The sequence below is a fragment of the Homarus americanus genome, unplaced genomic scaffold (assembly GCF_018991925.1).
Source record: "Homarus americanus isolate GMGI-L3 unplaced genomic scaffold, GMGI_Hamer_2.0 scaffold5198, whole genome shotgun sequence".
NCBI lineage: Eukaryota > Metazoa > Arthropoda > Malacostraca > Decapoda > Nephropidae > Homarus > Homarus americanus.
In genome coordinates this window covers 572,032-824,836 of record NW_024719086.1, presented here as the reverse complement: position 1 = coordinate 824,836, position 252,805 = coordinate 572,032, and the positions used below count along the sequence as shown (strand labels likewise).

The window sequence follows — 252,805 nt, the reverse complement described above, 5'->3', positions numbered from 1 at the left end:
CGACTCCGACTCCGACTCCACAGCCCTGGTTATACGTCTTCAAGGTCTTCCCCGTCTTCAGTAAGATATGAGCAAGAAATTTTACTGCCATTACCATACTGCTGACAACGCTGTCGAATTTTATGCCTTACGAGGAACGGAATCCCACCAAGCATCTCTACGAAGACCATCAACCGGGGTGTTTTTCTGGTGGTTGTTGAGTTTGGTGAAGAAAAATGAAATGTTGGTACTATGAATCAATCTCTGAGTACAGGTAGGCATACAGACATACCCAAAGACAAGTTCACAGACATCAAGGCTTTTACAGACAGACAGACAGACAGAAGACACCGCTTCGTCGTCGTAAAATTTCATCCACTTCACAGTATTAAAACAATAGAAATCGCATGTAAACAAATCTATCTAATCCGTCCTTTAAAAAAAAAAAATCTCGTTATATCACATCCAGACAAAAAATTTAAATCTCACACGGATACATGACTCTGTTGTTCCGGGAGGTCGAGAGGTCGAGGGTCATCAAATCTGAGTGGAGGGAGGTACTCGAGGATGGTGATGAGTGGGAAGGCTTGGAGTACTGACCCTGTGTGAGTGTGTCCGGTCCTGAAAACCGTGGGAGAGGGATGCGGGCAGTGCTGGGCCTCTTCCGCCTCTCTCTCTCTCTCTCTCTCTCTCTCTCTCTCTCTCTCTCTCTCTACCCCATCGTCACAGCCTCTGTCTCAGGTAACGGTGACTCATAACATCAATCGTGGCGTCTTATAGAACTTCTCCCCTTTCCTCCTTCCCTTCCTCTCTCCCATTCCCCTTCTTTACTCCCTTTGTTGACCCGCTCTCCCAAGACTCCCCCTCTCCCCTCCCCCACCCTCGCACCACTCGATAATAGACATTATTTTCCCCTTGTTGTCGCTTCCTTTTCGGACGCTCGACCGAAACTACACAAGTTTCCCTCCGCTGTGCTACTGCATGAGAACAACTGCATGTCTGTATTTTGCGTCTCTCGTCTCCCGTGTGTGTGTGTGCGTGTGTGTGTGTGTGTGTGTGTGTGTAGCATCCGTTAAGTTGATACTGTAAAATGCTCAATGAAAAGAAAAATTTATCATAGCACAACATTTAACTTAACTGTATTCTGAAACTTCGAAGCCTTTTTTTTTTAATATGCATTTTAAGTTAATTTGAATATCCCGGTACACTAAAAGCCTTCTTCAGCTATATATTTTATCACGTTCAGAATACCTGGTGTAGAGTTTCAAGACCATCTACTGAGAGGTCTCTGAAAAGACTTAGTTCACAGACAGACAGACAGACAGACTCACTATACACCCACATAAGTCAAAGGTCAAAGGCGGGGAATCATTTTTATTTTATTGTATTTTTATTTAATTTTTTTAATAATTTCTTACTATTTCTGTCGTATTGTGTTGAAGGAAGATGTGATAGAAGAGATGAGTTTAACATAATTGTATTTCCGTGTGTCCGGTGGTAGTAGTAGTAGTAGTAGTAGTAGTAGTAGTAGTAGTAGTAGTAGTAGTAGTGTCGTAACAGTAGTATTAGCAGTGGTGACAGTGGTGGTGGTGATGAGGGTGGTGGTAGCGGGTGTGAGGTGTGGTAGAGGGAAGAAATTGTGTGGTAGCTACGGTTGCTAGGCGGAGGACGGGCTGGCGTCACATAGGGATGAAGCCCCACCCTACTGCCTCACCCCATCACACTCTGCCCCACCCCATCACACTCTGCCCCACCTCATCCTACACACTGCCCCACCCATCACACTCTGCCCACCCACTCTAGCTCTACCCTATCCTACACACTGCCCACTTACTTCCCCACTGCCCCACCCCCATCTCTGCCCCACCACACCCCCACCCATCACTCTGTCCCACACCATCCTAAACTTCTACCCACCCCACACTGCCCCACCTCTTACTACACTGCCCCACCCCATCACACACACTGCCTCACAGTACCACACACTACCTCACCCCACCCCCCACTACCCCCTCAACACTACCCCTCCCCGTCTCCGTCACCCACACAGTTGACTCTTAGACTTATAATTAATCATCTATTCTCTCATTTACATTGTCATAAATTCAGTTCGCAATATCATCATTACCTTAAAACTTCTTATCATTTACAAATGTTATTTCACACATTTTATTTATTTCTGTAATTTTTGTTTAATGGTTGACGGGAAAACTTTATAATAGAGCTAAGAGGCAAACTATCACAGGAGTTGTAATATTAAGTTACAATTAAGTTCTTTTAAAAGGTCAAGAGCCGTTGTCTATGTCTCAGCAGATGGAAGGATGACTGCATTAGAATACACTCTGGGAAAATGTTCAGAAGTATAAGATTTATTCTTTTTATAGCTCACCGGGTTCTATTTCTTGGTTCATGGGGTTCTATTTTATGGCTCGCAATGGTTCTTATTGTGCCTTATGTTCATTTAGTTTATGGCTCATATTTCATTTTTCTATGTCTCACCGTGTGTCATTTTATAGCTCATTTTTGTTACTTTATAGCTCACAGTATATCGTTGTCCATTAGTGTCCCTCATGTTTTATTATTTTATGGCTCATATTTCATCACTATGTCTTACAGTTTGTTAGTTTATAGCTCACAGTAATTTATTTGATAGCTCACAGTAATTTATTTGATAGCTCACAGTATTTTATTCTTTTGAGTTCTGTTAGGACAAGATTACGTGCGTGTATGCAGTATATGTTTGAAGATGGTATTACTCTATTGGGTAACCAGGAAACAAGTTACCAATGTTCATGATTTAGTTTAGAAAATTGTTTGCTAGGAGAATGTTGTTAGTGAATGAGTTAAGGAGAATGTTTGCTAGGAGAATGTTGTTAGTGAATGAGTTTAGAGGAAATTTGTTAGGAGAACGTTGTTAGTGAATGAGTTAAGGAGAATGTTTGCTAGGAGAATGTTGTTAGTGAATGAGTTAAGGAGAATGTTTGCTAGGAGAATGTTGCTTGCAATAAAATAAAGCAAGTAGGAAGAAAAAAAAATGAGCATTAACTTGATTTGGGGGTAGAATGGTTGGAGAAAGATGATGACTGCTTCAGATACCTAGGAGTGGTTATGTCTCTAAATGAAACTGTGATTGACAAACTGAATCACGGAGTAACGAAGAGGTGAAAAACGTAAATGAGTGAATTGGGAAATATATATGGAGAGGGAACACGTGTTAAGGGATGTAAGAAACAGGATGGAGAGAGAGAGAGAGAGAGAGAGAGAGAATCGTAGGGATGAGAATTTGGTGATGTTATTCAAAGAGAAGAGAAAAATAGTAAATAAATATCAGTGATAAATGAAAAGAGACATACAAATATTAGAAGAAGAATAAAGAGAATGGTATAAAAATGGACAACACAGGTAGATAAAGGTTAGAGGAAGAGATTATCAGATAAATAAATGCAATAGTTATGAAAAGAAATAAGTTTGTTAAGTATATGAGGGGGAAATATATGGTAAGGTCATTAGTGAGAGAGTTGTTGCCCCAGACAGAGAAGGGAGAGTTGTAAGGCATCAAGAGAGGAAGATAATGTGAAAAGTTTTTAGAGAGAGTAAATAATACGTGATAATCTCAATAGGAAAGAGACTGTGTGTGTGTGTGCGTGTGTGTGTGTGCGTGTGTGTGTGTGTTCATCAATTTCTAGAAAGACAAAAAACAAGTCAATATTCTTGGGTGGTGACGGACAGGATGTTGAATGAGGTAATATAGTCGTTAAGGAGGAGGGAGGAGAGGGTGGGTAGGGAAGGAGGGAGGGAGGGGTTATGACTCCCAGGGCAATGAGTGTCGACCTTTCTCTCTCAATCCCTGCCTTACCTCGTAAAACCTCCTCCCCCTCTTCCTTCCTCTCTCCCTCTCCTCTCTCCCTCTTCTCAAATTTCTCTCTTTTCCTCCCCATCTTCTATCCCCTGTTTTCTTCTCTTAGAACATAAGAACATAAGAAAATAAGGAGTCTGCAATAGGTCGGTTGGCCTGTGCATGGCAGCTCCTGTCTAGAGTTACTACCACTCTCCCTCTTCATCTACCCCTCTTTTATTTCTTCCCACCTCTCCTCCCTTTTCACCTATCCTCTTCTTCTCTCTCTCATCTATACCCTCCTCTCTCTTTACCCACCCTCTTCACTTCCTCCTTTTCCCCCTAATTTTCTCCCTATCCTCTTCTATCTGTTTTGTTCTCTTCCATACTTTTCCTCTCTTCTCTCTCCTTCTCCTACTTCACCATCCCTTCTACTCCTCTTCCTATTACTCTCTACCTTTACTTCAAACATCAACAAATACTAACTTAATACGAAGACAAAACTAAGATCAAATGGAGAAATAAATGTCATTCGCCAGTGGTCACCTCCAAGGGTTTATGGCACTCATAGGAGGTCAGGTCAGGTCAGGTCAGGTCAGGTTAGAAACATCTTATTGTCGGTATTATTGTTGACCCAAGTGATGACGTCAACAAGTCTCAATTGGATCCTTCTTCAGGGTCAGATTACGTGTGTGTGTGTGTGTGTGTGTGTGTGTGTGTGTGTGTGTTTCACTAACTTCAAGAATCTGTGCATTAACTTTACAATACCTATGTAAAAAAATCCTCTTTTAATTCAACTCAAATCAGCAACATTAGTAACACACACACACACACACACACACACACACACACACACACACACACACCGACTTTATGATGAAAATACAACAGTTATAATTCTCGTAAATATAACGGAAAATATAAAGCAATTAGGCTGGTAACTCTGGCTAAATATTTTGAGATATTTCGGAACCACCAGCTGATTAGGGTCATTAGTGATTACGTCTGAGCTAAGCTGAGGTTTGCTTTTTTATGTCTCACGAGGTATTTTGAGGCATCTTATGACTCTCTTTACGTTTATGTCTCTTTTATTCTCTATTTTATGATTCGTGAATTTTATTTTTATTATTTATTACTCTGTCATTTTTTGTTTGTTTGTTCCGATGTTATTTTATGTCTAATGGAATTTATTTATGTAGTTTTCGCTTTTGTTTTTCATTTCATCTTTTGTTTACTATTTTTTTTGTCTCACGATACTTGTCAAATGAACCTCTTTGTCGTTAATCTCTTTTATTTTGTTTTGTTTTCTCTCGTTAATTATTGTCTCTTGAGTGAAATTAATTGTGATATTCGCTATTTTATTCTTCATGGAGTTTTTATTAAATACTTACAGCGGTTTTTCTACTCTAATTCGCTAATACGTATTATTTAAGACATTCTTCTTCTATATATGAAACTAAACAAATTAATCTTTTAGATTTTTTGTTTAGTTAATACCAGAAATTACTATTTTTTTAACTATCAGTCTTTTATACATGAAAAGCTTAAAATTAAAGATATCTCACTTCTTGTTTTACTTTATAATACTAATTATTATACTTAAAAACATGAAAATTAAAAAATGACTTTTTTTTTTACTTAAATATCTTTAATTAGAATAGTTAAAAATAACAAATAAACAAACAACGTCTTTCTTTTTCTTTATCTCACTTAGTTAAATTATCGAGTTAAAACAGACAATCTTTTAAGTTCGGGGAAAAAAACTACTCGAGGAAAGTGATTATTCAGTAAGATTTATAAACACCTGCCAGTTCACACTGTGCTTCCCTGCCCCTGAAGACGTGGAAAGTCGAAAAACATGTTGAAATTTAATAAAAAAGACCACAGGGGGAACACAACCAGCTGGTCGGGAGGGAGGGAGGAAGAGAGGGAGAGAGAAGGAAGGAAGGAAGGAGAGGGATGATTTGGAGTCGAGAAGAGCAGTATTAATATTGTAACAACACTAACCCGAGTATGCTTGAATTAACTGAAGGGCATGATTGAATAAGAACATTTTTATTGTTCTTTCTACTCGTATATCTGTACCTTTTCTGGCTTAATAAACTATTTTAGTATAAGTATTAGTAAAAAAAAAACACAGAAAAAGTTCAATATCACCAACTTTAAGATTCGAGTTAAATCTCACAGCAGACCCTAACACAATGCTGACTCTAGCATCGTCGGCTAATCACAGGGGTGTTGTGGCGGTGGCTGTGCTCTCCTCCTTACAGCCGTGCTCGACCGAGGTGAAACAAACTCACATGACAGTATGGGAGAAACGATACGATCCTCGTCATTAAAATAAATTTCAACTTTAGCAGCGAAAACCATTATCGTATCTTTTTTTTTCTCTCTCTCTTTATAGTATTGTCTGGAAACAAATAGAAGCACCGAACTTTTGTTTTTGATACTGTCGTTGTGTTCCGTGTAAGCCAAGTGGGAAAGTTGCTTCGTCAGCATGACTCAGCAACATTGGCTTTTACCCAGGTAGCCAGAAGGGATTAGGGGGAAGGAAGAGACGTAGAAGACTGGAAATATAAAATACATCAGTAAATCGGAAAAAAAGAATATAATAACGGAAGGAAATCAATGTAAAACGATGAAGACGAAAACGATCGTAAGGGGCAGAAAGGGAAAGAAGAAGAAGAAGAATATGATAATAATTAAGTGAAAAAGAGAGGAAGAGAAAGAGAAGAAAATTATAAAAAGAACAAGAATCTAGGTAATGCAAGTTCGCCTAACAACTTGTGGAGGAGGAGTAGAAATGTCAGTAGAAGAGAAGGATATGAGGATAATAAAGAAGAAGAGAAGAGAAAGAAATGAATAAAAAACTAAATAAAAATGAGAGAGAAAAAGAAACAAGAGCCATTAATAGAAACATAATCTCGCCTAAAGACACAAAACAAAAGAAAAAAAAAATAATTGACTTTTTCTGTCAAATTTTAGGAACTTTGAGAAATCTGACGAAAAAACAGACGTGCACCTTTTTCTAAATGTGTAGAAAATTGGAATAAAGTTTTTGAAATAACCCACAAAGTTGTATCAGGAAAAGTTGTTTACAGGCGGAAGCATCTAGTCTTATTTCCACACGTATCAAAGACTCCAGGGAGGTAAAAAAAAAAATCCTTGATTCCCTATCACATTCTCACCTCCACACCTCTTCCGTTCTCCTCTTCTCCCATCCTCCTCCTTCTCTCCTCCTCCTCCTCCTCCTCCTCCTCCTCTCCCCTCCCTCCTCCTCCCCCCTCCTCCTCCTCCTCCTCCTCCTCCTCCCCTCCTCCTCCTCCTCCTCCTCCTCCTCCTCCTCCTCCTCCTCCTTCTCCCTTCCCCCCCTCCTCCTCCTGCGGTAACGAGGATTGATGGCATATTGAGCAGTAAGGAGGTTGTCTTCGGGGAAATCACTTCTGACTACAACGCCTACGTTCTTTCCAAAGATTCCTAGGTTGAATGTTCTCCTTAGCTACAGATGTTAGAATGTTCATACTTGTGTCAATGACGTTAAAAGTATATGAACAACAGCGTCTAAAAATAACCCCACAATAACAGTCCCACGTGAAGGAGAAACATTCACTTCGTATAATGATCGTGGGAAACCTTTTTTTTTTATTCCTTGAGTACAATATGTCATTCTCCTGAGTAATATGACTCTACCCATTGAGTAAATTCACCATGAGTACGATGGCTTAACCTCTCTCTCTCTCTCTCTCTCTCTCTCTCTCTCTCTCTCATAATACACCTTTCTTTAAGCATTCATCATATTACCTTACAAGTAAGACCTTAATAACTTACTTCAATTATGGATTCCCAGGCGAGTTTACTTACCGACCTTAGTAATTCTCTTTGGGAATACGGGACGGGAAATAGAAGGAAATAGGTTTTGAGAAAGATGGATAAAAGGTACGAGAGATAAAGAAAACTAATTAACTAGAAGTGAATTAAGTAGAGGTTAACTGGATATGTCTTGCTGTGTGTGTGTGTGTGTGTGTGTGTGTGTGTGTGTAATAAGTTGGTACAGTAGATGGAATAGTGAAAAATGAGTGTTTGTTTCCAATTGTTTTAGAAATTGATGGATGGAAAGTTGGCGGGGAGGGGGGGAGGGTAGTAGGAGGCTGAGTGATCTGCCGTGTTTGATGGTACACTTACGGAGATGTGTCCTTACACCCCTTGTGGTAACACGTGTCTCCAAGCCATAACGTCGCAGTAGTTTTATCACTATATATATGACGTGATTGGTGCTACAGGTTTGCTATAGGCCATATTGGTGTAGGTGTAGGCCCTGGTGTATGACTGGATGTAGAATCAAGCCAAACTTTGAGAGTTGCGCTTGTATCCCGCTAAGGCTCTTACTCTCCGTCGTTCAGAAGACTTACCTGACTGTTATATGTGCTTTAAGTAAGTCTCTTTCGTTGATATTTACCAATAACCTGCTGACTCTGTCCTCGAAGGTATTGAGTAGATTTTAGTGCTTCGTAATGCGGGTATAAGAGTCCAATGTCTAGGTAAGGTATTATAAAGTTAGTCAAACTCTCTATGAGCTTCTGGTGCGCGGCCGAACAACGAGCGAGAGGGGGTATCAAATTGTGTCCAGAAAATCTCCTTGAATTCTTGAAGGTAAATTTTGATCGCCGCCAAGTACGTGTGTTGGATTCCAAGTGACGGTAGGAAGTTTAGATTGCTTTCTGGCCGTCACTCTGACTCGCTATTTATTCCCTTGGTGTTAATTACGATCAGCACCGTACCTGGCGACATGTGAAGTACCTGTAAATAGAGAATAAGAGGCGATCAAAAGGTGAATCGACCGAGCTGCCTATACGAGTTTGGATTTAGTCACACAAAATAAAAATAACTCGGATGACTGAAGCTAACATCAGAGCAGGCTTGACACACCGAGCTCGTCGAAGATTCTCTCTCTACATGGAACTCAGTGAGGGAGCCAAGATTGGTATTCATAAAGCTGTCAGACGGAACCAAAACTAAAAAATAAAAGATTTGAACACTTCCAGTAGATTAAAGAATGAAATTACAATGTGAGAATTTCTTAGACGGTTTTATATTGGATGAGCGTCTGTCTGTCTGTCTGTCTGTCTGTCTGTCTGTATGTCTCTGCTCGAGTTTCTTTGATTATTGATCTATACGTTTTCAGTTGCCAAAATTTGCTCTCATTCTTCATGCAGTCTTTAGTCTTCTCTTACTCTATTCTCTTTTTCCTCGCTCTCTTACTTCATTATCCTCTGTTTCTCGTTTCCTCCTCATTCTCTCTCTCTCTCTCTCCCCTTCTATTTTCTCTCCCTCTCTCAGACCCCTCACCTTTTTCTACTCTATTTTCTCTCTCCCTTTACCTCCCCCCCCTCTCTCTTTCTCTCTCTCTCTCTCCTATAACCAACTATTCGGGATGTATATATGTAAACTACGCAGACTCAAACATGCAAATTCATTTTAGTGACTCAGTCATTCGGACAACCTTCATACATTTTCTGGATTAACAGTTTTTTTTTTATCCACGAAATCATGACAACGTAGGACATGTTAATTCTGAAACCGGTTGTGGTTCTCTAGTTGACTTCCAGTTGTGTTTTTTTGCGGTGTGTGTGTGTGTGTGTGTGTGTGTGCGTGCGTGTCTTATTCCATGCCTAGTTTCTCTTTCTCTCCCTGGTTTCTCCCTGTCCTTTCTCCCTAGTTCTTCCCTTTCTTCTCTCCCTAGTTTCTCCCTGTACAACCCAAGGAATCAAATGCAATCTGATAAATAAATACGGAGGCAAAGTTTTCTCTCGACGCGGCAGTTCTTGTGACTAAAGTTCCAAGACCGTCGATTACAGTTTCGTGTTCAAGTAAACAGAAGTAAATTATACACTGTGTATTTGCCGACATTTGAGGGTGTGTTTGACTCTAAGATGAAAGTGTTTTTTGTTTTTTTTTAGTGTGTGTGTGTGTGTGTGTGTGTGTGTGTGTGTGTGTGTGTGATATGCTGCTCTGAATGTGCTAATTTACACAGGGAAACAATAATAATGTGTCATGATTTACAGATACATTTATACATAAGGAGATTTTCTCTTGACACAGCTTATAGAGACAAGATCTAAGAGCCAGTAGGAGATATCTCAGATTAAACCAAGAGATATTTATTATAAGGGCTTGGGAAGAGGAGTCGGGTCGGCCATGTAGGACGAGGAACACGACAGTTAAGGGGGATAAGGGAAAGAGATCCAAGGCCTGATACCACGAGATAGGAAAAGACAGAAAAAATGATGATTGATGATGATGATGATGCTGTCATAGTTTAATATGTATAAATGACACTTTCAATTTACACACACACACACACACACACACACACACACACATAAATATATAACACAACTAAATATAGGGCAAGTGACTGTAGTATCAGGTCATCAGTCCTGAGAGAGTTAGAGAGGGAGGGACACTCACACTACCACACCCTGAGTCATCAACATGGCCGGTGTTAGAAAAATATCACGAAAAGGGAATCTTAATTGTTTTTATATATTTTCTAAGAGGAAACTAACCTAACCTAACCTAACCTAACCTATTCTAACCTAATCTAATCTAATCTAATCTAATCTTACCTCACCTAATCTAACCTAGTCAGCCTATACCTTGACAAGACCACCCGCGCGCTTCGTATGTAAAAAAAATTCAAACCTTATTTTCTTGAGAACAAATTTGATTTTTTCTTAACTGAACCATCAAGTTTACATAATATGCGTCTATATAAAAACGCTAGTAAGTATCCCATAAGAAAGTAAACAAACAAGACGACAGTAGTGATGTTTGTCATAAGTTTCGCCCCAATCAGGTTAAGTTTAAGGTAAATGGCAAATTATTCTCCTCCCCCCACCCACCCCCCACCGAGAGATGATGGGCGTGTCTATCATAGCTTGTTGTGCTTCACGCCCACCAGGTGTTAACCCCCCTTCCCTCCTCCCTTCACCCGCACCCGCACCTAATTTAACCTAATCTAACCTTAACCTATTTCTCTCTCCCTCACAGATGCGTCGTTGGGGATGGAGTGGCCATCTAGGTTCTCTCTCTCCATCAATGGGGCAGTGACAGCCTACAGCCTCTCCCTCACTCTCCCTCACCACCACTCACCCATCTCCACCACCACCATATACCACTCCTCTACGCTCCAACACCAGGTGAGTCTGAAGATACAGACAGACAGACAGACTGAGAAAGACAGACAAACAGGAGCCTCACCTTCTGTCCAAAATGTATCGTAAACCACACACCCTGACAGATGGTGGCGTTTCTGTCTTAACAATGAGGTGTAGTTGGCGACAGCCCTCATTAACCAGTGTCTTAGTGAAAGCTCAAACTATTGTTCTAGCGTCAGGTGTCTTAGTGGGAACTTACACTAATAGCCAACAGTTACTACCAAGCTAGTTAATAAGAGCTGACACTAATGATTAATAAGTAAGTAAGAGCTGACACAGACTCCTTCACCAAGAGTCAGTCAGTCAGGAGAACACGTACAATACAATACAAAAAAAAACATTAGTGTATAAACTCTGGCTTAACTACCTAACTCGACACAAGAAAGAAGTATACTAGCCTGTACTAACTCGCCCTAATGAAGCTGCTCCAAACTTTCCTCGTTACGTGCCGAGGAAATACAGATTTAATGCCGAAATTAAGTCTAAATTCCCGTCACTGGCCAACTCTAATGCTAAAAATTATCTCAACTGTTTTTAAATAGAGTAAATTTGTTTTAGTTTTGTTTGGTTTAATCCCATTACTATCAGGGACGCTAGTTTTAATATTGTATTTAATTATCGCCAGACGTACTCAGCACAGGGAGAAAACTCGTACACAAGGAGTTAAATTTCATTCTTTTTCCCAGAACTCTGATTACTATTTCTTATTTTTATTATATTTTCATGTTTTGTAAAATAATCTAAATTGGTATTGAAAAAAACGTAATAGCCATATTTAACTTAGGGAGAATATTTAATTTATATTCCATTAATGTGTATGTATGTTTAGAAAAAAATTACCAATAGTAAATCAATTTCATGGAGTGAATAATGTTAGTCTTCTTATATATGTCAAAGTTAAGTTTAATGTCCAATAAATATTCAGGTAATATTATTCATTGATGTTGATGAGCTTTATGTATTGAATAATATCAGAATGTGTGAGAGAAAATATACTTGTGTGAAACAGAGAGGATGATTGAGTACAGTTAATCAGTTGATACAGTTTTGAAATGTTGTGTTGTGTTGTGTTGTGTTGTGTTGTGTTGTGTTGCCTCAGTTAAAGTTATATCTTCACACTCGTTCTTTATGTTTTGTGAATGATGGAGAATATACAAAATGAAACAATTATTATATGACTCCCTCCTACTAAGCCAGAGTTTGTGTTTTATAATATCAGTACAACTATTTATATATGTCATTTCAGTAGATGACTTTCCATGTGATGATACAATAACAATGTTAATGAATATATCTCAAAATGACACTATATCAACACCTCTGACATCCACATCACCTCCTGCAAACATTGTACACCTTTTCAGAATTCAAATATCCTTTATATAATGTAAGACTAAAAAGAAATTTAAGATCCGCAACTCATCTCTCTCTATAATATTTTTGCTGTTTGTCTTTCTATAGTAACTATTATACACCATCTGCAACATCAGTAAACACACATCTTCTGCGCATTACATCTCATACTTGTGTTGCAGTTTGAGGGTCTGGCGAGCAACATGACGTACAATGGACGGCTGATAGCATTAGTGGGACAACATCACTGGCCCTACAACCTACTCAACTTCACTATCGCCTCCCCCACCCTTCTCACAGGTAAAGGTGGTGGTATAAAGGTTGACTTCCACGGCGTTTATACAGTGTTTTAGACACGACGTAAAACCTCACCTTATCGGCGCGCCATTATCCCACAGTGAGGTTGAAATCCAAAATGGCTCCAAAATGGGTTCTTTGTGACCTTAATATCCTCGTACTGAGTAAATGTTGATCTCCGATTCTCTTAGGGAATAAATGATAAGAGGAATAATCAGTAAGAATAATAACAATAATGATAATAATATAATAAATAAGAATGATAACAGTAATAATAATAATAATAATAATAATAATAATAATAATCAAAAGACAGTGAACTAATATGGGCGTGTCTGTGGGTCAGGTCTTGGTCTGGGTCAGAAGGCGACGTATGGGAGAAGCCTCAGCACTGTCGCTGACCTGACCTCTATCAGCGTGTCCGTCAGGCTACGCTGGTCACCCACCCCCTTCCTCACAGGTAAGACTCCTCATAGGTAAGACTCCTCATAGTTAAGACTTCTCTAGGCTGGGTTAATTGCTCTCAGGGGTCACGGAGTAGTATACTAAAATGTTTAAAGGGATGATGACTCTGTGGGCAAGTGATAATACTAAGGATACAATGTTATGTTATTTTTACTGTGTGGAAGTGAGTGTGGAGGACAAGAGATAGATTCCATAAGTAATAATTAAGGTGTAGTTATATTGAACTTCATTTACATATTATCTACTTGTTCATATATTTAATTTATCTTAAGAATTTATGGGTTTTTCAAGAACTAATAGTATTTTTTTACTATTTTATATAATTGTAATTGTTTTGTTATTGACACACACACACACACACACACACACACACACACACACTCAAAATCTCCATCAACCATAGATTCTATATCATCTTTTTTCTGTTCATTTATATTATATCTTGAAAAGTTGTTCACAATTCTTTATTCCAGTGTTGTTAATTTAAGGTGATTCGCTCATATTATTGTTTGTAGCTTTATTACATACCTGTCCTCTCCGGCACCTAAGTTAATTGGGGTTGTTCTGCAGGTGGGTTTACGCCCCCCTCCTCCAAGCCGACTGACCCCCCAGAGCCAGCTGTGAGGCCTCTGGGGTACCGCCTGCAGGTGTGGGACCACAATCAGCTGGTGAGAGAGGTCATTACCTCCATCTACAGCAAGGATAAGGTGGGTCACCCGCCCCACATGTTGTGCTAAGTCACACACACACACACACACACACACACACACACACATACGAATAGTGACAAATATAAAGCCTTATACAGGATGAGCACAGCAAACAAGGGTTTACACAAATTTTTGGTCATCCAACCATGTGCTAGGTGTATCTCGCGATAAGTCAAACATTATACACTACACCAGGTACTGTACATGTAGGGAACACAAATACTTAAACAAGATTTAGTAACAAAGTTAAGGATTTACGCTCGGTATAGCTTATCACGCATTTTACTGGGTATATCATGAGAACATTAGATGTAAGTCAATTCACCTACTGTACTAGTGTAGGTGGCCAGAAGAAGGGTGCACACACTTGCAAATCACATGGAGGCTGTGTATGATCTAACCAATTCACTACGGGATCTTTATCTACACGAATCGAAATACAAAACACTGAAAATCGAAACACAAAAGGCGAAATACCGAGTCACGAAAATTCTGATATTTGAAATTTTAGGAATCTTGTTTGATTCTACTTTTGAAAATTTATCGTTTACGAAGGTGAATATTAAACACGTTCTAGACACGAGAGGCGCCGTACACTACCAGGATATATCCAGGTGTAAGTGTGCACAAGACACTACATCCTGAGAAAGATTAAGAGAATATCCTTAAGTTCAAGTGGGTGTAGGAGACAATATACCTCATACTAGATTAACAGAATATCCAAGACTGTGCATTAGGTGTGAAGGTTATGGTATAATTTGTCGAGAGTTACAGTGACCCAAGACTTTTGGGAGGATCTGGCATCTGGCCACACTATGTTATGGTAAAAGTCGTACTTGCAAGCTCTGCCGCGACTGTTTCTCAAAATTTATTCCGAAATATTACTACAAATAAATACATATATAGGTTATATAAAGTACAGGTACACTAATTCACAGGTGGTGACAAGAACATAAAGGTGGTGTCTTAATTCATATAGGAACGGATATGGACAGTCCCCTTCACTAGTGCGTTTACAGGGGCTCGTTAGGTTTTCTGCAGTGTGGCAGCCCTCTGATTGTTTAAATTCGACAGAAGGAAACTCGCAATAGTAAACATACTATGGAATCAAAGTAAAATAACAGGAACACTAATATTTCAATGTAATGATTTGTGGAATGTTTACTGTATATGACGAGCCCCTGTAAACACACTAATGAAGGGAAGCATACCTAAAACCTACTGTAATATCCCAGTAACTCGCAATGTAATGACAGTATTATAAACATATACACTACAAACAAAGCAATTATTCCGTGGTGATGGTATCGTAAGGGGAAAACATAAATCTAGAATGTAACAATATTTTACGTAGTCTGTCTATCATATAAGAAAATGTAGAGTATGAGACCTTTATAATTCCCTGCCTGACCACCTGTGTCGACATCAACCAGTGTTATGGTGTGGTGTTCCAACGTGTACTTAAGTTATTGATGTATAAATCTTTTACGTTCATTTTTTTCTCTTTGAACCTTTTCCTGTTTTGTATCTACCTTTCCCATGTCTCCTGTTCCCCTTTTGTTTCATCATTGCTCTTCTTCCTTCACTGTTCATTTCCTTCCTCCTTTCTTTCTTCCTTATACTTCCTTGTGACTTTATCATTTAATCGTCTTGTCTCATCCTTCTCTTCTCTCCAACCCCAACTATCCCCCCTCCCTCTATCCTACCATCACCCCCTCCCCTTCCAACACTTAACAACCACCACTTCTCCCTCTCCTCCCACCTCCAACCGCTCCCCACACACTACAGGGGTGCGAGGCAGCTGTAGGAGGCCTGAAGCTTGACACAGTGTACAAGGCGACGCTCGAGGCTCTCTCAGCTGACGACGAGCCCGGCACCTCCCTCTCCTTCTCTCTCGACGCCGGAGCCCTCCACGTGGGTGAGTTACAGTGATGGTTACAATGAGACAATAGTGATGATTGCAGTGATGGTTTCAGTGAGATAGTAATGATAATGATAGCTAAGTGATGTTTACAGTGATGTCTACAGTGATATAGTATTGCCGGTAAGTGATAGTTAGAGTCATATGAACTTAATAACCTAAATGTAAATGATTCGATATTGACTTAACTTGCAGAGGGTGGAGGGTTGACGACTGATGGCGTATCCGAGTGTTACTCCGGGCTGCAGGTGAGGTGCCCGGGCTCTGAGCGATGCGTCTCCCCTTACTGGATCTGTGACGGAGCTCCCGACTGTCCAGGTAGGAGGCTGACCAGGTAATTGAGGTAATTATATATGTGTGTGGTGATTAATTGAAGAGTCAGGTGGATGGCCATGTATTAAGTGAATAGTCGGGTGGATGACCAGGTGATTAAGTGGGCAGTTAGGTGGATGACCACGTGATTTCAGTTATTTAGGTGGATATTCAGGTGGATGGGGTATTAAGCTCTAAGTATATATCAGTTTTGTGTGTGTGTGTGTGTGTGTGTGTGTGTGTGTGTGTGTGTGATTTAGAAAAGGGAATTTGACGTGGTCAGCTGGGCACCTGAAGAACACAGAGTGGTCAACAGAGGTTACCCAGGATCACTAACGAGAGTTCTGACACAAGTGACACCAAAAAGCCGGCTAGGAGTCACTGGGAAGGTGGCAGGGGTAGCCGTCCCTATATAATGGGCGTAAAAAAAGACCTAAAAACTAAAATATATATATATTATTATTAATATTATTATTACTATGATTTTATTGACTATTATCACTTTTATCATTTTTAGTGTAATTTCTTTAGTAATTAGTCTTATGATGTCTTAAGCATTATTACACATAAGTAATGTGTTGTTTTGAATACAGATGGAGCGGACGAGGTTGGCTGTGACTCCACCAACTGTGAAGGTTTTAAGTGTTGGGACGAGATGTGCATCTCAGTTGCCTGGCGCTGTGACGGTCACCGCGACTGTAAAGGTTTGTCCCATCCTGACCTCTCTGTGTCTCTCTAAATTGCTTTACCTGCTGTAGTCTTGCTGAAGTGTTATTGTTGTAAAACTGCATTGCCTTTGTTTAGTCAATTCTGACGTCAAGGACTCAACCAGCCTTTACCTATAGCTTATTCTGAGTCCTGTGTCGTTTTTTGACGCTTGTGTACTAATATTGACATTCTAGTTACAATATGTTGTGTAGGAACAAATGTTACGAATAAATTCTCTCGTTTAGTTATAAAAATCACACTGTTTGTGATGTGTTGAACTGCTCACTGGTGGCGGGTGACGTTGATAGTCGTAAACCCCAAACACAACATCATCTGAGAGAGGGACTTAACTTAGTGGTAGCATCCAACACACACAGACCCATACCACTCCTCTATGGTATGACAACACAAGTGTCATTATACCATATGTCATGATGGAATGATCCCAAGAAGGGACACACACACACACACACACACACACACACACAGCTAAATGTCGTTCACCGATGAGAGAATTACTGAAACTATGAGAAATAAATGAAAAAGAGTCAATCGAGTGTTTGTCGGAAAGAGTGTAAAAAGTTTCCCAGGAGGACAAAGTCTAGTGTTGTTCTCCCGCGTGGGTTGGCGGGAACATTGGGGAGAGATTCCAGTATCGTAATCAGTATGCAAATAAGACAACTATAGTAGGGGATTCAGAGCAAAAGTTTGTAAATGTCTGTAAAGGAGCTTGCCAGAGCGACTCGTGTCAGAAAAAAGAATTGTGAGAGTTGAAAAGAAGAGAGAAAGAGGAGATATTCAGAGATGGGGATAATGAACGGAAGTTAAAGGAAACACAGATAGAGAGAATGGTAAGTAAAGGACTGATAAAGAGGTGATAATTCAGAGGGAGAGGAGAAGGTCAAGAAGGAAATAGGAGGACGAGGTGAAGGGTGCACAAGAAGTGAAGGATATCCGTCAATGAACGTCAAGTTGATGGTTAGTGATCCTTTACGCTACTGAGGCGAGGCGCTGGCTTAAGTGGACTTATTTTACCCAGAGTGACCTGTAATGAGTGAGACGTTTAAAACAGATTTGTAAAGATAAGATATTTGTTGTTATGCTTAAGTTGCTAGGTGTTTAGTGCTAAGTTGTTAAGTGTTTCTGAGTGGACGTTATTATGAGGAAACATTAAGATTTAATATAATTTATTAGTTATTACACATATACGGAATGCTAATTATTTTTAGAATAGGTAATAGTTATGCCACTGAATTATGATCCTTATGTAACAAACTCCATAACACGGTTGTTTGCAGAGGGAGACGACGAGTACATGTGTACACAGTGCGACCCTGGGGAGCTGAAGTGCCCCAAGGGAGGCCCCTGCGTCTCGCAGAACGCCACCTGCGATGGTGTCAGCCACTGTCCTGACGGGTAGGTCGTCAGCTGGAGATTCCCAACAATATTTATTTGTATTTGTTTTTGTTTATTTATTTATAAGCTGGGGGTAGCCGGCGTTTCCTGGGTTTGTGTCTTATGGGACCAATCTTCAAAAGTGTAGCTGGGGCAATAGTTTCAGTCATTGGTAATGGTTGGTCATCCAGCCTATTGGAAAAGTCCCTTGAAGTTGTCATGTTCAAACTAGTTAAGAATTCAATTACATAATTATGGAAGCAGTCTATTGTCTCAGGATTTTTCTCGTCAAATATGACCAGTTTTTCTTGAAGAATGTTCAGTTTGTTGTTTCTGTACACACTGTGATGCCTTTTTTTGTGAGAATAGTGGTGTTTTTTTTTCTTCATAATGAGAATAACATTATACTCTTAAACAAAACTTTAACCTTTCGAGGATATTTAAACAGACTCTCTTAAGAAGTAAATGTTACCTTCGACGAATTTTTTTCTGTTTTCCAGGTGGGACGAGTCAGGAGCTGTGTGTGGTTTCCTGACTTGTGGTCCTGGAGAGTTGAGGTGCCTGGAGGGTGGCCAATGTGTGGAGCACCAGCGACTGTGTGACGGTGTTCCTGACTGTCCCTCTTCAGAGGATGAGGATCTCACCTTCTGTGCCGCTTTCGCCTCCATGAAGGACTTACGAGTCACTAAGATGGATAAACAACCCGTTGAGTGTGAGAAAGGACGCCCGATCCAGAAAGCCAATTGCACAGATGAGGAATTCCGGTGTGACAGTGGAGAATGTATCCATCGTGTATACGTTTGTAATGGTGTTGACGACTGTGAGAAAGGAGAAGACGAGATGCTCTATGCTTGTGTGGAACGTACCAGAGATGACAATCACATACACGCTCCCGACGATAATGACTTAGTTGATGAAGATGAAGACATAATGACCAGAGATTATGATGATGATGACTATGGTGACATAATTGATGAATACATAATGACCAGAGATTATTATGATGATGACGACGACGGTGACAATAATGAAGAACGTAAGTGTAAGGAGGACCAACATGGAAACTGCGTCACTCCCTCACACAATACGGTGACCGACGATATCAACAACAACAGCTTAACACTAGACATCCCACCAACACAAGAGACTCACACAAGGACAACACTCAACGTTACAAATCAGGAATCAGATTCTAGTAACTCCCTTGTGAATGAAATCCAAGTATCTGAATCTTCGACTCCATATTCATCAACGACAACAGAAGATAATTCTTTAAGGGTAATGAAGAAGATCGATATAAGTCACCCAAATGTTACAGACGTAGATGAGGTCCTCGATGACAAACCTGAAGGTGAGAGAGAAGACAACACAATACAGGAAGGTGTTGACGTCAGTATTGAAGTAGTGGTGGAGGAGACCGCTTATCCACACCCAGTTGAGAATGAAGTCGATTTTTCAAGTATTGAGGAATTTGATAATAGCTTAGATGATACTCAACCTCTTGACACCAATCTACTGTTCATTTCTCACAACTTAGCCAATGGGACAGCCACTGACAACACAACATTTGTCTTGGATACACCAGATGATTATGATTTTAACTCCACTATACCTTATTTGACTACTGACAATATTACTGATGACTCTTCTGATGATTATAATGCCTCGTCCTCAGAGGAATATGACAGCAGTAAAGAAATCGTTAACTCAACCAACCTGGTTCGCCCACGCTCAGAATCTAACAGTACTGATGAATTGTTGGACACGGGGTCTGCCAGTCTTGAAGATGACAGTGATAAAGCAGACAAATCTTTCACCGTTACTGTTGCTGCTGATCCAAGTTCCTCAGAAAGTAACATTCAGTCAGAGAACAAGACCATCGAGACCTCTACACCAGCCTACAGTAGTGATGAACTAACAACAGCCAGTCACGCACCAGAACTAATAGCACCTGACGCCTCCAGTGAAACGGTGAGTCTGAATGTGACCGAGGCTGAGGAAGTCGTCACACTTCTCAGTACAGAAGCAACTTTGATGGAATCGACTCCTAATGCCGTCGATGAAACAACACTAACTCTCACCACCACCATCTCGCCCACAAGTCATGAAAACCCGGTATCAGTTAACGCCACAGAGCCAACTACGACAGAAGTGCATCTACCAACGGAAGCTGAACATTTGGCATCAAGCACGGAAACAACCTCAACAGTGACAGATGCAAGTACCGTTGTTGTCGAATCCATGACCATATCCTCCACCCTCACCACTGAGCCCGACAACTGGAAGGACATGGGCCACAACCTGACCATCTTGATTGCAGTTCACTCTGAGATGAACGAGAGCAACATCCCCCAGTACATCATCCACGGTATGGACGGCAACACTTACGAATACGAGATTGTCAGCATTGTGAATGATGATAAACTTGCGAAAGAAAAAAAAGCAAAGAGTAACAGCAGCACATCGGAAGGTGAAGCTGAAAAAAGAGAAAAAAGTATGGATGAAAGGTCAAGGAAGTATGATGGCAGTCACAGTTACCTACAAGGGAACAACGTCTCCTCAGCTGAGAGATGCTCACTGTCTCTTATCTCTCTCATCCTCGTTTTCCTTCTTCACAATGTGTAATGTTTGAGGTAACTTCACTTTCACACAATTAATTCTCATCTCACATGGGAGTCTTATAGCCGTGGATCAAGTCTCCTGGCCTGCAGGGAACGGAGGTGTTATGTGTGGCAGGGTAAGATGAGTGAGTAGAATCAGCTGGTCTGTGTGCTCACTACACTACCTGTTGACTTCAGGGTCGTATCATAACACAGAAAATAATACAATGTTTATTATCTAGTTTACTCTATTGATATACAGATGATATAGATGCAAGCAGTAATGGTCGCAAACAGTGGTTTTGTAAGGAAAAGTCGAGTGTTGGGAACGAAGGCGTGTTTGTTCTGTGAAGTCGAATTGGGAGAGAATTTTAGGGTGAGTTTGGGGATGTTTTATTAATGCTGTCAATAAATAAGATGACAAACCTGTTGGTACATTATGCAGGGGACAAAACAAATGGAACTCTTCAGAGTACAGAAAGTCCGTCGAGAGCATAATATTACATCCCGCTGTAATGTCCCTATTAGTGACCCGAGTCTAATCAGAACATCATAATGTGCTGTTCATCTCAGACAAAAAATGTTAGTAACAGTGTTGTGTTTGTCAGGTGGAAGAAGTGTTGTGACTATATAAAATGTCTTCATCTCTTCCCTCGAGATACTCATGCCCGAAAACTCCAGACAAGAACACAACTCAACTGAACTTTGTGAATAACAACTGTTGGAAGTATCACGACGAGCTCTAGTTAAATGTGAAATGAAAAACTGTCAGTGGTGTTAGATGAATGTCACCTGAACACATCCCCTCAATGTGTTACTACTACTGACACTACTGCTACTACTACTTTTTTTTTTTAACGTGGCCTCCAGCCTCCCCCAATAGCCACACCTTCGCCACCATTTAATTACCTTAATATTAAATATCCTAATACATAAGAAGCTATCCTATCTGTGTTAAATTAGTTGAGCCGCAGATCTATGCGGCATTCAGTGACTGTTGCCTCATAGTCAATATCTGCAGCAGTTGTCGGAGTTGGGGCAGAAGCTCTCGTTCCCCTGAGGCAGAGCAAAGCCGACCGAAGGAGAGAGAAAGACAGTCGACATCTCATCCAGGCTGTAACATAACTTCTGGGCTGCTGCTTCTGTTCGGAGATCAACTCCGCGAGTCTGGCGTAGAAACATCTTGCACTTGGTCCCATCCCACCAGAGGTTGTGAACACTAGAGGAGTGAAGCTGCCTTGATCAACGTTTTGGATTCTCTCCCCATATGCCCTTATCTTGTCGTTCTCGTTCCTCCTATGTGCAGCATCGAGAGCTAGGTTACGGTGACATGCGGCCATGGAATCAAAAATCCTGATGTCGAAGAAAGCTCGCTGTCCCCGCGTCCAGAATCCTCGAGCACTGACGTCCACACGGGCTTTGTTAGATGTGTTTGAAGTCCTGTGTTGGAAGATCTCACCATCCAGTGGAAGGAGGGTCGGTTCTACCATGACGTCCCGGCAGATTTCCTTCAACATATTTGCTGTGAGATCCCTTACCTCGTCATGCCTCATGCATATGAAGCCCCCCCCTTCTTGCACACCATGGCGTGATCGCCATCATAGGAAGAGCCACACACGCATTGGGAGGGCAAACCTTCTACCTTAGAGCAATGGCATCTGTAAATTCTTGTTTATTAAGACTGAAGCCATTTGCCCTTATCGGTAACGTAGTTAACCAGTTCGAGGCGCCCACCTCCTGCGCTATAGCTACTACTACACCTAGGAACTTCCCTCGATTGAACTGTCTTGGTAATGAAGTGTTGGAGGTGTATCGAGCTTCTCCTCGTATAGCTGGGAAGGAAAAAACTGTTTGATGTTTAAAGATGTGACGATGTATCATGCCGACGTTAACACATCTCCTCGATCATAATGAGTGAGTTGGTGAATAAAATAAGTCGCTGTATATGACCTGTGCTTGTAAGTGTTAAGAGAGATGATAAATACAGACTTGGCAGTACATTACTTTTATACATTTGGTATTAAAAAAGAAAAATCTTTGTCCCAGGTCTTATAGTAAGTCAATTAAAAATTGTATCTCTTGTGTCGAAAAAAAAAATTAAGTGATATACACATACTTATATGCGACATATATCTTATATTTTCTGAGTGCAAGCCATCAAAAGTTGACATACCACACACAAGGATGAAATGTATATGGCCAAATATCCTACACATTTTCATTTCACTTAAAACTGTGACGTTCTCTTAGGCTTACGTTTTCTTGTATCAGAGTATTTTTGTTTATATATATATATATGCCTGAGGAACTCATGCATTGTGCTGTTTATCATAGGCATTATATAGTGTAGTTATTTTGCACCAAAGTAGGACACCGGGAACTCTATATAACCACGAGATAACAGAGATAACGGAACATTTAGAACACCTCCTCATGTTAACCCTTTGAGATTAGAGGTACGTCAGTTTCTCTTGGTACCTGAAGGAAAGTAGGTCAGTTTCTCTTGGTACCTAAGGGAAAGTAGGTCAGTTTCTCTTGGTACCCGAGGGAAAGTAGGTCAGTTTCTCTTGGTACCTGAAGGAAAGTAGGTCAGTTTCTCTTGGTACCTGAAGGAAAGTAGGTCAGTTTCTCTTGGTACCTGAGGGAAAGTAGGTCAGTTTCTCTTGGTACCTGAAGGAAAGTAGGTCAGTTTCTCTTGGTACCCGAGAGAAAGTAGGTCAGTTTCTCTTAGTATGTCTTTAAATTTCTGAAAGGATGTCACCTAATCTACGAGACCTAAACGGTACGAGCTCTAGTTAACGAACAAGACCATATATGGCGGGGAAACACACACACACACACACGCGCGCACACGCACACACACACACACACACACACACACACACACAGCAGCTAGGTACAGTATGTTAGTCTTTGGTGTGTATAAACAGCGGAACCTCTGCTTTATGACCTTGTGTAGTACTGTATTTCCAGGTGACGTTATGGTTTATCTACTAAGGTGTAATTTAGTTGAAGAAGGTGATCGATGGTATTTTTTTAGTAAAGACTATTACATACATACATACATACATACATACATACATAAGAATTCTATATATATGTTAAGCATTATATAAACATCTTACCATCTCTCACACTGTAGTTGTATTAAAGTAACTTATAAAGTATATAAGAATATTCTCAGTAAATTTGTTTCTATAATATAAAATAAACAAGTAAAAACAAATTATACTTTATTATTATTATTATTATTATTATTATTATTATTATTCGTGAATCAACAGGTAATAACGATATATAGATACATATATATATATTTTTGTAACCTAATTTATAACGTGTTCAATGGCTCATCACTATAACAACCTGCCCTTCATTGCATTATATTAATCTAAACTAAAATTACATTATTCCTCGTGTCATTTTTTGGCCATGAATACAAGTCGTTATACATGTTAATATGGCGCCACAAGAAGTAGTAGTCATCTCTATAGTGACTTGGTATTCTGTTCTGATTACCTTCACAAGTAGTTAACAAAACGTGCAAGAGTTAAGGTAGTTGTTGATTTTATTTCTTGTTAGTTAATTTGCACTGTTTTTTTGTGAGTTTTTTTTTGGGGGGGGTGGGGGGAGTTAACTGATTTATGTAGTAATTACCAGGATATTTGGTGTTTATGAAGTTAATTATCCTTTGTAGTTAATTAATTTGTGGAGCAGTAATTTACGCATTTTATTTACACTGTCAGTTAATGTACACTGCAATTAACAACCAGGACATTTATCTCATAGTCAATTAACTAGAATATATCTTTTATATTACAATCAGCGAACTTTCACAGCAGTAATCAGGATGTGTCATTTTCACTGTTAATTTAACTTACACTGCAATAACCATAATTCCAAATCATTTCCCAACAGTTAATAAATATCTCTCGGGCTGAGGAAGATCTTTCTCACTTTAATCTACTGTGAATACAGATCAAAGCGTTTTTCTTTAGTAAATATATATATAAATCCTGAAATTACATCAATGTGTCACTTAATCAACAAATGAACAAAGAAACTGGCGCAACTAACTGTACTAAAACATGTATCTACAGTCGAGGACAACAGTTCGATCCCCTTAGTGAAACTGAGTCACGGGAATGAGTCTCCGAATGACTTACCCTGATTGTTTCATCTTGTTTGGGGGTCGATGCTGCTTCATTTTGGGAGGGAGCGAACTTTTGACCTCGACTGTACGGTACAAACCATTCTGTGGGGTGGAGTTGTACAGAGAACACAGTCATAGAAAGTACTTGAGTGCGTCCCTTGAGTGTGAGTGCACAATCTGGGTTTATCTTGAACCTAGAATTCTCACAATGCCTCACTAAGTACACACACACACACACACACATACACACATACACACGCACACACACTCAAGGGTCTAAACGCACTTATTTGTGTTTTAATATTTTCACTTGACTCTTTTTTTTCGGAGGTAGATAATTTTACACTTGTACGGTATTTCCAGGGACTCGCTAATCCCAGAAACAGGAATCTAACCTAATAGAACCTAACCTAACCTAACCTAATCCATATCCAAACATACCCTAACCTACCCATACCAAATCCTACCCATACCCTAACCTACCCATACCCTAACCTACCCATACCCTAACCTGACCCACTATACCCTTTACCCTACACTACCCTAAATTTAATATGACCTAACCTATACCCAACCAAATCCGATGTGTTAGTACAGTAATTCGGCTCAGATTCCGTGTTCGAGTGTTAGGTTATAGCCGAAATTTAGAGGAAAAGTAAAAATAGTAAAGATATTTCTACTTAATAATAAACATTGTCTATTAAGTTAATGGGAGTTTTATTTCCTATTGGTTCTTAAGTGTGTGCGTGTGTGCGTGTGTGTGTGTGTGTGTCTTTGTTGACACTCCAGAAAACCTTGACTTATCTCAGTATGTCCACTGAAACGCCTGTGAGTTCGGATGAGGCTTCGAATCTCTGAGTTGAACTACCAGCAAGAAAAAGGTAAAATAAAACAATTCGGGATTACCTCAAGAACATAGTTATATTTGGTGTTATCACATGATAGATGTTATGACCATAGAAAACTAGAAGCAGTTTGTTACACATGCATTGTAGAAAAGAATAAAAATTTCATTGTTTTTCTTTCTTTCTCTCTTGAACACACAAGCATAAAAATAACAAAGCTAAATGATTAATGGTTAAGTATAAAGAACTAGCAGCTAGTACTATTAAGGAGGCCACATGGGCATCTAGAATCACCAGGCATCTTGGCCAAGTGACTCTGGCATCAGCAGTCACCTGACGACTCTGGCTAAGTGTCTTCTAGGTATAGAGTCACCAAGTGACTTTTGTCACCTGACTCGACTTAACCTGCCAACAATTACTTGCCTATCTAATGTGCTATACATTGTTTGTGTGTTGGCTACCAGTAAGGCATGTAACTTACGACACACGTAACTGGCACATGTAAACTGACTATGACATATGTGACTTACGACACATGTATTTCAAATTGACTCAGGGAATAAGAAATTGGGACATGGCACATGTGACTGACACAAAGTGATTTATCAATTACACATGTGACTTACAATGAGAAAGGATTTACAAGGACATGTGACAAGTGACCTAATTATATTGCCTACGGCGACATGATTTACAGTGACACATGTGACTTTCAATGACATGAAGAATCTACAAAGAAATTACATTACTAAGTATACACATGTCTCACAAATGACACAAAGCTCATGTCATTAGGGGATTTTCAGGCTTATAATGACATATGTGACTTAGAAACACACATGTAAAGTTACACCATGAGTGGGGAAGGTAAAGGGTGGCTATGTTAGTGAATACCCACAGACATTACAGCAGAAAAAAAAGTACATATCAGATACAAAGATTTACAAATTTTGTACTTCATGGCATCAGCTGGGAGAGAAAGACGTCATCACACCTTAAGAAAACACTGAATAATAACGTGTATAATTTGTTTTTATGAAAGAAACTTGAGGTATCGTAGTTTGTAATCATTTCACGTAGAATTTGCGCCGCTTGTTGATCTCAATATATCTAAAGTAAAATCGATCGATCGTAGCATTATGTAAACAAACCATCCTCGGCCAACGCCACACATTTCGTACACAAATGTTCAGTTTAATTGAGCACATAATCATCACGACTAACACTGCCAGCCGTGAATTTAAGGTATGAGCCATGTTATCTGTAGTAGTACTAGTAGTCGCCACTACTACCATGTTCTCTGACAATACAACTTTTTCTGTATGCATGTCATGGGTCCTCGTGAGCCCGTGACCATCTGAGTAGGGCATCAACCCCAACATAAGACACACACTATTCACGTCTGCAGCTTGAAAGTCATTGTTTTATCTTTCCTACTAAGTCCACCATGGTCTGAAAATCCCAGTAAAATAACTGAGTTTACATTTTAGTCCTTTCTATCCCAAATCAACTTTTTTCATTTGTTTTTATGACAAATTCTTTAAAACATAATTGTGTTGCTAGTCTTCCTTCTCTTGTAGAAGATAAAAAATAATTATTTCATCTCTGATTCTCTTGGTTGAGCAGATCACGCTAGGATGAGTATGTGGTAGTCCCTCACCAGTACACCGACAGTTACCATAAAGCCATCACTCAATATACAGACAGAAGTAGCTATTGAAGTCACAACATCCACCAAGCCAACGAGTTTCCAAACACCTTAAACTTCATCCGCATAACATCAGTGGCCAAGGACACTCAGCTGCCTCACATTATTCTGAGAGCCCACAAAATCATTACTGCACAGGTGTATTTACAACTGAATCCAGACTCCGTCAACATTTACTTCTCCAAACACGCGATTTAAGGTTACGTATTTCCAATGAGGCTAAAATTCTTCGTCTATTCACTTTTTTTTCAAAAACAAAATACACATATTGTATTTAAAATTCCAAACATATTCTATGAACTTTCGAATATGACTGGCATCACAAACGACCTTCCCAATGGAATAATAATTACAGTATCCATTTTTCTCAATTCGGTGAAAAAGAACTCAAGTAGGGTCTAACAAGCATAGTTTTATTTCAAGTAATTTTCTGTTATGTGAACAGATTAACCCTCTGTGGGGCAGTGGCGCACTTACGTGTTGTATTCTGGCTAACGCAAGGCGATTTCATTCAGCTGAGAGAAATCCCTGCCCTACAAAGAAAGGCATGAGTAATATATCTTCCTAAGACAAAACAATGGTTCCCATGGCACGAAAACAATGGCTCATGGAACGAACTTATCACAACCCATAGGATATCCTTGTCACAGACCCTAGGAGCTATTTATTCTCACAGCGCATTGGGTGATCTTGACGTACTGGACAAACTTTTCACAAGGCCGGGGATGGTCTTATCATAATGCAAGGGGTGATCTTGACGACGTACTGGACGAACTTGTAAAAACGTCTGGGGTGATTTCCTTACAGCACATGGGGCAATCTTGGCAATCTTGTCACAACGCATTGGGACTTCTTGTAACAACGCATGGGGTGATCTTGTAACACGGCATGGGGTGACCTTGTCGACACACTGGGCGATCTCACTCACACATACGGGAGGTTGGCGAGGGGTGAGTGTGGTGGCGTTGAGTCAGTCTGGAAGTGAAAGTGAATATTAACAACACAAGATCAATTGGGTAGAATGATAATATAGGTATGATTACTTAGTTATAGGTATGACTTATAGGTATGATTACTTATAGGTATGATTACTTAGTTATAGGTATGACTTATAGGTATGATTACTTATAGGTATGATTACTTAGTTATAGGTATGACTTACTTAGTTATAGGTATGACTTATAGGTATGATTACTTATAGGTATGATTACTTATAGGTATGATTACTTAGTTATCATTTGTGGGCATATAAACCCGCCCTGTTGTCAAGTCTATCTGATGCTGCCTAATATCCCTTTTACACAATTACTCAACTTCTGATTTACAAAAATACCAACACCTCTTTGATGCTCTCTGCCACCTGAATATATGAGGGTATATTCTTCATCACTAATACCATTTAAACCTGTCCATCTTACGTCACTTAATTCTAGATTGTCTTACTGCAACATCTTCTTCACCCTGCAAACATTTAAGTACTTCCCACTAAACTAAACCAGATCCAATCAACCCAACTAAATTAAGTTGAACGAATCTAATCTACATAAGATCTAAACACCCCAACCCAAAACAAAGGTAACCCCTGTTGACCTACCTCGACTCTTCTCCGGGCTAACCTCATCTTGCCTTACCGTAGCGACTCACCGAAGTGGCGGAGCTTCTCTGTATAGTGTTGAGACTGGGCATGGTGACCACCCCTGCCCCCCGCCGTGACCTGTTGCCTCCCGCACCCTCAATCACAGACTTCTTGGGGCTGCTGCTGCCCAGGTTCACCGCTGATGACACTGTGAGGCGAAGATTATAATTAATGATGACAAAGAAGAAAACTGATGATGACAATAACATTAATAATAACATTTACATAAAGAACAATAATGATAATAGAAGTAAAGGAATTAATGATGACTAATACAAGTAATTATAATATCAATACTACTATAAGAGCTAATGATAATTATAGTTGATAATATTAAAAAATAAGATAATGTATATATAATGATAAAAGTCATAGAATATATATATATGTGTGTGTGTGTTTGTGCACCTAGCTCCAAGAATACTTTTTACTTTTATCCTCTTCACCACTGATCGGCTCGTTAGCCGCTTGGGCGATCGGTCACGTCTCTGTTTGTTAATGAAGTGTAGATTATGTTGTAATTGATGTTGTGTTAATGGTTATGTAGTTGATAAAGTGTAAATGATTGTGTAGTTAGTAGTGTAGAGGAGTGTGAAGTGGATGTAGTGTTGATGATAATGTAGTCACCTAATGATAGTTATTCGTTCTTAATAATGGAAAGTAATATTAATGATAATTTTCATCACCTACATTCTCTTATATGATGAATCACAAACATGAGAGTTCAGGCGCTGGTGAGGCTGAGAGGGCGCGCCAGTGTATGCAAACTGAACACATTTTTTCTTCTAATTTACGGATGTGAAGAAATATTTGGAGGTCAGATGACTATCTTAAGGAGATGAATAGTTAATGGGACATCAATACCAGAAATGGTTCTGCAATTAATATTTTATAGAGTATTTTTAATGGACTGGAGGAAAAAGAACTTAAGTGATGAACCTATAAAAGAGAAATTTCATCAGACGCTGTACACAGGTAACCTGGTGTCCTCAACTGAAGTGTGTTTAATTCTACATTTAAATTGCTGAGGGACAGGACATTAAGGACTCGCCTCCAGGTACATTAGGAAGCGAGAGATCATCGTTGAGCAGGCGAGGCTTGGCCCATCCCATGACCTCGAGTTTGGGACGTCGCATGGAGTCCCTCAAGTCCCTGTGTCCCAGCAAATCCCTGGGGTTGTCTTTGATCTCCTTCAGTGGATCTCTTGCGTAATCCCTACTGAAGCTGTCTCGAATGGCCGCCACATTCTCCCGAGACTCTCTGGCCACCAGCTCCTTCGTCCGGTCGAGACTGATGGTATACGGGTGGCGACTCAGATCCATCGGACGATTCATATCTGAAGTTCGTGTGAGGTCACTGGTGTGGTGACGCATGCCGGAGATGATGGAGGGAGGCCCGTCTGACAGCAGACCGAGGTGGTCATCATCATCCCAGTGGACCTGGTGGCCCTGCCCTGTATTCTGGCCCTGACCCTGGATGCAGAGACCCTGGCTGCGGTTCTTCACGCTAGCGCCCCAAAGACTGACTGGAGACTTTCTGCTTTTGTCGTTCCCTCTGTTGATGAGAGGTGGAGAGCGTTAGGTGACTGTCACTTAATAACGGTGAGATGTATAAAATTAACATTAAACCTTTTATACACTTTCTTTGGGAGTGCGGCGGTCGAGTGGATACAGCGTTCGTCTCTTGTTCCATGGGTCGGTGGGTCGATCGCTGGGCTCTCCCAGTTCACCCAGCTGTAAATGAGTACCTAAGTTTACAACTTGGGGAAGTGAATGCATTTGAGTGCAGTACCGGCCAGACATGGGGCTGGAAACCATGCTTTTTGGACTTGGCTTCGGCTTCGAAGCCACAGGCCTGGCTTCAGATTTTCATCTTGACACAGACACACTGACCATATAAAATAATTGTATTTAGATGATATTAAATAAATATATCAAATTAGTGGCGGACCCAAGGTGGCGCAATTTTTACCCGACTTGACAAGTGACAAAGGTTGTTGTGCCGGCGCCGAAATTACCGACCATCATGTCAGTGACCAGTGCCGACACGAGAACATATTGTCACAGATCTATCAGGTCAGAATTTCCATAGCAGGTAATGCCAGGAAGGGTCAACTTTAGGGGAGCTCAGGTCAAATGTGAGTTGACCATGTGAACCTTGAGCTGAACTTACATGAACTGAGATCTACACTGACATACTGGTCTATTCTCACAAAGACTTGACCTGAATGTCGGAAGATATCAAAGATACCAAACGGTTGTGACCTGACACAAAAGTGGGCCATTAAAGCTCACCTCTCATACACTGTAACACAAAATATGGTCTCAATAATATAACTGTTAAAATGCCCTTAGGATATTTACTATCTCTGACAGATTACCATGCACCAGCCCTGATTCTTCATAATGAGAAAGGCATTGAGTAACTTGAAAAAAAAAGGAGAAAATAAAGCCTCATGGGCAAGCATCTGAGGTTTGACAAAGGCTAATCTTGACCTTATATGTAATTCTTTTGCGCTATAGATCAAAGGATTTACATTGTTTACCGAAAAATTCAAAATACAAATTCTCTCTCTCTCTCTCTCTCTCTGTCTGTCTGTCTCTCTGTCTATCTCTCTGTCTATCTCTCTCTCTGTCTATCTCTCTCTCTACCTCTAATACCACCACAGTTCCCTCACCTGCCAGTGCGGGCGGGTGAGGTGGTGTTGGTGGTGCCGGTGATGTGAAGGGTGAGGGCGATGGTGTTGTTGTTGTTGAAGGAGGAGGAGGGTGTGGTGATGGTGGCGTTGGAGGAAGCTGCCGTCGTGTGGAGGTCCTTCAAGGGGGGTATGAGCATAGAAGAGTTGGCTGGTCCTTCATTACCACCTATTGCCGTGTTACTGCCACTACTGCTGCCGCTGGTGTTAGGCACTCCCGTGGTACTGCCAGAAGCTCCTCCTGCCCCTATCCGAACATGGGAGGGCGTCAGGGGAGCAAAAGACACCGTGGGACGAGAGACAGAGACCTGTTGGGTATTCTGTGGCTGGCTTAGCTGAGAGTGCTTCGTGGGGGACGAGCTGAAAATGGAATACCAAGAGTGAAAATTGGGTCAATTTCTTATTAGAAATTTTGCTGTAAACTGTAAGTTAGATTAGGTTACCTAGGCTAGAAAAGGTTACCTAGGCTAGATTAGGTTACCTAGGTTAGAGTAAGTTACCTAGGTTAGAGTAAGTTACCTAGACTAGATCAGGTTACCTATGTTAGATTAGGTTATGTAGGTTAGATTAGGTTGCATAGGTTAGATGAGTTTATGTAAGATAGATTAGGTTATGCAAGTTAGATTTGGTTACGTAGAGTAAATTAGGTGACGTAGCTTAGATTAGGTTACTTCTAATTTTCATGTCACTTCTCACCAAAATAGTGTAGTAAGTATCTGAAAATATACGCAACTTTTATGTAATTATTTCATCATGGAAGTAATACCTGTCTCTACACTTGTGAGGATGGAGACAGGTGGTGTTGTTGGTCCGTGTCTGGTGTGTGAATAATAAACAGGGAACTGGGCGTTGTGGGTGTTTTTTGTGAGTATTGACGTCTTTCATGCAAGTGCTGCCACGTAACAATGAGGGTGTTGTCTTTGGAGGTGTTTAAAGGGGCTTCGGGGACACACAAGCTGGTACTTCTTGTGTGTCATGTGGGTACTGTCATATGTCGTATGGGAACTGCCATGTGTCATGCATGGTCATATGGGTGTTGTCATTCTATGAGGGTATTGTCATATCACGCAGGTATTGACAGATCATGCAGGTATTGTCATGTCATGCAGACTCCTTATTTTCTTATGTTCTTATGTCATGCGGGTACTGTCGTGTTATGCTGGTATTTTCGTGTTATGTGGGCATTATCATGTGTTATATGGGTGCTGTTATGTGTCATGCAGGTACTGTCATGTGGGTATTGTGTGTCATGCAGGTTTCGTCCACAAGACCCTGGTACTGACCGAACAGCGTTGATATTGTCAGGTCTGGAGGTCGGTGTGAGCTGTGTGGTTGCTTGTCTGACGAGACTTCTCCCGTACATATTGTCAGGGCTGTTGCCTCCTGGGACTTTTCGCCCACGGCCTCTCCTGTCGGCGGCGGTGCTGGAGCCACGACGACCGCTCATTCCAAGCAAAGTGTTTGTGCTGAACTCCTGCTGCACCTTCTGCCTTAACACTGGCAGGAAGCTGTCCGGGAAACAGTCATGGAGGAAGAACTCGTGGTTAAGGAGCTCTTGTGCTGAGGGCCGCGCTGAAGGCTCCAGGCAGAGACAGGCAGAAACGAAGGCATGGGCACGAGTGGACCAGCTTGGGAAGGAGGAGACCAGGGGCGTGGAGGCAGCCGCTGGCAGACGGAGTCCCGCCAACATGGGATTCCTTTCTACCATCTGACGGTGGGAGTTACTTAGCTCTCCTGAAAATAAAACTTAACGTCACTACATTCCTCATTCTTGTTATCTTTACTAATCACTCCTTCGTCGTCTTATGTTAACCCTTCCACAGCGGGAGGTTAACCCTAAGCTGAATAAAATCGTCTGGTGGTACCCAAAATAAAATGACAAGTGAGTGACACGCAGTGAAAGGGTTAATCCTCATTACACACTTCCCTACGCTGTATATTCCTTGCTATAAATTCCACTACATTTATATCTACACACAGACACTAATATGCTACCTGTGCCTGTTGATAATTTAACTTACAAACTGATACACATATTATTGAAATATTAAATATATTTTTTCCATGTAATTCTTTTTCTCATGTATTTAAAAGGATATTGTTCATCAATCATGGTATCTCCCTCTCATAATCTCTCTCGCAAGTTTAAGAGATCTGCATTTAATCTTTAGAATTCTACAGTTTCTATATATTTACCAAGAGTTAACCCAAAGCCTTAATAATTACAGTACCGTCGGTAGTTGAGACTGGCCAAGGAGAAGTATCCCTACAGCGGTACATATATAACACTCAACTGAGCTCGCTAATGTGGCTACCTTGTTAACGCCACCAACTCGACATTAGCCCTTAATATATGGCCAACCTGGTGATAGTGTCCTGCTGTGTTACTGGTTATCTTGTATTCATAAATCGCTTATCTCTTTATACTCTGTCATGTTATAGTGGATTATACTGTTTAGACTCTCGGGTGATGAAAAAGATATCTATTCTCTCATTTGATTTGCCGGCCGTGTGTATGATATGAAAATAGCATAATGATAGAAGAGTATCCCCCACCCCCACACATGACTCACCAAGGGTCTGAATTATGTGGAAGAGTGTCCCCCACCCCCACACATGACTCACCAAGGGTCTGAAAGGGTGTGGAAGAGTCTCCCCCACAAATGACTCACCAAGGGTCTGGATGATGTGGAAGAGTGTCCCCCACCCCCACACATGACTCACCAAGGGTCTGAATGGTGTGGAAGAGTCTCCCCCACCCCCACACATGACTCACCAAGGGTCTGAATGATGTGAAAGAGTTGGTCGATATCAGATTCGCCCGGGAAGAGAGGTTCTCCCGTCAGCATCTCGGACAGTAGACACCCAGAAGCCCACACGTCCACCTCCCTGTAGGAACAACCACGTGAATGAACAAACTCCTTCCTGGTCGATATAACTTAACTAACATTACAATTTGTTTTTTGGAAAGTGTTGCACAATAAAGAGACTCTAGGTCGTCTATGACTTTTGTAAACAAACATTTTCCTGAATGATGTAACAAGAACATCCTTAGACTTTCTTTGCCACTTTGCAAAATTTCATAAATGTGGATTGTGTTGTAGTCCCGCTGCTTAAACTCTTTCTTGAACTTGGTGAATCGAATAAAGAACACCTTACAGTCTTCTTTGCCATACTGAAACATACACCTGGACTTGCTATAGTTTTCTCTGCCTGAACTTGAATTGTTTAGTATCATAAACTGTGTAGAATAATATGTACCTACACGTACTTGCAACATACACATGGACTATCTTTAATTATTCGAGCGTCAACAAAGGACGTAACATATAACACCTTCAGTCCTCACCTGCCGTATCTGGTGTCGCCTACGAGCAGCTCAGGGGCGCGATACCATCTGGTGGCTACGTAATCTGTACAGGACTCTCCCGGACCAGCCAGCAGCCGCGCGAACCCGAAATCACATAACTTGACCACGCCAAGACGACTGACCAACACGTTCTCCGGTTTGATGTCACGGTGTATGATCTGTGGAACAACGAACGATGAGTAAGGGAGGTTATAGGGGCGAGTAAGGGAGGTTATAGGGGGTGAGAAAGAGAGGTTATAGGGGTGAGTAAGGGCGGTCATAAGGGTGAGTAAGGGAGGTCATAGGGGTGAGTGAGGGAGGTTATAAGGGTGAGTAAGAGAGGTTATAGGGGTGAGTATGGGAGGTTATAGGGGTAAGGGGGGTTATGGGGTGAGTAAGGGAGGTTATAGAGGGTGAGTAAGGTGGTGGTGAAGAACGTGGTTGAAAGTGAGAGAGGGACAGTTTTCATATGAAAATCATAATGGGACAGCTGAAGTCTTGTAAATCCCACTCAAGATGTGACTGCTGAGAGTGTATGTTAGGCCAGTCCTCTCAAAGAACACAATCTCAGTAGAGCCCCCAGTAAAACCTCAACGTGTAAGATAGAGGTCCTTCAATACTAGGACCCATAATAGTCAATTGGGGCCTATTAGAACAGGGGTCCATTAGTCATCAATCACTGGGTATGTTTGTGTGGCGATCGAGGACAACTACTTCAGATAAGTTGATGGGTAGAACATTGCAAATTGTGGTTTAGATTCACGAAATGTAATTGTAATTATCGTTATATCACTATATCAGTCTGTTCTATAAGTCTCAGTAAACTTTAATAATACAGCTAGTATTTTCCTTCTCTCTAAAAAGACCACAATAGTCACCTTAAATTTTAACTTCGGGAAGAACAAAAAAATTATGGTCTTCTCGAAAATTTTCACCCGGGTTTTTTTTTTTTTATTATAGAGGAAGTATGAATCTATAATTGTAAAGATATGAAACCACTCCATATTGCCTGGGTGCTTTACTTGTGTGGGTTAGGTGTTAATTGTGATGATAAACCCTTTATTAACAGCTACTAACAATCCAGGAGAAAGGGGATTTTCTTACCCAGGATTACAAGTCATTATGAATCGCCGAACAAACAAGCATTTCTTGCCAGTGAAACATTATATTAAAAGTGCATAGTTTTTCCTCTTTCTCTTTCACTGTCCTGACTAGATTATTTCATTGCTCATGACTTAATTCTCTCACTGCAGGACTTAATTTTTTCACTGACTGACTTGAATCTACCAATGCCCTGACTTAATTCTTTCACTGCCCTGACTATAAATTCTCTTACTAACTGACTTGATTCGCTATCCTGAACCGACTCCTTGGGTGAACTAACCTGGTTCTGATGGCAGAAGGCGATGCCCCGAAGGACTTGAAAGATGTGGGCTCTGGCCGTATCCTCGGCCAGCCCCGTCTCCGTGGCCTCCAGCTCGTCCAAGATGGTGTGGTCCACGTACTCGAACACCAGGTAGAGGCGACGCTTACGACGGAAAAACTCAATCAGGTTCACTAGGTTCTCGTGTCGTAGTTTCTGAAAAAGGTTCAGAGGCATAAAAACAGGTTCAGGATCTGTTAAGCAGTACTGATATACAAAACCTGAGTAACTGTTCCCCAAATTCAACAAATGTTTGTCTGCCTTGCTGGGAGTCCCGGTCACGTCTGGCTCTCACCGGTGACTCACGGTGAGTCGGGTGACCGGCAGACCGACAGTGCCGACTGAGGGATCCCAAACCTATCACTATTTGGTGCGGAACTTAATTTAGCTAGTCCTCTACATTAGCGTCACTTATTTTTAATACATTTGTTTGTCTTAAGCATTACATTACAAAGAGTGTCATATAACAACAATATTAGAAACAATAACAGTATTTATCAACAACATCAGATACAATATTACATTATCATATATCAATATACTGTGGTGTGATAGTCAGCATCCTCGCCTCGCAAGCGAGGGGACCTGAGTTCGATCCTCTGGCAGGGTGAAACTATGAACAAGTCTCTTTACGCCGTTTGCCTCTGTCTATCCAGCAGTAATTAGGAACCTGGATGTAAATGGATTTGCGGATCGTATTCCGGGGTAATGGTTAGCCAGCTGAGTTGTCCAGTCTTTTCAGACTACTCCGTGACACTGGATCATGCAGCTCGTTAACTTAGGGTGTGGTTGTTGTGTTGGTGACAGCTTCTTCTCCTTATCAAATTCACGCCTAAGAGGCCCTTGGACCGGCCATCCTCGATTTCGAGGGGCTTCCATTATACTTAACATTTATAAACGCTAACATTAAACCTAACTACCAAATCGAACACGCATACCAACACACACGTAGGTAACACTTAACTACTTGTAATAATAACTAAGAGAGAGAGAAGCATTCTAGATTTTCAAGAAATTTCCAAGTGAAGTTTTAAGATTACAATGACTGAACACCTTAAAACCGTTAGTTGCGCCAGCAGCTCTAAGCCTGATTATTACGACCTGACTCACTAACCCAAGCAACGACGGTGAAAAATTGTCACAGTATCGAGCACAGCATGTTGTTGAGATGTCTGGGACCTAATACATTAGATAGGGTTTTGTCTATATATATTTTCTACTCGATCGCACTGACCTTTCTCGTAGTATTTTATGTGATTAGTTAAGGGAATCATTTATGGCTTTAATACAAAATCACTGATAATCGATAACCTTTAATTAAATACGTCTGTGACTATTTTAGGCTCTTGCTGTAGAGAAGTGTTCCTAAACGTCAGCTTGTGTCTAATACTTTACCATTCTCTGATAACATTAGTTGAATATTTTCCTTATACTCGTACAAACAAGATGATAAAATGACAACAGAAACATTAGTTAGTAACGTAAGCAGTAAGTGGGAAAGAATAAACGGATTATAATAGGAAAACAGAGGCTTCAGCACACCTCACAACAGACACGTAGTAGTAGTAGTAGTAGCGTGAGTCATCCTAACCTTTACCAACCCGAGAGGAGGCCGCGTCACCAACCCTCACGACCACAACACCGACGGACGACCCTTAATGTAGAGCTTACTGAGAACGGCAGCTCCTAGGGTTAAGTTTCATTCACTGAGTCTCCAGAACCTTACACCGTTTGTTAGTTCTTATTGAAGGCTGAGAGGCACCTACCCTACTTTACCCTCCCAGAGAACCTTCCCTCCCACCTCCTCACCCCTCCCCCACGTCCCCTCAGCCACACCTCAACCAATGTTTACCGAGTTCCCTCTTCGCGTGATGATCGACGGAAGGAACGAGAGTGAAAAATGTCGACACTTCGTTTAGGGAGTTTGTTGAGGGTGAAGGAGTGTGTTCCTCACCCGTGTGGCCTCAACCAAGAGGGAAGTGACCCTGAGTGGTGTGTGTGTGTGTGCTGAGGGGGAGGACCAGGTGTATTAGAGATAATATATGGCATATAATATAGGTTTATATAAGTTAATTATTTTGGCTTAATAAGGGTTAATTAGATAGTTTATATATGGTGAATATTTAGGTTAATTATATAGGCTTATAAACCTTATATACATTGATTATTACAGTAATTTATAAAGGTTAAATAAGCTTTTATCGGTTGATTATACAGTGGTATATAAGACTATAAACTGATAACAAATAGTATATATATAGCTGGCTGGTAGTTATTACAGCTATAGTGTTGCGAGGGAAATTTTAGCTTTCTCTTAATCTGTATTAGGGAAGAAATACAGTCTATTGTATAAGAATAATTAGCTTAAAATTATCATAGAGAATATACATTAATTTTACCTCACTTATTCATAGCATTGTATATTAGGGGGAGAAAAAGGGCAATTTTACCTTAATTATAAATTATATGTAATTATTATGGAGGAGGTGTAGTTTAGAAGCCTAGTTGATGTTCGGAGGGGTGTGAGGTGGTGGAGGGGGGTGAGGGGATGGGGGTGTGAGAGGGTGGGTGAAGGGGTGAGAGGGAGAGAAGGAGTGAAAGGGTGAGGTGGGTGTGAAGTGGAGACACATAGGTTATCTAGATGATTACAAACTATGTATTAGTATAGGAGAAGAAATAAAGTTATCTGTAATCTTACTAAAGGGAAGGATAACATAACATGTTCTAGTAACTTTGTACTAGAGCATAAAATATAACATATATAGTTAACTGAATACATTTACCTAACTAACTTGAGGGACATTTTAACATTAGGTCATTATTCATACCTTTTTTATTCATAACTTGGAGTACATTTAACTAAGTATAATAAGGTATAACATATAGAATTATATTTAGTAATTATAACCAGGGAAAAATGTATATATATATAGTTAAGTTAGTAAATTTTAGTTAATGAGGATAAAGATGCATTAACCCCCTGATTATAACTTTGTAGTGAAGGTTTATCCCTCAAGCTACACACGTGACAGACAACACCTGATAAACACCTGTTGAATTTTATCCTTATTTATTCTATGATAGTTTAAGGAATTGAGAAGTGTGACGGACAAGGTGTATATTTTTGTGGTGATGAGAGAGAGAGAGAGAGAGAGAGAGAGAGAGAGAGAGAGAGAGAGAGAGAGAGAGAGAGAGACAATATATATATTATAAAATAGATGGTTAGAGAGATAAAAATAAACACATACAACACAACACGCAGATAGAGAGATAGAGAGATATATAAAGATTAGTAACGAGTCCAAGAGATAAAACACATAAGACTTAATAAACAAAATAAAATATAAATAAAAACTATTACATCGATAGTTCATTCACCTCACAACACAACCCCACGCACCCCTACTCCCGCACCATCCCCCTCCTGCACCAACCTCCTGCACCAACCCTTCCTGCACCACCCCTCCTGCACCACCCCTCCTGCACCACCCTCCTCCTCCCACCACCCTCCTGCACCCCCTCCTCCTGCACCACCCCTTCCACCCCTCCTCCCGCACCAACCCCCTCCTGCACCCCCTCCTCCCGCACCACCCCTTCCGCACCAAACCCTCCTGCACCACCCTCCCTCCTCGCACCACCCTCCTCCCGCACCACCCTCCCCTCCTGCACCTAGATCAAACAATGACCTTCCACACTGCTGCCATCACTCTTACTATTAACACTGACGACCTCACCTAAGAGAATATGATAAAAAGCCTTAGAAGGAAAGAAGAAGATAAGGGATAATATGTGAGGAATGAAAAGGAAAATGTTGTATACAAGAAGAGATGTAAAGACAGACAGACATTGACAGACAGGCAGGCAGAATAGACAGATAGGCAGAATTGTAGACAGACAGACAGACAGACAGACAGACACACACGCACCCACCACACACTCTTCCCCATTATCAGAACGAACCAAAACAAACACTACCGATGTTTTTTTTTTCTTCCTCTCGTTCCTGTTAACTGATTACGGTTCCTGTAGCCACGATGAGTCACCTTACTGACACACTGACAGACAAAGAGACAGAGAGGAAATGAGACAGAATTATAATCTCATGTTATCATCCTGGGGAACTGTTTGTTTTTTTCACTGAATATTTCATGTTGGTTGGTGGTGACTCGGCCAACTGTGTGTGTGTGTGTGTGTGTGTGTGTGTGTGTGTGTGTGTGTGTGTGTGTCCCTGCGTCGTATCACAATAATAAACATAATATTCCGAGAAAAAATTCAAATGAGAAAGGAAATTGGAAATACATGATTATAATAAACAAAGAAATGTTGTGTCGACATAATAAATTGGATAAAAAAAAGGTCAAAGAATGAGGTGAAATATATTGATTTGGATGATGAAAGAAAACGTAATTATGAGCTCTATTGCACCTGGATATGAATTCATTATGTCTCCGTCAGTGAGTGAGTGAGTGAGTGAGTGAGTGAACACAGTGCTCCGTGAGTCCCACTGTGATTATAGTTAAGTTTAGTTGATTTTACTTCAGTCTAGTGTAAAAAAAAAGTAACATTAGATGGCGGTCGTAGGTTTGGTCAGTGAGTAATTACATTAATCACTGACGAAGCTCTCTACTCTCAGCTCCACCCACACCTTTTTAGAGCTTAATATATTCTTATATACGTGATTACTGAAAATAGATAAGAGGACTCTCGCACTTCTAGAGCTCCAGGTAGAACTGACAGGAAAATATAGAGCTCCAGAGACTCGAGGTATACCAATGTTAAACCTCGACTCAATTAAACCCCTCAATCCCCAGGTAAACCCGAAATCGCCAGGTAAATGAACCCAAGACCCACCTTCAGCATGCGGACTTCCCTGAGGGCGATCTTCTTGACGGTGTGATCATCCTCACTCTCCAGGAACTTCTTGATGGCGACAGTCTGGCCAGATTCCTTGTGGCGGCAGCGGAGGACCAGGCCATAAGAACCTTCCCCTACCACACCCAGGCTCTCGTAGCGCTCCATCCTGCGGGAAGAGGATTTGGTTAGTTAGTTGTATAGATGGTCTGTGTGCCTGTCTGTGTGTGTGTCTCTCTCTCTCTCTCTCTCTCTCTCTCTCTCTCTCTCTCTCTCTCTCTTTCTCTCTCACATTCCACGACAGAGGAAGAAATTCTCATTGTTAATTTACAGCCCCGAGTCTCTGTATAACACCTTGTTCACTACATCTGTATATATCACTGTGCTATATGACCAGCTATAGTCATATAGTATAGTATATATATATATATTACCAGGTCAGTAAATTTCGTAGTATATATCGAACAATCAGTATCGTTAGTTCACTATTTAACTTTAAATATATGCGTATAAATACACATTTTTATATCAACCAGTTCGCTAAATCCTAGGGACGACATTTTGTAAACAGTGGGTATACGACGCCTCTCCTCGCAACCCGTGACAGAGCGTGACAGTATCAGGGCGGAACAAGAAACGATTGATATACCTCCCTCCCCCCTGCCACGCCATGCACGTCAACACCCTTACACTCCTCCCCTGACTTTCAATGGCTTACGCTATGAAAATTCCTCGTAGCTTGATATATGGTAATGTACCCAACAGAAAAATAACATCCTAAAATAACACCATAATACTTACTTTGTTCACTTAGCATCAGTTATGGGCGACATTGTGAAAATTGGTAAAGACAGACGGAACATTTTTGGAGTGGTAGTGGGCGGTGGTGTCCAATCCTCAGACTTGTGGATGATACATTGAGGAGACAATTAACGTAGGTGATGTTTTTAATGACACTCTACCTTTGTTTTGTCTGCTAAGGGAAGCTAACTAGTGAAGGTGTATCCCCCTAAGTGTAATTTTAATAATATTTGTGGACGCTATTTGTTGTGATTCAGCTCATGTTTCCGTTTACAATCTTATAACTGAACTTACGAGGAATAATCACCGTACGAGCCCTGTGAATTTAAACCCAGATTCTCAAAGATTCTTACGATAATTTTGTCTTCATACGAGAGAGAATTTGAGAACGACTCTAATTAACTTAAGACACTGCTGACAGAGATGAGATGCTGAGAGGCAAAACAAGTCTACCTATACCAGTTGTCAGGGATTTACACTTAAGGTTCTAATTTATATAAAAAAAAAAAATCTTAAAATAATCTTATTTCCTCGTAACTAAAGACAAGAGAACGCATTTAGTTACAGCTATGGTCTCAGTATGATTCTGAAGCCATTTTTGTTTCGTATCTTAATTTAGTATGAGTAACTAAAGATACGATTCTTTGGATAACTGGTAAGATTTTTTCTACAATAACTAGATGTTGGTGAAAATACCATCGACAGACAGACAGACAGACAGACAGACAGACAGACAGACAGACAGACAGACAGACAGAAGCATACTGAGACAGAGGGGAGAGAGGGGAGCCAGGTAGGTCATGTCTTGGTAAAGCTTTGCAATATAAATGCCAATCAAACGCCGAAGAATGCGTCCAAGACCTGAATAGCTGTCGGAATTCTATACGTGGTACTAGTCCACCTGAACCTGTGAGTCAAAGTCACCTGTGAGCCATATTAGATGAGTCAGAACAAACCACTCAGAGATAAAACATAGAGTATAGTTGAATGACAAATGTGTGTGTGTGTGTGTGTGTGTGTGTGTGTGTGTGTGTGTGTGTGTGTGTGTGTGTGTGTGTGATGATTCATGCAGTTGAGTTAGTTGTGAGTTATCAGATGGGATAGAGATGCTCCATTTCAGGTGAATCAGAGGTGAGTCAGACAGTTTTACTCAAACATCAGGTAATTACAATGCGTCCAAAATCTTACCTGGAAAATATCTGGTTATGTTTACTACGCGTGAGACAAATATTGATTTTAATTTTAATATTTACAAACAGCAATACAACGACAGATACAGATATTATGAACTACAAAATTACAGAGCAGGTATAGCCTTAAATACAGAGAATTCAAACTCATGGTAGTACATAGATATTACTTAGAATTAATGTGTATTATTATAGTACAGTGACTTATGGATTCAAAGTTAGCATTACAGTACAGGTGAAAATAACGTGGATTCAGAAATTACGTTACAGTTACAGCAAAAAGATATCAAAATCAAAACAGCATATAAACATTACTTAAGATAAACGAACATTAACGCATTAATTAATCTTGCAACAAATGAAAATCAACATTACAGGTATAGTTATTAGTACAGGTACCTTTCAAAAAATGTCAAAAAAAAAATAACAATAGTAATACGAAATCATTACTTCGAATCACTACATTATTGAACAACTAAATATTTCAGAACCCAAGATTATAGGTACAGCCGAGAGTTCAGGTACAGTACTATATAATTACGCCACACAATCTTGTACACAGTGAAAATAAAGACACTAGTTTCACCCAAAGTTTCAGGTTATGTATCTTCGACCTAACTATAAAAATAACGCTAATTATATCACGCATATATGATACACTAAAAATATAACATAAATACAACAATATCGTGAATATATAAGAATCAAATACCACCTTTACGCATTATATTTTACGATATCCAATTTGTATTAAGTGAGAGTATTTTGGACTGGAGTCAGACGCGGACACAACCAGACCGTTCCTGTCGAGTTGTTATTTTCGTTTCTTAATTCAACTGTTTTACCTGTGATTGTGTGTAGGTAAGTGAGAATGGTAATGATGACATAGTGAATACTGAACTATTTTTTGCCTATAATAGTATGAGAAAACTGGCTATAAAAATTCGATAGATGATTATTAGCAAATCTGTAGGTATGCTTAATGGGCAGGTAAGATGCTATAAGTATATGTATGTGATTATGTATATGTGGGAGACCTTCAACCAGCAGTGAAATAATACATACTAATGATTGATAATAATAATGATGATTAGAATAATGATTAATTATAAATACAATAATTACCAAACAATAACAATGGTCCCTAAATTTCACTGCATCTGGTGAGGTGAAGGGCTGGATAGTACGTCACCTCTTCATGTCAGTGTTATAGTAGTCTGGTCACGCTTGGGATTTGGAGCGTGACATGATATAATGACTCAGCAAACTAGAGGAGGACCTTAACCTTTTAGTACTTAGGGTTATGTGTTTTAGGTCAGGTCAGGTCAGGTCAGGTCAGGTCAGGTACTCCTCACAAGCCTCTCAATAACACACTGCCAGGGACAAATAATAGTAATAAGATTATTTATTTTTGCGATTAACATTGTGTTTTCTGATAGTAAATACATTATACTGTATACACCACACTATGCATATGATAGTGTGACGAGATGTGAAAGTCAAGTTATAAAAATACTTACGATTGACCTATAGGTTGTTTCAAAAATAATTATCTCAGCATTTGTTGTTGTTATTGTTGTTATTGTTGTTGTCGCTGTTATTATTATTATTATTATTGTTATTATTATTACTATCATTATTTTCCCTGCCTTTATTTTCTCAGGTAAACCATAAGAAACCACTGTGTACCTCCTCCGGGTGTTACCTGTCACTTCATTGTGGCTAATTAGACTGTGTGTTACCTGACGCTTACCTGGTGTAGGTGTTTCTCACATTCAAGGAGCACCAGTTAATATTCAGTTACCTTAATACGTTTATTTATAGTGCGTCAGTTCACACCAGTTAGCATCTTCCAGTTAAATTATACCACTAATTATTGTCCACTTAGTTGACCCATTGTCAACATCAGTTTTTATTACCAAATCATCTCGCGCCAGTCAGTTTATGCCACTTACTATCAACCAGTCATTTTACATCAGCTACCACCGACCAGTCACTTCATACCAGTCACCATCACACACTCGGTAAACTCTCTAGTGGTCACCAGCCAGTTACTTTGCACCAGTTAATCACCGACCAGTCAGTATAGTAATCTCAGTCTATTTTTTATCTGGGAATTATCGAAATGAACCTGTCATTCCCATACGCCAAGGTACGCGAGTGCTCGGTGCGATACAGGAAGAGGCAGAGGTGTGTGTGTGTGTGTGAGAGCTTCAATAACGGACACGAACGTACGGACAATGTCTCGTTCAGCCGTGGCAGTAAACCCAGGCATACAAAAGACAGGAGCCAACAGCCATGGATAGTTTTCTATGCCTCTACAGTACATGACCGTGATGTTTTGTTGTCGTGGTCACTCCTTCGATGGGTCCCACAAGGTGAGTGACCGTTCGGGTACAAGTCCATCTTCCGGGTTGTTACACTGAGAACGACATTCTTAGTGATTACTTATTGATCCCTTGAGAATAATGTGTTAACCCCTTGAAAGACGACGATGTAGTCCCCTGAGTAAAGATTCCATTGTACTCAGGAGGTTCGGACAAGGTACTCAGGAGGTTAGGTCATTGTACTCAGGAGGTTAGGTCATGGTACTCAGGAGGTAAGGCCATGGTACTCAGGATATTAAATCATTGCACTCATGGATTTAAAGCAGAGGACTTACCATACTGTCTAAATTTTAATCGACAGATAAACACACAGACATGCCAACGACGCTGACACGACACACAATACCAAACATTATAACTATTCTCACAGAAATTCCAGTTGACTTGACATTAATAATTTAAACAATGACAACTAGGTAAGTGTACGTAGAGAATAGCATGAATGTGGGTGATGGTGTGTATGTGTGTGTGGGGGGTCGTTGGGGTGGGGGTTGTGGGGGAGGGGAGGGGTCGTGAAGTATGTGGGTATGAATAAACTAGTGGTAACGTTAGTGTTGTTGTGTTGTATGTGTTTTAGCAGTCATATACACCAGATAAACTTCATGGTTCAGCTTCATGAAATTTGTCCCCAAATAGAAAAATATATACATATCAGTCTGTCTATAAGTCTATATATCTATCCAGTCCAGGGCCATTAGATTTGAAATGAAAATAATTCGTCTAAAGCTGAAATTTTCAGGAATGATGCAGAATTACACCACAAAACTCCTTGAGGAATTTTCACAATTAAAGATGGCACCCACGATGGTTGCCACTGGCCTCGTGCTAATTATATCACTGTACGGTTATATTGTGAATGTTTCTGTGCTGATTTGTTGCTATTTGTTATTAATTTAAATATTTCCATCGTTCAGGGTTATGACTGAATGATGGAGTTGTGAGTATCGCTCCTGGTGATGAAACACACATTCTCACCAAAGGACTACAACGTATAATTGACTCCAGTATTGAGCGTGGTGAAGGATTACATGTAAAATTGCATAAAAAACAAATAACATTTTTTTTGAGCATGTAAGGTGTACATTGGAATATGCTGAGCCTCTACAGGTCCCACAGTGTTATGGTCTGTTACCCCAGCATTTGATATCAAGAACGATTGTCTTTATTATGGGGAGCACATCACTGCATCTTGTAATGAAAGACAGCCAGTTGCACGACGGAGGTCTATGAGTGAGGTGACGAACCTTAGACTATGTCAAAGCTAACTTGAAATATGCCCCTGAAAGTTATGATAAGTGGTCTGAAATTTTTAGAATCCGGGTTCAAGCAGTTAATGACTTAGTAGCAGAGGAGGTAATATATCATCACCACAGTGCAGTGAGGTACAGAATGGGTCGCCAGCTACAGTCTGAAAGGAATAGTCCAGTACAGCATCAAAGTGCGTCCATGCCTTACCACGTTGCATCCCCATTTGTGAGGTTTTATGGTACAAGTTCAGAACAGCACAAGGACCTACGCCCCAACTCTATAACTAGAGATAAACAAGATTATGACCCTTCCGTCGCTGGCTAGAGGTGAACTTCCTCTTTTACTGTGATCAGGCTCGCACAATAGGGCTATCGGCCGCACAAGCAATCAAGGGTGGGTGCCTCTTTTGCAGATCTGAAGCTGAAGCGAAGAAAAAGAGTCGTAACAATTGCGGGGTCTAAGACTTCAATTGTAGTGCGAGGACAAGATGTTGAGATTAACCCTGTCCTACTCGTCATGAGAATCACTTGTGTCATAAAAGACTCCAAGGAACTGGAAGAGTGAATAAATGGAAGTCAGGGCTAAACAAAGGTGATATAACAAAGGTAGTCAAACTATTCAACCATGAGTGAACTCGTAGCAATGGTATTAAATTAGACAACTTTAGATTTAGGCGAGAGATAAGTAAACAGTGGTTTGGAAATAGAGTAGTGGATGAGTGGAACAAGTTACCAAACACCATCATTAACTCGAATACGCTGGATAGCTTCAAACATAGGTTGGATGGACTATACGAGCGATAGGGGTTGGGTGTAAACGGGACTGCCAATTCCAAAGCTTAAAAAACACATCAACATCGACATTTACAAGATCAACAAAGTTACCGCGATAATGTAAACTTATTCGTACGTTTTCTCTAATTAAAATCCCCCTTTCCTATGACTCACCCACCCGCGTCTCTCAGATGATGTCACTCTACTGATATCGTGTAGCCGTCCTGTTTATCTTCCACCTGCCATTATTAGCCCCGATCATCCTATCTTAATACCTCTTTATCCTTTCCTATGTCTCATTTATCAATAGACTCAGACCATTACTGGGTAGATCTGCCATGGATTATAACCGACCTGTCACGCGTTGTTCTTCTTTTATTGGTATCATCTGCGAGTGTTAATGTTTATGACGCATCTGGCAGGGCAGGGAGGAAGGAGGGAAGGAGGGAAGGTATGGTCGGAGGGACACGCTCCTCTCTTATATCTTCACGACCTCGTAACTAAACTATTTTCTAACAAGTTATTAACACCGTCTACAAGGTTTTCCGTGGGCGGTAACACTCCCCCCGTGAGCGATCAAGAAAACAATACAAGAGATCCCGGTACGGAGAAGAGAAGGGAGATGATGGGGAAGGAAAAAGGGGGGATTGTGGGAGCGAGAGTAATAGTGAGGGAGGGAGGGAGGAAAGGAGGGAGGAAAGAAGGAGGGAGAAGAGGAGGGAAGGGAGGGAAAGGAGGGAGGCAGGGTAGTGAGGTATATATATAGAAGTGTATATATAAATAGACAGGTACAGACAGCCAGAAAGAAAACAGACAAACAGACAGGCAGAAAACCAGACAGAAATTCACAGACTGACAGAGATGCGTCAAGCCTGCCACCACCTGAACCTTCCGAGTCTATTAACCTGTATGTATATAACCTAACTCATTCTGCGTCTCCAATAATATGAATAATCAAACCTAAATAGATCATATGAGGTAAATATGTATTGTGTTTTATATGTAACATAGCCAAGTTAACCCATCGTCATTTCGATAATTTAAACCATTTTGTAAGTAGGAAATTGTGTTCACTTTAATAGTACTTCCCTTTTGTTATCTACTCATAGGTGACATTTGAACACCTGAATATATTAACTACGTCAGTGTTATGTGTTTAGTTTTGAGTTGTATATTGATCATTAATGTACTGGTTACACTTGATCCAGTTTGTTACTTGTCTGACTGAAGATTTAGGATATATATGTAAATTATTCTGTGTCCCCATTTTACAGTAGAGACTGGTGGGCCGCGTAAAGCCGTGATGGCAACAGAGATAAACTAACGCGTGTTGTATTGATTTGCCTCGTCGTGTGATGTACTCATTGATACTCTCTCGTGCAACCAGAGCATGATACACCACCACCCCCATGCAACCACCCTCGCTCTCACCCCAAAGCAGTGGGGTGACTGAGACTCCCCATCCAACGGGGTTATTGAACGAGCCCCCAGGTAATGTTGTCACCGGTACAGCACCATGTGGAGCAGTGACTGGTGACCCCATCCACCGAGGTTATAACGACCCCTCATGCGAGGTTATAAAAAAAAACCAGTTAAATACAGTTGGATCTGGATACAATCAAGAGGACGATCCCCCGCGTTGAGACAACTATACCAGCCACACGAGAAAGTCAATTCAGCCCGATGCCGCGGTGTTTCATGGCACTCCTCTTACTAGGGCTCTTGCTTACAGATTTATATTAAACGTGTTAACTTATAATTTTATGAATATATTTATTACCTGGAGTAACAAAAATTAAACCATTTATTAATAAACGATGCAGGCAGCATTTAGATACGTGTGATTGCGAAAATTATTCACTGAAGCGTCCTCTTTGTAAAAGGTTGAAGATGGTTGAACAAAGATGTTTTGAACTGTTGTAGGATATGATATATAGGAAAAATATTCAGAGGAAGAGCGTTCCAGAGAATGTTAGTCAGGAGGAAAAACTAATTATGGTTGTGAGAAGATCTACAAAATGTAATAGCGGCAATAAAGACGCGGGTCCTCCCTTATGAGCACGAAATGAGGACATTACTGAGTGTAGCTCGTCAGAACAATAACAGGATGTATTCATAAGACAGGACAAACAATGAAATATCCTTGTAGGTGTGTAGTGTTGGAGGTACAGCAGCACACCCAGCCTAAACTTGACAGAGTTCTACATAAATGGCTGCCAACTGCTCCTCGGCAAAGTAAGGCCCCGCTCTGAACATCAGGCCTCGGTGGGGAGGTTTCGACTAGAGATCTGACGAAATCTGACTAAGTAAAAGTAAGAGTGACGCCTAAAATCACCTAAAAATAAGACCAAGTCCTTAAGATAACCCCTATATATTATTAGTAGTAGCAATCAAAAGACATTTATAAAAGACAAAAATAACACAAAAAATAATAATCTTCATCTCTAAAGTGGTTCTGCACCTCAGCAAAAATCTAAGGGATTTGTTTCAAAGGTAAGAATTTTTTGCTGGCCCAATCAGCTCTGTGAATAAGAAACCTGACAGACTGACTTACCGACTGACAGAGAAGAATTCTTGACCATCCCAGGCTGACACCTTTTATTATATTCCCTAGGTCAATTTTGGTCATCAGTCCCAAAAGTATAAAGTTGTTGAGCCACGGAAAGTCATGATACTGAAACTCTAAGACGACATGCAAACTGAAACTGATAACTATTCTCTGAAATGAAACTGAGAAAAATTTCTTACTATCGAAGGACTGTATTTTTAAGCAAATCTCGAATCATTAGAGCAAATTCCAGGTGAGAGAAGTTAGTTGGCTCACACAGGTAGCAGGAAGAGGAAATCGATGTTAATTATGTTGTTTAATAAGAAGAGATCGATGAGTTAAAAGGTGATTACGAGGAAGCGAATCACGGAAAAGAAAGTCGATTAAGAGCTCAGAGGTCACGACTGTATGGTGTTAGGACCTAAGAGCTCAGAGGTCACGACTATATGGTGTTAGGACCTAAGAGCTCAGAGGTCATGACTATATGGTGTTAGGACCTAAGAGCTCAGAGGTCATGACTATATGGTGTTAGGACCTAAGAGCTCAGAGGTCACGACTATATGGTGTTAGGACCTAAGAGCTCAGAGGTCACGACTGTATGGTGTTATGACCTAAGAGCTCAGAGGTCATGACTATATGGTGTTAGGACCTAAGAGCTCAGAGGTCACGACTATATGGTGTTATGACCTAAGAGTTCAGAGGTCATGACTACATGGTATCATGACCTACGAGTTCAGAGGTCAGGACTTTAGGATGGCATGACCTGACATGTCAAAAGATCACGAATTTTACAATGATATAAAATGAAGGTTCCAGGTTTAACGCCACTATTATAGCTCTCTCATATTCTTGAACAATGAAAATACAAAATATTTCACAAAAAAGACACCAACTTACTCAACCAACCAATGAAATATGAGTAACTCTTTAGAAATTTATTAACACAGAAAAATAGGTATAGCAATTCAGTATAAACGATTGTTATTGGCCATAGCTTATTAACCTCTCGTGTGCTGAATAAAACCGTCTGGCGTAGTGAATGAGTTAAGAAATACTTCTCCTTATTGCGTGTACTGGCACATGAGAGAAAGAGAGAGAGAGAGAGAGAGAGAGAGAGAGAGAGAGAGAGAGAGAAATACATTATATAATAGATTCTCTCAATAACATACAATTATAACACGTTTGTTAATTATGTGAAGAAAAATAAATACAACCAATTTAATATATCAATTTAACACCAATATATCAGACATACATAATCTTAAACGAACAATTAAATATATCTATAAATAGTTTATAAATGAAATATTGATAATTTATGAGATTTAAATCCTCTAAATAATGTATTGAAGGGGTGTTATAAATGACTTGAATAATAATTAAACTTACATGTACGAAAAACGATTATGCATGATGAGAAAGGAATTTATTTAGGTCTCTCTCTCTCTCTGTTTCTTTGTTTCTTTCTTTCTTTCGTTAAATATTGATTCTTGGTGTTGTATAGACGTGACAGAGACGAGAGGGTCACACAACACTGCGGCAAAGATGGCGTGACCATGTTCCCACCACTCTGTTGATGTTCCCACCGCCCACTATTATCACCAAGACTAAAGTCATCACTACCACCACTACTACTACCACCATTCATAACTATCATCCTAAAAACTACCACCACTTACTACCCACTACTACCACTACCCACCCCTTTCCACCCTGCCACCACTCACTGCTACCACCACCAACCAATACCACCTATCATCAACCACCTATCACCAACCACCTATCACCAACCACCTATCACCAACCACCTATCACCTATCACCAACCACCAACCACCTATCACCAAATCAATTTAACACTAACCATCACCAACCACCTATCACCAACCGCCTATCACCAACCACCTATCACCAACCACCCATCACCAACCATCCCATCACCAACCACCCATCACCAACCGCCTATCACCAACCGCCCATCACCAACCACCTCCATCACCAACCCACCCATCAACAACCAATCATCACCAACCACCCATCACCAACCACCTATCACCAACCACCCATCACCAACCACCCATCACCAACCACCTATCACCAACCAATCTATCACCAACCACCCATCACCAACCAATCGCCCATCCACCAACCACCCATCACCAACCACCCATCACTAACCACCTATCACTAACCACTCATCCACCAACCACTCTATCACCAACCACCTATCACCAACCACCTATCACCAACCACCTATCCACCAACCACCTATCACCAACCACCTATCACCAACCACCTATCACCAACCACATCCATACCCCTCCTTCACCCCCCTCCCCCCTTTCCAATTAACCACACATAAAGAGTTAATAAAAAAAAGCTATTCTAGACCTGAACTTTTACATACATTTTTTTTAAGAGTTAACAGATCTCATTAAGCGATTAACTAAAAAAAAGTTAGTGGTGGTGTGGGACTTTTAGAGGATGTGGGAAAATTAACCTTTTTCTTTTAATTTTTAACCTCAGAGGATAAGGATAATGGATGGTTATTTACATGATGGTCATAAAAAAGCCTTTTATTGGACGTGATATAATGGTCATATTATTTTATCTGAATCTGGCCTTTTAAATGATGATAAGATAAGGTCGTTTACACCTCGATATATTATTTAAACAAAAGGTCTTTTAAAGGAACTAGACAATCTACTCTTTTTTTTTTTAGTCTAGAGTTTAAGGATCATAACAGGAGGTCACCATTACCTGAGTGGGTGTTTGTTACCTGTGTGTCTTCATGCTCGCCTAACTGGCCATTTAAACTCCCTGTAATTACCTAAGGCAGCCATTGTTAGTGTGTGTGTGTGTGTGTGTGTGTGTGTGTGTGTGTGTGTGTGTGTGTGTGTGTGGTATATTTGTACGCGGTAGGGGAATAGGGGAGAGGGAGGGGGGGTTAAGGGGAGAGGGAAGGGAGAGAGAGAGAGAGAGAAGAGGGAGGGGGCGGGTGTAATTTTCTTGCGTGGATGTAAAAAGAGGAGAAAATTATTTTTTTTCGTCGGTTTTTCTTTTTAAATTCTCGTTTGGAGTAATTTTTATTATTCTTTGTGGTGATTTTTTTTTTTTTCATTTTAATTTCGCAAACATTCGGTCGGACTTCTTTTCTTAAAATACATTTGGTTGATTGGCTATCTATTCTGACTGACTGACTTCTTAGTGATCATGTTCTGAGAATTTCCTCCCCCCACCAGCCGGTCCTGTTCCCCTCTGACCCCGGATGAAACGGGACACTCGCAGCCACAAACCAGTTAGATGGCCATCCTACTTTCACACATTACATTGTTCTTTCCCTTCATATTTCTGGTACTGTATATTGAGACTTTGCTCTCGTGCGTTTGAGGCATTGTCTGTACGAGTGCGTGGGTGTGGCAAAAGCTGAAAATATAGAATAGACTAAAAGGACAAGATAGATATAGAGATTAGGGAATTGTTTATCCATAAAAATGTTCAGTACTAAAGGAAAAGAGACAGAGTGAATCGATAATCTTTTACAGTGGTCGGGAAGGTGATGGTCCTATGTGAGGTCGTGTAAACCAGCTGTTGTGATGGCTAACAGCAAACACATGGACGAGAACCTCACTGACTGGTGGTGTAGTGAGAAAAGTAATTATTGACCACGACCTTAATCAGAGTGCTCCTACTACCCACTGCACTGTTCAGCACTACATTCAATCCTTTCTGAATTGAAATGATCAGTTTTGTACCAGTCGCAGAGAGATCATCAATCCCCGGCAGCTACTGGAGTCTGCGTCAGTGTTGTACATGTGTGTGTGTATGTATGTTGTACTTGTGTCTATACATATGACTGTGTATGTCTGTGCGTGTGCATGTGCATGTCTATCCATGTCTGATCACTTGTCTGTGTATATTTGTCCATATCTGAATGTGTGTGTGTGTGTGTGTGTGTCTCCCGGGTACTGAGATAGGTAGCTACGTTACCACACAGGAGTCTGCCCAGTGATGTGTGGTAGAGGCGCATGATGCGTCAGTGCATGCGTGTGTCGGGGCTGTCTCAGGCACGCACACACGCCACTACAAGAGCCAGGTGGGGCGAGGCGTGTGTTGAGCGTTTGTCTGTCTCTCTCTGACTATCTTTCTGTTTGTTCATTTGCCACTGTTGACTGTTGACGGCTAATTAGTTGAGCTTCTACATTTCTCCTTCTCGATCTGTCCTTCATCCCTTTCACCTCCCTTTCACCCCTCACTACACCCATCTCTTCATCCTTCTCACTTTTTATTACCCTTTTTATAACTTGTTAATGCTCTCTTTTCCTGGCACTTTCTCAAGCATAATATAACTTCATTCCCCCTTCACACACACACACACACACACACACACACACACACAATATTGTCCATACCGAATTGCCCTTTTTTACATTATTCTGTCCCCTTTTCTTATCCCTCTTACCCCGTTCTTCCTCTTGACCTTTTCCTTCTGTCCCCTCTTCGACCCTCTCTACATCCATTACTCCCGTCAGATATTCATTCGGACCCTATCCTCTCCTCTACTTTCTTTTTATTCTCTCTCTCCCCTCTCTCTTCCCTTCTATTCCCTCTTCCTCTCCTCTCACCTCTTCCCCTCCCTCTCAATCTTCTTTTCACTCTCATTCCTTATTTCTCTTCCCCTGTCACTTACCTCTCACTTTTTTTAACCACATCTCTTTTATCTGTTTCCCTCTTGTCTTTAAGTCTCTCTCATTTCCTCCCCCTCTCTCGCTTCGGTTTCTCTTATCCCAATTCTTTTTTCCCTTATCCTTCTCTCCCACCACATCTCCCTCTCTCTCCTTAAGTCAAGGTATTCTGCCAAAGACATGGACTCAAGGAAACATAGTACCAATCCCTAAAGCTAACTCTCTAAACTTCAGGTCCATTGCACTCACATCCTGTATGTGTAAAGTCCTTGAAAGAGTTGTTCTAAACCGTCTCATGTTTCAAGTCAAAGACAAACTCGCCCCTAGTCTGTTTGGGTTCATGCCCGGGCGCAGCACACAGACATGGTTTGCAGAATATCTTGTTCACTCAAAATATAAGACACAAACAGCCTTCATAGACCTAGCTAATTTTGGCATCCAAGGTAACCTCCTGACATGGATAAAGGGTTATCTGTCCAACAGGTATGCCAGTGTTCTGTTTAGGGGAGTTAAAAGTGCCAGAAGGAGATCATTTGAGTTTGGCACGCCTCAGGGAGAAGTGTTAAGTCATATACTCTTTAATGTACTGATGCACAAGCTTATTGCTGACATTCCAGTTCAGCCAAACGAGACTGTAATATGTTATACTGATGATATCTGCATTATGACACAGACCAAGCCCAGGCTTCAAGCCTTGCTGGATGAATTTGCTCGGAGGACTGTGGAATGTGGTCTCATAATATCTGTTGACAAGACGAGGGTCCTCAAGTCTTGTCCTGCTCACCCTCTGCCTCTTAACTTTAACATTAACAGCATGCCTTTGCAACATTCGTGCCAAACTACTGCAGTGCATTAAACCCCAGAACCCTTGTTGGTAAGAGCTATGGAATTAACATCACTTATGCTCGTACTTTCTATCTTCACATCATTCGATCTGTAGTTGACTATCATGCTCTCCATCTTGTGACATTCCGACTAAACAACTCAACAGCCTTGATGTAGTACAAAATGAAGCCATGTGTATCATTCTAGGATGCCCCAAATCTACCAGAACTGTAAACATGAGGAAAGAGCTCGGACTGCCCTCCCTATCTGAGAGGATAGCTCTACTTAATACCATGTTTTGTGTCAAAGTTTTGAGGAACAATGGTCCCCAAACTACAGCTCAAACCGAGTTGATATTCTAAGTAATCCCGACCATCTCGCCAACCTTCCACAAAAGACTCTCCTTGTGGCGTGGCTTTATAAAAGTGTTGCAGATCTCTTGAAACTGAATGTCTTAATCACCCCAGACGAACCCATTAATGCCATTCCTCCTTGGCTGGCTATATCAGTTCCTATTAATTACACTCCTGTTGGTAGTAAGTAAATGTTAAACACCGATGTTGGTGAGACGTATTACACGAGAGACTATTAACTCTTCCATTTCCCTTTAGTCTCCCCAAAACTTCTCACCTCCCAAACCCTCCTCCTCACTCTTCCCTCCCTCACCCATCCCTCTCCTCTTCTTTCCCCATTCCTCATTCCTTCCCCCTCCTCCCACCACTCATTACCCAATTTCCATCCCCTCTCCTCCTCCCCTCACTTCCCCACTCCTGTCACCCATTTTCCCCTCTCTATCTCTCCTATTCAATTCTTTCTGCTCTCCCCTCCCCCTCCTCTTCTTTTCACCAATCCATCTCCCTTTACCCTTCCTTTCTCCCTCCCATCACCCTTTTATCCTTCTCCTTACTCTCCTCACCCCCTCAACCAACACCCCAACTTGGTAATGAAGAGATACATTAGTTCAGATTAACCCCCTTGGAACACCTACCATGGGACGACTCCCTATTAGTGTGACTCCCAGGGTGAATGGTAGTACAATGGCCGGCTTGACTCATAGTAGATAGTTATAGAGTTGGTATAGTTATGGTAGAATGATAGAGATTGTTTATTGTTATTAGGAATGGTAGATTAGATAGATAGATAGATAGATAGATAGATAGATAGATAGATAGCTAGATAGATAGATAGAATAATGACTTTTGGTGTATGTCTGAATCTTGCAATTGACGGTGTGTGTGTGTGTGTGTGTGTGTGTGTGTGTGTGTGTGTGTGTGTGTGTGGGTTTCACATATAACGGACCTTTGATATAACGGACTTTCATATCCAACTAGTCTGTTATATAAAGTTATTACTGTTCTTAGTAAGGAAGGATAAATGTTATATCGTGAACAGAGAACAATGTTAATGATACAATGGGAGAAAATGAACAATATAATTGGATAATTGTCAGAGGGGAATATATTTAATTAAGAAACAGTAGAGAGATTAATATAAAATCGATTGCGTGAACACTATACTCTTTTTGTGTGCGTGTGTGCGTGTTTGAGTGTGTGTGTGCGTATGTGTGTGTTGGTGTGTGCATGTGCTTGTGTATTCATGTATTTGTGTGTGTGTGTGTAAAATATGTATGTGTGCATGTGTTTGTGTGTGCGTGTATATGTGTGTGTGTACATTAAGTTAAAAAAAGTTGCACACACATTAGATGATATTAAATGTGTTATTGACACTAAGATAACAATAGCCATTTAGGGATAACTGTAGATTCATAACACCGGGTTGATTATAATTATGATTGATATGGTGAGCATTAATTGTGTGTGTGTGTGTGTGTGTGTGTGTGTGTGTGTGTGTGTGTGTGTGTGTCAGTTTTTATTTTTTTCTATTATTATCATCGTTTATATTCAATGTTTATGCGGGGTTAGTAGTGTATATGTATCAAAATTCACCCAAATTATCAGAATAGGAGTTTCAGGTTAGTGGTAGCAGCAGCAGTAGCCTCGATAACGGTATCTACACTCGCCTCTCACACAATTCCCTGGACACTTGGTGCTACCTTGCGTATGGGTGAAGGGAGTTGAAATTATATCGTATTTTCTCATATTTTTCTTTGTTTTAATGTTTTTCGATTTTGTGATCCCGACATAACGTGATGAAAAGCAGCGTTAATAGATAAGTGACCGAGAAGTAAATGGTCAGATATTACCAAGAGTTCAGGAAGTTTAGTCGCGTGTCTGTACAAACATTCTACTAATACTGTCTTAGAGCTTAAGTCAAATTTTCTTGGTTAAATCATAAAAGCGGAGAAAAAATTACGTCTTTTTATAAAAATTATTTGTTGACACTTTCCCATAGTGTTACAAAATGGAATATAAATAAAAAATAACATGAATTTTATGAACAGTAACGTTATTCAGGATAAATAACAACTTATATATGAGGCGAGGAATAATGTAATAGCCTGTGAAAAAGAAATAGGAAATATATTGGTGGACAAGTGTCGCCATCCACGTGAGACAGACACGCACAGTAAGGCGCGCTGTAATTGTTGTGTCATGTTAGTTAGGCGGGGTATAATCTTGCCTGCAGGAGGGAAGGGGAGGCAGGGAGAAGGAGGGAGGGAGGGAGAGTAAGACGGAGGATGGAAGGTAGGGAGAGGGAGGAAGGCAGGGAAGGAAGGAGGATGAGAGGCAAGGAGAGGAAGGGAGGGAGAGTGAGACGGAAGGTGTTAGGGAGAGAGGGAGGAAGCAAGAAGGAAGGGAAGGAGGGAGGGTAGGTGAGATTGAGGGTAGGAGCGAAGAAGGGTAATGGAAGGAAGGAAGGAAGGATGGAAGGAAGAGACTTATTGGGGAGATAAAGAGAGGGATAAGTCACATCAGCAACACTAGTAAATATGCATGACTGTATAATTCCTTGTTGTCACACACACAGACACACACATGTGCACACAGATGTTTCACGATGCTGAGGTAACTGCACTCTTACACGCACGAAGAGGCGCGCGCGCACACACACACATGTGTACACACAGATGTTTCACGATGCAGAGGTAACTGCACTCTCACAAGCACGAATACACACACACACACACACACACACACACACACACACACACACACACACACACTATAAGTAATATGAATTCAAAGTCGCTAAAAGATGAGTCAGCGTTATACTGTATCCTTGTGGCAGGTCAATATATATATTAGTTAAAGGTCAAAGTTAAAGGAGTCATGTATTTCTGGACCACTGATAAAGAGGCAGTCAACTCACCAATTACATCCACAATTCTCTCAAACAGGCTTCTAATTGGTTCTGCTTCTCCTTATAGCACAAATTGCCGTATATTAGAACGACCGTGAGTTGACTTATTATTATCCAGCACCAGGTGTATATATTTTACCATTAGGGACAAACGTAAACACTGACCAATACTTACACGACGATAAAACACCCTTTAATGATGGCACATATGTCGGTCTGGCACAGAGTCACCGTAATGAATAATTTATTGTGTATTATTCATTAAAATTATACCAATAAACAAATATTAAATTATCTGTAGCCAAAGGAAATAAAAACAGTATAAGAATAATTTTTTATCATAAAATAAACTAAAATAAACTAAAATAAACAATAAATCTTTACCGATAACATTCATTTTTCATTAATATTTCATCAATAATGTCTATAATAAATCCTGGACTTTGTCTTGTTAATACCACCTTTATCTTTGTCTCATTCCTTTATCGTTTATCAATTTTCTATCATTTCATTCGAGTCATTTTTAACTTCTAAACCGTAAACAAAAAATTAATAATCATTCAAGATTTTTTTTATTATTACTATTTTTTTCTACCGTTGAGGATTATCTATTTCCTCTGTTATTAAAGTTCATAAGAGTTGACAAATATTTTCGTTGTCTATAATGGTTCGTGTCTGTGGCTGTCTATATTGTGGGGCTCTAATAGGTCTTGTCTATATATCACGCCATTAAGAGTATAGTGTCTTATTTGTCTCGTAATGTTTAGTGTAGTTTGGGTCTTGTCAGGATAGATTTAGTTAAGTTTGATTAAATGATCATAGTCTAGGTTATGTTTGTTATGTTGTTATGTTGTTATGCCAAACGATGAACAAATATTCAGACAGCCTCTTAGAACGAACGGTTGTCTAGTAGAGTCCCAGTGAATTTTTGAAGCCATTGTCACCCGCTAAATTTGCATCATTCAGCTACATTAAATTGCTGAAGAAAAAAAAACTTACGAGGGAAAAATTCACTTAAAGATCCTTCATGACTTCATCTTTTTATCGTGAGGTAGTTAGGTGTTTCCACATCCCTTCAATTACAAGGAAAAAAAAAGCGTACGAATGTTAGAGGATACAGGCAGTGTATAATGAAAATACTCTTAGTTTCGTAGTCGAACCAGTGTCCTACTAGGGATGTAACTCACATTCAACACCTTGCCACCGCAGCTCTTTCGTCCTTTCAAGTATGTAAGTTTTCGCCGAGGTAATTACACTGTGGCATTTCACTATATTGCAACAAATTCGTAGGGAAATTGGTTAGGTTAGGTTTGGAGGACAGTGATGTGGGGGTGGAGGAGGTTATGAGGGTCTGCTCTGTTATTATTTGTATTAAATCGTCAAAAATTAATCACAACCTTCCTTCCTGGAGGTTGATGAAGCACCTTACCCTCTCACCCTAGACGAAGTGACCCATTAGTAAATGTTGGATGGTTAAAGGTGTTACTGTACACCCCTACCACCACTACCATACCACACTACTACCACCATCATCACCAACGCTACTACCATCACCACCACTACCACCATCACCACCACTACCACCATCACCACCACTACCACCATCACTACTACTACATCACCACCATTCCATCAACCACTACCACCACCACAACCACACGCCACTACCACCACCACCGCCACTACCATCACACCACTACCACCATCACACCACTGCCACCATCACCACCACTAACACCATCACCACCACTACCACCATCACCCACCACTACCACCATCACCACCACTATCACCATCACCACCACTACCACCATCACCACCACTACCACCATCACCACCACTACCACCATCACCACCACTACACCATCACCACCACTACACCATCACCACCACTATCACCATCACCACCACTACCACCATCACCACCACTAACACCATCACCACTCCAACACCTCAACTACATCTAAGAATTCAGGAGGTGGGAGGAGAGAGGGAGGGAGGTGGTAAGGGGAAGGGTCAAAAAGAGGGAGGAAATGGGAAAGGAGAAGATGATAGAAGGAGTGGAGGTAGTAGGAAAGGGGAACTGGGGAGAGGGATGGGGAATAGAGGCTAGATGGGAGGGGAGAGGTGGGGGGGGATAGGGACAGAGAAATTTCGTGTACGTCGTCTTGAGAATCTTCAGCCTAGACCCATGGGCCTAATGATGACGGATAGTGAACCTAACTTGACCCCAACTCACGAAGGATATAATTTTTTTTTTTTCTTGTCCTATATTTTAAGAGACTATTTTTGACCTTGTCCTGAAAAAAAATAAAATATAAGAGAAGGTGAACAGACCCAGAGACGCAATAGTGGGACATGTTTTTTGACGTGAGAATGAGTAAATGACAAGTATTATCCATCAGGCTTAAGAGGTGAAAGACTAGTGCATTCAACAGACTTAAGACTGAAAGACTCGTAATATTAAACAGACTGAAGGTGAAACTTACAGCCACATTTTGTATATTCAGTAAGGCTTATTAGTTTGGTTCACAGTCGACAATTGTGGTGTTATCCAATGTGACTCCATCAAATAATGCATGTTTCCTATGGGTACTCGTCCAGTTTCCTCCGGGTACTCGTCCAGTTTCCTCAGGGTACTCGTCCAGTTTCCTCCGGGTACTCGTTCAGTTTCCTCAGGGTACTCGTCCAGTTTCCTCCGGGTACTCGTTCAGTTTCCTCCGGGTACTCGTCCAGTTTCCTCCGGGTACTCGTCCAGTTTCCTCCGGGTACTCGTCCAGTTTCCTCCGGGTACCCGTCCAGTTTCCCCCGGGTACTCCTCCAGTTTCCCCCGGGTACTCCTCCAGTTTCCCCCGGGTACTCCTCCAGTTTCCTACTGTACTAACACTGTACAATAAAACTCATAACCCAAGGAACACACAACAGACCAACTACCCCACTGGTTAGTCAACTGTTAAGTGGCGTAATGGTAAATTAACTCACGGACATAAACAGTCCTTCCGCCTCAGGGGTAAGTGAGTTACCTGAAACGATTGCTAGCCACTTACACTCAAATGTTGATTACCTTCTTAATGGTAATGTCAATTCCTTCATGATGTTTATGGCATTAATTATGTCCTGGGTCATGAGAGCAGCAGCAACAACAACAACAACAACAACAACAACAACAACAACAACAACAAAAGCAATAATAATAATAATAATAATAATAATAATAATAATAATAATAATAATAATAATAATAATAATAATAATAATAATAATAATAATAATAATAATAATAATAATAATAATAATAATAATAATAATAATAATAATAACAATAATAATAATAACAATAATAATAATAATAATAATAATAACAATAATAATAATAATAATAATAATAATAATAATAATAATAACAATAATAATAATAATAATAATAATAATAATAATAATAATAATAATAATAATAATAATAATAATAATAATAATAATAATAATAATAATAATATTATAATATTAATATTAATAATAATAATAATAATAATAATAATAATAATAATAATAATAATAATAATAATAATAATAATAATAATAATAATAATAATAATAATAATAATAATAATAATAATAATAATAATAATAATAATAATAATAATAATAATAATAATAATAATAATAATAATAATAATAATAATAATAATAGTAATAATAATAATAATAAATGTTTTGTTGATTACAGAATAATGACTTTTTTTTATAGTAAACGGGAACTTCAAAACACAACCCAAACTAAAAAAAACGCGTCTGTATATTTTTTCATATTTTTTATTATTAAGTGTAACGAAGATTTAACAATATAAAACAGTCTAGCAAAACACACACACACACACACACACACACACACACACACACACACACACACACACACACACACACAATAAAAAAAATATTCCACTAAGAAATCTCAAGACAATAAGAAGACCATTATCACCGCCAAGAGGTATCAGTGTAGCGTCTGACCGTACATCAGACACTCTCTAGCATGGTAAGGAACACCAGCGATTGATCCTCAGGCACTAGTTGGCGGAACTTGGTGTAACAAAAACCACCAAAATCCTATAATGAGATACAGGTAAGTCACGCATGTTACCTGTACACGTAGTTAGGTAGTCCGGCTCAGGTGAGTTATTTAGGAATATCCATACAAATACAGGTTAGTTTAGGTAATTACATATTGAAGATATAAAACAACCAATAAAAAAATAAACATATCCAAAAGGTGAAATTTTATCATAATTACCAAATACGAAAAAAATAAATAAAAATATTCGAGGTGTAGGAAAATATTACTGAACACTACACAATTACCTGTACGACCCAGTGAAAATTTGTCAGATGACCAAACTACATCGTCACTTGTCATGCTGAAGGCTCGTTTGTTGCTTGTCCAGAGAGGGGAGAGGGAAGGGAGTGGAAGGGAGTGGAAGGGGGGAGTGGAGGGGAAGGGGGAAAGGGAGTAAAGGGGAGGGGCGATGGGAAGAGAGTTAATGAGGTATGTATGTATGTATGTATGTATGTATGTACTGTAGGTATGTGCGTGTGTGACAGTACTGCTGGCGTATATGTTATGACCTCTGGCATAAATACAGACACTGAGGCTCCTACCTACCTACCTACCGGGCCGATACTCAACATAACGCCACCGATAATTACAGGTAACTAAAGTGATTCATATGGCGTAGAAAGAAAACAAATTGAACTATAAGAACCGTGATATACTGAGTTTGGGTACTATAGCGTTTGTGATATAGTGAAGCATGTAAATAATAATAATAGTAAATGTAGAAGTGGATTGGTTGACATGAACCAGGAGGAGAATGAGGAAGAAGAAGAAAGAAGGAAGAAGAAGAAGAAGAAGAAGAAGAAGAAGAAGAAGAAGAAGAAGAAGAAGAAGAAGAAGAAGAAAACACAAATAAACCTGGAAAAAAGGAGGTGTCAACTTCCCATGCAGAGATATTATAAAACACGTCTCTGTAAGTAACGAGAAACATACATTGAAGTTCGGCTCTAATTTCACTGTGATAAATAAACAAAAGAGCATCACATCGCCTGCCACCACAACAACAATTTATACTTCCAGAAATAAACTCCGATTCTCTTACACATTTAAAAGACATTATAACTCTTTCCCGCATTTGGTATTATAGATCTATGCAGCAGTCAGAGTTGTGTCTGTGGCCTGAAACAAGGTCATTTTGTAGTTAAGTATAGCCATTAAACACGTAAATTCTCTCACTACTTCTCTGTCCTTCAATCTTCAGTAATCACTAACAGTTTAATATCTATAAATTTGCCTTAGAATGATTTAAAACACAATTAAGAATATTGTTTTTACCACAAGAAGGAAATTATACACCGTCTCATATTATCTAATGCCTTATTTAAACATTGATAAAAGGTATGTATAATTTTATGTGTGTATGTTTAGTATCTAGTTCATATTCCTCGCATCCTAAATACATGGTCTGGATTCTCAAAGATGTATATATGGAATTTTCCTCGTAAACTATATAATACAACACCTATCTTACTCAGGCAAGCTTAAACTGAAAATAATATCCACTATGGCATCGAAATTAAGCTTAAAATGAAAATAATGTCCACTATGGCATTGAAATTAAGCTTAAAATTAAAATAATGTCTACTATGGCATCGAAATTAAGCTTAAAATGAAAATAATGTCCACTATGGCATCGAAATTAAGCTTATAATTAAAATAATGTCCACTATGGCATCGAAATTAAGCTTAAAATGAAAATAATGTCCACTATGGCATCGAAATTAAGCTTAAAATGAAAAGAATGTCTACTATGGCATTGAAATTAAGCTTATACATAAAAACAATGTCCACTATGGCAACAATATGACACTGAGACCCTGCGTTTACATGATATATGTTTATGGAACAAAAGTAACGTATTAACTTTTTGTGAATTCGGACGCTCGATCACTCATAAGAAAAAGTTACCAGTATTTTATGATGTGAGGGAGGGAGGGAAGGTGTGGAGCAACGTATGATGTGAGGAAGGAAAGGAAGGAGGTGTGGATCAACGTGTGATGTGAGGAAGGGAAGGAGGTGTGGAGCAACGTGTGATGTGAGGGAGGGAAGGAAGGAGGGAGCAACGGGGTGATGGAGGAAGGAGGGAGGGAAGGTGTGGAGCAACGTATGATGTGAGGAAGGAAAGGAAGGAGGTGTGGATCAACGTGTGATGTGAGGAAGGGAAGGAGGTGTGGAGCAACGTGTGATGTGAGGGAGGGAAGGAAGGAGGTGTGGAGCAACGTGTGATGTGAGGGAGGAAAGGAAGGAGGTGTGGAGCAACGTGTGATGTGAGGAAGGGAAGGAAGGAGGTGTGGAGCAACGTGTGATGTGAGGGAGGGAAGGAAGGAGGTGTGGAGCAACGTGTGATGTGAGGAAGGGAAGGAGGTGTACAATAAGAGTCAGTCAGTAATGTGTCTAAATTTCATCTTCGTTGGTCATCAAGCAGCCTAAAATACCTCCCAGAGAAACAAGCAAGATAGATACAGAATTATCATGAAATATCCTCCCTTTGCCTGCTGACCTGATGACGGACAGTAAAGGAGGATGGGTGAGCTGGTGGAGGAGGCGAGACAGTTTACAAAAGAAGGAATAACTTTCTGGATATATAAATGTTATTATCGAGTGTAGAAACTGACTGAGTTACCGGTGCTTCAGGACTCAAGTCGCTAAGGACAACAACAAGAAGGTGAATACTATCCCACAAAACAAAAGAGTGTCGAGATGCCAATGAGATTCAAAGCGGTTGTGTTTCAATATATAACGAAGACTTCCCAACCAAAAAACAAACAAACACAAACAAACAGATGTCCAAACTATATATACCCCCCCCCCACCTACCCACCCCCATTAGGGTTATTTCTGTAGCTGCCAGGAACTGCTAATTACAAAGACAGTGATGGTTGTTCATTAATATTAACCACGGTGCTAATTGCTCTGTATCACGGGGCTCAGGTGCTTCCAGCGGCTCTCACACCGACAGTAAATGGTCAGTAGGGAACGCCAGACCCTGTGTTGGTTGGGTCATACAAGTGATTCTCTCTCTTCCTCTTCTGTCATCCAGTTCCCGGATTCTTAAAAGGATCTTGTAGTGAGGATTTTTATGACTCAGAAATAACAGTCTTGAGTGAAAAAAATTATCTGAGAAAAAGTGAGAGAATGAAAGAGAGAGAGGAAGATATAATAAGAGAGAGAAAGGAACGATTAAAGACAGAAAGAAAGAAAGAAATAATGAAAGAGGAAAAAATGAAAGAGAGAAAGAAAGAATGAAAGAGAGAAAATGTGACAGAATACAAAACCAACTCTGAATAAAAAGGGTGGAGAGAGAGAGAGAGAGAGAGAGAGAGAGAGAGAGAGAGAGAGAGAGAGAGAGAGAGAGAGAGAGAGAGAGAGTAGCAACTATCCATCACTCTGTCTGACGGCTGGACGAACAGGAACACCGCCACCCTATTCAATCAAGCTCCACTAATTCCTTGTTGGTTAGCACGCTATTCCACCCAGTATATCCGAGTTCCGTTATTAACCCGTCACGTATTCACTATAAATCCTTCCGTTTTCGTTACCTGCAGTTGATATATCTTGTATTCTCGTTGTATTTCGTTCCCTGGTCATTCGCTATGTCCCTTAGTTTCGTTATAAGTTAGTCGCTAAAGTCCCTCACTTATAAAATGACTTATCAAGACTCGTATATTACCATAGACACAAGTGCTAATGAGTCCTAGATGTCTGTGTCTGTGTCTGTGTTTGTGTCTGTGTTTGTATGTATGTGTGCGTGTTTGTGTATGTGTCTGTTGTGGATAATTGTCGGGAACTTCACACACACACACACACACACACACACACACACACACACACACACGGACGGGAAAAAACGGAAGAACGAAAAATAAAAAATATGAGTCAGACGGAAAGGCGAAAAGAAAGACAGGCAGACAGACAGACAGACAGACGGCAAGACTAACACGCTAAGTAATTATCATACGAATCACTAAGTAATTAATTGTCATATAAGAATCAATTATCATACTACACGCTTAAGGCATCAATTTTAGATTTTTTTTTCTGTTTCATAATTGAGATAATTATACGGAGGCAGAGACACGAGCCATTAAGAGGAGAATTATGTCTCATGCGTGACCAAGCAAGAGATATCTCACGTCTAGGATGTAGAGAAGGAGGGAGGGAGGATGAGGTCTCTCGTGTTCATCCTTCAGGAATAAAAGCCTCCTCAGTCGCTTGGGTTAAATATCTCACAGCCGCCATGATATATCTCCCAGTCATGATGGTTGAAAAAAAAAACGTAAATTTTAAAACATCCATAAAAATAATATATGAAACTAACAAAACCTTCTTAATTTCCCATACAAGACAACATTTATTAACATCAAATACCTAATTCCGGCATTACTTTTAACATCCTTAATTACTTCTAACCTTCTCTTAATTGTAGTTTAATGAGGGTAATTATCATGCACACGGTGTTAAAGAATTAAAACTAAGTTGTATGATTTCTAAAATATCCCAGAAGCCGAGGTTAAATTTAACATCCGGGAGTTACAGAGACAGCCAATCAGCGTTTACCTTAAGACCCAAAGCCAATCCCCATCTGTGTTACATACCGTCACGAGTTAAAACCAAAATAACAAGTTTTAATAGGAATCATATTGAGGCGTTCGATAGTAATTTTACCTTCTGATTCTTGTGATGAATTCTTAGTTCCATGATTGACCTGAGAACAATACAAGATGATTTTGGTTTAACATGAATAAAATTATCGTAAATGTTCTTTTTCGTTCCCTGTAGTGCGACGTAATAAGTTTCCTCCGTTGCCATATACATAGACACGAGGTATATTCACTTGCGAACGACGGTTGTGAGTAGTCAATTAAATTAAACTTTGAGACAGAAACACAATAGTAGGTATCAAAGAGTATTGTATATACTCTTGAGAAAAAATATATAAAACAACTTTATTACCATACATCTGGACGACTCGCTGGCTGATGTACAAAGAAATTGATGCTATTAAATGAATCTGAAATATCCGACAGAGCAGCGTGTACAGTGTGTAAAAACCGACAAGTAATAAAAATGAGTCGAAATGTCAGGCCACAACATAAGTTATTTGGCGCCCGGGGTCAACACACACTTCTCTACCTCGTTTCCTTAACCCTCGCTGTTGCAAAGTTCAAGGAACAATGCAACACTGTCGGAAATAAAGACACGCTGTCTAATTAGTGGCTTGCCAAATATGCAAAGGATCAGGTGAGAATGTTGTGTGCATTCACTCAGGTCACAACTACCTGATCTTATTAGTTAATTACCCAATAAAGACCTCTGATGGAGCCATTATCCTATTTCATTTGTGAATAATTTAATTTTGAAATTAGCGTAAACAGTAAATATCTACTATACAATTAATGTAATCTTATTGAAATTTGTTGCCGAATGAAATAAAATGACAAATACACTTAAACGATATTTTCCCAGGTTTGCATTGGCGAGTGAAACAGCGTCTCTGCAGCCTTCGACCACCCCTCCCCAACCGTATATCTAGTGTCCTATATATAACAACAGGGGAACCGTCTGCAGTCTTATAAATCGTTTAAACTATTCAATATTAGACGTAACTTCTCCGCCAGGTATACTGTAAGTTATTTGTCTACTTATTTATTCAGAAAACTGTATGCATTCGGCCAGTCGTGACGCTCTCTGATTTTGCCCCGCCTGTTCGTGACACCAGAGGATAGCAGGGAGTCATGGCAACGTGTATTGTGTGATAATGCGTAAACGACTGTCTGGGGGCGCCAACGGAACCTCTTGGCTATAAAGCAACACACTGTAAGAGTCTATAATATATTTAAGATTCCATTTCAGAGATTTACCTTTCCCTATGATTACAGACACGCGAGTTGTGTTCAATAAACTGTACAAGCGTGTGGCTGTGTTTTTATATTTACAGGGTTATCAGACATCGTTCTGGGGAGCTTATCATGAGAAACATACCATACACACACTGAGGATAACTGCTTCAACCCTGAGAGCTTGATATCCATTAATACACATACATTTATAAACAAGATCTGTCGTGTCTCCAGACTATTCTCTCAGCAAATCTTTGACATAGGATGTTCTATATTCAGAGGAAAATATGTAGATAAGAAATATTACATTATTTATACAGAACCAATGTGGTGTAGTTGTCCCAGCAGACAGGCAACTGTTCGTGACTCAAGGCAGCAAAACGATTACCTCGCTGGCCTGAACCCTGATATTGCTTACGATAAGTCCTGTGGTTCATGACGAGGCTCAGAGCATCATCTTAGGGAAATTTATTAACAAAAAGTAAAAATAAATAACTTAACCACATGAATTAAAACCTCATATGAAATTTAATCAAAAGGAAATCAAATTGGTTACATGAATTCGAACTTTAATTGAGTTTATTTACGCTACAAATCTTTTAGACAGAAAAATGTAATTTACCTGAATCATCATCTGTTTTATTTACACCTGCGATCCCTGGGTTTATTGAATGCTAGGGGACAACAAAGAGCTAAGCGAAGAATACACTAAAGGTAAATGTCTCGAGCTTTCTATCTCTGATCTAGATTTATGAGCAACGTTCATCAGGGGGCTCAGATAAAGGTTCGGCGGCACTGCATATCAGTCATTTACGGGAGAAAGTCACGGAGATCTATTTATATATAATCCCACAACTCTGATAGATTATGATATAGGATTTATCAGATATAGACTAATAATCAAACCTATATTGACTTATTTTACAACTTAAATATTAAGATCAGAGTACTATACATTTGAGTGATATATGGTTGGTTAAGTGAGTCGTTTAGAAAGGTTATCAAATGAATAGTTAAAGATCACAAATTATACGTACGGTCCTTCGATGAATCTATCTTTGTGTCGTAGCTAAAGTAAGAGAGGAGGGGCGTGAGGGGGCGAACTATATAAGTACCTTTGAGAATCTGAACCCATATGATGAGATATTTCAGTGTATGTATGTATGTATGTACTACAGAGTGTCCACTACAGGGTGTCCATTACAAGGTGTCCACTACAGGGTGTCCACTACAGGGTGTCCACTACAAGGCGTCCACTACAGGGTGTCTACTACAGGGTGTCCACTACAGGTGTCCACTACAGGGTGTCCACTACAGGGTGTCCACTGCAGGGTGTCCACTACAAGGTGTCCACTACAGGGTGTCCACTACAGGTGTCCACTACAGGGTGTCCACTGCAGTGTGGCGTCCACAGGGGGCGTCACTACAGGGTGTCCACAGGGTGTCCACAACGAGGCGTCCATTACAGGGTGTCCACTACAGGGTGTCCACTACAGGGTGTCCACTGCAGGGTGTCCACAACGAGGCGTCCATTACAGGGTGTCCACTACAGGGTGTCCACTGCAGGGTGTCCACAACGAGGCGTCCATTACAGGGTGTCCAATAGAGCAATAAACGCGGCAGTATCGATCCCCCGGGAAGAGAATCACAGGTACCAAGTCACGGCGTCATTACCCCCTTCCCCCTGACCTGCCCTTACTCCCCCTTCCTCCAGCCACCTTCCCTCTGACTTACCCTACCCCTTTCCCAATCTTATTCCCTGTCCCCCTTACATCCTCTCCTTTACCCCTTCCCCCTTTACTCCTCCTTCCGTTTGTCCCCTTCCCTCTGACTCGCCCTTACTCCCCCTTTCTTCAGTCCTATTCCCCTTGTCCCCTTACTGTTCCTCTCCCTTGTCCCCTTTCGATTTTCTCCTCCTTCCCTTTATCCCTTCCCCCTGACTCCTGCCCTCTTCCACTTGACTCGCCTCCTTCCCTCCACCTCTCCTTCCCCTAGCAACCCCCTCCCCTCCACCTCACCTTCCCCTAACAACCCCTTCTCTCCCCTCACCCCCTATCTGACCCCCAGCCGATCAGACCACAGGTGGGAAGGATAAGCGTCACTCACTGGCAGGTGCAACAGTAGCCCATCAGAGCATTAGTTGCCCATCTGATTTTTAACAGACCCTCAGAATATTACTGGTCCATCAGAACATTCGTGGCCTATCAGAGCATTAATAACAACAACAACAACAACAACAATAATAATAATAATAATAATAATAATAATAATAATAATAATAATAATAATAATAATAATAATAATAATAATAATAATAATAATAATAATAATAATAATAATAATAATAATAATAATAATAATAATAACTAACAATAACAATTAAATAACAATAACTAATAAATTATAATTAAGATTAAATAAATTCAAAACAGTAAAAACAAAAGACTTCATAAATCTATATAATTCATTACTGTTTGACTAAATTATACTGTCCATCACGGTAATTACATCTATAACAAACTACAACATAAAGGTGTTTTTCCCTCAGTAATTATAGATCAATAACACTGAACACAAAGTTATTATCGGTCAGTAACATTCAGAACAAAATTATTGCCTTCTAAGAACACAAAGTTATTTTAATTACCTAATAATTAATAAACTGTATATAACACAATGGTGCTATGTCTGCTATAGCGTCGATATTTCACAGTTTGTTTATAGAGTTATAGGTCTTAGTGCCCAGGAGGAGGATTTGGTTACAGTGTGCATGCGTAGAGAGCCACAGTGTCTAACTTGGAATACGAACCTAACTTAAGATAGTTAGCTTAGGTTAGGGTATGTTACCAACCAATCACGTACATTACCAGTGATTTACCAACCAATCACGTACGTTACCAGTGATTTACCAACCAGTCACGTACGTCACCAGTGCTCTACCACCCAATAACGTACGTTACCAGTGATTTACCAACCAGTCACATACGTCACCAGTGCTCTACCACCCAATCACGTACGTTACCAGTGATTTACCAACCAGTCACGTACGTCACCAGTGCTCTACCAACCAATCACGTACAGTACGTGATGGAGCTGAGAATAAGATCAATTTACAGTGATCACGTATTTCAGTTGAGTACAACACCTGTCCTGAGTGCATTATATATACACACACACACACACACACACACACACACACACACACACACACACACACACACACACACACACACACACACACACACACACACACACACACACACACACACACACACATACATATACACACACACACACACACACATACATATACACACACACACACACACACACACACAGTAGTAGTAACAAAGCCCTGACTCAAGGACACCACCTGGGTACACGCAAGACTCACCTGTCCGGCTGTTACCTGCCACGCTGAGTCAGTTTTAATTAGTAACTAGAGTGTTGAATCGCTGAGTAAAAAGTGACGCGACCGACTCACTGAGTAACAAAGGAGTGACGTAAGAGATTCAAATGAGGAAAACCAAGTGACGTGAGTAACTTAAATGAGTAACAAGGAGTGGCGTGAGTGGGCTGGTCAAGGAACACACACACACACACACACACTACCAAGGCCTAATAGGTGTCAGGCCTCAATACCTGGTTGCAACTTTCAACAATATCACTAAAAATTTTAACAACTTTCTTTCTTCAATTTATTTTATCTAATTCTTCAAACGCCCAGTAATAATAATACTAATAATGCTAATAATAATACTAACAATAATATTAATAATAATAATAATAATAAAATACAGTCAAGTATTAATAGTCACCAGTCAAGTATTAATAGTCACTAGACAAGGATTACTAGTCACCAGTCAAGTATTAATAGTCACTAGTCAAGGATTACTAGTCACTAGTCAAGTATTAATAGTCACTAGTCAATAAAACCCTCCAGAAATTTAAAGGAAAACGCGAAACTTGTAAATATGTGAAGAATTTATCGATTCCAAATATTTGTAGCGTTACAAGGTGAGGTCATACACCCTCCTTTGTTGTGGCTGGTGAAAGAAAGAAAGAAAGAAAGAAAGAAAGAAAGAAAGAGTGAGGGCGGTAGAAGATTGTTAGTGAGAAGAGTGATTGAGAGAGTGAGACAGAATGAGAGCCGGGCAGAAAGAGAAACAAACTGAGAAACATTGGGAGAAGGAGAAATTGTGAGTGAAAATGAGTATGAGAAAATGAGAGAGAAGATTTAGAGTGAGAGAGATAATTTGTTAAATGAGGAATAATTAATTAGTCTTTATTGAGGAAAAGATTATGTGACAAAATAGGTAATACTGAACTACAGTTAATATTAATCTACAGGTAACATTATCCTAGAGGTGATGCTGTAAATACTTGTGCAGATAGGACCACTTTTGTAAACACACACACACACACACACACACACACACACACACCATTGACCTCAAGGAACAGCTGCTACTGTAATAAGTTGTGAACTTTCCTACACAAGGTCAAAACACTTTTGACCTTATCTTAACGCCTTAGCGGACCAGTACCAGCCACCTCAACCAATGTCTTCTATCGAGTGTAGCACAGAGCTATCAGTGTTCTGGCCTCCAGCTCCCACCACCAGCCAACTACAGAACCCTTACATCAAGACCTAGAGACCGATTACTGACTCCGCAACGCATCTTTTCGGGCTGAAGTACTAAGTGTGAATGACGTAGAGACCTAACCCAACCTTACCTAACACCACCACTTCTTCCCTGAAAAGTCCGTCAGATTACACCCAACTGACTTGCCCTGGATCATACCGCGGATCAAGGACGTCTCACTATCCAACTAAGCTGCAACACCTGAAGCAGATCAACATCAGTTAGTGGTATGACAAACTAACAATTATTTTGCAACTATATGCCAGACACTCCCCCAGCTTAACACAACCTGTCTCCCAGCTTACGTATCAGTCCCCTCTCCCAATGACTTAATGCAAAAATACAAAGTCGCTCGGTGATTGAACCAACTCAGGTTTGAGCGCTCCACCACTCCCATAGACCTACCAATGAAGTTCTCCCCGGAACTAGCTAAACCTCTCTGCTCTATGATCAATGAACACTGAGGACACACCTGAGACAAACACAGATGACTTAACATGAAAACCAACCAAGACACAACAGAGACGATGCCGAGGGAATGTTTATGACCAGAAGCCTCAGGACAGCCTTTGATCTTACCTTAGCAATTAAGAGTCAAATTAGCTGATAACCATCTTAATGATAAAATTCGATAATTGCACCTTCATGTACGAGTTATTACTGAGGGTGATAACAGTTGGTTGTGTGATGAGCACGTCAGTCCTGAAGGTGAAGTTTCACGTTTGATTAGTATAAAGGCCTTTTTTCCTTTGTCATATAAAAAAATACTTAATTTACATCAACAATACTTCACACATAGAACTGTTTTTATAAGTATGACTAACATAATCACACATCACTTTTACCAACTTTACCATCACTTATATGAAAGACCACTAAGGCTTCCTAGAATTGAAACTAACGCTGTCCTTGAAGTAATGTATGAGCCAACTACAGTACCAGACAACACTGCATTATTTAGACAAGATTTCAAGTACTCTTTTCCTGAAGCTTTTCACATGAGGGGTGTCAACCTTTTTTGTTTATTGAGATCCATATCAATAAATATGTCCAATTGAACCCAGGATGACCCCTCGACTTAGTGGATAAAAACTTCAATGATTATGCAAATTAAGACCTTCCCTATACATACCTAATCAAAAACTGTAGATCTATAGTTTATGGAGATGGGGTAAATATTAGATGTCCTTGAGCGATCATTATCTAGGAGGAATTAAGAGGATGAAAATAAATAAAGTCAATGACAACAAGAAACTACATTACTAGGCACACAAAACAGTTTGAAATGACTCCAGTACTTTAGTTGGCCGAGCGATTTACGTGACAAAAAGATATTCATCCCATCAATTACGAGAAGGACTCACTTATCCTTTGAAATGAGACTTTACCTGAAACAAGTCTCAGTAAGCAAACATAAAAAAAATATTATATTTTTCATCACCATTATTATGTTCATCATCACTATCATCATCATCATCACCATCATCATTAATCCACTACAAGATGAAGACTTTCCTCAGGCGTTTACAGCCATATGTCTTGAGCCATACCTGCCTATCGAGCGCTTTCAAACTTTCTGATATCATTCACGTGTACAGTATACGCCGCCGTGACTCAGGTAAACACACCGTAAAGTGACTCACCTGCTGGGTACCGATGGCGTCCTTGTTCACTTCACGTGTCTTGAAACTGGTGACGTCTGCATCTTATAATTACCTCTCTAACTGTATCTCATTCACTGGGTTTTTATTCATCGGTTTTTAGTCATTCAATAAAATATTCATCGAGGTTATTACTTGGGTCTTATTCACTAAAATTGATTCATTGGGTTCGATTCAGTGGCTTTTATTCAGTGTCATTCATTGGATTTTATCTTTTGGGGTTTCTTTTATTAGCATTTTATTCATAGACCTTACTCACAAAACCACATTCATTGTTTATTATTCATGTTGTTTTTATCCACTGGGTATGACTCACCGACCCCTCAGTCCTGGATCAACAAGACACAACTGACTTATGACGTAGATCAGAGTTGGTCACCTTGAAAATTCGTTTCTATTTTTAGGCGTTGTTAAAGGATTTCCTCGTCTGATGGCGTGTTGGTTTGGGAAGCTGTAATTATCCTATTTCTAATAATCCTTTGTTTTCTGTGCCGCAGTCATCTTCTGTAATCACCGAAGTCAACCATATTAGTACTAGGAAGTAGATTTTAGCCTCTGGGATTTCTGTAACAATGGTAGTAAGAAAGCAGAGACTGGAATCGCGTTAACAAACAATTATCGTCCAAATTACTAGAGGTATCGTTTTGTTGATACAGACACCAGTATATCGTAAACAGGCACTGTTATCGGTATCGTCTCTACTGGCACTATATCGTCTCTACTGGCACTATATCGTCTCTACAGGCACTATATCGTCTCTCCAGGCACTATATCGTCTCTACAGGCACTAATGTTGTTAAGCAGACCTCTATATTGTTTACAAGGGGAATAATAATGCACACACAGCCACTGTCATCATCTACGCAGACGCTAGCATTATTTATAAAGGCATTAGTGCCAACCATAACACATACACTGAAAGGTCAACTGGCCAGGGGTGGAAGGTGACCCTCGCTCTCCAGGCACCAGCGAAGGGACTAAACTCTCACTGTTATTTTCGGCGTTGGAATGAAGTCTTGACGTGGGTATATCAAGTCGTAGCCCAGACAGACTCAACACGGCAGGTGAGCACGTTAGTCACTCCACCAACTCTCTTCCTGAAATATTGGTTGTTATTCTTCGTTAAATGGAGCTGAGATATACCTTTTGATGTATATATTCAAGTATACTTCCAGTTACATCGAATTCATTTTGGACTATACTTGTGGTTTTACACGAGTCCTCAAGTTTGCTTTTCACCTGCACCGACTCGCTCTCTTTCGTACACGTGTTTAATTACTTGATATATTCTTCGTTATATCAAACTTCAGTATACTACCGGGTGTGTGAGTGCTGCAGGTGTAGTATAATCTCGACTCTCAGCTCACAGGTGGTGGCAGTAAGCCAGTGTGAGTCTTATTAACCAGTTGTCACCAGAACAATACAACTCTGTTCCTTCAGATCGTTATCTTGTCTTCCTAAATAACCAACTCCGACTTTCTCAGTAAATGGCTCGAGGACTGAGGACACAGCTGCAAGCATCAGTCGGTACTTGTTCTTTCTAACTTGATAATGAGCACCGGTGTGAGAGATGAGCTAGCATGGGCGTGCGGAAATTAGACGCTAGTGTAGCCCTCAGCCAGGTGAATGACTGACTGACTGCCAGGTAGCCAAACACTATCCGGGAAGACCACAACGACGCCAACCACACCATGCGGGGGGCTGCTACCAGTTGCCTCTCTCCTCTTTTCTATTTATTTTATTCATCTCTCTACTTCTTCTCTCATTTCCATTTACATTATTTCACAAAGGAGACTAATTTAATCATATCTAGTAATATGTTAAATACAATTATGAGAGGGATTATTTTGTGATTTTTAATGCGTAATTGAACGTATTGATACACCTGGCAAGATTTCAGACAAGGTGCATGGGGAACAAAACATTCATTTCCGATATGGTCCACTTTATCTAACTAACAAACATACGGTCATTACTGCTCGTTTTGGCCACTGATGGACCATAATGAGTGGAAGTAGGGATAATTGAATGACCTACAGTCCTACAGTGCCCTACAACCACCCCAGAGGGAGAAAGGCATGCACCTACTACTGCGTCTAACACATCGTCCGAATCATAACATCAACCCTCGGCTTCGATTAAGAATATTACTCCCTTGAAATGCCATCCAATCATATACCTCTAATTAAGTTAAAACATCTATAGCAAAAAAACAATGACGAATGTTATAAAAAATATGATAAAAATTTCATTAATCATATAAATATACACAGGGATGAAGAAATCATTGAAAAATATATATATCACCAAAACCAACGCATTTATCGGAATAAAAGTCGAGCGATGATACGGACGTCGGGTATCGATTCCCCTCAGACATCTACCGCGTGCTCAAGCCCCTGGACCTTTACCGTGAAACTGCATCCAGAACAAACATCAACTATACCACCCTTGTCGATGTCGAATTTCACACACACACACACACACACACACACACTGAGATATATTTTAGGGGTAAGGGATATTCACAGCCAGGAGACAGCACATAGAGGCAGTGTCCGTCTGGCTGTTGTAGTCTGGTTGTCAGCACGTTGAAGTTTGCGTGGCTTTACGTCACTGTCATGAGGGATGCGTGTTAAGATAGAAGGTTCACCTGTTTGTGTGTGTGTGTGTGTGTGTGTGTGTGTGTGTGTGTGTGTGTGTGTGTGTGTGTGTGTGTGTGTGTGTGTGCGTGTGTGCGTGTGTGTGTGTGTGTGTGTGTGTGCGTGTGTGTGTGTGTGTGTGTGTGTGTGTGCGTGTGTGTGTGTGTGTGTGTTTATTCTGGAACCTAGGAATTTTGAAATTTAGGAATATTGAAACCCAAGAAAGAGAGGATCGTAGGAATGGAACCTCATCCTGAACTCTAGTAAGATCAGAGTTATGGAATCTAGGAATTGTGGAGCCTAGAAATTATAAACCTATGAATTGTTGGATATTGGAATGATGGAACCTAGGCTCAATAAAACCTACGAATTTTGTAACCTTGAAACACTAGAACCTTGGTATTTTGAAGCCTAGTAAGAATATAAACAAGAAATTTTGGAACCAAGTTAAACTGGAGCCTTAGATATTTCTAACGCAGTAATAAAAAAAAGTCTTAGGAATCCTGGAATCAAGAAACTCCTAATACAAGAAGTTATACTTACTTAATATAAAAGAAAAAACAAATTCTTTTCGATTCTGATTATAATTTCACTTTACTCTATCACACACAATTTTAAATTTGATCAAGTATTAATTTTAACAAGAACACAAGTAATTAACCTGTATTAAGTGTACTATAGTTAATAACCTAAAGAAAAAATATTGTAACATCATATAACAGACAAGGTATAATAAAACTGAACTAAAACGTAATAAGCTTATTTACTCAGAACAAGATCCATGAAAATATCACCAAAATTACATACAGGGAAAGGTGGGAAAGGTGGGAGGGGGAGGTAGACATTCGTACAGCCAACAAGTAAAAAAAGGCAACGATAAACGAAGAATTAAGTAAACAATGCATGATAACTGGGAATTAGCAAACGCCGCGTGATAACTGTGAATAAGGGAGATACCTGTAATTAGTGTGAGATATCAGGTGAAAATCCAATAAACGAATTAGGTAAGGAAATGATGATTTGATGATGATGATGATGATGATGATGGAACCAGAAAAGAATTAGATTATTTTTAATAGGGTTAAATTTGGTTCTAGAGACGTATAAAATAGGTTAATTGGAACAGTAATGGGATGGAAGTGTGAAATAGGAAGAATAGAGTTGAGAAGGAAGCGTTTGAAGAATATTAAGATATTGATGGAACAGAACTTTAAGAGGAAAAGAGAGGATGGTAATGAAGGACGAATGGCAAGAAGGAACAGAGAATTAGAACCTTGTAGATGGAAGAGGACAAGAGAGGAAAAGAAAATGATGCAAAGGAGATTTAATAAGAAGGAACAGGAGAATAACAACGATAAAAAAGGAACAGAAAATAGAAGGAATGGAAAAGACGATGAAATAGAAATTGATGAAAGAGAAAAGTCTGATAAAAGATGGAAAAGAGAATGTGAACTATTATGGAAAAAAAGATAAGAAAAAGAAAATACTCAAAAAAATATTACGTGGAAATTAATTAGAACGAATTAATATGAAACTAAAATTAACTTAAAAAACAGAATGACTCACCTGAACAATTAATTAAATGGAAGAGAACGAGAACAGAGATGGAACAGATAATAATTCCCAGGAGAAAAAGGAAAAAAACTCAGAGAATGATAAAATAAGACGAATTTTGAGATGGAAGAGAATGGAAGAGAAATGAAGAGGAAGAGAGAATGATTCAGAGAGAAACTTGGCATGATGGGAGAGGTAATTAGCAGTACAGGTAAGGTAGAGGAGCAGGCAGGGCGGATCAATATGGCAGGTGAAAGCAAAATCGACACAGTACAGGGATTAGATGGAAGATCAATAGTGGTGTGTGTGTGTGTGTGTGTGTGTGTGTGTGTTCTATAGTGATTACTCATTCTTTCGCTCTTATTTCTTCCACAGCTCACCTTCTATACACCTCTCTCTCTCTCTCTCTCTCTCTCAGCCAATCTCCTCTCTCTAAAATCAATTCCATTCACGCACGCATCCACCTGCCTCTACCTTGATTACCTAAATTTTAAGGAGCAATCGACTTCACCCATAAAAGGGACCCCACCCCCACCCCTAAAAAGCCTGTTTAAGGGGTGTTCGTGTACCATGTAATTTAATGGCCAATAATGTGTGATATTAGGCCCTTTTTATGTTGGAATCTGGTCATTTTCTCTCGAGTGTAGTGTAGGTGAGGGATAGAGGCTTCTGTGTTTACGTGTTGATGAAGGCGCGCGTGTGTGTGTGTGTGTGTGTGTGTGTGTGTGTGTGTGTGTGTGTGTGTGTGTGTGTGTGTGTGTGTGTGTGTGTGTGTGACTTTCATGTTTACAAGTGGGCTATTTGTAGGCTATCATTGGCTACGTTGGCTATATTGACTGTGGGTTGTGACGAGAGAGAGAGAGCTATGTTTAATGTATCTGTGCCTCATTAATCAAGTCTGTTGGGCGAGTCTCTTATATTGTCGCTATTTTTGCTAACCTCATCACTAAAACTACGAGACACATTTTAGGAGAGTTTACCACGAGAAGCATTTAAACGATATAGTGAGCTGCTATTGGAAATTCGGCTACAAATGCTATTGGTGGACTAGTTATTGATCATTTGTTTTTTACTCTTGATACCTCTGCTATTATTCGCTACTTTTCAGCAATTGATGTTCCATATGGTGAGCCGTGGCGGAGTGGATACAGCGTTCGCTTGGTCGTAACAGAGGACACCAAGTCGATCCAGTTTACAAAGTGAAGGAAAAACTACTTATGTGTTACTAGGTTAGGTTAGGTTAGGTTAGGTTAGGTTAGATTAGGTTAGATTCATAATTTCGTAAAATAATTAACCACAAGATACAGCAAAATAAACTTCCAATAAAAAACCCTATCTAGCTAATCACAAATGAGTTACTAATTAATTAACTAGAGTTATAAAAGGATTAGAGACAACAAACTAATCTTTCTCCTTTATAACCTAATCAGAGGAGCTTACGTCTTTCGTGTACCTGAGCCATAGAACGAGGAGGAAGGAAGGGAACGAGGAGGAAGGAAGGGAACGAGGAGGAAGGAAGGGAACGAGGAGGAAGGAAGGGAACGAGGAGGAAGGAAGGGAACGAGGAGGAAGGAAGGGAACGAGGAGTGATAGACGATGATCGGCTGAGTCTTCTTCTTCACCCTCTTCCTCTGCCTTCTCCCTCTCTGCACTCCAACCAAGTGGCCTTCTTCCTCTTTTAGTTGATTATTTCTTCCTTATCTCTCTTTCCTTCCTCCCTTTTCTTATGTTTGTCTGTTTGTCTGTCTCTCTCCTTTCATCCTCCCTTCCCCCTCCTTCCTTTCCCCTCCCTCACTCTCTCCCTCACTCCTCCCTCACTCCCTCCACCCTTTCTCCCTCAGTCACGCAGTTCATATAGTGAAGGTCTTTATTATCTCTCGCCGTCTCTTGTCATTTTTATCTTCTCAGTGTCTCTTTTATTTCTTATACTCACGCGAGTGTGTGTGTGTGTGTGTGTGTGTGTGTGTGTGTGTGTGTGTGTGTGTGTGTGTGTGTGTGTGTGTAAGAACAATCATACATTCACACACATATATATGCATAAACACACACAAGCAGAAACAAATACACACGCACAATACACACAAAAATAAATGCACACACACACACACACACACACACACACATAGGAAATATACTACCGAGTGAAAAATGAAGAAAATTATCCCCTATGATATCAACATAAACAGTATAATCAAGCCTGTGATATGAGCCAGCACCACTTTAGAGCTTTAACAAAGAACCAGTAAGACTTATAACTAATACCAAAAGCTCTCGGAGAAGATAAGATCCTGGATGTTCGAGTTGTAGAACAGAAAAGATAATGAGACCCTTAGATCATCGGGTATAAGTGCTTTAATACATTGTCACCATCAAAACACAATCTGAAACATTTTTAAAGGATCGTGAATCTAAGCCCCAAACACAACTGAGACCTTGAAGCGAATTAAGTCTCTTGAGAAAAATAAAATAGATGGTATAAGAATAAAGTCCCCGAAATATAGATTACAGAAGACTTACAGCTTATATGAAATCCCTGATAGCTGGAGTTTCAGGGTTTTAATGGGAAAGAGATCGCTGAGTGTCAAGAACCTTAAACATGAAAGTGATCGATGGAAGAACATGAGTTTTAAAAGCTTCAAGAAGAATGATGTTTCATGAATTCTACAATGAAAAAAAAAACATGTAAATAAACTTAGGTCGTACGGAAAAGGACAGACGGACGGAAATACAGTATGAACGGCGTGAAGAAAACCTGGACAGACAGAATTACGGACGGACTGAGTGAAAGTATTACGAGTTTCTTTACAGGGATCCTACCATAACCCGACCCTCCAGCCGCTCGTCTAGGGTCTGACAGAGGCATTGTCCTCCCTTGACTTTCCTGAATACGTAATTACTCGACTGGATTTTAGATGGGGTTACGGTGGCTGTATGGAAACAGTGCTCGAGTTCTATCCTAAAGGTCACTGGTTTGTGCTAGGGGGTCCTCAGTAGATCCGGCTGTGAATGGGTTCCTAACTCGAGTGCAATGTCGGCCACACTGTCTCTTTGTGTACAGAAAAATTAGTATACAGTCAGATGTATTAGTCTACTTTCTACATTGTCTACTTTCTACATTGTCTACTTTCTACGTTGTCTACTCTCGGCCTTGCTTACTTTTTACTCAATATATCTTCAATGTCCTTCACAAGATGACCGAAAATTTGTGTAAAACTGAACGAAACATTACACAATTCTTACACTGTATTGTTTCGAGGTTTAGTATGTGTTTTTTTTTTTTAATATAAGAATGAAAAACTACATCTATTTTTTTTTCTGGAATCGTTTTTTTTTCAAGCCAATAAATATTTAAATTATATCAATTATTATTTTTTCTTTCAATTTTCTTAGTTCACACTTTAAATGTGTGCCTATTAATACAGTAATCTATTATTTTTTTCTATTCTAAGTACAGTTGTCTATTCATTGAGCTCTGTAACATTTCCTATTAATAGTAAGATTTTCATCTGATTATTTTTTTTTATCAGGGAAGATGTAGGGGTAGTTGGACTGTGTAAGGAAAAACACACACATACACACACACACACACACACACACACACACACACACACACACACACACACCACACACCCACACACACACACCCACACACACACGTAAATACACTTTCACCAAGATATTATTAATTGCCACTAAGTAAGAGTTTATATACATTTATCTCTATCTATAAGGTACCAATTTAATGATATTGTCACCACTTTGGAACCACTATACCAGTACATTATATAACCTAAAATCTATACTTATACCTAACCTAACCTATGACCTATGACCTATGACCTCACCTACATTCACCTTTCTGGTCTCAACAATACAACGCCCACCATCTACCTCTCGCTGTCACCATCACTATTGTTCCCACAGTTCCTGGAAAAATTGTATCTGTTTGGTAGCCAGACACTAGACCTCATCTGACCGCTGTTATCAAGACCGGGAGATAGGTCTTATATATCAGAGGCACCGCAGAAACCATCCTCCCTATGATCCGTGTGAATATGTTAGGGGTGGATGGATGGATGGATGGATGGATGGATGGATGGGTGGGTGGATGGATGGATGGATGGAAGGATGATGGAAATTAGGATGGATGAAACTGTAGATTGAAAGAAAGGCAAAACGATGAATGAAAGGATAGACATAATGAACACAGAGAAAGCCTTAAAAGAAAAAAAAGTACGAAATACAATAAAAATATCTTTAGAGAAAATTAAAATATGCAAATAAAAACGATATTCAAAATGACGAATAAATAAAAATAAATAAACAATATGAAGTAATAGACCGATATTTATTAAATTGTCGACCAGGTGATGGGAAGCAGTTGAAGCACCTAAAAAATTAAGACCTGTTCGGTGTGCTTCATAAACCTGGCAGTTGAAGCACCTAACACCCAAGACCTAGTGAAGTGTTTCTTAAATAATCTTAGTGTTAAAGGACCTCTAAATCAGAAAGGTACACAGGTCTTGCTAGCAACTAGTCCAGGTGCAGTCAAATGGCTCTCACACTGATTACCTGACCCTTACTCTATACAGGTAGCTAATGGCACCTGGCTGCTCAGATCTGGGTGATAGTTGTGGTGTGGGGGATGTGGGTGCTGGGGGGTTGGGTGGAGGTAAGAGGTGGGAGAGGAAAGGAGGGAGGAAGGGGAGGGGAAGGAGGAAGGGGGAGGGAGAGGTGAAGGTGAGGGAGGGAGGAAGGTGAGGGGAGAGTGTGGGGATAGGTGAAGAAGGAAGGAAGAGGAGTAAGGAAGGGAGGGAGGAAGAGGGAGAAAGATGATAAGGGAGAAGGGATGTGGGAAGTATGGAAAAGGAGGAGTCAAGGAGGGAGGGGAAGAAGCAGGCAGGGAGAGAGGTGGGAGGAATGGGGAGGTAGGAGGAGGACGGCAGAGAGAAGGAAGGGAGGGAGGAGAGTATTAATGGGAGGAAATGATGTAATGAGGTGGATGAAGGCGAAGGAGGAAGGAAAGGGAGAAGAGAGAGAGAGAGAGAGAGAGAGAGAGAGAGAGAGAGAGAGAGGAGAGAGAGAGAGAGAGAGAGAGAGAGAGAGAGAGAGAGAGGTGTAAGCTATATGATAAGAAGGAATGTAAAAAAAGACAGAACGAAGAGGGAAATAATGGAGAGAAAGGAGAAGGAATGAGAGACAGGGGGTGAGAATAGAGAGAAAAGTGAGCGGAAAAAGAACAGTGCTAGGCAAGGGAGAGGAACAAGAGGGAGAGGGAAGGAGGGAAGGTAGGGAGGAAAAGAAGGGGTACGAGGAAGGGGAGAGAGTGAGAGAGATAGGAAGGGGAGGGGGTGCGTGGGAGGGCAGAAGGGTGAGAGAGAGGGTGAGAAAGAGGTTGAGAAGGACGGAGAAATGGTAAGAAGGATGGAAAGGGGTGAGAGGGGAAGTGAGAGACAGTGGAAGAGAGTAAGAAGGAAGGGATAGAGGTAAGGGGGAGGGGGAGAGAAGTAAGAGAAAGGGAAAATGGTTGATAGAGGGAGTGGAAGGAGGAGATGAGGGGGATAAACACAGAGATAATATTGTGCTAAATGATAAGGAGAGTGACTAAGACTGACTCACCCAACACCATTACACTAAACTGGTAAAGACCGGCAACCTCTCCCATGATGCTCAATATTTCAGTGTGGTGACCTCATTGTGTTCGACTAAAAGAGTGTGTGTGTGTGTGTGTTAGGAAACATGACTCACGTTTCCTATTCCTAAATTAATGACTTGTATTTATATTTGCATCTATACCACAAAATATTCATCTACCACATCTGACGAGAAGCGCAGTGCACACTCATTGTACTGCATGTGACGAACAATGACATTTTTCTCCCGTTATCAGTAACTATGAGACAGTTAATGATCAGTAGCCTTGCTTTTTTCATATACTGTAAGTACTGTCTATTTTCTTCCACAATAGTAACACAATTGGCAGTGACAAACTAAGGCCAAAAACGTATTGTAGCTCCTGATAAGCTGCAGGTGACAATAGGGCCAGGCAACGATATCTCTGGTATTTGAACTACTGTGTTTGTATTGGGACTCCTTTCTCCGCTGCTGGTGAGGTAAACAGATCTTGGTCACCACTCGTCCCGTGCACACAGACACAGCGGGTGACATCCCTGGTAAGCCTGGAAACACACTGTGGTTCAACTCTCGGGTGCTCCCTGATCAAAACATTCCAGCAGAGGACGATGAAAATATTGAAGAACACCATCGGCGTGATGGTAGCGGCCATGGCCGCCACCGCCGTAAAGTCCTTGTTTACGCTTCATGGGAGTTCGTTGCATCGCACTATCATTGCTAACGGCACGACTGTCAACATCGAGTACATGGCGGAAGCATTCTTGTACTGCTGGGGGCAGCACAGTCACATAACTCACTTAGAAAACTACAAGGTCTTGTGGCAGACAGCGAGGAACAACAAGACGGTGTGGACCTATGAGGAGGGGCGACAAGTCTACACCATAGGATGTAAGGAACACATTCCTCACTGTCAACTCGTTTTCCACGACTTCGATATTACAGTCGCCGGAGAATACCAGTGCGTGGAGATACTCGGTGGGAGAGTGACCAACCTTACTCGTGTCAGTGTTCAGGTGTCCAACTACTCAACAGGTGTGCCTGAGGAGTTTTGTGACATACTAGACAACATGACCTCAGGACCGCCACAACAGCCTTGTTGGGTTCCTTCACTGCCTGGGTGTCAACACAACACAACCTCTGTTTGCAAACACCTGTATAAACCACAACGCACCACATCAGTAGACGAATAACATCTTCCAACCTTCACGGCAGGTGAACGTCTATTAGCCTGGTGAAGACGAGAAGCAGTATAATGAAAAATAGGTCATGTGCGTTTTTATTGACCCCAGGTTTATATTTAAAATAATACTGTATTGTGATTGCAAGCTAGTGATCAGTGAACACATTTGTCTGAAATGCTGCAGGTATTCCCGATACCTCGAACATTGGTCTGAAACTCCCCATTTGTAAGCCACGTAAAATAAAAATTAATTTAAGAAGATTAGTACATATAGTAATTATATATATTTTATGTCAAATCTTGTACACAGATCTGGCATCTTATTATTTTTTTAACTAAAATCTTCAGTGGATCTGACACGTACACTGGCGTAATATATTAAAAAATATATAATTATGCTATAAACAAAAATATTTTACTGTGTTACTGGCATGCAGGTGAGGTATTGCCTCTCTTGTCTTGTTTAAATCAATGCCAAAATGTTTCTTAGTCTGTAAACATATCTACTAAGTTATTTAAAAAAAAAAAAAAATATATATATATATATATATATATATATATATATATATATATATATATATATATATATGATTTTGTCCTTACAATATATATATGTTTTTGTCCTTTACAATATAAAGTGTTTACAAGAGAAATGACAATATCTTTCACCTTATAATAGACACAAAAATAATTACGTTGACCAGAAACATCCAAAACTACACGTAAATACAATAAATACAATAAGAAGAGTAAAAGTCCTCTAGACATCACAGCCTGTTATTGACACGATGAATACAACACACTGTATCCACACACACACACACACACACACACACACACACACACACACACACACACACACGAAGTAAGGTAAGACGTATATCCCTAAATCAAGACTCAGCGCCAACTGCTACCAAGGTACCTAATCAAAGTCCCAATATGAGAGTGATAAGTCAAATGGGCCTTAAGTCCTAATGGGTCACATTTCTAAGACCACTTCTAATAGGCCTTGCATCTAATAGGCCCCATTTCAAAGAACCACTTCTAATCGATTCCATTTCCCATAGGCCCCATTTCTAATAGGTCCCATTCCAAATAGGCCCAATTTCTAAAAGGCACCAAATTTAACCTAACTCACCCATAGGCCGCAGTCTTACTTTAGGTTAAGATAGACGGGGCCTATTAGGACTGGGGCCCATTTGACCTGCAACTGACACGGGGACTTTTGTCAGTCGTAGTTCTTTTGTCTGTTGTTTACATTCTGTGATGGATCAGCTGAGAGTCACAACGCACGTCAGAGGCTCAACTGACCGGGTCACCCCACTTAGGTTCTCGCATGACTTCCGCTGACTTGGTCGACACGCTACTCAAACCGGAAGTACAGTGACACGTAGGAGGAAGGGAAGAGGGGGAGAGGGAAAGAGGAGGGAGATTGGCTGAAGGTAAAAGAAGGGAGAGAAGTGACTGATGGAAGGGGGAAGTGTCTGGGGTAGAGGAAGGGAAGGGAGGGTCTGGAATACAAGGAAGGAACTGAGGGAGAAGGAAGGGAAGGAGTGAGGGAGGGAGGGAGGGGGAGAGGGAATTAGAACGAAGAGGTAGATGAGTGAGAAAAAGCAGAAAGATGTGAGAGAGAGGAAGGTGAAGAACAAGACAAACGAAGAAGGAAAGGAGGTAGAGGGCGATAAGAGACAGGGAGAAACAGAGAGTGATCAGAAACAGAGGAGAGGGAGGAGATAAAAGAAAAGGAAGGAGAAATAGAAAAGAAAACAAGGGGGTGGGAGAAGGAATAAGGGAAGAAATAAGAGGAATAAGGAAAGGAAAAAGAGGACAAGACGGAAGGACAATAACTCACAATACAAGGATGATTCGATCAGCTGACTCATTGAAGGACAAGGTACAAATACAGGTACAGTGCAGGTACAGGTACAGTGCAGGTACAGGTACAGTGCAGGTACAGGTACAGTGCAGGTACAGGTACAGTGCAGGTACAGGTACAGTGCAGGTACAGGTACAGTGCAGGTACAGGTACAGTGCAGGTACAGATGAAGTTGAACGGCACTAGTAATTGAATTATGATATTATTATTTATTCTAAAGAAATTTAAATGTCAACATAAATTTCGGAAAAAAATAATTAAATTGAAAGTTACTCAAAACAACAGTAAAGTAATAAATAAGTAAATAACCCCAGCAGCTATATACTGTACTACATATATTTCGAGTTTCTTTGCATTTTATATTGTATCGGCACTGCAATTTATAACTATAACATATATTTAAACACCTATAGTATATAATAATAATAATAATTAACGGTTTATTGAAAGAGCTTGGCAGCCAGAAGGCTGAAAATATACAGTAACATATTTGGGGAATGGGTTACGAATTACAAATAATATGCAAGTGACACAAATAAGACATATAATAACTTAGATGGGGATCAGCTCAAACTACAGTTCATTTCAACATAGTGACAGTGTAGGGAGCAGTGTTTACTGGGAGTGAATACACTGATTTATTACATGTTATTGATAATTTTACAATGGTTGGGACTGGGCTGTTCTTATAGCGATCAGTTCGTGCACGTATGGGCTGGATGCGGTTGTGGTGTCGAACAGCAATTCTCGGACAGGGGATCTCAGGTGGTAGTAGGGCCGGTGTCGGGGATGGTGTGTGTGTGTGTGTGTGTGTGTGTTTGTGTGTGTGTGTGGGTGTTGCTAAACTTCGGTACCGGGTAGAGATGACTCCAGGGACAACTCCCCTCAGAAGATGACCAGCACATTCATATTTAAATTATCATCTCGACTTAATAACATGATACAAAATCATTTCTATGGTTATCAATGATCTTTCTGATGATATAATTATTTACGGTAACCTGAATGTCAACAAGTGGGTTAAAGAAGACGAAAAAAAACAACTGCATCAGAGTTAAGACCAACACTTCCCCACCAGAGAAAACTATCACGCTCTAGCTAACGTGTTGTATTGAAAGCTTTTGTTAAATTACACACTAACAGAATGATTGAGTGTGTGTTCTTTGAGTATTTTCCATTATTATAATTAGTAGTAGTATTAGAGTTAGCGTGTGGCCAGTGTACGAGTATTGTTTGTTGGAAGTTCCGGTGTTTGGAAACTGATATGGTGAGGCAACACTGAGTACAAGGTTGAAGGAATAAGCCAAGAAGTAAGTGGTCAGCTGCCTTTGGAGAGAGAGAGAGAGGTACAGACACAGACAGACCGACAGACGTAATAGGAGAAACGTGTGTTTTACGATGTTCAGTGTATGAGCCGCCAATGGTGAACGACATCGCCGCCCCCCCTGCAACATCTCCTAGAATCACAGAATCACAGTTAAGGCGAATAATAATACTAAAGAATCATAGTTTAGGCGAATAATAATAATACAGAATCACAGTTAAGGCGAATAATAATAATAAAGAATCACAGTTAAGGCGAATAGTTCTAATAAAGAATCACAGTTAAGGCGAATAATAATAATAAAATATCCCAGTTAAGCGAACTTTCGGCCTTCAAGAATCCTACTTTATCCAATCCAGTCTGAACTCTGTCCCTCAACACAAACTTGATCATCCCAAACCAACAAACACGGCTTCGGAACCACAGAACTAGGAACGTTGACCCAAATAACAACACAACAGAGTCAATACTTCCGGGTGAATTAAACGTGACAGGTAGAATGAATAATGACTCTCTATCCTAGGTGTCACTTTACAACCACACCTGACTGGTGACACATTGGTGTGGTCTCAGTACTGGTGTTAACTTAGAGTGTCGATCTGGTGGACAAACTCACACACACCCAACGTAGTGACCCAGAAACTACAAGAGAATTTATAGGACAAGGTGTTTGTCTATGGGCTTCTAGTATTAATATTTGATGTGTTGATAAGCCTTAAGGTTTATAGGGGCAACAACTCCTCATTAACAGAGTATATAGATCATCATTTCCTTACCCATAAACACAGCAATCTGACGTCAACTCTAGGTTAACCTCTACACCGTCCCCCTCCTGTGTCATCCCCTATTAACCTAACCTAACCGAACCAAACCTAATCTAACCTAACCTAATCTCAATCGTCTTCCTGTACCCTCCCCTCCCCTCCCCTCTCCTCTTCTCCCCCTCCTTTCCACTCCCTCCCCCTCCCCTCTTCTCTCCTCCCCCTCTCTTCCTATAGTAACGTTCATCCTCCCCCTCCACCACTTCTTCCCCCTTCTTCTCCACCTCCTGCCTCTTCTATGCCTACACATGTTTCACTCCAGCCACGGCAACACACAAACACTTCTTCTCTATCTAACCCTACACCGACTGCCCTTTCACGACACTCTCCCATCTTTTCCCTCTCTCCTTTCCACCCACAAACAATCCCACCCTCTCCCACTCTCACTCCGTTCTTTCTACCCTCACACCCACCCGCCCAGGCACCCCACGCCAAACATAGCCCAGAGACAAACACGCAATGCTTTCTAGGTCATGTTCCTACACAAAGGAATATTGAGGCCACGTAAATAGTTCTCTACTGGCAGTTCTTATCGACAGAGTAACTCAACCGAAGTAGGTTGGTACTACACACCTGTCCATATGCTAATGACTTCCGTGTGTGTGTGTGTGTGTGTAATGATGATGATGATGATGATGATGATGATGATGATGATGACTAATAGTTTATTGAAATAACATGGCAGCCAGAAGGCTGAAAATATACAATTACATAATTGGGGAATGGGTCACTTGATCGACAAATAATATACAGGTAACATAATTGATACAAATACCGCATGATATATAATAACTATGTGGGAAGAAGATTGTACTACAGGGCATTTCAACATAGTAACAGTGCAAAAAGTAAGATTGGCTGGGAGTGAATACATTAGTTGAATACGAGTTGTTGATAATTTTTGCAATGGTTGTGACTGGGCTGTTCCTATCGCGATCAGTATGTGCTCGTATGGGCTGGATGCGGTTGTGGTGTCGAATGGCAATTCGCGGACGAGGGATCTCGGGTGGAAGTAAGAGCCGGTGTCGAGGATGGTGCAGAAGCTTCTCACCAAATTTGCAGATGAGGTCGTGGTGATGATCAGCCAGAACTGAGAGGGTCAATGTGATGAGTGCGTATTGATATATGGAGTAGGAAGGGGAGAGAATAATCTTGCATGCCCTCTTTTGCACTTTTTCCAGATGTTTCTGTTGTGTGGGATTTAGAGAAGAAGATCAAGTATGGGAGGCATAGGTGAGCTTGGGAAGTATAAATGTTGAGTAAACACTGAGGAACTCGGGCGCACGAACTCTGGGGGACTTGAGTCGGCGGAGGAGGTGGAGACGAAAACTGGAGAATTTGAGTACTGTACTGACGTGTGTTTTCAGTTTAGTTTGTTATCTATAGTGACGCCGAGGAGCTTAGTGGAATCCACAACCTGGAGTGTGTTGGGGCCCAAAATAATGGAGGGAGGTGGGACAAGGTTGGAGGAGAGGTTGATGTGCATAACTATGGTCTTGGTATGGTTGATGGTGATGTGGTTGTTGGTGGCCCAATTTTGGAGACTTTAATATATCCTGGAGGGCGGTATAGTCGGGAACCCGGTACTTTAGTCCAGGGATGGTGAACTATCCACTGCCCGAAGAGACGCACTGCAGAGTCAGTAATCGGCCTGCAGGTCTTAATGTAAGGGTCTCTGCACTTGGCTGGTAGTGGGAGCTGGAGACCAGAGCACTGATATGTGTGTGCTACACCCAATAGGAGGCATTGGTTGAATTGGTTGGTACTGGTTCGCTAAGTCAGTTGAGATAAGGTCAAGGGTATTTTAACCGCGTGTAGGGAGGTTCACAGCTTGTGAGAGCAGCAGCTTATTCTGGATATCATTGGTGTCAATTTCGTTATAATCCCCATATAGTACTAGCCTGGCACATGGGTACCTAACTCTGAGGCGGTCTGAGGTGATTGATCAGAGTGTCTCTGGTGGGTGAGCGAGGTGGATGGCACAGTATATGGGAGAGGCAGTGTGGCGAGGGTGGGCACGTGGCACAACACGTACCCATAATACCTCAGCATCAGCTGGGACTGAAACACCCAGGCGTGACAGGCGTAGTTCATCTTGATGGAAGAGGGCAATGCCCCCTCGACGTCTACTCATATTTGAACGAAGGTGATGAAAGAGTTGACATCCATCAATATGGCACGTTTCAAGAACAATTTGCCAAGCTTCACATATGGCAGCGACTGACCGGATTGTGGTTGCCAGATTGTCAAATTTATTAGCTAAGGAAGTGACGTTAGAGAGCAGTAAGGAAGGGAGACCGTACCATATTCGGGGAACTTCAGTGTAATGGTACGATCTGTCAGGAGTAGGTTTCTCTGGTTTTCTGCTGGAGGTGATGGTCCTGATGGGCTTGTGTGTGTGTGGAGTTCATAGAGTATTGTGTAGTGTAGGGTTACGTGTATTCAAGTACTTTACATATTCTCTTCGCCACTTGTCAGCTTGTTAACCTGTCAAGCGGTCGGTCATTTCTCTATTACGCACCGTTGGCAAGCACTGGTCTGTCTGTCTGTCTGTCTGTCAAATTTACATTGTTCTGTGCAGATAAATAACTGTATGTGTATAAGTATATGTTGGACTATCTGGTAATACTGTAAAAAAAATGTTATATAACTTCATGAGAATTGTTAATGGAACGGTACATAAAATTCTATTGCGTAAAATTTGAATTCTATATAAATTTCCTTAAATACAATATATATATATATATATATTTACTCGCTATACCACAAACCAAAAAAAAATCTTTGATATATAAATTCTGTAATATATAAACTAAATAGTGTATAAATTCCATTGAATATCAGTCATAAAACACGTAAGCTCTACACATAGGCCTATATAAATTCAACTAGATATAAGCCATGTAGTGTATTTATATTCTTCAAATTATAAACTCAGGAAACGATAGATTTTATACCTAACTAATCATCATATAAAATACAATGAACTCAATTATATAAGAATGTATAAACATATAAATTATTTAATATATTAATACTACAATATATAAATTCCACAATACATATAAATAAATCTAAAAATATTTACATTCTACAAAACATGAATTCTAGCGTTTATATATTGGTCAATGTATATAAATTCCACAATAAATATCTGAGTATATAAATAATTTTTCAATATATAAATTCACCAAAATATAAATTTCCTATCGGGAGAATAGAGAGGTTAATGACCTCAGAACATCGACCTGTGTTTTCATAGTTGTCTTTGTCTACCCGTTTATGACTGTCCTGGTGAGTGCCTGCCTGTGTGTACGTGTATGTGTGTTGGTACTAAATTTTGTAAATTCACATGAGCACTAGTGTGTATTTGTGTGTGTGTGTGTGTGTGTGTGTGTGTGTGTGTGTGTCAGAGCATGAATTTTTTATTGTTTGTACAGGTATACGACTTGCATCTCGGTTCAAGTGGTTTAAGTGTATACCCTGACACCGCCATCAACAGCTCGATGAAGGAAGGTGCGTGACTCTCTGGTATAAAGTTCAAAGGATACATTTACCGATAGCATTTTGTCCAGTCGTTTACGTTTAGGATGTGCGTATGTGCGTATGTATACACTTGGGTGCTTGAACATAATTATTGGGAATTTGAGTGTGTTTATACGTGAGTGCTAAGTCTTAAGTACTGCGGATGTGTGTGTTTGTATACTCGAGTGTTTGGACCTACGTTTTGTGTGTAATAATAATAATAATAATAATAATAATAATAATAATAATAATTAACGGTTTATTGAAAGAGCATGCCGGTCGAAAGGGTGAAAATACACAATTACATAATTGGGGAATAGGTCATTTGAGTGTGTGTGTGTGTGTGTGGACTTAAAACACTGCATATATATGCTTGCACTTTAGACATGCGTATATGCGTATTTCTCCTCCCGTGTCCTTGAGCTTCTTATATAAATACTTCATGTCTGACTGCATTCAAGAACGGCGTAGATACGTGCTTATGGACCTGTCTTGCCCGTGTTGATGGACCTGTGCTTGCCTGCGTGTACGCGTCCCTTAACAGACATATTCTCATTGGTAATTGTAGTGTTGATGAGGAAATTAGATTCATGTAGTTTGTTTCACCACCCTGTAACCGTTTGTTGATACTCTTGCTATTAGTAACGCCAACAGTGCTGTGGGTCACTCGTTCACCACCCTGTAGTCAGTCATCTATTCCGGGTAACTATGTTCATGCCGCGACTCTATACACCCACCTTGATCGGTTCTCATATCCTCGAATTGAAGAAAAAATACCTTAGGAATTTTTGCGTCGTAACTTAAACGAGTCGGATAGATACAGTCTCGCTTAATCATTTAAATGTAAAAAAAAAAAATACTTTGTGACTCTTTACGTTGAAGCAAAATAGGTTAGGTTAGGTTTGGTTTAGGTTAGGTTAGGTTAGGTTAGGTTAGGTTTGGTTCAGGGTGTTTAATCTTCAGGTGAAATAAGCTGGACTAATCTTCACGTCATCCCAATACCTCTCAGAATATCTACCAACCACTGTGTCGTAGCTTAAGTAGGCCATTTAGAAGCCGTCCCACATCTCATTGAAGAAGAAAAACTTAACTTATCTACCAAACTTTGAGAACTCGGGAGCCAACACGTGTCACAACTCACCAAGGCTCACGATCAATAACCCACTGTGGGCGAGAATGGCAACAGCTTTATACCGCGGGTCAACACACGATGCACAAACAAAAACATAATATATACCTTTTTTTTCACACTACATCGACCTCAAAGGAGACTTCGCAGAATTCAGGGCGTCACCTTCCTCGACAGCAGTGTTTAATAAATACAGAAATACATAGAAACAAATAAATAGATAACTAAAGAAAACACAAGAAACGAATAGATGGAAAGAAAAGAGAAAATACGAATTAATGACTATAAGCATACATATAATATAACTACATATATACTATTTATACAAATGTTCATCAATTAAAGTAGTACAGCAACGTATGTCTCTTAATTCAGGTTTTGTATTTCGTATTATAAACCAACATATGATAGAAGATACACTACTGAAAGGTAATTCAATAAGGGTGTCCAATGATGTATATGTGCGTATGATCATGTGGGTATTCTATGTGTCCATTAATAAATTCAACGTCGATTTGATGCATGAATCCTATCATTACTACAGGTGATTATAACCCTGTCGATAATATTTGTTTAATTCATATGACCTTCAAGAGTATTAGAATCGCATCATATTTGTAGTTATATTTTACTAAGTCATTATTACAGCAAAACGTTAACACCAGCATCAGGAGTCATAATACTTAGGTTTCGGGGATGACTTAAACAAACTTCTGCGTATGTGCTTAACGAAATAATGTTTTGAGGTTGGAATGCACAGTAACACAGAAAACGGAACAGATATGAGAGAAAACTTACCTCACTCGGATGACTTTTTGGGGTAACTGCTACAATCAGTCCATTGCCTCTGGTTCGATGATGTCTTGTTGATGTTTTCTATCTCTTCTCCTTATCCACATGGTTCACGTTTCAAAATTAACTAGTTCTTATTCACTTTTTATATTGAGTATATGTAATTTCAAAATAATGTACTGTATAATGTTTATATGAGTATTTTTAATTAACAATGCTATTATTATTTCAGGTCATAAGTTTTCCTTTTCTGCGTTATGCTTTTGTTTCATGTCAATAATAAACTTAATTTAAAGAATGTTATCACTAGTTGAACTTCTACTCACTATATTTTTATTAGTATCATCATTAAGTCCGACCACAGGATTATCCAGGATTTTCACTTCCTCTACTAAAATTACCAACACCACACAAATAAATGTGAATTCAATTGTATTTATCTTTATCGAGGCGTTAGATCTAGGCGTGGCCCACAGGTTGGTATTTCCTTCAGTGCGTTAACCTGAGAGGGATCGTGCCGTCTTCACCTATAGATTAACTCCGTACTGAGGGTGTGTTGTAACTCAGGTCATGAATTATTTGTTGTTGACGAAGACGTTCATAGAAATATCATCAGAATATTGGATGCACCTTTGCTTCAACTTGTTTAAACGGATTTACTTGATCTCTTCCACCTTGATTTGCTTGACCTTTTATGTCTTGATTTGCTTGACCACTTTTATCAATACTTCTTTCACCTCCACTGTCTTGATTCCTTCTATTCCGTCTGCCTAACCGGAATCTGATCTCGTTGAATTTTATTTACTTAATATCATCACCTCAGTCCTCCTCGTATAACAGATGTAAGGGAGGCGTGGAGGTGCCCAGTACAGTACCAATGTTTCTCACGCAGGACAACAGAAGATTCGTATTGAGGTGATTGGGAAGGGCTCTTCATGGGTGATCCGGGACTACCTGTGGCGTTGATAGTGCATGGGTGTATACATGACCTTCTCTGGCCTTGATGTACTTTCTTTTTTTTTTAAGTACGATGCCTATTAATTACATATGAGTAAATAATCAGTTTTGTGTTAAGGATTTATGTTAAAAGTAAGAAGTTTAAGAGGAGCTTCTGTGCTCCCGATAACTTTATAGGGTTCTTGATTATATAATGATATCTAAGTCTCTTTTTTTTTCGAAAGTGGCAAACATTTGAGTCATTTATTATCTCCCAATGTTTTAGTTAGTTTTATCCTCTTCACCACTGATCGGCTCGTTAGCCGCTTGGGCGATCGGTCACGTCTCTGTTACGCACTGTTGGCAAGTATTTACCTTTTCCACAAAGTACGTCGACGCTTCCTTTGGCACTTGTTTATTTGGCTGCAGTTTATTTTACTCTTAACAATTATTCGTTGACTGGCGTGAATTTATCTTTCTGTTTTGACACATAACAGGAAGATGACAACACACTGAAGTGACTACTACTTTGGCTGAGAGAAGAGAGACAATAAAAGTTCAGTCACTAAATTAATTCCAAAGACTTCACTCACTATCATTTCCTCATTTCACTACTTTCTTGGGTAGTCTTAAGTGCTGTAAAAAGTTAGTTTGGCCTTCGAGTAATTGAACAGTAAACCTAGTAACACAACAAACAATACACACAACAAAAGAGACGAACGGCACGAAGTACAGTTCTTATAGCGACTAAAAGGTTGATTTTTAAAACAGAATTCGTTTCCTCCTCCTCCTCGTCTTCCTCGCGTATGGTGCGTATACCTCATGCATGGTGTTGTAGTAACTGTAATCTGGTGAGGGCAGGTCGTTGTGGTAGGGCAGCCCTGGCACGCGAACTGGCAGGAAACCCAGGTAGTTGAAGATACTAAGAGGCACAGCGATGTTCCTTATATTCTTTCCGAGGATAAATCGTTTCTGCCGTCTGTGAGGTTTCTGGTGGAGGTCACTACTGCGGGAGACGATATAACTGGCCTTCTTGTGGTCTTGTGATTGTGATGTGAACGTCCGACTGTACTCCAGTTTTGGAATGACTATTTTCTTGGTCTCCTTCAGACTCTCAGGAGCACCAGTGTCGTGAACCAGCAGCGTGTCCTCTTCGTCAGTGTGTCTTTCGTCAGTAGAATACACTGGATGATTAAACGGAGAGTCCCATAGGATCTTGATAGGATTTGAAGGAGATATCGCGGTAACTCTCCTCCCCTCTTCAAGACTTCCAGGATTCGTGGCTGTGAGATCCGACTTGACGCGGTAGGTCTCCATCGCCATCAGTTCATGATCTCGGTCGACCATATTCCGCAAAAACTTAGGAGACGGATGTTGTGTTTGGACATCGTTCAGGAGGTTTTGGGGTAGCGGGTGTTGGTCGTAGTGGTGAAGGAGTTGGGAGTGGGATGGGAGGAGAGCTTCTCCCTCAGCTATAACCAACACACTCGCCAACACCAGCGTCAGCATCATCATAGCTGTTGGGGAGATAGAAAAAAGAAGGAGTGAATTAGGGTCCGGTTCCATGTTGGATGTTTACAGTGTGGTAATGTAGGGAGTCTCGTCTTACACTGAGGGGAAACAAACAGGTACACACACACACACACACACACACACACACACACACACACACACACTCGGAGCCAATATAAACACACTTAAATATATGATTTAGAGTCCAGAATATGAGGTATGATATAATATATATTAAATAAAATTAATCATCTTTACTTTTCCTAGTAGATTTTGCCGTCACTTCCACCAGAGACAAGGAGAAGGAGAGAAACAGAGAAGCAGAAGTGGAGGAATAAGGGATAGAGAGAAAAGGAGAAACACGGGTGGAAAGAAAAAGAGATAGATAAAGAAACAGACAAAAAATAAACGATAGAAAAAGCAAGATTAAGAAAGACAGATAAACAGAACAAGAGAAAATGACAGACAGGGGCAGAAGTCAACAGAAAAATGTGTGAGTAAAAGAGGAAGTAAAAAACGGGAAAGAACGAGAGACAAAAGGTGCGAGAGACAGAGTGAAAGAGACGGTGAGACAGACAGAGAACAAGACAGAGAGAGAGAGAGAGAGAGAGAGAGAGAGAGAGAGAGAGAGAGAGAGAGAGAGAGAGAGAGAGAGAGAGAGAGCACAATGTCAATATAGGTGTAGACTGTAGGTTCACCCAATATGGTAAAATAAATATAATGCTTAATGGTCTTCTATCCCCATTTACAATAGCTATTCTTCCGTATCTTAAGTCCCTAAATTCTCAAAACTCGAAATCAATGAAACACGATTTTTTTTATGACATTTAAAAGACGAATAAAAAATAAGTTCATGTCTCATATATAATAAAAGTTCATAATATTTCGTCTGGTTCATTGTCTTTCACGTTGACTCTCTCTCTCTCTCTCTCTCTCTCTCTCTCTCTCTCTCTCCACCTATACTACCCATTGGCAATGTCCCAAATGTATTCTTTCTTAAACTTCGTGATATGATGCGTCGAGATCCTGTATATTTCATCTGTGTTTTATTTAATATTTCTAATAAACTCTTCTCCTCTTATTAAGGCATCACTTTCAACACAATTTCAGCATGTGTTGTATTATCTAAGATTTGTGACCAGAATTAACCAACTACAATTCGCTAGTTCCTCAGGTTGCGTCATATAAAAATCCTTTGTCTTCCAGCAACTCTCCTGTAGTGCACCGTAACGTTACACTCCATATACGAAGTGAGGTGGATACTGGTTACTGAAGTATATAACTCACTCTTGGTCTGTTTTTTAATTTATATATATTTTTTTTTGCTTATAGAGGCTTCCCCCCACCACCACCACCACCAGATGTGGGTTAGTGATAAAACTGAAAAGATAAACAAAAACTGAATCATAAATAAATAAAGCTAAAAAAAAATAAATAAAAACAAAATCATTACAAAATACGCAATAAAATTAGGCCATTGACATTGACTCACAGACCTCACAAGCCACTCATTTGTGTTTCATCATATGGTAAGTATAAAATATGACTCGACTCTTCCTCAAGGCAACAGAAAGACAAATATTGCTTTCATTCGACCTTATAATCAGGTTGGGTGTGGTGCACATGTAAACAACGGATCGATTGTGTTTACTTTCATCAGCTGAGGGATTACGTCATCATATACATCAGCTGAGGGATTATGTCATCATATACATCAGCTGGTATTATGGATGACGTCATATGTGTCAACAACGGGTGAGCTGATAGAAAGGAAGGAAGGAAGGAAGAGAAAGCAGATAAAGTGACTTGCTAGGCTAAAGGGAGAGAGAGAGAGAGAGAGAGAGAGAGAGAGAGAGAGGCGGGTTGGGGGGGAAATAAGAATAACTGAAGGGAAAAGAATCGAAAAAGCAAGACTTAATAAGTGAAGACTAAGACATACAAAGACTGAGAGATAAAGAGGGAGAGATAGAGAAAAAAAAAGAAAGACACTGTAAGGTAGAAGAATATTCACTGACATACTGTAACTCGTTCAGTCATGGTGCTCTCTCTCTCTCCTCTCTCTCTCTCTCTCTGATACACCTGACCTCATCTAAGCTGGTGTTTATTTTCTGTTCGTCTCTTTTCTCTACTTATTTACGTCATTTAACTTTCTTTTTTTCAATTAACATTCGCTATTAACTTTCTCCTACCAAACAACGGCAACAAAAAAACAAAAAACAACAAAACAAAAGATACAAAATGCAAATAGAAAGAACAAGAAAAAAACACAACAAAAGTAACACCAATACAATAACAACAGAGACGGAGCGAGACAGAAATAGACAGAGAAAAGACAGACAGAAAAAACTGAAATAGACAGAAAAAAGAGACAGAAAAAATACAGACACAGAAATAGACAGAAAAAAATAGATAGAAAAATTCAGAAATAGACAGAAAAAATACAGATAGAAAAATTCAGAGACAGATTGACAGAAAAAAGACAGAGAAAAAAATAGAAAGACAGAAATAGACAGAAAGCTATAGAAATAGTCAGAAATAGACAAAAATAGTCAGAAATAGACAGAAATAGTCAGAAATAGACAGAAATAGTCAGAAATAGACAGAAATAGTCAGAAATAGACAGAAATAGACAGAAATAGTCATAAATAGACAGAAATAGACATGAAGCCTCAGGGGTGTTATGGTCGCTCTGTCATCAGTGTTATTTACGTAGTTGGGACAGCGAGGTAACAGCCGAAAGACATTTACGTTACCGTGTTGACTGGCGAGTGTTTGGTGGTGATGAATGCTATACAGTACAGTCTTACAGTCATATGAGTGGTGTTGATTGTCTGGTGGTGATGAACGCTATACAGTACAGTCTTACAGTCACATGAGTGGTGTTGATTGTCTGGTGGTGATGAACGCTATACAGTACAGTCTTACAGTCATATGAGTGGTGTTGATTGTCTGGTGGTGATGAACGCTATACAGTACAGTCTTACAGTCATATGAGTGGTGTTGATTGTCTGGTGGTGATGAACGCTATACAGTACAGTCTTACAGTCACATGAGTGGTGTTGATTGTCTGGTGGTGATGAACGCTATACAGTACAGTCTTACAGTCACATGAGTGGTGTTGATTGTCTGGTGGTGATGAACGCTATACAGTACAGTCTTACAGTCACATGAGTGGTGTTGATTGTCTGGTGGTGATGAACGCTATACAGTACAGTCTTACAGTCACATGAGTGGTGTTGATTGTCTGGTGGTGATGAACGCTATACAGTACAGTCTTACAGTCACATGAGTGGTGTTGATTGTTTGGTGGTGATGAACGCTATACAGTACAGTCTTACAGTCAAATGAATGGTGTTGATTGTCTGGTGAGTGTATGATGGTGATGAATGCTATACAGTACAGTCTTACAGCGAACAGACGATAAACTGTAATATGAGCTGACAAATATTTTACTCACAGGAGATGTGATCGAGGGTGGATATATTCTTTGTATACTAAGTATTTCCTAGATGAGAATGAATCAGTGTGAATACTGTGAAATTTTATGTCTGTGTGTATGTCTGGCTGTATGCTTGTCTATATAAAGAACACATTAGAGGTCTGGACACGACTGAGAGAATCTACGACTTGAGAATGTGGTTAAGAAGGTAAACTCGTAATTTCTTCCCAGGACGAACTATAAGCTGCCACATCAACACCTCGTAAAAAGTACTCCAGCTTCTTCAAAGTTCTTAATAAATTACTGTATATCTTGTATAATTAGCTCAATAACATAACTGATTAATCTAACCGAGTATGAAAACTATAGTTGATTTTGCGTGTACACTGTGAAGGATGGTTTGCTTTCTTGAAATAAAAGTTCTCTAAAATTAAAATTAAAACCCAAAGTACCTGGAATTATTACGATATACTAGACACATAATATTACACTAAGGTTTCTGTACTTAAGAAAACTACAACACGAACGGTTGACTTAACAAAAAAAAACCGCATTTTACTAAATGTTATCGTTGTTGTCTTCCTGCATACTGGGACAAAAATCTGCCGGAGTGGCGGAGGTAGGAGTGACCACCAACACCTGATTGTAAACAAACTTGTTGGTTCCTGGTTAGCCCTTGCCTGCAATTAGAAAGTCAGACATTCATTTCACCAGAGCTTTTGCATATTTTCCGCCAGATTACATGAAGATTAGGTTAGCGGGTTTAGGTTAGGTTAGGTAGGCTTGACCAGGTTATTCTAGGTTAGTTTACGCTAGGTTAGGGGGCTAAACAACCGTCCTGTTTAGTTGACACCGGAATCAACTGTTTGCCAGGACTGTCAGAACCAAGTAAACCAGGTAGAGAGACGCAGTGTAAACAAGACAGACATCCGGGACTGTACTCTCACTTCCACCTGACACAACCATTAGAGTTTAGATGGTAATGCTTTTTTTTAGGAGAAATTCACTTCTTTAGGTTAACTCACTGCAGATTTAATAAACAAATAAATAGATGATAACAATAATAATAATAATAATAATAATAATAATAATAATAATAATAATAATAATAATAATAATAATAATTTTCAACAATTGTCCGAAGCATCAAGCCTTAATTAGCATTCTCAGTCGTATTTGCTCCCCCCTCCCTCCCCCTCCCCCTCCCCCTCACCCTCCACCCTCTCCCTCACCCTCCCCCTCACCCTCCACCCTCATCCATAAAATTCACTTTCAATCTCTTGTCGAAAGTAAAGTTCTCTCCATGTGTATATATTTGCACTCGTCTCAGGATTAACATTAAGATAAAAGGCCCCTCACCCACACTCCCCATGCACAGATTAATCATAAGCAAAGGTGTAAAGCGACGGGAAGTGGTAACAGATAAACGGGAACTATGAACGCTAATGACAACGCTAAAGTGGTCAATAAACAGTAAAATTATACATCAGTAGTATAATTAGTGGTATATGATTCTGCAGCAACAGTAACAGCAAACGTCAATGGTAGTTATAATCAGCCAGCAACAGAAGAAGACATTAATCAACGGTAACAGTAAAGCATAACAGCAAAGGAAAAATATCAACAGTGAACACAAACAAACGGAAAGGGACTCGAGTCAACGGAACCAGTGAACAAACACCAAACGGTATCAGCTAACGGCAAACGGGAATATCAAGCCTCATAAAGTAACGGCGTGGCATCACTTCATTAAGACGGGAGAGGGAAATTATATACCGTGACTGGCCAATGTAGACGCAGGTAAGGTAACAGCTGTTTGATAGGGAGCTTTATTGACATGTATGACGCAAGTGTGACGTAATAAGCCCCTCCACCTTTCACATACCTTGGCTCTATGCTTCAAGACCACGTGAGCTGGGAATTTAATACAACAAGAACAATTACGAAGGAGGAGAAGATGAAAAGGAATAAAAAAAAAACAAGATAAAAGCAAAACAAAGAAAAACAAAACTGGTTATGTGTGTATCCCAAGTTCGATACAGTCAACACCTGGGTATTATGGTATGTACCTGTAATTCATATCTAAATCTTTACGTGTAGTGAGATTTGTAAGTAAATTATTTCATTCTCATTTAGTATTCACCAGCAGTACTAGATGACCTCAACAAATATGGTTTCGGGAGGTAAGAATGCTGAAGTTCTTATAAGTGTGGCCACATTTGTCTTGCTGCTCGTTTAGTGGCCGAATGATCACAATATGTTTATTCTGTCCTTTCACCTCTTACTGCTACTCTCACTCTCTCTCTCTGTTTATCCAACGATTTTCTCTTTGTTTTGTCTATACATAAGTTGATCTGTATGTCTCTCTAACTAACTGTTATTGTTTGTCTGAATGATTTTCTTTACGTTCAAATGTTTGCCGATTCGTCTTGCCTTCGAGTTGTCAATAAAGGTTCCTCTGACATGAGACAGAGAAGGCCAGCCAAAAATCCCAGACCAGATGTTGACCCGGAACCCAACTTCTCTTATCAATATCACTCGGGTTTGATAAGTCTAGGTTTAGTTAGAGATTGGTTAGGTTAGGTTAGGTTAGGTTAGATGAAGAGAGAGTAAATATTCGTTTTATATCGTAATGGCGAATTAAGAACGCAATAGGTTTTTCTTATATTCTTATGGTGATTTGAAAGAATATGACATTTATTTTCGTCAATAATGCTTATTTATGAAGATATGATCCCAAGGAAAGGTTAGTTAAGTTTCTATTGGTGTTAGTTTGAGTGTTTTAAACCCCACATTATCCCTCATCTTCAAAGTCCTTCCCACTTTGATGGAATCGTGGTCGTATCGCCTTGAATAAACATTAGCGACAAAAATAAAGGTCTTGGTCTTTCAAATCACCAAGGAAAATCACAAGAAAACCCTTATTTTAGTTATTTAATTCCCACTATAGCATGACACGAATCTTTACCGCAGAGAGGAAAAGTTAATCTAAGTTTAGAGTAGATTAGGATAAAGTTAGGTTAGTTTCAGTGAACATTAATTTAGATAAGGTGTCGGTTCCGGGTCTGAGTTTGTTTAGTTCGTCCCATAAAAGGTAGTACTGTAGAGGAAATCATAGAAAGTGCTCCATCTTTTGTCATGGTAACTTAAGAAAGGACGTGCAGTAGCCATAGCAATAAGACACTCCCTCATATGGAGAGAGAGAGAGAGAGAGAGAGAGAGAGAGAGAGAGAGAGAGAGGAGTGCCATCGCTTAGTTGTCACCCTCACTAATAGGTCGTCGCATCTCTAAGAATTCTCCGCCTTTCATTTCCTTCACGGATTCCTACTTTCAATTATAGAGGCATTTCCTTTTTTTTTCAATAACACTAGATAATAAAGTTCATAACAAAATAAAAAAAGAACAGACCAACTACACGAACGTAACTTATGTTTCTCTCGGTGTTACATCTCGCGTGTTTGTCTGTTACATCACTCTAGAGAGAAGATGAATAGCAGGACTGTAGGGGGGCCGGCGGCCTTCTGAGCTACCCCGCCGTCCAGTCATGGTGTGTGTGTGTGTGTGTGTGTGTGTGTGTGTGTGTGTGTGTGTGTGTGTGTGTGTGTGTGTGTTTGTGTTTGTGTTTGTGTACAACACCCACGAAACAAACTCTCGAAGCTAAAATGTTTAATAAACATAAAAGGTTAATTTTTCCCACATTCTGAATCATTTAATACCTTCTATCTTTCAAAACTCCATCATCATTCATTTATTCTCTAAATTCCCGAGTCACGAACATACCCTAATTCTAGATACATCATTTGGAATTATTTGTCCCATATAAAAAGCAAAACCAGGACGTGTTTTAGTGAAAGTTAAGTCACAGTGCATGACCCCAAGACCTCTGCGTGAGTCCTATTCAGTAAAGTCATCGTGGAAGGACAATTATAATAGAGAATTAGATAGACTTTGAGTAACACAGGAATTATAAAGGTCTAATTATCTATTTGTTCTATTCTATTCATCTGTTTATTCATTAATTCATCTGTAATATGTGTCTTAAAATAAAGTTGTTGCTTAAAAAACAAAATTCACTCAAATTAATCAGGAATAGACTCTATGTTCAGGAGCCTTGAGACTGACAATCCTTAATAAATCATTAGGGAGGTCCATACCACACACCTTCATACCTTACCTTTCACCTACCTTACGTTTCACCTACCTTACCCCTTCACCTGCCTACCTCTTCACCTCCTTATCCCTTCACCTGCTAGTCCCTTCACCTGCCGACCCCTTCCCCTACCTACCTACCTACCTACCCCTTCACCCACCTACCTACCCCTTCCCCCTACCCCTACCTACCTACCCCTTCACCCACCTACCTACCCCTTCACCCACCTACCTACCCCTTCCCCTACCTACCCCTACCCCCTTCCCCTACCTACCTACCCCTTACCTACCTACCTACCCCTTCCCCTACTCATTAACAAGTGAAGTTGAACATTCATCACAAGAAATTATCCTTTACGAAGTGCACCTGCTCCAACAGATGTACCTTGACAGTTGTCTCTTAATTCAAACAATAATGATCAAATTTCCAGATATTAATTAATATTTTAAGTGTCCTTTATATATGAAAAAGTAGCATTAGCATATTATGGTCTATGATTAGTCTTGTGATTTTACCCAACTATCTCAACGTAAGCGTAAATTAATTCATTACAGTCAACCCTCAAGACAGTCTATTTAAAATTGTATTCTGTGATTAAACGTGATACAAAATTGTCCGTCTATCCAAAAAATATGAGTGACACGACTTGTAATTCCTTCAGTTGTCTGGTGGAGCATTGTGAATTCCCCGAGATATTTAGACTGTAAATTCTTCTTCCTCCTCTTTAAGGTGAATATATGCCACCTGCAGTAACAGATACAGGCAGGTATCTATGTGGTAAGTTCCGTCAGAAGCATCAAACCATGACATCAAACCATGACATCGAACCATGACATCACCAGTTTTAATCACCCGGCGTGCAAGATCCACTCGGGTTCTTGTGTTGACTGTTCCAACTATCGCAACAAGATACTCCTTATAAAGTGTAGTGATCAAAACTTTCCTTCGTGTTGTATAAGTGATGAGAAATAATCCTAAAATGGGTAACACAATGAAGCATAACTTTTACCATATTTTAATACCAAACTTATACATAAAATATTGCTGTATATTTATCTGTTCCTAAAGTCTACATCACTGTGTAAACTTGTGAAGAATTAACAACAATAACATCACTACTACTAGACTAAAAAATAGTAATAATAATAATAATAATAATAATAATAAAAATAATAATAATAATAATAATAATAATAATAATAATAATAATAATAATAATAATAATAATGATAGTAAAGATAACAGTTACAATGATAATGATCCTCAGATAACAATAAAGTCAATAATAACAAACAAAGAACAATCACAACAATAAAAAAATAAAACTACTAACAAACAAAATCGTTAGTAGTAAATTCATAGACAGAATCATCACACACACACACACACACACACACACACACACACACAACCACAGAGGCAGGCGTTACAACCTACTGAGCAGCTAGTACAGTACACGCTGGGAAGGTCATCTACTGCTGTGTGAAGGACCGGGAGGAACCACGGCACCATAAACACTAAACACTGATGGGGAGTTTTCCTTGTAGTCCAGGACGTAAGTTTGATATAAAATAATGCGTAAACTTTTAATATAAAAATGCGTAATTCTTATAGAAACTAAAAATATATAAAAATTGCGTAAATTTTGGTTAAAACGCTGTGTAATTTAGGAATAACTGAGCACTTTCCCTCCACACTAGGGTATTAAAATGACGTAATATAGAAAGTGCTGTAAGCCTCCACCAGTCGAAGATTTTAGGATTTTTACACTATGTAATTCCTGATACGAATTCTGATGATTGATGACAAGAAAACTGCGTACATTAAGATAGAAAATTATACCCGTGTGACAAAAACTAGTGAGGACTTATCTGCAACAAATGAGGTGAAAACTACGTAGGTTTTTCCCATAACCGATAAGAACTTTTCCTACGACTATAGGATATGAATAGTCCATCGTGTCGATACCAACCACTAACTAAGGTCTCTCTTCAGTGTAGAGTTAGGAGTCTTTAGTTAAGTAGCACATAACTGAGAGCCTTCCATAACACATAATGGTAATATTGATTGTAACAAATAATAATAATAATAGATTTAATAATGTTACTGATATGAAATGGTGATATTACTATTAATGTTACAGCCATTATTACCTCGACTACCACAACAACAATAATAATAATAATAATAATAATAATAATAATAAAATTCCTGAATAAACAATAAAAACAACTTTCAGAAGACAAAATCAGTCACCCTTTCATATAATCAATTCATGATTAACTAGAAGCGAAAGATGGTCCTCAGGGTATAGGATTATGATGCAATATCCTGGTCGGTGGGAGAGGGCAGCGTCTTGCTACCCCCGACTTTCACTAACGGGTTCAGGGGCATGGTTGGGAGGTGGTGCTGTGTTACTCCCACCTTGCTATGTTGCCTAATTTGAATTGGAAAGTTGATCATTATTATGTGTTATGCTGTATTGTACTGTGTTAACCAATCATGCTGTTCTATGTAGTGTCTGTGTTGCTGTTGTGCTGTGCTGTGGTGCCCCAACTTGAGATGATGTACCGGGGCTGCCTCACCCGATGCTACCAAGTGAAAGCCCTCAACACGTGTCCCACATAGCATATAACCTTGCCCTGCAGGATGCCGGTGAGGCGTCTTAACCCACCCACTCACTACTGGACGGACGGAATACCTTTCACATATAATTGAGACCTTACCTTAACATATACTGTACCATTATATTCAACGACTAACTACTTTACTATTGTGTCAAATGAGATTCACTGTCAGAGAGGATTTTTTTTTCACTGGTATATAAACTGATCAAAGAATTAATTTACCTTGTTAAAAGATTGATCAATACCACAATAAATACTACAGTGAAAGACAATACCGCTTCACTGTAGAAATTTTGAACTAATACAATTCCTCAGGTGTGAAGAGGAAACAATTTAACATAGACACTAAGATCAAGGACTGCTGTAAGTATCATTCTTGTTGTATAGTGTCACGACCCGAGGAGCTTAGTCGTAAATAGTAATTACTCTCAGTTCATTGCCTTTAGTCTTTCACTGTTAATATAAGAACATAAGAATGGAGGAAACTGCAGCGAGCCTATTGGCCCATACTGGGCAGTCCCGTTTACACCCAATCCCTATTGCTCATATATCCATCCAACCTGTGTTTGAAGCTATCCAGCGTATTCGAGTTAATAATAATGTTTGGTAACTTGTTCCACTCATCCACTACTCTATTTCCATACCAATGTTTACCTATCTCGCGCCTAGGTTGGATGGATATATGAGCAATAGGGGTTGGGTGTAAAGGGGCCCCTAGGACAAAAGCCCCTAGGACAAAAGCCCCTAGGACAAAAGCCCTAGGATAAAAGCCCCTCAGTAAAAGTGCAAAATAGGACAGAAGCCCCCCTGTTTTTATGTTAAAGAGAGGGTCATTAGAGATATTAAAAATATATAGATTTAAATACGAAATTATTACAATTTAAATAATTAGAATATTATAACTTTCAATTTTGATATAGAACATTATTAAATAAATAGATAAGAAAATATACGACATATTTTACTTTCATGTTCACTCTGTATTGACTGACGTGACCCTAGGGCCCAGTGAGGTCAATGAATGTCAGGGGAGTAATTACCCCAGTAGACAAAACATACGTCATTGCAGATTTAATAAATATTCCTTGTATACTTCTTTATAACTATAACAGAATTCCCGAAGGTTAGGTTAGAGAAGTGTTCATAAACTGTACAAAATTAAATATTTATTTTAAAAATTCTTACTATTTCCCCTGGGGGGCTTTTGTCCTAGGGGCTTTTGTCTTGCACTCGGGTGTAAATGGGACTGCCCAGTAGGGGTCAATAGCCCGCTGCAGTTTCCTCCATTCTTATGGTCTTATGTTCATTGCATATTATCCCGTAACAACCTAACATTTTCGACCCACCTCGAAAGCTCCAAGCAACTACCCTAACCACTAGCTAACTCACAAAATAATACAATAATAATTAAGGAAATACCGATGCTCATAACACATGGAAACTAAGAAATAGGGACTATGCCACAAGTTAAGTGTGCCAAAGAGAAGGTGTTTGATTCATCTGCCCAAGACTTTCACTGTATAGGGAGAGTGGGTAGGCGGTCACACTCACTTCGGGGCCCCGAGGCTGTAGGGATGTTGGTATGTCAATGAGTCCTTGGCCAACACCAACCCCTTACTTCACCATGTTCCTCTTACGACACAACAATGTGGGTCCCTCCCCCCCTCCCCATACAGTGTACAGTTGACAGCAAAAGTCCTCTCACAGCCCTGTGTCGCGGGGCTGTGGGAGGACTTTTGCTGGCAACTGTACATGTGAATAATAACATGTACAAGATAAATCTCGATAAAATCACACAGGAAAAGGGAAACAATGGAGCACCTTAGCTTTCGTCTTTATTCAAGACATCTTCAGAGGCAACTGAATTTACAGGGACTGAGAGAGGCTTAAATACAAAGGGTGACCTCACATAACATCAGGTCAGGTCAAAACAAAGGATCCACTAATCCAGTGATAACGTAAAAATATTTAATACATAAGAACATAAGAAAATAAGGGGTCTGCAATAGGCCGGTTGGCCGGTGCATGGCAGCTCCTGTCGAGAGTTACTACCTGCCAGTACATCACACCTTCTGTTACTGTTAATGACCTTAATTCACTTTTGGCGCCTTTCTGTTTGCATTATGTATGTGGCTGTATTTAATGCTGTTATAATTATTATTATTATTATTATTGTTGTTGTTGTTATCAGCATTAGTATTATATTTTTCTTAGGTGTTTCGTTTTCATGTAACTCACTCTTTATAGTTGTAGCTCTACAGTCAACTTATTATTGGAGAGAGAGACACAGAGAGAGAGAGAGAGCGAGAGAAGAAGATAGAAAGAGTGAGAGAAAGTACAAGATATAAGTTCTATGCCACACGTCAAGTTGGTGTTACACTAACCTGACTGTTACTACCTGGATACAGTGCTTGATAGTGTCGCCCTTAACAGTCCCTGATTCCCGCACCAGCCCGGAGTAAACCACTTTTTGTGGCAGAGTCCCGCTTCTCTCTCTCTGTCTCTCTCTCCGCATTCACCCACACATTTGTCTTGCACATTCCACTATCTATCCTCCACCACATTCCACCCTTTATCACCCCTCCTCCACATTCCACCCTTTATCACCCCCCCCCCCTCCACATTCCACTACTTACCACTTTCTATTATCCACCACCTTCCACTCTTTATGACCCATCCTCCACCACCTTCCATTATCCATCCACCACAATTTACCATCTATCCTCCATCCACAACCTTACACCATCCACTATCTTCTACCCTTCACCAAACACCCTCCACACTATGTCCACCGTCCAACACCCTCCATTCTCAGCCATTGACCCCATCATCCTCTCTCCAACTTCTCCCAACCCGCAACACACTGCCAACGTGAGAGCTCTTGAACACATACACACTCTACAGACTGATGATAACATCACACAGACCATCTACACTGATGGCTCTCTTAACACCGCCTGTGGGAGGGCTGGAAGTGCTAACGTTGTGACAACCTGACGGTAATACAATTTAAAAAGGAGTTAGAATTAACAACTGGGCAGCCACTCTACAAACTGAATTAGTTGCCATACTCACAGATCTTTCATTTACTGAAATCACTGTCACTGACAGCCTCATCATCACTGACTCTCTATCCTCACTACTTGCCCTTGACACTTTCAACTTCAGTTGTCACACGCTTGTCTCTGAAGCCAGACACAAATATGCGTACCTTGTTGACCGGGGTGTCAAGGTCAAACTGTTGTGGATCCCCTCTCACATAAGCCTTAAAGAACATGACAGAGTTGATGCCACTAGAATACAAGATGTTGTAACCGCTAGACTAAGGTTAGGATATAAGTACCTCTGACAGTATGCCCCCCAGGCAGATGTGAACAAGACTAAATGTAAAGTGTGTGGCCAGACATACTGCCTCACACTCCTATACTCACGCAGTTGGGAATACGTTACCCTTTATGTATAGAACTAAACAAAGAATTTATTTGAAATACTCTGTAGCATTCAGTGCCATAATATCCTGACCACAGGGGTTAGTTATACTGACCCTTGGTGAACTATACACTGTAATCATTTTGCGCTACCGCTCACAGGATGAATATGGGGTGCACAATAAAGTAGCCGCTGTAAGTGGCAAAATTAAATTGAATATATCCACTAAACACCAATCAACCTCCAACCTCCAAAGATGTCTTCATCATCTGGGTTGTGTCCTAGCTGATTAATATATTAAAGCATCATTGACCAAGTAATTCTCAGCCCATTCACCCACAGCCAATCATCGAGCTCAAGAGAAGGCAAAGGGTAGATCAGGTCACAAATAAACACGCAGTATTGTTGTATTGAGAGAAAATAAAGAGCAGTGGTTCTTTATCTCTATTCTCTTTCTCTCTCTATCTCTATTCTCTTTCTCTCTCTATCTCTATTCTCTTTCTCTCTCTATCTCTCGCTGACATCTTCTTCTGAGTGGAGGAACTAGAGAATATTGATCTGACACCTTATTGTATTTTCATTTTATTTTTAAGGGGAGACGAAACAAAAGAAACACCACACGCATTCCCTCCCCATAGACAGACTCACTCACTCACTCACTCACTCACTCGCCCACTCACTCACTCACTCACTCACTCACTCACTCATTCATTTTTGCTGTAGTATATGTGTTTCCCCGTCGTAATCTTCCTCCACAATGAAAGACCCGAAATATCCTTCTATTTTAATTTATTTTCTTTTACATGTTCTTGTTGGTCTATTTATCACCTACATCAGTTTGTTTTACCTTACCTTGGTAATGATCTGGAAATTCTACATTACTGGTGTTGTATTTAGGTTTTCCATTATTAATTTGTTTTGTTTTCAGTAATTTACGTCCTTCTAAGATGGTCTAAATATCTTTTTTCATACATTTGTCTTATAATTAACTCCTAAAGATGGTCTAAAAATCCTCAATCAAAGATATTTTCAAGTATATTTGTTGCTCTAGAGGATTTGAAAGGATTTTTTTTTATTTCCATCAAGTTTATTGTTTTCGTTTATTTCCGATAATATGAGAGATTTTTCACTCAACCTCTTGCTTTCGTAATTTCTTCGTCCAATTTTTTAATATTTTCGTTTTGGTTCATAAATGTAGTTTTGGCTAAGTGAAACCGTCTTAGAATATTTGATAAGGCGGATTATACAGATCGGCAAGTGGTCAGACAGACAAAGTAAAAAAGGACGCAAACAAATAAGAGTAGAAAATTGATAGACAGACAGACAGGTGTATAATTGACAGGGGAGAGGATTACCTGTGGTTCTCTTTCAACTCGGAATACATGATGATCACCTGTCGTGCTCCTCACCTCTCTTCCTACTCCCTCACAACACACACACACACACACACACACACACACACACACACACACACACACACACTACTACTACTTCTACTTTGCTGTCACTTTGAATCGAGTGTGACGATCATCCAGCTATGATACAATGATAGGAGTTATTAAGGATGGCACCTTCGTTGGTGAGCTCTGAGGTGACTCGAGAGGCCGATACGGGACCGGCAGGATCGTCCACAGATGTTGCACGCGTGAAACAAAAACGTATTCTCAAAGGTATGCGAGATGTAAAATAAAATCCCTAAATGGATAAGTAAGGTCACCTGTTAACTATTGCACTTAGCGAATTAAGGCTGTGTTCCCAAAGGTTAGTACAAGTACACTGTAAGTCCCTCCTTAGCTGACAGACTTAAGTAGCGATAAGAATTGATGGGCTTAAAAGATTCATACGATGAAACTTTCCCCTGCACCTTGAGATGTTAGAACGCATCTAGCTTCTTCATGTATGCTAAAAACCACATACAAATATTAGTTAAAACGACGTTGAAACTGTGCTACGACTATCCAACATAATTAATTGCGTTCGTTTTACCATTATTACGGAAATAATTGAATAGACGTGAACGAATCATTGAGAATTTGGTCCCGGTCTTCTCAACGACGTCACGCCTCTGTAGAAACACCAAAACACGACCGATTTACCAGGAGGTGAGAGGGGAGTGTGTGTGCTGTTAGGATTTGTTGTTGTTGTTGTGGTGAATGTTCAGTATGAGGTTTTTGTTGGGCAGGAGGGTAAGCGGACCAGCTGCGGGGTTTCTTTCGAGTGTCACAACTGGCGGTTTTAAGGACGGGGGTCGGGGTTTGAGGGTTTAGGAAGAGGTTGGGTGAAAAGGGTAATGGAAGTTGGGGTAGAGGATAAGGGGACAGGGTAAAGGGAAGGGTAAAGGGAGGGGGTAAGGGGAGCGGGTAAGAGGAGTTTTTTTAGAGAAAGGGGTGGAGAAAGAAAGTTATTATTCGGAAATTGAAGAAATTTAGGAGGAGGTAGGAGAGGGCAGGCTGACCGCTTTGGGTTAGCTAAGCTAAGAGTGTGTTTGGGTTGTGTCATGGGTTAGTTATTGTCTGTCGGTACAGGCACTAGACAGCCCGCCCTATCCCATATATGGGTGTTTTGAGGGCCTTATTTCATATTCCGCCGACCCTACTGGCGGATGCTGGTCTGGGGAGGTTGTCTATTGCCTGGCCGTATAGATCGGGGGTGGTAATGGACCTTTTGAGATTTGGTAGCCTGAGGAAGTAATCATCAACATGACGCAGTAGAAACAAGGCACAACAGAACTCATATTTCTTTTTGGATCACCTGATGATTCACCCCATAACGCTACGTAATGGTGGGGGGGGGGGTGAGGTGTGGTTATATGATAGTGTAGGTTAGGCTGGGCTAAGCTAGGTTAGGTTAGGTTAGTCTTAAGAAGAAATAAGCTGGGGGTAAAATCTTCAGCTGATTCTTACATTTGGTTGAAAATTCAAATCTGTTGACATATAAAGACCATCAGGAAGATACAAGACACACTATAAATTATAAGTATTACTACCAACTGTTAGAGAGCCTAGAGCTATGGGACCTTACCGTCACAATACCCAAAGCTATGGGACCTTACCGTCTCAGCACCCAGAGCTATGGTACTTAGGTTACTTTACCGTCACAGTTAAGAACATAAGGAGTCTGCAATAGGCCGGTTGGCCTGTGCATGGCAGCTCCTGTCGAGAGTTACTACCACTCTCTATCATCCATGAATCTATCTAGCCTCCTTTTGAAACTTTCCAGAGTTCCCGCACTTACTACAAAGTTGCTAAACTTGTTCCACTCGTCCACCACCCTATTTGTGAACCAGTTTCTTCCTATCTCCCTCCTAAACCTAAACCCCTGTGGTAACCCGTGTCTCTAAACGGCCAACCTATGTGACCTATAGCAAACCTATCCACCAATCACGTCCGTCGTTACACAACCCATACCATTCATTCATAAACAGTTATAATACCACTGCGAGGTTGCCGTTTGGCGACACTAGTTACCACAGGGGGAGTAGGAACACTTTTCCGCAAATATGCCTTCTGTGTTCCGGGTAGTTTGACACAGTGGTTATATGACAGCATCAATAACAACAAACCTTAACACGTGGTCACCGAAACCCGCTAACACACTGGGTCACAATTTCGCTCTGAACTGTGTCTAGAGGTTACGACACAATAGACAATCACGGAGATGCAATATGTCTTGAGGTCATAACACACTACACACTCAAGGGGATTTGACACCACACTGGCAGGGGTCACATATGCAGGGCCTCGCGAGTTGATATACGATCGAGCACACAACACCAACCAAAACTGCACATCATTTCCTCTTAACAGTTGGAAAGAATTATAGATTCTTGTAGTTTTTTTTGTCCGTCATTGTTGATAAGAAACACACCTGTTACTTTACAAAACTTGATCATACTTTCCTTGTAAGTGTGGATGAGCGAAAGTATATGTAAAGTCTCAGTGGAATTTCGTCGCTATAATTGTGTCTTCGTTTAGGACTTAAGTGAATTTGTTATGTACGAGTTGATAATATATTAGTTTTAACGAATATTTAACAAAAGAATCCATCTCCGTACGTCAGCTTAATTGAACCAGTTAGATCAGTTTTAAAGGGAAAGTGTTATCCAATGAACTCTTGAGAATCCACACACACACACACACACATATTGAAAGTAGTATATAATGCACGCCTGTTTGGTTCACCACATGCAGGAGAAAGTTAGTACAGGAAGCCTAGATCACGACCAACACCTTAACTTCCTGCGACAGATCCGACAGTACCAGCCACCTGACCTTACCTGCCCCTGTTGTGTTTATATTACCACTCCAGTATACATGAGGTGTGTGTGTGTGTGTGTGTGTGTGAGCGCTAAGTGGCATACAGCGAATGATTTAGTTTGGGATCTCTCTCTCTCTCTCTCTCTCTCTCTCTCTCTCTCTCTCTCTCTCTCTCTCTCTCTCTCTCTCTCTCTCTCTCTCTCGCTTCCCCTTTTCCCTCGCCTTCCCCTTCTCCAGTTCAGAGCTTTCTTCAAGAGCCATGGAGATATATTGAAAGCTTCCCTCTAATACAAAATTGAGACTTAGGTACACTTGACTGAGAGGCGGTGCTCGACACAGCACTATGGCAAGACGGCAGCTTAAACCATATTAATCAGGGGAATTCCATTGTAACTCTAAATGGCTGGTTGTTCTGGTCTGATCCAAGAGAGTCTGGCTCCGTCAGGTTATGATGTGTATTGTCGTGATGAACTCGAGAATAAACCCAACGCCTGTGCTGTCTGTCTTAAGGTCACCACCATACACGGTACCTTTCTGGTGTACTTCGAGCGAGCTGTCGGTAAACATTACACAAAATCGTATCCAATGTTTACCTTTTGCTTATCTAATCATGTCTTATAAAGATTTACTCTGCACGTAAGACAGGTACAGAATAAGAGGTGTGGCTGACGTGCTCAACACACTATCCTCTCAGCTATCATAACCTACAGTACTAGGTTACAATTAATTAATAAAAAGGAAACATAATTTCACGCAAATAATTTCCATAAAAACTTCTTAAACCCCATGGAGTCAGAGATTCGGCCCGGCTGCCTCTGGTGTAAACAATATAGCCATCACCCAGCTGACTGACAATAACATTGGCTTTATGCATCACGGCTTGTGGTAACTCACCTGACCCTTTCCTGCCCCCTCCTCCCTCACGAGTACCTTCCCTCTTACTTGACGTTCCGCTTCCATTCTCCCACTCCCTTATCTTCCTTACTTGATATCCATCTCCCTATTACCCTCATTAACTTTCCCTTGATATTCACCTTCCTTCTCCCTGTCCCTATTCCTCATTTTCCTTTCTCTCAGCACACACACACACACACACCCACACCCCCCTCCCTCCCTCACTAACTTCTAGCCTTCACTCGCTCGACCCCCACCATCTTCATCCTTCCCCCTCCCTCATTTTTCACTCCTCCACACCCTTCCTCCTCCACCCTTTATCCCCTCCCACTTCCCTTAACACTTTCCCTCACACTGCCTTCCTCCCTTAACTCTCACTCTTCTCTCACCCTTCACCGTTCCCTCCTCCCTCTTCCTTCCTCACCCATCCCTCCTCTATCACCCTTCCCGCTGTCTTACCCTCCCCTCATTCATTCTTCTCCCTCACTCTACCTCCTCCCCGACCTTCCCTCCTCCCTCACTCTACCTTCGACTTTCCTCCTCCTTCATCCACTTCCTCCCCCCCACCCCCCTTTCCCCGTCTCACCCTCCCTCCTCCCTCCAGGCAGGTTCCCAGCACGCACAGTATCACCCGAGGCCGCTTTAGTTACCACCAGGAGTGTGAGCCAATCAGTGGCTTTTTTGTTCCTGACCTGACGGACTGACAGACTGATAGACAGATTGACATACAAACAGAAAGACTGTCAGAAAGAGTGACAGATAGACTGAAAAACAGATTTGAAGGCAGAAAAGCAGATTAATAAAGTGAATAAATAAACAGATGAACAAAAACAGAGAAAATAGAATGATAGCCAAGGAGACAGACTACAAGACTGACAGACAAACAAACTACCAAAAGACGCATAAGACCAATAAGAAAAGATTTATTAGTTTATGTGCTGCTTTTTCCTCCTCTTATTCTTCTTATCTGTGAATAGTTCCAGACAACTAATTTAATCCACTAATTGTGTTATTAATAGGAAAACTCTACAGTAATATTAAATCCCATATACTATTTTATCTAATCCATTATACGTCTACACCGTAAGATAACACACATAACTAACAGTGCTATAATTTAAAGAGATAACCCATATATAATCCAAATTATAGGCAACAACAAGGTCATTTCCCAGACAGTTTCAATAATAATTTCATGCGTAAGATCACTAAAACAGAGCGGCGTCAGGCAAGGTCGCAGTCTCCCTCTGTTTATTTACACGTTCCAAGGAGGTGAATAAGTTGGTCCACCTGGTAGTGTACAACGAGCCAGTGGTTGAGGGGATAAAAACCAAACATTTTATATACTTTCTAGCTCAAGGATGACGAAACCACTTCAGGAGCTCGATGACCGAAAATGACAAAAAAAATATAAATTGTGTTAACTCTCCACGTGTTGAGTAGATTTTTTTGTGCTGTACGTATATCAAGAACAAAATATTATCAATTATAAAATATATTCAGTCACTAACCGATCATAAGTTATTTTTTTTATGGTGAACATTGTGAAATAGTGTACATAACAAATTGTAACAAATATGACAAATTAGTATCTTATAATGTTTCTCACTACGTCATACTTTCAAACCAACACTGAAGACAGAAGCGACTCACTACAAGAACTTCCCCAGGCAATGAACTGTCCATCTAGTTAATCTTATATCAGCCCCCTAGCGTAAAAATAAACTCTACAATATGTGTCAAGTATATCATTAGAGAAAACAAAATAGCATCTATTCTCAGGACCTCTATAAATGAACATAGTCTAGAGGTAAACAAACAATATACGTGAAAACAAAACCTCAGAACTCGGGGTTAAGGTTTAGCAATTTTGGAATAAATATAATGGTAAAATAAACATATATCAAGTCACTTTGTTTCTTTTTGTCATGTTCTCGCTTGAATCACCTTATACACCACGTTTATATATCAATCACCTCATTTAGTACAGCATATATCACCTCATAATCACTTCAATAATCTCATAATCACTTCATTGTAACTCTTGATATAATTCCCTAACATCACTACTATACTACAATAGATGGAGACTGTTCTTATATTCACTGAGGCTTCGGAAAAAAATTACAAGATGAGGACCCACAAAAACTGGAGCATTTCGAATCTTCCGTGAATCTTACTTTTTTTTTTTTTTTTACATAATTAGATTTCATATATAGAGCACCACTAACAGAGAGTCAAGTCATAGAATCTCGTCAGCACCTACACCACGAGCTACTGTAGGAGGCCTCGGGTTCCTTCAGTTACAGACACTTGGTACTCGATTGTTTGAAGATTGTAAAAAGTAGCTCTTCAAAACATGATGACATATATTTCTGAGCCCTTTGCCACAACACAGTACAATATATATCACATTTTACTCTGTGGACTCACGCTAAAACACAAAACACAAATCTATCTTTAGGTTTTTGTTAATCATCGACCACGGCAATAACACTAGTAATGACTCTGTTAACAAGGTGGTCACTGGTCAGGGGGAGATGCACTACAGGATGGCAAACTTGATACGAGACTCTTATTATGGTTACCGGAATACCTTACTGGGGTAATTGTATACCTGTCTATCTCTCTCTCTTCCCTCTCACCCTACGGCAGCTTCTTCCTCCCTCCCATCTACCTGGACAAACATATCTATAGGACACCTCCCACCTATCCATCTTCCCATCACCACACCCTCTCACCCACCCACTCATCTTCCCACCCATATACCTACTGCCATCCGTCTTCCCACCCAGACATCCACCACTATCCACCTAGAGACCATTTCCCATCACAATACCCACCCATCCTCCCATCTACCCACCCAGACCGTCCCACCATCACCACACAACCTTATATGTACACACACACGCACACACGACAGTAGATGAAGATAAATAATTAACAGAAATATTCATAATCGTAGTCAAGTCACTGTCAGAAGTGAAATCATCTCAGATAACAGTGGCAATATATCCCAGAGCTGTTTACTGTAGGATTTTTTGCATTGAAGAGCAGAGAGAGAGAGAGAGAGAGAGAGAGAGAGAGAGAGAGAGAGAGAGAGAGATGCCACATCGCAGTAAGCTTCAGGTGGCTCTGTTAGCTCAGAATTCTTCCCCTCAATAGAGAGAGAAAGTGGCAGGTATTTATAGTGCTAAGCCAACCTTCAGATCACACACCGCAGTACACACCGACCGAATGACGTCAGCATGAACCACTGCAACTTCACATCCGATATTTATCCAAGGGGGGGGAGGGGAAGGGGGGGGGGGTTCCTCTAAGTCAACGGAGAGGGGGGGGGGACAAACTCACTACTGTGTTGTCCCCCAAGAGGTGGAACTTTAAGGACCGGAGTCCGTTACTTTCCAGGTACCACCATGGCCACATGCCGTTCCAGTACACCAATATTCTTGATGTTTCGGCTTGTGTCATGTCAATTAATGATTCACCTACTGCCAGGCCCCAGTGGTAGGTTAGGTTAGGTTAGGGTGAAAAGTGACTGTACAAGAAAAAATATAACCACACGATTCGTTAACCACAAATAACCAAATCAACAAATAATAGTAAATAATGAATAAATATATATATAATTAAAATGACCAATACTACTATTTAATTATCATCTGAAAGCACATTCCAGTGTTTTATCTTACAATATTGGATAATGATCACGATAGAAGAAAAAATAAGTAAAAGAAGAAACAGCAAACGAAGAAAATATACTTATGTAAAGAGGGTTTAATTATACAGTAGACAGGGGTTAGAAAGACAGAGACAGACAAACAAATAGATAGAAAGACGAAAAACAAAAACGATTGGCTAATGAATAGACAGAGAGAGAGAGAGAGAGAGAGAGAGAGTGTGTGTGTGTGTGTGTGTGTGTGTGTGCGTGTGTGAAGATCAGTTCCTGTCATTTTGCAAACCCACAAAGAGTCGTGAAATCCAGGTCGAAAACTCACTCCCCTAATAAGTAAGATGAAAAGAAAATACTAAATCATATAAAACAAAACACTTGTAGATGAGAATGATTGTGACGCTTATTTGTCACACATGAGGAACATATTATCCCAGGGAGAAGGATATATACTGTACAGTCTATTCTTGAGCTACCTTGTGTTAATTAAGTTTCTATGTACTTTATGATAGTTACCACCTTAGAATTACTATACCTGTACTTTAGTGTAGTTGTGTAGATATTTCTGAATAAATTGTGTGACTGTTGACCCCAGGTACTGTTTACCCTCCACATCACGTGTCTGGAAGCTATTATACCTACCCAGTGAAAGTGTCCCGCTACCACACCCGTTGGACGTTCTGTCACATGACCGCCTCAGATTCTTAAACCCTCGTATCTATGTTTTTTTTTTCCTAACTGGGATTATATTTGACGTATTCTCCTGCCTTACACAAGCTGAAATACGTAAAAAAGGGGGATTGGTGCTTTAGATTCGGTGCTTCGTTATCATTTACGAAAACAATACAGGTCTTTAGGAAAATGGCTTTGTGAGTGAGTGAATGAGTCTATCTCGACCCAAACCTTATTGTAAGAGCCACACCCCGTACCTCCACCACTACCCCTTCACCACCACTACCACCACATCCGCCATCCCCATCCGCACCACCACCACATCCTCATCCATCACAAACCCTATTCTCCTCCACGTTCCCCTTCACTCACACCTTTTATTCCTTCTCAATCACCTGCCTCATCCTCCAGCATCGCTCCCTATACACTATCACCAAACTTTCCACCTTCTTCTCTCTTCTCCTCGTTGCCTATCCCATCTCCCGTCCCTAACTATCTTTACTTTGATAATTCACCCGAGATATCCTACCCTAGACCCCTCAATCTCTCTCTTCTCCCTCCCTTCCCATATTACCTGTTGCTACCCATTCACTTTTACCATGACTTCCTGTTTCACTTAACGCCAGGCCTCAGTCCTTTCCGTACCTCTACCCGGCCCTTACCTCCCCCCCCCCTTCTCCTAACTTTCCCATACCCTGACATCCCCTTCTCCATTGTATCATAACCTCTATCCATCTTCTATCAATTTCCCCACGCCACTACGCTCTCCTCCTTCACCTTATCATAGACGTTCGCTCCCACAATGGACAGGTGAGAAATACCTTATACACAGTGTCATAGCAGTCGGTTGAGGCTCTCAGACATAGGTACGTAGGTGTGTGTGGGTGTGGGTGTGTGTGTGTGTGTGTGTGTGTGGGTGTGTGTGTGTGTGATGCAGCGAGACAACTTTTACTCCATAAATTTGTACAGTTAAGGCAACTACTAAGCACAGTGAGTGTACGAAGAAGTAAACTTGTTACACCTGTGGTACATTGAAAGTTCCGGGATGAGTGGAGGTTTACTATAGCCTACAGGTGTGTCTTGGAGTTTATTATAGGGGATTCACGTGTTTGTGAAGTTCGCGCTGGATAGACACATCATCGGGTACAGTTAGGGTTGAGTTGTAAACGTTTGTGAATGATATAGAAGGAAAATGATTAAGGTTCAAATCCAAATATGAAACTTTGTACACAGAGAAAGACATTACATACATACATACATACATACATACATACATACATACATACATACATACATACATACAACACCACCACCACCTTCACACACCACCCACACAACACCACCACCACCTTCACACACCACCCACACAACACCCACCACACCTACACACCACCCACACAACACCACCACCACCACACCTTCACACACCACCACACACCACCAACACCACCACCACCTTCACACACCACCCACACACACACCACCACCTTCACACACCACCCACACAACACCCACCACACCACCTTCACCACCACCCACAACACCACACCACCACCTCACCACCACCACCCACACACACACCACCACCACCACCTTCACACACCACCCACACAACACCACCACCACCTTCACACACCACCCCACACACACCCACACACCACCACCACCACCATCCCTACACCACCACACCACACCACCACACACCACCACACACCACCACCACCACCCACACACACACACCAGCACCACCTTCACACACCACCCACCACCACCACCACCACCTCCACACCACCCACACAACACCACCACCACCACACACCACCACACCACCACCTCCTTCACCACAACACCCATGCTCACACACCCACACACCACCACCACCACCTCACACACCACCCACACCACACCACCACCACCCACACACCACCCACACAACACCACCACCACCTCACACACCACCCACAACACACCACCACCTTCACACACCACCCACACACACACCCACCACCACCTTCACACACCACCCACACAACAACCACCACCCTCACACACCACCCACACAACACCACCACCACCTTCACACACCACCCACACACCACCACCACCACACCACACACACCACCACAACACACCACACACACACACCCCCACACACACACCACACAACACAACACACCACCACCTTCACACACCACCCACCCACACAACACCACCACCCACAACACCACCACCACCTTCACACACCACCCACACAACACCACCACCACCTTCACACACCACCCACACAACACCACCACCACCACACACCACCCACACAACACCACCACCACCTTCACACACCACCCACACAACACCACCACCACCTTCACACACCACCCACACAACACCACCACCACCTTCACACACCACCCACACAACACCACCACCACCTTCACGCACCACCCACACAACACCAGGAACCAAAGACAATAATAAACGTTGATTAATTGTGTCTTCTCGGGACGACAGGCAATAGCTCTGTGTGTCCAACTAGACTGAGAGGTAAAAATAATTATCATCTATAAAATCGGTCCGAATATTGCCACTACCGCATGATAGGTAAAACAATGTGGCTGTTTGTATTCTGTGTGTGTGTGTGAGCGTCAATCTAACCCAATGTTTGTCCAGTCGTTTCACAGAGGGAGGTCAGGAGGCCGCTTGTATTATCAGGTAAGTGTAAGGTGTTCCATACGTCCACTATACGCTTCAGGAGGTCATTATGCCTCAGCTTGAAACTGCGATAATGTGGTGGTGTGGTCTTAGTCTCAGGGACAAGTCTTCATGAAGTATGTATACATATTCTCTGTATACTCTTAAATATCTCTCGGTCATATTTCCCCAGGTTGGGTTGGGTTGGGTTATACGAAAACTGTATATATTTTCACCCTCTAAATAGCAAAGCAAATATACGAACAGAAAGGTGTTGTACGGTGTGTGTCCCGTCCGACTATTGCTGATGACACCTCCAAATACAATACAGTACAGCACATCAGTTTCCTCCTGTACTTACACTGAGACTAGACTCTTACTGAACCTCTAAGGAGATCAGCAAGATATATTTAATAGAGCTATCGAGTATATTAATTAAATAGTTACAGAATATTAAAGAAAAGTTACACTCAAACACCATCGTCATCATCATCGTCATCGTCATCATCATCATCATCATCACCGTCATCATCATCATCATCATCATCATCACCCAAGGAAGAATGAAAATTGCGGGTTCCATCTATGACTCACTATCACTTCCACCAACTCTGCCAGTTCCAGTTTGAAAGAAAATATAATTCATATCTTTCCCTAAACAAACACCAGCATCACCCTGAGTAGAATATTAAAGCATGGTCGTGTGTGTGTGTGTGTGTATGTGTGTGTGTGTGTGTGTGTGTGTGTGTGTGTGTGTGTGTGTCCCCTATACACCATTAACGCTAATTAATAAGGACAATATGAAAAAAATATTAATAAATAAATCCTCAAATTTTTCTCACTCAGTATCCTGTGGTGAACCGGGTGAGTGAGACACCTTACCTACTGGTGTGATTGACCTACATTCAAACTCCACAAACACCAAACCTAAGAAAAACTAAATAAATACCTTCATTATCACATGACCGACTGGATCTACTCACTAAATTATCACTTGAAATGGATGAAAATTTTTCTTGTTATATTTCACAATTTTATCTTTACTAAAAAATATACACCGGTATATTGTATGTTGTGTCTCCATTAAATCATATAGTTTGTACTATTAAAACCCCAACCCACGACCGCCTTCCTTCTCGTCTCTTACACAACTTGAGCAGCGACAGTCGTGTGGGTCCCCGTGAACTCCACTCCACGTCTCCCGGGACCGACCTACGAAAGTGTGTGTGTGTGTGGTGGCCCAGGGCTGCCGTAGGTCGGTGTTCGCCTTCCCCTACATCCCCCCCTCCCCCCAATCCCTCGCCTCTACACTACCCCAGTCACTATAGGCACCATAGGGGCTAGCGTGGGCGGCCATTCCTCCCTTTATAGGGCTCCCATACAACCAACCCCTACAAACGTAACCCTTTCCTCCCGGTCCACAGCCGCGCGAGGCTGACAGAAAATCATAAGCGCGGTTATTACTCCTCCCCCGGCAGGCGACGGAGGGTGTGTGTACGCGTGTGTCTGTCTGTGTGTATGTATGTATGTGTGTGTGTGTACATGTGTATATCGGGAGCGGGCCGGGCCACAGTGGCGGTGGTAGAGGTGGTGTGGTGGTCGCAGTCACGTGTAGACATTCACCACCATACACATCCTCGCCCCGTCTACACCTCATCTCCCAGTACCTGTAGTTGTTCCATGTATTTTGCTTTTACTTTACACTTATTGATATGAAATTAAATCATATTTAATCCCTTACACATTACTTATAAACACCACAGCTGATTAAAGAGGGTCATACTACTTCCAACACACAGAAGGAAGTATCTCGGCACACACACACACACACACACACACACACACACACACAAGATTTCCGACGGTGTTCTCTCGTTAGAAGATTGAATGTACGTGAAGAGTTTTAGTGAATATTTCCCATCCACTGTGATCGTCACCTGGCCAAAATATTGTTATCGAATCATGATGATATGGGTATGATCCCTTGCTACAGTCAACCTTCAGTTTATTAATAATTATCTTTAGTGTGAATCATTCGCTTTAATAATAATGATAATAACAACAACAATAATAATAATAATAATAATAATAATAATAATAATAATAATAAATAGAAATGAAAACAAAATCACTAAATATAACAGCAAGAAAATCATACAAGGAGATTATTAATAAATGAATAAATACAATATAATAGTAAAATTAAAAACAAGATGGTAATAAAATGAAAAAAGTGGACAACAACGACTTAAAACAATGTATGTGAGTGTGTTTGTTTGTGCGTGTGTGTTTGTGCGTGTGTGTTTGTCTGTGCGTGTGTTTGTCTGTGCGTGTGTTTGTCTGTGCGTGTGTGTGTTTGTTTGTTTGTCCGTGCGTGTGTGTGTGTTTGTCTATGCGCCCAGAAAAACAAAAATTCTGTTGATGATTAAAGATGGATTAGGAAGTCTTGAGGCGTAATGATGATGATGATGATGATAATGACGATGATGATGATGATAATGATGATGATGATGATGATAAAAATAATGACGATGATAAGAATGACGACGATGATAACAGTGATGACGATGTAGTTATCTTAAACGCACACACACACTAGAAAGGTTATATACACATTACAAAGAACAACGAGAACAATAGATCACTTGAAGACTACATAGACAACGGAATGAACACGGAAGAACACGGAATGAACAACAATGTAAACTTTCTTCTTTGTTCAATTCATCCACTTCTCATCCGCTCTCTTTCCTCCCCATCATCATGAGCCATTAATTCATTGCAGTGGCTCTTATAAGACTCATTGTAGTGTCTTTCTGGCTGTGACGTCATAGCATGTGCAGGGAACACTGGCAATTATCATCTCCACCAACCACGACAAGATGGTTCATATGCCCGGCAATAACAAGCCCCAGCAATAATAAACCCTGCGGCAGGAGGCCCCAGTCTTTACCCACACCCTTATCTGGTTTCCCTACACCTCCTTCAGACACGATTATAAAGTTTACCCTTTCTTTTTCTTTTATTATAAAAATTCTAAATTATACAATTTAAATTTTCGGAATTATGCGATTTTTTCTAATTTGGTTTTGTGTGTTATCAGCGGGGGTGTCGTCCCTCTGCAACCAAACAAACATAACCTGCTCCGTGGTGGACAACAACGGAGTAGAACAACCACAAATCCGTCACGCGCAGTTGAAGAGCCTTCTTATGGGTACCGAGTGGACGGCACAAGTTACCCAGCCCACCGAGTCCAGCAAGAGCTGGCTCAAAGTCACCTGTCCCGATAAGAAGAAACCCTTCTACGTGAGACATGAGGTCATGTGCACCATGGAAGTGTCTCCAGAGGCTGCCAAGAGAATTGACTATGCACCTGGCGAGCACTCGGTTAAGCGAAAAGCAATAATGCAAAAATTAGTAGGTAAGGGCTTCATGCAGCAGGTGAAGGAAAACCAAAATGATGCCATAAAGCTCACCTGTGGGAGCCACACACGTTACCTCACCCCGTTACCTTACTGTGTGGTCACTTACGGGCAGCATGCCAAATCAAAACTTGTGGGCAAGACCAAAATAGTGCCTCAGGAGAAAATTCTGAAAATGTTAGCCACCTCTCACATCGAGGTCAATATCTCCGAGCCGGGTGTTGAGACCGAGGTGAGGTGCGGTGACCGAATCTTCTTCATGATACCCAAGGCGATACTTAAGGAGTGACAGCCCCGCTGCCCAGACCAAGTTACAGTTAATCTGTCATTAATACCTTTTTCTCCCTCTTTTCTTTTTTTTTTTTTTGAGTTTTGAGTTATTTCGGAACATCACTTACTCAGAGGAGGGCCTAAAGGGACATATTTCTCTGGCTACTTGTACCGTATGTAGTACAATATTCAAAAAATAAAATAAAGAATGAACCCTTTCACAGAGGGAGGGTTACCCTATGCTGAATAAAATGGTCTGGCGGTAGCCAGAATAAAATAGCAAGTACGTGACACTCGGTGAAAGGGTTAAACATTAATTTAAAAATACTTAGAGCTTAGACCAATATCAAGTCAGGAGCTATTTGATTGAATCAGAAGGACTAACTTCACGCAGGACTACACACAGGGATAACCTCACACAGGGCTAACCTCATGTAGGACTAACACTACGCAGCTTAAGTCCATACCATCAGGCGGTCTTGTTTTGTTGTTTTTTTCTCGAGTGATTGGAAAAAAAAATCATAAAAACACACACAGACATTATGGTAATTGTCGACCTATTGAGAGAAAGATTTTGTCGACTCACCCACTGACGTAATCTGAACTATCTTAACGTTTAACTTTGTCTAACCTAATTTTATATAACCTAACCTAACCTACGTTGGTCAGGCGTCATTTATCACTCAGGTTAAGACAGAACAGGTCTATTTCTCCGTAGGCAAAACATTTCTGAACGCGTGAGTGAATTATCTCGACAAGCCCGTGGAGTTTCATTGACATTCCTGACACTCTCTGGATATTAGGATAAATGTGTTTGGTTATGGCCATACTACTAGCACTAGCTCACATTGGATATCATTAATTGCCCTCCTAGTAGAGTGTGTGTGAACTATGGGACTGCTGGTATGGCATGAGTACATTAACCACTCAGCCTTGAGGTACGGAAAGTATTATAAAAATCCGACACTTCTCCTTAATATGGATACTGTCGCAGCTCCTTCAGATTAATGTTTCGTAACCAGACGGAAGGAGGAGCCGTGAAAGGAGGTACGGGTCCTACCTTCTCCCCTTTATCTTGCCCTCCTTCCCTTTGGTGGGAGAGAGAAGGGTGATGGTCACTCACCTTTACCCTTTGGCCAAGACTTCCTGTCCCTTACATACTAGTCCACACAGTCACTCTCCATAACATAATGATCTACGGGATGATCCTCTTAATTTTCTGTCCCTCTCATACAGATTCTCGCTTCCACTTTCCCTTTTCTCACTCTTCCATTGGAGCTTACGTATCTCTCCCTCGCATATGGATCTACTCTTTTATTCTTCATTTTGTTTCACCTCTATATTCATAAAAAATAAAGTTTTTCAATAAATTAGTTCCTACTATGCTTTCAGTCAAGATACATCAGTTTCAAAAGATATTCATGAATTTAGGATTACTGTGTTGGAGATACTGTATGTCGGAGTGTAGTTTAACATGCATTTAATTCTCATATTATGCTTGAGGTGCAGTTCATGCCAGTGTGTTGCTCTGAAACAAGTTAAGCAACAGGTCACTTACACATCATTATGGAGTTGCATTGTATGTTGGGTAATGATGAAGTGTATCGTTAAGTGTACCTGAGCTGTGGTGTCTTAATACGGTTGGGAAATAGGATTATGGATATAAAAAGTCCTAATAACAGGTGTGTTTTGTGCCTCAAGGTGTTGTGGTCAATCCAGAAAGGTCCAATAAGGTTAATAATCACCACTTAGGTTTATACTCGCCCAAGATCTTGAAAAGGTTAAAACTAAATTTAAAACAGTGAATCTATACAGTTTAAGAGATTAGTGTCTACAGTCAAACAGGGTGAAAGGCAGACAACCAAGAAGAGGTAAACACACAAATAACATTCAGTACGACGCTTCAAACATTCTCGTCCCCTCGTCTCATTATTTCACTCAGAGACAAATGTTTACAATTTATTCCCCAAAAGACGATTAATGATGCACTAAAAATCATTACTTAAAGCTGCTACCTTTCAATATACTGTACAAATATTTCCCTTACAAAACCCTAGCGAGGCCATGAACTCACCTGCGGTAGGGGTAGGAAATACCAGGTCCCCTCCCTCGCCCATATTCATCATCAGGGAGCACCATGATTCTCCCACACACGGAGCTCCACCACTTACAGCAACAGGATCTCTGGCGACGCACACACACACACACACGGGGGGGAGGGGGTAAAAACTGTTCTTGCACTGCTACACACGAACAGCAAGAGTCCCTTTCGCACGACACCATTTCTTGTGCACAACAATATTCACGAGGCGAGGAAATTACCCTTCATCAGTACAGCATTTACATTACACTTATCATCACCATCATCATCATCATCATTATTATCATTATTATTCCTATTATGTTGCTATTAGTTATCACCGTCTTCGTCATCATTATTTTCAAATTTATTAACATTGTTATTTTCATCATCACAGTATATAGACAACAGACCGTCTGAAGAAAAGTAAAAATAAACACGAAATAAAATTAAACACGATAAAAAAACAACAATACAACAAACAATAGTAAACACAGGTATAAATATCCAGTAGAATTGAACATAAACAGAAGTTAAATTAAACAAATAAATAAAAAATCACAAAAAAATACAAATAAGAAATTGAATTTATTTTAAAGCCTAAAATTATAAAAAAATATTATAAGGTAATTCGAAAATAAAATTGAAAAATAAGATAAATATACATACATACATACATACATACATACATACATACATACATAAATGTCAACAGATAGGCAATGGTGTACACCATTACGTCACTGCTGTGTACATTCAGGTGTACTTCTCACTGTACACTTTACTGCTGACTTACACTGTTTGCTCACATGTCGATTAAGAGAGGAGAAAGAGAGAGAGAGAGAGAGAGAGAGAGAGAGAGAGAGAGAGAGAGAGAGAGAGAGAGAGAGAGAGAGAGAGAGAGAGAGAGAGACTCATGAGAAGAGAAGGAAGGAATATAGAGTTAGAAGAGATAAAAACAGAGAAGGGAGAAAAGAGAGATGCAAAACCAGAGAGACAGAGAGAAAAGGTGAAGAGAAAAAGAGAGAAGAGAAAGACAGAGAAACAGAGGAGGAAGAAAGTGAAAAAAAAGAGTAAAAAATAGAGAGAATGAGAGCGAGAAAGAGTGTGTGAGGTACATTACCCTACACAACCCCACTATAGTGACCCCCAACACCTGTGTACTGGTGCTAGTATCGCCGCCCGTGTATAAAGGTATTATGTATAAAGTTGGTTTGGTTAGGTTAGGTTAGGTAATACTATCCTCATATATCTCGCCAATAAAGCAGAAAAAAAATTAGTACTGTATTGTAAAAAGGTCTATCTTTGAAACAATTGAAAATCTACACTGAAAGTTAAAAACGATTGAGTCCTGAAGTTTCACCTTTGGTAATCGGGTCATGAAAATCTGTGTCGTTATTGGCTTCACAAAAATACTTCTGAAAGTTGTTTTTTGTGTGTGTGTGTGTATTTACGACTGTGTCAAATTACAGGCAAGAATTTTGATTTTTTTTTTTTGAAGAACACGACGAGAAAATGTACAGTAAATCCAGCAATCACTAATTTAAGATACAACAAAAACAAAATCAACTACCCAGACGCTTCTTACCTTCCATGTAGGTTATTATTACCTTCCTAGTGACACATTAACACCTACATACTGTTCTTTACTCCTTCAGGAAGATCTTGATCATATACTAAATTCTTCTTCTACTACTGACACACTTTTGCCAGATACCAGATGCTAGGTAAGACTCACTCAGCGTAAACATTAAATCAAAGGTTTGTTATTTTTGCTTAAACATTTTTACCAGATATTGTTTTGTTGTTTACGGTGAACGAGGGTCTTGGGGCTTATTATCACGAGTAATGTTGCTTCGAGTTGGACTAATTTTCTCAGATATCGAAACCAAAACGCACTGATGTCAACACAATTTCTAGACAACAGACACGATCAGAGTCCCGTTATCATATGTCAACAGAAGGAGTTAAATGATCCGTTACCAATGCTATATGGAAAAACACCGACTCCTTCGTCATTATTATCAATATAAGAACCGGAATTTGGGTGTAAGGTAAGACCACAGACAGTATACCGCCAAGTATTTCCAGATCTACTCCGTCACAAGTGAACCTCAAATACACTATTACGAAACGCTAACGTCACCCCACCTTGCCTGAAACACCATTGCCAGGCACGAACAGACTGTTTGATCAACACCCATGTCAGTATTGGTTTAACCTCTTTAGTTTCGAGGTCCCCGTGAACTGCTTTTACTTAGCCACGAGTGTTAACATCACCTTGATAATACCGAGTACAAAATACATAAAAAAAAGAGAGTTTACCTATACCTAACCTGTAAAGGACGTCAATACAGAACTCTTATACATCTACGAATACAAAAAAAAAGCCAAAAATCGTAAGTTAAAAAAAAAACTATAAACCCAATTTCAATTATATTTTATGTGGATATAAAAAGATGCCTGAGTAGTGAAGATAATCTCGTATGTGCAAAGAAAAGCCGTCGAGGTATTTAGAAAGTTCCTACACCATTCTGCTTACTTTCAGTTGCACGACGACACATGGACGTCCAGGGAGTGTTTTTTTTCCTCCCGTTATGTGATAATTATCCATTTGCTTATAAATAATTCAAGTTGGATTCTTATTCTTCTTTTTACTTCTTACTTCTTCTCCTCTCCTCCACCCTCTGCTCCCCTCCTCCTTCTCCTCTCCTCCACTTTCTCTTCTCCTCTTCCGTCTCTTCTTCTCATTTCCTCTTTCTTCTCCTCATCTCGTCTTGCCCTTTAAGCTACAACAGAGGCACCAAGAACCAGTCCACCTTTATCACTCTTTAATCATTTCCTACCTGGAGACTAATTAACATAGCCCATCCTAACCCTTCGGTGTTCCTTTGCTGTGATGGTGTCAGGGTGTGAAAGTGTCTCTTGTGTTCATTTCCTTAACAGCCAAGAGGTCTTCCTACGCTTCGTGACTCTTAATTTTTTTTTTTTCATTTCAGGCTCGTTAAGATTCTGTTGCACATGGCTGGTTGTACGTGCTCATTGTCACTCTCCCCTCCCAACCTCGGAGGAAGGCAGAGGGGGGTGACATGAAGAAGGTGAGAGGGGTGAGGAAGAAGGTGAGGAGGGGGTGACATGAAGGAGGTGAAGGGGGGGTCTGGCTGTTATGAGATATATTTATGTTTGTCTGTATCCCACCACCTGGTAATTACTATACCTGTGAATTTTACCTTAACTTCGATTTATTTGGGTATTTTTTTTTTTACTTAATCTATTTATACCAGGTTATGTATTATATGTAACAATGATTACATATTTAATGTACTTCATGTGTGTTTTTTTATGTCACTGTACAGCACATATATACTCTGTACCAAGTCTGTAAAACGTCAAAAGACATATTTCAATAAACTTTCTCACAGTCTGAACTAAAATCTATACATATCTCAGTTTTGTAACTAGAAGTTGTCAAAATTTATAAAAGTTTGTTATGACTCGGTATCCTCAGTCTTTTTTGACCGTATACTTTACAATTTAATGTTAGGTCGTCACAGCAAAGTAAATCACTGCCTCTCTATAAGTTCCTCAAGTCATCGCTGAGTCGAGGCTTAGTTGAATATTCTTCCACTGTATTTTGTGTGTTCAACTTTTTTATTGTTGTTACATTATAGTTGTTTATCTATTTTTTTGTCGCTTTATCATAACATTACCTTAAGAGACAGTTTTATGAGACTCTTGCATCTTTTTTATTTCAACACTTCCTCACCATCAAAGATCATCGCTTTTCCACAAATTCCACAGTTAACCCCAAAAGGACTTTAAGACCTCTTGGTGCCTGCCACAGAGTGTACCTTTACGTCAAACAATGGAGTTAAAACACAAGAGTCTCACAATTTGTTTTTTCTGCTACAAGCTGTTAACGGAGAGGCTGTATTGTAGCCTCTCAAACGCACAGGATATCCGGATTTTTTTTTTGAACAAGGAACAAGAAAGCACCGGTCATGAACAGGTGATATGAATCAGGTCAGGAAATGCGACGTCCGGTAAAAGTGTGTATTAAAGTGGATAATTTACATTACTAAATATTCCAACATATGACATGAATTGATGCATTAAGTTGTCGAGAGTTTCTTCAGAATTAACAGTACAAGTCTAGCCTTAATATTAACAGTACAGGTGCAGGTTAGGTTAGGGTAGGTGTAATGAAAGATACAGGTATTCCCAGGTGTTGACAATATCATTACTAGGACAGACTCTTGTTACATACAGATACAGAAATTATTATAAGGTACAGGTATATATATTACAGAAATTGTTTTATATTCACAGCATTGGAGGAGTGATTAAGTCTTTTGGCATCTGAATGTATATCTGTACTTATCAATTACTAAATCCTAATTGACAGAGTTTGGGATACACTCGAACGTACACAAACAATAACAACATGTAGTCGACCTTTCAGCGGGCATTCAGTCGAACAAATACCAGCCTAGCCTGACCTGACGGATATGTTATTCACACTTGAGGGGCATCTCTCTCTCTCAGGTACAGCTTAACCTTAACTCAAACCATCGTCCAATAATTATTTAGCCTTTATTTCACTTAAGGTAAAGAGAAAAGACTGATTCAATGTCCCACGAAAATGATTAAGTCTGTTATATCAGTGTTCACTTCATTAAGTTTCTAGTTATTATAAACAGCTATTGTAATAAGTAACGTGAGCCGGGTATTCAGTGTTATGTTCTAGGCAGTCACCAACACGACCCTGAGTTAAAATTTCTTATATTAGAAGATAATTATATAAGTGAAGTAATGACGTCAACTACTAGTGTCAAGACGGAAGAAGTTATAAAAAAAAAAATTCTGGTCTTGTCAACAGCGAATTATGATCGCACTGCTTGTCTCTAGATAAGGAATTTTGACACGTCTTTCAGTTAATTCATTTTTTTTTACTTGATTACGATAACTACCACAAAAAATACGTATTAGACTCTAAGCAAAATAATCCCTGGTTCTGTTTTTGTGTTAATAGAAAATATTTATTAAATCATTTGGAAAATAACTGTCTTGATGCTGAAGCTGCCTTGTGCATAATAGGATAATGCAGCTATCGGGTTACGAGGAAGAAATCAACCTATGTATTTATGTATAATGATAGTGTAACAAATAATGGCTTTACCTGTGATAATATTGACAGGTGTGTTGTTAGGTGTAATCATAATGCAGGTGTATAGTTGAGATGACTAAGTATGAGATCAACACTTTATGATGTATATAAATAATAACCACCTCTCTCTCTTCCACCTCTTTCTCAACCTACATCCTCCCCTTCCTCACAATCCTCTCAACACCTTCCCCTCCTCCCCTTCCTCTTCCTCTCAACCCCTTTCCTCTCCCTCCCTCCTCTCACCCCACTCACCCCCCCTTCACCTCCCCCCTCTAGATGTTAAAAAGAGAAAACGGAACATAAAAAAAAAAGGCGTGGAAATCCTTGGACTCCTGCTGGTACATGCGGGTCACGTATCCATCCTTGTACAGCGTTGGTAAGGTTCGTGGTGGAAAATGAGGTAATAAACACACACACACACACACACACACACACACACACACACACACACACACACACTTGGATTGGCCTGCCCCTTGTGTCGAGGAAATAAAAAGGAAGAGAACGGCGTCGAGTTATTACTTGAAAGTATTATCAACGTCATATGTTTATAGACAGACAAAAACAAGTGACCCAGATTGAAGCACTGTAACTACGGTAACTGTGCAAATAAGGAGGCGATTTCCAGGCGCACCGCACAGTATAATAAACGAGAAGCAGAAAGAGAACAAGAACAAGCACAGTAATGAGAAGCTTCAGGAGGGGGAAGGTTGAGAATAACAGGAGAGTCTTAACACTATATGGGCGCCATTTTAGATGTTAGTAGAGTGTTTTAGTGAGCCAGTGAGAGATGTTCTTTTACCTGCAATTACGGGGAGTGAACAACAGGTTAGTTTGTCCTTGTGGTGGTGATGGTGGTAGTGGTGGCTAGTGCTGGTTATGGTGGTGATGATGGTGGTGGAAACGATGGTGGTGGTGGTAGTGATCGCGGTGATGGTGGTAATGGTGGTGGTACTGGTTGTGCAAGTGGTGTAAGGAACTAACCTAAAGAGAAAGCGTTGGTAACAGTAACCTATCTCTCTCTCTCTCTCTCTCTCACACACACACACACACACAGACAATATGCACACCCTCGCTGCAGGTTATGTTCCCTCACGTACTGCTAAGGTTCCTCGTGGCTCTCTGGAAAGTTCAACATCGACCACAGAAACCCATTTCACTTTTCATTTATATTTTTTGTTTAGCCTCCTCGCCTTTTCCCTCGACATTTTTGAGGTTATTCCACGGCGGTGTGTGTGTGTGTGTGTGTGTGTGTGTGTGTGTGTGTGCTCTCTCCCCTAGGTGTCTGTCTAACCCGGCTCATTGTTTACTTTCTTACCGGTGTTGTCATGACGTCAAATAAGAGACGTAAAAAAAAAATGACAAAAACGTCTTAATTCTCTTAAATTCTAAGTGGGATAAAAGACGAATAGTAAAACACACACACACACACACACACACACACACACACACACACACACACACAGGTTGTAGAAGAAACGGACAAACAAACATGCAGACAGTTTTAAAACCCGTCACACTAAGAGGGTTGTCACACTTCCTTGCCTTTGGGGGGAGAAAGTAAAGACACAAATGGCAGCGTTACTAATGCATTTAGCAAAGAGAATTCCATTAAGGCCTCTACAGTATTCAATCCACCTACACCTGAACCCACCAAACACCTTAACCCACCAGGACATGAACCCACCAAGATATGAACCTTCTAAGACTTGAACCCACCAACACCTGAACTCTCCACGATGCTTAGTTGCTTATTTTAATTTCCCTTACAAATAGCGGCCGGCACACAAATGGATTCAGAGAGATTCTTATGTTATATTCTATCCCGTAACACGTGATTTAAATAACTGGGTTATTGGTTCTCTTGACGACCAAAACGGAGATTCTCAAAGTAGTGTAATTATGTCACAAAATTAGGAGAAATATTTAACTTAGGAATCTCTGAGAATCCGTTTTTTATATCAAACAGGGAGGTACTACCGCCTAGGAAGATATTGGAAGCATAATGTGTTGTCTAATGATAGACCCTGCTGCCATAAGTGACCAAGTCCCAGGTTGCTGATCTGACTTTCGGCTTCATTTACACACAATTGCAGGGTCTCAATTGTTTCTCCTATTTTGACAACACAACATACATATATTGTTTCTCACTATTGATAATTTTTTCTTAGCTTTTTTATGATTCTTTATTTTTAATACTATTATTATACATTTTTATTCAATATTTTTTCATAATTCTTTTATTAATTATTAATAATAATAATAATAATATTATTATTATTATTATTATTATTATTATTATATTTTCATCCCCAGGCCGGCTAATCCCGTTAAAAAATATATATACATTAAAAAATCAACTGTTACGGGCGAAAAATTAACGCAAGAACCTTTGAAATTCCTTTGTTGTGTCCTCCAAGTTAAACTCTTACTTAAATGTCCAGTTAGGTGGAAAAACTAACTTACGATATTTTGAGAATACTGTATATCTCTACGTCGTAGTTCAGGTGAGTTATAGTATTGTTTAGTAAATCATTAGATAATGTGAGGAATATTATATACGGAGTTACCGATAAATTATTATATATCAAAATAACTATGACGTAATAATTGAAGATCGTATCCTATTGAGGGAGGAAAGGACGGAGAGGGTGGAAGAGGATGTAGAGGGTGGAAGGAGGAAGGTTTAGACGGTGGAGGGCGGAGAGGGTGGAGGCAGGTGAATAATTTTGTGGGTGGAGGAGAGGTTTTAGACATTATCGCTTCCTATGTTATTATGTTGTAGTTAACAGTGCTATACTTTCGTGAGTATGCGTGAGTATGCTTGTGTACTTGTGTATTGTTATGTAGCGGTGTGTTTAGTTATGTAGATAATTATGTAGGCGCATGTGTAGCTATGAAGCTGTGTATATAGTTATGTATAAGTGTGTGTGTGTGTGTGTGTGTGATAATATAAGCTTCAAAAGCCATAAGCTTACGTGTCTGTGTGTCACGTGTGTCACCTGCAGTCAGCATGGTTCACGTACGAGTGTGTTTAAGTTCCTTCATATTCATGGACGTTGAGTACGTATATACTTTCCTACTAGCGTGTGTACGTGCTCAAATGCGTATCTGTTCATGTGGGTACGTTTTCATGTGCGTGCGTACTCATGTGTGTATACATTCTCGTGAGTACAAGGGAAGGTTCTTACACACCCCTGGGCTATACCTCAACGATGGCGACAGTGTTGTTTTGTCACTCTGGTGTGATACTCTTTAGCTTAATACCAACCTTGAGGCTGTGTGTGTGTGTGGGTGTGGGTGTGTGTGTGTGTGGGTGTGGGGGTGTGTGTGGGTGTTTGTGTGTGTGTGTGTTTATTCGTAATCTTGTAAAACACACACACACACACACACACACACACACACACACTCCGTTAGCGACGCAACACAGATGCCACTGGCAGACAGACAGCGAAGGAGAAAGTAGGGTGCCCTGTGGTGCTTCCTAATACCCACGTGTTGTTGTGTTTACTGAGACGAGAGTGTGGCTGCGGTGACGTCACAAATCTCATGACATACTAACATACGTTGTTGATGCGGATCTAACTAGGAATAAATAATTAAAGGCCAATATATCGGAATGAAGAAATGATTCTGAATTAATGATATTTGTACCTGTAATTCAATCCATAAACATTCCTGTTATTTAAGCCTTAGTAAATAAATCTCCATGGATCTATTTGTGTCTATGTCTTATTATATAGGCCTACCTGTACGTGTTAATGTATCTAGGCCTATACCTGTACCGTTGTTTCTGTATAATCAACACTGAACTGAGTCAGGTAACAGAGATCTCATTGCCACCTACATCATTGAGTTAGGAATTTTTCTGGGGGTAAAGTTCAGAGGCCAACTGTGACTTTCTTTTATGTTTCTCTCACGTTCCTTCAACTTATAATTGACCAGAGAACGTTATGGTTTTTTTTCCGTTGTTTTTATTGGCGTTCTTCGCGTCTTATTTCTCATTTCAACTCACTTTCATTTCAACATCAGACGCCTTCAACGATAATATGCAGGGGTCGCAATTCTCCAGTGAACGTTTCTCAGGTTGTTTCCGTATTTCGTCATAACGTTTTCCTAACCATCAGTCGGTCCTCTTTTGCGTCTGTTATTCGTTCATAATACGTTCTTTCGGCCCGAGACTCTCTGAACGATCATATCTACGGGTTTTAGTTAGCCAGTGAACGTCTTCCCAATGTATGACTTTCTTCCTAGCAATTGTCGTCTGTTTGTCGCTTCTCCCTTTCTTTATCTCGCTTATTTTAATCCTCATTCGGTTCTATGCTGAGGGATAGTTGTACTCTCTCTCTCTCTCTCTCCATTAAAGTCATTCACTCACATACATGTAACTCAACTTTTTACCCTAAATTAACTTTCCTCTGTTGATTTTTTTTTTTGGGTGTGTATGTTCCGCTAAATGGTCCAGTAAGAAGCGAGTTTTAAGGTGTGGGTTTTAGTGCTTTGATAAAAACAGGTCATATTTTGGTTTTTCGCCGACCTGAGATACTTGAAACTTTCCTACTTTCCTTTTCCTCGTTTATTTACACTCTCTCTTTCTCATCTTATCGATTATCCTCTTCCTTTTCATCTATTCCCCAGATTTCTCTCTCTCTCTCTTTCTTTCTTTATTTCATCTGTTCATCCTTCCTCACTATCTTCTTTCCTTCCTTCCTTCCTTCTCATCTTTTCTCCGTTCTTCCCTCCCTTCCCCCTTCTTTCGCTACCTATCTTATTTCCCCTTTACCTTTCTCCTTCTCACCTACTTCACTTCCATCTTCCTTTCCTCCTTCCGCCTTATACCAACTTCCTCCTCCCTCCCTAACCTCCTCACCTCCCTCGCTCTCTCCCTCACCTTCTCTCTTCCCTCCTTCTCCCTTATCCCCCTCTCTCGCTCAACTCCCCCTCCCCCACATCGCCTCCTTACCTCCATCATTCAAACTAAAAATACCTAAGCTAACCTAACAGGGCGCGACAACATAAAGGAAACCAGAATCCGATTAATTTTACCCAATATAATGTTTTCTGGGATTGTGTGGCGGAACAAAACCCCGAAGAGTATTTTATCTACAGCCGATTGTCTCTTTATACAACAGCTGGCGGTCTACAGAAGCTTGTGTGAGCCTCAATGAGATGGTTTGATGCTCGGTTGTCTTAAGACTGTCCGGAGTCTCAAAGGCTCATAAGGAGAATGTTTCCTTTAATTGGGAGGTGTGGAAAAACATCTAACTGACTAAGACAGTAACTTGGTGCTGAACTTGAATCAGGAGACTACGGTAATAAAATGGGTTCTCTTATTCCTAATGACGGTAAGACATTTTGATAATCCTGATCATTGTACCGACGTTGGATGATCTAAAATGAATCGCTGATTAATAATGAAAATCTTGTTTTAATTTGTAGTTCAGCTCAGGATTGCTCGTATAATAAGGTAATAAAACATTCCTTTCACCTGTACCGACTTCCCTGTGTTGATTGGTTTAACTGCTCACAGATGAGTAGTGAAACAAACTCTTGTCATCGTAATTTAAGTGAGTACCGATTATTGTCTTGGAGATTAATGGTGCTGAAATATAATTAAGATCTCGACTGGTTGGATAGTTTGATTACCTTTGTTATATCACCTTTGTTTAGCCCTGACTTCCATTTCTACACCTCGATTATATCGCCCCTCACTCTATGTCTCTCAAGGGAGTGCAGATTAAGATGCTTTAACCTGTCTCTGTACTCAAGGTTCCTAATGCCCGGAATTAGTCTTGTCGTTCTCCTCTGAATTCTTTCTCGGGATTCTATATCCATTCTGTAGTACGGTGACCAGAACTGAACTGCGTAATCCAAGTGAGGTCTCACAAGCGCAAGATATAGTTTTAGGATGACCTCGCTAGTCTTGTAACTAACACTCCTCGTACAATGGTGGCTGAGTCACAACTATTGTATGGGGATCACTCCTCTTACGTCTGTTTGTGTTTGTTCATGTTGGTCGCTTTCTTTGGACCAACTGTGCCTGAAATCTTTAATTGTTCTCGGTGAAGAGTACCTTGGAAAATTAAATCTTCCATTAGCAGTAGAGAGGTTATTATTCACTTTAATAATCTTAAGAGTAAATAGTAAGTGAAATCCTCAAAGTTGTGTCCAGGACACGACGATGAAGATTTTTTCACCAATTTCCAATGTCATCCATTTTATCAGCTTCTTCTCCGCCATATCTTTATCATGTGCCCTCTGCCTTTCGGTCGGAAACCTGCCGCGATCCAGTCCTACGTCGGCAGCCTACCGGCCGATTACTTCCTCTCCCCCAGTGTCCGCTATAATACAACACCCAAGTTATTTCTCTGGGATATTTGACGAGCAAACGGAACATTTTTAGTGAAATAATTAGAAATGTAGGAATAGTGTCACCTGGCGGAGAAAGTTTGAGTTGTACCGGAAATGACGGGAACGTTAAACGTGGAGAATGGCGTCATGCATATGTGAATGAAATAAACCGTCTTCTAAGTGGTGCGGCGGCCAAATGGAACCAACACTTGCCTTCTTTCCTAAGGGTCTCTGGTTTGATCTCAGGGCATCTCCAGTTTACCCAGTTGTAAATGGATACCAGTCTTTGTAAGTTGTGGGAAATGGGGGCTGTCAAGTGCTGTGCCGTTACGCTACATCTTTGTGTACCGAAGTCTTAGTATTGTATCCACACGTCTTTTAAATGGTCATGCTTATCGTCTTAGTAACCAAACCGTGAACTAAATTCAGGCACAGATTCACGGAGGATAAGTTATGAGTATGGCAGCATATTGTATAAACACTTTCATGACCTTATTGAAGAACAAAGAAATGCGCTATATACAGAAGAAAAAAAAAACACAATCGGAACAAAATTAAGTAAGGAGAAAAGAGACGCAGCAAAAACACTACATTGTCATCAGTGTGACCTTGACGAAAATAATAACACTAATGTAACAGCATACAGCACGAGGGGAAAACAAACCTTGCCCGCGAACCGTTACAATAGTAGAGTGAATATCGAAATAGTGACGGGGTTATTTTAAATTAATGTAGACACAGTAGAAAAACTTTAAGTATTAGTATTTTGCGCGAACCGTTATCGTGGTAGTACTTTCTTAATCTGCACCGAATATATTATGATCAGATCTATCAAGTTTGGTGCAAATTCTCAAACCTGTTCTCAAGGGATATGGAAAGCAGACAGATAGACAGACAGACATAGACAAACAGACAACTACCCGGAACTATATCCTACCCAACAGTTGCGTGCACGGTAGTAATAATAAGTAAAAGAAAATAAGGCAGTATCCGGAACGAGGAGACCGGTTCTATTAAGGTATGAGTGAAAACAAAGCAGCATCGCGCATGACAATTTCCTGTAACGGGAGCAATATCCGGCCAGGACCCCACACACAGACGTAGATACAGAAGGGGAGAGTGAGGAAGGGGATCACTCACCTACTTTACCTCACTCGTAGATACAGAAGGGGAGAGTGAGGAAGGGGATCACTCGCCTACTTTACCTTACTCGTAGATACAGATGGGGAGAGTGAGGAAGGGGATCACTCGCCTACTTTACCTCACTCGTAGATACAGATGGGGAGAGTGAGGAAGGGGATCACTCGCCTACTTTACCTCACTCGTAGATACAGAAGGGGAGAGTGAGGAAGGGGATCACTCGCCTACTTTACCTCACTCGTAGATACAGATGGGGAGAGTGAGGAAGGGGATCACTCGCCTACTTTACCTCACTCGTAGATACAGAAGGGAGAGAGTGAGGAACTCACCTACTTTGTCACTCACCTACTTTACCTCACTCGTAGATACAGAGGGAGAGTGAGGAAGGGGATCCTCTACTTTACCTCACTCGTAGATACAGATGGGGAGAGTGAGGAAGGGGATCACTCACCTACTTTACCTCACTCGTAGATACAGAAGGGGAGAGTGAGGAAGGGAGATCACTCACCTACTTTACCTCACTCGTAGATACAGAGGGAGAGAGTGAGGAAGGGGATCACTCACCTACTTTACCTCACTCGTAGATACAGATGGGGAGAGTGAGGAAGGGGATCACTCGCCTACTTTACCTCACTCGTAGATACAGAAGGGGAGAGTGAGGAAGGGGATCACTCACCTACTTTACCTCACTCGTAGATACAGAGGGAGAGAGTGAGGAAGGGGATCACTCACCTACTTTACCTCACTCGTAGATACAGAGGGAGAGAGTGAGGAAGGGGATTACTTGCCTACTTTACCTCACTCGTAGATACAGAGGGAGAGAGTGAGGAAGGGGATCACTCACGTACTTTACCTCACTCTTACCCCGTGTCCAAGACTCCTACAACCTTCCACCGGTACCCTACAACCCTCCGAACACTGTTATAACTTCATCATTGGTAATACAACCACTGGAAACACTACACTCCCACTAAGCCACACCAACAATTTTATTACTCTACAACTCCAGGTATCTACAGCTCTCCCTGACACTCTACACTCTACCCTACACTCTACAGCTCTCCTGACACTCTACTCCCTGACACTCTACAACCCTCCCTGACACTCTACAACCTCCTGACCTCTACACACACTCTGACCTCTACCCTCCTGACACTCTACAGCCCTCCCTGACACTCTACAACCCTCCCTGACACTCTACAGCCCTCCCTGACACCTCTACAAACCCTCCCTGACACTCTACAACCCTCCCTGACACTCTACAGCTCTCCCTGACACTCTACAACCCTCCCTGACACTCTACAACCCTCCGTGACACTCTACAACCCTCCCTGACAATCTACAACTCTCCCTGACAATCTACAGCCCTCCCTGACACTCTACAACCCTCCCTGACACTCCACAACCCTCCCTGACACTCTACAACCCTTCCCTAGCCCCCACCCCCGACATAGTGCAACACACCTCGGCAACTCCGCAACTCATCCCCTGACTATTTATCTATGTGTGGCTCGCCTCCCTCCTCTTTGACCTGGACAGCTCCTCCTAAGGCCTTCCCGTCTCCAGCTGGCCCAACCAATTAACCTTTCATTCGTACGTCTTTCTCACCTAGTACATTCCTCCTCTCACCTGTTGGTTCTTTATTAGCATGATGTTTATTTTTTCGTGTTATCTATTATTCAAATTCGTTTTAACACCTTAATTCACCGTAAATGTGTCAACAAAAATTCTTGAGATATTTACATTATTGTTTTTGTTTTTTTGTCTCAAGAAGTTTGTCATTTATGCTATGAAGTATGTCAAAACAATGTCTTAAAAACTCCAGTAAGTGTTCTTGTGTTTGTTCTTCTTTAGTTCATAACATAACAGAACAGATTGAAAGTCCAAACCAACAAAGAATTCTGGCGAGAAAAAAACAAAACATACTTTATTCTTTATTTTGTTTAACTTCTTCACCGCTGAATAAGATACGAAAAATATAGACAATCAAACTCTTAATATTTTTGGGTTTGCCATAGTTCAACCTTATAAACTAATAAACAAAATGAAAAACAATCAACAAGGTTTCTCATTGATGCGAAAAAAATAGCACTAAATATTCTTTTTATATTATCCTAACGACACAATATAACGTGACTATAAACGTAACTTCAATTCCTCTCTTTCACGTCTGGATTAAGAAAATAACCTCAAATAAATGAAGGAGTGGAGAATTAGGAAAACAAATTATGCAAAGGAATAAGAGAACGCATAGAAAACAACCGTACGCACTTTCTCATCTCCCCAGCCTCTAGATGGACGTGGAGGAGAGCTACTTCGTCAGATAGGTACTGGAGAGAGCCGTAAACCAGTGAACAAACCGCAAATAGCTGAAGATAAGCATTGAGAAGACACCAGTTAGAGAGACAAGCAGGCGAATATTATGAGAGTTAATCTTAGGTGGTTTTTTTTTAACTCATTGGCAACACAGATTAATGTCACAGCTTGATTTCTTTTCCATCAATTCGTATGTTGAGGAACCTTCTGCGAGACGATATACACGACCAGTGCTCAACGTGACTTTTATCAGACAAGATTATAGAATTTCTGTTGTAATAATTATAGTGTAAAAATATACTTCAATTTGTGCTCTAAAATGTTTCCATGGGTGAGATTATCTTTACGAAGAGAAAATGTGATAAAAAACAATAGCGAGGATAAAAAAAACTGACCGATGGTGGAAATGTGGGTGAACAGAAGGACAAATTTGGCCTCACGATAATCTGACAGAGGCGATTAAAATACTGTATTGGGAATATTTGTATATGAACAGTTAACGAGCACACACGCTTAGCCCCAACACACACACACACGCACATATATACACACTCTCTCTCTCTCAATCTCCCAACAACATACACTCTCAGCCTCCAAAAACTCACACACACACACACAGGTAAACAAAACTCAGCGATCTCTCCTCCTTCAGTACAAAAACCAGCAACATGGAGTGAGTCCCGTAAGGTAGGTCAGAGTTTGTTTAGAAATGCCTCAGCTTAACAGGACGACCGCCTGTTGTGTGTGCTGCAGATGGTAATGTTGATGCTCCACGTTATGTGAGCTCTAGACAGCATCTCTATTTACTTAAGGTTGAGTGGAATGTTTTTAAAAGACTAACGAGAGATCTGTACATATTGGGACTAAGAATGTTTACTGTTCATTTTTGTGTTTACAGCAAGTCTTTTCAGGGATGGTGGTAACTTTTTTTTTTGTGTGTGTATTGAAACAGTTGCAACGTTTTCTGTTTTCACTGTAATTATTTTCATGCTTATTGCGAGGTTTTGTGATAATTACAGACACCTTAAACAACTCATTTATCTAGTCAGAGGTTAAAAAGCTCACAGATTAATGTCAAAGGTTCATAAACAGTATGTTAGGCGCCGGGTATATAGCGTATTACTTTGAGTCGTATTTAATTTTATCTCAACGTGATTCATATTATTTTCTATTTAGCTGAAAACTTAAACCTCAGGAGCTGTAGAAGATAAGAGTCCTGGTAACTTTCTATTTTCATTTCGCATTCTATATTATTAATGTACGTATGAAAACAACATGTCGCTTGACATATATATATAATAATAACTCTCTCGTAGTTATTTCCTATTCATCTTTAAGTTCGTGACCAAACACCATCTGGCGTAACCGATATACAAGAGTGCTTTCTCTACTCCTACCCTTTCTCTCACTTCAACCCTCATGCCAACTTTCTCCATACTTGTGGCACACTCGAGACAAAGTGGCACCTGGGCTACTAACTATCAAAGAAAACTGAATTTTGTTTTGCGTCATGTTCATTGTTCGTCCGGCAGAAGTCGTATTATTCGGACATAAATCATATTGTCGTGTTTCCGTTTGGCCGGGAGCTTGATGCGTTGTTCGGATTACGTATTTTATCATCCCAATTTATACCATGTCCGAACCTACGACTAATTATCCGAATAATCTTTAAGGTGCATGATATTATACGGATATGTCAAGCGCGGATTTATCATCACCTAATATGCACTGCCCAGCCCGGGGGTGAATACATTGCTTGGGTATACAGTACATTGTGTAGGTGGTGGTGGTGAGTAGTAGTAGTAGTAGTAGTAGTAGTAGTAGTAGTAGTAGTAGTAGTAGTAGTAGTAGTAGTAGTAGTGGTGGTGGTGAGTGAGTGTAGAAGGTGCTAGAAAGTGGTGAGTGGGGGGTCGTGGGGGTCGTACTCATATCCACCAGCGTCGGACTTTCGCCTGGCGGGAAAACTAGCCAAGTCATCGGCACCTTATAGAATGCGTCTTATATTCAATAACTTTATGGAAAAACGCTGCCAAAGTTAAAATCAATAATTTTTATGTTCCCTCATATCGAATATTATAATGGACCAACATCCTAGCCATATTTTGCTTGCTAATTTTGTAAAATAGTTTTGATAAATTTTTCTTGAGTGTTAATCTGTCAAAAACACTAATGGCTAATGGTACTTTTCTGAAGGCTGTTACAACACTCTTATTTTAAAGCTGTTGTTGTCTAGAAGCACCAATTATTATCTTATATTCTACACTTGACAATATTTTTAGAAAACTTTAAGTATTTACTGTACTGTTTACAAGTATTATGGTCTCTTTGATTTAAGCCTATCATCGGTTCCGGCACACGTAACACTTTCCTAAATACGTTTTTAGTAAGAAACGATTGAATTTTTGTCAGTTTATCACGTTGCTAAGTGTAATATTGTTGGTAAATTTGAGCATAAATGTCATTTGTATAAAATCGTATAGCTCATGGTAATAAAATCAGTGACATAAACCAGGGTTTTTACAATCAACTGTTATCCAAGATTTTTGCCAGCCTGAACTTGACAATGCTACCTAATAAAATGCGACATCTCACTATGTATCCACAATGAATGTCAAATTATGAGTAAAACGGCACAAAAATGTTACTAGGTTAAGGGGAGGGGGCCAGGTCAACCTAACCTAACCTAACCCCAAAAATCTAATCGATATCTGATGGTCCATTAGTCACATGAGACATATAAGCTTTGACCTAACCTGACCTCCTCGCCTTCACCCGGCGATTTTTTGGGCAATTGTCTCCTAGTTTGACAGTTGTCATTCTTTCTTAGTGCTATTTATTCCGAGTACTGTACCGCCCCCAACACCCCTTCTCCAATCCCCAGCCAATCTTGAGAAACACCTGATTATAAATAAGTACCTGTTGAGAAAATAAATCTTGAAACTCTATTATACACAGCTGATATAAACAAGGAGACTCTTACCTCGAAACGACTCCATGTTATTGTGACCGAGTAACAGTCACTAAGCAGTTAGTGGTCATCAGTTATCCGGGAAACGACAGTCACTTGGAACAGTTTTCTACTACTTATACACTTTTTTTCGTGAAAGCACTTACTACTAAACACTGATCATTAACAAATCTACACTCTGTTGCCTTTAAGACACCAATGTTTTAGTGGTGGTATTCGTAGTCATAAACTTCTTCACTCCACTTGTCACCTTTTACTGTTTACAGAATAAAATAATATACTGCATCACGTGGTCACTATACTTGTCACCCAGCAGATATATGATCGATGGAGTAAAATTATTTCACTTAGATTAGTCACGGGGCACGCAGGGACGAGTGTAGGCTGACGTGTTGTGAAGGAGCCCAGGCGGTCAGTGCTCTCCACAACCTCCGCGTGCAAGACACCCCCAGCCAACCCAGGATGGCTAACTCCGACCGTCCGAACACCAAGTTAACAATGACCCAATAATGACCTTGTTATCCGCTAAAGTTATCCGATAACTAGCAGCTAGTGATTAATTTTCAGTGGTGTTTTATCTCTGGATTATATTTTTAGAATTAAGACTTTTAGTTTCTTTCTGATATTGTACAGTACTCTTTCTAATTCCTGAAACAAAAACAAGATACAAATTAAAACACTGAATTCTGGTACGCTTAATAGGGCGGTTGTCAGTTCGGCTATTGACTGGGGGGGTTTTCGTGAGAAGTAAACATCATCGTAATTATCTGTCATAAAAAAATATTTATTTGTTTTCTATTACTTTACAAAAACTATTAACTTTAGCAAGGAATGGCAAATGGTAGGGGCAGGTTTCCATAAAATTAGTCTTCAGTTGGTACGTCTTACAGCATATAAGTCTCACCCTCACCAAACACACCTTCCTTAGTGCCCCCCCCACCACCCCCCCCCCCTATGCCTGTCGCGAAACTCACTACCTACTCCGCTCTCAGAGGCAAACACACTGAACCTCCTTGCCAGACCTGACCACAATCACGCGCACAGTGCTGTGGGCGGAGCTTTGTTGAAGAGAGGCGGGCCGACCCCACCTCACGCACGATGTAAACAAGATAGTATCTCCTCACACGTGGCCTCCTGCTCATCTAGGGTTAAGGCCCAGTCTAGGGATTTTAAACTTTAATCCTCTTCGTCACTGATAGTTGTTTTAAGTTCGTTAAGTCACATTTTTTTAGGAATAGTGCTGTAGTTATGAATTCGACCGTAACGTGAGTCTAATACAACTTCATCCCTACCGATTGTCGTTCTTGCATGCACTTGTCGTTTCAGCTGACGTATATTTGTACGAAAGACCTGTACTGTACTGCTTCTGCAACTTGGTGCTACTTGGTTGTTGTACAGTCCTCTTCACTAGTGTGTTCACAGAAGGAAACTAGTAATAGTAAACATACGATGGAATCAAACTGAAACATTATTAAAAAAAATATCTTAAAACTAATGAATTGTGTAATGTTTGTACGACAAGCCCCTGGAAACGCACTAGTGAATGAGACTGTACCTTACTGTTCTCGTCACCACAGTTGACGCATCTCACAAGAAAGCCCAGAGTTGCAGACTACTGCCTCAATGTAGTTTATCTGATGTTAATTAAACCGACCTAGCTAACCAGACCTAACCAAACATACAAAACTTACCATAAACTAATCTAATATAAAGTATCAGATTTATATTATTATCTGGAGAAAAAATTATATGAAAGAACCATCCATCCTTCAGGGACGTGGAGAGGTCTAGGAAATGGCCGCGTCAGAGGTCGAGGATGAGCACCCGGCAAATGGTACTCATGAGAAAAAACCAATAACATAAAATAAATATCGCGAAAAATGTATTGTTCGTGAAGTAAGAAAGCAATTATGTTTTATGTTGAAATGTCGTGCAGTAGGTAGTTAATTCACGCACTTGGTTTAAACTATGAGCAAAGCAAAGCATTACCCTTCTAGCAATTAACAAAAGGGATATTGCTGGCTTTATCCCTAGGCGATGCGTAAGTTCAGGAAGTAAGATTAACATGACAGGGAAGACTAAGAGACGCGTGTAAGGTTAATAGAGGAATCCAGCTAAGTTATCCCCCTAATCAAGTTCATTTTCTGTAAAACTTATCAAGGAGTAACTTAAACAAAAAATATCGTTTGTTTCCCAGAATATTTGTCTAGGCAAGTGATAAAACCGATATGTGTCGTACATTAAAAAGGCCAATTAACCTTTATCAGATAGACAACAATAAAAAGCAATAGCATTTAAAATATACATACTCTACTATAATTAAATGCCTCTTATCCAGTGAGTTTGTATTGTTACGACCCTCCTTTCACAGCTTACCCAGCTTCCATTACTGGTTACCAGCGGCCAGGTCGTATATATCAGAAGCAGTAGATATCTCATGTGTCATCGAACTACCACTGCCTGTCATGCCATTCTCCGGTAATTTCCCGACGATCGGTATGACTGTACAGACAAACAACAGGCAGGTAGATTTACACCAGGTCACAGAAACACACTTGTGCACTGTAGTCTTCTTTAATAAACTGTAATTCTTCACAAGACTGTTCACAGTAGTCTTCACAGTTGGACTTCTCACTTCTAATATGTGGTCAGCACACTACCGGCGTACACAGAACTTGCTTGCTTTAGATTAAAAAAAAATATATATCTTACAAGTCAAAGGCATACATCCTCCAATATCTAATGAGGTTCCAAATATATTTTTAAAGCCTTTGAAGCCCCGACATCATCATACGAGCCAGAAGGAGAACGAAGGGAAGGGAGAGACAAGAAGACAAACACGAGGACCCAGCAGTGTCCACAATGGAGCTGGGCACTCCTACAGGTACCTCGGCGATGATCCTAGCAGGGCCGCCGCTCCCTCCACCGATCTTCATGGGTAAGATGGTGAGGAGGAACCCGGAAGGAGGAAGCTGAGAGAACCGACCAAGGGGAGACCAGTAAGTTCATGGTGGTGGAGATAGTGAAGGTGATAGTGGTAATGGTTGACAGTGAAAGTGATGATGATAATAATAATGACAATGTTGATAATTAATACTAAAAATATAACACTCAACTATGTAAACCTTTCATAACACAATTACCAAAAATTTACAAAACACACAATATGACCCTACTGGAGATAAACACTTGGTGGCTTTATTTGTCTATCCTTGGTCGAAGCAATTTAATATATATCATTGTTTGTATAACTGTACTGTCTACGGTCATTGTATACCTGCATTGTCTACTGTATATACACACTGATGCAATGTAAATTTTACTGAATAAATATCTATCTATCTATTTATCTATCTATCTATCTATCTATCTGTCTGTATGTCTGTCTGTCTGTCTATCTCCAGTCTACCTGTCCATTTAATTTATCTTTTACAACACACTATGGACATCACAGGTAAATACTGCTGTCCCCTTTAGTAACTCTAATCATTAGATGTTGCTTTGCTTCTGTGGTGCAATGAGCGTAACCGAGCATTATTTATAGGCTGTTGGCAGTCCACGCTAGTTTGAACGGTTATCTATGGCAGTCAGTCAATCAGTAAGTTAGTGAAACAGTCAGTCAGTCAGTTGGTCGGTCAGTCAGTCAGTTAGTGAATCAGTCAGTTAGTAAACAGTCAGTCAGTCAGTAAGTCAATAAATTGTCAGTAAGTTATTCAGTTAGTAAGCAGTCAGTCAGTTAGGTAGTAAATAGTCATTTAATAAATAGGTCAGTCAGTCAATTAGCAAACAGTCAGCCAATTAGTTAGTAAACAGTCAGCCAGTCAGTAAGGAAGTTAGGACTGGTCCATAGAGACAACTGAGGCAAAAGCCCACACGACATTCACCTTGTCCAAGTTAGCCAAGTTCTCCATCCCGTAGACGTTTCGTGAGTACATGGCTCTGTGGGCGAGATAATGGGTCGAATTGCCCACGTCCACGGAGATAGTATCCACCCCCACGCCCATCACGCCCCTGCTGTGTCCGTGTCTTGATCCGTGGGTAGCAAGCCAAGTCGCCGCCTCCTCACTCAGACCTGGAGGAAGAGGCCAGGTCGTCTTTTAATTATTGGACTTGTATGGTACCTGGAGCTGGACCTGTATTTGTGAGGGTATAAGCTGACTAATGTTTCCTGATCAAAGACGTGGAAGAGGACTTACAGTGTACAGGTGTTGTTACTTCATTATATTAATTAGGAGGCATCACTATAAATACAGGTATAGGTATAGGCATATGTATTGTACAGGTCTAAATACAGAAATACAGGTATATAGACAACCACAGGTAGAATACAGGTATACGAATATAGGCAAATAGTCAAATAGTCAGCAAAAATTACCTACACCGGACCAAGAGTTCTGTTAAACGCCCCAAGTCTCTTCATATGACGATTGAAACTTCCTTTTTAAACCGATTCATTATGTTCCTTTGTTGTGAAGTTAATTGCTACATTTATTCCCTGAACGCTGGTCAGACGTGTCCGCCTTGTACTCTGCGACATTAGTGCTGATTCTCCTGACTATCTTAGCTTTGCATTTAAGGTTTATCTTAGGTTCATACAAAGTAAATAAGTAAACACAAAGAAGCCAATCTCATAGTTGGAGATTCACGTGTTTCATGGTTAGTTGGGTAATTATTCATAGGAAATGGCCTCTTAATTAGGGTGGATCTACACCAACACAACAATGTTGGTAACATGTGATGGCAATTGTGTTATCAATAATGTTGTGAAAAATACACGAAAATAATATTTCACCTGTCTTTCCAACATTGTTGACATCTTTTATCCAACATGTTTGTTACCAACAGTGTTATGTTTGTGTGGCTCCACCTTCAGTTGTTTTTATGACAACATTGTATTCTCAACCAAGCCTCTCATAATACGTTATATTCCTAAATGGCAACTCATCCCCTGAAGGTGGAAATGATATAAAATGTGAGTAAAACAACGTAGTAAATTTAACTGTCTTTGTTTTTCATCCTATCTATTTGTTTGATTAAAAAAGAAGCGCTATACTGAAGAGAAATCATAATCACCAAGACATGCATCTCACAATCATGTATACCAACACTACCGAAGCAACAGGAATCAGGTATTCATTTCCAAACTAATCGGACCCAAAGGTGAAGAAGATAGACTGTTTTTGTTGACTGTATATGTCTAGAGATTACAATTAAGTACTTTTAAATGTACTGTATACTTTTATATCTTGAATACCTAAACGCGTATCGACGATCAGCGTCCCAACTATACAGGTATTTGTCAGAATGAAGGTCCCTGTTTCACTTAGACACCTTGATGCGAGTGACCATCACCTTCCATATAGCCTCTCTCTCTCTCTCTCTCTCTCTCTCTCTCTCTCTCTCTCTCTCTCTCTCTCTCTCTCTTATGATAATCAAAAGACTCGAATATGAAAGGCAAAAAAAAAATGCAAAAGAAATATGAAAACTTAGGGATAAAGTAGAACACTATCTGGCTAACACACTAAAGAAAACGTCTCGCATTACAGGAGTAACTGCAACAATATTCTCTCCTCTCCCACGTTCTAACCTGGGAAATTATTCCTCTTCTTCAGATCGAGTCCTGAGTACTGCCCGAGATTCTGGCTCTTCTTGCCCCAGCCTGTACGGATGAGTACCACCACACCGTCAGGAATGGTGCCATGGTCTTCCTCCCAAGCCTCCAAGTCCTTCGCTTTTATGCCATAGTTCCTCTCCCCGGACACCCGTATGGCCTCCGAGACGTCGATCACCACACCTTCAGATAATTTTAGGGAATATATATATTTTGTTTTTCATGAGAGTTTGTGTGTGTGTGTGTGTGTGTGTGTGTGTGTGTGTGTGTGTGTGTGTGTGTGTGTGTGTGTGTGTGTGTGTGTGTGTGTGTGTTTTAATTCTTTACGCATTATTTCTATTAAAGATATATCTTTCTTTTTAAATCCCATACAGTGAGCGCCTTCCCACTCTTGCCTGCCTCTCGGAGCTTAGCACTCCTTTAGTCCCTGTCGTCCAACTAGTGAAACCGATCCCTTCTGACAGGACCAAAACAGTGAGTCTTAGAGGAAACTGTGTGACTAAAACGAAAGAGTTGGGTGAAACTTCTCCTCTCCTTCACCAAAGACCTGCTGAGACGTCCGATCACCGTTCTCTCACATACAATTCTGTCATATCCTTTCCAGGGCCTTTCAGCACCGGTTCTTTCTTTCCCAAACGAACCCATCGACTCATCAGGTATCTCAACGTGTAACCAGTCTGTAAATTCACTCGCTACACACCTGGTACCCTCCACAGCCTGTCCAAGGGTATGGCGTCTAAGGTCCAACTGTCTTTGGAGAAGTGGACAGGGGCGTCGACGTGGGTTCCTGAGTGTTCAGAAGTACAAAACTCATTCAGCTCCACCCTAAGAGAAGAGAAACCCGATGAGGACGTCTATATTGAGCACTGAATGAGGGCGGAGGGGGCATAAGTAAAACTATACTCATTAGTCTTAGCAAAACAAAAGAATATAAGTAAAGAGAAAAGTATAAGTGAAACAAATGACAATCGGTGCAGTAAAATAAAGGGCTATGACAAGAATGACATTAAGAGTAAACTTAAGACTATCAATAAAACCAAAGACTATCAGTAAAACAAAAGACAATTAATAAAATAAAAGACTCAATGAAGTATGACAATCGCTAAAACAAAACTGTAAGGAAATATAAGCTATCAACGAAACACTTGGCTCTTGACAAAGGTAATTAGTGTGAAAAAACTGTAATTAAAACTAAGTCTATTAATAAAAATGGAATTCTATCAGCAATAAATACCATAAAAAAACTGTAAGTCAACACAAGTCTTTTAGTTAAACAAGGGAATCTAAAATAACAGAAGACTCGGTAAAGCTAAACTGTAAGTATATAAAAGTAGTTACAAGTGACATTACATCACAGAAAGAGCAAAAGACAACCAAACTGAAATCTATGTTAAAAGATTCATGGTTCCTGAGCCGCTCTTGTGCAGATGATTAATTCCTGTTAAAAATGAAAATTCCAGCTACATGTATTTCAAGTATTTCTGTTAGCAGAGCTGAACCACTGATGAATTACCCAGAACAGGAAATTTAAGCAGAACTTTGTGCCGGAAACTATACTCTACTCGTTCATTTTTTTCTTCTTCAGATAGCTTTTTATAAAACACAGGAGCGGTGGCCGAGTGGATAGAACACTTGCCTCCTCACGGCCGGCCACTGACGGTACCCTTAGTCGATCCAGCTGGGCTTATAGAACCCAGTTTCACTAATGACTTCTCTAGCGAAACCTTTCTTTCGGAAATCCAAATCAGTTGAGTCAGTTTGAACTACTGCCATCTTGGGAAGAAAAACATCGGCACACCTCAACTAACAAACTTCCTGCCATGATAAATACAGATACACTTACCAGAAACCCAACTCGTTGAGACTCTTATTGAGAATCGTGGAAGTGAAGGGCTTCAATTTAGGAGAGGTCGGAGCGTCGATGTTGTAGGTGTAGCTGAGTTCAAGAAGCTCAGTCGAGACAGGGAGGGCCAACATCACTAACAGTAAGCAGGTGAGTGTAGTGATGATGAGTGAGACTACTCTTGGTGACGTGAGGGAGTAGTAGAGCCTCATCATGTTGTCTCTATTGGGAATGAGTGAAAATGTTAGTCTATCTATCTATCTATCTATCTATCTATCTATCTATCTATCTATCTATCTATCTATCTATCTATCTATCTATCTATCTATCTATCTGTCTATCTATCTTAATAATAAAAATTCTGCATGTTTAGGGGTGTGATAATTATGAAGCTATGTCTTTTGTCAACGGAATTACTGTACGTAAATAAGATCGACAGTAAACTTTGTAAACAACAGAACAAGAAGGGATCCTTATAAGGCCTTGTAAATAACGTTCTTGGACTCGAATAAATAGAGAAATAAGATAGAAATGTGGCGGATATTCTGGTTCTTACAAGAGCTGCGTACAATATAAATCTAAGTATGAGTTTTATTATTACATAGACGAATAAAGTAATTATTTATATCCAGTATCCCTTTACTTCCCAGCGACGGATCACATACACAGGTGCACTAAGGATCAAAGTTCTTATTAAAAGGTATAGCTTCTTCCTAAATCATTTTTATCTTACTAGAGATGTAAGAACGCCTAGCAACACCTCACATAACTAACGTCACAGTCTTCAAGGTTAATATGTAAGGTTATCTGTGGATACACGGCAATGCTTACCCAGTGACTCGACAGGTAAACTTAAAAATCTGACCACCTTAGTGATAAATTTTCGAGCTTTATCAACGTCGATTGCCTTGAGCTTACTACAAGATATTAGACATATCCTAAAAGTAGTCACACCTACGAAGTTGTGAAAGGTGTAAGTGCGAAATAAAGAGAAGATAATTAGACGTCCTCCTCCCCCCTTTCTTCAGACTTTCTACATGACCGCAAGCAGTGTGTGGTGACTAATGGCATGAAATCGTCATCCATACCTGTCACAGGTGGGGTACCACAGGGCAGTGTATTGGGCCCTTTGTTGTTTGTTTGTTTCATAAATGACATGCTTGACGTTGTACACTCCTCCATACAAATGTTTGCCGATGACGCCAAGTTATTTCGGGAAATCAAGAACCAAGCGGACTGTGAAGAGCTGCAGAAGGACCTCTGTGGGCTCCAGGAATGGTCGAAGAAATGGGTGCTGAGATTCAATGTCACGAAGTGTAAGAGGATGCACCTGGGGCGTACCAACGGTAAGGAGGAGTATCATATGTCCCAACGGGATGAAGAAACTGCACTAGTTGAGACTGAATGCGAGAAGGACCTAGGTGTGTATGTTGACAATGAGCTGAAGTTCTCGGGCCATTGCGAGAAGAAGGTAAACCAGGCAAATAAATTATTGGGTCTTATAAGAAGATCGTTCAGATATCTAGACGGTCTGTCCCTCGTAACGATCTTCAAGAGTGAAGTGCTTCCCCATCTGGAGTACTGTGACCCAGTCTGGTCCCCGAGATATGCTAGGGACTGTCACTTGGTTGAAAATGTTCAAAGGAGAGCCACCAGACTGGTGCCTGCACTTCGGCACCTCAGCTACCCTGAGAGATTGGAGCACCTGAACTTGCCTAGCTTATACTACAGACGGGCAAGGGGTGACCTAGTTGAGGTGTATAAGCATCTCAGGGGGCACTACTCAGTCGAGTGTCCTTACTTGGAACTGGCAGACGCTCGCCCCACAAGGGGTCACAGCTCGAGATTGAAGAAGCCGCAAGTCCAGAAAACTGTGAAGGCAAACTTTTTCGGAATGAGGGTTGTAAACTCTTGGAACAATCTACCAGAGAGTGTTGTGACGGCACTGAGTGTGAGCTCTTTCAAGAGAAGACTTGACCAACACTGGAGCAGGTTCAGGTACATTCAGGAGCCGGTGCATGCCCAGTATTTGCCAACAGTGCGTGACAGAGACGTGACCGAGCGCCCGGGCGGCTAGCGAGCCGATCTTTTGGTGAAGAGAATAAATGAAAAGGAAAAGTAATCAGAGACGTGACCGATCGCCCAAGCGGCTAACGAGCCGATCAGTGGCGAAGAGGATAAAAGTAAAAAAAAGTAAAAGGAGTAAAATTACACGGAGAAAAGTTTTCAGTGTTGACAAATACCGAAAACCGATTCTCAAACGTTTGCATGTAAAATTTGTTCATTATCTGATACTATTAAACTACGACAAAACGATGGCGGGTTGTACTGCGGGTAGCAGGCCGAGTAGTAGGGCGGATAGAAGGACGGGTAGTGGTGCGGGTAGGAGGGCAGGTAGTAGGGCGGGCAGTAGGGCGGGTAGTAAGGCGGTTATATGCGGGTAGTAAGACGTGTAGTAGTACTGCGGGTAGTAGGGTAGTAGTAGTGCGGGTAGTAGTAATAATGGGGGTAGTAGTGCGGGGTAGGAGAGCGGGTATCAAGGCATCAAATTTGGACAGCGATTCCATCATAACTAATCACCTTTTCTCGTATCATTTTACTCTACGATTTAATGAGTATCAAAGTTGTTGTCTGATTTACATAATTTTCTTAAACTTATCAAATGAATTTTTTTTCCTGAGCACACCCACCGAGCTAACCCTGCCTCACAGACACAACTTTTCAATCACACCATGAACATATTGACCAGTACCTAACCACCTCCCCCCCAGAAAAGCCATAATTTTACCTGCAATAATTGTCACTTATGGTTTTTATTATATGGTTCACAAAAATCCTACCACTTATGATACTAAAATGATGTTGTCTATTTTCTTCAGTTTACTTACAAATATTCCGAGGGGTGTGAAGAGTTTACAACGTTCCGCTCTCTGGTGAGTGTAGGTGACTGTGGCGAGGATGGTGTGTGTGTGTGTGTGGTCATACAAAATGTTTCGTCTTATGCAGGATCTCTTGTCTCTCCAGAATAAATATATATTTTTTTAAAGTGTGTTGTTATATTTCCACACGCCTCCCCTGCCTCAACATTTGTTTTTACTTAATGAAAAATACTTGTTATCGCCGCTGCTTCAACTACAGTACAGTGCTGGCGTTGCCTTAAGCGAACAAACATTCAATCTCTCAGCCTGCGACCACGTGCGCCCCCCCCCCCCGCAACCTGCACAAACAAGATGCCCTGATTCTGCTGAGTGTATGGTTTAAACTTCCTTTAAAGGGTGGCGTGGCCGCCTGGCCTCCATGATGCAGATCGCCTTCTCAAGTGATGCTGTAAGGACCAGCCATCAGCCCTCTGTGGTAAACACTGACTCCCAATCCTGGCCGAGTTTTGTGCTGGAACAATTTACACAGTACTATTGTCCCTTGGAACACCATACTGGTTCTCATTGACCCGCACTTGTAAGTACAGTCAAAGTGATGACATACCCCTCAGTACTGAAATATTGTGGACTAATTATGCCTACTCGTTTCTGCCTTATCTGGAGAAATAAGACAATGCAGAATGAAGCGTAACTAAGATTAATAGAGTTATGAACTTTGTATCATGTCACTATGCTAAATAATCAATTGTAATTAAGATGAAATTGTCTGAGACTAACTAATTATGTATCAGATAGATCACCATGTAATACTAATAAACGCCTTGTTCTCTGCAGGTTTTGACCACATCAATAAATATTGAATGCGTCAAAAGACGGGTTTCAATCATCCCCTTCGACTTGCCCGTCACCTGAACGTCCTGAACTAAGGCGTTTGCATACCTAAAATTTAATTTGGGAAGTTTGTTTGAATTTATTTATCTATCTATCTATCTCCTTTATATATTTCCTCCATACACACTTGTACAAAGGTTAGACTAGGAAAAAAGAAACCTCAGTCTTTAGTTTATTACTGTTTGACACCGTTTGTCATGCATGTGTGATACAATTTAACTTTCCGGACCAATATTAAAAGAATGTGTTTATCACTAGAAGCTACGTTCGTCTTCAGACATACATCCACAGCTCTGATTATATTCACTTCACACACACACACACACATCCTTGACCACAGAAGGGTCAAGACGTACCTGGCGCTCCTCTCGGAGCAGCCAGGTCAACTGTTAAGTTGGCCCATACCAACTCCCTCCCCTGAACCCTCCTCTCCACCGGAATATCAACAAGTTCTCGCCAGAAGTTACAATTTCATTTAGGAAAGGAATGGAACCAGTGTTAAACAGAGGTGAACAGTGGTGAACAGTGCTTAAGTCAGTGAGAACAACTCAACAGCAACAGTCGTACCCAAGTTAACCTTCACACAGTGAGGTCCCAGGTACCCAGTGATAACGGCCCGCGAGATCCATCAACAACCACCGATGTGTTAATCCGTCTACGATAGGAAGGCCTGGGACCAAACCTCACTCATATAACACCATCTGTGAGGGAATTACTACACCACATGTCCCTCATAACACCATATGTGAGGGAATTACTACACCACGTCAAGTCCCTCATCACACCATCTGTGAGGGAATTACTACACCACGTGAGGCCCCTCATAACACCATCTGTGAGGGAATTACTACACCACGTGAGGCCCCTCATAACACCATCTGTGAGGGAATTACTACACCACGTGAGGCCCTCATAACACCATCTGTGAGGTAATTACTACACCACGTGAGGTCCCTCATAACACCATCTGTGAGGGAATTACTACACCACGTGAGGCCCCTCATAACACCATCTGCGAGGGAATTACTACACCACGCCAGGTCCCTCATAACACCATCTGAGGGAACTACTACACCACGTGAGTTCCTCCTAACACCATCTGGGAGGGAGTTACTACACTACGAGTTTGCTGTTCAACACCTACATTAATCTGTATGTTCACTGTATGTTCCTTTACCTTTCTCTAATGAAGGCTTTTGTTAAACCACCAATGTATGTAATAAGTCATTTATGTCCAATGTATATTTTCAGCCTTCGGGCTGCAGAATTTTTTCAATAAACCGTTAATTATTATTATTATTATTATTATTATTATTATTATTATTATTATTATTATTATTATTACAGTGACAAGGACCACCACGGTGTTTACATATACCGTGGTACTGTGTCGGCGACCCTTAAAGTGCTACAGACAAGGACTCGCAGTGTTTATGACTAGACAAATATTAACAGATGTCTACCAGTGTCAGTGGCCCTCAAAGTGCCACCATTTAGCTTATGGCCACTACGGACAAACACTCCCGTCTGTCCACAACAACAGTTATCAAGAGATATCCACCAGTGACGTACTCCAGGCGCACCCTGTACAGTTTAAAGCGAGGGAACAGATATTCTGATGGCAGTGTTATTTATGATACTAAAAATCACTGAGCATATTCCATGCTCGCAGCCGTAGACAAGGACGTCATAAACAAAGGCCCATTAGGACCATCACCTCCACTAGAAAACCAGGGAAACCTACTCCTGACAGACCGTACCATTACACTGAAGTCTCCCTGCTTACCTACCAGACCCTTTCCCACTGACTTAGTGGAAGAATTTGAAGTAGGAAAACGTCTGGACAAACTTAAGTTAAAGAGCTCCACCGCCCCCATTGATTGACTTACCAATGAAACTCTACAAGGAGTTCTTTCCGGAACTAGCTAAACCCCTTTGCTCCATCATCAATGCTTCCCTCAGCCAAGCAAGATGCCCAGCTGACTGGATGACCACATTTGTGTCACCAGTGCCCAAGTCAACCAGCCCACAATCCTTAAATGAGCTACGACCCATTGCCATCACCCCGAAACCCAGCTTAATCTGCGAAAGTTTCGTTTTTGACTGAGCTTATGCTGATATTGCAGGCGCCGTAGATCCTCAGCAAATTGGAAATATGAAAACTTCCTCCACCACTCACTGTCTTGTCAGCTTTCTCGACTACATATACCGCCATCTGGAGAAACGAAAGACGTCTGTGGCTGTCGCCTTCATTGACTTCACCAAAGCATTTGACCTAGTTGACCACAATTTAATCATCAATAAAGCTATCGACCTCGGGTTTCGGAGAAGTCTTATATATACCATGGCTTACAGACTTCCTTAGTGACCGACGCCAAGCAGTACGCTTCAGAGGGGCTGTATCCACTTTTCAGTCACTCACCTGTGGCGTCCCCCAAGGCACCAAGATGAAACCACTCTGCTTCCTTATGCTCATCAATGATGCCCTAAGAGAAACCTCTGCTTGCTGGAAATATATCGACGACCCCACCATTGGAATCAGTGTCAACAACTTGGTTCCCAACTTCACCGCCCTTCAGATTATTGAACGGTCTCTAAAATTGGGCCAATATGAATAAGGAAGGAAGACCTTATCAGGGACGATAAGGGTAAATAAAAAAAATATAAATTAATAAACAAAATTCTTATTTATTTATTTATTTATTTATTAAGGACACAAAGAATTTGATATTACCACATCTCTCCCCCTCTCAACAATTCTCTCCGGTTCCCTGACGATGAATAATTGCGGAGTAAACAAAAGATGGCCCGAGCCCTTTGTCCGGCAAAAAACAACCTTTATTGTGTTGCTACCCTGCCGATCTTATGTTCATTGTTCTCTTATAAATTCGTTATTGACATGTGAACACCCACCACTCCGACCATGATGCACTCACAAACACCCAACTTCCACCACGATACACCCACCACTCCCACCCTGATACACCCACTCTACATACACTCAAGTAAAAATTTTATACATCCACAAACAAAACCATCAATCTATTACATACACAACACTTCTCCCCTTACCTGTGTACTGTAGGCGGGCGAGAGTTCCTACCGACCACAGGTGAGTACAGCGTCTGGTCCGGCGGTCAGCACTCAACTAAAGCTACTGTATATCACGTGCGCAACACCACGAAGATTGTCCTCCTCCTCCTCCTCCTCCTTCAACAACAACAATTACAAAAGGAAAAGAAATCGTCGCAATTAAGAATATCGTCGAAATTTTGCAACTTCAAATTTCGACGTAGCCAGGTGTTTTTTTTTTTTTTTTTTTTACGATTCTCATCGTGTGAAAGAAAAATCTAACGTGTGAATCATTAAGAATCTGTCCCTAGTCTTACGACACAAAGAGCTCTGCTACTATGTGTTGGTGGTGGTCATATTAGAGATTCTCAAAGGTCCAAGGTTGTCGGGGTTTTTTGTCACCTCACCGTGAATTAAGGAATTATGTACTGTGTAGTAAATGTATAACCTAGTGTTAGTGCTGTTACTGGTCTGAGCATTCACGTCATAAATTGAAACGCTAGTGGGGCTCTTACATGATAAATAATGGACAATAATAGTTGTTTTTTTATATATATTTTCCTTATCTGGTGCTCAGACCACCTCCAGCCTCACTGACAGTAGCCGATGCTGTAGTTGGCGGGCAAGGGGTACACTGTAAGGCGTATTCTCAGAGTTCTGTGGCTGAACGAGCCTTTGAAAGTGCTATACCCATCCCTCCGTCTGTCTCTCTATTTATCAGTAGATAAAAAATTACAAAAGTCCGAGTATTGGTAGTTTCGATAGTGTTAGATATATCACTTCAGTTTTTATCACGGTTGAGGTCACGGGTAATTTTAAACAGCTGTTATCCGTTATCTAACTTGTTATTCCTCTTTTTCGTCTCCCTTTCATAGTTATTTAGCCAGGAATATTTTATTCAGCATGGGCCAGTATTACACACACACATTAATCTATGTCGTAAGACTTGTCCCTTCAAGGTAAACAAGATAAAGAGGGATGACTAAGGATTTGAGTGTGAAGCAACAGGCCCGCAGGTATACAAAGCGGTACAGTAACAGCATACAGGTGAACTTACACAAGGGGAGGGGCCAGCATTATGACCCCGATTGTTTGACCTCTGCTCCATTGATTTACCACCAAAGTATACAAAACCTGTCGAGGTCTCTCAAGAAAAAGTCAATGACATTGTAGTCCTGATATGAAAAACGTTCCAGCCATCTACAGCCATACGACAAGATGCTGGAGTATCCCCCCCCCCCTATATTGGGTACATAAAAATTTTGGTCATCCCTGTACTTATACATGCAGACTATGTTTTTCTGGTGGTTTGCGATATGTTATGAAGGATTTGGACCTTCATTTCTATCGGAAATCACTAGTTTTAAGTTACTACCCCCCCCCTTACCTATGTATGTTAAGCTAGCCTTATAACTCATCATAACCTAACCTAACCTAACAAATGACCTGTATTTTCTTAAGCGATCGAAAAATGTTTTGTGATAGAAATCCCGTAGAGATAATGTGCCTTATTGTTTAAAGTACTTAATCCCACAGTTAAAATATTAAGGTTACCCAAGATGACCAAAACCAAAATAATACCAATATTGTTTAGAATGTTTATACTATGAAATTTGTAGTATGGGCAGCTGATATCCATTGAATTAGTTAATATGGTTAGTAATATTTATATATTCAATATAGCATTACTGTGTTGCACAGTAAAGCACAATTGACTATCTAATAATATTTATTTACAGAGCCGATCAGCCGAGAAGGTTGAACAACTACTTCCAGGGTTCATCAAGGCAGATGAAAGAAATTTACCAAAAGTAGATGTTATGATTATAGAGTATTATCAAGGACTCCGCCAACCAGCTATGAAGCACGTTAAATTACATCTGTCATCTGATCATCCCCTGGCCATGGTCGTCCCTAGTCCTTCCACAACATTAAATATAGACATCAGTGACGAAAACTTACATTTTCCAGACATGAAATAGAGAACAGTGATGAAAACTTCCATGTTGGGGTTATCGGTCTTTTGCATCATTGTGGCAGCCAGCAAGTAAATACACACGATGATACTTGAGCAGTAATTTATTTTAACCTAAAAATAAGGTATGTCTGTGTATATCAACATTGTATATGGCCACAAGTCCTGTATTTCTGCTGGTAACAACAAAATTGAGACCAAGTCCCAGCTGCTAATCTGTCTTTCTGCTTCATTTACACGCAATTGCAGGCCTCAATTGTTTCCATTGACAACACAACATACATACAGTATATCGTTTCTCACTATTGATTTTTTTTTTTTATTACAGTTTTTATTATTATTATTATTATTATTATTATTATTATTATTATTATTATTATTATTATTATTATTATTATTATTATTATTATTATTAATATTATTATTATTATTAATATTATTATTATTATTACAGTGTTATTATTATTATTGTTATCATTATTATTTAATTTTACTTTTTAGTATACCTTTTATTTGGTATGAGTAATTAATACATTTTCGCCCCCAGGCCCCGAAGTGGGTCAGTGACCTGTGCCCGGATGGTCTAATCCCTGTTGTTTTTGTGTGTCTGTACATTGTCCTTATACATTTACTGTACAAGGTTAGTAAGGATGTGTGATTTGTACACAGATATGTGTTTTTGCGTGTTATAAGTTGATTATGTGTGCAGTATAGCATTAGAATGCAGCAAGACTTTTACATTTTATTGCTTTTGGTTTTCGTGTTTGCATTGCATGAAGGATTGTTGTATGGGAATTTTCGACTGTTTTCTTATATTTACATTATGTACTGCAGTATAATGTAGTTAACAATTTTCTTAAATAACAGTACAAACAATTTGTCATACCACAACTTTATTACCCTTCTCCAAGAGGTCTATGCATTGAACATCTCTGTATCTGCAGTCAGTGTCAGTGTGTATGTTTGTGCATGTACAAGCATTAAGAACGTCAAGGTAAAGACGTTCAAGGTAATAAATAAATTCAGCCCAATCCGCTGGTTACCATGGACACGCTACCCTCACGCGCCCCGGGCTTTTAGTTAGCCGCGTTACCAACAGATGGCGTTAATCGGCGTTCAGTGGCTCACGTTTTTTTAATCGATAAAGGTAAACGTTTTCCTGTCTTTCTTATTATAGTCTTTGGTTTGTAGCAACCACTTCAACTACTGTACTTCCAATAACAGGTTAGTTGATATGTTATCTTTCTCTTAACTTTATTGCTATACATTATTTATTTTATATCGTTTTCTTCATCATGGGAAATGGTTGTTGTAATATTTCCATACGTTCTCTTTGTTTGACGAGACTTTTACCTCTGGGTATAAGTATGGGACCCAAACACAGTTTAATCTTGTAAGTACATAGTGGGCAATTACTGCTCAGGTAACAGTGTTCCTTTACAGAAGCAGTACAGAAGCTGAACAATGATGAGCAATCTTTAACCAATGTTAAACAGATGGTCCATCAGATGGTTTAAATCCTATGGGAAGTGTTGATGGTGGTGATGAATACGCTGCTAATGGTAAATGTAATTTACTCACTTTTTTGTTGATACATTAAGCAGGTTATTTGTTGGATTAATTTAAAGGGAAGTGTGCTTGACTATTTTCTTATACAGGTATAAGAATGTACAATAATGGGCTTAAAACTACCAGTAAAAATAGTCATCTTTAATAGATTTATTCCCAGCATAGTTCAGCTTTCAAAATTATGAACATGAATTAACCCAATAATTTAGCAATAAATTAACAAATACGTGTTACAGGTGAATACCTTCATATAGATAATGCTAAATATTTTAGTTTTACTGCAGTACACATACCAACCACTCCATATGTCCACCAGTGAGAAATCAGCACCAGGTAATGATAAATGTTTCAGCATATAGTGTAGAAATTTATGATTTGGACATCCAACAATACTGAGCAATTTTGTTTTGCTTTTTACTTTTATCCTCTTCGCCACTGATCGGCTCGTTAGCCGCTTGGGCGATCAGTCACGTCTCTGATTACTTTTCCTTTTCATTTATCTTCTTCACCAAAAGATCGGCTCGTTAGCCGCCCGGGTGATCGGTCACGTCTCTGTCACGCACTGTTGGCAAATACCGGGCATGCACCGGCTCCTGAATGTACCTGAACCTGCTCCAGTGTTGGTCAAGTCTTCTCTTGAAAGAGCTCTCACTCGGTGCCGTCACAACACTCTCTGGTAGATTGTTCCAAGAGTTTACAACCCTCACTCCGAAAAAGTTTGCCCTCACAGTTTTCTGGACTTGCGGCTTCTTCAAACTTGAGCTGTGACCCCTTGTGGGGCGAGCGTCCGCCAGCTCCAAGTAAGGACACTCGACTGAGTAGTGCCCCCTGAGATGCTTATACACCTCAACTAGGTCACCCCTTGCCTGTCTATAATATAAGCTAGGCAAGTTCAGGCGCTCCAATCTCTCAGGGTAGCTGAGGTGCCGAAGTGCAGGCACCAGTCTGGTGGCCCTCCTTTGAACATTTTCAACCAACTGACAGTCCCTAGCATATCTCGGGGACCAGACGGGGTCACAGTACTCCAGATGGGGAAGCACTTCACTCTTGAAGATCGTTATGAGGGACGGACCGTCCAGATATCTGAACTAGTGCAGTTTCTTCATCCCGTTGGGACATATGATACTCCTCCTTACCGTTGGTACGCCCCAGGTGCATCCTCTTACACATCGTGACATTGAATCTCAGCAGCCATTTCTTCGACCATTCCTGGAGCCCACAGAGGTCCTTCTGCAGCTCTTCACAGTCCGCTTGGTTCTTAATTTCCCGAAATAACTTAGCGTCATCGGCAAACATTTGTTTGGTGGAGTGTAAAACGTCAGGCATGTCATTTATGAAACAAACAAACAACAGCGGGCTCAATACACTGCCCTGTGGTATCCAGCTTGTGACAGGTACGGATGACGTTTTCGTGCCATTAATCACCACACGCTGCTTGCGGTCGTGTAGAAAGTCTTCTATCCATGCTAGGACATTTCCCCGAATTCCGTACCCTTCCAGTTTGATTTTCAGCCTTTCATGGGGTACACTGTCGAAAGCCTTGGCAAAATCTAGGTAAATATTGTCGATATTACCTCCCCGTTCCAGAATATGGGTCTAAATATCCAATACCTTGAGCAATTGTTTTAAGCAGGAGCGTCCCGGCATGAAACCGTGTTGGTAATCCTTTACAAGATTGTTTCGTATTAGATGTTTCATTGCGGCATCTCTGATAATTCTCTCAAGTACTTTACATATTATGCTGGTCAGGCTCACCAGTCTACTGTATAGTTGTTCGTGGAGTGCCGATCGCCCTTCTTGAAGATAGGACTCACATAAGCCACTTTCCATTCACTGGAACCATTTGTTCATCCAGGCATTTACAAAACAGGATCTTCAGGGGCTCTGCAAGCTCGTTGCACAACTCTCTTAGCGCTCTAGGATGCACCATGTCAGGGCCGGGACTCTTATGGACCTTTAGCCTGGACAGTTTATTTCTAATACCCTCTTCTGTGAACACAATGTGGGTCAGTGCTGTGTCGAATCGTCTCTCCTCAAACGCAGGAAGTTTAATTGTATCCTCTCTTGTGAACACCGAGGAGAAGAATCTGGTCAATGCCTCAGCTTTATCCTGTTCAGAATCTGCGTAACTACCATCCACAAGCCTCAGGTCTGATACTCCTACTCGCGTTTTCAATTTCGACTTTGCATAGCGGTAAAACGCCTTTGGGTTTGAATTGACCTCGCTTGCAACCAGCCTCTGGAACTCCTTTTCAGCCCTTCTACACTCTATCTTTGCTTAGTTTCTGGCTCTTGCATACATCCTCCTGTCTTGCTCATCGGTTGACCCAACCCACGTCTTGAATTTCTGGGTTTTCTTCTTAATTTTGTCGACCGCCGCATGGTTCATGTATAGGGATCCCCTCGTATTCCTAGAAGCACTGGGTTTGGTCTTGGGTATATATTTATCGATCAAATGGATCACTTTACTAGTACGATATTCAGCGTAGTGTCTGCGTTCTTGTACCTTAATGAGTCAGGCCAATTGATACCACTCATCTCTTCACTCATCCCATTGTAATTTCCCTTGTAATATTTGCACCTTGGCCTGGCCTTATCCTGAACTAGGTAACAGTTAAATCTGAATGACAACACTATATGGTGACTGGTGCCAACTGGGGCAAGGTGTTCCAGTTTGGCCACCATACCCTCCTCGCTCGTTATGATGAGGTCAAGTGGCTTGGGTGTTTGCTCCCCTCTGTAATGTGTCGGGTCTCTAACATGTAGGAATAGAAAATTATCTCTCAGAGTTTCTACAAAAAGAGTAGCAGGGTTATTCAAGTCATTTGGGGTGGACTCGTTTCTCCAGTCGATGTCGCCATAGTTAAAGTCCCCCATGATAAGGAGGTGGCTAGGGTTGAGCATCGCCGCGTTGTTTATTGAGGTTCTTAAGTTCCTTTGATTTAGTGGGTCACAGTTTGGGGATCTGTAGATACACCCGACTATAAGTAAGTCCCCTTCCTTAAATTTTCTTTTACACCACTTGAACTCTTCGCAAACATCCTCTCCCTGTATCCTCGCCTGGCTGCTTTTTGCTTTTGTTTATTCTGAACTATGCACAGGAGTAGTTATTGTCCTCAGCAAGTTAAGTGTGAATGCCTTTTTTTATTTGGGATATTAATGTATGTTTATAAATGTTGTGCACTTGTTCATGTTATGCTTTAATTGTTGCTGCTTATGGTTGTCCTGAGTATGCTTATATTTTGCATGTACTGTACAGTACAGTATGTCTTATTAATTTAATGATGTTCATGTTCTCTACAAATGGTTCTTACATTTGCTGCCTTGAACTGATAAAAATATGTAGCATAAACATGATTGTTAGACAATAAAGGTAGCATAGCTATTCAATTTAATGTAATTAATTATGGTAGAACATGTAGCACATTTAAATAAGTGTTTTGTAGTCTGTAAGACCATTGATAAATATTGAATAAAATACTTATAAAAACAAAATAAGAGTTGCTCTTCAATTTGTCCTTTAATGAATAGAATACCCATGATATATAATATGTATGTACCAATCAAATCCACTGGGTATGTGTGAACGACTTGAGACTTGTAAAAATGTGCCATTGAACATAATCATAACAACAAACATTTTGTACTTTGTTCATGCGACTTTATTTTTGATCACCATTATGTTGACCTTAGCAGAGGTACAGAAGAGCGGGATGATTATACAGTAACGAAAATCCCTCAACTTGTTCATAGGGGGAAGCATCCCCATAAGTCTATGAGCTTGTGTACAATAATAATTAATGTATAAGAAATAAATCCAAAGGAAATTTTTGAGTCATAGATATATATACTGTATATATCGCGGTTTTCGCTAAATATTGATTTTATATAATAGTATACCCTTAAAAGATTAAGAAACTCGTAGCTTTAAAACACACACTTCCTCCTATATATTTTCCTTGACCATACCAGTCACCAGTGAAGTAGCAGCCTTAACAATATATTTACCTCAAACTTGATGTCCTTTAAGGGTAAGAATTATTATATTATAGTAGTAATTATTTTGAAAGTGTGGTAAAAAAAATAGTATCATTAGTACTTGTGTTTGTTGAGTAAATGTCATAACTTATGTTTAGTAAATACAGTAGGTACTCACGGTCATGGCTTATGTATTATGTTTTTTTAGTGTTTTATTGGTTTAGAAAGAACTCCCTGACAGTATTATATGTAGGTATGCCCTCCATTTATTTTATGATGATACTGCCTGGTACATGAGTGATCAACTGATTTATATAAACAACCATCTAAATTATGATAATAGTTATTTCGTAAAATTATCCGGAATATTTACAATTGGATAGGGTTTTTAGGTTAGGTTAGGTTAGATTAGATTAGATTAGATTAGATTAAGTACATGCACTTGATCTATTTACTCAGATTAAATTATGTTTACCAATTTTTTGTGACTTTGTGACACCAAATACTAGTTGAGAAGTGATTGGCAGTCCGATTTATTCATCTAGGACCATTATTTGACTTCATTGCGACTACATTTGGGTAATTCCTTGCTCCATCGGTACATGCACGCAATCTATTAACCCAGATTAAAGTAAGTTTTCCAATTTTTTGTGACTTTCTGACACCAAATACTAGTCGAGGTTAGGTTAGGTTAGGTTAGGTTAGGTACATGCACTCGATCTATTAACTCAGATTAAATTAAGTTTACCAATTTTTTGTGACTTTGTGTCACCAAATACTAGTCGAGAAGTGATTGGCAGTCCGATTTATTCATCTAGGACCATTATTTGACTTCATTGCGACTACATTTGGGTAATTCCTCGCTCCATCGGTACATGCACTTGATCTATTTACTCAGATTAAATTAAGTTTACCAATTTTTTGTGACTTTCTGACACCAAATACTAGTCGAGAAGTGATTGGCAGTCCGATTTATTCATCTAGAACCATTATTTGACTTCATTCTGGCTATATTTGACTACATTTGGGTAATTAGTCGGACCCCTTAACCAAACCTACCTAACCAACCAAACCTAATCTAACATAATAGTAATCTTGCATATTAATTACCTAAAATAAAATAAAAACTGAAAAGAATCGTTCCTAGATTCTGGTTAATGAGTAACTAAACATGACTGACAGATGGAGCCTTCCACAGACGTAAGAATAAGTCATGAAAATTATGTTATGCAAAGCGTATTTCTCGTGCAAATTGTTATCAGAGGAATTTCCTAAAATTGGTGAGCTGTTTCAAGATCAGACTTCACCAACACTGGAGCAGCCTCAGATACATTCAGGAGCCAGTACATGCCCAGTACAAGTGGCTAACGAGCCGTTGGAAAATAGGCGCCATCCATTAATGCTAGTGTTTGATGATAAATGAAGTAGAAAAATAGGTATAATAGTAAAGGACAAGGATCTTGGATGCCCAACTACCTAACAAAAAATATCCATTGAAAAAACTTATTTCTTAGCCCAAGAAGTAAAATGGATGGAGAAATAACACTTTTGTGAGGGCTTTAGCTCAGTATATGAACATGTCAGTGAGGGTTTGTTTGGGTGTCACCTTTTGACCCAACAACCTACTAGCCATTAGAGGCAACCAGTGTATCGATGGATACCATTTTAAGGTATACCCATACTGTAGATGAAGAATCTTGAGTGGTTCAGGTTTTCTAGGACTGTAGAATGTCATATTCCTTCCTCTTCTTAACAATATCTTGTTACCATCAGAGAGACTACAGTATGTCATCAAGAGAAGATTGTGATTCTGGGGAACTTCATCCACTGAAGACCTGGGAAGAATTAATAGAGTGGAAGGAACCAAGTGTAAACAGTGATGAGATCGTCAATGTGAAGAAGTTGTGCTCTCGGGCATCCCATCACCCCCCCACGTACCCAAACACACTTATTTGCCATGATATGAAAGGAGGGTATTTAGAAGACAGGTACTGTATGTTCTCTTTATTTGTCTAACTCTTTTGATGTGTACAGTACATTTAGTCAGTTGTAGGTAACTTGCCCCAAAAAAGTGTTAATTGCCCACCAGGACATCAAACTAGGAATTTGATCTTTTCTTGTATGGGCAGTCCCTGGTTCCATTCCTTAAAATCTTTTGTATTGAGATTTTATAAATCAGATCCCATTTTACCAAAGACTCCCATTATGAAATCTGAGAAACATTCTAAAGAAAAAATAATAATTAAAAACATCTAAAATGCTACAAAACATGTTTTTAGACAATTTTTAGTGTACAGAATGATTCTAGTCCAATAATGAGCATTATAAGTTGAAGGAACTTTTTTCTTAAATCTTTCGAAAGTAGGCCAAGGGCAGATCTAAGGGGGTCCTGGGGTCTGGACCCCCCTTTTCACCAGAAAGTTCTAATATTTTTTCTTTAATGCAGTACTGTATTGTACTTGGGCATTTTTGTTTTGTAAAAAGTATTTACTATTAACTTCAAAATATCTCCTTATATCAAGTGTGCCATGATCCCCCAAGTCTTGGACTCCCCCACCCCCCTTTTGATATTCCTGGACCCCATCAGCTTTATACTGTAATTTCCAAATCTCAGTTTGCTTTTCTCACTGCTGCTCCCCTCCCCATTTGTTGCCCCGCCTTCAGTGCCTCTTCTGTTACAATGCCTAGATCTCTCTCCTTATCAACAGTATCCGCAAAAGTATTATCAACAGAATAATTGTCAGTAGGGTTGTGGTATCCTATGTGTAAGGTCTTGCATTTTGTAACATTAAAGTCTTTTGCCAGTGTCAAGTCCATTTGAACAACTCATGCAGGTCTTTCTACATTACTGTATTGTAACATTGTCTTGACTCAATACCTTTTCAAATATTTGTGTGTCGTCTGCAAACTTGATAATATGTTAATCTATGTTGATCACAAACAGAGTGGGTCACAGTATTTGAGAATAACTTGTCTGACAGGATTTTACATGAGTTCCATAATTGTTCCTGAATTATTTCAGTGCAGTATTGAACCATACCATATCCAGGTTCTGCTGCATAACCTATAAAGGCTTCACATAGTTCCTTAACACTGATGCAACTTATAAAGGATTTCTAGATCATCCACCATTTGCTGCATGAGACAGTAACAGATGACTAATGCCGCATGAGACAGTAACTGATGACTCTAATGTTGCATGAGACAGTAACAAATGACTCTAATGCTGCTTGAGACAGTAACAAATGACTCTAATGCTGCTTGAGACAGTAACAGATGACTCTAATGTTGCTTGAGACAGTAACAGATGCCTCTAATCTCAGCGAGTGACTTGAATGTGGTGACCTTCTGCATAGCCTCAAGATGATAGAAATGATTCACAAGCTCGAGACTTTTCCCATATGTGACTTTACCTTAATCACAATCTGTGCTCGCTTGCTGTTCCTCTTAAGTATATTTTGCCTTATTTCACTCGAATCCATTAAGACTTTTGTGACATTAGTTAATAACAGGTGCTCCTCTATTTAAGAACATTAGACTTGCAAACTCTCAGAGGTACAAACGAACCTGTCCGTATGTCCGATTGACTATACATTAAGTTACTGTTAAAGGCTGGTAGGATATATTATGCAGTATTGTGTTGCATTTATTATTGGGATATAGCTGTACTGTATATCTTTTAATTTTGCTTTACTTTTTACAATGTGTTCAGTATCTGCAAGAGTAAAGTTGCAGAGGTTTTACTGTACGTTAATATCTCCGATAGCCGGAATTTAAATTTTCATGGAAAATCGTTCCCAAAGCCGTAATTTTTCAGATAATTCCAATTTTGGGATCGATTTTCTAAGGGGCACATTTTCTGGAAACTTCTGAAAAAAATTCCCAGGATGGGGGATTTTTAATCCAGGTTTGAAAGATGAATATCTGGGGCATTTTCTGGAAATTCTGAGAAAAATATTCCGGTACCCAGAAAATTATGAAAATTATAGGAATGTGGGATATTTTTCCGGGTTCAAGAGATAATGTACAGGTAATGTGTAATTTCTGGAACTTCCGAGAATATTTTTCCGTTACCTGGAAAATTCTGGGGTCGAGGGAATTTTTTACGGCTTTGAGAGATGAAATAATGCATAATTCTGGAACTTCCGAGAACATTTTTCCATTACCCAGAACTCTCTCATTCTGGGAAGTGCTCTGTGCCAATTTTTCCCGGCTAATGTAGATACCACTGTACTGTACTTTATTGTTCCAGATTCTATAAGGGGTGTGGAAACAAGGATGCATACAGGTTTTATCGCTGGTCTGGAATTGACATGTTTGTGTACTTCAGTCACTCCCTTGTTACAATACCACCACCAGGTTGGATTAACACAGCTCACCAACATGGAGTAAAAGTCCTTGGTAAGTTAAAAATGTAACTTCATATTTTACTGGTATGTATTGTATTTATGGTATATGCAGGGCTGTTATTTAATTTGCTATTAGTCTTTAATGATGATCTTCATATGACAATAATATTGGTATTAAAGTCAGAAGTTTGATGATTTGCCTGAATAACTAGGAGGAATGTGAATCAGAGCTGGAGATGGCACTGACAATGTTATCATGCTTGTGAAAGAATATAGCAGAGGTAGCAATGGTGGTGGAGGTGGCAGGGCTGGTGGTGGAGGAGGCAGGGCTGGTGGTGGAGGAGGCAGGGCTGGTGGTGGAGGAGGCAGGGGCAGTAGTGGTGATAGGAGGTACTACCACCTGGGAAGAGATTGGAGGCATAATGTGTAGTCTCATGGTAGACACTGCTGCTGTATGTATGGCATCACAAAAATTGTGACAGTTTAAGGTTGCTGTTCTGGCTGACTTTCTGTCTCATTTACACACAATTGGAGGGTCTCAATTTTTTCTCTTACTTTGACAACACAACATATACATAGTATCTCACTCATGATTTATTTTATGTTTTTCAAATCCTGCATTTATTTTTGGTTCAATTTATTTTTATATATTTATTTTATTTTTATTTTTTGGCCCCCAGAACCCGATGTGGGTTGGTGACATGTACCCTGATGAGCTAATCCCTGTAGGGGGAAAAAAAAAGACGAGAAAAAAAAATGATTATGATCTGGTATTTGCAGTAAAATTCTAGCTACAGATGATGGGGTTAATTGTAAAAATAATGAGAAACGAATGAGCAAGGGTGATGTACATTCCGTGAGGTAAAGATTATGATGATAAACACATGTTTCCAAGGTGTCTAGGCTCATTGACTAGCCAAGCTGAGTCAGCCTGCCACTGACTTCAGCTCAGGAGTGTAGGAGATTTATATTTACACTGTATAAGCACACTAGCCTGTCTGGCCCACTCTACAAATGATAATGCAAGGTGTTTCACTTATAATTTTGCTTGTCAAATTGAATAGGTACTTTTTCATTGGCTTATACCATAAAACGCTAAGCTCGTTAAACCAAAATCTCATTCAGTTACATGTTCTGTGGAACCTTCCTGTGTTTCATTGCTGTACACATTTCTGTATAGTATTAATGTATTTTCTAGTACAGTTCAGTACAGATATGTTTGCAGTGATCAAAAACATTAATATATTTTACTGTACTGGTATACATTACATGTATGTATGATCTAATCTTACTGAAGGCGATATCACTGTGCAGTATTGTACATTTTATGTATTTCACAGGGATTTACTGTACTGTACATTGTATACACTCTAGCCTGTAGATACATATTGAGTATGATACATATTGAGTATGATTGAAGACTTAAAAAGTTGTATTCTGTTTTTAATGTACCCCTGCCAGTAAAATAAACCACAATTTTCACTGGATTGAATTATTGTAACTGTGTAAGTTTGGAAACAATGATGCAGTGTAAGGGGTGATAGCAGCCTCCCTCCCTCTCTGCTCCATGCCCAGACGCATGTGTGGCATGCAACACAGTCAAGATCCTGCCCCATGTTTGGAAAAAGTGAGGGAGTGTGTGTAAGGTGGTAAAGACCTCCTTCATTTCCCCCACCTTAATATTCTTTTAGATAAAACATAAAAAACTTACAGTAAGGTGAAGTTTATTACATTTTGGAACAAGCGTCTGTCTGATGTTCAAGTACTGTAGGAGAGACAGGATTTATTCAGTGAAAATTTTCACACAAGTTCACAGTGGTTCAGCAAGTACATAAATAGTAAAGGCATTTGAACATTGGAAAAGGAAAACATTAATCATGTCTGTTCAACCAAGGGTAGCCCAGGCATGTTAGGTTATACAGTGACCCCTCGGTTAACGAACTCAATCCGTTCCAGAAGGTCGTTCGTTAACCGAAACCATTGTTTCAATGGGTTTTTGGGTAATTGGTTCCAGCTCACCGAAAATTTCCTAAATTCAACAAAAATGGTAGAAAAGTTCACTTACTTTGAGGTGTGTATGTAGAAGGCTCCTGGATGATGATGATGATGATGGGATTTAGAATGGGGGTGGAGGAGAAGGAAGAAGAGAAGGTATTGGGGTGGAAGAGAAGTCACCCCATGGTGCCATTTCACCCATAAAATTTTAGCTCTCTTGGTGTAATTCAAGATTATTTTCTTTAAATCAACACTGCACTGCATTATATATTGTCAATATGTAAAATATATTTCAAAATTACCAATAATTTGCTTGGAAACACAGAAAAAAAGCGTTTAGTTGAAGAGAGTCTCAAGCAAGATGTTACCTCCAGTGAAAACAGAGAGACACTAACGCCTGTTTGCTGTGTTAAGAGGCTGGATGCCGCGCATTAAACTAGTCACTTTACCTTCAATTATGTTCAATAATTGTTAAAATGACTATAAAATTGAATATTAAACTTTTAAAATTATTGAATAGTATAAACTTCTTGATATTTACTAAAATAGTAAGGAATTTAAGCCCTAGAACCGATTAATGTATTGGCGGACTGATACTAAAGCTGGTTGCCCGGTCAGTGCAAGCGAAAACATGTTAACCGAATTTTTGTTCGTTAACCGAATTGAAGATCCTTATGGAAGGCAGTTCGTTAACCGAGGCGTTCGTTAAACGAGGGGTCACTGTACCAGAATTTCCTGTGGTTTTAGACCATCCAATTCAAATTAGTCTAGCAGAGTAATGTATAGTACTATTGTATTGTCCTTGTGTTGTTATTAAATCTTTTATATCTGATAAACAATTTTTTTTTATCTTAGGAACATTTATCACTGAATGGGATACTGGTTCTGCTATTTGCAAAAAAATGTTGGCAAGTAAAGACTCGGTAGCAAATTGTGTGTCACAGTTGGTCAAGATTGCGAGCTACCACAGCTTTGAAGGCTGGCTCATCAACATTGAAAATGAAATTGATCCTGAGCAGGTGATGTACTGTATATAATTATTATTTTTCCTCACTGTGCAATAAGACAATGCCGGCATTTCACTGTATATGCACGTTGACCCATTCAATCTGCGCTTCACCAGTCTGCAGCCCATTAAATTGTTGTCCAAAATTTCCATAATTCACATAAAACCCTAGAATATACTGGAAAATATTTAAAATAATATATTTATTAATTTTATTATTACGGTAATAGTATTGGGAAATCTAAATACACGTATCACAAGTATTCCTTGTATTTTGTATAGAGTACAGGTCTCCCTTCCCAGTTGTGGCTTCTTCAATCATTGTTTATAATTCTGTGGTGAAGTAAAATGTACTGATTTCTCTCTCGCAGTGCTAGTGTCTTGCACTTTCTCAGTAATGATTACCTGATGGCAGCTCTTCATGCTATGTGGTCTCTTGCAGCTTCTCTCATCAGATGTTCATCTCAGATTATACCTCATGCCATGTCCTTAACCTACCCCTGGCTCTCCTCCCCCGGCCCCCACTTTCAAATTCATGCATCTCTTAAGCCAAATGATCTCCTCCATACTCTCCACATGACTGAACCATATCAGCCTACCTCTGCAAAACTTTGTCCATGCTCTCAATATTGTACCTAGCCACCGTCTTAGCTCTGTTTTGGACAGGTTTTTCTATCTGAACGTTACTTTACACATTAATGTTTTTCACATTCTTGTGTGATTTCTATTATTAATTCCAAAAGCTAGTACAGTACTGGGTATATACTACAGATACTACTCTTGTATGAAGTGTTTAAGAGTTGGGTAATGGTATACTGTATATTGTACTGTATTTTGAATAAATTGTCAACTCTCAACTTCCCCAGATTGGGCTCCTGAAAGATTTTGTGCAGCGATTGACACTAGGGATGAAAGAAGCTTGTCCCAGTGCAGTTGTGATATGGTATGACAGTGTTACCATAGAGGGAAAACTGAAATGGCAGAATGAGCTTAATGATCTTAACAGGTACAGTATACATGTACTCTATTGAAATAAAAGGTAAATTTTTCTAAATATTGAACTGTATACTATCAGTAACCTCTGTTATATTATTTAATGTTATTGATCGTACACAGGAACACCCAGGTTCATGAACGTTCAGGTTATATTACATCAGTGTAACAGACTACCCTCCCAGAACCTGACCAGTTATATACGAACGCTCCTCGGATATATGAAAAATATTTACTTTATTATAAAAAGGAACAAATCAATGAAATAGAAAGGAAAAATACTTCTGTGAATACCAATACAGTTGACCCTCAATGTAGTGTGAATTGATAATGCACTTGGAGTTAGAAAGGAGGATCTCAGGGGGTCTTTCAGGGGATTATATTGATTTCTTCATCAAATGTAATACAGTACCATGCCTTTCTTTAATACCACCAGATGCAACCACTTCTATTTTATATTCATTTTCTCTTTTTCTCACGGTGCTGTAGGGTCCACGTAACGAAATATTAGGTCACATTACAAAATACTCTGTACAACACTGAACTGAACAGTACACTGTCAACACTTGTCATCAGGCGATGAACACTGTAGATATTTACTGTGCTTAATTTTTATGGGCTCACATTGTGAATTAGTGTTTGACCGTGCAATAAAGAAAAGTGGGAGTAATTTAATGTGGTATTTCTGTTTTCTTAGGTTTGTCTCAAATACTTATTTCCCTCTTTACAGTACAGTACAGAGTAATGAATAAAATTTATATGTATGCATTATTAGTATGGTAATAGTCAACAACGGTACTATGATATGTCTTGAAAAACTTAGATGGATATTTTTAGAGGAGGTTCCAAGGTGTGGGTAGTGTGAGGTACAATATTTATAATTTTCCTGAATCTCAAAACATTGTACTAATATACTAATGTTTTGAACGTAAGAGTTACTGTAGGTGGAAGCAGAGTAAGACTCACAATTACTACATGGTGAAATTTTTGGGGATAATTAATGATACAGGTATAATAGAGTAATGTGACATGTGTGAGTAATTGGGTTTCCAATGTTGTTAGTTAGAAAATTATGCACCATAATTAAATTTTAAGACCAAGATTTTTTTTTTTATAAATTGACATACAGTAATTGGTCAACTTTCAATGGTTATTCTTTCCATTTATGGAACACATTTCCCTACAGGGCATTTTTTGATGCTTGTAATGGAATATTCCTCAACTACACATGGACAGATGATCATCTGAAACGATCTCAAGAAGCAGCTGGTGAGAGAAGTAGTCAGGTCTATGTGGGTCTTGATGTATTTGGACGCAATTTCTATGGAGGAGGAAAGTTTAACACCTTCAAGGTAATATAACTTCACTATTAACCCTCACGTGCACGAGATAAGCTTTAAGTTCCCAGTTCCAAGCTCACATCTCTGAGGCCCCTAGGGCAGGCGAGACAGTGCACGGTGAATATTTTTTTTATGCTTATCAATTCCACCCCAAAAAAAAAATTATTAGCATAAATCTTATATCTTTGGCTTCAGAACTGATTTCTCTGCAACTTAAGCCCCCAAAATAAAATAATGCAGGTAAATAGCTATTTTTCATCACTTCTAATAAACGTGAGAAAAAATACACCCCAATATGATCACAACCTCCCAGCTCAAAATTGTCAGAGTCAACTTTTCAAGTACTATGCACTGCTCGAAGCAAAATTTCATGAGCTTTCCAATGCAGTAACCAGATTTCTTATATGACCAACGGTTTTTGAGAAAATGGCAAAAAAATGATTCTAAATTTGTCAAAAAAAAAAAATTATTATTTTTGTGCCATTGTTTTATATCGTTATAAATTATATTGTATCTTGTAGCCAACGCTTTAACAAAGAGAACGGTACTGATAAAATCCATGGCAGTAAAAAATCATCCTATTTCAGAGACTTTTTTTTGAGACATTGGCACTATAACGAGGTTGTATAGACTGATACGGTTATGGCTTTTGAAAATTAAAAACTTTCCCTGTAAATATGAAAAAAATATTACTTTACACAACCATCGCTTCACTAACACTAAAAATAAATTATTTCAGGGAATATGGTAAGCACTGTAATCCAGGAGTTGAGGCAGCCCGCACGGAATTGTGGGAATTTAAATGGACAAGGCTCACACTCACGGTCTGACTGCTGAGATAATTCTGCACATTTATCGTTCCAGTCTTCCCTTCCTCTGGGCCTCGAGAGTTGCCAATTAGTTTAATTGATAGAACTTACTTGCTGCTATGATGCATCAAAATTTGACGCAATTCTGTTGAAAACTTAATTTTGGGCGACTTTTTTAAAGTTTGGCGACTCGATTTGCGTCACCGTGAAGTTGATCTTATCATGAATATGACGCGAATCACATCATCATGCACGAGAGGGTTAACCTATTTACTGTGGCTGTGTAATTAACCCTAAAGGTCTGATGAATCTTGGGAAGTCTCCCTTCAGAAACTGAATGGTAGGCTAAAAAATGACAATCATAAATGAATGTTCCAGTCTTATGAAATGTTAGACATACATGTTAGTCAATAGGAAATAACATAATTATTACTGTACTCACCACCTATGGTTATTGGCGAGTCAGCGAGACATCGTACCACAGCACCACTCTAGCAGTTATCGCACATCTGGGAGTGAACGGTTGTGTACTACCAACTCGCTCCACGTTCTTACAACTTCACAACACCTGCACATGGTTTCTTATTATTACACTATATACAGTACATTCACCACTCTGGCTTGAGTGGCAGGGCTTGGGAGCTGGAGTTCTAAGTGGGTAATCCAGAGAGGTAGACACATGACCTTCCTCCATGGTGACAACTGTTATACTGATTATTTGCTTAAGATGCGGTCAAGGAGAAGTGTGGGTGAGCGGGGATGAGCTATTGCCACAATAATAGTCACGCTACTCACGTGGGAAAATTAAAAATATTAAGTGCAATATTGACTACATCAGAACCCTACTACGTCAGTTGTCCTGGGACGATGTCACACCTTTAAGGGTTAATAGGCCTACCTCCCCGTGCAATAAGCTTTAGGAGCTAGTTTTTGCAGTGGGTCCAGGTGCAACAACAGTATATTCTGCCCCTTGACTTAATAAGTACAGTTAACCTACATAATTTGTAATGATAGGGGCACTACCCTTTTCTGAAATACAACAAATTTTGATTTATGATGTAATCAATACAATGTTGCTGGCTAAGTAATTGCATAATTTACTCTAGTTGTATTTTTATCATTTTTGTATAAGTAATAGTGTTAAGCAGCAATTATTTATGGTAGTTAAGTCAATAAGGCAAGTCTGATGAGGTTTACAGGTCTTGTTGCATTTATATATTGTTTTTGTACCAGAGCCAGCCTTCTCTGGGGGAGGGGGATGGGTTGCTCGAGTTTTAAGATGATGTAGTGTATTGGAGAGCCAGGGAACAATATGGTGCACACGAAGGTCATCAGGTGGCATCTAAACACTCTCCTACATACATGAACATGATTTTCTTTAATAAATGATATCATATAATTTGGTTATAATTGAAGTACTGTACAGTACTTACAGTAAAGTATTCCCTCGCCAACTGCTGGGGTTAGGTTCAAGAAAAATGCCATACTAATCCGCAGATACTCGAAATACAATGGTGTGATTGGTGAAATGGTATACAGAGTAAAAATCGTGGATACCCGGAATACGCAGTTGATGAGAGTCTACTGTACACACAAGTTTCTCAATTTGTTTTATTTTTGTCTATTGAAAATTGTTGAAAAAACAACTCCTGTATCACCAACATTTGTCCTGCAGGGAAAAAGTTTGGTTTTAGATTTAATCTGATAATTAGCATTTGAAGACCAACTTCATTTCCCACAATTTGTCTCCATGATACATAGAAAATACTGTAGATCCACAATCCTGGATCAGATATATAAGGATCAGTGCCCAACCTGACAGTGTTATAATGTGTTATTCCATCACCAGGCCATGGAAGCTGCTAGAGCCCACAACTTGTCAGCTGCCATCTTTGCCCAAGGATGGACTTATGAAACTCAAGATAATTTTGTTGAAGCCGAGAATAGATTATGGGACTCCTTAGCACCGTACCTTGCACATCACGGGCCCCAGTGTCTACCCTTCCGAACATCATTTTGTCAAGGCTTTGGAGAAAAATGTTTTCTGCGGGGAAAGGTGAGGCTCTCCCACCACCATTTTTTTCTCTCTTCTTCAAATATAATTACCACTCATACACCACCTTATTATAACAAGTAACATGCTAGTTGTGACCTTGGACAGAAGAGCTATGCTGTACATTTTTTTTTTTTTTAGTAAATTTTTGGGCAACCAGTTAATTTTTTTAATATAAACCCGACTAAATTCTACATACAATTTATTGTGCTTTCACAAAAAAAAAAAAAAAGTGGAAAATGTAAAAACAAGAAATAATTTTGATGATGTGAAGTCATGTATTACAGTTTTCAATACAATCAACTTGTATTTTAGCCAACAGACAACCAAGTCAGGGCAACAGACAATAAGTGTTAGATAACAAAAAAAGCAGAAATTTTTACACCTTATATTGGTGAAAAGCAGAAATTTTTACACCTTATATTGGTGAAATAATTTGTTCTTATAAGGCTGGTAAATTGAAAAACACTGAATACAGTATCTTGAATTTTTTCCAAAATTGTTCACTCTCATTTTAGTTATGCCATTATTTTTGTTTATTTATTTATGTTATTTTTTTTTTTTCCGTTGGTTAGTACAGGGTATAAGTGTCTTGGCATGTTATGGTGGTTGCTGCAGTGTTTACTTACATTAGAAACAAAAGTTACATCTGACAGCTTTTTCTTTATACAAAAGCAAACATTTATTTTCATGAATAACAATCATATTTTTCTTTAAAGAATTCAGATTATTATTTGTCACACAGTCAAGATGGCCACCCAGAATGCACAGTGAGGCATTTATGCTCTACTGTACAATGTTCATCATTTTCAATGTACAGTACTGTAGTTTATATATTATCTATTATCATTTTTACAGGACATATAGTGGTGAACTTTGTGTGGAAAACCCCCCAGTAATACACGGGATCTACCATTCCATATACCGGGCACAGTACTTTTTTTTTCCACTTCACTTTTTATATTTTTTTACTTTTATTCTCTTCACCACTGATTGGCTCGTTGGCCGCTTAGGTAATCTGTCATCTCTCTGTTATGCACGGTTGGCAAGTACTGAGCATGCACTGGCTCTTGAAAGTATCTGAACCTGCTCCAGTGCTGGTCAAGTCTGGTCTTCAAAGAGCTCACACTCGGTGCCATCACAACACTCTCTAGCAGGTTGTTCCAAAAGTTCACAACTCTCACTCCAAAAAAGTTTGCCCTCCCAGTTTTCTGGACTTGCAGCTTCTTCAACCTTGAACTGTGACCCCTTGTGGGGCGAGCGTCCGGCAGCTCCTTTGGACATTTTCGATCAACTGACAGTCCCTTGCATATCTCGGGAAAACACATCACTCTTGAAGATCGTTACAAGGGACAGACCATCTAGATTCAGTATTTGAACAACCATCTTAAAAGACCTAATAATTTAGTTGCTTGGTTCACCTTCTCACAGTGGCCCGAGAACTTCAGCTCATTGTCAACATACACACCTAGGTCCTTCTCACATTCAGTCTCAACTAGTGCAGTTTCTTCATCCCGTTGGGACATATGATACTCCTCCTTACCGTTGGTACGCCCCAGGTGCATCCTCTTACACATCGTGACATTGAATCTCAGCAGCCATTTCTTCGACCATTCCTGGAGCCCACAGAGGTCCTTCTGCAGCTCTTCACAGTCCGCTTGGTTCTTGATTTCCCGAAATAACTTGGCGTCATCGGCAAACATTTGTATGGAGGAGTGTACAACGTCAAGCATGTCATTTATGAAACAAACAAACAACAGCGGGCCCAATGCACTGCCCTGTGGTACCCCACCTGTAACAGGTATGGATGACGATTTCGTGCCATTAATCACCACACACTGCTTGCGATCATAGAGAAAGTCTCTGATCCACACTAGGACACTTCCCCAAATCCTGTACCCTTCCAGTTTAATTTTCAGCCTTTCGTGGGGTATGCTGTCGAAAGCCTTGGCAAAATCTAGGTATATATTGTCGACATTACCTCCCCGTTCCAGAATTTGGGTCCAAACATCCAATACCTTGAGTAATTGTGCTAAGCAGGAGCATCCCGGCAAAAAACCGTGATGGCGTTCCTTTACAAGGTTGTTTCATAGTAGATGTTCAATCATGGCATCTCTTATAATGCTCTCAAGTACTTTACATAGTATGCTGGTCAGGCTCACTGGTCTATAATCATTCATGGAGTAATGATCGCCCTTCTTGAAAATAGGACTCACATAAGCCATTTTCGAATCACGGGGGACATTTAGCTCATCCAGGCATTTACAGAGCAGGATCTTCAGGGGCTCAGGAAGCTCGTTGCACAACTCTCTTAGTACTCTGGAATGCACCATGTCAGGGCCGGGACTCTTATGAACCTTTTGCTTTGACAATTTATTTCGTATAACTTCTTCTGAGAACACAATGTGGGTCAGCACTGTGTCGAACCGTCTGTCCTCAAACGCAGGAAGATTGTTTGCATCCTCTCTTGTGAACACTTTTGGTCACACAGGTGGAGCTTACATAAAGTGATGGTTTTGTTTTGGGGGATTTTATTAATAAATATATTTGTTAATTGCAGGGTCATACAATTTATTATTAAATTTTGAACAACATTAACATCATCTCTCTGTAATTCCAGATTGTGAGGAATGATCCTTGGCATAACTTGAGTAATCAACATTATCAGCCTCTGTGGTCTCAAGTAAGTTTAGACTTATGAAACTGACTCTTTATAACTTATCACCAATTTGGAATGACCATACAGTACATATATACAGTATACCTAAATTCATCATGTTGCATGTGTTAGGCATGTGTTAACCTATATTACAATGTGCCAGTGAACCTAAATTGCACTTCATTTATGTCCACTCCCTCCCTTCTTAATTACATTGTCCACAACTTTCATAACCTGATCTAACCGCTTCATGCCCCTGTAGGTCTTGTATTCAAGTGCATCACTTTTACCCTCCTGGTATTTGTATGGAACTTCCTCTGATGCTTTTGACATTTTTGCAACTACATTCCATAACTTTTAGCCACCTTTCCATTTGTCAGTTACATTTTTCATCCATTAATTTTTATTCTTTGGGCATGGTTCTGCTACCCTTGTCCCATTTGTACTCTTCATTCAGTATTAGGTCATAGTATTTTCTCCAGGCATCCTTAATTTCCTCGTTGTCAATAACCACAGCACTCTACTATGGTCATTTCCCACACACACTGCTCACCAACAACATTCCTGCTTCTACCCAAGGATGATACGGTATACAGTACTCGTAAAATCTTTGGTCATTTTTTTTCTTCTTCCATAAATAAGTTTTCAAGGTTTAGTTCTCTATTTTGACGTTTGTATAATCAGAAATCGATGTATTGTTAGTACTGTAATAGTTTTCTTCTCTCTTAATAGGAAGGAGATGCCAAATTGTCCTTGGTGACTTGTGACGCCTTCAGTGGTGGTGGGTGCCTGAGCTTAACCACAGCATCTACAGCTACAGTCAGGTGAATAAGGTTTAATGCTGTGTGTAATTATCATCCTCATTAACCCTAGAACACTAATGTGGGGGTTGTGTAAAAATTCCAGTATCGTGGGGTAGGTTGAGGTCGTACACCAACGGGGAAAAAAAATGTTACAATGACAATTTATTCAAGTAAAAAATTACACATTAACTTCAAGTATTGCTCTTTATTACCCACCCCTAGAAACGAAAGAAAGTGTATTATACAAGGGTAGCTGAAAAAAAAAAAAAAAACTTGAAAACGGTTAACGAAAAAAAATTGGTACTTAAATATTCCTACTGCAAAGACTACAGAGGCTTGGAACTTAGCACTCCTGGTACACATTCCCCAGACATGTAACTTGCTTTAGCTGGAAGAACAGCCAACCTGCATCACCATGATTTGCAGGGCATTATGAAAATTACAACAAATTTAGAGGTCGAAAATTGGCAATTTATATTGACACTGTAGGAATCCCCATATAAATGAACACTGGAATCACTCTCATATGGGTTTGGGAAATAGTCGTCATCGTTCTCACTCTCAAACATTTCCTCTACTTCAATACTATCACTGTAATCATGACACTACTGCTTTTGTTCACCATCTCGTCAATTTCCTCCTGGGACATAAACTTTTTAGACATTTTGGATATACTGTACAGTATTTTAGTTTATTTGTTTACAAGTCTCTTTCTGAAAGAAAAATGGAAACACAAGGGATAAAACTCGTATTTCAAAAGTGTCAAGCAATTTCACAGCACCCCTCCAAACACTAACATGGGGTAGAGTATACCCCAACGACACAATTCCACAAAGACCGGATTAGATACCAGAGCGATGCACCCATACTCTGTGAGGTCTCGGCAAGCACTAAGGGTACAGGGGGGCCCAACCTCTGAGTCACGCAGGAACCGCGGGAACTTCAGATCCATGCAGCTGCCCGGGGTAGGATATACCCCACATTAGTGTAAATATCATCCTCATCATCATCACAAACCATCACAATTTTATGGCCATTTTCCTTGCTTGTGTGGGTTAGCCAAGACTACCTGATGGCAACTCTTCATGCTGCACTGGCTATTGCAACCTCTCTTGTCAGGTTCTTATCTCTGTGGTTGTAGTGTAGATAAAGTTTGTACCTGATTTATGAACATTCAAAGTTGTGAAAACAGTATATTCCATGCTAAGTAATACTGTACAGTTACTGAAAATACACTAAATTGAAGCTGTCAATATGCTTAATTGTTTCACTAATTGATTTGATTACTGTATTCTCAAGCACTCAGTGTTATTAAGTCTACAAATAAGTTTCAATGTACTATTATCATTCTCCTACCATGGGGTGACTTCTCTTCCACCCCAATGCCTTCTCTTCTTCCTTCTCCTCCACCCCCATTCTTATTCCCATCATCATCATCATCATCAGGAGCCTTCTACATACACACCTCAAAGTAAGTGAACTTTTCTACCATTTTTGTTGAATTAAGGAAATTTTCGGTGACTGGAACCAATTACCCAAAAACCCATTGAAACAATAGACTCCGAACGACCTTCAACGGATTGAGCCAGCTGCACTAAATTGAAGCTGTCAATATGCTTAATTGTTTCACTAATTGATTTGATTACTGTATTCTCAAGCACTCAGTGTTATTAAGTCTACAAATAAGTTTCAATGTACTATTATCATTCTCCTACAGTAACCACATAACTTACTCATCAAACTCACTTAAAAGACAAGTAGACTCCTCACTTGGCCAGCTGCTGGACTGTCCAATTTGTCCTCCTGAAATATGTGGAAAATTAAATAAAAAAAAATAACTGCATCTTCAACAGAGAAAATTTTTACTTTTCTTTTAACTTTGGTCATTTGTGAATCAATCTTTATCGAACTTAACTTCTTATGGGAAATTGGGGTTAGGTTATGGAACTTGTTGCACAATTTGACTTTGTTCACCTATATTATGCCTATATCTGATAAGGAGCAGCCCTGGTTGTCAGACATAATGGTGTCACAACAGTTGAGAGTACAGTACACATAAGAATAATGAAAATAACATATGAAGTACAGTATACTGTATTGTAATGTATTATGGAGGTAGAGTAAATAAAAGAAAAAGAAAAGAGGTTGAAGGTGGTGAGGGATCACTTTCTGGCTCTTCTCTCTCCTCCACAGGTCATGTGAGAACAAATAACTTTTGGCACAAGTTACATTAATTCTATGGTTTAACTTGACCAATATTGATTTCAAAGGTGTGTGAAAACATTAATAATATTTTATTAATATTAATAAAATTAAATAAAGATAAGCAAGGAATTGGGCGATTTATTTAATCGGACAATAATTATATGTGAACTTTTTACTTTTGGCAAATGTCCTGACTCCCTAGATGCTGCTGGAATGTACACAAACCCATTTATATCACGTTTAGAGAACTCTCAACATTATAAATATACTACACAGTATTTAATGTATTGTTTTATTCAAAGTATACATACAACAATGTTTTTCTTTATTTTGTTATTTAAGAAGTAAAGCAAACATTCAACAGAGTTTCTGTGTGTGTGGAAGCAAAATTTTACCTAGCAAGGAATTTTTTTTTTACCTAAACCAGGTAAGAAAAAGTTTGGTGTATGAGAATCTGGTTTTCTGAGAAACAGTTTGGATGGTCTGTGCCAGTAGTACTTGTAAATACTGTAATACTAATCTATAGAAAACGGTGTGTTTTTTTCTTATATTGATGATGATGATGATGATAACAATTTGAGTCATTCTGTGTGCCAAATTTATGTTTTGAGAAAGCACGAGTGAAAGTTTTAAAACATCAATTGGAATAACATTGTCATCCATTATATGCAAAACAGTATCATTTTCACCCTTTTCCACATGTTTCTGTCTTATGAGTGTAGCCTGACATACAGTTGCTCATCACTATCAGAAAAACTTGCCACAAATGCAAGAAATGTAAATTTATGGCAAAAAAGTGCAGCATCACACCTTCACATAAGTAACAGTGATCGAGTAGTACAGCTGCTGAATCTAGTAATAAACTCAACACTTATTGGCTGACAGAGCCATGAGATGCAACTGTCATGCCGATTGGTTGTTGGCCGAGGCAACCTACACTAACCCAGAACCATGCAGCATTATTATTATCCTTTTTTCTTTTTGCTGTAAACACCATTGACCATTAATAATTATTAATTTTCATACATTTCCTATATTATTAGCTAAGATTTCATACTGTAGTGCAATGTTTGTTATTTTCTGAAGTTGACTTTTGAATATCGATACCCCATGGCCGACCATGGCCACCTGGAAAGTGTGAATTGTTATTAAACTTCTGTTCTCCGTGGTGGGCAACAGAGAACAAGTTTAATGGTGTCATGAGATATAATTTCATACTTCTGTTCTTCATTTCCAGGTTATTTGTATGTGGGATAAGTTGGAGATTAGCGCTGCTTGTGTCCGTGTGTTACAAGTGGCAAGGGCCAGTGGTGCCTTTTAGCTTATTGCTACACCTTGGGCCAACTACCTGCACTGAAGATGTAGCTACAATTAAGAGGTAAAAATATTTTTGTCTTATTTCCTGATTTAATTCATGAATTATAATCGTAGGCTTTTAATCAAATTGTTTAAAAATGTGTGGAGGTTGAAAGGTTTGTATGCGGATCTGCATGGTGACTATCTTTAAACACGGTAAGTAATTTATTGAATAGAGATAGATACAGTGGATATTTATGTGGCCATCGTGACAGGACATATTGTACTCCTTATTATGTGGAAATATTGCTCATTGATTGTAATTCACTCCCACTGAAAATAATTCAACAAAATTCTACATAAGTTGCACCTTTATAAGATGATGTGCTGCATACAAGAATTTATAGTATTTCCACGCTAACCTGGCCCATAAGCCACGCCCATTTCCACACTAACCTGGCCAGTGAGTGGTTCCCCTGAGCGTTTTACCTCCCCCCTCCCCCCAAACTGAGCTTATATAAGCGTGTATTTATATCGACCTTTTATAATAAATATTTAAAATTTTCTAATATCGTCTCTGAAGTTCTAATGCCTTAAAATGATTTGCATTTTTATAGTCCAGATATTCCATACTTTGGAACTTGCTTATTGTTGTAAAGGCATCCCAAACCTAGTGTAGTAATACAATCATGCCTCCTAAGCATTCAGCAAGTTCAACCACCACTCCAGTTTCTAAGGGTTCACATGTATCTATTCTTTTCTCGAAAAAGAAAGAGATAATTGATATGCATAAGCGAAGTGAACGGGTATCCAATATTTGCCGTGTCTTTGGATTGTCGTCATCCACGGTGTGTACTCCTGAAAAATGCTGCCAAGATTACAGAAATGGCTGGTAGTAGTGTGTCCAATGCAAGTGTGCAGGCTACTCATAGTCATGATTGTGTTTTGGAGAAGATGGAGAGGTTACTACGAGTCTGGGTGGAAAACAAGAACCAGGCCCACATGGCACTCTCCTCGGCAATTACTGTATAATAAGGAAAAGGCACGTGCATTATGGAGGTAGTGTAAGGATAAATTTGACCCATGAGTTACTAGTGGTGAAGGTGAAAGTGAGAGTGTGTAACAAGGTGCTGGTGGTGATGGCACGAGTGCTGGAAGCAGTGGCAATAGCACCCGTGGTGCAGGCAGTGGTAACGGCGAACGTGGTGAAATTGCTGTCGGCACCACTTTCACTGCTACTGATGGGTGGTTGGCACGATTTAAGATCCGTGCTAACCTCCACAACATTAAGATGACTGGAGAGGCGGCTAGTGAGGACACTGCAGCAGCGGCTAACTTCCCGGATGAGTTTGCCAGGATTGTCCAGGAGGGGGGCTACACCCCGGAGCAGGTGTTTAGCTTCGATGAGACTGGTCTCTTCTGGAAGCATATCCCATCCAGGACTTTCATCTCCAGGGAGGAAAAGTCTGCACCTGGGTTTAAGGCCAGCATGGACTGCCTGACGCTGCTTCTTGGTGGTAATGCAGGAGGAGATGTTAAGCATAAACTCCTATAAGTGTACCACTCATAAACTCCACATGCACTAAAGGGGTGTGTGAAGGAGAGTTTGCCAGTTGTTTGGCAGTTCCACGAAAAGGCCTGGGTAACACAAACTTTGTTTAGGGACTACATCCTCGACTACTTCTCACTGTTCATCAAGAAATACACCAGGGAGAATAACCTGTCCAACTAGTGTTTGCTTGTGTTGGACAATGCCCTTGGTCACCCAACGACATTGGACGAGCTGTGCACTAACGTCAACATTATGTTCTTGCCCGACTAACACCACAGCACTTCTCCAGCCACATTCAAAGCATATTACACCAGACGCAGCATGCAACAGTTGGTAAGGGAGACCGAGAACCAGACAATCAAGCAATTTGTAAGTAGTACACCATCAAACAGGGACTGGAAAACATAAAACTGGCCTGGGATAAAGTTACATCATCCAACATGAATGGTGTATGGCAGAATTTGTGGCCTAACTGCATGCGTAGTTTCCGGGGCTTCACAGCAGAGAGTGTGCTTACCATCCGCAACCCGATTGTGGAGCTCGCTCAGGAGGTGGACACTGATAATGTGGCTGAACTCCTGGATTTACACACACAGGAACTCATGGATGAAGAACTATTCCTTCTCGACAAACAGCGGCATGGGGAGGAGAACAGAGATCCTGGCGCTAGAGCTTCACCGGAAGTGAAGGAGCTGACTGTGAAGACACTGGCCGCTATCATTGATTCCGCCAGGCAGTCCATTGAACTATCCCTGGACAATGACCCACAGCTGGAGAGGGCCTTTGACTTAGAGGCAAAGGCGTTGGAAGCGCTGCACAGGTACGAGGTGCTGCAGCAGGAGAAGAAGGCTAAGGCGAGGCAAACAACACTCACCCAGTTTTTCGCAGTCAATCCTTCAGGCCAGACTACAGAACCTCAGCCTTCTACCACCAGAATGTTTTGCACCAATCTTCAAGGTTCCTCTTTCTCCCACCAAGGCCAAGTTGCCTTCCATCTCTGGGCCTTCATCTCCAGTCCCTTAAGTTGTTGATCCTGACGTTCCTGTCCCTGTCTCTCCATCCTCCGATGATCAGGAGGAGACAGAGAACATGTAACCGACCATCACACCTACTGCCGTCTACCTGTTGCACTGTACATGTTTATTTCCCAGTTTTTTTGTGCCAGTTTAGTAATTATATACAGTATTATCTTCCTATGGTTGCGCGTATGTACCTCTATCCTGGTTAGAAAAGAATATTATGTCAGTGTTGTCGGTGCTTGGGAACGCATCCCTATTAACCCATGTATTATTCCCTCCCTTATACGAGTTTTCGCGATACGAGCAGACTCCAAGAAACTTATCATCGAGATTTTTCTGTACTAAGCTTTCAGTACACAAGGAGTCAAAGAGTCCATCATTGCATTTTACTGCCTTCATTTCCTAATTGAAAAGTTAGGTACCTGTAATGATTTGCAAGAGACAGAAACTCTCATTAAATAGCTTTAACTGTAGTCAGTGATGAAGCCAATTCTTCCCATTATGTACTGCAGTAGGATGAACAGTTCAATTTCTTTAAATACCTTAGTGTTTTGTGTATTTATTCTTTTTTAATTCCTTTTTTTGTTTTACAGGATATTACCACTACAATGTGAAAAATATTCTGACAAACACATGGATGATAATGCTCATGCTGAAAGGTGTGCGGAGATGGAATCAGGAAGTTCTAAAATTGAGAAGAACGATAAAAATGATGTGGCTGAACCTTTGTTGGTGGTGGACACAAAAGAAAATGACTGGACAGTTAAGTTAGTCTATGCGTGAACACTGTACTGTTTTATTTGTGTTGAATTAGTATCTGAGGAGAGAAAACATAGTGTTGTTGTAGTTGTGAATGATTAAATAGGTCATTCAAGTCCATTGACCATACAGTATTATGGTATTACTTTTCAATTTCTTCTCTTTCAGATCATTCATCATCAAGGAAGTAGAAGGATGTGAACTGAAGCAAATTGACATTAATTTAGGAGGAGGATCAACACTCTTAATTGGAGAGCTTCACATTAGCAATCAATGTATCAAAGGGGATCCGTCTAGCTGAGCACCAGATTGGGAAAGTCTGCTGCTACTTACCGTACTACCAGAAGCACCTTTGGTAGCAAGTTTAATTTTTTTTAACAGAATACAATAAATTAATAAAAGCTGCATCTGAAATTAACAATTTGGAAATATTCCGAAATTCAGACCGTATTTATTTATTTATTTATTTTGAAAATGGACCTACTAACTGTAGAAGTTTATTAAATCCAAATTTTGGAAAAGGCCCAACAATTCTGTTTGAAAGGCATAGCAAAAAGCAGATAATTAAAAAAACAATTGGATACAGTATTTGAGAATCTGGGCACATCACAATTTTCTCTTGCTTCAGTGTGATGCTGCATCAGTAGGCCTGGATTGTTTGTAAATAAACAGTCAGCAGTTTGGTCTGTGGTTGTGATAACTTAATTTATCCCAGCCTATATTTTGGAAATTATAATTTAATATCACTTAAAAGACATACTGTAAGGTGGGGTGTGACCTACTCTGTTGTCTACCTTTTATCAATAGCAGTCCAGTTCTCCCATTAGGCTCATTTGCTCTTTTTGCTGTGGCCAATCCATGAAAAATCAACTACTTTTATGGCTATATCAATGACTTCCAAAGATTTTATGTAAAATGTTGCAAAGGAATCTGATGTAAAACACTGAAATTTGCTTATTTGAAACGTGATTTACTGTACTGTATGTTTTTTTTTTAATAAATGAAAATTATTTATGAAATAATATATAAAAAGTACAACTAACCTGAAGGTTTTTGTTGTTCCTGGTGAGACTGGTGGTGGATCACCTTTATAGAAGACCTACAGTATTTAACCTTAGAAGGAATAGTAGACAACCTCACTCATGTTTCTTCTCCTTTTGTTTGTAATCTTTCCATTGTCTTACGTGTGTGTGTGTGTGTAGAACCTCAGTTCACACAAGTAAGCTAGGGAAAACTACAGCAGGATTAAAAATCTTTTTCTGGTCATTAAGCTGTGTCTACAATGTGTTAAGTGCCATTTCCTCAGTGCTTCACTTTGAAAATGTGATCATTGTCAAGGCTTTCATTACCGTACATATATATATTCCTGTATTTATTTATATATATATATATATATATATATATATATATATATATATATATATATATATATATATATATATATATATATATATATATATATATATATATATATATATATATATATATATATATATATATATATATATATATATATGTGTGTGGAAAATACTGATGGATTTTCTCCTTTACTTCACTATGTTCATGAACCAGTCAGTCATTCAGTCTCCATTATTTGTTGCTGCAACATTTGTGAACATCAATATTTTCTACTTCCTGAGCTTTATCTTATCTCTCAGAGCATTACAGTAGTCTCATTTGAAGAAGATAAGATATTTCTGTTAGTTTACTTTACTTTACTTTATCCTCTTTGCCACAAATCGTCTCATTAGCCTCTTGGGCGATCAGTCGCGCCTCTGTTACACCCTGTTGGCAAGTATTGGGCATATCCTGGCTCCAGAATGTATCTGTACCTGTGCCAGCTTCCTATGCTTGCTACAATTTACCTTGTTCATTTTTTTTAAATATCCTCTAAGTAAAAAGCATTTGGCACACCAAGTTTCATTCACCTGAAAGCCACAAAACTTTTCTTTTCTTGCTTCTCAAGAGTAAAGAACATAAATATTTCTTCTTCCAGTTCATGTAACTTGTGTGTGGAGGGTCAAGTTCCTGTACAGTATCGAGACCCTATACAGGTATCTTCACAAAGCATAGCAAAGAAACATGGCTCAAGTGGATGGCTTTTGATATAGTTTACAATCGTTATGCAATGTTTTGTTCTTGCAACCAGCAGTTATGATGAAAAAAACAACATATAATAATATTGTTGTCTATTCATTAATGACAAGACTTCTTCCACCTGTTAGAACACCAAGATGATGGGGCCGTTGGGCATTATCATCTTTATGCCTGTCATGTGTCACACAACATCTACAGCAGTGGTTCTCAACCTTGTTTGCCCCATGCACCCCTTTCACCATATGTCAGAATGTCATTCCCCCCTCCTTTCCAAGATTGTCTGCCTCAAAAAGTGCATTCCAAATAATATGCATATAATACTGAAAATCCTTTATTTTTTCCATATTTGTATCAGTTTCCCCCCCCTGAAAACCTGAGGGGGGAAATTCACCCCTGGTTGAGAACCCCTGATCTACAGCATCGTCATCATTTGAACATCCCAACTTCAGGGGTGTCACCACCAGGAGTAGCAGACAGATACGTGCCCCTGCCAGATACTGTGACGCCATCTCCCCGCAAAGGCACCTCATTGACATGTCGTCCCCTACAAATTCCATCTGCCTGCCAAGATGGGCATGAGTCAAATGATATCACAGACGGCATTGCCCTTCTGATAACCTCTCACAGATCAGCGTCTCCTGTAGGCCTATAGTGGACCAATCATCAGCCGGCTGGCTGAAATACAAAATATGCACAAACTTCAACCTCCCCCAAAAATCACAACTCCTATGCAACTTCCTAACAGACAGACAAATGAGAAGTCAATTCAAACATGAAAACTCAGACTACTTCCCACTGAATGCAGGAGTTCCACAAGGCTCTGTTCTCTCCCCAACACTATACATATTTTACACTAATGACCTGCCTGACCCCATCCATACTGACTCACTGACCACAGTTTGCCGATGACGTAACACAACTAGTCAGACAAGGAACAGCACTAGACTACCTTCCAGAAAAAACAAGAAGGGAACTCATACAGGTCACAAAGTGGGAACTCAAATGGCATATACAAACAAACTCCAACAAATCACAAATCACCTACTTTGGCACAAAAAGACATACCTAAACCCATACTAAAACAACCCAACACCCATACCAATAATAGACAAACAAAGTACTAGGTGTAATATTCGACCACACCCTCACCATGAGACACCACATCATCATGAAGAGAGCAATAGCACAAAAGGGACTCGCAGGCGTACAAAGATTCAAAAGTGCAACAACAAAAACCAAAACACATGCACTTATACAAAGTACTAATATGCCCCTGTTAACAGACGCATGTAGTGGACTTCTCCCCTACAACTGCGTATCCGCATTCCAATGTCACTGTGTCCTAGCAACCGAACCAAAAGACCGGCGACTTCTCGGGTTTTCCCAACATGACTCATAGCGGCTGCTGGGTATATAAGCTCTGTCTCTCCATTGAGATTCATTCTAGCCTCTCTTCCATCCTGAGTGCTAGACAACATTAATATCTCGATACCCCTACACGCACTCCAGTTAGCAGCACCAACCAACATAAAAAAAATACGTCATACAGAATGAAGCACTGAAGTTCGTACACAACACACACACACACACTGGACACAATTCATCACAAACGAACCCCTTCATGAACAGAGCAACTTTCCACCTCAACATCTACTGGAGACAATTAGGTGATAAACAGAAAAAACTCCTAACCACACACCCACAATGGCAGGAATACTTTGACAACATTATACTTCATCCCAGATATAGAAACAGAAATTACTCTATACTAAACAGACCCAATACACCATATCCACCCCCTCTATACTAAAACACACAAGCAACAATAACATTCCTATATATGCACCTGGACGGCCTGAGAACAATCCAGATACACCACATCAAGTCGCTATGAGTTCAGATATTCTCCTCCCTCTACTCCACTTAAACTCTGATTGCGCAACAGCAATATCGTAACCAATTAGGCTTATCCGAGGTGCGATTATTTCTAAGCAAATCTGATAACTGTTCCCCACTTTCACATTAAAAGGCTTTACGACGATACCCTCATTCTTCCACGCAACGAGAACTCTTGACATTTTAAGATCAGAAATTCAAAACTCTTCTTCTCCAACTAGCTCCATCCCATCTTTGGCATAAGCTCAAAGACTGTACCTTCATCTGTCACCAAACAACTCTACTACTAATCTACTTCTTCTTTTTCCACTGGGTGAGGCCGACTGGGGCTCTGGGTTCGGGCTGCAGCTTTTTGAGTCTTGTCATGTCGGTTGTGCTGCTGGAGATACTGTAGTAACAATCCTATAGCAATCTGGCATGCTGTATTAAGCCACAGTACCTATTTCTACTCCTACTCTTACTACTCACTTCCATCTACTTGTTGTCCTTCCATTGAACATTTTTACTCCCGGCACTTGGGATTTATGTATGTATGTACGCCCTCAAGAAGAACAAAAATTCATCATTGACTTCACTTTCAAATACTTCATGGCCGCCACAAGGCCAAACACCTACAATCCCTTCACAGACTTTAACTCCACCTTTAACAACGTACACTAACCCGTAATCCTAATGGCCGACCTCAACGTGAAACACACAACATTCCAACACAATCGCTCTAATTATCATGGCCAACAACTACACACAAAATCGCCATCACATTGGACCCTTCTTCCCCACATTCAACGTTGGGAGCGGCAGAGACATCCCCAGTCAACATCAATCACAAACACACTCACCCATCAATTTCAACACTACATTTCGCCAGGCCCACTACACCTCTCCAACAACCCAATTCTTCTCCCAGCACCCACACCACAATACCAATACTAACACGCAGACTGGGACGCATTCAAATCAAACTTGCAGAACAACACTACACACTCAACCTCGAACACTAACCCACAGGAAAAATAGAGGAAACATGGTCACAACTTTTTAACACAATCACCACCGTAGCAGACAGGCACATGCCAAAACACTCACACGAGAAGAGATACTCCTTCACACCCTCTATAAGAACAACGCCTACTACACTGCTAGCTACAGACGACGATTTGAACAGAACAAGCACAACCTTGCACCAGCAAAAGCAGACACCACACTAAGAACACATATCATTCACAGCCTTCGCTACGACCACGAAGTGCACTGGGTGTACTGCGCACATCATTGTCATCCCTAAAAATCCCATCTAATTCATATTACGCTACATAACATTCAAATGCACAGCGCTTGTAGAACCCCAGAAAACGGGAAACATTGAGAAAGGACAACTCACCTACTCAAGGTTCCTAGACCATGTGTGGTATTGTACCCAGGTATAGTTATATCATATCAAGTGTATGTATTCATAGCATTAAGGATCACTCAGGGTAGGCATAAGATGAATGTTAAGTCCAGTTGAGCCGGACTAGGGTACTGTAAGACTAAGTGTGGAGCAGGGTTTGAAGGTCCTACTATTTACGTCTGTGAGCGTGTAGCGAACCTAACCCCAACAGATATCATATGAAAATACATGAGAACAATGATCGGGAAAAAGGGATAAATGTATCAGAACTATGTGAGGTGTTGACAGTGATCTAGAAACTATACTGGAAAGGAAATATCGTGTATGCGTCGGTATGAATTTAATACACCTCGTAGCCTCACGTGACATATACCCACGACAGGTACAGTGATCAGAGAATCTGAGGTCTGTGTTCAAATCGTGCGCTGTGTGAGAGGAGGATCCCTCATTACAGTTTTTAAGTGAAGTTGATACACCCCCGCCATGATCATTCGGCTTTTGTTTCAAGGCGCGTCATGTACCCGCCTCAGATGCCCGTTGATATTAAAATCCCAGGCATTTAACCAAGCACTAGCAAACCAAGACCTGACCTTAGTGTATAAGTTAGGATTAATATATGTGTTTATAAGAAATGAGTGACAATATACCGTAAAGTGTTCAGGGGAGAACCATAAGAAACAAAAATGTAAATTGAGGATTGGAAACTGTAGGCCTATGTGACGAGAAGCGGCGGGAAGCCGGCCTTAGTCTTTCCCGTTCTGCCGTCAACACAGGTCAGTGTCCTAGCGGGCTATATCCCGCCCTACAATTAAGGTTGATAAATAACAGTGACTACAGTTTAAAGCTTTGCCGGATATATAAGTGTGATAGGGATGTGTTAAGGGATGGGATAACCGCCCGTCAGGCATTATTGCTTAGTCTTTCCCGTTCTGCCGTCAACACAGGTGCCACGTGGTTGGGGTATCTTGCCGCCCAGCCGCCATTGTCTCCTGGAGCGCCACACCAGGTGGGGAATTACTCCCCACTATACCAGTCCACTATGAACCGGTGGATTCCCAGCGCACCACTCCACATGAATAGTCACAACTAAGGAGACCGTGAGAAACTGCGGTCGTCACTTGGAGCGACCTATAATACCAGGCGTAGAAATAGTGCTGGTATGTCTCTAGGTCAAGCCCTCGTCCTTACCCACCGAGGGCGGTGTGCGAACGAGGGGCCCGTGGTGTAGACCTAACAGTCACAAGGAGTCACATACTTGCAGGTATGGAGTGTAACAGGTGTGTTGCGATGGTGCTACTATGTATGATAACCGACGGTGCTACAAGCCACACCAGTGGAACAGTCTGAGGTGTTAAGGGATATTGTAAGAAGGAACGACCGAGATACGGCGTTCACCGATTGTTGTGCAATAAGTGGGTGGATGACCCGCCAGTAATGTAGGAGTCTGGGGCCCAGTTGGGTAACCAAAATTCCGTTGTTCTTCTGAGGAAGGCCAGTTCATGTATGTTTTTTTTACCAGTGTGTTTTATAAGAAATAAATCAATGAAGACATGTTATTGTTTCACCCTTCTTTACCCTTATCGATCTGATCAATGGAAAACCTAACCCAATGCCTAGTTCACTCTGCCCGCTACCTAACGAGCTACATGCTGTCCAGAGGGGGTCTGGTGGCAGCGACCCTTAGAAATTAAGATTAGAGTTAAGTTATCCCCTTAGATTTAGTGACCCCAGATCTGGCAGTATATGGGCAAGCCCCGTAAAGGCCGCCTAGGAAAACAATACACAACCACTAAGAGTTCTAGCAAAGGATTGCCAACCCGAGGAGGACAGCTAGGCTTCCCATCGATTTTCTGCAAGTTAACGGCAGACGAATCAGAGAGCCAGCTTAAGCAGGATAAACATTTAAACAGCACTGGGAACACATCTCCCCCCCCCCCACCAACACACCCTTCTTAGACCACATACTAAATAAAAACACCGCACAAACACGAGAACTACACGACAGAATTACACCAGAAAACACAATAGGCACCACCACACTCACACAAGAACACATCCTCACCACACCACTCACCCCGACGGTAGTCAAACAAGCACTCGACACAACAAAGAAAAAAACAGCAAATGACAGTAACATGGGACACAAAATCCCAAAACACTAACCTCCACAAACATTCACAGCTATCACCTACCTCTACAACGCACAACTAGCTACAGGCTACTTCCCCAAACTCTTCAAAACGGCCACAGCCACAATGATCCCGAAACCAGAAAAGAACCTGACAGACTCACAAATCTACAGGCCGATCAGCGTCCTAGAGGTCTTAAGTAAAATATTGGAAAGGCTATACAACAGACGCCTCAGCACCTTGACGATGAAGAATTACTTTCCTACCAGCAGTTCAGATTCAGGGCACACCACTCCACCCAGGACGCACTTAACCTTATGACAAATTACCTTTGCATGAACTTAGATTGGAGTAGGTTGGGAGTAGGTAAGGTTAGGTCACCTTTCGGGCCTGGGGAATAATTAATTCAGGCAGGGAATAAAGAGCACAATAATTGTCGCCGGGCCAGGGGAATTTTTGTAAGGCGCGGGGATTACTATTATAGTGGCTGGCGGCCGTCACAGGGGAACAAAAGCGATGGTTCCGGCGCCTACCCCCCACCACACACACCTCCGTCACACACACACCTCCACTAGACACATTTCCACCACGCTTGTCAACTTTTTTTGTATGACCCGCCAACGACTCATTCAAACTTATAAATTCCTCTTTTTTGCGTAATAATATTTTTTTTACACAGAATGTTATACATTTACATAACTTATTGTATACTACAGCATGACGTTAAGCCGTAATTGGTAAGTGTCGACTATTATTCTCTCTCTCTCTCACACACACACACACACACACACACACTACTACTTTGCTGTCATTCGGAATTGAGTATGACGATCATCCAGCTATGATACAATGATATGAGTTATTAAGGGTGTTGGTGAGTTCTGAGGTGACTAAAGAGGCCGATACGGGACCGGCAGGGTCGTTCACAGATGTTGCACATGTGAAGCTACATCTAGTGTGGGAGGGGCGGCGGCAGCGTCTTTCCGGCGTTGGCGCTTGTCTGCCTCGGTATACAGTCGGGCTAACTCGAAAGTATTGACACCTTCTCGTGTGGTGCTCCTTCAAGCGTTACAGTGTGGAGTAATCGTCTCCCAGGTGAGGGGGTCGATTTGGCACTTTTTCAGGTTTGTCTTAAGACTATCATTATACCTTTTCAGGTACTGTTAGAGCATGTTTGCCTGATGCGGGGCTCCACCACAGATTTTTCGTTCAGGGTTTACTCCCGTAGCATTATACCTACCAAGGTTAATCCGCAAGGCAGCAGGGCAGTGGTTGGTAGGCGCCAGGACGTGTCCACATGCCAATGGACCTATGAGCCGTCCCTCTGAGGCCCACTGCTACTCCGAGATCCCCTGCTGGTCTAACCTGGGCCCACGAGACACCCAGTTACCGTGTATTGCCACGAGGAGGCACAGCAGGAGTCTTGATGGTGAAGAGGCTGTGTACTGGCTGTACTGGCAGGGGAGGACTTATGCTAGGTGCTTCCCTGTTCACCACGAGGGCTAGCCAGTGACTGTAGCTGAAAGCGAGAAGGAGCAAGCAGTGCTTGCACCTGAACACTAACATAATGCTGTCACACTAGACGCTTTACATCACTCTTTGCGCGCGCGTGCACACGCACGCAAGCACACTCACACACACACACACACACACATACACACACACACACACACACACACACACACACACATATACACACACACACACACTCACACATCTAAAAACTGTCATCAGATGCATTAAACATTACCTAACTTAATCTATTGACAGGTGACTTTTTTTTTTTTTACTTTTAAGGGTAATATTTAATCATCTGAAATTACAATTACATTTAATTAATGTCTATACCATTTAAGTCATCAGATGCATTAAACATTACCTAACTTAATCTATTGACAGGTGACTTTTTTTTTTTTTACTTTTAAGGGTAATATTTAATCATCTGAAATTACAATTACATTTAATTAATGTCTATACCATTTAAGGGTTGGGGATACAATACGCCTGCCCCCTAGTCCCTACCTGTGTGTCGGAAAGAAAGCTTAATCTTCAGTTTCCTGCGGGTCCTTCTTTCACATTTACTGGAGTTATTGCAATTTAGGATATTAGAGACTTAACCTATGTTTTTGTAAATGGCCGTAGCCCAGCAAACACCAACACCTTGTAATCACGCCTGGTACACTGTTGGTAAATACGCTCACGGAGTCATGATGAAGGCATAGATCCCTCCCTTCCTCCCTCCCTCTCCTTCTTACTCCGAATTACAGATCTTCCTTTCGTGAAGATAATGGTTGTGTCAGGAGTAACAGATGTCGGCTCTGACCCTGCCCGGCGTCTTGCAGATTACGTAGGGTGGCAATAATAGGAGGCTGTCGGGCACCAATGCCTGCACCATTACGGTAGTTGATGGGCATAATAAGAGAGACACGCACACGTTTTATAAAGAGTAAAGCGTATGGTAGGTTTAGCGGACCTGGACTGGCTCATCAGACTACGCTACTTATGCCATCTATAACTCCCCATGTTCTATGCTGTTTCAACATACTATACATCGCTGGTGTTAGACAATAATGACACCAGTTGAACACATGATAACATTGATTCTTGTCATTATTTTAACTTTTACTCATGTATTCCCTTCTGTTATTTTTCAGTCACAGCTGGTTCACGAAGAAGATCACAGCTGGTTCATGAGGAGGGGTCACAGCTGGTTCACGAAGAAGATCACAGCTGGTTCATGAGGAGGGTCACAGCTGGTTCACGAAGACGATCACAGCTGGTTCATGAGGAGGGTCACAGCTGGTTCACGAAGAAGATCACAGCAGGTTAGATCACAGCTGGTTCATGAGGAAGGTCAGAGATGGTTCATGAGGAAGGTCAGAGATGGTTCATGAGGAAGGTCACAGCTGGTTCATGAGGAAGGTCACAGCTGGTTTATGAAGATCACAGTTGGTTCATGAAGAAGGTCACAGCTGGTTCATGAGGAAGGTCACAGCTGGTTCATGAGGAAGGTCACAGCTGGTTTATGAAGATCACAGCTGGTTCATGAGGAAGGTCATAGCTGGTTCACGTGGTACCAGCTGCTATGATAACGCCTTTAAATATAACGGCTACTTAAATGTATCAATCTTTAAATATAATTACGGTCAACTATAAATGTAACAATAACACCAATATTATAATGTTTTTTAAATGTAACCTAACTTACATATAAAGGACCAGATTGTTAGTACGGTTAAAATCTATATTTCATTTAAAGTTAGAATTACCTTCCAGTCGTATCATAATTTTGGCATTACATTTATGGTTGTATTATATTTAGATTTACGTTATAATCTCTAGACTTATAATCACATTAGCTAAGGCATATTAAGTGATTTTAATCAATACACTGTGACCTGTTATTAGTGGCGTCCTTCCCCTGATGAACCCGGATAACATACCTTGAATCACTACATCATCACCAAGTCAGGGAGCACCAAGCACGGCAGGGGAGATATCGCGGGCCAGGATGACTATGATTTGTTTATTAAATTAATATCTTTAACTGGAAATGTTAGAAGACAATAAATTGGCTCACTTAAGTCACGAGATAAAGGCAATGGGGCAAACAGCAACGAAATTACACTAGGATACTGGCGTCAATAGATACATTTGTCTCGGCCACAGCTAAAGGATGCTAGAACAGGAACACGTGTGAGCGTGAGAGAGATAGAGAAGAGCATGTAAGAGAATGAGAAAGAGAGGAACGCGCGAGAAAGTGAGTCAGAGATGAAGATGTAAGAAACGGAGATAAATGGGAACAGGTAAGAAAGTAAGCCAGAGGAAGGTATATGAAAGTGATACAGAAATATGTGAGAGAGTGAAAAGGAAAAACATTTGAGAAAGTGAGACAGAATTGAACATGAAAAAGAATGAAACAGCGGGGAAGAAGATAATGAGAAACCAGAGAGAGAGAGAGAGAGAGAGACGTCGTGAAGGCAAGAAGTCATCAACTGGATTACATAATATTTCTGGAGACGTCCGTAACATGTCACCGTCTTCTCGTAATTCCCGGTGACGTATTCTGCTCATTTTTTTGTGTCAGACTCTCTGGAGAAGACAAGTGTATGCCACATCTTCACGTTGGTCGACCTGCAGGCCACAACGGGATGCGTCGAAGGTATGTGGTGAGGTGCATCCATGTATTGAATTACCCGGAGATGCGTGTGCACCGAGACTCACCAGAAGCAATAACCGGCTCTCAAGGTCTCACAATGTCAGAATTGTAATATTGTTAAAGAAAAATATGAAAAAAATATCTAAATCATCCAAGAGGGAAATACCCTCACTGTCGAAACATGAAGATGCCACTGATCAATTTGTGAGACAACTTATGTCTTGAGATGACGGGTGGTGGCCACTGGAATGGAAAGGAAGAGATATGGCTGGACGTGTACGCGTCAACAGGGGGCCGTCTTGTTTACTTGCCTAAGACGTGAAGTGACGCCACCATCCACCTAACTCAACCTTCCTCCTCTGTTAAGATTAAAGGAAATCCCCACAGACGCCTGTCATCTTATCTTGGTATTTCTACGTAAGAGATTTCTGTTTCTGAGGTAAGTTTATTACTCTAGCTTATACGTGAACAACCAGGGGAAGCAGTAGGAGATGCGTTGAGTCATGCCCCGGGCCCCGCACCCCCCTAGGGACGGCCCTGCCGTGATGAAACCTTCTGTGGCCGTCTTGTAAATCAGTCTGTCAATACAGTTTAATCCAGCAATGAGTGATTCCTTCTGGTGATCTTCAGATGCAGTAAGTCTCTTGGGGAAAAACTAGAAGCTTTTCTCTCCTGCCGCTGGTGGTTTTATCTTTTCTCCGACATTACCCCGGCAGTGTTATTAATGGCGCTCATTTAAGAAGCGTTTCCTCATTTCTATTTCCACGTTTAATGGCGGACCGTCTATTAACCAAGTAGAAATAAACGTTATAGTATTTATTTCCAGAGCTTTAATTCGCTATATTTTTTTTTTTTCGTCCAAGAGACCCCACAGTATATGAGCGAGTGGATGACCCGGACGGAACACTCGGTACTTATTAAGGCCATCAGCGGTGACATTCATATGTACTAATAGTCCACAGGAGCCAGACCCAACACACGACACCATTGTAAAATGTCCAGGAAATAAAGGGTAGGAACTAAGACGGGATTGAAGGAGAAGGTAAGGCGGTTCCTTCACCATATTGGTGAGTGTTGGTGGTACAGTAGGTGAACAAGGAGACAGTGTATTGAACACAGTCAGGTGGTGGGCGATAGTTGCACCACCTGTCATGGAAGATATGTAATAGGCACTCTTGGTATACACAATAATATCCACACACTGATCCGACATGTTCCTGGTCACCTCTGGTTCAAACTTTATAACATGAGTTGTGCAACACTCGCCTCCTACCCTAAGGATTGCTATAGATTACAGATGGGAAGTGTAGGTAATGGAGTGAAGTGCCGACCACGCTGCCTCTCTACGTACCGGAGACTTACACTACAGTAGATGTAGCCACACCGTCTCTTTTGATCCATAAGGCTTATATGGCCCACTTTCATATAGGATTAAGGTATTTAGTCCTCTCAGTTACGCGGCTTTAGCAACAGGAAGAGTCCACAACCTTCTTTAGCTGTTCATTGTGAGAGTACCTTCACCGTCCTGGGCCTCAGAGTTGCCTTTGAATGTGGAATGGTGTGTTTTAAAGTGGTTTCTGGAACATTTTAACTGAGAGGAAGTTATCTGTCTCTTATTATTAGTATAAGAGAGAAACTAAACCTTGACTCTTGGCACACCACAAGGGATTCTCAGCCTCACCTTGTTTTGTGTATTGTTTAACATCTTCCTGAAGGCGATGGCAAACACATGTGACCATCAGCTATGTCGATGACGTCCTTATACATGTTACCACCAGCGGGAGAGAGGCATCGGGCAGCACCACCAACAGGAGAGAAGCAGCAGGCAGCACCTCACATTGATATCGGAGAATCACACGGTGAACTGTGTTATATTTGATGCGTTATAAATCTGTTTTTGATCTGGCGATTTCACCTCCATCTTCATTTTTCACGGGTTGATAGTGACCGTTCATCTTTCAGGGGTGAATCATCTTTTATCAAATGACACAGAGGATTAGTTTCCAGCAGAAATTCCTCCCCTCGGGAAGAAGTACCCAGTTGGGGAGGAGTGGGGAGGAGACGCATGTAGGGAATTAAGAACAAAACTGTCGAGTTATCTGGAGAACAAAAGAACAGGAACGACAAAGAAATACGTAACTAAGAGGAGTTATCAAGACCATCTTCAGGAAGTGTGAGTAACCATTCTGGATCTCCCGTCTGGTGCTACACGAGGTACTGGGACAAGAAAAGCATCTTATCTTGTCTCCTTTTGTTTGGATCCAACATGGTGTAGTACAACTCATTTAACGACAAGTAGAAGTTGAACCCATGAAGGAGGGCCCGTGAATAGGCGAGGTGCGATGGAGGGAAGGGGAGAAGTGTGAAGAAGGGAGGAGGGGAAAGAGGAAGGGAGGTGTGAAGGAGGGAAGAGGTGAGGTCTGAAGGAGGGAAGAGGAGATGTGTTAAGGAGGGAAGAGGGAAAGTGTGAAGGAGGGCAGCTGAGAGGTGTGATGGAGGGAGGGAGTGGAGATGTGAATTAGGGAGGAGGAGAGGCTAGTGTGTGTGTGTCGGTCGTGATTAACTTCCCCGAGAGAGAGAGAGCAGGCGTGGCAAGGGGATACTCACCTCCACACCCCCAATATCCCAACACTCAATACTGACGAGTTCAACAGCCAGCAATATTGGCACTAATTATTCTGTTCCAGTCGACGTATCTGTATCGGGAAATTGATTCATTGCCATTGTCCCAGATTTTGTGTTAATCAAAATATAATGAAGCGGGGAGGTGTCAGAAGGGAGGGAACGGCGGCAGGAATTTCATTACGGGGGGACACTGTTTGACTCCCTCCTGTTTCTCGCTTCACAGTTCATATACGACGTGTGTGTGTGTGTGTGTGTGTCGCCCTAGGGTGCCACGCTCTCATATGATGGTTAAGGAGAGAGAGAGAGAGAGAGAGAGAGAGTCCCAAGGCATCAAGTGCGACATCAAAGATTTTCCCATGTAAAGATGAAAAAACAAACAAACATCAATATACAAACAAGAATTCTGGGAGTACCCCATAGCGCCTCCCTCAACACGATAAACGAGGAGACTTACAGCATGAAAACGCAACACAAGCTGCCACAAATACCTCCACAAAACACAAGACTGAACGGTAACACGTGGAGAATTTGTTAATTAACTAAAACCTGTAAGAAAACAAAAAACAAAAACAACATTACTTCCATTCACCGCTCGCTGTTACATACATCTGCAGGTACTGGGTTATCCTATCGTTATAAGAGTTTAAGATTTTTAAGAGATCGTCGCAGAGATGATAAATCAATGTTTATAATATTTTCTTGGTGATGAAGTTCAAGGAATTGTTCGGAAGTAAAGTTCCTGAGTTAAGAGTGACGACCGCTGAGTGTTTGGTCATTGTGGTGTTAAAGAGATAATCCAGGGTAATTAGTTCTGGGCCCCGGTTCCTTTTAGAACAAGGTGGTGTCTCAATTTGCCAGATAGAAGATTCGTGTAGCAATCAAGGGCTGGGTAGTATAGAAGGTATAGCTATAAACCTAGACCATCTGTACGAAGTTGAAACACAACAGCACTTCATACTACCCTGGCGGACAGTTTCCTTTGATATCACAATGCCGACCACACCTAAACGATTAATTACGTAAAGTCCTTATCTCCAACACACTGCCAACGCGAGAGCTCTTAAGCACATTACACAACGTACAGACTGATGATAACATCACACACACCATCTACGCTGATGGATCTCTCAACACCGCCTGTGGGAGGGCTGGAAATGCTATCGTTATGACTCAACCTGACGATAATACAATTGAGAAAGGAGTTAGAATTAACAACTGGGCATCCACTCTACAAAATGAATTAGTTGCCATACTCACAGCCACTAAATTTGTTGAAACCACTGTCACTGACAGTCTCATCATCACTGACTCTCTATCCTCACAACTTGCCCTTGACACTTTCAACTTTAGTTGTCACGCGCTTGTCTCTGAAGCCAGACACAAATATGCGTACCTTGTTGACCGGGGTGTCAAGGTCAAGCCTTTGTGGATACCCTCTCGCATAGGCCTCAAAGAACATGACAGAGTCGATGCCCTCGCCAAACTCGCGTCTAACAAAGACACTGTTGAATACAATTTGGGTCTGTCAAAAAGAACCCTTAAAACTGTAATTAGGAAAGAACATGTTGATGGAAGCAAAGGGACAAGTGCAAACAGGCACCAGTCAATCCATTGTTTACCATGATGAGATGTATCAAGTGAAATATGCACGGCGAGACTAAGGTTAGGATAAAAGTACCTCTGGCAGTATGTCCTTAAAGCAGATGTGAAAAAAACTAAGTGTAAAGTGTGTGGCCAGACATATGGCCACACACTTGAACACTACATCCTCGACTGTGTGAAGATAGTACCTTTTAGGGACAGGTCCAAGCACAGTGTGTGTGAAATGGCACAACACTTTATCTCTTATGGCAAGATAGCCGAAATAGTAAGATTACGAGTATATCCACTTATTTTTGCTCTAAGTAGCAAATTTATTTACCCATGTATAAATAATAATATAAATATGTATAGAACCAAACACACGATATACTTGAATACATCTCACGCAAATGTGAATAACAAAGTGTATTGCCAGATATATCGCCTCACTCTGCTGTACCCACGCAGTTGTGAATAAGTCACCCTTTATGTACAGAACTAAACAAACACCACCATCATCAACACAACCACTAACTCTTCCACCACCATTACCACTACCTCCACTTCCCTCGTCGCCACCAACAACAAAGTGATGGACGCGCACAAAACACTATTATCTGGTTCTAAAAATACACCATCATAATAAATCATTAAAAAGGTAGCGATATTTTAGCAGGAACATATTAATTAAGGGCAGATGTGGCGGTGTTTTAAAGGCAGATATAATAGGTGTTGTTGCTTGTGTTGTGAACCAAACTAATTACTTTCTTGTTTATATTTTCAAGGCGGGAAGAAACACGGACGAACTGACACACACACCAGCAACCCACACTGTGATTTTTCAACTCCTACTGACAAGATAGAAATGACTATTGTGTTATACTCATCCATAAAACTCAATAATATATACAGAGAAAACATGTACTGGCCAATTCCATCGAAAGACTGTTTTCGCAATGTTGATAAACACTTCTTATAGTAAGGAGTGTGGGGTTAGGTAGAGACAGTATATACAGACGAAATATATTGGTTATGTTATACCTTAAAACACTCCTTCCATCTTCCTTTTCTTCATGCATGTTTAGGGTAATTTTTTTTTATGCCTTACACTCCATATAGTGTCCATTTGTTCCATCACAGTAACCATTTGTTCCATGATAGTGTCCAATTGTTCCATCATAGTAACCATTTGTTCCATGATAGTGCCCAATTGTTCCATTACAGTAACCATTTGTTCCATGATAGTGTCCAATTGTTCCATTACAGTAACCATTTGTTCCATTACAGTGTCCAAGTGTTCCATTACAGTAACTATTTGTTCCATTATATTGTCCAATTGTTCCATTACAGTAACTATTTGTTCCATTATATTGTCCAATTGTTCCATTACAGTAACCATTTGTTCCATTACAGTGTCCAATTGCTCCATTACGCTAGACAGGAATAAGTTTTTCCTAAACATTCGATAAACAAGATCTTTTTTCTCTGTCTTTATGTGTCTCATCTATGGGGTCTCTGTAGTGCCCCAGTTGTTTGTCCCACATCACACACTCACGGCCTCTCTGTAGTGCCCCAGTTGTTTGTCCCACATCACACACTCACGGCCTCTCTGTAGTGCCCCAGTTGTTTGCCCTACATCACACACTCATGGCCTCTCTGTAGTGCCCCAGTTGTTTGTCCCACATCACACACTACGGGGCAGCCACTTTTTCTATTTTATTTGGTTAACGCCAGACGTACACAAGCGGTTAATGACGTTAGGTGTTGATGTGTACTGATACATTATTACCTTAAGACTATGACTTACTTTTAAGGAGTTTGAAATTATAAAACACGATTTATTTATGAAAAGGATTTTATTTATTTTTTCTCTGATGACGTCACGCCTGTCTTACGAAATATGTTGAGATTTTTTCCTTCAATTCGAAACTTTATATTATGGAAAAAAGTAGTTGTTTATTTTATGTTTTTTTTGTGAGGGGAAATATTCTTAGTATTAGAAGTAAACATTAATTATGACACAGGAACAGGCTCTCCAGTTACCAATATTCTTCACACACACACACACACACACACGCACGCACGCACGCACACCTCCCATAAAGCACAATCAGGTAAATCAACATCACCATGAGTAAAACAACAACCTGAATATTCTCATTGGTTCATGACATATATGTTGTGAGTGTTGAGGGGAACCTAGAACATAGTCGTTGGAACCTGAGTACTACCAACCAACACTTTGCAGTTTATTGTACTGTGTATTGGACAGCGGCACTGAGCAATGTTCTACACACACACACACACACCCACACACACACACACACACACACACACACACACTCACGCGCACTTGCACTCTCTTCTAGGTTGGGATTGTAATACACACAGATGGCCATCTGGAATTGGAGAAATAATAACAAGGTGATTAGAGGTGTTCTTTTTTTCTGATACGAGAAAGAGACAGAAGAAACGAAAGAAATAGCGAGTAAAACAGAGTGGAGAGCACCACCTAAAGACTGTATCCATCATAACTCAGCCTAATTCACCGACTAAACTACCCATTAAATGGCTTCTTTATCATACGTGTGTCTTATGTGTTACCTGAAGTCGAATGTTTTATTTATTTTTTTTTTTTTGAGGAATTGATAGAGGTTTTTTTTTTTGAGGAATACGTTGGTGAAATACATATATATGTCCCGTACATAAATATGAATTTAAAAGATAAAAAAAAATAGAATGCCAATTGAGGCTTGTCCTTAAATATAAATTACTGTTCTTTGTAATAATAATAATAAAAATAATAACACGTCCATACCATTACGGTGTATTATATATCATGGTTAGGTCATTGATAAATTAATTAAGTATATGACCACCTATAATTTTACTAACGTCAGCCAGTCTCTTTTGTTTCACTGTTTGGCCACAACTAGGGTGAAGGTGTCTTGTAGTTTGGACTGTGATGCATGTTATAGATAATTTTATTTTCAATTGTTTATTCCTTGATAGAGGAAGCGGGATCCTAGTGCTGTCACTAGGTACCCCTGTACAATGACACCAGAAGCATCTGGCAAGTGTGACAAGTATATACAGTATAAATATTATAAAGGGGCTTACTAAAGCCTAAGGAAGGAAGGATATTCCTTTACCACATAATCAATATTATTTACAAAATATCTGGCCAGTATGGGGAGGATCATCGTGTCTCCGTCAGGGGGTCGTGGAGTGGTGGTCCAGCAGGCGTCACGGAGGCGTTGTGTGTGGGGACATCTTAGGAGGTAGTGGAAAAGGGTGCTGCTGTCGGGTCTTCTGCATAATGCACAAACGATAATTTTATTTCTCATTTTTTAACTTGGTGAAACTGGGTCACATCTCCAGCTTGACTATGGAGCGGTGATTAAGTGAACCTCGAGGGGCCAGATAGAATTAACCAATAGCATTACGCAGGAGTTTATAACCTTTATTTTCACCATCTACTTATTCATTAACCTATTCTACTTGTCCCTTGAGGTCATATATTTACTCTAGATGGTGAAGAGACGTTAACAACGAAATAAATTGCTAAATATGAAAAAATATTATTGAAATCAGGAAAAAGCTGTACTATTCCCCTCTCCAGCCATTATGTAGTAGCCAATTAGCTGCAAACTACAGCACAGATGTATTGCTGTGTGTATGTAATCTTCCCTATAACAACAGGAGTAGTCCGTTACGACCGTACACGCCATCCGTCACAACTCATTGTTTTTATAATGTGCATATTAGTCACAATACCTTTATGTGAAGCTGAATACATGTCTGCTTCACACTTCTACAGAGAAAACATTTTACTAAGACAATCGGGTCATTTTTTTTTTTTTTTTAAAGTAATGTTGCAGTTGAGTTGGGACCTCTCTTGGAATGCCGCCCGTTAGCCGACGTGTAAAACAGATATCGCCAGATCTTTGAGGCTCCGGGAGGGTGAGGCCACAAGATATATCGCCCATGGAGTTCCCTGCCACGATATATCTACAAGACACAATACTGCTGTCCAAACCACCAAATTTCTCCATGATTGAGAAATTCAAGAAGATTGGTACATGACCACAACCTATGGTGTTCGTTTTTAATTTATTGTTATTACGGGAACTACCATTACTGTTTTTCTATGATTTCTCACAGGATAGTTACACATAATTTTACCGAAGCTTATCTGTAATATATATGTTGAAATATTAATGTTGAAATCAAAACGAGAACAGTAAGAGTAAGTTCAGTCTCAAGTTTATTGGCAGACTGATATTTGTCTGATTTGTCTGTCCCTTTCTTACCGGTACAGTATATGAATTTCCAGGTTTTTGTTGGGGTTGATGAAAGGACCAACGAGGAAGGTTGTAACACAAACCTCGGCTTTTTTATGTTAGTATTTTGTTCGTTCCGGTTGGTCACGTCGCCGCCGCCTGAAGGTGACGGCAGAAGGAGGGGGTGAAGGGGGGGTGGGGGGGTAAGGATCCTCAAGAAGGGGAGCAGTGTGAGGGTTCATGACCACGACACCAGTGTATGTGTTTAGTGACAACATAGTCACGTGGCAGCAGGGTGACGTCCTTCACTTTATTGTACAGTTAACGCTCACAACCTTTACCTCCAGTGTGGACACAATGGGTGAGTGACGCAACAGTCTGTCGGGAGAGTTACTGTATGTTGCGGAGGAAAGAAGTGCAGGAAGTGTGCAATGGAGTGGGGAGGGGGGAGGTGAGAGGGAACCCCGCCATTTAGAAACAGGTGAGGCACTACCTGGCGAAGTCCTCGTCCTCCTCAACCACCGAAAATTAACACAGCAAACACATTTACATGACATATTAACGTGACGCATTAACATGACATATTAACGTGACGCATTAACATGACATATTAACGTGACATATTAACATGACATATTAACGTGACACATTAACGTGACATATTAACGTGACATATTAACATGACATATTAACATGATATATTAACATGACATATTAACGTGACACATTAACGTGACATATTAACGTGACACATTAATATGACATATTAACGTGACACATTAGCATGACACATTAACATGACATATTAACGTGACACATTAACATGACATGTTAACGTGACACATTAACATGACGTATTAACGTGACACATTAGCATGACATATTAACGTGACACATTAACATGACACATTAACATGACATATTAACGTGACACAGTAACATGACATATTAACGTGACACATTAACATGACGTATTAACGTGACACATTAACATGACATATTGACGTGACACATTAACGTGACATATTAACGTGACACATTAACATGACACATTAACATGACATATTAACGTGACACATTAACATGACATTAACGTGACACATTAACGTGACATATTAACATGACATATTAACGTGACACATTAACGTGTCGCATAAAACATAGCGCAATAACATGACAAATTAACCTGATACATTAACATATCACATTAACATGACATATAACCATACCACGTTAACATGACATATTAATATGTCACATTAGCATGACAAATTAATATAGCACACGTACCCTTTCCCTACAATACTTTTTTCTAACCAATATGTAATAATAATAATAATAATAATAATAATAATAATATTAATAATAATAAGAATAATAATAAGAATAATTAACGGTTCATCAGCAAATACAACAGATAAATTGAAAATATACAAATGACATAACTTGCACATATAGAGAATAATAATTGTATAATAAGACGGAGGAGGATTGTTTAGCAAGGAATTTCAACACAGTTATAGTACAAAAGTAAGAGTGACAAGGAGTGAACACACAAGTTGCTGATACTTTTTACAGTGGTTGGAATGTTCTTACACCAATTAATAAGTGGTGTTGCAGTGTCATGTGTGTTGTAATAATAATAATAATAATAATAATTAATGGTTTATTGAAAGAGCTTGGCAGACAGAAGGCTAAAAATATGCAGTTACATATTTGGGGAATGGGTTTCGAATTACAAATAATATACAAGTAACATAAGTGATACAAATAAGATATATAATAACTTGATGGGGAAAAACTCAAACTACAGTGCATTTCAACATAGTGACAGTGCAAGAAGTAGTATTTACTGGGAGTGAATACACTGGTTTATTACAAGTTACTGATAATTTTTACAATGGTTGGGACTGGGCTGTTCTTATAGCGATCAGTTCGTGCACGTATGGGTTGGATGCGGTTGTGGTGTCGTGTGTGTGTAGCGTGTGTGTAGTGTGTGTGTTGTGTGTGTGTAGCGTGTGTGTAGTGTGTGTGTAGTATGTATGTATGTATGTGTGTACAGTATGTATGTGTGTAAATGTGTGTGGACTGCATGTATGTATGTATGTATGTATGTATGTATGTATGTATGATGTATGTTTGTATGCATGTATATATGTATGTATGTGTGTATGTATGATGTATGTATGTATGTATGTACCACTAACCACAGCCCCTTGTAGTGAACGTCTTAACCAAGTTCCTCAATCAACACGAACCTGTATCCTGGCAGAATTAAGAAATTTTCCTAGAATGGAATCACCACCTGCAATATAATTATACACCTGGTCACACCGTCGAGTCAAGTTTTCCTATTCTGTTAAAATTAATAGTTTCTTCAATACTCCTCTAAATAATACGTTATTGTCACCAAAGTTTACTGTGATACTCGTGTTACATGCTTTTAAGCCATGATTGTCTGCCGCTCAAAGATACACATAATTAGTAAGTGACGGCCTCTCTGTGGTCCACTTGCCTCCAATAGGACCAACCCTCAGGTGAAGTAAATTCCTGTGTTGAGCCGCGCCATCACTTACAGATCCAAGCTTTACGTTTCCTCGTTTCATTCTTCTTTATCTAATTCCTTATTCCTCACCATCCAATGTGTAGTCAGTTCAATTAAGGTGTACATCCAACATCTAACAACTAATGCTAAATATTTTGTATATTTAGTATGCATGTGACCGAGTAAAATATATTTACGGTAACTCTTCTATTGTACTTCGGTCACTTGGTAACTGATGACAGCAAAAAAAAAACGAAATTATTAGAGTGATCGAACCGACAGACAGTACAGTACTCGATGGTAGATTTATTCTGGTTAGGTGCATTCGTTGCAGAGCGGAGGATACTTCATTCATCACATGGTTTTTAGGCCGTCAAACCCATGTCATTATTCACCCTCGCTGGTCTGGCCACTAACAAAATTAAAACAATAAATCACTGTGACCATACATCAACCTACTATTAACTTGGGAGACAACGACTGAGTGGGGACAGGGTGGGGAGGGAAAGAGTAGAGGACGGGGAGTAGAGGGAGGGTAAGGAGAGGGGAGGACAGGAAGGAAGGAAGGAAGGAGAGGAGCGGGAGGAGGTGGAGAGGGAGGGGGTAGAAGTAGGAAGGGATGCAGACAATAAGGTACAACAGTATTATCTCTCCGTCAGGGTAAATAGCCGCCAAGGGAGACGGGCTAAAATAAAAACATTCATTAAAAAAGAAAAATATAATTGACACAAAAAAAACTGTAAGTAAACTAAGTACCTTCCTCACATGACTTCATCAGACCTTGAGCCGCCCGCTGCCCCAAGATAGGGAGGGTGTGAACAAAGAAGATTCCCCTGGACTGGTCACCTAACTCAAAAGCTCCAAGTACTCTATACCGTGAAGTTCCCAACACCCAACAAAGCTTCACATCAATTCTCAGTAACGTTATGTTGATGTATAAGTTTCAAGTTAAAATTTATAGTAAACATTTTCAAATTCATATCAGATTTATTTCCAACCAACAAGAGAAGAACCAACATCGGACAGTAGGGACGTTGTCAGGTGTTGTCAACGAAGATTTAACCCGACACATGTGACGGCTTAATGTTGTAAGGTACAAGGAGCAGCCGCGCCTCCCAAAACCAGGACAACGTCACTCGCCACAGGCTGAATTGATAAAACTAGTTCTTACCACTTATTGCCATGTTGAGTCATCAGTTTACACAGCTCCCCTTATAGAATGTTCTCAGTATTAATATCCATTATATCAACACAATTACTTCATAGACACTATAACATCACCATCTTGGACACCCGCTCGTCAGGAAACCAACTTTTAATTTAGTAATGATGATAATAATAATAATAATAATACGATAAACAGTAAGGCAATTCGACCAAGGATAGCCAATAAAGCCGGCAGATGTTTATTTCCAATAAGGTCCTTTTAGTAGAAGTAAAACAAAATTTACATCAACAGGAATCAAATCTCTGTTAACATTCGGTGCATTTGAATCACGACCATGGATAGGAATAACTGGCTATCTTGTATATGTGAAGAACAGCCGGACACTGGTATTGCAGGAAGAGGCAAGCTTGGTCCAAACCCTCCGCCTGTGATCACCATTGCAACATTCCCCTGTTGCTGGGTCGCTGGTTGTGGATTTAACCTTCGATATCTGATTCAGTTCGTGCTTAAACTTTGACCTTCTGGAGTGGCCACACCTCAGCTCATTGTCACCCTCGTACCTCCCACTTCCTCGTGTGGCTCTCTGTCCCAATTTCTAGTGTGGCCCTCTGTCCCACCCCACCTGTAAAATAATAATTCTCGTGAGGTGACCTTCATTGTTGACCTGTGACTTTGACCTTTGTCCGATGTTGACCAATATTGTGTAGTGTCAAGCTATTGCTCCGGGCAACCAGTATGAGAGGTGTCTCATGGACGCTCGCATGATAGGAGACAGACTGAACAACGGGATCAAAGTGAACAATATACTTGACTAGCCTTCGACGTTACCTAGTAATGAACCGTCAGTCACAGTGTGGTACTTGGCGAGGTCTCAAAGTGATCGTTACTCCTAGTATGGTCGTAACTAAAGAGATTGGTCGTTGCTGCTAAATATTCACACAGTCCAATAAAAGTCGAAGTTTGTTTATGATTACGGTAATGCTCAAGAAACAAAAGATCAAAATATTTACTTTGTGAACAATAGAGGCAGATGTGAGAAAAATGAAAAAAGAAAGTTTCGAGCATAATCATAATTACTGAAGTAAATGGGCTGGAATGGGATCAACTATTTCACTAAAATATGTAATTCTTCCACTGAGACCTTCCCAGTGATTAAAACAAAAGACCGGGAGACTTTATAAAATCCAGCCGGTTTTATAGACCAACATCTCGAAATTGTACTAAACATAATTCCAAATACAATTAAAAACTTGAATAGACAATAATTTACTCGGTGATCACTATGCATTTACAAGGAGAGGATGAACCAAGGAAGGTATGTTTGGTTAGAGATAGGAACTACCTGCAGACAAAGCTGTTTATAACCTTAACATTATGTAACACCTATTCACAAACTTTAAGGAGTTAATGGTAAACTGGTGTTAAATAGAGAGAATAAACGTCTTAAACACTGGTCAAGAGATTAGTGGAAAAAGACGAAGAATATGAGCTGAGAGGTAATGCTGTCAAGACGGAAATATTCATAGTGACCAAATTAAGAATGTCTTAAAATATACTCTTATGGTGGGTAAAGAGGAGCTAACATAGGTGGATAATTTTGTGTTTTTGGGGAAGTAACATAAGTAGTGATGATTAATGTGAAACAGGAATACAGGTGAGAATATATCAAGTCAAAATGCAATTAAATAATCTCAAAGAGTTGTTTACAAGAGACAGGATAATTTAATTTTTCTTATGGCATACAGCTTCCATTAATGCAACCTCGGTAAATGTATTAGTAAATGACACTTGTCTTATTTATCCCATTTTATTTTATTGGTTAAAAAAAATGCTATCAAAATTCAATATATGGTCAGTACTATTGTATGGGTCAGACGTATGAACACTCAGCAGAAGCCAAAAAGAAACTAGAGGCTTTTGGAATGTGGTTATACAGGAGAGTGTTAATAGTAAGTAAAATTTATATATTAAAAAACAAACATCTGAAGGGGTATTAAGACTGGCTAACGAAAGGAGATAAATACTGAACATTTATAGAAAATAAATAATGAAATAATTTGGACATAAAATAGGGGTAGAGAGAAATTGGTAGAACTAGTAATGGGAAAAAATTGAGGATAGGAGAGCCAGAGGAAGCCAAAGATCAGGGTGGACGAATGATATTAAAAACTGTGGTCCCCAGAGAAATACAAAATCTGGAAGTATTGGTAAATGCAGTCTGAGATGGTTTGGCGTGGAGGAGCTGTGGTCGCCATCCCTCAGACACGGGGATGGCAAGTTGATTGATTGACTGAAACTGTTGAAATAGATTGTTTTGGGTTGCTTCTGACCACAACCTTGTTTTACTTCTTGGTTTGAGTAATTGCAATTCTGTGATATGCCATTTTGAAGTGATACGTAACTCCGTGAAACTAATATCTTGCCAAAAGAAGAGAATGACTCACTAGATGGGGGGCGGGGCGGAAGGCTGACTCAGGACACCAGCATCTTACTGCATAACAGAAAAAAATTGTAGGCGTGAAATAAAGTAATACCACAATACCACTAACCATTGTGTCAGTTCCCCGTACACTTCAAGCAACACAGAACTGGAGCTGCCTCGTGTTCATCGATAACGTCAAAGTTCATTTGGAATGGCAAATCAAATGCCGTAGGAGTGATATTTGAACGATAGTTGAAATCTAATGAAAAAAAGTCAGTCTTGTGAAAAATGACTGAGTTATATGGTTTGTTTTTAATATTCTTTGTCAACAATGCTGATGTAAACGACTACTAGCGTCCGAAGGTTGAGGTTAGACTAGAGATAATAGTAAACATCTAGGTACAGAGTAAATACAAACTGTCTTCTTGATTTTAAACATCCATTATGAAAAAAAATAGAACTACTTTACGCTTGGGGTTATGTAAAAAAAAAAAGTCTTTTCCACTAATGCCAGCAACTTAAGATATTTGATCATATGTGAGGCTGTGAGAAAAGTTCAGTGTGGTACAAACGTGTGGAGGGGAACCGAATGCCATTTTGATTGATGTCTGTCGAGCCTCACAAGAAGCAGTAAGGGGACTCCGGTAAGTCAATTTTTGATCTAATGAATTTGCTCGTAAGTAACTGAGCCTGGCAGAGGGTTCGCAATATGACTCCTTATTAATCTATGGTGAAAGTTTTTTTTTTATGTGCAAGTTTTATTCAAACAAATTAAATGATGACATAAAAAAAAACATTCCGAATCATCTCTTCTTGACCTCGGTATTGTTCAGTCTCTTGTTGCTTTATCCACCCACATTGTTACATGAATTGACCAATTGGTGAGAGTGGGTCCCATCGGCATGACTTCCCGTTAGGGACAGTGTGGATACAACACACTGTATACTAAGCCTTCGGTACAAAAGGAGGCAGCATGGCCGGTACTGCACTCGACCGATTTCACTTCCCAAAGTTGTAAACTTAGGTGCCCATTTACAGCTGGGTGAACTGGGAGCGGCCGGGAATCGAACTACCAATCCCTGGAACCTGAGGCGAACGTTGTATCCGCCCGTCCGCCACGCTCAAAAAAATCAATGGTAAGGACATATTAATTCTGGTATTACCTGAAGTTTTAGATACCCTAACTTATTTCACCTGAAGATCAAACTCCCTAACGTTAACCTAACTTAACGCTAACCCAATTTAACCTAACCTAATCCCCCCCCCCCAGGTATCATTAGGGTGGTTAAGCTTCAGGTAAAATAAACTTGGGTGTCTAAACTACAGATGATCTTATTTCTATATGCTGAACGTAGTCACAGGCCTAGGGGAAAAATATGGTGAATCATTATCATATTGTAAAGGAAACTCGTGTAAAATATCTATGTTTAAGACTTTGGTAAGGACGGAGGAGTGTGCCGTACAGGATAGTGAAATTCATACAGACAAAAATATATATCACAGGCGACATGCTCAACCCTTGTTCCGTTTTCTTCAGCCATGACGGTGTGCAGTAAGGGAACAAGGGTAGGGTTAACATAATAATAATAATAATAATAATAATAATAATAATAATAATAATAATAATAATAATAATAATAATAATAATAATAATAATAATTAACGGTTTATTGAAAGAGCAGCCAGAAGGCTGAAAATATACAGTTACATATTTGGGGAATGGGTTTCGAATTACAAATAATATACAAGTAACATAAGTGATACAAATAAGATATATAATAACTAGATGGGGAAAAGCTCAAACTACAGTTCATTTCAACATAGTGACAGTGCAAGAGTAGTGTTTACTGGGAGTGAATACACTGGTTTATTACAAGTTATTGATAATTTTTACAATGGTTGGGACTGGGCTGTTCTTATAGCAATCAGTTCGTGCACGTATGGGCTGGATGTGGTTGTGGTGTCGAACAGCAATTCTCGGGCTAGGGATCTCAGGTGGTAGTAGGAGCCGGTGTCGAGGATGGTGTAGAAGCTTCTTACCAAATTTGCAGATGAGGTCGTGGTGATGGTCAGTGAGAGTCGAAACGGTCAGTGTGTTGAGCGCTTCTTGATATGTGGAGTAGGAAGGGGAGAGAATACTCTTGCATGCCCTCTTTTGCACTTTTTCTAGGTGTTTACGTTGTGTGGCATTTAGGGAGGAAGACCAGGTGGGGGAGGCATAGGTGAGCTTGGGACGTATGAATGTTGTGTAAACACTGAGGAGCTCGGGTGCAGGAACTCCGAGGGACTTGAGTCGGCGGAGGAGGTGGAGACGGAAACTGGAGGATTTGACAACTTCACTGACGTGTGGTTTCCAATTTAGTTTGTTGTCTATGGTGACGCCGAGGAGCTTCGTGGAATCTACAACCTGGAGTGTGTTCGGACCTAGAGTAATGGAAGGAGGTGGGACAATTTACTTAAGTTGCTGTCTATGCCGATATCTATGTCGTTTATGTATATAATAAATAATAATGGTCCAAGTACTGAGCCTTGGGGAACTTCACTAGTGACGTTGCTCCAATGGGATTTAGTGCCGTTAATGCTCACTCGCTGTTTCCTGTCCTGTAACCACGCCCTAATCCATTTTAGAATATCACCTTCAATGCCATGAGCCTCTACTTTTCTTATTAATCTTTCGTGCTAAAGTCGAGATATACCACATCATAATTGTGCCCATCGTCCACTGATACGAAAGCTGATGAAAAGAATGTTAATAGATTAGTTAGACATGAACGCCTACTTGTGAAGCCATGCTGGGAATCATTGATCAACTTGTGCTTCTCCAGGTAATTTCGAATAGAGTTTGAAATGATTGCTTCCCGTAATTTGCCTACAATTGACGTTAGACTGATTGGACGGTAGTTAGAGGATAGTTATCTATCTCCCTTCTTGAAAATCGGCATTACATTCGCTATCCTCCAGGATTCTGGTACTACACCTGTTTTTAAGGACATGTTAAACAACTTTGCTAAGGGCATACTATGCTCTTCCTTACATTCCTTTAATATTCTAGCAAAAATCTCATCGAGACCAGGTGACTTATTAAGCTTTAGTTTGTCTATTTGCTTACTAACATCGTTACTAGTCACTACTATCCCGCTTAATTTGTTTTCTTCACCATCTCCGTATAGAGTCGGTGCCTCGGGTATCATGTTTAAATTTTCTGTGGTGAAAACTGTTGAAAAATATTTATTCAGATTATTGCTCATTTCTCCGTCGTTATCAGTTAGCTCGCCAGTATCTGACTGTATTGGTCCAATCTTTCTCGTATTTTAGTTTGATACATTTGATAGAATCCCTTGGGGTTTGACTTCGCCTCCCTTGCTATCCTCAGCTCATTATTCCTCTTTGCTTGTCTTATCTCGGTCTTAACCCTACCGGCCAATACCTTATAATAATCCCGGAGGTAAATTTCGCTACGATTTATCCTTCTACCTATAGCCTTCCTTTGAACAATAATGTTCTTTAAATAATTATTTATCCACTTAGGGTCATTGTTGTCTGATCTGAGTTTTTTGTATGGTATGTTCTGCCTTTGTGCATGAAGTAAATCATTATTTAAATTGTCGTGGAACTCGGCAACCTCAGATCTCGCTATCAGGTGAGTCTCAACCGTCAGGTCTCCGGGTAGGGTGAGGTCGCCGGCTGTGGGTAAGTTGTAGGTCACATCATGTGAGGTCTTGTAGTTCACCCCCAAGCGTGATACCCCATCTCTCAACTGCCTCTTCAAACTATCAAAGTTTGCCCTTCTGAAATCTGGGACGTTCGTGGAATTTTCCTTACAGCTGCCCTGAAAATCTAACTGGAATCTAATTTCTTTGTGATCGCTGTTTGCAGGTTCGTTACCTACCTCGACATTACTAATGAGGTTTTCTCTGTTCGACAGAACTAAATCGAGTATATTATTACCCCGGGTGGGTTCGGTTATATGTTGACTTAGGAAACAGTCCTGGATCATTTCAAGAAAATCCTCTGATTCTGCGTTACCTGTAAGGTCAGTCTAATCTATTTGGCTAAAGTTAAAGTCGCCTACTATACAGACTTTGTTGTGTATGGAAGCCCTGCGCATTTCATCCCAAATAAGTCACTCATTAACTCAATCAAGATTGGGAGGTCTGTATATTACTCCTGTGATTAATTTTTCCCTACCGTCGATTAATTCTATCCAAATTGTTTCTGTATTCCGCTCATTTTTTATTTCCTTATTTATTTCACACTTCAAATTATCCCTGACATAGATTGCTACTGCGCCTCCTTTCCTATTCTGCCTATCGGTATGGAATAATTTGTAACCTGCAATTTGGTATTCGACAGGTAACTCACGTGAGTCTAGGTGAAGGAGGAGGGGAGGTAGGGGGTGGGGGAAAGGGGGGAAGGGAAAGAAGGGGAACGAGGAGTTAGCTGTGGTTGTAAATTAGCTGAGGATGTCCCATTGATTCTTTTATTTTATTTTATTATTATTATTTTCTTTAATATTGAATTTCAGGGAATTTTTCTTGACTTTTACTTCTCAAACTTTCTCAAGTCTGGAAGGGGTGATCGTATCCGGGATGCAAGATAAAAGCTACATGGACTGGTTATAGTTTTCCCTCTTACTAAATATCTGGGTTTGTTCCCTGCTGATGACGTCATGCTTGACCTTTGTTGAAGTTTTTGTTAGATTCTTGTATCCATTTATTGACTTGATATTCTAGTTTTAGTGTGGAGGCGGATGCTGCATCACTCACGTGCTCTGAGCCTCTCTCCACCCACCTCTACATCTCTACCCCGGACTCATCCTGCCTCCCACCTCCTGCCTTACCTCACCACCTCACCTTGATTGATTCAGTAGGGTGTGTCATAGGAGGGAAGATCAGCTAAAACTAATGGCCCATCACTTTTTTGGTAGATTTTAGTGTATATAAACAGAAAATAATTTCAGTTTCAATATTTTGCAACCTTTTGCTAGGTAAATGTTAGCGTGAAATTTATCGAAAATCTAACGTACAGCTGCATTAGTGCATTACAATAAAATAGTGAACATTGCTTTCTGACTTCATTCTTTAACAACCCAACTAACAATATTTTTTTCTGTTTCAGATTGTGATGCATTTATAAGTTGATAATATTTGCGATGGCTGCTTGTGTCAGGACGAGGAACCAAAAATCCAGCCATCTCAGTCACTATCTTGGGTCTGGGAGAGAGCTCCTGAAGTCGGAGTTGCCTACATTGAGAGATGCTTTGAGATACGGTGTTTTAATCAGGCAAATCAGTGAAAAGAACCAAAGAACTTACACAAACAAAGACATTGCCAGTGATATGACCAAAGCTGGCACAGTACACTCTGGCTAACGCTCAGTTCAAGCCTCCAGTCATAACAAGTCAGAAGAAGATTAGTGAGAGACTGCTAGCCAGTTGGGAAAAGGCAAGAGATATCTCTTGGGAGAGGAAAACTTGCAGTTAAGGACAGCTTTGCCAAGCAACTGGACCAGTTATTTGACATAATTACTTGCAAGTGCCCAATTGTTCTCTGTCCTGAGCTTGGATGCGATCGTGACTGTAAATCCGAGGCCCACATCTCCTGTATTTGCAAGCGTGAACTGAAGATTCCTGTGATCGAACTGGCATTTGTCAAAGCACAGAGAGTGAGAAGACTGGCAGTATAGGGCTCTCATGATTTCTAGCCAAGATATTCCGGAGTCCAAGAGACAGGAGGCTGCCACAGAGAGACAGAAGAGGAGAAGAGTTGCCGAGGAAAAGAGACTTGAGAAGGCCCAGGGTGAGGTAAAAAAGGCCGATGATTGGAGTCAAGCTGATTCAGAGTTTAATGACTTCCCCATGGCTGATCCGAGTGCTGACCAGGAGAATGGTGACTTTGTCCCTAACCCAGAAAATAATGATCCCAAACCTTCCAGGCATAAGATTCGAAATAGGAAAGATATCCCGAGCATAGCTCTGGCCAGCATGCGACACCACACTGGTCTCAGAGAAACTGCAGAGATAGCAACAGCTGCCTGGGTTGACGGTGGTTTGATAACACCTGATGATGTTCACCTGGTGATAGATCATAACAAAGTAAGGAGAGCTCAGGAGAAACTTGTCAGTAACCTAGAAGAGGAGTTTGATTAGGGGATAAGAGAAAATGGAATCAATTGTTTGTTCTTTGATGGGAGAAGGGATGACACTAAAGTGTTCATGAAAGTTGGAGATTCTGACAAGTTGTTCCCTGCCATGGTGAAGGAGGAACACTACTCCTGCTGCAGTGAACCAGGAGGGAAGTATTTGTGGCATTTCACTCCAAAGAAAGATGACATCAGAAACCAGCTGAGATAGTGGCAGATAACATTGTGAACTGGCTCAGAGAGAGGAACGTAGACCAGACCCTGCAGGCCATTGGAGGGGACAGCACCAACACGAACACAGGGTGGCAAGGGGGGGGTCATACAGTGGATAGGGCGGAAGATTGGGAGGAAGCTGGTCTGGATTGTTTGTGACCTCCACACCAACGAGTTGCCACTCAGACATCTGATCCAGGAGCTGGATGGCAAGACTCTTTCAAACAACAGATGGTCTGGTCCTCTTGGCAAGATGCTGGACTCTGCCACTGAGTTAGAAATAAATCCGAGCTTTGAAAAAATCACAGTTGGCCCTCCACTCGTTGAGCTTGCACATACTGTCATTGACGACCTGAGTACTGACCAGTACTATGGTTACATGATTTGCAGTGCCATCAAAACTGGGGTCATGCCTGATAGACTTGCTTACCTGCAGATAGGTCCAGTCTCACATTCTAGGTGGCTCACAACGGCTCTCAGGTTCTGCAGAATTTGGGTCGCTCATCATAAACTGAAAGGGAACCAGCTTCACAACCTGAGACTTATTGTCCAATTCATCGTGAGTGTCTACTTGCCAAATTGGTTCAACACCAAAGTCAAGTCATCGTTCTCCGAAGGTCCGAGGCATGTTCTCTTCCAGCTTGAGCTCCTGAGGAGTCAGCCAAGGAAGGTTGTTCAGATTGTGGAGCAGACTGTGAGGAGATCTTCCTGGTATGCTCATCCTGAGGCAGTTCTGCAGACAATGCTCTGCAGTAAGGATGAGGAGGAGAGAAGAGTGGCAGTCAAAAAGATCTTGGATATGAGACTTATGAGAGGATCTGGGCATGACGAATCAGTTGGTGACGATTCCTTCAGGGTCAGGAAGACTCCTGAAGTCAATCTAGGTGCCAAGACCCTCACTGATCTCATAGATCTGGATAACATCCAGGCTGGCAGTGAGCCCCCTCTTATCTGCAGCCTCACCAATGTTCAAGTCAGAGCTTTCCTGGACAACCCCATGCATGTCCCTGCCTGGCCCTCGCACACCCAGAGTATAGAGCGTTGTGTACAGGAAGTGAGCGAGGCCAGCAGTCTCACTCACGACTCACTTTCATATATGCAAGTTTTTGTCTAGAAATCTGACTCACAGCTTTTACAGTAACTCCCATCCTTTAACCCAATAACACAACACTGCCTTCATTCACCTATATTCTCATACTCAACCTAAACCACATATTTCGGTGACAAATAAAGGGTTACCACTTATCTTTTACCTCCACTGTAAGAAAAACAAGGCCATTATCCTCGAACTTAAAATAGTTAAACACAAATTGTTTTTAACTCGATATACATTCATTATATAATCTCAATTTACTATATTTCATTTCCACCCAACGACACTTTTCTGAAGTTACAGTAGGGACATGGGGTTTTTACTCAGGGGCAGATGGATGGATGAATGGGCAGAAGGGATGACCGCTAGATGGCCCCTCCCCACCAGTCCTCAGTAACGGGGGTCATAGCACAACCAGGTAGGCACAGGTGTGAGTGTTAAGGTGAGAAGGTTATTGTTTTTGTTTTAGGACTGGTGAGGAGACCGTCCCTACCTCATAAGAATATAAGAACATAAGAATGGAGCAAACTGCAGCGGGCCTATTGACCCATACTGGGCAGTCCCGTTTATACCCAACCCCTATGGCTCATATAAGCATCCAACCTATGTTTGAAGCTATCCAGCGTATTCGAGTTAATGATGATATTTGGCAACTTGTTCCATTCATCCACTACTCTGTTTCCAAACCAGTGTTTACCTATTTCACGCCGAAATCTAAATTTGTCTAATTCAAAACCATTGTTACGAGTTCGCTCCTGGCTGGATAGTTTGAGTACCTTTGTAATGTCCCCTTTGTTTAACCCTGACTTCCATTTATACACCTCTATCATGTCGCCCCTCACTCTACGTCTCTCGAGGGAGTGCAAATTAAGATGCTTTAACCTGTCTCTGTATTCAAGGTTCCTAATGCCCGGGATTAGTCTTGTTATTCTCTTCTGGATTCTTTCCAATGATTCTATATCCATTCTGTAATAAAGTGACCAAAACTGAACTGCGTAATCCAGGTGAGGTCTCACAAGCGCTAGCTATAATTTTAAGATGACCTCGCTAGTCTTGTAACTAACACTCCTTTGTATGAACCCAAGCACTTTATTAGCCGTGTTACAAGCAAAAACACATTGCTTACTTGGCTTAAGATTCCTACTTATCATTACTCCTAAATCTCTCTCTCAGTCGGATTCCACAATGGCATCGTTGTTCATCTGGTAACTGGTTTCCCTGTTTACATCTCCTATACTGAGTACTTTACATTTGTCCACATTGAATTTCATCTGCCATTTTTCCGACCGTTCGAAAAATTTGCTTAGATCGTCCTGTAGTTTTGCAGAGTCCTCGTCAGATTTAATTACACGTCCTATTTTAGTGTCATCAGCAAATTTACTTATGTTGCTGTCTATGCCGATATCTATGTCGTTTATGTATATAATAAATAATAATGGTCCAAGTACTGAGCCTTGGGGAACTCCACTAGTGACGTTGCGCCAATGCGTTTTAGTGCCGTTTATGCTCACTGGCTGTTTCCTGTCCCGTAACCACGCCCTAATCCATTTAAGGATATTTCCTTTGATGCCATGCGCTTCTACCTTTCTAATTAGTCTTTCGTGGGGGATTCTGTCGAAGGCTTTGCTAAAGTCGAGATGTACCACATCATAATTGTGCCCCTCGTCCACCGATTCGAAAACTGGTGAAAAGAATGTTAATAGATTAGTTAGACATGAACGCCCGCTTGTGAAGCCATGTTGGGAATCATTGATCAACTTGTGCTTCTCCAGGTGGTTTCGAATAGAGTTTGAAATAATTGATTCTAGTAATTTACATACTATTGATGTTAGACTGATTGGGCGGGATAGTGATCTATCCCCTTTCTTGAAAGTCGGTATTACATTCGCTATCCTCCAGGATTCTGGCACGACACCTGTTTTTAATGACATGTTAAACAACTTTTCTAAGGGCATACTAAGCTCTTCCTTACATTCCTTTAATAGTCTGGCAAATATCTCATCGGGACCAGGTGACTTATTAGGCTTCAGTTTGTCTATTTGCTTATTAACATCGTTACTAGTCACTACTATCTCGCTTAATTTGTTTTCTTCACTATCTCTGAATAGAGTCGGTGCCTCGGGTATCATGTTTAAATTTTCAGTGGTGAAAACTGTTGAAAAATATTCATTCAGATTATTGCTCATTTCTCTGTCGTTATCAGTTAGCTCGCCGGTATCTGGACGTATTGATCCAATCTTATCTCGTGTTTTAGTTTGATACATTTGGTAGAATCCTTTGGGGTTTGTTTTTGCCTCCCCTGATACCTTCAGTTCATAGTTCCTCTTGGCTTTTCTTATCTCGGTCTTAACCCTACCGGCCAATACCTTATAATACTCCCGGAGGTAAAATTCGCCACGATTTATCCTTCTACCTATAGCCTTCCTTTGGCCAATAATGTTCTTTAAACTCGGCAATCTCAGATCTCGTTATCAGGTCGGTGTCATTTTGGTTCACATCCAAGCGCGATACCCCCTCTCTCAGCTGCCTCTATAAACTATCAAAGTTTGCCCTTCTGAAATCTGGGACTTTAATGGATTTCCCTTTACGTCTGACCTGAAAATCTAACTGGAATCTAATTTCTTTGTGATCGCTGTTTGCAAGTTCGTTCCCTACCTCGACATTGCTTATGAGGTTTTCTCTGTTCGACAGAACTAAATCGAGTATATTATTACCCCGGGTGGGTTCGGTTATATGTTGACTTAGGAAACGGTCCTTGATCGTTTCGAGGAAATCCTCTGATACTGAGTTACCCGTAAAGTCAGTCCAATCTATTTGGCCAAGGTTAAAATCGCCTAGTATACAGACTTTGTTGTGTATGGAAGCCCTGCGCATTTCATCCCAGGTAAGTCGCTCATTAACTCTATCAAGATTGGGAGGTCTATATATTACTCCTATGATTAATTTTTCCCTACCGTCGATTAATTCTATCCAAATTGTTTCTGTATTCCGCTCAGTTTTTATTTCCTTATTTATTTCGCACTTCAGATTATCCCCGACATAGATGGTGACTCCGTCTCCTTTCCTGGACGGCCTATCAGTATGGAACAATTTGTAATTCGCAATTTGGTATTCGACAGGTAACTCACGTGAGTCTAGGTTGATCCATGTTTCAGTGAATGCTATTATATCGATTTTTTCGGTACATACCAAGGCCCTAATATCATCCATTTTTTTCTCATACTTCTACTGTTCGCGGAGTAGACATTTAAGTTAGTCGTGTTCTGAGTCCTCACTTCACCGCCTTTAGGTTTAAACTCCCTGTCTAATTTAGTTTTGTCATCATTCCTAACACTATTTCCCTGTAATCTTTCACTTGGCTTACCCGCTACCACTGCAGTCTCCCCCACCCCCTTTACTCTTATGCTCCCCCTAGCAGTTTAAAGACTTCGATATCTTTTGAACTGCCTCCTCAAGAGACCCAGCCAGGGTTGCCACCCCCTCCCGAGACAGGTGCACCCCATCCCTAGCATAAAGCTCCCTTCTGCCGTAGAAGTTGTCCCAGTTGTCAATGAATGGGACTGATATTGACTTGCAATATCCGTCAAAACGGCCGTTGACACCAACTGCCCTTGACAACCATTCATTGCTAACTCTCCTTCTAGGCTCCCTCATTATCACCACCGTCCTGACCTACTCTGATCTCCTACCCCCATCACTATCACTTGCCTCACGTTTCTCACACCCTGTCGTTATATATACAGTAGTATATTGTTCCTACAACAACCTGACGCTTTGTTCAAATGTAAACACAATATGGTTATTTCCTCAGAACAACAGTCGTAGCAATATAAGTCATCGCGTCGTACTTGCAAGGTAAACTAAAGTATCTGAGTATTGTTTATATCATACGAAACAAACACGATGTTCTGTTTACTTATCTAAATCTATCTTAGTTGCTCTATTTATTCCTGGATCTGAAGGCTAGCTGCATGTTACATCATCATCACCACACACACACACTTACGTCCATGACCTTCTCTGAGTCAACATTTGAACTGGTATGTAAGGTTCCTCACGTTCATTTATGAAGCACATACTTTTACCTGTAGTCACCTACCTTTATTGATAAATAGATTCAAGATATGAAAATTATCTCACAAACACAAACTTGAAAAAAATATATAACAATATAAAAACACAAACAAAGGAAGAAAAAGAAAGAACGATAATAAAGAAAATCACTGAAACGTTAAAATAAAGTTAGACGTAGTGACCAGACAATAAAACAGGTCTTATTGCTCCCAAGATGGTGCTTCCAGGATGACTTAGGCTCACTCTTGGTAAGATGACAGCATGGTAAGATGACAGCATGACATGATGGCGAGACGGCAAGCTGAGAGGTTGGCAAGATGACAGCATGGCAAGATGACAGCATGATAATGATGGCAAGTTGACAGTTTGGCAACATGACAACCTGGCAAGATGGTAGGGATAAAAACAAGGGGATGGTCCAGTGTTCTAGTTTAAACTTCTTCTGCCACTCACTAAATTATTCCTTTGTTTTTATCTTGACTTCATTATATTGATGTATAGTTTGGTTGGTGTAAAATGTTCAATCCTTTATTCTATTTGCATCAAGTAACTGGAGAACTATGTCCCTTTAGGCGACTCTGCTACGAGGCTGGAATAAGTGGTGCTCGGAAACGTTAGCTGATTGCATTAAACAAATCAACACTTAAGAAATTTGTGGCTTCCCTGGTGTGTTCCAAGTAATAAGTATAATTATGACCAAACAAAAAGAAAGTGAGTCCTATCAGTAAAATAGTCGACCTACTGTTTAACATCTCTTCAAACAGTGTAATTCAAACAGCTCTCACACCTAATAAATATTTATAAACTCATGAGAATCACCGAAGACAAGTGTGGAGAACGACTTTTTATGTTATCTCAGGTGGTGGCGGTTTCTTGGTCTTACGCACAAGACATCGGGTTTTCATATACCTTCGTGTTAAGAAAATGCAAAATATTTTTCTAGGAAGGCGAGGAATTGAGCCCAGCATGTAGTATGAGGCGGCATCACCTTACCCGCACCTCAAATAACGTACCAAAAATAATGGAAGACAAGAGAAGTGTTTGGGAGAGTGTGGGAGAGCCTCACGCCACACACCGCGGTACATCATAGTTTACATTTTCCATCAAGAAACAAAGAGAGAGAGAGAGAGAGGAAGCGCCTGGTACGAGGGGCGGCGTGGCGCACCAATTATACCCCCAGGGAAAGTGTTCAGCGTTTGCAAATTTTATCTGATAAAAACTATGCAGGATTCTCGCTCATTTTTGTTCGCCGGGAGACTTTTCATGTCATAATATCGCAGGGAGACTCGCCAGAGAAAACATCTAATTGCCTTCATCCCGAAAAGTTGGAGGCAAGTTTTGATTACATGCCCCAGAGATTACTGAGCCCGCCTTCCTTCCCCACCCCAGAGTCCCCAGCAATCTCTCCTCTTCCCCCTCCCCGCATACCACATCTCCCCCACCCTCCCCTAGCTGTTAGGGTTGGGGAGGAGGGGGGTGGGGGGTGGAATTTGAGATATTAGAGGGTAAAGAAGAAAAACAGGAAAGTTGAAGGATATGATATTTGTTGTAACTATTGTTGACTATATTCTTTGGTGTCATATTCTTATTACACTGTATACTGAAAGTGTGATTACTGATGCCGTGAGTGGGAGACTTATGAGGTTAAGTAGATGTTGGTTATATATACTGATGAACTGGTGGTGCTTCTCCAAGGGCTGTGTGGTGAGTGGTGGTGCTTCTCCCAGGGCTGTGTGGTGGATGGTGGTGCTTCTCCCAGGTCTGTGTGGTGAGTGGTGGTGCTTCTCCCAAGGCTGTGTGGTGGATGGTGGTGCTTCTCCCAGGTCTGTGTGGTGAGCGGTGGTGCTTCTCCAATGGCTGTGTGGTGAACTGGTGGTGCTTCTCACGGGGCTGCGTGGTGAGTGGTGGTGCTTCTCCCAGGGCTGTGTGGTGAGTGGTGGTGCTTCCAATGGCTGTGTGGTGAGTGGTGGTGCTTCTCCAATGGCTGTGTGGTGAACTGGTGGAGCTTCTCCCAGGGCTGTGTGGTGAGTGGTGGTGCTTCTCCCAGGGTTGTGTGGTGAGTGGTAGTGCTTCTCCAAGGGCTGTTTGGTGAGTGGTGGTGCTTCTCCCAGGGCTGTGTGGTGGATGGTGGAGCTTCTCCCAGGGCTGTGTGGTGAGTGGTGGTGCTTCTCCCAGGGCTGTGTGGTGGATGATGGAGCTTCTCCCAGGGCTGTGTGGTGAGTGGTAGTGCTTCTCCCAGGGTTGTGTGGTGAGTGGTGGAGCTTCTCCCAGGGCTGTGTGGTGAGTGGTGGTGCTTCTCCCAGGTCTGTGTGGTGAGTGGTGGTGCTTATCCCAGGGCTGTGTGGTGAACTGGTGGTGCTTCTCCCAGGGCTGTGTGTGTGAGTGGTGGTGCTTCTCCCAGGGCTGTGTGGTGGATGGTGGTGCTTCTCCCAGGGCTGTGTGGTGAACTTTTGGTGCTTCTCCCATGGCTGTGTGGTGAGTGGTGGTGCTTCTCTCAGGTCTGTGTGGTGAGTGGTGGTGCTTCTCCCAGAGCTGTGTGGTGAACTGGTGGTGCTTCTCCTGTGTGGTGAGTGATGGTGCTTCTCCCAGGTCTGTGTGGTGAGTGGTGGTGCTTCTCCCAGGGTTGTGTGGTGAACTGGTGGTGCTTCTCCCAGGGCTGTGTGGTGAGTGTTGGTGCTTCTCTCGGGGCTGTGTGGTGAGAGGTGGTGCTTCTCTGGGGCTGTGTGGTGAGTGGTAGTGCTTCTCCCAGGGCTATTTGGTGAGTGGTGGTGCTTCTCTCGGGGCTGTGTGGTGAATGGTGGTGCTTCTCCCAGGGCTGTGTGGTGAGTGGTGGTGCTTCTCTCGGGCTGTGTGGTGAGTGGTGGTGCTTCTCACGGGGCTGTGGGTGTGTGGTGAGTGGTGGTGCTTCTCTCGGGGCTGTGTGGTGAGTGGTATTGCTTCTCCCAAGGCTGTGTGGTCAATGGTGGTGCTTTTCTCGGGGCTGTGGTGAGTTGTGGTGCTGCTCACGGGCCTATGTGGTGAAGGGTGGTGCTTTTCCCGTAGCTGTGTGGGAATGGTGGTGCTTCTCTCGGGGCTGTGTGGTGAAGGGTGGTGCTTTTCCCAGGGCTGTGTGGTGAATGGTGGTGCTTCTCTCGGGACTGTGCGGTGAATGGTGGTGCTTCTCTCGGGGCTGTGTGGTGAGTGGTGGTGCTTCTCTTGAAGGTGTGTGGTGAATGGTGGTGCTTCTCTCGAACGTGTGTTGTGATTGGTGGTGCTTTTCTCGGGGCTGTGTGGTGACCACTTATGACCAGGCACACACACACACCACGGCACTATGTAATTTACCCCACACATATCTCCCACACACATTAGCTAACATGATCTTCCTAGTTTACATATTTGCAATTTATCCTCATGTTTTTGCTCATTAAAGGTGAAGGAGAGACAGGTATGTATCACGCCCAGATATTTGGCTACACACCTGACAGATGGTTAATGATTTATTGAGGAGTGTCCTGAGGGTCTACGATCTGGGAAGATGGGATGTTTTCTCCTTGGTAGACTCCTACAGTATAAACACGCCAGTTTTGATCATTACTACAATAGGATCCCCTTCCGTACCCGAGCCTAAAGGTCAGGGCTCATGTTGAATGTGGTAACAAGAGTCAAATTCACACGAAGTCGACGTAAAGTTCATGACCGTGAACTCCTTCCGGCACGGCTGAGGGTAAATATGTGAAATTCACAGACTGAGAGGAGAAGCATTCACGGATGTTCATACTGTAACCAAGGTTTCAAACCTTAAATTAAGTTTATTGTCGTTATGTTAATAATTGTACCTACTGTGTATGGTATAAGATATTCAAGATTATGAGTTATTGTGACAGTGAGTGTCAGTGAATACATACCGCTAAAATCGTGGCCCTCAGTTAGCTGAAGAGCAGTTGTATCTCATCACTTCTCTACATATTTTATAAGTTTTGTGAGATAATTTGGCTGAGTGTCGTGCATCCTTACAACCGTTGTCCCGCACTGCACCTCTAGGGGTTCACGCACCAGTTTGAGAAACACTGCTCTAGATCACGCCATGCTCCGATGTGTGATACTTTGTTGTGTAGCGACAGAGTTTATAAGATTGAAAATACAATCGCACTCAGGCTCGGCAGTACACCTCAGAACTCACCTGTAACACGTGTATATTGGTGTCAGACTGTTATCACTTGAGTATGATCGTCAAGTATGTTTAATATCACTGATCAGTCGATTGTGTTTTGTTACTCGATAAGAATGGCGTTATATATATGTCCATTTTCTGTGGCGAAAATTCGTAAATTATGTTCTTCATTTAAGAATGGTTGTTTGTTATCACATGTGTATAAAGGTGGAATACCTAGAGCTGTTGCCTTAAACCCTAGGAGTCAGCTTCGTAAAAGTCAGGTCTGGAAATACTTCTCTTTTTAATAACAGTTCACTGCAAGGTCAGGTCAAGAATGCATGTGGTCCCCGTAAAGGCCATAATATATAATTCCGACTATTATTCCAGAACACAGACATATAACAGCTGAGTCACATACGAGTATGTCTCTCACAGTCATAGAGACACCTGGCTATACTTCTCACTCCCCAAATACATACATAGGTTGTTAGCGCTCATGTATTTGTTAATATATGACAGAGTTGAAAATATTAAGCCAGATAGAATCCCACTCTGGCTCCACGAGTCTAACAAGTGATGGACTGCACCAGCCAAAGCTGCCTCCCGAAAGATGGGAATGCTGTACAGATGCCGTAGCTACTTCACTCCTGAGCAGTTGCTCCAAGTATATAAGGGATTCATTCGTCCTAACTTGGAGTACTGCTCTCATATCTGGGGTGGCTCTTCTTCTGTCCAACTATTAGATTGGGTGGAATCAAAGGCATTTCGTCTTATTAACTCTCCTCCTTTAGTCGACAGTCTCTCTTCCCTTTCTCTTCGCCGCAATGTTGCTTCACTCTCTCTCTTTTACAGATACTTTAACGGGCAATGTTCGGTGGATTTGGCATCCTGTGTACCGCCGGCAAGGCCGTGGGCTCGTATCACACGTCTTGCCCGCGGTGCCCACTGTATCTCTGTGGATGTCGGTCACACGAGAATAACCCGTTATAGTACCTCCTTCTTTCCTCACACAGCCAAACTGTGGAATGCTCTGCCGTCTTCTGTGTTTCCATACTTATACAATCCGTCCCACTTTAAAAAGCTGGTTTTCCGGCATCTTAGTAGTGTAGATTAACACAATATAACCTTTTTGTTCTCAATTTTCAATTTCAATCTGTTCTTTTTTTTCGCCCCCCAGGCCCCGTTGTGGGTCGTTTGACCTGTGCCCTGGTGGACTAATTCCCGTAAAAAAAAAAGCTTTAATAGTCAGTTCTTCAGCAAAGGTCAGCTAAAGAGATGGTTACCGGAACCAACAGGGTAACATTTGTCTGCCTGACTAAAACTAAACTTTGTGGTGTAGAGATGAGGAAACCACGTGATGACATTGTCTAAAGTGTGTACAATTAGTATACGGCGGCCTTTTCCAGCTGGCCGACTTTCTATCTCGGGAACTATGTCAACAAATCTAACAAATATGTTTCCAAATCGTTTGGACAAATTATAAACCTGATTTAAGAATAATAGACCAAAATGACCGATTATAATGTCAAAAATTCTATATGTAGTAAGTTGAAGTAGTGGTAGTAGTACGGTCGGCCAGTGGAAGGTTTGCCCTCCCAATGCGTGTGTGGCTCTTCCTATGACGTCGATCACGCCATGGTGTGCAAGAAAGGGGGCTTCATATGCATGAGGCATGACGAAGTAAGGGATCTCACAGCAAATATGTTGAAGGAAATCTGCCGGGATGTCATGGTGGAACCGACCCTCCTTCCATTGGATGGTGAGATCTTCCAACATTGGACTTCAAACACATCTAACGAAGCCCGTGTTGACGTCAGTGCTCGAGGATTCTGGACGCGGGGACAGCGAGCTTTCTTCGACATCAGGATTTTTTATCCCATGGCCGCATGTCACCGTAACCTAGCTCTCGATGCTGCACACAGGAGGAACGAGAACGACAAGAGAAGGGCATATGGAGAGAGAATTCAAAACGTTGATCAAGGCAGCTTCACTCCTCTAGTGTTCACAACCTCTGGTGGGATGGGACCAAGTGCAAGATGTTTCTACGCCAGACTCGCGGAGGTGATCTCCGAACAGAAGCAGCAGCCCAGAAGTTATGTTACAGCCTGGATGAGATGTCGACTGTCTTTCTCTCTCCTTCGGTCGGCTTTGCTCTGCCTCAGGGGAACGAGAGCTTCTGCCCCAACTCCGACAACTGCTGCAGATATTGACTATGAGGCAACAGTCACTGAATGCCGCATAGATCTGCGGCTCAACTAATTCAACGTAGATAGGATAGCTACTTATGTATTAGGATATTTAATATTAAGGTAATAAAATGGCGGCGAAGGTGTGGCTATTGGAGGAGGCTGGAGGCCACGTTAAAAAAAAGTAGTAGTAGTAGTAGTAGTAGAGTGTGTGTGTGTGTGTGTAGTAGTAGTAGTAGTAGTAGTAGTGTGTGTGTGTGTGTGTGTGTAAGTGTGTGTGTGTGTGTGTGTGTGTGTGTGTGTGTGTGTGTGTGTGTGTGCGTGTGTAAGTGTGTGTGTGTGTGTGTGAGTGAGCACGATTCAGGTTCATCTTCTCCAAAAAAAATACAAAATATTCTTATATACTCTTTTATTGCGTGAGTTTTCATAAACTACATCTCGTAAACGTCAGAAGGTAGTTATCAACAAAGAGGTTTCATAATCGCGTTTACTTATTCAATATTTAAGGAGTAATTTTTTATGACCTCAGCTGTATAAGTCAAAGGTCACGCAGTAGTTATTCAATATTCATTATGATGGTCGTTGAAAAATAAACAATAAACTATCAATAAATAACAGTAAATGAATGTTAACTTTGATATCAGTTTATATAATGTGAGAGAGTAGACTGTATCAACATGGGCTGGCGAACTAAATATTGACCAACTACCACCTTGAGTACGATGACTATATCTCTTGAGTACAGTTTTATTGTACTCAAGTGGGATTAACCATCATATTCAAAGGGATAAGACATCACGCATAAGAGATTAAATATTGTACTCAGGGGGTTAAGTCGTCGTACTCAGGGGTAAAGATATCTTACTCAATGGGCAGATTTAAAGTACTCAAAGAGACAGGTGGGCGAGTACACTGACAGAGGAACACGGAGACTTGGACGGAGGAACACACGGACGAATACACGAACGGACGAATACACGAACGGACGAATACACAGGACAAACACAAGGGAGGATGAATGGTGTCTTCTAGTTACAATCTTCTCTGTTTTACATTTCCCCACTCCCCCCTTCTTAATTAAAAAAAAACCACCCAATTTTATTCAACTTTAATCGTTTATTTGCATATCTTTAGTTTTTATGTGTCCTTGTCTCACGGAACTGAAGAAACACTATTAGGTCACCAATTACTCTCATGAGTCACCTGTGCTGTACGACTGGTCATGATGCGGCGATGCAAAAAAAAAAAAAAAAATATAGGTGTGGTACCAAGGTGTAAAATTGTTATGAGTTTGATAGCCAAGTAAAATCTTTGAGTGTGGTAAATAATATTGTAATGGGTGTAGTAGCCCAAAAAAATTATGGGTGTGATAGCAAAGATATAAAAAAAATATGTGCGTGGTAGTCAAAATGTATAATTGTAATAGGTGTGGTAGCCAAAATGTACAATCGTAATGGGTGTGGTAGTCAAAATGTACAATTGTAATGGGTGTGGTGGCCAAAATGTACAATTGTAATGGGTGTGGTAGCCAAGAGGTAAAATTGTAATGGGTGTGGTCGCCAAGATGTAGTACGTGGAGGTGGTGTTATTGAACTTAATTTAACCACATCTAAATAACGGAGAGAGAGAGAGAGAGAGAGACGGCAACACCCTTATTATCTTAACGACTCAAAGATTAATAAAACTCTTGTATTTAACCCATAATAATATTCGTATATCATCGGTGAAGTCATTATGTTCAGTAGTAATTATCAGTAAAGTAAATCACTCAGCATTTGATAACTAAACCAAGACTCAAGTTGGTATTGGAAACATTAATAATTGGCAGGTATCCTGTAAGCTATGTTTAACGCGCGCGCGCACACACACACACACCACTAATTCTCTGAAAATGAACCATAACATTTAAGTTCTGTCCGGTGTTTTGTTACTCCAGGTGTATCAACAACAAAGGTTTTTATCACCGTCCTCTGTCCTAGGTTTTACAATACACAGACAAAAACTCACTGGTTAGGTTAGGTTAGGTTAAGTTAGGTTAAGTTAGGTTAGGTTCCGCCTTTGCAAAACCTTTGAGAGGATGGTTCTCGGTAAACTTTTAATACAGAATCAGAGAATACATGTCCCCTTACATAAATGGCTTTACCCATGGTAAAAGTGTACATAATTGCATTTCCACATTTCTAACTATGCTTTGGGATGAAAGTCTCAGATACACCACATTTAATGATCTAAAAGCTGCATTTGAAATTGTCAATAAGCAACTTTTATTGTACTAACTAGCCAAAATGGATATAGGAGGGAGGCTGTTACACTGGATAAGTGGTTACCTCACCAACAGAAGGGCTGCTGCACTGTTTCAGGGTTACAAAAGTGAAGTCAAAGATATGCAACTTGGCACCCCTCAAGAGGGAGTACTTAGTCCCTCTTTATTCAATGTTCTTATGAACACACTATTAAAGTCAATCCGAAACAGCCCCAGTAATATTACCGTTAGCTATGCTGTTGACATTCTTATACATAATAAAACTCGGTGATATGCAGACCACCCTGAACCATGTACAGTCAGCCTGTGAAACCTTGGTCTCATTATCACCACAAAGAAAACTATTCAACTAACAAGCCGGTAACCGCAAACGTGGCCCATCAAAGTTTAAGACAGGTAGCAACACCTTTGACTATGCCTCCTCTTTTAAATATATCGGTATCCCGATCTCCTGTGCCTCACCTGCCATACAACAGCTAACCCGCCAATGTACTGATAGGTTCAAACCCCTTAAATGTGTAGCGGGACACAACCCACATTGTGGCGCTAATATCAGAATTGCCAAATCAATGTACGAGTACAGTACCAAGGCTATATAAGATCTCTGATATATTACCACGCACCAGCCCTGGTCCTTCTTGACGGGAAAGACATTGACAAGATAAAAAAAAATGCAAAATAAAGCTCTGAGAATTATCCTAGGCTGTTCCACCATCAATAAGTACTCTATATGAGGAAAAAACTAGGCATACAAAGCGTCAAAGATAGACTAATTGAAGCCAACCTCATGATAGCCCTGAGGCTTTTGCTTGGTTAGCTTGTGGTTAATTATATACGAGACAATTCGCAAAAATAAAGAGAGAAAAAAGTGAGAAGAATAACATTCACAAGTAACGTTTATGGCTGCTAAAGATTTCATGTCTTGGAGTTGATGGCAAAAAGCAGTTTATCTTTTTAGAAAGTTCCCTGATAGTTCAAGGGTTTAACTCACCGGTAAAAAAAAATTACCTCGCTGACGGTATCGTAAGTAAGTTCTGCTTATTAGAACATAAGAACATAAGAAAATAAGGAGTCTGCAATAGGCCGGTTGGCCTGTGCATGGCAGCTCCTGTCGAGAGTTACTACCGCTCTCTATCATCCATGAATCTATCTAGCTTCCTTTTGAAACTTTCCAGAGTTCCCGCACTTACTACAAAGTTGCTAAGCTTGTTCCACTCGTCCACCACCCTATTTATGAACCAGTTTCTTCCTATCTTCCTCCTAAACCTATCCAACTTGAATCCGTTGCTCCGAGTCCTATCCTGCTCGGATATTATAAGAACTTTATCTATATCCCCTTTATTGATTCCTTTCACCCACTTAAATACTTCTATCATATCTCCCCGCACTCTTCATCTTTCTAGGGAATGCAAGTTAAGTTTCTTTAACCTATCCTGATATGGAAGGTTTCTAAGTCCCGGAATCATTTTAGTCATTCTTCGCTTCACGGACTCTAGTGAATTTATATCCATTCTATAATTGGGGCACCAGAACTGAACCGCATAATCGAGGTGCGGCCTGACTAGCGCAAGATATAGTTGCAATAAGACCTCTGCACTCTTGTTACTTACACTTCTAGATATAAAACCCAATACTCTGTTTGCCAGAGTACAGCTGAATTAAACCTATTACCATAGTTAAATGTAATACGCTTGATCAAATGTAAATAATGAATTGAATGTACTGTAATCAGGAAAACTAACTATAAATGTATTAGATTAAATCCTTCGTTATTTTGCATTACGTTTTCTGATTTGTATCACATTTGAGAGCACAACAGTAGTGGGGGGAGTAACAGTAGTGGGGGGCGTAACAGTAGTGGGGATAGTAACAGTAGTGGGGATAGTAACAGTAGTGGGGATAGTAACGGTAGTGGGGGCAGTAACGGTAGTGGGGGGTAATATTGACACTAACGGTAGTACTGATATATTGATAATGAAACAGTTTATTTAGCCAGAAAAATACATACACAGAGTGGATAATAATAACAATATTAACATGGCTGAGCCAGTTGGGAACCTAAGCTCTTTTGAAGGCACTTGATACTGTATACTGTAAATTTATCTCAAGGAAATATTATGTAACATTTAGTATCATCTGGATTAGTACACGTAACTTGGTGGTAGTAAGAACATACCACGATTATCACTTCATTTTTATTTATTTTATTTATCTTATTTTTTTTTACATTTATATTAGAGTATATACATATTTTACAGTGGAATTGATATCTGTGTTGTATTAAGGTGGAACAAGTGGAGAGAAGGTGTCAGTATCATGTCTTGTCGGCAAATATGATAATTGCAATGGTAATTTCTATCTATCTACACGACAATTTCTGATATAATGGTTTTGGTGATACAATAAAGGTAGCAATATAAAGTAGGTATTACAAGAAATATTAATACTTAGACAATAGATATATTTAAAGAGATGATTTAAAGGAAGGGAGCATAGTCTTTGCTCGGATGGGTGGGGGTAAGTTGTTCCACACCTTCCCATCGTGATATTTTGTGGAGGTCTGGGACTGAGAGGAGCGCATGGGGGTGGTCTTAGTAACTCTGGGTGTCTTAAGTTGTATCTCTGATTATTCCGGCACTGGAAATGATTGTTGTCAATAAAGTGATTGACAGATTTGTAAACAAAGAGGGCGCAGCAGTAGGTGTTAATATCCTCGAATTTTAATATTTTCAATTTAGCAAAATGTTCGTTAGTGTGATCAGTGTTTTTAAAGTAGGTCATTGTCCGTACAACTCTCTTCTGTGCAGTAATCATGGGTTGTGTTTCCGTAGAGCCAGAGGTCCCCCCATAGTGTGTGACAGTGTATCAAGTGTTGATAAACAAGATCATAATATATTTCTTTCATTGCTGCAGGAGTGAGTGACTGTCGAGTGTGATACATGATACTGTACTGTTTACTGACTTTACTGTGAATGGCTTTTATGTGGTTTCTCCAGTTAAGTTTCTCACCAACAATAACTCCGAGGAATTTAGTATTTTGTTCTCATTTGAGGACTGTATTACCAGGTACAAGGGGTCCAAATCTGGGGTAAGTTTTACCTTCTGTGAAAGATTGTGTAGTGGGTTTAAAGTCAGGAATATTGATACTGATTAAGGAACAGCAAAAACTCAGGTTCAGTGAGGTGTGAAAAGAAAGTTATAATAGTGGCGGGGTAACGTACTCACAAGTGCTACAACAAACAGAATTAAGATGACTGGTGCTGTTGAGGGTGATTCCCAGTTTGGGTGGGAGGGGCGCCTGTCGCTTGGTTATGAAAGTTGTTGTTTCCCATTGCAGAGGGTGGGCGTGTAGTGCCCGAGTTGGCCGGCAGGCGGGGACTCCACAGGTGATAAGACAGGATACGGGCTGTTACTGCAAGCAGCCCTTATACAGTATGTAGGGTACGAAGATGGTGCAGATGAGAGGCCCAGAAGGAGGTTGGAGTGTGTGAAGGGAGTTTGTTTATGTATAATTATAATCACCTGACTCAGCCATAGCTGAACAGCCAGGGGGCCAGGCTATCGGGTGGGCATTTCAGTGTAGCTACCCAATTCTTAGAGGCAACACCTACCCTGGCTTCTCTCTAGACTTTCAACACGTAAGTTTAACTAGTACTTATTGTGTACACAGGTAGACTGTGTCCATTACATCATTTATCAGTGTGACAATATAGAAATATGGCAAATTGAGTACTCATTGTAAGTGTTAAGAGTAGACTAATTACATAGCCATGATTGTTATGTAAATATATATTGGATTAAACATTTATGTAGGAGTGCCTATGTATGACTTATTTGAAATACTAAATGAATTGTTTTCAACAGGTTTGACCTAATTATAATGTTCGTGTACGACGTGAGAAGTATTATTCACCCTTTAACCGCCCGGATGGCGGTTATACTGGCAGTATGGGTCCCCTCTGAGGGAGGGGGGTTCTTGTGGGTGCTGAGGGGGGGGGCTGGTACAGCAGGTGGGTGAGAGTGGGGTGTCCACTTTCCTGAGTCCCTCACAATAAGTGTTTTATGGCTGAACGTCACGTGTTTGCCATGTTTCTTGGCTTCTTTAAACTTGCCCATTTGCTGTAGACGGGGGTTTAGTCATACCTAGGCATAGGTCCTCGTTGACGAAGATAGTAGTGCCTTTTAGCTTACTGCTCTGGTAAAAGACTGTCACGGACAGAGGGGGATGAGAATTTTGTTATGATGTCGCGGGGGGTAGTGGTGTTGGTAAAAGTAAGAGCAGTAGCACCGGCGGTGGCAGCACCTGAGGCCTGATGTGGGTCGATTACCTGTGCCCGGGCTGGACTATTTTCCCGTAAAAAAAAAACTTTATAAATGCAACCAATTGTGTTGTTGGGGGAGTTCTGAACATTACTAAGAAATCTTTTTATAGAACTGATCCCAAGCCTACCCATGACCAAAAGAATCTCTTAGTATTACCATTTCACAAAAATTTCTCTCAAATTCCTTTACAACTAAAAACCTGGAACGTCAAAGTTTCAAAAGGAGGCTAGATAGATTCATGGATGATAGAGAGTGGTAGTAACTCTCGACAGGAGCTGCCATACACAGGCCAACCGGCCTATTGCAGACTTCTTATTTTTATGTTCTTATTTAAAAACTCATGCACTGTTAAACAAATGTTAATCAAGAACTCCCCCAACAACACAATTGGTTGCATTTATAAAGTTCCTTGCAAGGAATGTAATATGTTTTACTTAGGCCCGGCAGGTAAAGATCTTGTAACTAGACTTAAACAACATAAATATAGTGTTAGGACAGGCCAGGAATCCAATGCTCTGTGTGTTCATCTGAGGGATAATAAGCATTGCATTGACTGGGATAATGCCTCCTCAATATTACCTTGTAATTCAATTGACAGTAGGAACATTATAGAAACTAGTCTCATTAAACATACCGAAGCAGTCCACATGAATTTGAGTAATGGCATGTACAAACTGGACAATTTTGTAATTAAGAAGATTTGTAACCAGGTGAGAAGGTTGGGTCACCTTACCCTCTGACCTGACTACCGACCGTTGCTGTGCTTTTTAAAGATTATTAGGGTCATTACCTAATACCTGACCATTGTGGACCTGATCTCACCCTCCCCTGTGTCTGTGCACCTTGTTTTGTACTTCTTAGTCTGCACTCACCCCTGAAGATGTGAATTACACGAAAGCGCTTGGGAACTTCGTGTTTTCTTCTTTCCTTGTGGTTATCAGCATATATATATATATATATATATATATATATATATATATATATATATATATATATATATATATATATATATATATATATATATATATATATATATATATATATGTATATATAAGAACATAAGAATGGAGGAAACTGCAGCGGGCCTATTGGCCCGTACTGGGCAGTCCCGTTTACACCCAACCCCTATTGCTCATATAAGCATCCAACCTATGTTTGAAGCTATTCAGCGTATTCGAGTTAATGGTGATATTTGGTAACTTGTTCCATTCATCCACAACTCTGTTTCCAAACCAGTGTTTACCTATTTCACGCCTAAATCTAAATTTAAAACCATTGTTACGAGTTCGCTCCTGGCTGGATAGTTTGAGTACCTTTGTAATGTCCCCTTTGTTTAGCCCTGACTTCCACTTATACACCTCTATGAGGTCGCCCCTCGCTCTACGTCTCTCGAGGGAGTGCAAATTAAGGTGCTTTAACCTGTCTCTATACTCAAGGTTCCTAATGGCCGGGATTAGTCTTCATTCTCCTCTGAATTCTTTCCAAGGATTCTATATCCATTCTGTAACACGGTGACCAGAACCGAACTGCGTAATCCAGGTGTGGTCTCACAAGAGCAAGATACAGTTTTAGGATGACCTCGCTAGTCTTGTAACTAACACTCCTTTGTATGAACCCAAGGATTCGAACCCACGGCCCACGAGCCTCCACAATGAAAACGTGGATAAGATAAATCTTGATAAAATCACACGGGAAAAGGGAAACAACGGAGCACCTTAGCTTTCGTCTTTATTCAAGACATCTTCAGAGGCAACTGGATTACATGGATAGAGAGAAGCTTAAATATACAGGGTGACCTTATTAAACATGGAGGCAGATCATAATGATGTCATCCACTAATCCCCACACCAACACACACGTAGAGGAGCTTAAGAGAAGAGGGCGACGTGACTAGTCAGGTCAGGTCAAAAATAAGGGACCCACTAAATAAGAAACATAAGAAAACATAAGAAAATAAGGAGTCTGCAATAGGCCCGTTGGCCTGTGCATGGCAGCTCCTGTCGAGAGTTACTACCACTCTCTATCATCCATGAATCTATCTAGCCTCCTTTTGAAACTTTCCAGCGTTCCAGCACTTTCTACAAAGTTGCTAAGCTTGTTCCACTCGTCCACCACCCTATTTGTGAACCAGTTTCTTCCTATCTCCCCCCTAAACCTAAACTTATCCAACTTGAATCCGTTGCTCCGAGTCCTATCCTGCTCGGATATTATAAGAACTTTATCTATATCCCCTTTATTGATTCCTTTCACCCACTTAAATACTTCTATCATATCTCCCCGCACTCTTCGTCTTTCTAGGGAATGCAAGTTAAGTTTCTTTAACCTATCCTGATATGGAAGGTTTCTAAGTCCCGGAATCATTTTTGTCATTCTTCGCTGCACCGACTCTAGTGAATTTATATCCATTCTATAATAGGGGCACCAGAACTGAACCGCATAATCGAGGTGCGGCCTGACTAGCGCAAGACATAGTTGTAATAAGACCTCTGCACTCTTGTTACTTACACTTCTAGATATAAAACCCAATACTCTGTTTGCCTTATTTCGAACATTAACGCACTGTTTTCTAGGCCGTAGGTCCGGGCTTACAAGTACCCCTAGGTCTCTTTCACAAGCCGACGTCTCTAGGTTGATGTTGTTAAGGCTGTATACATTATAAGTATTTGTTCTTCCAATATTAAGTACGCTGCACTTGCTGGTGTTGAATTTCATTTGCCATTTTTCAGACCACCCCTGCAGTTTATTTAGATCCTCCTGTAATGCATTTGCATCCTGCCCTGAATTAATTTGCCGCCCTATTTTGGTGTCATCCGCAAACTTGCTTATGTCACTGCTGATCCCAGTATCTAAATCGTTTATGTAGATTATGAACAAGAGTGGGCCTAGTACTGACCCCTGGGGAACTCCACTGGTTAAACGGCCCCACTCAGATTTAACACCATCTACGCTGACCCTATGCGTTCTATCGGTGAGCCATGATTTATCCAATTTAAGACTTTCCCCTCGATACCATGAGCCTTAATTTTTCTCAGAAGCCTCTGATGCGGTACTCTGTCAAATGCTTTGCTAAAGTCTAAGTAAATAACATCGTAATTTTCGTACCTCCCTGTTTGATAGCTGCCTACTACCTATATACTGTAACAACGTATTATAGCAACAGATCTCAAATTTCACTGAACACACTTATGCAACTTTACACAGAGTTATTAACGAAATGGCCATCGCTAACAACTCTGAAGGAGTGTAATGATAAGGACGGTTGTGTTTGGTCATGCGCATCTTGGTCATGCACGAATTAACAACTCACTGTGTTGGACTGAAGCTGCTCCAGAACGTCTTTTTTTATTATAAATGATGACTAAGTGAAATAGCAAAACGTGGTATTTCATCTGATTCATTTATACACGTAAAAACTTCATATACCATCAAACAATAGCATTTTATTCTTTCTTTTTCCGTTGCCAGTTAAATATACATAATAATGTAACGCTCTCAATAACTATTAAGTCCATTTAAACTCAATTACATCCAGTCAATAAAAAGTATCTTGTTTACCGGTCATTGAGATGATTTCTTTATACTGTCATATAATTATACAGTACAAATGTTACATAAAAATCGGTGGATAAACTAATTTTTGTATTAAGTGAGCGAGTGTTTACCCGTACTCCGGGATAAGTGACGTCATTGCCAACGTTCCAGTTTATTATACACAATAAATTTTCACATAAATTAGCTTATCATTAAATTTCACAATCAGTGAAGTGTAATAAAGCTTTGATGTTATATTTCAGCAGGTCTAGTCCGATGTATTAGTTGTATTTTGTTATCCTGGTATATTCACAACCTGATATTTGTTATCTGTTTTATGTATGCCGGAGATGACTGTATTTTCCCTGCAATTTTTCCAATAATTGGAGCTAGTTAAAGGCAATAATGGTGTGTAGGAACAACAACCAGTGGTGTGGCCTGTTATGTTGACCATGAGCAGCTCAGACTCAAGTTAACTCATCGATGGTAAGTAATAAGTAAGACCAGATACACCACCGAATAAATACCTGTGTTTACTTTTTATTTTACTTAAACATCCCACAACTGCATTTGTACAATTCCACCATTGACATATGTTCAGCAGCTCACAGGCCCAAGGAACATTTTATAGAGACTTGAGGTGGGAGTTGTGAGGGCATTAACACCACTTGCTGGGTGGAGTACTGTTCCTGGGGTCTCTTTCCAGCACCACACACACACTGTCTCCTTTGCACACGCCCACCTTGGATAGTATTACACGACGGAGGTATGGGAAAAGGGGCGGTTGTAAGGTTGGAGGCGGCGATGGGCGGGTCTGTAACAACAGTTTGGGAAAGAATGCAACAAAACAGAGATTGAGGTACTCGTATCAGCGATGTTGTGTCGTGTATTTTTTTTTAAGGTACTTCCATAAGAACATAAGAATGGAGGAAACTGCAGCGGGTCTATTGGCCCACACTGGGCAGTCCCGTTTACACCCAACCCCTATTGCTCATATAAGCATCCAACCTATCTTTGAAGCTATTCAGCGTATTCGAGTTAATGATGATATTTGGTAACTTGTTCCATTCATCCACTACTCTGTTTCCAAACCATTGTTTACCTATTTCACGCCTAAATCTAAATTTGTCTAATTTAAAACCATTGTTACGAGTTCGCTCCTGGTTTGATAGTTTGAGTACCTTTGTAATGTCCCCTTTGTTTAGCCCTGCCTTCCACTTATACACCTCTATCAGGTCGCCGCTCGCTCTACGTCTCTCGAGGGAGTGCAAATAAAGATGCTTTAACCTGTCTCTATACTCAAGGTACCTAATGCCCGGGATTAGTCTTGTCATTCTCCTCTGAATTCTTTCCAAGGATTCTATATCCATTCTGTAATACGGTGACCAGAACTGAACTGCGTAATCCAGGTGTGGTCTCACAAGAGCAAGATACAGTTTTAGGATGACCTAACTAGTCTTGTAACTAACACTCCTTTGTATGAACCCAAGTACTTTATTAGCCTTGTTACGAGCAAAAACACATTGTTTACTTGGCTTAAGGTTCCTACTTATCATTACTCCTAAATCTCTCTCGCAGTCGGATTTCTCTATGGCATCGTTGTTCATCTGGTATCTGGTTTCCCTGTTTACATCTCCTATACTGAGTACTTTACATTTGTCCACGTTGAATTTCATCTGCCATTTTTCAGACCATTCGAAAAATTTGTTTAGATCTTCCTGTAGTTTTGTGGAGTCCTCGTCAGATTTAATAACACATCCTATTTTAGTGTCATCAGCAAATTTGCTTATGTTGCTGTCAATGTCGATATCTATGTCGTTTATGTATATAATAAATAATGATGGTCCAAGTACTGAGCCTTGGGGAACTCCACTTGTGACGTTGCTCCAATGGGACTTAGTGCCATTAATGCTCACTCCCTGTTTCCTGTCCTGTAACCACGCCCTAATCCATTTAAGGATATTACCATTGATGCCATGTGCTTCTACTTTTCTAATTAGTCTTTCGTGGGGGGACTCTGTCGAAAGCTTTGCTAAAGTCGAGATATACCACATCATAATTGTGCCCCTCGTCCACCGATTCGAAAACTGATGAAAAGAATGTTAATAGATTAGTTAGACATGAACGTCCGCTTGTGAAGCCATGCTGGGAATCATTGATCAATCTGTGCTTCTCCAGGTGATTTCGAATAGAGTTTGAAATGATTGCTTCCAGTAATTTGCCTACTATTGATATTAGACTGATTGGGCGATAGTTAGAGGATAGTGATCTATCCCCCTTCTTGAAAATCGGTATTATATTCGCTATCTTCCAGGATTCTGGTACTACACCTGTTTTTAAGGACATGTTAAACAACTTTGCTAAGGGCATACTAAGCTCTTCCTTACATTCCTTTAATACTCTGGCAAATATCTCATCGGGACCAGGTGACTTATTAGGCTTTAGTTTGTCTATTTGCTTACTAACATCGTTACTAGTCACTAATATCTCGCTTAATTTGTTTTCTTCACTATCTCTGAATAAAGTCGATGCCCCGGGTATCATGTTTAAATTTTCGGTGGTGAAAACTGTTGAAAAATATTTATTCAAATTATTGCTCATTTCTCTGTCGTTATCAGTGAGCTCGCCGGTGTCTGACCGTATTGGTCCAATCTTTTCTCGTGTTTTAGTTTGATACATTTGGTAGAATCCTTGTTTGTTCTTCACCTGTGGCTTCGCAAAAGAGCAAAATTTATTCTCTAAAACAACGTCATATCAACAATAGTTATGTGACAGACAGCCCGTGGGGATGTGGAAGTCTGCCTGCATGACTGTTACTTTTATCTTCTTCGCTGTTGTACTAAACGCCACCACCCACGAACGATAACATTCATTCTCATTATCACTTCACGCAGACGGTATTATTTGACCAGTCACTTTACAAAAATTTGTGTAATGTTCTCTTGGATTGTAATATTTTTTTGGGTATCGCCAGAGGGAGTTGGCAAACATCACGGCCATGAACTGCCTTACACCTGTGTGAGGCGCGGTAGTGGAGGTCAAGTGGCAGGACAGCCACGGTGCACCTGGCAGGTATTGTCAAGGAGACTCACACACGTTGTCACTGTGCCAACAACTAGTGTGAATTTCTCTAACACACGTGTTGGTCAACAAAGAGTAATACACAATCAACCGCGATTAACCCGCCATAAGAGTTCATAACTATATCTTGAACTTCTTAAATGTGTTAATATTTTACGTGGTTGAGGACTGAGTTGAACAATATGAACCGGGTATAGGTGTGTAAGCTGGGTCACTTTATAGTCTCAAAACAGGAATAAATAATCGCAACAGAAAAAATTACCAAATTTTTAAAACAGTTTTTAGAACATAGAACAAGTTGAGGCGCAGTGAGTAACGGTGATGTGGTTCTTGATAATATAATTTTCCTTACACGCCGGTAAAACCTTAAACTCAAGCGCGTGCGGAGGCGGTAATTCCTAAGGAAAATTAACAATAACAATAATCTTATTTCCTGTGACCAATAATGTATGCTGCGAACGTTTGGTCAACAAAACAAGAAAGTTTACCAGAGTTGCTTCAGTAATGTTTGTGGGTTAAGATACCAAGCCCAGCTCCCTTGTGGTCGTGTGAGCCACAGCCTGATGTATCACCCTCGACATCCAATCTTCCAGCCTCATGTATTTGACGATCGCTTTCGGGAGAAGGAGGATGCTGACGTCCACAGAGTCAAGCCATTCGGTTTCCCATTACTCAAGCTCTCGTTTGCTCGTTACTCGGGGCAGGGAGGAAGAGGAGAGGCTAGACGCTGCTGTTTTCCTGACCGGCTGCCACAACTCCTGAGCCATATAATATTTTTGTAAACACACCACTTGTCTGTCATTTAGTGTATTAGCAGTGTGATCATCAAACACCATAACGAGCGGCTAAATTATGTGTATACTCCCGAGAAGATATCAGTAAGAACTAATCAAAGCGAATATCAGTGGTTCTGAATTGTCAAGACACTGATCTCTAACTTTCTGCTGGTCTCCTCCACAGCAACATCCCCGCTGCAGTCCACCGAGGTCTTCTGCATTCATCCAACACACTTTTGTGCTCTGTGTAAGTCTGAATAAGTCTATTCTGGTTCTCTCAATTTGATCTTAAACTTTGCCCATAAGAAATAACTTCATCCCTTCACTCTCATCTCTTTAAATATAGACACGATAAAACTACTTTACTTGTGCAAGAACCAGTGATGTAGGTCTCGAAACCCCTCTTTCAAGGCTCGGTCTCGGCCACCCTTGGTTTCGAATCTTTGGTCGAGACTTTTCGAAACCACAAATTTATTTATTAATTCTAAAATCTATTGGGAGGGTGATCAATTGATCAAGTTTGGGATCAGAGGTGAGAGTTTCCTCACCTCAAGAGAGTCTGGGAAAGGGTCTCGGCGAATGTTTGTGTGTATGTGTGTGTGTGTGTATGTGTGTGTATGTGTGTGTGTGTGTGTATGTGTGTGTGTGTGTGTGTGTGTGTGTGTGTGTAATATAGACTTTAACCTGTTATAATGAGGATAGGAGACTTAATTAAACTTCATAGATACCTGTACAGTATATGTAAAAACCTGCATAGAAGCTTCCAAGTTTTAGCATCATTTTGAGATGTGTAATGAAGCTTAGTAAGATCACTAGAAGAATATCCTCCCACCCCCACCTCCCTCCGGTGCTGTCTGAAGGCGGGGAGAGATTCTTCAGGTGATCCGCTTGAAGAATGAAGGTTAACGAAGAGAATGAAAATATAAATAAAAGAATAAAAGAATAGCCAAAACAATATTACTTTTTTTTCTGATTTGAAGGAGCAAGAAAACTTATGCAACAATGTGGAAGATCATTTACTCATCTTCACCTTGAGGCCAGGAGTATCATGAAAAACCCACCTCTGACACATATCTTTTGTTATTGTTTTAGTTCTGGTCAGGCAATAAGGAATGTGTAGTGATTATTTGGTTTATTATTACTGTTTTATTTTTCAACAGCTCAGAACTAAAAATCATAAAGTCTCCAGCATAATGACTACAATTTGACATACGTACTCCTATATAAGTACTGTACTCCGATATACGTACTGTACTCCTATATACGTACTGTACTCCTATATACGTACTGTACTCCTATATACGTACTGTACTCCTATATACGTACTGTACTCCTATATACGTACTGTACTCCTATATACGTACTGTACTCCTATATACGTACTGTACTCCTATATACTTACTGTACTCTTATATACGTACTCCTATATCGTGTTCCTGGTTTTAAAGTGTAAACAAGATGGTGTGATTCTACCAAGAGTACTAGACACAACCCCAGACCCCGAGACACAACCCCAGGCAGACACAACTGAACCCCAAGACACAACCCCCCAGACTCAGGAACACAACCCAAGAGCAGGAGAATACGGCCCAGACCCAACATACAACCCCTGGGCCAGAGACAAACCCCAGAACCAGGGCACAACCCCCAGGCAGGAACCACAGCCCCCAGACCCAGAATCACAGCCTTCCCCAGACCCAGAGACACAACCCCAGACTCAGAGGCACAACCCCCAGACCCAGGGGCACAACCCCAGACCCAGGAACACAACCCCAGACCCAGAGACACAACCCCCAGACCCAGAGACACAACCCCCAGACCCAGAAGTACAACCCCCAGACCCAAGACACAACCCCAGACTCAGAGACACAACCCAGACCCAGAGACACAACCCCAGACCCAGAGACCTGCCCCAGACCCAGGAGACACAACTCTGGAGCCAGAGACACAACCCCAGACACAGGAACCACAACCCCAGACCCAGGGCACAACCCCAGACCCAGAGATACAACCCCCAGACCCAGGGCACAGCCTGAACAGCCCAGGGCAACCCCCAGACCAGAGACACAACCCCAGAGACTCAGGAGCACAACCCCAGACTCCAGAGACACAACCCCAGACAGATATACAACTCCAGACCCAAACAT

The 252,805-nt window shown here is 40.5% G+C and overlaps 4 protein-coding genes across 8 annotated transcripts; 2 read left to right on the top strand and 2 right to left on the bottom strand.

Annotated features, from left to right (window-relative positions):
* Window positions 1–10,869: 10,869 nt before the first annotated feature.
* LOC121859918 (dentin sialophosphoprotein-like) lies at window positions 10,870–21,650 on the top strand. Its single transcript, XM_042356878.1, has 9 exons — window positions 10,870–11,013; window positions 12,567–12,684; window positions 13,028–13,141; window positions 13,717–13,853; window positions 15,645–15,774; window positions 15,973–16,095; window positions 16,683–16,793; window positions 18,096–18,213; window positions 18,693–21,650. The coding sequence occupies exons 1-9, from the start codon at window positions 10,879–10,881 to the stop codon at window positions 20,815–20,817; spliced, it is 3,111 nt and encodes a 1,036-aa protein (XP_042212812.1). The 5' UTR covers window positions 10,870–10,878; the 3' UTR covers window positions 20,818–21,650.
* Window positions 21,651–25,847: 4,197 nt separating this feature from the next.
* LOC121859916 (cyclin-dependent kinase-like 2) lies at window positions 25,848–150,399 on the bottom strand. Of its 5 annotated transcripts, none has more exons than XM_042356875.1 (13): window positions 148,866–150,399; window positions 147,904–148,539; window positions 95,908–98,354; window positions 41,453–41,621; window positions 36,563–36,757; window positions 35,179–35,357; window positions 34,606–34,718; window positions 33,113–33,563; window positions 31,812–32,189; window positions 30,778–30,867; window positions 30,186–30,688; window positions 29,130–29,282; window positions 25,848–28,473 (listed from the first exon to the last, which is right to left on the bottom strand). In XM_042356875.1, exons 4-13 carry the CDS (start codon window positions 41,618–41,620, stop codon window positions 28,469–28,471), a joined length of 2,235 nt encoding a protein of 744 aa, XP_042212809.1. In that variant the 5' UTR covers window position 41,621; window positions 95,908–98,354; window positions 147,904–148,539; window positions 148,866–150,399; the 3' UTR covers window positions 25,848–28,468. The 5 variants fall into 5 exon arrangements, with proteins under 5 accessions (XP_042212809.1, XP_042212806.1, XP_042212810.1 ...); XM_042356872.1 differs by having other exon boundaries at window positions 29,143–29,282; XM_042356876.1 differs by lacking the exon at window positions 30,778–30,867 and having other exon boundaries at window positions 29,143–29,282.
* Window positions 150,400–150,449: 50 nt separating this feature from the next.
* Window positions 150,450–158,296, bottom strand: LOC121859917 (isatin hydrolase-like). Its single transcript, XM_042356877.1, has 6 exons — window positions 158,234–158,296; window positions 155,346–155,567; window positions 154,203–154,327; window positions 153,479–153,685; window positions 151,776–151,963; window positions 150,450–150,863 (listed from the first exon to the last, which is right to left on the bottom strand). The coding sequence occupies exons 2-6, from the start codon at window positions 155,558–155,560 to the stop codon at window positions 150,654–150,656; spliced, it is 945 nt and encodes a 314-aa protein (XP_042212811.1). The 5' UTR covers window positions 155,561–155,567; window positions 158,234–158,296; the 3' UTR covers window positions 150,450–150,653.
* An 11,346-nt stretch (window positions 158,297–169,642) lies between these two features.
* Window positions 169,643–193,589, top strand: LOC121859915 (cytosolic endo-beta-N-acetylglucosaminidase 2-like). Its single transcript, XM_042356871.1, has 12 exons — window positions 169,643–169,762; window positions 171,483–171,697; window positions 173,962–174,110; window positions 176,909–177,072; window positions 177,926–178,065; window positions 179,239–179,404; window positions 182,051–182,257; window positions 184,875–184,937; window positions 185,646–185,737; window positions 189,159–189,299; window positions 192,382–192,555; window positions 192,716–193,589. The coding sequence occupies exons 2-12, from the start codon at window positions 171,495–171,497 to the stop codon at window positions 192,846–192,848; spliced, it is 1,632 nt and encodes a 543-aa protein (XP_042212805.1). The 5' UTR covers window positions 169,643–169,762; window positions 171,483–171,494; the 3' UTR covers window positions 192,849–193,589.
* Window positions 193,590–252,805: the final 59,216 nt, after the last annotated feature.

Coding starts and splice junctions, on each gene's coding strand:
- LOC121859918 (XM_042356878.1), top strand. CDS start 10,879: ATGGAGTGGCCATCTAGGTTCTCTCTCTCCATCAATGGGGCAGTGACA. Junction 11,014..12,566: donor CCTCTACGCTCCAACACCAG/GTGAGTCTGAAG, acceptor CTTGTGTTGCAG/TTTGAGGGTCTGGCGAGCAA. Junction 13,854..15,644: donor CCATCTACAGCAAGGATAAG/GTGGGTCACCCG, acceptor CACACACTACAG/GGGTGCGAGGCAGCTGTAGG.
- LOC121859916 (XM_042356872.1), bottom strand. CDS start 41,620: ATGGAGCGCTACGAGAGCCTGGGTGTGGTAGGGGAAGGTTCTTATGGC. Junction 29,283..30,185: donor GCTTCCTAATGTACCTGGAG/GCGAGTCCTTAA, acceptor TTCGCCTCACAG/TGTCATCAGCGGTGAACCTG. Junction 28,474..29,142: donor AGAGAAGCTCCGCCACTTCG/GTGAGTCGCTAC, acceptor TTTCACTTCCAG/ACTGACTCAACGCCACCACA.
- LOC121859917 (XM_042356877.1), bottom strand. CDS start 155,560: ATGATGAGGCTCTACTACTCCCTCACGTCACCAAGAGTAGTCTCACTC. Junction 153,686..154,202: donor CAGGCTGTGGAGGGTACCAG/GTGTGTAGCGAG, acceptor AATTATCTGAAG/GTGTGGTGATCGACGTCTCG. Junction 150,864..151,775: donor ACTTGGCTAACTTGGACAAG/GTGAATGTCGTG, acceptor CGGTTCTCTCAG/CTTCCTCCTTCCGGGTTCCT.
- LOC121859915 (XM_042356871.1), top strand. CDS start 171,495: ATGTCATCAAGAGAAGATTGTGATTCTGGGGAACTTCATCCACTGAAG. Junction 171,698..173,961: donor GGAGGGTATTTAGAAGACAG/GTACTGTATGTT, acceptor TTATTGTTCCAG/ATTCTATAAGGGGTGTGGAA. Junction 189,300..192,381: donor GATGTAGCTACAATTAAGAG/GTAAAAATATTT, acceptor TTTGTTTTACAG/GATATTACCACTACAATGTG.